General features: G+C 39.6%; 10 protein-coding genes, 1 long non-coding RNA gene and 1 pseudogene across 15 annotated transcripts; 9 read left to right on the forward strand and 3 right to left on the reverse strand.

The window, feature by feature from the left end:
- Nucleotides 1-20,909: 20,909 nt before the first annotated feature.
- On the forward strand, nt 20,910-21,570 carry LOC133449387 (uncharacterized). The gene is made up of 2 exons (XR_009783033.1): nt 20,910-21,014; nt 21,097-21,570. It is a non-coding gene; the product is annotated as an uncharacterized LOC133449387 (long non-coding RNA).
- Nucleotides 21,571-22,072: 502 nt separating this feature from the next.
- On the reverse strand, nt 22,073-22,167 carry LOC133449659 (U6 spliceosomal RNA; annotated as a pseudogene).
- A 2,853-nt stretch (nt 22,168-25,020) lies between these two features.
- Nucleotides 25,021-36,671, forward strand: rbm5 (RNA binding motif protein 5). Of its 2 annotated transcripts, none has more exons than XM_061727299.1 (25): nt 25,021-25,174; nt 25,390-25,437; nt 27,039-27,219; nt 27,313-27,471; nt 27,581-27,650; nt 28,077-28,150; nt 28,936-29,019; nt 29,834-29,894; nt 30,184-30,249; nt 30,352-30,512; nt 30,623-30,720; nt 30,898-30,985; nt 31,062-31,130; nt 31,364-31,430; nt 32,467-32,567; nt 32,646-32,796; nt 34,318-34,409; nt 34,503-34,679; nt 34,798-34,938; nt 35,024-35,107; nt 35,263-35,448; nt 35,551-35,625; nt 35,725-35,825; nt 35,936-36,065; nt 36,171-36,671. In XM_061727299.1, the coding sequence occupies exons 2-25, from the start codon at nt 25,421-25,423 to the stop codon at nt 36,294-36,296; spliced, it is 2,559 nt and encodes an 852-aa protein (XP_061583283.1). In that variant the 5' UTR covers nt 25,021-25,174; nt 25,390-25,420; the 3' UTR covers nt 36,297-36,671. The 2 variants fall into 2 exon arrangements, with proteins under 2 accessions (XP_061583283.1, XP_061583284.1); XM_061727300.1 differs by having other exon boundaries at nt 35,027-35,107.
- Nucleotides 36,672-42,940: 6,269 nt separating this feature from the next.
- slc38a3b (solute carrier family 38 member 3b) lies at nt 42,941-72,374 on the forward strand. Of its 2 annotated transcripts, XM_061727304.1 has the most exons (17): nt 42,941-43,171; nt 53,684-53,818; nt 54,179-54,199; nt 54,363-54,444; nt 54,551-54,666; nt 56,504-56,577; nt 57,086-57,178; nt 57,953-58,034; nt 62,568-62,650; nt 64,954-65,012; nt 65,969-66,142; nt 66,262-66,341; nt 66,428-66,528; nt 67,145-67,269; nt 67,363-67,507; nt 69,512-69,615; nt 69,777-72,374. In XM_061727304.1, exons 2-17 carry the CDS (start codon nt 53,727-53,729, stop codon nt 69,879-69,881), a joined length of 1,536 nt encoding a protein of 511 aa, XP_061583288.1. In that variant the 5' UTR covers nt 42,941-43,171; nt 53,684-53,726; the 3' UTR covers nt 69,882-72,374. The 2 variants fall into 2 exon arrangements, with proteins under 2 accessions (XP_061583288.1, XP_061583289.1); XM_061727305.1 differs by lacking the exon at nt 54,179-54,199 and having other exon boundaries at nt 42,942-43,171.
- Nucleotides 72,375-74,087: 1,713 nt separating this feature from the next.
- gnai2b (guanine nucleotide binding protein (G protein), alpha inhibiting activity polypeptide 2b) lies at nt 74,088-130,581 on the forward strand. Its single transcript, XM_061727306.1, has 9 exons — nt 74,088-74,699; nt 113,865-113,907; nt 116,145-116,286; nt 120,648-120,808; nt 124,374-124,502; nt 125,844-125,973; nt 127,377-127,530; nt 127,667-127,859; nt 129,458-130,581. Exons 1-8 carry the CDS (start codon nt 74,582-74,584, stop codon nt 127,855-127,857), a joined length of 1,068 nt encoding a protein of 355 aa, XP_061583290.1. The 5' UTR covers nt 74,088-74,581; the 3' UTR covers nt 127,858-127,859; nt 129,458-130,581.
- A 1,662-nt stretch (nt 130,582-132,243) lies between these two features.
- Nucleotides 132,244-134,693, forward strand: LOC133449388 (PAK4-inhibitor inka2-like). The gene is made up of 2 exons (XM_061728530.1): nt 132,244-132,267; nt 133,513-134,693. The coding sequence occupies exons 1-2, from the start codon at nt 132,265-132,267 to the stop codon at nt 134,440-134,442; spliced, it is 933 nt and encodes a 310-aa protein (XP_061584514.1). The 5' UTR covers nt 132,244-132,264; the 3' UTR covers nt 134,443-134,693.
- A 248-nt stretch (nt 134,694-134,941) lies between these two features.
- Nucleotides 134,942-174,097, reverse strand: uba7 (ubiquitin-like modifier activating enzyme 7). Its single transcript, XM_061727307.1, has 24 exons — nt 173,925-174,097; nt 172,874-173,042; nt 171,416-171,550; nt 171,150-171,256; nt 170,978-171,068; nt 170,644-170,776; nt 170,307-170,404; nt 170,072-170,221; nt 169,811-169,975; nt 168,850-168,954; nt 168,675-168,755; nt 168,220-168,375; nt 167,779-167,944; nt 167,502-167,695; nt 167,297-167,361; nt 165,945-166,155; nt 164,420-164,494; nt 163,520-163,721; nt 163,359-163,441; nt 160,001-160,093; nt 158,110-158,301; nt 137,979-138,080; nt 136,809-136,891; nt 134,942-135,844 (listed from the first exon to the last, which is right to left on the reverse strand). Exons 1-24 carry the CDS (start codon nt 173,969-173,971, stop codon nt 135,712-135,714), a joined length of 3,036 nt encoding a protein of 1,011 aa, XP_061583291.1. The 5' UTR covers nt 173,972-174,097; the 3' UTR covers nt 134,942-135,711.
- Nucleotides 174,098-178,759: 4,662 nt separating this feature from the next.
- On the forward strand, nt 178,760-193,903 carry LOC133448613 (macrophage-stimulating protein receptor-like). Its single transcript, XM_061727308.1, has 21 exons — nt 178,760-178,879; nt 179,488-180,777; nt 182,740-182,916; nt 183,084-183,203; nt 183,320-183,490; nt 183,597-183,763; nt 187,306-187,435; nt 187,552-187,688; nt 187,802-187,981; nt 188,124-188,202; nt 188,284-188,505; nt 188,601-188,747; nt 188,832-188,994; nt 189,182-189,271; nt 189,641-189,850; nt 189,976-190,056; nt 190,174-190,355; nt 190,471-190,580; nt 191,301-191,466; nt 191,545-191,681; nt 191,917-193,903. Exons 2-21 carry the CDS (start codon nt 179,572-179,574, stop codon nt 192,146-192,148), a joined length of 4,107 nt encoding a protein of 1,368 aa, XP_061583292.1. The 5' UTR covers nt 178,760-178,879; nt 179,488-179,571; the 3' UTR covers nt 192,149-193,903.
- A 14,435-nt stretch (nt 193,904-208,338) lies between these two features.
- On the forward strand, nt 208,339-225,259 carry LOC133449391 (caM kinase-like vesicle-associated protein). Its single transcript, XM_061728531.1, has 11 exons — nt 208,339-208,467; nt 217,271-217,406; nt 217,520-217,651; nt 220,580-220,654; nt 220,794-220,932; nt 221,104-221,224; nt 221,355-221,430; nt 221,512-221,648; nt 221,797-221,875; nt 223,009-223,096; nt 223,785-225,259. The coding sequence occupies exons 2-11, from the start codon at nt 217,312-217,314 to the stop codon at nt 224,094-224,096; spliced, it is 1,254 nt and encodes a 417-aa protein (XP_061584515.1). The 5' UTR covers nt 208,339-208,467; nt 217,271-217,311; the 3' UTR covers nt 224,097-225,259.
- A 2,456-nt stretch (nt 225,260-227,715) lies between these two features.
- Nucleotides 227,716-241,500, forward strand: rbm6 (RNA binding motif protein 6). 3 transcript variants are annotated; one of them, XM_061727309.1, is made up of 23 exons: nt 227,716-227,850; nt 228,899-228,946; nt 230,040-231,534; nt 232,271-232,357; nt 232,450-232,519; nt 233,439-233,512; nt 236,045-236,119; nt 236,213-236,504; nt 236,595-236,752; nt 236,859-236,959; nt 237,052-237,118; nt 237,202-237,268; nt 237,419-237,477; nt 237,557-237,677; nt 237,772-237,869; nt 239,279-239,614; nt 239,698-239,847; nt 239,927-239,995; nt 240,136-240,369; nt 240,450-240,530; nt 240,618-240,715; nt 240,826-240,877; nt 240,966-241,500. In XM_061727309.1, exons 2-23 carry the CDS (start codon nt 228,912-228,914, stop codon nt 241,056-241,058), a joined length of 3,912 nt encoding a protein of 1,303 aa, XP_061583293.1. In that variant the 5' UTR covers nt 227,716-227,850; nt 228,899-228,911; the 3' UTR covers nt 241,059-241,500. The 3 variants fall into 3 exon arrangements, with proteins under 3 accessions (XP_061583293.1, XP_061583294.1, XP_061583295.1); XM_061727310.1 differs by having other exon boundaries at nt 240,969-241,500; XM_061727311.1 differs by having other exon boundaries at nt 240,450-240,524.
- A 25,971-nt stretch (nt 241,501-267,471) lies between these two features.
- On the reverse strand, nt 267,472-280,961 carry LOC133449151 (uncharacterized). The gene is made up of 10 exons (XM_061728283.1): nt 280,926-280,961; nt 280,707-280,769; nt 280,126-280,185; nt 279,848-279,907; nt 279,683-279,745; nt 279,485-279,532; nt 279,320-279,382; nt 279,169-279,231; nt 276,855-278,984; nt 267,472-267,558 (listed from the first exon to the last, which is right to left on the reverse strand). Exons 1-10 carry the CDS (start codon nt 280,959-280,961, stop codon nt 267,472-267,474), a joined length of 2,673 nt encoding a protein of 890 aa, XP_061584267.1.
- Nucleotides 280,962-283,668: 2,707 nt separating this feature from the next.
- On the forward strand, nt 283,669-286,049 carry LOC133449152 (uncharacterized). Its single transcript, XM_061728284.1, has 6 exons — nt 283,669-283,735; nt 283,915-284,078; nt 284,319-284,490; nt 284,654-284,865; nt 285,049-285,259; nt 285,928-286,049. Exons 1-6 carry the CDS (start codon nt 283,669-283,671, stop codon nt 286,047-286,049), a joined length of 948 nt encoding a protein of 315 aa, XP_061584268.1.
- The last annotated feature ends 2,309 nt before the right edge of the window (nt 286,050-288,358 follow it).

Below are 288,358 nucleotides of genomic sequence, written 5' to 3' on the forward strand. Positions count from 1 at the left end.
AAAGCACTTTGCTCCACTGAGTATGAATACTGCTATATAAATAAAGTTTGATTTAATTTGAAGGCACTGACTAAACAAGTTTCAGGGACTCAAGTTACTTAAGTCCTCTAGCTGAAATTTAACCTAGTATTTATTCAGGTTTTTTTAATGTGTTTGTTTGCCTCAGAGTCAGAGTCAGAGTAGGAGTCATTTTTATTGTCCCTCGAGGGGAAATTCCTTTAGCAGTATGGGAAACAGTCATCATACAAAGACAGACATACAAATAAGAACAATTAAAACATTAAAACATGACATAGTAACCATAATAAATGAGTAAAAGCAGAAGTACTTCCAGCAGTGCAGGCAGAATGATAAAAATGTATTAAAAATATCAAAATTTATGTGAATTGATCATTTTAACAGCGTTTGGTATAAAAGAAAATGTATACCTATTGCTATTGGCCTTGGGAAGCCTATAGTGCCGCCCAGAAGGGAGAAGGACAAACTCTTCTGACAGAGGGTGATCAGGACTGGCCAAGATATCTTGTGCCTTATTCAGGGCTCGACCTTTGTAAATGTCAGTCAGAGAAAGCTGCTGAGTGCCAATGATTTTACTGGCTGCTCTGACAATGTCCTGCATCCTCTTTTTGTTCTGCACTGTCAGGTTGCCATACCACAATACAATACAGAAAGTTAAAATTGATTCAATAAAAGACTTATAAAATAACACCATTAGTGTTTTTCTCCACATTAAAAGTGTTCAATCTGCGCAGAAAATAAAGTCTTTGCAGGCCCTTTTTGCAAATGGCAGATGTATTGAGGTCATACCTCAGGTCCTTATCAATGATAGTGCCCAGATATTTATAACTCTCCACTGTTTCCACCTGTGAGCCCTTGATGGTAATGGGAGGATTTGGGAGAGAAGTACATCTCTTTAAGTCTATTTGCATGTTAGAGGCGGTCCACTTGTAATCAAGTCAAGTCAAGTCAAGTCAAGTCAAGTTTATTTATAAAGCACTTTAAAAACAACATGGGCCAAAGTTCTGGACAGGCGAATGGAAAACAAAAACAAAACACTGTAAAACATAAGACACATAAATAAAATAAAACAATCATGGGGAGTTAAATGCTAGCGAATAAAATAGGATAAAATAAAATATAAAAGAATAAAAGGATAAAATAAACTCAACTGTCTGTACGTTAAAGGAGCTTGAGGCTGTTTTTTTTTATTTGCAAAATGTGCTGCCAGGACGCTGGTCTCTCAACCACAGGGCAGAATAATCCCTGAGACCAGCTCCCGTGAGAGGTAGTCTACCCTCCACGTGGCAACTATGAGAATACTCATCCTGATGGGCCTCCTAGGCCTGTCCCAGCTCGCTACGACGGCACCACTGCCCGCTCGGCGAAAACGAGGAAGTCATGACATCGACCACCACGACCACAAGGACAACTCGTGGTGGTTAGCAGCACTCCGGATGTCCACCAGATATGTAAAATCTAGCTGTTATGTGTGCTCTTTTATCCCGCATGCTACTCCTAGCTCAGAAATCTATGTGCCTGTTCCTGTCCCCCTGAATGAATCCCTCGCCACGCTCCTGTTACTCTCTGCCGGAAGAAATCTTGCTGAAACATACTTTAAATGGACCAAAACCGTCCCGCTACGCCCCATCAGGGATCCAGCTAACTCCTCAGTCGCCACAAATGCTACTGTCGCCGTCTCAATATTCTCACATGGTTCTGCAGGAGGATGGGGGCGCCCAGCCCTGTGTTTCACGCAAGATGCGTCCACTAGCGTATTTCTGGGCCGTGCTGAAAATTGTGTAGTTAATCTGAACATATCTTGCGAGCTAGGGTCCTCGTGCCCAAAACGTACGGATCAATACACACTTAACACCCCTGGGCTGGAAGTCCCAGTACCTGATTTGATAATACTGAACCTCACAGCGTTCCCTAACCCATCTACTCTCGTCGGAGCTTATAAAAATGGAACCCCCATGACGGAAGTAGCCGTGCGTATTCCAAACGCCCGGGGCTTTGGATGCCCACGAAACATGGTATGGGTCTGCGGGCATAGGTCCTACTTATATCTCCCAGATAACTGGAGTGGGACGTGTTACTTGGCCTACTTACTCCCAAGTTTCCAGGTGTATCGCGATTTCACCAACATTCCAGGAGTACGCCGTCCGGAAAGAGTAAAACGTGCTTGTATCACCGATGGGATGGAGTTCGCGGGGTCCTTGTTTCCGGTCTTTGGAGCAGCCAATAATGCGCACCGCATTAACGACCTGTCTGAAGAATTAGAAAACCTCACCGCCTTGACCAATCAGGGCTTCGACACGCTAACTGGCGAACAACAGGCCATCCGTATGATGACCATGCAAAATCGTATGGCTTTAGATTTCCTCCTGGCAGAGAAAGGTGGAGTGTGTAAAATAATTGGAGAAACGTGTTGTACCTGGATCCCAGATGGAAGCTCTAATATGACAGCTATACAGCAGCACCTTGATGACCTTCTGCGTCGACAACATGCTGAGAACTCAGGGGGGTCCACTTGGGATCCCCTATCATGGTTAACCAGTGGCCCCTGGTGGCACCTTTTGCTGAAAATTAGTGCACCGATACTGTGTGTACTAATACTATTCTGCTTATTCACCCCCTGTGTTCTGCCTGTGTGAAATCCATGATAAAAAAAAACTATGGCAAATACTTTTGTCCAGTACCAACTGCTCCAACATGAATATCAAGCGTTGAAGCCAACCGAAGATAATTATGAGGATGTTAGAGAGGAATATGATGATGTTGTTTAAAGCCATACTTTATCTTTGATTATGATGTGATCATCGAAACTGTCCTGACATGTGATGATGTACTGATGTGTACAAGGATTTAGTATGTTAAATGATAAACAGGAGGGAGATGTTGGAGAAATGCATGTACATATGTTAATCACTTAACATACTAGCTGACCTTATCGTCTGCAGTCAAGTGGAAAATTTACCGTGTCTCATGTCTAGTTGTGAAATCAGCTATATATCCTGTTTTTATGTCAGACCCGCTTGTGACCCCGAGCTAAGAAGCTATTTTAGCTAAAAGGAAGTGTATGACCTTTTATGTAAGTTTCTGTCTTGTCTGGAATAACAAGCGAATTAACAAGCTCAGCACTTTTGCCTAACTCCTATGTAAAAATGTACTCATGATGTGTAAAAAGTATACGCCCATGTACTGAATAAATTCAAGCTGAAGGGGGAAGCTGATTCGGAGTTGAGCGGAGACACCTCAGTATTCTGAATTCTCTGAGGAGCTCTCTCCCCTTTGCAAAGCTGAAACTTTGAATTGTGTCTGGTTCTCATTTCTTTGTAGGGTAACACGAAATAACCCAACACAGTTTCTCATTGATGTACTTCCACATTTGTCCAGCAGAGGGAGATGAAGACCAACATTTATGAAGATGAGCTGCTGTTTCAGCACAAATACCTCTGCTGGATAAACAGAAACATACTGATAGTGATGAATCTAACTCGGATGTGGATGAAAAAATGATAAATAAAGCTGGATGTGCTTGACCCCCACGGAGGTTTGGCAGGTGGACCGCATCCTGGTCTCTGTAACCCCTGCAGAGTCCAGCTCCACCTCATGTCATCTACTCACCACAGTTCGCTAGAGAGGACCTGCAGGTCTGGATCTGGACCCTGGTGGTCGGTAGAGGACCTGCAGGTCTGGATCTGGACCCTAGTGGTCAGTAGAGGACCTGCAGGTCTGGATCTGGACCCTAGTGGTTGGTGGAGGACCTGCAGGTCTGGATCTGGACCCTAGTGGTTGGTAGAGGACCTGCAGGTCTGGATCTGGACCCTAGTGGTTGGTGGAGGACCTGCAGGTCTGGATCTGGACCCTAGTGGTTGGTAGAGGACTTGCAGGTCTGGATCTGGACCCTAGTGGTCTGTAGAGGACCTGCAGGTCTGGATCTGGACCCTAGTGGTCTGTAGAGGACCTGCAGGTCTGGATCTGGACCCTAGTGGTCTGTAGAGGACCTGCAGGTCTGGATCTGGACTCTAGTGGTTGGTAGAGGACCTGCAGGTCTGGATCTGGACCCTAGTGGTCTGTAGAGGACCTGCAGGTCTGGTCAGGACCAGTGTCTTTATTTAATCTTTGATGTTTTAATTGGTCTCATTGTGTTTGATTTAAGATGCTCTGCTCATTCTGTGACGTAAAGTAAAGTTGAGATGGGATGGTAATTTGCACATGAATACTAATACAGTCTATCAAAGCATAGGCTGTATGCAAAATGATCCAGGAAAAGTAGGGTGAAACCTCTAAATTGCACTTTGCAAGGCACTAATATTTAGTCAGTAACACATAATGTAGTAATATAGTCGAAAAAAGTGTAGCATATATCTGTAACGAAAAGGATTCTGCAATAAAACAAGTTTTTGTTTTTTTTACTCAAAAAATTATATATTCCAAGTACATTTTATGTTTCATCAATCGATATGCTGTTTATTGTCCAGATTATATCATTACAGAAATCCTTGTCTGTTTTATCATTAGGTAGTACAATAAAGCCACTTTTGCACTAGTATCGGCTCAGCCCGGCTCGGCTCGGCGCGGCAAGGCACGGTTCCACACGTGTGTTTTCGGACTGCCAGGGGAGAAGTGGGGGGGTTGGGGTGAAGCTGCTGTGACGTACTCAATTGCGCAACCGCTTTGTTCATGTCAGCGCTGATGAGAAATCAGCTGGAGCCGCGAGCGGCTGAGAGTAAAACAGCCCATCTACATCCCTTTTTAAATTTTTTCTCGACAGCCACCAGGTTTATGAACATCTGCACCTCAGAGTTGGATCACCAAACAGACGTTTTGCGCTTTATAATAAAATCGCCGCGAGTCGCCTCGCGCTGACTCCCGCTTCCTGATTCAAACGTCTGCCGGCCCCGCCCCCGACCAATCAGTGGCGTGGAGGGTGATGACGGCCCCGCCCCCCGACCAATCAGAGGCGTGGAGGGTGATGATGGCCCCGCCCCCCGACCAATCGGTGGCGAGGAGGGTGGTGACGTCAGAAATAGTCCCGGCTCAGCCCGCTGAGAACCTCACTGAAATGGTTACAGAAAAAAGTATCGACTTGGAGCGGCTTTACCCGTCTCAGCCCTAGTGCGAAAGCGCAAAATGGGGCCGTAGCGGGTAGAACCGAGGAGAAGTGAGACTAGTGCAAAAGCGCCATAAGTTACTAGAGTTTATATCTACTGGTGTCTGAGTCGTAACTACTGAGCAAATATACCATATGAACTAAAATTGATTTTTTTTGTAACTCTTGTAAATATGGTATATAGCCTAATTGTTTCATTGTCGTGTTAAACTCGGTCTTCACCTCTCCTCCTCCCGCACTCTCAGCACTGGCTCTCCTCAGGGCTGTGTGCTTCTACACATCGGACTGCAGCCCCGCCCACCCAGAGAACATCATTGTCAAATTTGCTGATGACACAACGATGGTGGGGCTGATCACAGGGGGAAACGATTGAACAACCTGGCACTGAACATCACCAAAACCAAGGAACTCATCTTGGATTTCAGACGGAACAGAGCCGCCCCCGCCCCCCTGTACATCAACAGTGAATGTGTGGAGCAAGTGCAGTCCTTCAAGTTCCTGGGCGTCCACATCACTGCAGACCTCCCCTGGTCTGTCAACACCACTGCACTGGTCAAGAAGGCTCAGCAGCGGCTACAGTTCCTGAGGGTGCTCAGGAAGGAGCGCCTGAACACACAGCTGCTGGTGACCTTCTACCGTTCCACCATCGAGAGCCTGCTGACCTATGCTGTGACAGTGTGGTACTCCAGCTGCACGGAAGCAGACAGGAAGAGGCTGCAGAGGGTGCCAAACAGCACAGAAGATCATCGGCTGCCCTCTGCCCTCCCTGTCTGATATCTACAGCTCCCGCTGCCTCAGCAGGGCAAGGAGCATTTTAAAGGACGACACCCACCCCGGTTTCCACTTCTTTGACCTGTTGCCCTCTGGCAGGCGCTTCAGGTCCATACGGACCCGAACAAACAGACTCAGGGACAGCTCCTTCCCCAAAGCTGTGAACTTTCTAAACCAATAAGCTACCTCATACTGTGCAATATTCTTCATCCATTATGTCCAATATTCTTTACCCATTTATGTGCAATATTCTTCCATCCACTCAAGTGCAATATTCTTCCACTCATTCATTTGCATTATTATTATTCTCTCATTCACTCATTTTCATTATCATCATCATCATCATCATCTTCTTCCGCTTATCCGTTCCCGGGTAGCGGGGGCAGCAGGCTCAGCAGGGATGCCCAGACTTCCTTCTCCCCAGACACTTTCTCCAGCTCTTCCGGGGGGAGTCTGAGGCGCTGCCAGGCCAGCCGAGAAACATAGTCTCTCCAGCGTGTCCTGGGTCTTCCCCGGGGTCTCCTCCCGGGGGGACATGCCTGGAACACCTCCCTAGGGAGGCGTCCAGGAGGCATCCGGTACAGATGCCCAAGCCACCTCAGCAGACTCCTCTCAATGTGAAGGAGCAGCGGCTCGACTCCGAGCTCCTCCCGGGTGACCGAACTCACCCTATCTCTAAGGGAGCGTCCAGCCACCCTGCGGAGGAAACTCATCTCGGCCGCTTGTATCCGCAATCTTGTCCTTTTGGTCACTACCCAAAGTTCATGACCATAGGTGAGGGTAGGTGCGTAGATTGACCGGTAAATCGAGAGCTTCGCCTTTCGACTCAGCTCCCTCTTCACCACGGTCCAGTACATCGACCGCATAACTGCTGATGAGGCCCCCTGCAGACCCCCTGCGGGGACACGACGCCGCCCTGCGGACGGCTCCTGAACTCCCCCTCAGCTCATTGACATGCAATTCCAGTTGCTAAGGACCCCTGCCCCTGCAGACCCCCTGCGGGGACACAACGCCGCCCTGCGGACGGCTCCTGAACTCCCCCTCAGCTCATTGACATGCAATTCCAGTTGCTAAGGACCCCTGCCCCTGCAGACCCCCTGCGGGGACACGACGCCGCCCTGCGGACGGCTCCTGAACTCCCCCTCAGCTCATTGACATGCAATTCCAGTTGCTAAGGACCCCTGCCCCTGCAGACCCCCTGCGGGGACACGACGCCGCCCTGCGGACGGCTCCTGAACTCCCCCTCAGCTCATTGACATGCAATTCCAGTTGCTAAGGACCCCTGCCCCTGCAGACCCCCTGCGGGGACACGACGCCGCCCTGCGGCCGGCTCCTGAACTCCCCCTCAGCTCATTGACATGCAATTCCAGTTGCTAAGGACCCCTGCCGGTACGACACCTTGCCGGCAACGCATTGTCTCCCTGCTGGGACAGGCACCAGCTTCCAGCCCCCCGCAAGGCCACGCCTCTGACTGTCACACTGACTTGTTTAATTCTGTTGTTTGTTCTTGTATAAAAAAGCTTGTTACGAACCATTCGATGTCAGCCCACCGAACTAGACACTGTCTGTATCTGTCTGCTGAACGCCGGCTAGAATAAAATCTCTCATACCACAGCGGACTCTTGAACTGGACTTTGTAATATTCTTCAACAATTTGGTGCTGTGACCCGGATTGACAATAAACCTTCGACGGAAACTCCTTTTCCAGACCAACGGCACAACCAGCGACTCTATCTAAATTTTCAAAGGTAAGGGATCCATTTAAATCCCAAATTATTGTTTCTGGGCTGTTGTCGAAAGTCTGTGAACTGGAGTGCCAGAGAAAGTTGACGTTATCCTTAAATTTAGGTAAGTCCGCTGTGTGGTTGTGAAGGTTATTTTTTATTATTTTGTGTTATTGGGAAGGTTATTGTAGAGATGTTTTTAGGAACGCTGACAATTTCATAACACTTGAATTTGATTGTGTTGTGAGAATGTTCTGCTTCTCCTGCCTTAGAATTGACTAGCTCTTCTAAAAGGTTTAATATCTCGGGTAACATTAAAAAGAAAGAAATGGCCAGAACGAAACGGTTGGTCTGAGTACCAAAACTAAGTCCAGTGGGACTTGCATATGCAGGACGTGAGGTCCATAAAAGTGTTGGAACACTGAGTTATTTGTGGAAAACGGACATATATGTAGAAGAACTGGTTTTATTTTATAAATGGGGATGACTAGCTCTCCCAAATACTTGAGATATATTTCATTTCAGTAAGAATCGACTTGCTCTCCTTACATTAAGCCGAATGATTTGTAGGCTCAAGTAGACTGATGGTTGGAAGAATCAGAAAGTGATTTGTGGGTAAAAGTAAGTGTAATTGAAGTTTTTTTTTCTCTGGGAGGGATCTTACAGAAGGAAAAAATGGGAAGTTTTCTCAGTAAAAAGTCAGAGGAAGAGTTGACTGGTCCTTCTAAATACATGTACGATAACTACGGTACCAATAGCACTAAGTTTGTTAAAACATGGGTTAAGATAACTAAAGACGACGGTCTCTTAAAATTTCCCCCAAGTGGGACCTTTGACCGGACTAGATTAGAAAATTTAAAGGAAAAATTAAATTCTCAAACAAATGGACAAAAGCAATTCAACTCCTTCAGATTTTGGAGGGATGAAAGCAGACGCCGTAATGCAGAATCCCAAATAGCTTCGCTTACGGATCAGAACAAAAAGCTGATGGCTCAATTAGAAGAGTGTAAAAACGCAACGCAGACAAAGAAGGAATTAGACCCATTAACCGGGTCCTCCACAAACATTAAAATAAACAAAAACAATCATGCCACAACTATGTACCCCGTGAAAGAATTGGAAGAACTTAAAAACACAACGCAGACAAAAATGAAAGTGGAAAACCATTTAAATGATCAAATCAAAAACCTTTATCCGGTAAAACAGATTAAAGAATCAAGTGACGATGACACTTCTGATGATGACTGGATTTTACAACATCCCAAGTCTGAAGACAATAGCCAAAACAGTGAAGAGGAGTGGGTTGTGAAAAGAGGCAGAAAACCAAAGAAAACACAATCAGTAAAATTAGCTCCACTGATCACAATGGGAAAAGATGTTATCTACAAACCTTGGAGCCGAAGAGAACTAAAAGCGATAGTAGGAGATTTTCCCAAGGATGTCAGAAAAAATAAACAAAAATGGCTAGATGAATGGGAATCAGTATGCACAATATACACACCTCACATGCCTGACATAATGCAACTGTTAAAGCTAACTTTGCCACCTGATTTGAAAAGCAGAGTACTTGATGCATGTAGAATTTCCTCTGATCCTACAGCTGTTGCCAAAATCACACCAGAAGAAGCTCAGACCCTTTACAGCTTCATCACTCTAGCAGTTCAAAAGGAAGTAGTACAAAAAGTGGATTATACTCCTCTCACAAAACTTAAACAAGGAAAAGATGAGAATCCCAGGGAACTCTATGCTACAATGATGTTGACAGCAAAAGAAAATTGTGGTTTGTCACAAGATCAGATTAATGGACTTCCTCCAGGTTACTTGCAAGATATATTTGTTAGCTGCCTTCAACCAAAGGTTAAGGCTAAAGTAGTACTGACAGTTGGGTGGGCGGGGAAAGCAATGACTGAACTGGTGGAAATAGCTCAACACCACTGGGACAACACAGAACAAAAGGAATCTAAAATGTATGAAACGCTAATGCTTGCCCAAGTGTCTCACTACACAGGCGGAGTACCGAGAGGAGGACGCAGCGGCAGAGGGATCAACCAAAGATGTGGACCAATGAATCACTCACACCACAACAAAGGTCACACGTCGCACTTCCCAAACAAAAACAATAGGAACTGCTTCTGTTGTGGTGAACCAGATCATTGGATAAAAGATTGCCCCTATAACATCCCAACCTAATTTTACCCTGCCTATGGTAACTCCATCAAGTGATCACATGGAGGTCCAACAAACCCCACAGCACAATCCATAGAGCTGTCAGGACAGTGCCCAAATTGAAACAGAAATAACTTTAACAGTAGCTCCACTGATAAAACTAGCAAAAACAAATGAAGAGCCTAACTTAACAATAGATGTAAATGGAAAATCGACATCATTTCTGGTAGATACAGGAGCTTCTCTTTCAACTTTAAGACCAATCACTTCTACAAATTTGAAATCATCTAAAGAAACTGTCAGAGCTGTGGGGGTTGGAGGGATTCCCATGTGTTTACCTGTCTCTGAGCCTACTACAGTATCTATAGGCCCGTTTACTGAAAGCATGTCAAACTTCACAACTTCTCACTCCTTTCTGCTGTCAGATACCACACCTGTAAATCTATTAGGGAGAGACTTGTTGTGCAAACTAAATTGTACCATTTACTGCACACCAGACGGTATCTTTTTAGAGACTAACCAAGATAACACAACCGCTGTACTAGCAGCTCTGATAGATCAGAACCAGCTGATGGATGCGGAAAAAGGGAAAACACAGGATAGAATAGTGTCCAGCGTGCCCCCATCAGTATGGTCTTCTTCTTCTAATGACATTGGTTTGATCAAATCTACTGAACCAGTACAGATATTGCTGAAACAGAATGTCTCTTTGCCAAAGATTTCACAGTATCCTCTTTCTCAGGAAAAGAGAGAGGGCATCCGCCCTATAGTTCAATCTCTGTTAAGCCAGGGAATAATAGTGCCGTGTGATAGTCCATGCAACACGCCTATACTTCCTGTTAAAAAACCAGGTAAACCAGAATATAGATTTGTACAGGACCTACGAGCTATAAATGAAGTGGTACTCCCACGTTTCCCTTTAGTTCCAAATCCTACTACAGTTTTGTCGTCAATACCTGCCAATTCCACCCACTATACTGTGTTGGACCTTTGCAGTGCATTCTTTTCTGTCCCTCTACATAAGGATAGCCAATATTTATTCGCATTTACATATGATGGACAACAATACACATTCACCAGATTACCCCAAGGGTATACTGAGTCACCTACAATTTTTTCTCGTGCTCTAAATAATGACCTCAAAGACGTGTCATTTCCTGGAGGCTCCACTCTGATTCAATATGTTGACGATTTACTTTTAGCCAGTCCCTCTGCCCCTGCATGCGAAATGGACACAGTTACCCTTCTCAACGCTTTAGCTGTCAAAGGCCACAAAACCTCACTTAAGAAAGCTCAACTGTGTCAGAATGAAGTCCAGTATTTGGGACATACACTATCTGGCTCCACAAGGGTCCTTACTCCCTCCAGAATAAAATCTATAATAGAAATGCCCAAACCCACAACTATGTCACAGATGAAGACATTTTTAGGTATGACGGGCTATTGCAGACAATGGATAATGGATTATGCATCACTTGCAATGCCACTCCAAGACATATGCAAACCCTCAGACTGCACTCAGCCCTTAACCTGGTCACAACAAGCTGACGATGCTTTTAACAAGTTAAAACAGGCATTACTATCTGCCCCTGCGCTCGGCCTTCCCGACTAGAACCAACCATTCACTCTTTTTGTACATGAAAAATGTGGATTTGCCCAATCTGTTCTCACTCAACGTCATAACTCTGCTTACAGACCTGTGGCGTACTTTTCCTCTAAACTGGATCCCGTCGAGAGAGGGCTTCCACCTTGTCTCAAAGCCGTAGCCGCAGCAGCACTTGCTATTAACAAATCTGCTGATATTGTTTTAGGGTCACCACTAACAGTCATGGTCCCACACGATGCACTCACCCTGATTACCAGAGAGGCACATAGACATGTGACAGGGACAAGAGAAGCAAAATACGTACTAACTCTCACTGCTCCACACATTACACTAAAAAGATGTTCTATCCTTAACCCTGCTACATTACTTCCAACCGAAGATGATGGTGAACCCCATAATTGTATGGATGTCACCTCATGTTCATCTAAACCTCGTCCCGACCTTTCTGAAACTCCACTCTCTAACTCTGATCTTGTTTTCTTCACTGACGGCTCTGCTTATAGAGAAAATGGAATACCATATGCAGGTTATGCAATTTGTGATAATTTCTCAACTGTTGAAAGTGCCGCCCTGCCCTCCTCCAACTCCGCCCAAGTAGCTGAACTATATGCACTGATGAGAGCCTGTCAACTAGCAAAAGGTAAAACTGTTACGATCTATACAGATTCCAGATATGCTTTTGGTTGTGTACATGATTTTGGTATATTGTGGGCGAACCGAGGATTTATCACATCTTCGGGGACACCCGTTAAACATGGTCAATTGATTGGTGAACTGTTAGAAGCGTGTCAACTACCTTCATCTATTGCTGTTGTTAAATGTGAAGCCCACACCAAATTCAAGGACCCTGTTTCACTAGGCAATGCTTCGGCTGACCATGCAGCAAAAGAAGCCGCCAAATTTGGCTTACCTGTCCATGTAAAGCTCTGCCCTTCTATACCCGCTAACGATCTGGCTTCTCCTAATGATGTAGCCCTCTTACAAGAGACTGCTGATGCGAAGGAGCACAGATTGTGGCTTTCCCATGGTTGTAAAAATGTAAATAATTTGTGGGTCAGCAACGACGGCCGCGTTGTTGCACCCACATCTTTGTACCCGTGGCTAGCACGCATGTCACATAGTTTGTCACATGTAAGCAAAGGAGGAATGTGTCAGATAGTGTTGAAAGACTGGTATGCTCCAGGATTCACATCCTATGCAAGAAAATATTGTGAACAATGCCTAATCTGTCAACAACATAACCCAGGGAAAACAGTACAAACAACATTGTCAACACACCCCCCCCCCCACGGGGACCCTTTGAAGCTCTGCAAATAGACTTTATTCATATGCCAAAATGTGAGGGATATGAAAATGTTCTTGTATGCGTGGATATGTTTTCAAACTGGCCTGAAGCCTGGGCTTGCAGGAAGGCGGACTCTACTGCTGTAGTGAAATGCCTATTAAAAGACATTGTTCCACGGTTCGGCATTCCACACAGCATCAACTCAGACCGAGGTACTCATTTCACTGGACAAATAATGACTGAACTCTGTAAATCACTGGGTATTAAACAGAGACTGCATTGCCCATACCACCCGCAGTCTGCAGGGCTAGTTGAAAGACAAAATGGCATCTTGAAAAACAAACGGCCAAACTGTGTGCTGAAACTGGGCTAAAATGGACAATGTTGTTGCCTTTGGCCCTAATGTCGATGAGGTCAACACCCGTTAGGAAGCATAAACTCACACCTCATGAAATTATTACAGGTAGACCTATGACTATACCAAGTAATTCAGTTCTATGTATGAAAAAGATGGACCTCCATGCCATGGATGAATCCATGATATCATTCTGTTCTGCTCTAACTTTTGCTGTCCAGTCAATCCACAGACAAGTAAAAGCTGTCCAGTCTCCTCCTAGTGACAAACCGTGCCATAACCTCCAACCCGGCGACTGGGTCTGTGTCAGGGAGTTCCGACGGAAAAACGCCCTGAAACCTCGCTGGTCTAAACCTCAACACGTCCTGCTCACCACCAACACCGCCGTCAAGTGTGAGGGGCGTCTAATCTGGATCCACGCATCCCACTGCAAGAAAACAACTCCTCCGCCATGCACCGGAAACCAGCTGGTACCATCTTCTTCCTGGGGGTCTTCGTCCTCACCACCGTCGGAGCCAGTGAAAGAAACCACGCAGGCTCGGACAGCCCAGAAGTAGATGAACTTCAACACCCCAGACTTCGACGACTGGCAGAGGAGCAGGGGAGCAGCGCAGGCCACAGAGGCCCGGAAGCAGATGCATTATACACGCCAAAACACTCACATCTGTCGCAGGAACAAAACAGACACCCTTGCAAACACCACAAACGAGACCTAACCGTTTACCAGGAGAAAATAACTCCTAAAATATATGAAACACAACCCTCAACAAACACATACCTCCAACTGGCAAAAATGGTTGCTGAAAATAGCCCACACCCTGATAACTGTTATGTGTGTGGGTTCATTCCACACAGCACAAAAGAAGGACTCCCATTAATGACTCTGCCCATTACTTCATGTGACACCTGTTACATTTTGAACCTCAATTCCTCTTATGGGCATTGCAAATGTCACAAACCCCCCCAAATGAGACAAATGTATTGTGATAAAATTCACACTAGCTGTTATTCCTGCAGCACACCGATTCCTCTCACCCTCACCATGATCCCAAAGACATTAAAGTGGTGTGTTGAAGGCAAAGGAACTATCCACCTAGGAATATCAAACTGTGACTCCACATACTCTCCTTCTGAAGAACCGCTTGTTAAGCCTAAAACAAGCCAAAATCCACTGCCCGATTCCATTAAAGATTATAACTACCTTGCTACAATGGTTAATCGCTGTTCCATACCTCTACCAAAAGGTGTTTACTGGATTTGTGGCATGAAGGCTTACGAATATCTTCCAAACGATTGGTCTGGTATATGTGGTCTGGGCCATGTGGTACCAGCCATGAGAATCGTCGCTGTACCACCGAAAGTTCGCATTGTTAAAAGAGAATTGTACACTCACACCCAAACACCATGGACAAGATTTTTTGGTGCCCTCGTTCCAAATTACGGAGTCATGGCAGCTTTGGATCAGATAAGGGACCTATCTCATGCAGTTGAAGACTTAGCAAATACCACAGCAAAGGGCATGTCTATGCTTTCACAAGAGATGACTGCTGTAAGGATGATGGCCTTGCAAAATCGTGCTGCATTGGACTACTTATTAGCTTCTCAAGGGGGAACTTGTGCTGTGATTAAAACTGAATGCTGTACCTTTATACCTAACCACAATGCCACCATCCAAGAAATAACAGATCACTTGAAAAACATTGCTAACACATTACATACACCTGTCACGACTAGTTTGTTTGGTTGGTTTAGAGAACAGTTAGGACACGTTGGTTACTTGATATTTGAATTTGCTTTATTGGGGCTTGTACTCCTAATTGTTATTTGGCTTCTGATTACATGTCTAAGGTTCACTTGCAAAATATGTATGGCTCAAACTACTACTAAAATCATGTACTCCACTGTAATTCCACCTCTACCGCCAGTGGAGGAGGAAAATTCAGACTTTCTGTTCAAAATTGAGATTGACTGTACTTAAAAAAAAAAAAAAAAAAATTGTGAATTGATGAGGCCCCCTGCAGACCCCCTGCGGGGACACGACGCCGCCCTGCGGACGGCTCCTGAACTCCCCCTCAGCTCATTGACATGCAATTCCAGTTGCTAAGGACCCCTGCCCCTGCAGACCCCCTGCGGGGACACGACGCCACCCTGCGGACGGCTCCTGAACTCCCCCTCAGCTCATTGACATGCAATTCCAGTTGCTAAGGACCCCTGCCCCTGCAGACCCCCTGCGGGGACACGACGCCGCCCTGCGGACGGCTCCTGAACTCCCCCTCAGCTCATTGACATGCAATTCCAGTTGCTAAGGACCCCTGCCCCTGCAGACCCCCTGCGGGGACACGACGCCGCCCTGCGGCCGGCTCCTGAACTCCCCCTCAGCTCATTGACATGCAATTCCAGTTGCTAAGGACCCCTGCCGGTACGACACCTTGCCGGCAACGCATTGTCTCCCTGCTGGGACAGGCACCAGCTTCCAGCCCCCCGCAAGGCCACGCCTCTGACTGTCACACTGACTTGTTTAATTCTGTTGTTTGTTCTTGTATAAAAAAGCTTGTTACGAACCATTCGATGTCAGCCCACCGAACTAGACACTGTCTGTATCTGTCTGCTGAACGCCGGCTAGAATAAAATCTCTCATACCACAGCGGACTCTTGAACTGGACTTTGTAATATTCTTCAACACTGCGGACGCTGCACCGATCCGTCTGTAAATCTCACGCTCCATCGTTCCCTCACTCGTGAACAAGATCTCGAGATACTTGAACTCCTCCACCTGAGGCATGACTTCTTCACCCACCCGGAGAAGGCATGCCACCCTTTCCCGATGGAGAACCATGGCCTCGATTTTGGAGGTGCTGATTCTCATCCCTGCCCCGTCGAACTCTGCCTCAAACCGCCCCAGCACATGCTGAAGGTCCCGGTCCGATGAAGTCAACAGGACAACATCATCTGCAAAAAGCAGAGATGAAATCCTGAGGTTCCCAAACCGGATCCCCTCCGGCCCCTGGCTACGCCTAGAAATCCGGTCCATAAAAATTATGAACAGGACCGGTGACAAAGGGCAGCCCTGCCGGAGTCCAACATGCACCGGGAACAAGTCTGACCTACTGCCGGCAATGCGAACCAGACTCCTGCTCCGATCATATATGCCCCTTTTGCATTAGTCCTTACTCAGCCCGACTCGGCTCGTCACGCCTCTACCCGTTTTGTCCCCGTTTGTTTTTCCACAGCCAGGGGAGAAGTGGGCAGGTTGGGGTGAAGCTGCTGTGACGTACTCGATTGCGCAACCGCTTTGTTCATGTCGGCGCTGAAATCAGAAATCAGCTGGAGCCGCGAGCGGCTAAGAGTAAAACAGCCTGTCTACATCCCTTTTTTAATTCTCTCCTCAGCCAACAGGTTTATGAACATCTGCACCTCAGAGTTGGATCACCAAACAGACGTTTTGCGCTTTATAATAAAATCGCCGCAAGCCGCGAGTCGCGCTCGCGCTGACTCCCGCTTCCTGATTCAAACGTCTGACGGCCCCGCCCCCGACCAATCAGTGGCACGGAGGGGGATGATGGCCCCGCCCCCCGACCAATCAGTGGTGCGGAGGGTGGTGACGTCAGAAATAGTCCCGGCTCAGCCCGGATAGAACCTCGCTAGAATGGTTACAGAAATAGTATCGGCTTGGAGCGGCTCTACCCGTCTCAGCCCTAGTGCAAAAGCGCAAAACGGGGCCGTGGCAGGTAGAACCGAGGTGAAGCGGGACTAGTGCTAAAAGGGCCAATAGAGACCGGACAGCCCTTAATAGAGGGCCCCGGACTCCATACTCACTGAGCACCCCCCACAAAACGGCACGAGGGACATGGTCAAATGCCTTCTCCAGATCCACAAAACACATGTAGACTGGTTGGGCAAATTCCCACAAACCCTCGAGCACCCTGCGGAGGGTGTAGAGCTGGTCCAGTGTTCCACGACCGGGACGAAAACCGCATTGTTCCTCCTGAATCCGAGGTTCAACTATCGACCGTAATCTCCTCTCCAGTACCCTGGCGTAGACTTTCCCGGGGAGGCTGAGAAGTGTGATCCCCCTGTAGTTGGAACACACTCTCCGGTTCCCCTTTTTAAAAAGAGGGACCACCACCCCGGTTTGCCACTCCACCGGTACTGTCCCCTTCCTCCATGCGATGTCGCAGAGGCGTGTCAACCAAGACAGCCCTACGACATCCAGACTTGAGGTACTCAGGGCGAATCTCATCCACCCCCGGTGCCCTGCCACTGAGGAGCTTACGAACCACCTCAGTGACCTTGGCTTGGGTGATGGATGAGCACGTCTCCAAGTCCCCACTCTCTGCTTCCTCAGTGGAAGGCATGTCAGTCGGGTTTAGGAGATCCTCGAAGTATTCCTTCCACCGCTTGACAATGTCCCCAGTCGAGGTCAACAGCTCCCCACCTGCACCATAAACGGTGCCGGCAGAGTACTGCTTCCCCCTTCTGAGGCGCCGAACGGTCCTCCAGAATTTCCTCGAGGCCGACCGAAAGTCTTCCTCCATGGCCTCCCCGAACTCCTCCCAGACCCGGGTTTTTGCCTCCAGGACCGCCCGAGCCGCGGCTCGCTTGGCCTGCCGGTACCCATCTACTGCGTCAGGAGTCCCACCGGCCAACATAGCCCGGTAGGACTCCTTCTTCAGTCTGACGGCATCCTGTACTTCCGGTGTCCACCACCGGGTTCTAGGATTGCCGCCACGACAGGCACCGGAGACCTTGTGACCACAACTTCGAGCCGCCGCGTTGACAATGGAGGCAGAGAACATGGTCCACTCTGACTCAATGTCCCCCGCCTCCCCCGGGATCTGAGAGAAGCTCTCCCAGAGGTGGGAGTTGAAGATGTCCCTGACAGAGGGCTCGGCCAGACGTTCCCAACAGACCCTCACAATCCGTTTGGGTCTGCCCGGTCTGTCCAACCTCCTCCTCTGCCAGCGCATCCAACTTACCACCAGGTGGTGATCAGTTGACAGCTCAGCCCCTCTCTTCACCCGGGTGTCCAAGACATGCGGCCGAAGGTTGGTTGAAACGACAACAAAGTCGATCATTGACCTCCGGCCTAGGGTGTCCTGGTGCCACGTGCACTGATGGACACCCTTATGCCTGAACATGGTGTTCGTTATGGACAAACTGTGACTAGCACAGAAGTCCAACAACAAAACACTGCTCGGGTTCAGATCGGGGAGGCCGTTCCTCCCAATCACGCCTCTCCAGGTATCACTGTCATTGCCCACGTGAGCGTTGAAGTCCCCCAGTAGAACAATGGAGTCCCCAGTTGGAGCACTATCAAGTACTCCTCCCAGGGACCCCAAGAAGGCCGGGTACTCCGCACTGCTGTTCGGCCCGTAGGCACAAACAACAGTGAGAGAACTTTCCCGACCCGAAGGCGCAGGGAAGTGACCCTCTCGTTCACCGGGGTGAACTCCAACACATGGCGGCTGAACTGGGGGGCTATAACCAAGCCCACACCAGCCCGCCGCCTCTCACCCTGGGCAACTCCAGAGTAGTGGAGGGTCCAGCCCCTTTCAAGGAGCTGGGTTCCAGAGCCCAAGCTATGTGTGGAGGTGAGCCCAACTATCTCTAGCCGGTATCTCTCAACCTCACGCACAAGCTCCGGCTCCTTCCCCCCCAGCGAGGTGACATTCCATGTCCCCACTGTGAGGGTTTTAGTCCAGGGATTGGGTCGTCGAGGCACCCCGCCACGACTGCTACCCAGATCACAAGGCACCGGCCTGCCATGGTCCTTCCTGCGGGTGGTGGGCCTACGGGACGGCGGACCCGCGTCGCCGTTTCGGGCTGAGCCGGGCCGGGTCCCATGGGCAAAGACCCGGCCACCAGGCGCTCGCCGGCGAGCCCCAACCCCAGGCCTGGCTCCAGGGCGGGGCCCCGGTAACGCCGATCCGGGCGACGTAGCGGTCCTTTGATGTCTCCTCTTCATGGCAAGCTACATTCTAGAAGGCAGATTGAAGAAAACACTATAACTATAAAGTATATTATCAAAAACATTCTAGAATGTTTTTGATAATATAATTTATAGTTATAGTGTTTTCTATTTATTGAACAATATTTTCTTTAAACATTTTCTTAAACTTGAAGATAGAACTGCACATTTTTAGGTCATTGTCACAACTATTCCATATTTGTCTTGCCTTAATTCATGTACATCTCTTTTATTTTGTTCTTGCTGTATTCATCTCAAACATCCTGAATGCAGTTTGGAAGCAGTTTCTGCTGGGCTTTAAAGGCAAATAAAACAGTTTTCTGCTCTACTATATCATGGAATTTTAGAGTATTATATTTAATAAAGAGATTATTTGTTGGGTCATAACAGTCAGATCTATTAATTATCCTTAAAGCTCTTTTCTGTAATAAGAAAATAGGGTTTGTATTTGTTTTATAGGTGTTACCCCAGACCTCCACACAAGTCATGTATGGAACTATGAGTGAGTTATACATCAAAAACTGTGCTCTTTGACAGAAGATATAATTTGTTTTACTTAATATTGCTAGGGTTTTGAACATTTTTGATTTTACACTATTTATATGTGATTTCCAGCAAAGTTTATCATCAATTATTACCCCCAGGAACTTATTTTCGTATACTCTTTTTATTTCCATACCACTAATTTTAATTGATTAAAATTTGATTTTTTTTTGCTAGTGCCAAAAATTATGAACATAGTTTTAATTAGATTTAATGATAGCTTATTGATATCAAACCATGCCTTCACATTTTTCAGTTCTCCCAGTTCTTCCACCACATTCAGCAGCCGTTCCAAATTCTTCCCTGAACAATAAAGGTTTGTGTCGTCAGCAAACAAGACATATTTTATTATTTTAGAGACTTTACAAAACTCATTTATATATAATATGAACAATTTAGGACCTAACACGGAGCCTTGTGGGACACCGAAGTTGACTCTTTCTAGTTCTGATTTTACATTATTTAATTCAACATATTGAAATCTATCAGCGAGATAACTCTTTACCCATGAATTGGCAATCCCTCTGACACCATATCTCTCTTGTTTATTTAATAAAATATTATGATATATGGTATCAAATGCCTTCTTCAAGTCAATAAACACCCCCACTGTATATTCCCCTTTCTCGATAGCAGTTGAAATTTCCTCTAAGTTCCATCACAGCCATTGAGGTGGACCTATTTAACGCTAAGCAACAACTGAAACGTAGCCTACACCCATGGGTGCAGATCCTGGGGGGGACACGTCCCCCCAATTTCTGAAAAACATGAATCGTCCCCCCCAATAAAAATACCCTAAATTATTCAAAATTGAACAAATGTATTTTCAGACTTAAAGGTTGAATATGTAGAATATTTATTAAAAATATATTTCTAAAAAAATAATACATCCACGGTGCGTTTTGAGGTGTACAGATTGAAAGTATTGCTACGCCATAATTTTTTTTTTTTTAGTCTGAATTGATATTTTTAAAATTTTTGACGGGCTCGAGTCGAGCTGTTTAGGACAAATAAACAAGAAATAAACAAGAAAGGTAAGCACAATAAATGATTCCCTGTGCAGTATTTTTTGGCGAGCCTTTACCAATTTATGGCATGGTATGATTTGCATATTGGCAAAAAATTAAAAATTAAAATCACGTTGGTGTCCCCCCCAATCCTGACATCGATCTGCACCTCGATTGTCTTTTTGTATGACAAATGGCAGCATTGCAAGCTGTGCCTCGCTGAAGGGGATGACCTGTATGCTGTCTATAACGTATTAAATGTAATAATAATAATAATAATAATAATAATAATAATAATAATAATAATAATAATAATAATAATAATAATAATAATAATAATAATACATTTTATTTATATAGCGCTTTAAATGTGTATTTAAATCCACACAGATATGTCTTGTCGATCTCGTCTGGCCACCCTCAATGAAAAGTTGACAGCGTTGGAGAGAAGGATTGAATACATAGAGGCCAGAGTAAGTCTAAGATGTGAATGTATCTTATGTTTGACCGTCTCCAAGTTATATGCCCATTTAATTAACGTGTATTTCTGTTCAGGTGACAAAAGGGGAAACCTTGACCTAGGACTCATCATGGGGATTCCCAACATCCTGGAGTCATCCACCCTCCACCCTGGATTTTTGGACTATGTGTGCTGGACTCAACCTTCCTTTTTTTTTCTTATGTGGACCATTTTTATATCATGCAGCTGTTTTGTCTTATCACACATTTGTATAGACTTTGTTGGTATCAGTGACTCAAGAATCATCTTTACTTCAAAACAAAACTAAGCTCTTTAAGTATATGTTTCAGAAAAAAAGGTTGTGGAGCTCAACTATGGATCTGCTATTACCATTATTTATACAATGTCATTATCAAATCAAAGATTTATGAAAAAGGGAACATTCCTTTGTGCCAAGTTGAACAAGTAAATGTAATCACTTTTATTAACAAAAAAACAGAGCTTCTTGTACAGTAAACTCGTTGGTGATGTTACAGAGATTAAATACTGAAATAAAGAATAATCAATAACCTTGTCTGTGTTTTTTCCTATGTTCAACTTAATGGAACTGGTATAAATATATATATATTTTTTAACCTTTATTTAACCAGGCAAGCAAATTAAGAACAAATTTCTTATTTACAAGTGCAGCCTAGGGGGGTAAGGGGAGGGAGCTAAGATGAAAAAACAAAGTTATATAAATACACAAAAAGACATTAAAACACAATACAAAAGATAAAACAATTAATCAAGTAAAACAGTCAGTATGCCTGAAGGAGGACTAAAGGCAAGTGCAGGAGTCGGTTGTACTTAATAAAAGATGTATATTTGATGTTTTGAATTATATTTGTCGATAAATTGAGAAGGAAATAATATATAATTTAATCTATAATTGCTCCTAAATTGAAAAGATCTGCATGGCAAAGTTCGCCATGTTCACCATGAGTAAAGTGACATAGATTTGAGCCTGTATTGCAAGAGAACAGACTAGTGACTAAATAAATATTATATCAAATAAAACATTCAGGACAAAAAAATTAGGAACACTTCACGATTGTGCATGTCATCCTTGCGGGGCCATGCTAATCTTCTCTGTATTGTTCTAGTACATGTGCTACCGAAGTGACACAACAGTGAAATATCTGTGAGCCCTATTTATATACCCCAGGTGTTCCATCCTGGATTCTCACAGTTGCCTTACCGGAGAGCAAAAATGGGCTTTAATGGGAGAGAAACAACTCAAAAACAAGTATTGCAACTTCATTGCACAGATAAATATATTTAACAACTCATCAGGTTCTAATTCGTCACATTTCGCCTCAGTTTGACCCTGTAAGACAGTGATTCCTCGCGGCCCACACTTGGGCCGCGAGCGCCATCTAGTGGGCCACAAAAAAATTCTGTTTTGTACTTGTGGGCCGCGTGGGCCGCCGGACTGCATAGCAACTCCCGACCAAATGAGAAGAAGACACTCAGCTAGCTGTACGTGTAATAGTAAGAGAAATTGTGTTCATTTACAGAGAAAATCCTTCATTTTGCACAGAGTAGGTTTAGATCCGCCAGGATCAGGGATCGATTACTTGGGTCTGGGCCCAGAGCGAGCGAGCGCGGCGTGATCATTTATCCCGACGCGTCCCCGCCATGGATCTATTATATAACGGTCCCCGCGGCCGGGGAGGTCGTGCCGCTCGGGTGGCGGCTCCGCTGAAGGATGGTAGATGCGTGGGCTGTCGTGTGTGCTGGGCTGGACTGTTCGGGCTTTCGAAAAAGCATCGGAAAATGACTCTGCTGCTCAGCAGCCAGAGAGCTGCGGGCTCGTGCTCGTCGCAGCTGATCAGGCTCGGATAAAACCCGACACACTGAGTCCTGACAACTTATTAATGCAAATAACTTAAAGTAAAATCAAACTAAGTTTTGTCCTCGCTCTATTTTTAAATATGCACACTTGTATGTCTGTGTGTGTGTTGTAAGGCGGCGCTCCGTGTATGTAGACGGAAGACGGCGCTTTCCACTCTTCCAGTCTTCCCACAACTGGGACAAAACCAGTGTATCATACGTTCAGAGACCGTGGCGTTCAAAGTGCGAAAGTGAAACGCCACTGAAACAAAACACAAAGTTTTTCATCAAACATATCCACTCAAGTCTGAACTGAAGTCACAGAAAAATAAACTGACCATCTTAAAACATCCATGTTTGAGTCCAGATATAGCTGTGAAGCAGCTTTCTCCACAATGAACATAATTAAAACTAAATATCGTTCCAGGCTCATCAATGAGCACCTTCTCATGTGCATGAGAACCTGACACCATCCAGCCCAGATTTAAAGTCCTGACAGGAGAAATTAGAGCTCAGTTCTCTCACTGAAAAACAGAAAGTGGGGGCATAAGATTAAAAGAGGGGAAGAAAGAGAAACTGCAAAACTGTTCAATTGTTAAGATGTGTTTATATTCATTTATTATAAAAATGTGTTGAGACAATTAACAAAGAAAAGCGGAAATTCAAACTGCTGGTAGAGAAATAAAATAAGATAGCATTTGAAAAATAAAATAAAATCTATTTTATTTTTAAGAGAAAAAAATATGTTTAATTCAAGTTACACATGTTAAGTGGCAAATATGTACTTTTTTTAATATAACAGTCAGATGCAGATGTTGATACAACTATGAGGCTACTTGAATATATATATATATATATATATATATATATATATATATATATATATATATATATATATATATATATATATATATAAATATATAAATTTTCTCTAAATGGACCTCTTAATGTTTTAGTTGAATACCCCTGCTATACAGTGTTAATATTTAATGGGCCCCGGGCCACTCTGTACTGAAAAAATTGGGCCCCAAGGTCAGAAACGTTAAGAACCCCTGAAATATGCCACATAAGGATTGGGATTTATGTGCATACTTGAAAAGAAAAAATCTGTCTGCTCAGACTTGGCAGGGCTGTGTGTAACCATACATAAGTATGTAATCTTGACATACTATTGGATCATTACTGTGTGTGTATGTAGCATGTACAGTACTCGAGTTTTAAAAAAAAATCAGGGGGGATGGTGATTACAAATAATATAATATATTACAAATAATAGCACTGACCAAAACACCTGCAGAAATACTGCAGGAATGACATAGCAGCAGTTAAATGCAGCCTTCTGTAAGCTTTAAATATCCACTGGGCTTACATCAAATACATCAAAACACAACAATAAAAAACAGTTTTCTGAACTTATCAATATGATTCTGTCCTTCACAGGATAAGTAAAATGGATCACTGCAAAAACACTAAATCTTAACAAGAATATTTGTCTTATTTATAGTTAAAATGTCTCATTTTAGTAAAAAAAATCTCATTACACTTAAAACAAGACTCATCACTGGACAAAACAACAATTTTCACCCACTGGCAGATTTTCCTGCTTATTTCAAATGAAAATGTACTTGAAACAGGTGAAAATTGTCAAATAAGTTATTTTTCTGGTGTTATTTTTCTGGTGATGACTCTAAATGTTGAAATAGCAGTAAAACCACATTCATTGATGAAATGACATAAGGGATGGAAAGGGGGGATGGCAGTTTTACTTAATATATACAGTACAGACCAAAAGTTTGGGCACACTTCCCCATTTGTTTATATGTATATTATACATAGGCATGTAGGTACGTGAACAAACAGGTCACATTTTTGCTGAAATGTCACAGGAATGCAGTAAGATGGCGGAACTACACATCCATGGTGTGTTGTCTTCTCCCTCAGCCAGCGTTCATAGGCTCCACCCATATTGAAGAGTAACAGTTTCAGTAAAACTATCCTTTAGATATGACCCTAAAATTAATGTGTCGGCACAAACACATAAATGTGATATTAACTAGTCTTGTCCCCCCCAAAAAAGCAACTTAAACCGCCTGTAAGACAAAATGTAGAGGAAGGCTTGATGGTTTACCCATAATACACCGCGTTCTGCCGCGCTGCATCTTGGGAAGAAGAAGGTGCTAGCACTGTGGCGTTCCGGTTAGTCCTTGACGTGATGTGAATTTTTTTCCTTCACAATTTTCGGGACATTTCCGTTCAAAAGTAATATTGGCTTTAAAGGTTATCATCAAACCTACGCTGGTGAGTTGCTGTACACCCAGACGTGGAACTTCCCATTGCAATCATGATTTATTTGCGTTTATTTTGCTTATGTATGCTCAGTTCGGTTTTGGTCGTCATTTTGTAGCGCTCATGAGCGATTTTGACTAGAGAATCCACCGTCTTTGAATAAGTATAGTGAACTTGTCAGCAGCAATTTTCAGTTAAATTTTGATGTTTCCCCCCTCCCCTTCTAGAGGTTGTTTTAGTGCAACGCCCGTCGCGAACATGGGAGCAGATAAAAGGTGAGTAGACCGAGAGCGCCAACACCAGCGCCATTGTTGCGTTTATGCAGTAACATGGCACATGCAAGATCTCTTTTCTTTAAGCTTGGAGTGCAGGTTTTAAGAAGCAATTCTGAAATAGCACGGAATTTTTTCCTCTTTAGGTATTTTATGTTTGCTTGTTTTAGTAGTTGAAAGTAGTTAAGTTTATGTGCAGGGAGTCATGATTCATGAAAAAGAGAGGTTGAATTATAGGCATTTACTGGTAGTCTAGGCATTTTTATTTGTTAAATTGGCAGTTTTTCCAGGGGAAAAGCTCAATGCCACGCAGTTCGTGTTCTCTAAATATAAGAATGTATGATCAATTATACATCCCCAACCTAGACCCATCTGACATTCACTATTATTGATTTGCAGTATTGCTTGAGTGTTTCTGCTAACTTTCTCTTGCATATCTTAGCCCAATTTAAGTGGTTTCAACGATCCCTTTCTTTGTTTTGTGTGTCCTTTCACAGACCAATAATTTAACTCTTCTGAAACAAAGTAATGACTTTGCAGTGTTTGCTCAGTCCATCTTCCACGATGGTTAAAAGCAGGGGTCACCAATCCTGGTCCTCGAGGGCCGGTGTCCTGCATGTTTTAGAGTTTTCTCTGCTTTAACACACCTGATTCTAATTAATGGTCCTAATTAGCTTGTCACCAAGGTCTGCACAACTCTGTTGATGACACAGGTACTTGTATTACGGTGTGCGGAAGCAGGGTAGCATCTAAAACATGCAGGACAGGGGCCCACGAGGACCAGGATTGGTGACCACTGGTTTAAAGAATGACAAGTTACTTGCTGCATCAGTTGGAGTTAAATCACTGCCTGCCAGCAAAAAACATTTACTGTCTCCTATGACAACAACCAGAAACATTTTAGACCATAATGAGGTGGGCAATATGACATAGAATGGAAGTCATAGCTGTTATTGGTGAAATCCTGCCACTGAAGACAGTCATTTCAACATTTTTTCTGGTAGATTTTTACTGCTTAAAGTAACATATGGTTAAATGCTCTACTGAATAAGAAGCCAATTAAAACAATAACCGAATTAAAGCAATTGTGTGAGCTACAATCAGAACCAGTTCTCTTTAGTGGAGAATTTAAACAAAATAAAAACAAAGATAGGGAGCTTCCCTTTTATAGTTTATAAGAACATATAATAATTATGAAGATGTTCCTGCAGTATTTAAAGCACCTATTGTTGAGAAGGTGGTTTCCACTCACCAGGTTGTTGCATGGTAACAAAACCTGCCATAATATATTAACAACTTGGGAATTACTTGGACAAACACTGTGTTGATCATGTGTGCTGTTTGTAGACATTTCTTTCTATAGTGTGCTGCCAAGAGTCAAACGTCAACAATGCAAAAGACAAACATGCAATAAAACAATGATCCACCATATTTTAAGGAAAGTTATTGCCTAATTGGTTCACGTTGAAGTCGAAATAATAATAATAAAAACTTTGGTGACATTATTCATAGTGATCACTGAGCCGTATCTAATAGGGGAGGAAAGAAAATGTAGTTAAAGCCTGATTGTGTTCATATTTTCTTTTCTATGCTTTTTTTAACAGGATAAGTCGAACAGAGCGTAGTGGTAGATATGGTTCTGATCAATGCCGTGACGAATCAGACTGGCGTGACAGGAGAGAGCGGGACCAGGAGCGTGAACACAACATGCGCCGCTGGGGTGATGAGAGACGTGGAGATCGTTATGAAGGAGATCGTCGAGGATCAAGAGACAGTCCTCCTGAGGTACTAATTGTAATATACACTTGCATTTAAATACATTTTTATGTATTTGCAGGATAATTTTGAGATGTTCATATTTGATATTTTGATTTCAAGCAAAGAGAGAGGAAACGACGCAACAGTGATAGATCAGAGGATGGTTATCACTCGGATGGCGACTATACTGAGCAAGATTACAGAAGGGAGCCGGGGGAGGAGAAGAAGAGTAAGACCATCATGCTAGGGGGTCTGGCGCCGCATGTTGCTGAGGATGATGTAAGTTTTTAGGTTTCTCATTTTCCTCTGTCTTCCAATATTTTTCTCGTCCAGGTATTCTTGAAAATGGTCAAATGTGAGTCATAATTTAAGTGTTTATTTTGTTTAGATTCGTTTTGCCATAGACCAACTGGAAGGACCCCAGCCAGTGGATGTCAGACTCATGAAAAAGAGAACAGGTGAGAAACGGCTGTATTTTGGACCCTGACCTTCCCCTGTCTTTGACCATAGGGCCAAACTGCTTCCATTAAAATCCAATTTTCCCCAAAGCAACAAAGGGGGGGAAAAAATAATTGAAAAAATATTTAATAAATATGAAAATAATCATGCAATACTTACCGTTTCAGTACATTGTGGATTTCTACGAGGTAAGTAAGAGCAGCAGTAATAGTTATCAAAGAGTCAATTGAAAAACTTTTCTTGAGTGCGGTCCAAACTGTGGTATTCAGAAGGATTTCTTGCTTTGGTAAATCTCTAAAGGACTGGCCTATAGTCTACCAATCTGGGCCTGGGTTGTGAAGACGTTTGTGGAAGAGTTTGAATAAAATATGGCCTTGGTCTCTTAACTAACACACCTCCCGTCTATATTTGAATGCTGTCTCTAGGTATAAGCCGTGGTTTCGCCTTCGTGGACTTTTATCACTTGCAAGATGCTACCAGATGGATGGAGACCAATCAGGTTGCTTCACAATCGCCAAGTCTAGTTATAATCTTGGAGATCTGGAGAAATAATCCTAAAGGCAACCAGAATGTATTGAATATGTAGTGTGGAAACTATACAGAAAATAACAACTCATGTATTGAATACCACACAGTAGAAATGTCTGATTTGCATATAGATAGAGGTGCCTACATTTTGAAATTAGGACTTCCTTGTCTCAGCTTTTAAAAAAAAAAAAAAAAAAAAAAAAAAATATTGGCATTAGAGCTTTAGATTTGACTCATTTTGCCTAGTCTGTATTTAAAATAACCAACCCAGTTGAATTTAACTTTATGACCGTTAAGGGTTTGTTTTTTAAGAACTCCTTTATGATAAAGGCTTCAACATCGATATATATTTAAAGTTCATTGTAAACTCTCAGAAAATTGTTTGGTTTTCTTTTTTTTTTCTCAGTGAGGATCATTTAAAATCCCTTTTCCTGTTAGTGCTTTTTTTTTTTTTTTAATTTTCTTTTTTTTTTCTCCTTTCCCCAAAAATCCCATGCGTATTTTTAAAGCAGACAGAAATGTCTGTTAGGCTCACATTATACACTCTGCTCCAGCTTAGTCTGGGCACGCGGGTCCCAAACACACAAGATTTCTTTTTACATCATCCTCACTTATACATCATGTGCCTGTCCTTAACTCAAAGGCTGTCTGTTGGGGGTCCCTGTCCCCATTCTCTCCCTTCCAACACTGCTTGCTCCACTTGATTAGATCATTCTTCACCATGAACTCTTGATTGATTTTCTGTTCCTTTTTCAGAAACGTCTCGTCATCCAAGGAAAAGTAGTGGACATGCACTACAGTCACCCTAGAAACAAGTATGAAGACTGGCTGTGCAACACTGTAAGTTAATGTCTTCTATTCATTATCTAGAGCAACACACACAAGATCTGCTAGGCATGTTAGTTTTGGTTCTTGTAGTTGTTGACAATGATGACAATACAGTTGTCATCTGGCTTTATGGTCAACCTACAGTGGGGAAAAAAGTATTTAATCAGCAACCAATTGTGCAAGTTCTCCCACTTAAAAAGATGAGAGGCCTGTAATTTTCCTCATAGGTACACTTCAACTTCAATTTTTACTGAATAAATTGGTAAATTCCATGTCAAACTCAAGGAATATTGGCCATATCCTGCCTGCGAGCACATGCAAAGATGGTTATGAACTTAAAAACAACATAGAATTGTATGTAGAGATGCACATGGACCTCAATTACATGTCCCACAGTAGATCTTGACTTTGTCACCTGCGCCATCTACCCACTAAATGGCAGTATCTCAAATTCAGCCATTACCTACAACAGTTTTTTGGTTAAGTCATGGATTTTAAACAAAAATATTAGTTATGAAATGCAAGAGTTATGAAATACTTGCAGAGGGAATGTCATTTAAAAATGGAAATGAAATAAGAATGTTTACTGCTTGTTAGCAATCCAGTATTTATTTTAAGTTCCCCGAGGGTGTATTTTTCTGTCAAAAGTTTATTATAATTATTATAATTTTTGTTTTTTTTAAAATGCAAACGTTAAGGTAGTCCTCCGGTTCCTATGCAATCATTCCTTTGACACTAACCGTAAGACTGATGAGGTCTGGGATAAAATGGCCTGGCACCCTTGGTTTTATATAATGATGAAAATGATGTGAACGGTTACTTGCAGTGTGGCCTGTACAATTTCCGGAGACGGCTGAAGTGCTTCAGATGTGGAGCAGCCAAAGCTGGTAAGTAGTTTGATCAACAAGAGGCTAGCTACTGCAGACATCCTGAAACAACACTGCTGGCCAATTTGTTTCCTTTTTTTTTTTTTTTTTTTTTTTTTTTCTTGATTGTCAGTGTGTGGCTTTGTCCCATATCCCCTTGATTTGTATACTTAAATTAAGACGAGCCCCAGTAGATCTCTATGATGTAAGACAGGTTGTTGGAACTCACAGATGACCTAATTTATTTTGATAACCGAGTTCTTAAAGGTATGTTACTATCTGTCTCACTTCTCTATAATTCTTTCAACAGAAATTGAAGCAGGCAATAACGCTGCAGTCTCTGAAGCTCAACCCAGTGGAGATTTTTATGGCGACAGTAAGAACTTTTCTTTTTACACAACCAATGTCTCACTCAAAAGCATTTCTGTCAATGGTTAGTTGTTCTAAAACGGATAATTTTTTCCTCCTCCCCATACAGCTATCATCCTGAGAAATATTGCTCCTCTGACCACCATTGAAGCCATCTTGACAGCCCTGGCACCGTATGCTAATCTCTCAGCCAACAACATTCGCCTCATCAAGGACAAGCAAACAGGCCAGAACAGGGGCTTTGCATTTGTGCAATTGTCCTCTCCTCTGGTAAAGTGTCCTTAAATATGTTCAGAAATGTGATATTTCTCTTGCTTTTTTTTAAAACAGTTTTTATTCACTTCTTTTTTAATACATTTTATATTGCACATTTTTTACAGGAAGCATCTCAGCTACTGACCATCTTACAGGGACTACAGCCTCCCTTAAAACTGGATGGAAAAACAATTGGAGTGGATTTTGCTAAGAGTGCTAGAAAGTAAGTTTGTTTTTTTTTGTCCACCCCCCCCTCCCTTTTTTTTTTTTTAATAAAAAAAATGGATTAAGATATTTACACTTGTATACACCTATTCAAAACTAACAAGCCTAAACAACATTAGCTGGTGAAGCACTGGGCATTATAAACAGGGTTTACTCTTTGCTCTGCATGGATTAGGGACCTACTACTGCCTGATGGGAATCGTGTCAGTGCCTTTTCTGTGGCTAGCACAGCCATTGCTGCAGCCCAGTGGTCATCAACTCAGGTAGGCTCATTTTCTTTAAGCAACCTGTTCACTGTTGGCAAGAGTTGATGTCTCATCATCCACTTTACTCTTACAGCCACAGCAGAGCTCGGATGGAATGTCAGAGTATGCCTATCTGCAAGAAGGCTACGCCCCACTGTCACAGGTTTGTTTAAGAATAAATAGATAAAACAAATGAGTGAATATTTTAATGGTTGGGAGAAAATTCTTCTTTTATCTCCACTGTGCTTGCTTAGTAACCTCTAGTGGCAGCTGGATGGAGTAACAGTTTACTTCATATTATGTAACTGATGGAAAAATGAAAGATATGAAGCTGTATCTTTTGTAATTAAAAAAGAAATATATATTTATTATAGTTGTTGTTTTAATTATTCACAGGACTATCACGCATACTACCAGCAAGGACCAGGACCTAGCACCTCTCAGGGGAATGGGATCCTTGGAGGTAAGTCAACCTGTCGGCACTTTTTTTTTCTTCTTTTTTTTTTTACATTCAGTTGCGTAATTAGTCATCTGTGATACAGTCGTAGTATGGGAACATTTTCAGAATGGTTGTGGTGGGGTTTTTTTTTTTTCCTCTATTCTCCCAGTTATTCTTCCCAATACTCTTAAGGTCATTGTATGTAGTTGACATTGTAAGATATTCTGTTATCTGTGAGCTTGGATTTGCACTTTTTCAGGGTACACTTGGATGAATGCCCTTATTGTCCTTAAAAGACAGGAACATTACGGGAAATGACACATTTTCAGTTTCTGGCATCTGAATTTTGACGATTGTTGAGACATCGTCTTTTTAAGGGACTTGGAGGTTTTAAAACTAAAAGCAACAACTTGCAGATAAAGTTTTTTTGTGAGGTTGAAGTTTGCAATTCGGTCATTAAATAATTAGCCATCCTATTTTAGAAACTTTTCAAGTGAATACTGCAGTCCAATAGTGTCAACACAATGTGATGTTTGCAGCTGATAGGCTTGTCTCTTTGGAGGAATTACCTGGCTGTAGCTTAATTTTGTGTTTGAGCAAAGTCTATTTGTTTGGGCATACCCACAGTTCACAATACCCACATGTAGACAATAATTTCCAAGTACAAAGGGTCATTTAAAAAATAGGAAAGCTTTGAGCAAGGAGAACCTTGGTATTCCTGTCCTATATGCCTTGACCTTATAATGAAAGATGTATGAATTTTAAAACCTATGTACCACCCTTATAATCAAGTTTTATACAAAAACAAAAAATGTCAGAGGAAATGTAGAAGTTATTCATAGTCAGTAGTTTGTTAGGATAATTTAAAACAAAAATGATCGTTTTGGTTATGGAGAATTGTATTATTCAGGGTCTCAAAATGCTAACAGTGAAGCCGGAGGATTTCGTTTTTTGAGAAGTGGCGTACACAGAGATCCTAGCCAGATTTATGTGATGATAATTTGACTTTGTCGAGTGATTGTAGGTTTTTAAAAGCCTATTTTTCTTCTTCTAATTTCAGCTGCTCCAGGTGTAAAGATTGTTCCAGCTGCAGTCGGAGTTGTAATATCACAGAATGCTCAAGTGTACCAGCCTCATATAATTGCACAGCCTGCTGTTCAGGTACTTTACACTCATTAGTTCTGTAACTGCATCGTAGTAAACGAATGCAACGATCTAAGTAACTGAACATTTTTGTAGGCATTGCCTCTTCCCCACCACCTGGAGGCAAAACCCCAACCAGGACATCTTTCAAGCATTGAAGCTGCATCTGTGCCAGGTGTTGCTGCAGGAGCCTGTAATGCTGCCAGTACACATTCAGTCTCTGGACAGACATTGGACGCCAACGCTGGTATGAGAAAACAAGATGCAATTAAGTCTGTTTTGCTTAAGCTTGATTTGCATATTTGGGTAAGAATGTGTTTCATGAATCCAGCCTACAACTGGGACACTTGAGAGTAAAGCCCCTTTTACATTGGCGAATACCTTGCAATTAACGCGCCAATTTAGTGCGTCGTGCGCCCCTTTACATTGACCGACGCAAGGTTGCGCGTCGAGCTGCCCCGTGAATAACTCTCCTCCAAGGGTAGTCCTAACCGTGGATTGGGTCTAATGTTGTTTTGAAAATTACACCTGGTTGACGGTATATGAATCTTGCTGATGTAGGGATGATGATGCATTTTGTTTCGCGGGTAACGCCTCCCGACTGCTCTTCCCTACCCTCAACTCGCCTTCAGGCACGAAGTGACAAATAACACGCCTTGCTAGTGCTGGGCGGTATGACCAAAAATTTATATCACGGTATTTTTCAAAATTATATTGGTTTCACGGTATATCAGGGTATTTTTTTTTTCATGCACAACTGGGTGTTAACCACATTTTCTAATGATTTGGAAAGGAATTGCTGCAGTAAATTGGCTTAGAATGGCCTATTTTACTGTCAAATCAAATACATTTGATTTATGCATGCTTTTCAAAGAAAAAAATATTTTACAAAATTACAAGGTAGAAAATATTTATTGAACATAAAAAACTGAACATTTTTTAATTTCCCAGCATTATGTTGTTTTGGTTCCACCTCCTGGTGAATGTTAGGTAAAATTGTTATGTGGTTACTTTTTGGTTGGCCAACGATTTATGTTTGTGGTGCCGGTACGGGAGCGGCCAGTCTATTTCCTTATATTACAACGCCGTTATTAATTTTTCCCACTTATTCCACCGAACACCGAAAGTGTTTTTTTGCCATTTTCGGTGGAACAATTTCGGTTACCAAACAATCGGTGCATCACTACTGCTAAACAGTCCCCTCACAAACAGTGTCCAGCGGCGCTACGTTCCGCCGCTCCGCGCGGTGTTCCCAACGTTGTGTACGCTACTGTACATACTCACCGGTATTACGGTATATGAAAAATTCATATCATAAGAAAAATAAACACCGGTATACCGCCCAGGACTACGCCTTGCGTTTTATATTACCAACTTGCGCCAGACACGTGTTCATCAACCAGCGATATTTGCAGGATCCGGTCTAAAAACACCACAAGGTTGATTTGGAGTCTGTTGTCCTGACTTCCATTTTTAAATAAGTCACATTTAAAAAAATAAGACTCTTGTGACACGTGGGGTTTGAAAAACTGATTTGTGTGGACCGTTCAGCGATTTTAATTATTGATACAGATATGCATTATTGTTAAAATTTAAATAACTGGAACGTGCCAGCTCAAGAGTGATTTCAGTTCTCTGGTAAATGCAAATAAGAACTTGGGCTTCTCAGTTTGTTTTATATAGTAATTTCAGAACCTGCTTCTTTTGAAATGCATTGTGGGATTTCTGCCACCTGTTAATTTGTGGTTTGTTTTTTTTAAATTGACAGGTGTTCCTGATACTTCCACCTATCAGTTCGACGAGTCCTCTGGTTACTATTATGACCCTCAAACAGGCCTCTATTATGACCCCAATTCACAGGTAACCAACACCCTACCCTCTGTGTTGCTCACTTGGCCCATGTTGGTGAGAGTTGATAATGTTTTGATCATGTATATCTGTTTCTCTTTTCAGTATTACTACAATGCTCAGACACAGCAATATCTTTACTGGGACAGTGAAAAGCAGACGTATGTACCTGCCTCTACCAACACGAATGCGGAACAAAATGATGAAACAGCTAATGGCAGCAAGGGGCCTAAAGAAGGCAAAGAGAAAAAGGAGAAACCCAAAAGCAAGACTGCACAGCAGGTGCCGTTACAAGTCACATGTTAAGAGTCTTTAATGGATGTAATGACGTATTCAAAATGTTTGTAATCTTCTCTCAATATTATACATATATTTGAACTTTGTGTTTAAAATTTTTCAGATTGCTAAAGACATGGAACGCTGGGCTAAAAGTCTTAACAAACAGAAGGAGAACTTCAGGAGTAGCTTTCAACCAATTAGTCAAGAAGAAAGGAAGGAGGCCGCAGCTGCAGATGCGGGGTATACGCTCTTTGAAAAAAAGGTATGTCATAAATCTACATTAGATAACGTATATCAGACATATTGTATGTCCCAAATGGCTTTACAATTGTCCCCCCTCCCCACAGCAGGCCGGCCTAGACAGACTGATGCAAGAGGTGTCAAGGAGCTCTGAAGAAGAGATGCCATTGAGCTCAGTCAGCACTTCTAAGGTGAGGCACCACCCCCCCAAAGTCATTACCTTCCTATGCAAGATGAACACAATTACTGTCACATTGATATCTGAATGCATTCAAAGGGTAATTTCTCTGCCATGTTCTGAATGATGCTACAAGTGCTTATGTGTACGTATCTGTGGCATGTTTAGTGTGGCCTTGTGGCGGCCTACAGTGGCGATAGTGACCCAGAGGAAGGAGGAGCCGAATTTGATTTTGGCGAAGGACTCCAGGACAAACTGACAGACTGGAAAAAAATGGCTTGTCTGCTCTGTAGAAGACAGTTTCCTAATAAAGAGGGTTTACTTCGACATCAGCAGCTCTCTGATCTTCATAAGGTATTAGCCCTATTATTGTCTTTTAAAGAAAACTACAATATCATTAATTTCTTCATCAAATGACACAATTAAATGACAATGATGGCGACTGCACTTTTCTAGAAAAACCTGGAAGTTCTCCGCAGATCTAAATTGACTGAAGCAGAACTGGAGGAGTTGGAGAGGAAAGAGAGTGAGGTGCAGTAAAAACATCAAATCTCCTGCTTCACACTTTTTTCTCTTCCCTTTCTCTTGATGCAACTGCCTTTAATGTGGAAATGTCTTTTTTTGGAATAGTTAAAATATAGGGACAGAGCTGCTGAGAGGAGAGAAAAATATGGTATCCCAGAACCCCCAGCACCTAAAAAGAAGAAATTTAGCCAGCCAACACCTGCCATGTAAGCAGCATGGTTTTTATTATGTTACTGTTTTTTTTTAAATACAGGAGTTCAATTCTTTTATTTTTGTATTCTCATTCATCTTTTAACATTTCTGTTTTCATGTACAGCAACTATGAACAACCCACTAAAGATGGCCTCAACAGTGATAATATTGGGAACAAAATGCTGCAAGCCATGGGCTGGAAGGAGGGAAAAGGCCTTGGCCGCAACCAGCAGGGTATCACTGCTCCAATTGAGGTATTTGCAACAATTGTCGTGTTGTGGTTTATCCAATAAAATGAGCATCAATAACTAAAGTTCTAGAGTGCTAAATTTGGTTGTTTTTTTTGTTTTTTTCCTCAGGCCCAATTAAGAACAAAGGGAGCTGGGCTCGGCACAAAAGGCACAAACTACACCCTCTCACCTTCAGACACGTACAAGGATGCAGTCCGGAAAGCCATGTTTGCCCGTTTCACTGAATTGGAATGAGTTATCATTGTCCAACTAGATTTTTATTTAAAGATCTGTAAGTGATCTATCTTTTTGAGGTGAGGTGGAGCTCCAATATATACCTCACAGGAACCAACAGAGACTATCCTTATATTATTTTGCTCCATCTATGATCAATAATTGTTATACCTCCTGCCACAAACCAGACGACAGATATCTGTTAAATTGGCATACTGAGATAGTCGATGATATAATTTATAGATTGTATATATGCACAGTGGGTTTTTATTCCCTGGATTACATAGTCATTTTTATATTTATGGGCTTTTGCTTTTGTGTCAGCAAGTTGAGAATGTAAATTTTGTATAAAATCTTGTCTAATTGTAAAGAAAATAAATGAGAAAACATGTTTTATCTTGGTTATTATCCATTATACCTGCACACAGCAGGACTTTTTCCTTTTCTTTCCTCTTCTGGTTCTTAAGACTAGTATGAAATTGTAATCTCATGGTGTTTAAACTAAGTCACCGATGGGCCCAGAAGCTGCAGTACAGTCACATTCTGAATTTTGATGCTGAGGACAACTGGGCCAGGTTATGGTTAGCCAGATGTTTTCCTGGATAACTTTAGTCTTGCTTACAAGCACAGATCCCTCCTGAATTATTTCCATTCAGCTCCATTTTAAAAAAAAAAAAAAAAAAAGCCATGACCTCACAAGTTTTATTGTAATTTTTATTACTTCTGTAGAACTTGTTTTTGAATGTAAACCTAAAAATGTCCCAAGTATAAGCTGAGACTTCAAAGGTCAACCCACTTACATATAGATACATATAGATAGAGGGAAATAATATAGAATATATTGTTAAGCTGTTTGGTTTACTGGGTGTATGATGTAAATTGTCAAGAATGACGGTTTGAAAGAATCTGCCCTGCTGACATCTAAAGTCTTTTCTAAATCACAGGTTTTCTACAAAGGTGATGTTGGAATTTTCGCTAGTGAACAGGTCTTGATGCGCAATCATTTAGACTTACCATAAGCTCATCCTGGATAAATGAAATGCATAGTGGTTATTGGCAGAGACTGAGGGCCAATCCAATTTCTGTATTTATAATATAGCTGTGACCTTTCTATTCTTCACTTCTGGCCTCGAGATTCATTCAATACATTTTTACAAGACACTTTTCGTTTCGTTAAGGTTTTTTTGCAAAGTGTAAGAGATGTAAAATATGCTGAAATGTGGAACCAGTTTGGAAAAACAACAGCTCAGTCTCTCGGAGTGAGAGATCCAGGGAGAGGGGTGTCTGGTTGCATTGTTTAATTTATAAAATGTCATAACAGAGGTGGTGGTAGGTCCTGATATTCCTGGGAAGCTTATTCTCTTGGAAGAGTTTCTGCTAAAGAGACCCAGTGAAAGATAAATTACTGCTTTTTTTTTAATGAAATAATATGGAGAGAGAATAGAATACAGATTTATCTAGAATCAACACTGATCATCTTTCATCTATTTTTCATTTATGTTCTTGGCAGTGAAGGACATTTATCGGAAATGCTATTCTGAAAGTGCAACATACAGTATCTCATTGATCTCAGTATAGGCCTATATATATTTTTTATATTTTTATCCCGATTTTTTTTTCCCCCCATTTTCAAACCCAGTGCTCCTACCTAAGTGACAGTCCTGGGCAAAGTGATAGTCTTGAGGTTGTTCCTTTGAGAACCAGTTTGCAACTGGAGTCTTCCCTTTAATTCACACTAATATAAAGTATAATGGTGCTGCAATCATGCATGAATAAATTAGCATCCTTAGTGAGAAATCTTCTCATCCTGATGAACCTCTTTTAAGATCATCACCATCATTTTCAGTTCTTTGTGTTTTTCTTCATTCACAGTGCTCACTTTGTGATTATACATAATTGTAATACTATAATACGTTTTCAATTTCCAAAGTAACCAGTGAAGCCTGCCTCACCTTCACAGAAGGAAGTGGTCAGCTTGCCTGTCCCCCTGCTGGCAGCCCTGACTTAAACAGTGGGACTTATCCAATGAAACATAATCCAATATATATCTTGGGTATGGAGGCTCATTGTTAAAGTTTTTTTTTTCTTTTAAGGAAGAAAAGGTGGCTATGAGCCTCTCATCCACTTCTGTAACAAACATAATGTAGCAATACATCATGAGAAAGAGTGGTTGCTTCCACATCTTCTTTTCTTTTTTGAACAGTGTTCTTGTTAGTGTCCACACTTTACCAAACATGTAGTTAACAGCTATTTTTGACATTCTCATGTCTTTTAGCAACACAACACATTTTAACAATGATATATAGTTTATTATATGTAATGTGTATGAAAACAGACAAGGGGGTCTTTGAGGGAGTATTTAGGAAATTGGTTCATTTTGTTAACTTTTTATAGTTTTTTGAAAGATTGCATGGTGATTTTGTTTTATACATACAAACCTCATTCAAGTACTTGATGACTGTTCTGCCCTTTCAGCAAACTACTAAAGGCAAAGAGGAATTCTTTTACTATTCAGAAAGGTTTGTTTATCCTGTCCCTCCATCTGACTACCAGCTTGAACCAGTCTTATTAATTGGAGGTACCAGACAGTATTTTGGAATTCAGCTGGTATTTTAAGATTTATTTTTGAATGAATTTACATGCATACATTTAGAATAGTTTGTTTTCTAATCTTTTCACATGATAAAAGTGAGAAGTCAAGAGAGAAGAATGTCACACATTTCTGTTCACAAACTTGTTAGAAGGAAGGATGGAGTTCAAGTGAGATTATGGGTGTGCGGAATGTACGATTCATATCTTTCAGTGTGTTTTTTCAAAACAAGTCCGGTAAAGAGTAACAGAAATATTTAACTCTGTCACTATCTTCTGTACGTTGTGAGATTAATTAAAAAAGCTCATTCACAAACTGAAAGCCCTTTAGATGTTACTGTAATCAGACAATACTCACAGACAATACTAAACAATATATCCATGATTTCATCATTTCTATTTTTCATTAACCACCATTATGCAAATGTATATAGAATTAGATCAGTTTAACCCGTCCATGCTTTCTGCATTTTTTTCAGCAAAGCAGAGAGGCCCTGACGTTCGAAAAAACGGCAAGTAAATATGACAGCACGCAGGAAAATGTTTCAAAAGGAAAAACATTTAATGAGTTCCAATAGCAGAAGATCTAATGGATATTCTATGTGAAGGGTTTGATGTACAACATCCATCACTCTCATTAGTGCCATGGCAGTCTGCAGAGCACTTCAGGAAAATGGTTCAGAAAGCAGAGGCAGAGCTGGATTTTCCTCAAGAGAGTTGGGGAATAGGTAGAGAGCAAAACGGAGCTCACCAAGAGAAATATTTAAAATATATTGGACTTTATAATTCTTATGAGTGGGATTTATCTTGATCTTGATCAGACTTGAATTCTGCATTTTAATTTCTAAGAAAACAATGTGGCTGTTCTGACGTTTTCATGTGAATATCATGACTTGTTGATTTGACCAATTCATTGTCCAATTGAGAAGAAAAATACATCTAAACTGATAAGCCATAAGATTCTCACCACTGACATTTAACATACATAGACTCTGTTCATCTTTTTATGCTGCAATGTTCTGCTGGGCAAACATGCATCATGGTATTTGCATTAATATAATTTTGCCCCTTGCTGCCTACCGAACCCAATGAACCCCTCAACGGTTTCTTCACGAAGTCCCCAAAGAACAGAGCAATGAGTCTGAGCTGTTCATTTTGTTCCAGACCCCCCAGATACCAATCTGATAGCAGTCCACGGAGACCCCACCCAAAGGATCTAGTGCTAAGATCACATTACAAGACACTCCAGGACACCCTGTTTTTCTGGGTGGTCAGAATTCTTTTGGGAGCACAACCAAGACCTGGTCAGTATGGTTATAATGTTATGGCTGTTCAGTGTCTAGCCACGAATCGTCCCCTACTCTAGTTACAAAATAGTTCTCAGGTATTAATCATCTCCATTGACATGTTTAATGAGGGGATGGGGGAGGGGGGAGGGGGCTTCATTTCAAGTAGGTCATTTCATGTTTGATTAGTGGTGCATAGTGTTCATATCATTTAGATAAATAGAAAATTGTGTCACTTAATGCTGGAAGGTTTGGCCACTGCACAATACACTCAGCAGCCACTTTATTAGGTACACCTTGCTAGTACCGGGTTGGACACCCTTTTACTTCAGAACTGCCTTAATCCTTCGTGGCATAGATTCAACAAGGTACTGGAAACATTCCTCAGAGTGTTTGGCACATGAGTTTTGGCACATTCACATGATGACGCAGTTGCTGTGGATCTGTCAGCTGCACATCCGTGATGTGAATCTGGCGTTCCACTACATCCAAAGGTGCTCTATTGGATTGAGATGAGTCTCAGATGATTCGTGCTTTATGACATGGCACGTTATGCTGCTGGAAGTATCCATCAGAAGATGGGTACACTGGTCATAGATCAGAACAGTACTCAGGCATGGGGTTGACATGATGCTCAGTTAGTACTAATGGGCCCAAAGTGTGCCAGGAAAATATCCCCCACACCATTACACCACCACCACCAGCCTGAACTGTTGATACAAGGCAGGATGGATCCATGCTTTCATGTGTTAATGCCAAATTCTGACCCTAACATCTGAATGTTGTAGCAGAAATGGAGATTCATCAGACCATGCAATGTTTTTCCAATCTGCTGTTGTCCAATGTTGGTGAAACTGTGCGAATTGTAGCCTCATTGTTTCCTGTTCTTAACTGACAGGAGTGTTACCCGGTGTGGTCTTCTGCTGCTGTAGCCTATCTGCCTCAAGGTTCGGCGTGTTGTGCGTTCAGAGATGCTCTTCTTCATACCTCGGTTGTAACCAGTGGTTATTTGAGTTACTGTTTCCTTTCCATCAGCTCGAACCAGTCAGGCCATTCTCCTCTGACCTCTGGCATCAACAAGGCATTTGCACCCACAGAACTGGTGCTCACTGGTTATTTTCTCTATTTCAGACCATTCTCTGTAAGATGGTTGTGAGTGTAAATCCCAGTAGATTTTCTGAAATACTCAGACCAGCCCGTATGGCACCAACAACCATGCCACTTTCAAAGTCCCTTAAATCACCTTTCTTCCCCGTTTTGATGCTCGGTTTGAACTGCAGCAGATCGTCTTAACCATGTCTACATGCCTAAGTACATTGAGCTGCTGCCATGTGATTGGCTGATAAAAGAATTGCGTTAAGGAGCAGTTGGACAGGTGTACCTAATAAAGTGGCCGGTGAGTGTATGACCTATTCTGAACCATTTTGAGTGCCACCTTTGTAGATCCAGGTGTACATAAAGATAAAATGCCTGTCTGATGCTAAATGGGCCACTTTCACTTCAATGAGCTCAAAATATTATAAATATAAATATCCTTTATGTTGAGTATTTTCTTAGCTTTTGGAGAACGTGGCACCAACGTACTTGTGCAGTTTCCGCAGTGGAACATGTATGTGAGGATGCAAATCTTGCTCTACACCACTTTAATCCACATATTGGTGGCTTTTGTAATTTGTCAGAGTTTGTAGGTTGTTCTCATACTTTAAACTGGTTTCATTTTATGCATTTGCGTGCTAAAGATGATTCTTCACACAGCTGACAAAAGTTTAAATATTCAGTTGTCAAAATATCTAACCAACACCTACACTGTCCTCTGAATGAATCCTTAAATGTTCTGAAAACATTAAATCAATGTATGTAATGGGGTCCAGCGTTTTGTGAACCAGAAGCTCAGGTGACCTCCTCACCTCAGTGGTAAGAGCCCAGCTATTTTCCACTCATGACTGAGTACAGAGAAACTTCATATTTCACAAAAAGCTGCTAAATCAGATTGATGGAACTGAATTCAATAGGAGATGGAGTTATAGGGTACATCGTTGTCAGAGGAGAACATTGAGATTGACTTGCACAATTATTGAGAGCAGAGGGGGCATATTTAGTAAAATTCTAATATCAAACAGCATAGACGCAAAATTACGGAAGAGTATTAGGGCCATGCAGGAGAAAAAATATTTGACAGGGGAAGATTATTTTTTATTGTGCACTTCGAGAAAAAAGTCGAAATGTGGAGAAAAAAGTCGAAATGTTGAGATTAATGTTGAAATACAATTTCGAGAAAAAAGTCAAAATGTCGAGATTAATTCCTATAATTTCCAGAAAAAAGTCGAAATGTTGAGATTAATGTTGAAATACAATTTCGAGAAAAAAGTCAAAATGTCGAGATTAATTCCTATAATTTCCAGAAAAAAGTCGAAATGTTGAGATTAATGTTGAAATATAATTTCAAGAATAAAGTCAAAATTTCGCCTTTTTTTCCTCAACGTTTCAACTTTATTCACGAAATTTTGACTTTTTTATCAACATTTCGACTTTTTTCTCGAAATTGTACTTCAACATTAATCTCGACATTTCGACTTTTTTCTCGACATTTCGACTTTTTTCTTGAAGTGCATAATAAAAAAAAATCTTCCTCTCTCAAATATTTTTTCTCCTGCCTGGCCCTAAGAAGCCAAGAGCCTCCGTGAAGGGCCATGAGCGAACGCGCTGAAACGTGAAACCCGAGCAGAGGACGGAGATGTCGGGGTGGGCGAGTGGGGGGGTGGGGGATGTCCAAGAGGCGGACCTAAATCGACCCCCACAGTTCACTTGAAGATGCTTTTACAATGCCGACCATTTCCCAAAGCACATTGTAGACGCGGAGCTGAGGAGTGACGGTCTTTTGGTGTGCGTAAAAAGAAAGAAAGACGAAACCACGCAAGTAGACTGAGAGCCTACTATCATTGACAGAAAGGAAGAGAAGAAAACAAAAGAAGTGTCATATTATTTCCACTCAACAGCTGAATTGAACCGAAGGGGCAAGAGGTAAGACTGAAGAAATGCGATATTTGCTCCTCATTAGCCATATGACCATGAAATATCCTTTGATTCAGCTCACTGAACAATTGTATTATTTGGGGGTTGAGGTTTGTGAAATGATCTGCTCACATTGCTAGAAGCGCTCTCAGGTTAAACTGCAGTTGTCCACCTTAAGGAAACAGAATTGAAACAGATTGTGAGATGAAATGCTCATTGGTGACATAAAATCCAATATTACACCGTGTAGAGAGTTTGGTTCTGCCAACTATAGATGTCACCACCATGTGCCGGCAGCACTAAAGCCTGAATTATGGTCCCGCGTTAAATCGACGGCGTAGGGGTCGGCGCAGGGTGCGCGTCGCCGTGTAAACTACGCCGTAGGCTCTGCGTTGGTGTAACGCGGAACCATAAATCAGCCTTCAAGTGCGTCTTTTGTCCGTGACGCACCGAACGCGCTGAATCTGAATCTGTTAACCAAACTTACCAAAACAGGTTTATGAAAGAAAGAAAAGAAAGAAATAATCAGAATGGTTCATATTCGGTGTCTGTGGCTAATTTGTCCTAGTTTAGGTTAAAAGCGTGGTATTTCTGTGCGTATTGTCGTGTGGCCAGATTTCTTGATACTCCGGTAGGCATCTGATCGGTTCCTGCAGACTGAACTTTCATGTTTATCCGTGTCGTCCACACGGGATTGTTTACGATTAAACCACAGTGACTTCATCCGAAATAAACAGTCTAAATGTCAGCGGCGACTAACAGAAGCCATTTGTTATTGAATTGTACCCACGTGGAGGCAGAGCGCCGTGTGTGGCACTTTAAAGGTGCTTATGTCTCCCGGCGTTTTATGTGTAGTCATAAATGCAGACTTTGTGTCCTGTGGTTTCTCTGAGCATTTAGAGATATTGTAAATTAATATTATTTTATCCAGATGAATATGTTGTCATGTTAATTTATTGTGTAAAATAATGCCGTGGATTTGGCTTTCTTTTTTTTTTCTTTTTTTTTCTCAGAGCAGAAACAAACTGGTAAATATTAAGCAGTCAACAGAAAATGAATCAGTGGATTATTCTGTGAAAAGTGAAACTAAATCAGTCACATTCTGAAAACAAAATTGTAGTGAAAAGTTGCTGTTGTGTATTTGTGCTTCATTCACCAAATTATTTATTACTAAATCATAACTCTTTAATAAATCTCTGTTGATTCACTGCAGCCAGGAAAAACAATCTAAAAGTTATTAATATAGTAATTTGCTATAATTTACAGTAATTGATATTTCACCTATGAATGTATGAAGTTTTATTCGAATAGTCTTGCAATGCAAATTGAGTATTTTGTTCTTCTTTTTCAGCTTGGAGTAAAATTGATATCATAGAGTCAGTTTAGGCTTTTTTCTTCATGTTTGAAGTTTCGTAGAACAGCAGGGCCTCTCAGCTGATAAGTCTAAACATTTGTCCCCCTGCCAGACTCATGTTACAATGCAAATAGTCATTTAATCCATTATGTTAATGCATTTATTGATCAAAGCTGCTTTTCACTTCCAAATTTAACACTACTCAGTGTAGGTTTTAGCCATCTGGCATACAAATACATTACACAGCTACTTGTGACCATTAAAATGTTATTAATGTTATTAAAATGTTAGATTGTCATTAGATTAAATAATTTGATTCGTTAAAGCCTTTCACACTTAAAGAAACTGATGTAAATTAAACCTCTCTGACTTGAACTGAATTAAATGAGAAGCCACTGGCAATTTTCCATCCCTTTTTATAGTCCCTGTTTATTTTTACATTTCAGAACATATTATATTTCAGCACTAATAAATAATTGAGGGTTTACAGACCTTTAACATTTATGTTAGACGGTGATATCTCTAGGAAGGGTTTGCTGTTAACCCCAACACTCCCCAGTAATTATGCTTTCAATTAAAGCGATACACTTTTTATGTAGCTATGATCTGCATTATGCTATATTTTAAATTGCAGGAAAGGTTACATTCTTGTTGAAGGGGTCTACTTTTGGTCTTTGAAACCACTTAATACTTATCTGCAGCAACCGGTAAGGAAAGGAAGGTTAAGGGATGAACTTTGAGATCAAAAGTTTTAGGGACAGCTTCAGGGATGTGACTGGACGGTCCAGAGATCTGAGGTGGTGTGGCAGAGAGAGTGTGCATGTTTTTGACTTTTGTCCTCGTGTAAATACCCTCATTTGGGATTTCTTGGAGGGTCCATCGGAAGAGAATGAAGAGATAAGCTCGGATGCAGTCAGTGACCTCAACTCGTGCAGCGATCAATGTGGCCGAGCTTCAGCAAGAGCCAGACAGGTGCACAGTGAGTGGAAGCCAATGTTTTATCCATGTGGGATGCAGCTAGCTGCTCTCCTGTCACACTGAAGACACCTGTGGATATCTCTGACTGGGTCTGCTCAAGTGTTAGGTGTCAGCCTCTCCAGAGGTTATTATTATCTTTTTCATAGGGTTCTTTTTCTCTCACGGGGTGAGCTTTACTGAATCTTGTAAGGTTGCCTTTTTTATTGAAGTCTTTACAGTCATATTGCTTTGCAGATTCTGTAAATGCGTAATTATACAATCATTTTATGGACATCATCTCCCTTTCAGCATTCAGCCAATTAAAATGCCAATTTATTCCAAATGGTGTAGTCCTATTTAACATATGCAACCATTAAACATATCTGCTTTTATCTCACCAAAGTTACCATAATTAACCAAGTTGACATACTGGTTCGACTTTTAAAGACTTTGTCTTGACCCTGAGGTGAAAAGCAAAACACATAATCCTCAAGATCTGACCTTTTCTGGCCCTAAAGTTTATTGTTTTAGTTAATTGTATGAGCTCTGAAAAAAACCCAACTACTTTGTATCATCCTTCTCCACTCAATTTTTATGTTGAGTGCTTGTGAATAACAACAAGTGTACTCTGGTTCCAACGTAGTGCTTTACCACCATCAATACCTCTTGTATCTTCTGTAAACAGATGTGTACTACAGGAACCATCTTCGGCTAAATAAATGTCATTGGGGACTTGTCCAGAATATCAAGAATTATTTACTCGAGTCATTTGTAAATAGATCAGTTTTGAATATTGTAAGTTAACATAAGTTTTTGAGCTGTAACCGCTTTTATTATTTATCCAATTCCAGATCAGGAGGGTCTTCTTAGGAAACACGTCACATCTCAACAAGTACTCTTGATTAACTCAAGTTGACTTGCTATTTATATAACTAGCAAGGTTTTATATTTCATAAACAAATGCTGAATAAAACACTTCCTGTGTCCTTGTCTTTTGCGCTGTTGTTTATTAAAAAATATAACAACTACATTTCTATAACAGGAATATACAAATACATATATTCAGCAGATTCTCTGTTTAAAAGTGAAGAAAACATTGATTGTCAATGTGCATTTTTACCAAAGCACAGTTTGACACTTCGAACCTGAGCATCTATTCAACATCTATATTAACATGCATAATAAAACTCAGAATACCCAGCTAATGCTTACCTTGATTAAAAATGACAGAAGTTTAGTTTTTTTAGTTTAGTTTAATTTAGTTTATTTCGGTCATGACATCACAAAAAAAGAATAAAAATAAGACAAACATCAAAATAGCTTTTACAAAATTAAAAATAAAATAAAAATGACAACAAGGAAACGAATACACTGTTCAAAGAAAACATTACAAAAAAGTTTCCAATATACAAATAACATCTAGACCGAAAAAGGTGTAGGCTGAAGCAAAGCTTATTCATTGCCTACCCTCAAAAAGATTATTTAAAGTAATGAAATAAAAGCAAGAAGTAAGAGATAAGACTGCCAGTAAAACAAATTGCCTCCATGGGGATAACAAAGATTCCTCAAGAAATAAGAAAGAAAAAAAAGGTGCAGTCTACATGTTTCCTTCATCCTTGAATAATCAAATCAAATCACCAATCAAATGAATACCCAAATCAACATAGTAAGCATCACCGCTCATTACTTTGATATAGAGAAATCATCCTTCTTTTCAATGTTTTTTTAAATAAGATTAAGGTTCTACATGATTTCAAATCCCTCTCCAACTTATTCCATACATCCACCGCTGCCACTGTAGTGCATCTCAGTTTGGTGTTGGCTTAAATTAAACATGTTTTGGATACAGTCTGGCAGCATGATTTTGAACATAATCTGTGCAGTTTTGAAGTCCACCAGTTCATTGAATTTGAGCTCATTTGTGTCTCTAAATAATTAGGTGGTTGGGTGCTTGTATCCAACTTTGTTTATGAGTCGCATTGCTTTTTTTTGGAGTAAGAATATTGGTTTCGTGATTGTAGTAAATGTGTGTCCCCCTACTTCTATACAGTATGTTATATATGGTTTTATTAAATATTGATACAGGAGTTTTAGTGAGTTTAATGTTAGAATATTTTTACATTTATATAGAATTGCAATGGTTTTTTATATTTTGTTTTTTAATACGTTGATGTGAGGCTTCCAGCACAGCTTATGGTCAATACCCACTCCAAGAAACTTGTTAACAAAAACTCTTTCCACTTCCACATTATCAATAGTGATTTGTACACTTTGATTAGGTCGATTTCCAAAAATAATAAATGTAGTTTTACTTATATTTAATGATAACTTATTCACATCAAACCACCTTTTTGTTTTTTTAAGTTCAGTTTCTATTGTATTTAGGAGCTTTTCTAGGTGTTTACCTGAACAAAAAAGGTTTGTATCATCAGCAAATCAAATACAATTCAGTTTACAGGAAACATTGCAAATATCATTAATATACAGTATGAAGAGCGTTTGGGCCTAATACTGAGCCTTGTGGTACCCCACATGTCACCATCCTTTCTCAGACTTTTCATTATTTATCTGAACATATTGATAACGGTCTTCTAAATATTTTTTGATCCATGCCTTTGCGACCCCCCTAAACCCATATCTTTCAAGCTTATTTAATAATATCGTGTGATCAAGGGTGTCAAAAGCCTTCTTTAAATCAATGAAAACCCCAACTGTATATTCATTATTATCAGTATTTGTCGAAATATTGTCAATCAGTTCCATAACTGCCATTGTGGTAGAACGATTTGTTCTAAAACCATATTGCTGGTCACTCAGAAGGTGATGTTTTTCTATGAAATCTTCCAGTCTGTGTGCAAATAATGTCTCAAGTATTTTAGAAAATTGAGTAAGTAGAGAAATTGGTCGATAGTTAGAGAAGTTGTGCCTATTACCATTTTTAAAGATAGGGATGACCTTTGCAATTTTCATTTTTTTGGGAAATATGCCTCAGTCAGAGTAAAGTCATACTTTTACTGTTCCTTACAGAGAAGTTGATTAAAATGCTTTGAACAGGGAATAGATGCCGTCCAGTTGAACTAACAGCCTGTCGATTTAATGTAAAAAAAAAACATTGGAATGCTCACAAAAACACGATTCATTGCTGAAAGTGTAGATGGTTTATTTTGTGACCTTTCCATTTCAGATCAATACATTTACTATCCTTATTAAGAACCTGGGTGCTATACCTGTGTGCAAGGATATAAAAATCAGCCTTAAAGAAGAGTCTTGTTGTCTTCCCACACTCTATAGCATGAGTAGCTTTTATTTACTTATGTTTTATACTTGTCTTTTTTTCTTTGTTTGTTTTCTTTGTTTGAGTTTTATCATTAGCCATATTTATTATGTTTACCTTTCATGGTTGCCTAACTATAACCAAGTGACAGACAAGATTAATATTAACCAGTTACTCCCAATGGAAACACAGATGAGGACACTTTTAGTTTGTCTGCTTGTTTCATGCAGTTGAAGAAAAATGTCACACGTGTCATGAGTTTATGTAGTGTTTTTTTTTCACTGAACTGGGTACCAGCTGTTTGCCAAAGCCCTATATGCCATATCACATTTAATAAAGGTCAAATGAATGCATTCTGACATTTTATTAATTAATTAATTTATTGATGGTTCACTGCCCAGATAGATTATAGAAGCTGCACTGCACTGTAATAAGGTAGTTTTAGCCATCCGTATTTTAAGATGTAACATTACTTGATGGATTTGATTAATAGAACAGTGCATCTTGATGGTTGATTAAATAAACGTGTTCATCTATTTTCATCTGTTGTCACACTCTTCAGTCATCCTTTTTAAAAAAAACTGCTTCAAATGTACATGGAAGTGACCAAAACTGTAATATAATTACCACATAAATACAGAGAGTTAAAACAAGGTTTAGATGGATGTCTTTCACAAGCCCTTTCTAAAATGTAATTTTATTTTGGCCTTAGTTGTAGATGAGGTAAAGACATTAACATACGTTTTCCAGGTATCCCAGGATGAACCTTTAATTGCATTCATATGATTTTTTTGATTTTTTTATTAATTTGAAATATCCATCATTTAATGCAGCTCAATATCAAATGGATATTTTTAAATGAGATGTTCTGTTTCTTAGAGTTATGAAATTAAGTGTATTATTTGTTGTCTGTCAAATAGCAAATATTTTTTCCTGTTCCAGTAAGTTGTATCTTATTTTTATTGGGCAAATGTATTAATAACTCGTTTTTGGCTCCTTCCTCCAGTAGAGCGAGATTCAGGTGCCGGTCAGTAACGTAGGACCTGTGTCTCGGCACAGCGGAGCACTCTTGGCAGAACTTCATGTGTTTCCTCATTTACACGTGTCCGGACTACTAGCCACCCCCCCCCTACCCGGCCATTCCCTCCACATGTGGATGCCATCTTTCATGTCCAGCCAAAACAAATAACAAATAATAATGGTGTGAAAGATGCTGCACCGGGTTGCTCTAATGTTTCATAAATAGCCGGTAGTACTTTAATGTTGAAACAATAGTTACAATGTGTTCATTCTTGTTCATTTGAAACATTTTGAAGTGTCCTACAAGTCCAGTCTATCAAAATGGGAGGTTTCACGTTTGTGTCACCTGTTATTACAAGAGTGCAAAGATGTAGGAATGATCTCAAGAACCCCTAAAAGAAAGATTCAAATACATTTATTTCTTTTTGGTTTTCTTGAATTATCAAAGGAAGATACATTTCACTATGTGAAGGACCAAAACAACTGTCCGAGTCATGATCTATGGTCCTGCAGGGGGCACTGCATTAAGAGCTTCCATCTATATATCCTGGGTAAGGGACTGCTTTGAAAAATGTCTGCCAAGCACTACATGTAGTCTACATGTGGAGTTACATTCACAAATTCCACTTAAAACTTAATTTTGCAAAAACAAAAACCTCATGCTAACCTTGACTAGGGACAGTGTGTGCTTCTCTAAGGCTTGCTTTATCACATATTCATAAATACATTCATTTATTCAGTAATTTATTTGATCCATTATGTCCAAGAAGTCAAAGATTTGGTTTACATCTGGATAACTTGGCATACAATTTTGAATTATTTATTTTTGAATTATACAGTTCCATTTGGATTAAAAACTTTTTTTTATTGTGGACTAGCGGCCTTTCTGCCAGATTCACAGTTCTAAGTTTGTGTTTATTTATCTTACTCACATTCATTTACTTTACTGATATTCCACTCTTAATCATCTAATCAATCGACCCCCACACCTGATTATTGCATCCAGTATCCTTCAGTTGCCTCTGATTTTTTTTCTGGCAGGTTTCTCCTTTATCTGCAGTGGCATGGTGTCAGTGACACGCTTTGATTGTACAGCATGAATAGCAGTAACGGTGATCCTCTGGCAGACTGGACAATGAGAACATTACACATTTATGTCAGCGGAAACTGCAGACAAAACACCATTGTCCTCCTAACTTCACAATCTTAAACTGTGAAGAATATTCATTTGTGTCAAAAGGGTGGTCTATATGAGGCTATAAAAAGTATTTTCTATTTGAGAATCAAGTCAAGGTTTGATTTAGCTTTAAGAGCTCTTTTTTTATTTTATTTTTCTAAAACACGTTTTTTTTCACTATACATCTGTGGGAATATTCAACTAGCATTAGTTTTTTCTTTCCTTTTTCTTGAGTTGTGTGTTGTGTATCCTGCATCCAGAGGAATACTAGAAAACCAAGCAATCCTTTATTCATTTCATTTTTTTTTTAATGAAGCACCTCTTTGTCTTCTGAGTGTACATGTAATCACCTACAGAAAGTGATAGTATAATCTATAATTATGGTATCACAGTAATAACTGTTTTGTGGTGTACTTTCTCAAGAATTTTAGCCTCATAGGGGTGAATGTGTTTTTGTTCATTATAGAGAGCACTGGGTGATGGTGTGGAATTGCAGCAATACCTTGTCGATTCTGTACATTTACTACATAGAATAGTAAACAAAACTCAGAAAAATCCAGACTTTGACCTTTGATGATGTGGGTTTAACATGTTTGCTTTCTTTACTGCTAGGACGTAACTTTCGGCCATACTTTCCATGTTTTTATCTCATCCTGTGATCATTTTCAGCTATATAGAGTACCATTCAAATTATGGATGTGTCTATTGCAAAGGTTCAGGAAACGTACTGAATGAAAGAGCAAAATAGGTCAGGGCTCTAGTGGCGGAAGTCACTGTGTCAACAGTAGAGGTGAGTAATTGCTGCAAAGAAACAACACATGGGATGTTGGCAGTCGAGGATCAACTGTTAACAAAAGTCAAAATGGTGTTCAGTGGAGCGGAAACGCCAGTGAATGACTGCTATTGGTTTTAGAGTAAGAACATGTGAGCCAAGACTCCAGCCACCTTAGCCCTATTGAATGGTGGTTATTGGATGCTCCCATTTGAGTTATTGCATAAATCCTGCCTGTGATTGGTTTGGTACAATCTGTACCAGTGGAAATAGCTGTTAATGGGAGGGACAGTAGAGTCTATATGAGACTATTTGTGAGTGAATTGGTATGACCAGTCAGGTTAAAGTACAGAAAAGCCGCACAATTAATGTGGCTGCTTATTAATGCTCTTAGTGTATTGTCAAACTGAATTGGCCCGGTACTGCCAGCCAGGAGGAGAGAGCAGACCTTGCATATGAGCTTTCAGCAGCTCAGTTCTCAGTTTTAACAATCAGAAGGAGCATAGACATTGCACAAATAAAAAACATTGCTCAAGCAAATGCTTTTAAAGGGAACCTATTATGAAAAACACGTTTTTTCTTGTTTTAACATATATAAAGTGGTCTCCCCTCACCCTGCCAGCACAGGGGAGACAAAATACCATGAAATTCTGCAGGGTCTCTGACCCCCGCCTTACAGAGTCCCCCAGTGTCACGTGACCTTTTTTTGAGCCATTCTGAATCTGCGCCTATGGTCACGTCACCATAGGCGCTCATTTCCATAGGTTCAGCCTCCGCTGCTGAAACCACGCCCACAACCAGCTCTCTCCGCTGCTGGAGCGGTGCTTTCTTCAGCCAGTCGGACGCGGCGCCGCGGATCCGGGTTAAATCATCCAGGTTCCCGGGTGGTTTGGGAGCTGGGTCCTTGGGGGTCTGTCCCAGGTCGGACCAGCTTCACCCTCCGAGATTTTGAGCCAAATCTGTCGGTTTGATCCCCGGTAACGGGCGATGCGCCGCGGATGCGCCCCGGAGCCGATCTGTGCGCCCGCCGTGGGGTTGCGGCGCCCGTCGCGCAGCATCCGCCGGGCAGATCCGGCTGAAATTCCGCTGGTCGGTCCCCGGGAGTCCCTGCTACCAGTCCAGGCGGGTTCCTGCGGTCCCGGCCGGTCGGAACCACTCAGATTCCCCGGTTAAAGCCGCGGTGATGCGCGCTGCTCCAGCTTACTTTCTGGTTCCCAAAGCGGGGTTTCCGACTAAATTGTCCAGGTTCCCAGCCGCTTTGGGAGCAGGGATTTCTGGGGTACGTCCCAGGCTGGACCAGCTTCACCCTCCGAGATTTTCAGAGAAATCTGTTGGTTTGATCCCCGGTAACGGGCGATGCGCCGCGGAGCCATGCGCCGGGCGCCCGCCGTGGCTCTGGGGCCAGCGTTCAGCATGCGCCGGGCAGATCCGGCTGAAATAGTGCATAAATGTTATTTATATACAACTCATATTTTATTTTTTTAACAATAAAGTTGCCATTTGTGAAAATTCAGTGTTGTGATAATTTACAGGCTCGGGCTGCTCTGGCGGAGCAAGGGTTTATTCTCCTCCCCTGCTACACGTCATTCAGGGAGCCAATCAGCACAGAGCCTCATTATCATACCCCCCCCTTCCCTTAGAATGGAGCACAGAAAAAGGGGTTAGAAGCGGTAAAACTAGTGACAGGGCCCACAGGCTGGATTTCTGATTTATGTAGAAAAAACAAGCTTTAGATTGTTTTTAAGACATTCAAGGCCTGTTTAAAATATACATTAAATGCCATAATAGGTCTCCTTTAACAGAAAATCTGTTTTCATAACTGATGAAATAGGAGGCAGTTTCCTTTCATAAGGTGTCTGACAAAATATATTTTTGCTGCCTTCAAGCATACAAAAATGCACTACAAATGATTGCATCTGACTGAAAGAAATCATATCTGACTCCTGCCCTTCTACCCTTTGTTCTAGATATTCAAGGCTTGTTAGACAAAGGGGATCTGTTAGAACTTGAATGATGGAGACGAACATATTATCCAACGGGAAGAGTAATGACCTCGGACGTGACACGGGTATACCGATGAAGACAATGCTGGATGACGATCAGTGAGTAGTCTTCCCTTTCCCCATACAGAGATGAACAGCTTTAACGTCCATAAAACAGCATGGAGTTTTCTCTCTTTACACCTCTTTCATTTTGTCTTTCTGGAGTTATACTTATGTGAAAACCACATCATAGTTGTTTAGTGTAAAGCAAGTTAATGGGTATTCTTTTTTACAAGCAAATATCAGTGCAAAAGCTATGTTTACTTGTGTACCGGGGAAAGTTTCCCATTAAAAATAATCTATCAGATGTGATGAGCAACCTACAGTATAACCTACTTTCTGCCAAATACTGCATTTGTTTCCTTTAATGCATGTTTGCCTTGTTTTTATGCCTGGCGCAACTGGGGGACCCTTTTACAGAAATGGCACTCAAACAGTCAGGTATGTCTATCATGACTGTTTTAAGGGTTTATAAACAAGGGCTTTTCTATCACTAAGAAATAAATGAAGCACGCGCTTTGCTACTTTCTGCAGCAGATAGGTGCACACATTTCAGAGGCTGGTAAAGAGATCTTCGATTAACAGCCATAACTTTGACCCACAGATTTGACGACCCCGACGGAGGAATGGAGTGTGAGGAGTTTTTGCCCAGTGAAGATGGAAAGAAACCTACACGTTTCACAGATGTAAGTGAGAAAGCCCATTCGTATTGACATTATGGAAAAGATGAAAAGAAAAAAGTTTGTTGCTATTTCGTGCATTCTCATGTTCTGTTTTGTCAAACTTATTCAGTTTGAAGGAAAGACCTCTTTTGGCATGTCAGTCTTCAACCTGGGTAATGCCATTATGGGCAGTGGAATCTTGGGATTGGCCTATGCCATGGCCAACACTGGCATACTCCTCTTCTTGTAAGTAAATAATATGCTATGGAGGGGTTTCTTTTCAGTGCCATTGCAGAGGTGCATGCATAGCTCTGGGGCAGAAAGAAAAGCTTGTTCCAGGTTATTTTGCAGAACCCAGCTCCCACTAGATGCAGCATGGAAGTTACCTGAACATTGAAAGTGTCTGCAACGTTCATTTAATTTAGTCTCAAAATGTAAAGCTGATACCATGTTTTAGGACTATCAATTTTAACTACAAAAATAATATAATTGTATGAATCTTTTGTATAACCATTGGAAAAAAGATTCAAGATGACAAAATAGGTCCTGAAAAATCAAGATTTTTCAGGGGAATTACTCAACCAAGAAAACTGAGGCATCAGACTGCTTTGGTGGCACAATTACAAGACTTCATATATAGCTTGTCATGATGTCTCGCACCATAATTGTATCCCCTGATATGCCCCCCTTCTATTCATACTATATCTTCTCATGTCCTCATCCCTACCCTAGTTGCCGCATATAGGTCCCAGAAAGCCCACAGCTCAGAATAACAAAGTTCAAGACTCCAGTTAGACCAATCTGGATTGGTCTTGTACTCTCCTCTGCTCCATGCAGACAGCCAGGCAGGTTTGTGTTTGTTTTGAACTGAACCAAGAAGCAGATACAGAAGTGGAATGCTTGTTGAAGAGTGAAATACTTGAATCTTGGCAAGAGGAGAGATCTGAGCAGCTAAGGACGGGACTTAACACCGACTGGCGCTGTCAGTCGGTGATCCTAGTGCTCTTCGTCTGTTTTTATGTAGCTGCAAAGAGAACGACTAACACAATTGAAATAAAGGATGGTGCAGGTGTCATCTCCAATTGTGAAAGCAGGTATTTTAATGAAGAGGACACAGGGGACCTCTAACAAAATTTAGCTTGGACAGGTAATACTAGCCCAGAGTAGATGAGTTACAGTAAATGCACATTAACTTATGTGCTTGATTGCAAACAATTTGCAGCCAAATGGAAGTATTTCCACATCTTTTAACAATGCTTGCAGCTGCTTCTTCCACTATGATTTGATGGCTGTTCAGCCAACAGCATGCTGATGAAGTTCCATTGCTGTATTGTCTGCAACTAATAGAGCAAATGAACAGAAAGAGAGCTGGGATTGTTGTATGATGATCTCATATTGGAAGTGGTTGAAAACTTCAACAGTGGTAAATTGACATTAATATATACTAATAACATTGACTTCAAATCTAGTTTTGTAATATTTACACAATAAGCGGGACATTTTAAACCCGACTGTGACTATTTTTATCGCTGCTGCAAACCAGTCCCTCTGCTTACAAATAAGGGCTACAGGTCATCATTTCATGTTAGTCTTGGCTACAATAACTGCATAGTTCAAATAACAGGTGAAAAAAATCTGACCGTTGGGGAATGTTGACCTGAGAGTCCGGCTCACACGGGCTTTGGCCTTTGTGCCTCCGCAGGAGAGCAAACGTGATTCGGGAGACAAAAAGGGTTATGGGAAACAGCCCGAGTAGCACTATTAATCCCTATCAATGGAGTTCATTTGTGTGTTTTTTTTTTAAAAAGACTTCAATAATGTATTTTTCTGTTAGAGGCTTGTCATTTTTTTCAACTGTTTGTACTATGCTGAAATAATTGCTGGCAAACCACATACTCGAGGCTCAGCTGCTGTCCAAAATTGCCAGACTTACTCGTGCTAAATAAAAGAGAAAGGTGCACATAGCACAACAATACTTTTTTTTGTACAAAAATGGACAGAAGTGGAATCAAGAGCAATAAAGCAGACCAAAGGTAAAATATCCATAGCTCTAAAATGCAACCATTTGTGTTTTATGTTACAGGTTTCTTCTGTCTACAGTAGCAGCGCTATCATGTTACTCTATCCATATGCTGCTCAAATGCTCTGGTATTGTCGGTAAGTCCCGTCTTATCTCAGGTTCTTTGTAATAAAATCACAGGACTGTTGGTTATTAATTATTAATGTAAGGTATGACATAGAACGTCTTCTTTAATTTTGGTGAAAAATATTCAAACTGATCAAGGCCTATTTAGAAAAAAATGAATACATTCGTTTCATGGTGATAAAAATTATAATTTTTTAAACTACCTCTCCAGTAAAAAATTGGGTCATAGTAGTTAAATTGTCGTTAACGTATGATAACGGATTTAGTTTCTAGTTAGAAAAACATGCCTATTGGCTTAGACTAATCATGTGTAGGTAATGTAATAATGTTTTTCTGGTGGGGGGGTTGTTATGTAATCTGACATTTGGCAATTTTTTTAAATGTTATGTCAAATACTAAGACTAAAGAAAGAAGGGATTACATTTTCCTTTTCCCATTTTCTTGAGTGTTTTATTGTGTTGCTGAAAGGGACATCTTACCAAATCTACCTGAGTGTTATTGTTTGCAATCTGCTTACAGGAATTCGAGCTTATGAACAGCTGGGGTACAGGGCCTTTGGCACTCCAGGAAAAATGGCTGCTGGGATGGCAATCACCCTGCAGAATATTGGTGGTAAGCAGCCACAGCGACTCTTTGATTCATGGGTTTCCAAATGTATTGATTCTCTGCAGACTCCTAAAGCGAGCATGTGAATTATACGCCATTAAATAGGCTTGACTTCATAACCGCCTCACCCTGCCACACATATGACTATATCCATTTATAACCATTGGTATTGCTTTTGCTTTTGTTCTTAGTTATAAGCATGGGATTTAGGGAAGTATTTCAAGAAAACAATAAGAGACCTGTTGAGAAAGGCTGTACTGTTTATGGTGATGACTTTGAACAGAGCTTTTCCTACAAAATGAACAGCATGTGTGACGAGATGTCTCGAATCAATGTCCTGCTGAGACAAATGATGTGATAAAATTGGTTGGCCTAAAAAACAAAAGCAAAAGCAACAGTCTCAACAGGATCAGTGCAACACCATGATCGCCGTGATCTGATCTCATGTAGCTCTATACAAAATTGAAATGAATGCAGTTACTTGGCAAAGGAATAAGAACTGGGGGGCAAAGCAACGTTTGTTTACAAGACTGTCTGTTTTAAGTGGAATGATGTAGTATAGTTGTAAGTCTAAATGCTTTTCAAAAGTAGTAACATTTTTGGTAAAGGAAAAAACAACTTCATCCAGGCCACACTAAAACACAAAAATACAACGGACATGACTGGGATAATGAGATTCTGCTCTGTCACATACATGGTCTAATAAATGTGTTTAAATGTCTTTACTTTGTGCCATCATATCTGATCTATTCATGTTTCTTCTGCCTTGTATTATAACAGCTATGTCCAGCTACCTGTATATTGTTAAATCTGAGTTACCGCTGGTCATCCAAACTTTTCTGAAGACAGAGGCCAACCCTGAGTGAGTATTATCATTGTTTGTTTTCATTAGCAACATCCCTGTGCTTGTGTAGGTGAAAGGCAAGAAACTACAGGTTAACCCACAGAGCAACCTCTGTGTGCAGGTCAAGGGGTCTGGCTGCTCACGTTGAGAGTAAATATTTCACTAAGCATTGATTCAGTTGGTGTGGGTTGGTGAGAATGGATGGTTTGAATTGGCTGACGGATGGGAGGGCCGTGGTTGGGAAACTGCTACAGATGTACACGACACAAAACCTCACAGCTGTCAGTGTGTGGAGGCAAGTCCTCGTCTTTTCAGAGTCATACCACAGACAGAAGTTGCGTTTCCATCACCCCTAGATTTGCGCAAAACACTTTTTTATACCTTAATGGGGTGGTTTTTCCAGCAAAGAAGCGCTTTTTGCACATCTGCACGTCTCTGGCAGCGCTGGATGTGACGGAGTCTGTAAATCTAAAGTAATCAAAATCTAGTCTCTAACTGTTTTTGGCTTCAGTAATAAAATGTAGTTGTGCCATAAGACTACTTAATCAATGTGCATTAATGCATCTCATGCAGGCTTTGCCTTCTTCATCTGTTGATTATTTACACAGCAGGGGTAGCAGCAGTCGCAATAATTTGTCCAAAACTAAAAATGTTTTCATCCATCTTCTTCAAAGTGAAGATGTCCTTTTTCTTTGTTTTAAACAGAAGTCTTGAAAGACGAGATATAGAGAGTTACGGTATTGTGGAGAGTTACGCTCATAAAAAGAAAATTACTGTTTGATGGAAACACCGACCCCCTGCTGCGCTACCTTTATCACAAATTCTGAGTTTCGATTTATTTTGCAAAAAAGTGTAATGGAAATATATCCATTACATTTATGGCTTAAGGCCATAAAAGACTGAAGTGGATTCCAGCTGCCCTTTTGAAATTAAAAAACAAAGCTTGTGGTCAAAAGGGACTGCAGCTACAGCCAATAGATGCTCATCTCCGAGGACTGATGTTCAATATCCCAAAGGATCCAGCAGCCTCTACTCTTTCTGTTGCCTCCTTTTTTTCTATTTCTTTTTTTGGCCCCCAGAAAACTGTCTCCAGGACTTGTGGTTATCATTTACTGCTGATTAATTTTGGACTGGGATGAACTATATTTAGATTCCTATCCATCACACAGCAGCATAAGATCATCCCAAACTTGGAGTCTTAAAGAACTATCTTAAGCGGCAGGAAGGAATCTTGCAACAGATGGCGTGGCCTCCTCAGAAGTCCTGGACTCCATGTAGAATTACACAAATAGACAGAAACAAGCCATCCTATACCTACAGAACGATTCATAGAATTTTCCAAACTTTTTCTGACAAACCTATCTCCCAACAGTGTTAGACGCTTCACTGCTGTCGACACTTGCACATTAAGTGTGAGAACATCTCTTCATGTTTCATGCGTGCACACGCTCAAATGACAGCAGCAGGTGGTTGAGAATGGTGGTGCCAAATTCCGAGGCTAAGCATGAAAACAGCTCAGCACAGGGGCAGCTTTCACTATCCATTTCCACTTGACGCTTCTATCGTTGTCCGAGTCCATTGCATCAAAAGAACTGAGGGGAAGGAGGAGTGAGTGCCGGGGCTGTGGGTTTATTTATGACCAGAGGTTCCTCGGGTAGAGAGCAGTGACGTGTGAGAGATGAATAGAGTCATGGTGTTACTATGGCTACATGCTGATGTACATATAGATTATGTGATATTCTGAGGATTATCAGATGAAACACCAGATTTGTTTCATAGTTTAGCTCACAGACAGAATCAGAAATTTGGATCCGGCCAAAATTGGAGACTTGATTTTAAAATTGGAATTGAAGTCACTAAAATGAGGAAACAGTCATTTCCACTATAGACAATGTGAAAGCAGTAACCCCTAGTTCCCATGCTGGAAGCATCGTCATTCCTCATCCTACATCCTTACTCATTTCAAAGCAGTTCAAGCCTAATCCATTGTGGAAGTAATACAAGTTGCAGTTCCTAAACTGACCACTAGGAGTTTTGGTCACCATAGCTAGAATTCACATCTGTGACAACTGTAGTGGGGCATAATTATATTACGGTAAGCAACACATTTTGTATAATTAGAGGTGTGGTCTTTTGATTGGTGGCTGCCGATATTATTAGCCGATAGCTTGCTGTTGTTACTTTTACCTCTTTGCATTTAACAGCATTTTTTAGCCCAACAGAGGATACATTATCATATTTTAAAAAGAATGTGTTTTGTAGTGCTCCCAATTGTACTAACAGATTGCCATGACTGGCTGGCCTGGAGGTCTCCGAGGAAGAAGCTCAGCTAAGCGGCAGGCAGCTTGTGCTTACTATGCATCAGCTAAATGCAGCAGTCATTTCTGGTGTAGCCACCAGAAGGACATTTGAAAATAGAGGTCCCACTGTGAACATTTGCTGACAGCTCTGCTGTGGCCCCCGGCTCCTTGAGGATCCTCCCAAACAGAAGTCTGCTATGACCCTTGCCCGACTATAATGTTTCTAGCCCTACACAATCCCATAAACAAAATAATGTAAGTGCTGCCTGAAGTGACGGGCGGTTGCTCAAGGGCCTTATCCTGTGGGGTTAGGAGCAAGGCGAGGTTGCAATGCTGGAGCAGGGAATTGACAAAGCAGCAAGTACTGGACCCCTCTAGGGACAAAAGTGTCTAAAAGGGATAAAAGCCTTGCCAAACTAAACTGGGGGGTCTTTGCACCATGGGGGCAGCTTTGCTTCTGTCAAAAGTTGAGGACTTTTCAGCTTTCACATTAAACGCTAACATTCGCCAACCAAATTATGTCCATAAAGCCAGAGCTAACCAATACAACTTGTACATTTGGCCAGGACTGGTTGAAAGAACATGGCGTACTTGTGTCGCGGGAGGACATTTCATTGGTTGTTTATGCTATCACAAAGGTATATTTGTCACAATATACGTGGACATGACGTAAATTGGTGTTTATCACCGTCTGCCATATTGGGCGGCGATAGTATCCACTTTCAGCTTCTAAGCAGTGAGCTTTTTCCACTGACCTTTTAAGCTACACAACAAAATAACAAATTAATCTTTGGTTTAGCTGGCGGCAGCAAATGCGAAAAATGCCTAACGTTGAATCGGACACTTAAGTTTTTATTTTCATCTATGTGTTGGTTTTTTCCAGTACTTCCAAGGCCAAAGCCTGGTTAGTGGAGCCTAGCCGGCATTCAGGAGCATGCAACCACCTTGCTGATGATAACCTAAATGTAACTATGAGTTATCCTCAAGAACTTGGCTTAGATTTGAACTTCACACTTGAGTGGCCTTAACTTGGCCCTCGTGACTGCCAGGTGAAAGCTGATCATCTGAAACGACCTACTGACCAAAAGGCCAAAGAAGACATGACCTGCTATCTCCGTGACTTCCTCTGTTTTCAAAGGACCCGTCCACATATGCACATGCACAAACAGACACTTCTTGTCTTACAGATCCCGTATGGTCCCGCCTTCCAAGTCGCAGTAGACAGCTGATTTTCCCGATCAGGTTTCATCCAGTGTCAAGAATAACAGGATTAGCTGGTTAAAAAGGGGGCTGTGAGGGCATAAAGACCTCTCTCTACACAGTGTTTAAGAGATGGTCGTGTTTAACGGGTTGACAGTAATTTCTGTAAGATGCTTGGAGCTACTGATGTATAATTGCATCAAAGTAAGTCTATTCACATGACAACAAAATAATATTTAAACATGTACCATTTATTAACGATAAAATAATGACATAAGTGATAAATAAAAGAAAAAAATTGTCATTATTCTGTGCATTTTTTCTTTTAGGAATAAAGCAATTTAGTTAGTTAGTTTAATTCAGCACTGGCACTCAGCGATAAACCTGTGACTGCATCCTGTGACCAACACGCCCACACGTTAAGAATATACGCCCCATGTGATGTGGGCTTAGGCTATATGATGGAGACGTTTTTTTATGGGAAAAATTCAGAGAATGTTCATTCTAAGAAAGACCATGCGGTGCCCACATATAAGCCATTATGACACAGAGACACAGCAGAGGAAAGGCGTTGTTTCTGTCCTCCCCATCTGTGTTGGTTCATCGTCTTGAAAGAGTAATTAATTCGAGATACATTCGTCGATGCTAACATACATGATGTTTCAGTGAAGTTTTCTTGGCTTCGTTTCGCCTTTTGTTTCCAAAACTGAACTGTCACGTTAATCACCAGTTATATAATGGTCTATTCTAGTGCTTCTGTTGAGAGCAGCATAAGCAGACACATTTTTTCCACGATCTTGAGGCCAAGGTTGTTCCCAGCAGGTTACTCTTGCTCAGACATTCCAACAATGGACTTTTAACAGATTTGTGTCACTCAAACACTCATTCACAGGCCATTTCATTTTCATAAACTGGAACACACATAAACATCTTTTTTACCACCTTAGAACTTTTTTGTTTGAGTGTGTTTTTGTGCAGTGTGTACTAAGTCTGAGTGTCACTGTTTAAAATGTAGAGCTCGCCAAAGTAAACAACATTTTTCTTCATGCAGTCTGTGGTACTTGAATGGAAACTACCTGGTCATCATGGTCTCTGGCGGCATCATCCTGCCCCTTGCTTTAATGAAGCAACTTGGTGAGTAATACTGATGCAGCTGTACATTTGCTCTGAGATGGCTCTTTAATCTGTCTGAAATTAAAAGGGAGACATTTGCATTCAGCAAAATGAGCAATATCTCTCTCGTAACCAATAATAAATAACCTTTAAATAATAATTAATAAAATAAATAATTAAATAACCTTAATATGAGTATCAAGTAAGTAACATGTTTTCATACATTTAAATTGCAAGCACAAAGCATTAGACAAAAAAAAAAATCATGAAAAATGTCTAGATGTTGCTCTGATTCTACTTCAGGAAGCTCTTGGATTCACAAATAAGCGCTTTCCTTTGGGAAAATAAGGGACCACAAAGTCTTCGAGACAAAGTGAAACTTGGTTATTAAAAGCTTTATCAGTTAGGAGGATTTTAAATTCTGTGGTGGATTTCACAGGAAACTGATGAAGAGAAGTGAATATTGAAGAAAAGACCTTTCCTGCTAATTGTCATTAGAACCTTTGTTGTAACATTTTGGGATCAGCAGGAAGTATTTCAGGGAGATTTTGGGAAAGCCTGGAAAGGAGGAGTTGCAGTTGTTTAATCTTGCATAGGCTAGTTTTTCTGCGCCATGTTGAGATACGACGGTCCTTATTGTGACAAAATTATGTAGGTGAAAAATGGCAGGCTGAGAAACTTGTTTTATGTGTGAATTTAAGGTCAACTACGATAACCAGGAATAATTTCAAGGTTCGTCGGAGTGGTGCAGGACACCAACGTAATGGCATCAAGAGTAACTACAAAGTTATGTATGATAAAGTCCAAAGACGATAAAAATGTTGAAGCAGGGAATTGGAAGTCATGCAGACTGCCTGCATTTAAGACACTTTTATTATCTAAGTGAGTGATAGATTTTGTTTTGTTTATGGGCTTGTATACCTGAGTGTCATTAGCATAGAAAAAAACAAGAAAATAACAAACAAGCAAACAAATGATGCCATTTTGCTTAACCATAGTAACTAAAGGAAGGATATAGACAGGTGCCCATGAATTTGGAATAAAAATTTTTTTTTACCTTTTCTCATGAAATGATTGTAAATGAAAAGAGGAAAGGAGAGGTACGTTTCTGAAAACAAAATGATTCCAACTCTGCAGTGTATAAAGCAGAGTTTTGGCTCAAACACAGAAGCTTGCAGCGTGTGTTTACATATACACAGAAAGTTAGCTGAACGCTACTTTCATTCCCATTTTTGTCAACTACTTTAAAATACACAACTATGAACATAAGCAAGGAGCGAATGACTGATTAATGTCTTGCTGTGGGGGTAAAACATCACAGTAGCGAGTGTTGGACGCCGACGCTGTAGCTCTGTCAACAGAACAATCACCACGCCAAGGTGTAAAGTTTAGGTAGCAGCCCTTCATTGTCGAGACATGCCTGAGTGTTAGTCACTTATTTTAATAACTGTGCTCTGAATACAGACTTAAACTCAAAATAAAGGCCAGCTGAACAAATAGAAGAGGGGTTCCACTTTGGGTAGCAAATGATAAGTAATAAAAATAGTGATGATGTCACAGAAATGCAATCTATCAACACTTCATTTCTTTTTGAGCAGTGTTGCCATTGCTCTTATCTCCACTTACCATTCTTTATTCATCAGCTACGGCCTGTGTTTGATTCACGACAGACTCCTTGTGTGCCGGAGGATGAAACATGTAAGCTGAAACCAGCTGATGTTTCCTCCTGAGTAGAATTCATGGCTTCCATAGAAAGGAAGATCTGAATGCATCTTCTCCACATTCTGTTTGTTTATGTCCTCTCACAATGGAACATCTTTTCATTTTTACATTTCACTTTTTTGGTGTAATCTTTTACAAATTTTATTCCTTTTACTCAATTCATTTTAAGTAAAACGCAATATATTTTTTTCTGTTCTATGTTTGCAGAAACATTCAACCTTTTTTTTCCTTTAATCCAACTTACATAATGACTTTTTAATGGCGAGGTTCTGTTAACATCACTCAATTAGTGGGTTTTTCATCCTACCACTGGCAGGGAAAGCAGCAGGTATTCATCATTTACCCTGATATAATCACAGCCCCATGTCCAGAATAATCTGTTCATTATCACGCAGTACAGACATGTTGTTTTTGCCCTCGCAGCTCTGTGAGGTCGTTCTGTGAATTGCTTTGTGTAATGGATTTGTTTATGATGAAAGTAAATAACTCAAATCCACTCTATTAATCTTACCTCTTGTGTCGTTAATGCAGTTAAATGTTGTCTCAAATAATAAATGCCGGTACTGGGCTTGTGTTAATGGAAAGTGTCTTTTTATTTTCAGGTTACCTTGGATATTCCAGTGGATTTTCTCTCAGCTGTATGGTGTTCTTTCTCATTTCAGTAAGCTCACATCACGGCACATCATTACAGTCACTCTTCAAACAGAGCCTTATTTATTCTGCTCCGTCCTCCTGGCACGTAGGACTATGCTACCCACCCTAGTCCCTATTTTCAGTAGTTTGTTTAATAAGGTGTTTAATAAGGTGATTATAATAGCTTAGGGCTGGGCGATATGGACCAAAAGTCATATCTCGATATTTTCTAGCTGAATGGCGATACTCGATATATATCTCGATATTTTTTCTGTGCCATAATTGGGGTTTCCCCCAAAGTATTATAGCATAGCATCTCTGTTAGCTTCATTTTTTTCTGAGGCAAACCCTTAAAAAAACAGTCAGTTTTAATACAAAGCCTCGTGCCAAATGTCACACATGTACCTTTATTAACAGAGGTCTGCACAATATCAACATGTAGAAAACAAATGAAATAAAAATAAACTGCCTGCATATATAGAATAAAAATGCTTCTTGAATAAAATAAAACAAATATCCCTTTCCTGCATAACAATTAAATTAAAATACACTGTGCAATTAATACAATGTAGACAGTAACAGGCAGACTTTTCCACTGAGGTTGACAGTTGTGCAAATAACAAAACATTTGTGCAAATCTCAAATAAAACATTCAAGTCAATTTGTCACAAAATAAGCTATATCAAAATTAAAAAAAAAAAAAAAAATGTTTTTTTTTTTAATCGATATAAACGATATTGTCTCGTACCATATCGCGTTTGAAAATATATCGATATATATTAAAATCTCGATATATCGCCCAGCCCTATAATAGCTACTATAAAACAGTTTTTCAAGGCTAAGTTATCTTAATGGCTTTGAAGTAATTTCCCAGGTTGATATCTATGGATTATACACCAGTTTGTTTGTTTATTGAAGATGACACATCCCTTAAAATCTGATCACACCGCTGCTCTTCTCTCCTCCTTTTGCATCTCTTTCTAGGTGAGCTTTAAGAAGTTTCAGATTCCTTGCCCATTTGAGGAGTATTCAGCCAACCACACTGCTACACTCCTCAGTCTTAATGCTTCAAACCACATCCACGAGTACAGCAACGGAGTCGCTCTTGAGAGCGACGACTCCCACTGCATCCCACGCATGTTCACCATGAACACACAGGTGGGCAGCCAGAGTGGCTTAGTGTGTTGATACACTCTGACCTGATTTCCACGTGGTTTTTTTTTTCTTTACAACTGAGCTAATAATAGTAAGTCCTATGTTTATCCACTTCTTCACAGACTGCTTACACAATCCCCATCTTGGCTTTTGCCTTTGTTTGCCATCCCGAAGTCCTGCCCATCTACACTGAGCTACGCAAGTAAGTCTCGCTAGAGCCCCATGGTATTTGATAACAAATTGGTGCAGAATGTGGCATTCGCATAATTTTGAAATTTCGGATTTCAGTCCAACTCAGGAGAAGATGCAAAAAGTGTCCAACCTTTCCATTCTTATCATGTACACCATGTACTTTCTGGCAGCTCTGTTTGGCTACCTGACCTTTTACGGTGAGCACAGCTGTCGCAGCTGAATTTCTTACATACCCGCAATACCAGTGAAGAAATTAACTATTAATTCTTACACTTATTTCTAAAGAGAATGTTGAAATAAAGCATTTTATAATATATATATATATAAAGCTGTAAACTAAAGGTACATATTTACCAGTTATTTGTAGAAACCCTAATATTAAGAGCAAATTGGCAAGTTTGTTAAGATAAGCTTTTTTAAAGTTCACACTAAACCTGTCCAAGGAAATTAAAATATGATTTGTATCAATAGAATAAATGATGAAGTCAGTATTCCACATTTAAGCCTCACAATAAGGGCCACAAAGACACTGCCAGTGCGCTGTGAAGGTTAAGGACCTTCTTGATGTGTTCCCTCTGGATTATTTTCACTTGTAGTTTATGTCACTATATTTATTTTGCTTTTTTTTGGCACTGAAGATAAAAAGTTGTTGAACAGTGTTGAGGGTGGGCTTCAGTCCTCACAGAGTTCAAGCTCCCTCTCTTGGTGAATCTCCAAACTAAAGTTTACTGCCGTCTACTGGAGGAAGATGTTAGCGCTATTCTTTGGTCTTAATGTGGATTTGTGAATTTGTTTCTCTTGATGTTCCTAAAGACAAGGTAGAGCCCGAACTGCTGCACACTTACAACCGCATCGACCCCGATGATACGCTGATCCTGTGCGTGCGAGTGGCTGTCCTCACGGCCGTGACGCTCACCGTCCCCATTGTTTTGTTTCCGGTAAGTTACACCCATTTTCTTCTCTTTCTTTATTTAAGCATTCATAAGCATATTATAGTGTACTATTTTAAAAATGAAAATGGGTGTTTGCAGGTGCGTAGAGCCATCCAGCACATGCTATTCCCCAACAAGTCTTTCAACTGGCTTCGCCACATTGGCATCGCCCTCACTCTGCTCATCATGATCAACCTGATGGTGATATTTGCTCCGAATATCCTGGACATCTTTGGCGTTATTGGTTAGTAGAGTCACTGAGTATCAAATCAGTACCAATGCTCTCACTGTGGCTTTCTCATTCATTCACTTAGAGGTTTGAATGGTACAATTATTCGCTCTCTAAGAAAAATCTTCACTATCTCATTTGTTTACGTATCTGGATTTATGTAACTGCAGTTTGTACTGTAATATTATGGGTCACTTGTTCTCTCTGTTTGAAGACTGAAACCTTGTACTTTACACAGCAGAGTTTGTGGCGTCTCAGGCTTTATCACTGCTAACACATACACACAAAAACTTCAAAAGCAAAAGCTAAAACACATGACCAGTCAATATTACCGTCACGCTTGGCCCCCTGAGTGGAGGCCGTGTTTCATACAGTAGGCCAGAGGTGAAAGCTGAAAATGTGAGTCTAGAGGACAATTGATTACATATTCAAAGCAAGGGATCCTACTTTGACAAACATGTGGATACTTTTAAGTACCCGTGTGTCAGCGCTTGCATACATGCACACATAAAAAACAGATACTGCAATATACAGACCTTATTGTTTTGGTGCGTAGAACCAAAGTTGAGAGGCTTTTTAAATGCAAGCAAAAACTAAATTGCACTCATTTGCGAATAATGCGTACAAAATATATATATTAAAGTGAAACATTTTTGTGTTTTTGAATAATATATGCTTAGTTTAAATTTGATAGCAGCAAAAAATAAAGTTCATGCCGATGCAATGGACAGTTTTCCACTTCATGTTAGTCCATCTTCAAGGAACTCGCAACATTTAGTTTGAAAGTTGTGCATTGGTTTGAATATACATTGAATTGAATTAAAATAAATTACTTGTCTTTTAAAATAAAATAAAACAAAATAATATACGTATTAAAAGATTTGAAAATGTTTTTGTTGCTCTCCCAAATCCTTCAAAGTTAAAGATAAAGAAGAAAATAATATATACACAATATTTTAACAAATGTGTTGATATTTGTCATCCCATTGATTTCCTCATCAATACTTTTTAAAACTTAACCATGCTGAGATTTTATCAGCAAGGTCAATTTATATGGTTTAAGTATTCTTTTTTAATTCTCAAAACTAGGATGAACTATTCATGATACTTTTTATGAACTCCTGTGAAATGTTAAGCAGATCAACTTGTGACATCATCATGTCCGTTTTACAGATTTTCTTCAGTACACACACGTGGGCAGTCTACTGGTCATTCTTAAAACAATAATAATAATAAAAAAAAAAAACAGATCCGTATAAAGCAGACATGTCAAACTCCGGGCCCATAGACCCAAATCCCTAATTTTTAGACACATACAACCACCATTAGGACATGTCCTACAATGGATCTTGATTGTATTACCTGCTCTGTGATGGTATCCACCCACTGGATGGTTGTATCTCAAATGTAATTATCTCCTACAGCGGTTTTATGGTCACGTTACAGAAATGCCCAAGAAAAAAGAAGAACCTGAGGGAAAATAAAAGACAGAAAGAGAGAAAAGAAGAAAAAAACATGTTTCTGCCTGACTGAGACAAGCTAGTTATTTTTTTTAGTGGGCTGAATGCAAATTTGGCTGTCAAGAGTTTCCACACCTCTTTAAAGTAATGGATTTATATCTATACTTGATAGTTTAATGCAGAGGCAGATATTCATATGATTAAAAAGAGAGAAAAAAAGAAACATTTGAGTAGTTTTGCAGTTTTTTGTCCAACCAGCCCTAGAGATGAAGCCATGTCTGACGTCTATGACTCCAGATAGGCAGAAATTCAGTGATAAACTCATCAAAACTTTTCCGTCAGCATTGTTCAGCTTAGAATCATTTACTTCATCCTATACGTTGTGGTTGGACACAGAACATGGTGCGTGAAGATTTCACTCCTTCAAAATAAGTTTGAAACATGTGTTATAAACAAAAAAATAAATAAATAAGAAATAAGCATAAACTACCATGTCATCACTGACAGTGATTGATGTAACTGTGTTTTCTGACTAGTTCTTCCTATTCATCTCTTTCAGGTGCCACATCTGCTCCCTGCCTCATTTTCATCTTCCCTGCTAGCTTCTACATCCGCATCGTTTCCAGAGAGGATGAACCGATGACCTCTTTTCACAAGATAATGGTGAGGCATCACAGTTTAGATCAAACTACTCTGATAGTGTAATGTGAAGCTGGAGCATTTAGTACAATATGTGATAGAGGGCTTTTCATGCTCTCCTTACCATACACAAACTGGTCAGTATCACTCCATTTTCTTTTTTTTGCTTTTTCCATCATTCTCAGGCTGTTATTTTCATTGCTATGGGTGTCTCCTTCATGGTGATGAGTCTGAGCTTCATAATCATGGACTGGACAACAGGAACCAACCGCGTTGCAGGAGGCCACTAGGTGCTGCGTCAGTGTGTGTTGTTTTAGGAAAAAGGGTTTATAGTCTGGCTAATGTAAGGGGAGCACTATCGCCTCAGTGGAACACACCCCAGCGCTGCCCAGCACAGAGCCTGGACTTTGTCCCAGTAAGAAATATATGGTATATCATAGGATTTATTAGCGTGCAAGCTTGTGTTGATCAAATGAAATTAACTTTTTGACTGTAACTTAAATATGTGAACAAAATCCTCTCATATCAACGTTTTTTTAAACTTAATTTAAAGCAGAGCATCCATGATATTAATCACGCATGAACTAGGGTCTGTTTGTGCAGCGAAGTCCACCTGTGATGGTGAAATGGTCCTTTCATGCTGCTTTGACTTCGGTTTACACACAAATAGCTCCAGCTGGTACTGTACAGACGAATACGGTGAGAAAGGCATCCAATATTCTCCTCGAGACGCACAAGAGTGGTCAGCCAGTTGATCACATTTCGATCTGAAATGTCTTCTCTTTATGAGCGTAATTCAGAGAAGTGCTTTAAAACCTAATTGTGCTGGTGACACTTTGTGTCAGTACACGTTTGGTCTATATTCATTTCATCCCTGGTGCCTTTTAGCATTTGAAAAGGCACACAAACATACACTAAAATGTATATTTATTTTGCTATATATTTTTTTAAATTTCAAATCGACTATATTTAACTACTGATAACATAAAAACGATGATTGCATTAAACTTCTTTCTTTTTTTCAATTATGTTGCAGAGATGACAGACTGTGATGCAGACTGAAAATATTTTAGCCTTTATTAAAAACTAACTCCCAACGCAAAAGCTAGAGCACAATAAGCCAAACTGTGATCTCGAATATAAAATATTCGCTACCCTCATTGTTGAAAGGAAAAGTGAGTTGTCGTCATTTATGCTGAGTCTTTGGTCAGATGATGGGTTGTAGTCAAGTTTGAACACTTCTTCCCCTGGAAACATCCTTAGACCAAAGAAAGAAAATGCAAAAAACAAAACAAAACAGAAAAAACATGGACATGCACATTTCAACATATTTCAGTCGTTTTGCTTAAATAATCAAACTTATTAGCAGCAAAAGACAGTTATCATATGGTATTGTTCTCAAGGTCCAATTCTAATCAGCAAGGAAGTAAATAAATAAGAACCCTGCCCCAAAATGTTTGGCCATTCCTTTCAATTAGAAAATAAATAAAATAAGGCTTAATTGACTTAAAAAGAATTTAAAAAAATCCATCTATACTAAAAGACAAAACTTTATATATAGTTGCCAGGAGGTAAAACTTTGCCGGTTCAAATAACCCCTTGCCAAACAACAGCTAATTTGATAATGTGTTGCACCTTTCCCATTCTTCTGCAGTGTCTTGATCAGTCTCCAATATTTCAATCCACAGTGAATGTTTTGCATGTTGTTTCTGTTCCTTGTTCTCTGGAGTGAACTGCGAGTGAACTGGTTTTGCTTCCAGCACTGTTGTGTCTAGACATTACTGTAATATCATATACTTGGCATCTCACGGTGAGGTTTTTTTAAGGTACCAACCTTTACTGTCGAATTATGACAGCCTTATTTAAAAGATGTGACAGGAAATGATGGTTCCGGCATTACTGTTTTGAAGTTTCGTCACTGTTAAGGTGTTGGTGTAATTTAGGTATGTGAACAAATTCATCCATAATGAGGGATTATTTTTTTTTAGATCCACAGAAACTAAATTTGCATGATTTCGCACTCTACACTCTACAGGATCATTTTACTATATATAAAAAGAAAAAAAAGGAACTTTTGTGATTGGGCAAAATTTTATCTTGGATAGAAAAAAAATGTTTAAACATTTTATACGTGTACCCAAAGATGATTTTACATTATATAACCCAATTTATGTGGAAATTGAGTTGTTTGATCACTCTCAGAGAATGTCAGAGAAGTCAAGAGGAAATCATTATTTAAATTGACATTACTCTATTTTATTGCTGTGTAAATGTTCTGAATCTCAATTAAGATTTTTTTCCCCAAAAACATAATGAAAAACAGCAGAAAATGTGTTTTCCCAGGGTCACGTTCCGTCCCTTGCTATTCCACATGTATTTGCAGTGGTTAATTAAGAGGATCTATCTCATGTTTTTATTTGTTAACTGTAAAGGGTCATGCCAAAAATAACAACTGACTACCTACTGTTCTGACACTTTTAAGTAAGTTCCAAATTTTCATAACCAGACATCTTACATCAAGTAGTCCTTTATCATGTACGTAAAGTAATCTATGTCATATTTTACGATAGCTGTCATCCAAGATGTTAATCTATGGAAACAGCAGGACTATAAATGAATAAAAAGGTCTATGAATTTTGGTGAACAAGACGGAACTTTATATAAATAATGTATATAAATGTAAACCTTTTATATTTGTGTTGCATATTTACAATAGTAAAGTATTGTAAAGTGTAAATATTGGGGACAGTTTTAGTTTGCCAAATAAAATAATTATAAATGTTTGAGATTGTCTGTGTTGTCATCATTTCTATTTTAACTGAAAACATTTTCAGTTTACACACTATTTGGGTTGTTGTGTCTAAACAAAAATATATATTTTTGAATATATATTTTTTCAGCAACATTAAAATGGTTAATTCCAAATTAATAAGAAATTACATTTTGTAAGGAAACTTGTTTTTTAAGCAAAGTTTACAGAAGTCTTTATCAAATGTATGTGGCATATTTTAGTAAAATGATCCCTGTAATCCAGTAGAACAGCTCTCTTTTCAACCATTTATTTACAGCTCTGCTGACAGTCTGACACGTCAGACTACTCTCCTCTTTGTGTGTTTCTTTTGAAAAGTTTTTATACTACAGAATTCCAATGTTCGGTAAACGCAACATGATGATACATTTAGTGCAGATGAAACTTGGAAGCTGCATAACTGTACTGATCTGAGTCTGCGACGTCTCAGAAGTCTACAGATCTGATCAGCTCACTGAATTCATTTTTTCTTTAGGGCTACCTTTTTACTTCAAACACTCAAATAAATGTTCTCAAGCATAGAACCATTTTTTCCTTTTTTTTTTTTTTAAAGTCTCCTTTGACCATTTATCAGATCTAAGAAACTAAAAAAATTCTGTTCTTATGACTGATAAAAAAGAGAGCAACCCTGTATTATGACTGCAATAAATCAACGAGAAATGCAGCTCAGAATTCTTGCAATTTATTTGAACCATATTCCCTATAGCATATGGCTGGGAAATGTTGCAAAAAAGTTGTTTTACATAAAACTGAATACACCCAATGCATCCTCTATAATGGTTACTGTTAGTTCTGCTTTTGAGGAGCATCGCTATTTAGATAATTCACTTTTTTCTAAATTTTCTAACTCTCTGTGTAACCTATGAAACTCAAACTTAAGTTTAAGTACGTTTCACCGTTTTAAACTCCTTATGTTTTATTTTTTATGTGAGAGGGTTTACATGAATAACATTTATTTTATCTTCATAATTTCAATTTGCAACAATCATGTTCAGGTATGCCCACTTGGGGGCGCTGTAGTTCCGTTGTTGCAAACTCTCCTATAATGTGTAGTGGTATTTCATAAACATGTGACGCAGAAATACACAAGTAATTTTAAAGAGTTCACCCCACAGACGCGGAGAGACTCCTGGCTGAGAGCAGTTGGGGTTGATTGTGTTTTTCTTTTTCATCGGTCTGCCATCTAGCAGAAACGCCAAAGGGGTTGAAACTGGCACAGCGCCCTCATTAAGGCTGATTTATGGTTCCACGTTACACCAACGCAGACCTTACGCCTTATGCCGCGTTCCATTTGTCCTCGGAAGTGGGAATTTCCCAGTTCCCAGTCGGAATTTTCAACTGGAACGCCCCTCGAAGTGGGATTTCCTACTGGGAAAGTGGGAGAGTCTTCACCACCCCCGAGTTCACATTCCAAGATGGCTGCCCCGGTTGTAAACAGTAGAAGAGAGCTCTGTAATAATTCGTAGCACTTCTTTCTAGTTTTGGTCACACTAAATCAGTCATATACAAGTATTGTTCAGCATATATATGCTGCTATAGTGTAATTTACATTTTTCATGTGGTATATGCGAACTACAAACTTGTTTACCTACTTTGTAACTGGAACGCTGATAACTCGGCTGTGACGTCATTCCCATTTCCGAGTTCCGAGTTCCGAGGTAAATGGAACGCAGCATTAAACCCACGCCTCGCTGGCTTCCCCCGTGTAATTGGCTCCGCTACCGCGGAGAGCGCACCTGCTTTAAATTGGACTCTATTGCCAAGTTGTTGAAGTGACGTCAAAAGCAACTGCTTTGACCAGCTATTTCTAATTGTCACGAAGGATATCCGTGCAAAATTGAACACAGGGTGGGAAAAAAAAAAAAAAAATAACCAACGAGGCCCACGACGAGGCAAGTTGCGGTATCGAGCGGTGGCACGTCCGCCCGTGGATGGACGCAAGGACGGACGGACGGACGGACGCAGGGTAGAAGGCTCGGAGCGTCTCGGCATGGACCAAGTCGCTTCTAGTTGAGCAGAAGATCATTGACTTTTTACGCGTGATAGAAAAAAAAAAAAAAAACAAGTCTACATTCGCTTGTTTTCTTCCCAGGACGTGGGTTTTTGAAACAGAAGCGGCTCCATCCTTTATTCCTTTATTCCATCGGCAGATACCGTCGGTGCGCCGCTGCCTCCGGATCCATGGGCTGCACGGCGAGCGCCGAGGATAAGGCTGCCGCGGAGAGGTCAAAGATGATTGACAAAAACCTCCGGGAAGACGGAGAGAAGGCAGCCAGAGAAGTGAAATTGCTTTTGTTAGGTAGGTTGCCATTGGAAATTGTTTACAAAATGGGTTATTATAGCAAACTGTGCGCACTGTTGCAGGAAACAAATTCAGTTTAAGTCGGCTTGCGTTCAATTTATACAAATAAAGCCAAATGGTTAAATTATCACCAAATTTACAGTAGGAGAATACCCCCTATACATGGAGTTGATTCTTGCTATATTCAAAACATGAACCTCCTCCTCATATTAGATTAGCCACAGGGCAGGAAAGGGGCCATTTCATCTTTCATCATTATTCAGGGTCATAGTATTTAACCATGCTATTAATTAGACAATATAAGTGTCTACACTTCAGATTTCTTCATGTCAACTGGCCTGAGAGCTTCTCAGAACTGTGAGCTGGTATTTTAATCCAGAACGCTTCATCAGAAGAGCCTAACGTCTAAAACGTCTAAACATTAACAGAGTTACTCATCAGGTCTGTTCTTCTGTTTTCATATACAAACAATTTTCTTAGTAATTGATATCGAAACTATTTCCAATTATCTGGTTTAAAAAAGGGTCTATTGGGAGTTTTTGTTAAATCAATTCTGGATCTTCTGCATCTTCTGTTGGCCTTTTATCCTGTAGCCTAGTGAATGTTAACATGCTTACAGACACACATACACCTGTGTATGCCCTGCTCAAGCACACACACACACACACACACACACACACACACACACACACACACACACACACACACGTATATGCTCAGGCGAACAGTCAGCACACAAACTCCCACTCATCACCCTCTCATCTGCCCCCATGCTTTCAGCTGTTTTTGTTTTCCATCAGCAGGACTTTGTCTTTGTCCAAGTGACCATTGGCCAGGAATTACATCACTGTGTGTGTGTGTGTGTGTGTGTGTGTGTGTGTGTGTGTGTGTGTGTGTGTGTGTGTGTGTGTGTGTGTGTGTGTGTGTGTGTGTGTGTGTGTGTGTGTGTGTGTGTGTGTGTGTGTGTGTGTGTGTGTGTGTGTGTGAGAAAGTGATGGTGGTAGGAAATGGCAGATGGAGATGGAAATATGTCCTCTTGATGTGCCAAGCTGTTAATGGGGGTTGGATCCAGTTAAGTGGGTGACCGTCAAACTTTTCGATAACCAGAGGACATAAAGCTGCAGAGACATTTATTTACTGATTATCAGCCTCAAAAAGATATACAAAACAGACAGGACGCTGTAAAATACGAAACGGCACGCAAAGACACCTATATTTTATTCATAATAGAAAATGGAAAATATCAAATGTAGAAAGAAATGAGCCATCTTTAGAAAAAGGGGGGAGTTTTAAATCTGATGTAGCAACAGATCTAAAAAATCAATGGGTCGAGGTGATGTTTATCATTGTATAGCATCTCCTTTTCTTTTAAAAACCGTTCATATACAGAAACTTTATGAGAACTGTGGCGACCAAATGCTGGAGTCTTGGGAAAGAAATGTTGCACATCAGATTCAAGCTGATAAACAGTTTTCAGACTTTCTTGTCATGTTTTTTATGGCAAATTATGTTCCTAATGTTTTCAGTTGGTTAAAGGTCTGGACTGAAAGCAGACCAGTTTAGCATCCACTCTTCTACCATGAAACCATGCTTTTATAATGTATGCAGTATGGGGTTTAGTGTTGTCCTGCTGAATGATGGAAGGCCTTCCCTAAAAAATATGTCTGATTGGAAGTATGTGTTGCTTTAAAACTTGTATCCTTTCAGCATTGATGTTTCCTTTCCAGATGTGTGAGCTAGCCATTCAGTAGGCGCTAATGAACCCCCAAACCTTCAGAAATGGATCACTTATGAAGTGAGCGTCAGTAACAGGCTGGATAGGCTCTCTACTCTTTACTCCAGAGGAGGCAGCGCCATTGGTTTCCAGAAATAATTAAACATTTTTATTCATCTGACCATAGAACCGTTTTCTACTTTGGCTCAGTAAATTTTAATTTACCTTTTTGATTAGGAGAAGATGGCAGCATTGCTGGCTCCTGTTCATATGCACCTTCTTCTTTGCATGGTGGAGCTTTGTCCAGGGTTTGTGGATGACATGGTCAACTGTTTTCTTAAAAAGTGATTTCCAAAAGTGTTTTTGAGCCCCTGCAGTGACTTTCATTACAGAATCATGCCTATTTTTAATACCGTGCCACCTGAGATTAAGATGATCGCAGGCATCCGATATAGATTTTTGACTTTGCCCCCGCATACAGAGATTTCTTTAGATTATATCGTCTTTTGTGAGATGTGTTGTTGCAATTAAATTCACAATGAGCTAATATTTTTGGTAAAATGTCAAATTTTTTTGGAGGGTTAGGGTTTTTCTATTGACTGGCACTTCTTTGTTAGACTCATGTTAGTTGTGGGCTGTATGGGAAGGAAAAAAACAACATTGGTATTTCATGTTTTTTTATCCCCCTTATGTCACCTTTACTCTCATTAAATGCAAGCTTCTTCCCCTCATCTATTCATGTCCTGCTGCTGCAGTGTCATAAAACCCTCTGTCACTTAAACTATTTTCATCTCTGCAGATGATCACGCTGCTTTAAACCATGCGTCCCCTTGTTGTTTTGGCCTGCTGTCGGTCACGCACACGCTTCAAAATAAAGGTGTATCTTTAAATAATTGTTTGTCAGTGCAGTGGACCTGTGGTTACAGGGCGACAGTTAAGTAGTGGCTGACAGCTGAGTGACGGGGACCACGAATACGCTAAATATGACAGCTCCCGTCCATCAGCATCCTTTTAAAAATTTAGAAACTGGAGCTGCAGGTTTGCTCTTGGAAGCTGAGATATTTCTGTGGACGTCTTGACACGTAACAAAAACAAGTGTCACAAGTGCAAGAGTTATAATATGGTTCAGCAGAGGTTATTTCCAACCTTTGAGACACAGCAGGATTTTAGATATTTTGTATCAAACTGAACCGGGGCTGAGCATAGTTGTATGAAATACTAAATATTTGTTTAATGCATTTGCTCACTTTGAACTATTTCCCACCACAAACTGATCATCAGTTTTACTGTATATATGACTAAGTACATTAACCTCTTTGTGAAATACTGCATTATGCAAACCAGCCCACGAGATTCATTATTATTCCAACGAGCTGACAAAGTCGGTGTCCAACAAACTACCGAAGCTGGAGGGGGTATTGTGTTGAGAAGCAGTTCTGTATCTCTCTCTGGCCCGTGCTCCATCTGCACGGGTTTAGTGGCTGAGTTAATCAGGTATGTGATAATTATGTGATCTGACATCTTTAATGAGATCCCTGCTTTGATTAAATCTGCGCAGCATCACAGTATGAGTTGTTTATGTTTGATGAGCATGTGTAACACATTAGCTCAACAGTCATTAACAAAATACACAGCAGCAGAAGGAGATCAATAAACGCTGTTGTCCAGCATATAAAGCAGCATCAAGAATGACTCCGGAGAGCTGGCAGCCTGTGTGGCTTGATGCTTCAGTAGACTACTTAAATATTTCACCATGTGTCCGCAGGAATCATATCACATGCACTCCACAGAGCAAAAGTGCTTACAAACAAGACTGCATTTTTTGCCGGGTGGATCGACTTCCTGGAGTTTTGATGTCAGCCTATGAAATCGCTGCACGATCGAAAATTATTAACACAATTTTATGCATCCATTTGTTCAAGTACGGTATGACATAAGTGTACTTTTATGCCTCCAGGAATTTCTTCAAATAATTACATAGTAAATAGTAGCTCAGCTTCCCTCCATAGGCATCACATTATTAAATAATGTTGTGAAGAGGAATGGAAAGTACTTCCACCTTTTTAAATATGCATGCATTTAGTTCACATATTGATATATATTTTTCCTGTAATCTATGCAGTTCAAAACTATGCAGTTTTATGTACTGACTGTACAAAGTGTTGTAGCAATGCTTTTTTGTACCATGGTTTACTATGTAATGTACTATTGGCAATAAATATTGATAAGAATAATAATTAAAGAAAAACAAACCCACTGAATGATTTACACCGTCCTCATTACGTCTGGACGGAGTCATGTTTGCCGTTTCTCCCTCCTTGTACAAGGCTTAAGTGAACTAGTTTTTTTTCCTATTTAATGTAACGTGATGAGTGCAACATCAGTATTTTACTTTTAAATGCTTCAGTGATAAAGCAGTTTGGTTACTCTGCATTTTGGTGAAGAGACAGGAGAAGATTTGTTATCAGAGCTCTCAGCTGAGCACCACTACATAATAACTGTTTTGCAGGTCTGCACTGCCGCTGACAGAGACTAACAGCACCACGCAAGCAGAAAATTCAACACCCTGCCAAGTAGCCATTTACTGGCAGTGTGTTACACCAGGCTACTGCAACCATTACTGTGTAAACACCGTAATGGTTGTATTTGCTTCATTTGTGCTGGAGAAAACACTTTTTGCTCTAGTAAAATAGAGTAGAGAGAGTCTGAGTCACTTCACGTTGGAAACATGAAATAGTGTGTTTCAGACTTCTTACAATGATTTCATCGCAGTTTTTTGAGTCCTCAGGGTTACTGATAAGCTGGTCCTCATTTTTGGGTTTTCTTAGAATTCAGAAGTTCAACAGTTCATGTCAGGACTCAGCATTTACGGTAGACTTGACAAGTCCATAATACTTAGATAACAGTCACAAGTGGCACAGAGGAGACACTTTTTGTGTAGAGGAGAATTATTAATTAACATTTAGTTTTTATGTGTCCTCTGAAAGGTTACAATTTATATAATGAACCATGTTTCAGGACAGGGTAAAAGAAATGATTAAACTGTGTTTTCTGGAAAGCCTCCTTACTTTCAGTTTTGTAACAAAACACTGATTTCACTATGTTGCGCCATATTCCAACCCCCTCCTGAGTGCGTTACTGACTGGATGGCATGTCCTCATCTCGACTGAGATCAGGAACAAAAACCAGTGACGCAACTTTTCAAAAAGTGAGGATCTGAAATGCTTCATCAATACCTGCAAAGGAATGATAAGGAAACATAAGTAACTATGCAGATTTTTCTGTGTAAGAATTTGATATTGTGAATGAAGTAAAACTTGAAAATAGCTTGTCCAAGGTTTTGTTAAAGACAATGATGATTCTTAAAGGTTAAAATATATATATATATGTGTGTGTGTGTATGTGTGTGTATATATATATATATATATATATATATATATATATATATATATATATATACATATATATATATATACGAATAAGAAATACTGCATCAACAAAAAAGACATGCACAATATTTAGGGATTTCTTTCTTCAATGTGACAAGTGTTTATAGTGAGTGGTTGCTACAGTCCTCTCAGACTTCAGGAGCTGCCTCCACCCAGTAAAGGGTATAATTTGGCTCTGGAACTGAGAGTTTGATCTGAAAGAAAATGACGTTGCTGCTACTGGCAAAGCTTCTTGTGCGTATCTCAATCTAAGCTCTGGTGGCTGCTGTACAGTTAAGAGTGCTATATTACTGTCTAAAAATAAACCTATTTTTATTCATTTCAATCATTAACAGTCACTCTAGCATTTGTAGACTTTTAATAATGACTTGTGGTTGCGATCTAATGATTACAACAAGAAAAATAATTTCTGATGGGAGAAAATCACAAACGCTTTCTGTTCCTTTTTTTTTTTTTACACCATTTCATCCAGAAATGTTGAGGATATGCTCTCTTTTCTACTAGCACCATTGCTTGTAAACCCCCCCTCAAATCAGCACCCACTGAAGCTTATCTCTTAATTCCCTCCTCATGCAGGAAGCCTGTAATAATAGTGCTTCACAGACGTTACTCACTTCTCATGACAGAGAGACGTGCTCAGGGTGAGACTGCTCATCTGCAGACAACAACTTCACAACTACCCAATTATTGAAAGAATATACTTATCTTCTATGAGTCATTTTTGTGATGAGTACCGCTAAGTCCTCAGGAAATGCAAGTGCATTTATGTGCTGAACTAGCAAGAAACCAAATCCTGCTGCTGTTGCACTAAGGATTCAATTTTTATTTTGATGCATGCAATATGCTGGACCGGGAGGATGTTTTTTCCTGTGTGAAGAACACAATGTTTGGTGATTAATGTTTTTTACAGCAGCATTAAGTGAGTGATAATTGGGGTTCGCTGAATATCAGAGGCAGATGCATCGACATACAGAGACATGAGATCATGTCTGAGGCAATTCAACCTGCTTCACTTGATGAAGTGATCTCTGGATATTTCCTGAGGCAAGATGGTGATTTATGACACCCATTAAGAGTGTTAACGTCTAGCACTTGCGGAAGTGAGAACTCCACTCACGTTAAGGCATATGTGTTTGACTGCTGCCGCATGTCCAAACCTGACAACCTCCTTCTCATGACTATCCTTTTCTTTTTCCTTTACTGTCACATGGATGTTCAATTTTGAGGACTTGGTTAAACGAATAAATAACCAAACTGTTGTACAATCGTGCCATTCTCATACAGATGTGTTTAATTGTCCATTAGGATAATTGGCCTCATGCCAGCATGAGACATGATGCAGGGAAAAGATTTTGGATATACCATCACTGGGTTTTGAAAGCTTCTCTTTAATTCATACTATGTATACATTTTTTGCAAGTTTAATTTTTTCCGTGCTACCCTTCTGCAGCTTCACTGGTCTTGCACTTGCAGTTTTCATGTATTCAAGCCAATAGGTCATGGATTGCATGGGTGGTACTATGTTAGCCAGTTAGCAAAGCGAAAGATTATATGAGCTGATTAATTTGAGTTCCATTTGGATCATTTGTTGCAGGGCGGCTTGGCTCACTACAGGTTCATGGGTTGATTGGCTGGAGTTACACTTGTGTCTGATAGGCTATGGCCATCAATGTTTATATGCAGTTAGTGCATCAGCTTGGAAGCGTAGGCGTTTTTAGATTGGATCCTGCTGATATCTCTGGATGATGAACGCGTGTTTAACGCTTGTTGGTTATGTAAACGCAAGGCGTGTTATTTGTCATCTTGAGTTGAGCGGAGGGAAGATGAATCGGGAGGCGTTATCCGCGAAACAGAACGTAACCTGTGTAGGCGTGTAGAATGAGGTATTGTCCCCACATCAGCAATATTTATCACTGCAAGACAGGTGTCATTTTCAAAAGGGATTAGTTTTTTTTTGGCCAGTTTTGCTTCTTGCAAGGAGTTAGGTTTGTCATTTTTGTGTCCGCTTGTTCAAACAATGGACCATCCTTTGTGGTTCCGGATATTCAGCAGTTTATGGCGTCCTCGGCTCCGAGACTGAACAGCTCGCGGATCTCCTTTTCTCCCCAGTTACTCATCTTACAAATATAGGCCCTACCTGTGACGTCCTGCTGCTGTTGTTACTCTCATCAGCTGCTTCCTTATTTGATATAATAAAAAAATAAAGTTTTAAATCAGCAATCCCAAATGATGATGGAGTCACTGGGAAGTGTGCTGATGACGCTCTACTGTATCTCTGTAGCACACCCCAGGTAAATTACAATTAATAATACGTATATTTGGGCATGTGTTCCCAGGCACTTTCTTCCAGATATTCTGGGGTGACAAATGGTTAAAACGAAAGGGCCTTTACATTTTTGTGAAATAGTTTATAAAAGACCTCTCCTTCGTTTTCCATTGTCAGAAGATCAGTCTTACCTCATAACTGTTATACTGCAACACTTTTCTTCTAACAGATATGGAATGTTTCTGAGGAATAGGGAGATGATTTTCATGAACCAACATATTAACACTGCACACAAATATATTCATAATAGGACCACTTTTGATCCATGTGTTTTCATATTACACATAACACATATTCTGTCATACAGTACTTTTGTGTAAAGTGCTAACGTACCTCAGCAAGTGCCAACATATCATCAGGACCAGGGGCCTGTACTACGAAGCGGGATTTGGGTTTAGCGAGGTAACTTCAGGTTTAACCCTGGGTTTTCAGGACTACGACGGTGGTTCACTTCTCACCGGGGTACATCGCCATGGTAACTTATGCTGAACCGCTAACCTGCTCCGGAGCAGGTTATGTTCGAGATACAGATCGCCGGGTATAAAAGCACCGCCCACTGACCAATCAGCTCTCTTGGAAAATGGCATGCCCTTTCGAAGAGAATCCAGTGGAGCTTGGTGCGCGGATCCTGAGAGGATCCCTCCGAAGAGAACGCGTATTCAGGGACCACCAAAACCCCTTTGCTTTCCCTGATGAGTACCTGTATGAACGATCCAAAAAAAAAGGAAAAAAAGAAAAAAGAGGTGGAGGAGAAAATAAAAAATAAATCAATCAATGAATAAATAAAACAAATCATCACCCAAAATCCGATGTACAGTCAATCCAAAACTAATACCAATTAAATAAATAAATCAAGAAGAAATCAAAAAGAAGATGCATTTGTAAGGGGATAGGAAAAAAGGGATTTTCAATTTCGTCCCTCGAACATTCAAGTCACTTTAAAATACTAAATACCCCCCTCCTGAAAAAATTAAATAAAATAAATAAAAAAACCCAATTCTTTGGTACAGCATCAGCACAAGTTATCGGCCAACAACAATAGTTATAGAACCAATATATACAGGACTGTCTCAGAAAATTAGAATATTGTGATTTTCTGTAATGCAAACACAAAAACAAAAAATGTCATACATTCTGGATTCATTACAAATCAACTGAAATATTGCAAGCCTTTTATTATTTTAATATTGCTGATCATGGTTTACAGTTTAAGATTAAGATTCCCAGAATATTCAAATATATGTTTATATCCCTATGAATTTACGCATTTATACAGTCAGCGATCTTTTGCCAGCTGTCTTTCCTGCATTTTGCAGCTGCAACTGTGTTGCTTTTTGCCTGTATTCTATGCCTATACTCATCATATTTCCGTAAAATTATTGTTTGCTCTTCGCTACTGAAATAAGCGGCTCTGACAGCGGACTTCTCCATGCTTGCGATTGGTCATGCGCTGAAAACACTGCCCCTTTTATGTGCACGCGCTCATATCCAGATTGGAAAAACCTGGGTCGATATACCGAGTTGATAACCACTGTCGTGTGACCGCTTAGCGTGATTGCAATTGTCCCGCTTAGTGAATCTGGATAAGGAAAAGATATCCTGGATATGTTGAACTTGCTTCGTAGTACAGGCCCCAGAAGTCCTCAGGTTGTTATGTGGACATCATCAGTCTCCAGCGATAGCTGATGCTGGTTCTTGAGGTGCAGGAAGGGTGCTGGGTGTGCAGTAACATGGTATGACCTTCACGTCTTAATCAGTTCCCCAAAACCTCCCAAAAATCTTGTCAGTTTGATGAAAAGTTGGAGGGAGTGACGGTGGAGATAAGGATGAGAGGTGGAGGTAACAAAATAGAGTAAAAAGACTTTGCCCTGTTATTTTATTTTTGACCAATCCATTCAAATGCTGTGGAAAATCTATAGAAAGATTCATTATTCTCATTTATAATACAAACAAACTCCTGGCTTTGTCTATCAGCAGTATGAGCTGGTCATTCTCCAGACGCGCCACAGTCTGTTTCAAATGCAATTCTAAAGCAGTTCAAGTGAACCTCCACTCCAGTAAAAATACACAGCGTGTCTTTTTTTTTTTTGATAGAAGCTATGTAGGTGAAGCTGCAGAGGGCAGATGCATCAGGCTGAAAGTTGGATGGAGGAAAAGTATAGAAAATTCACTAAATTTTGAAAATAATACAGCTGGTGCTTGTATATCGTATCACTGAACCAAAAGTCAACTGATTCACACTCTATGAATGTCGAGATGTCCAACTGAAAAAAAAAAAAAACAAATAGAAAGAAACCACACTTTTTATTGATAACACCGAAAGGAAAAGTCTTCTAAATTAAATTAGGAAGTGAAAGATATAATACTAATTAAAGCTGCAACCAGCGATGAACGGGCCCTCGCACCCTTGTGCACGTTCAGGCGTGCTGCAGTGGAAGCGCTTGTATGACTTGCATGTAGATTCTTCAGGCCTAGACATTTAGCGAATGAGACCACCCACGAGTCTTTACATCAAACCATTCAAAAGTTATGGCAGAAAGTAGGAACTATCACATATCGACCAATCAGAAGAAGGGGCGGGGCTAATTTGCACCAATTATGTTCAAGGACTCAATACCGAGTCCGATGACACCACCCACGAGTCTTTACGTCAAACCATTCAAAAGTTATGGCAGAAAGTAGGAACTATCAAATATGGACCAACCAGATGAAGGGGGGGCGCGCTTTTTGGCATCTATCGTCGCCACGGTAACGCTTTTGACTGAGAAAAGTAATGCGCCTTGTCGCAGGATGGAGACGCACATTTTGATGTATAACACACCTGGGTGCACGTTACGGTTTGGGCGAAGAAGCGGCTTTTGGGGCACGTTTAGGGGGGCAAAAAGGCCCTCATTGCGTCAGAAAAATAAAAACGAGGAAAAAAATAAAATAAATTCCTACATTGTATTCCTACGGATACAATAGGGCCTTCGCACTGTAAGTGCTCGGGCCCTAATAATATAGTCCTAATTATCTATAATAGAAATAAGTAAATAAAAAGATGCGGTGCATCCGAAATGCCATACTAAACAGTATATACTAAAAAGTATACTTAAATTTGGCACACTTTTGAGTAAATATCAGTAGTGTGCATTAATTCGGACGTACTATTCAGAGCGCACACGTCACGGAGGAAGTGACGTATCACAGTAACGGTGCACCGCTCCGCTATTTCCCGTTTATCCTGGCCGAAACAAGATGACATTATATAATATTATTATATACGAATATTATAATATTAATATTGTATAATAATATTATTATACTTAATATTATACTTAGGACATATACACATCACTTAGCAACCAAACACCGCTGCATTGCATTGTGGGAAGTTTCTGCTCTGCTAGTGTCCATCAATCCACACTAATACATTTCTCCGGAATGAGTATGGATAGTGCATACTATTGAGTACGTTCTAATGTTTCGGACGCACAAAAAAATCTCGCATACTCATTTTGCCTACTCATTAGGGTGGAAGTATGGGATTTTGGACGCAGCCATGGTGATTTTTGCCTTATGAATTGGACTTGTACAGTTGAGCAAAGAAAATGCTTTCTGCCGTGTTGCTGTGATAGGAAACTGGACAGAAAGATGTTATTGATCCAGGAGTACAAGGACAACCAAACATGTCTTTTTCTATGACAAATAAACCAAAAATTAAAAAAACCCAACTATTATTTATTATATCAGAACACAATTCTTACTGAGTAGTAAAGCTGTAGCAACACTGTCTGTTATTGTTTAAATGTAATGCACCGACACTAACATGAGTCCAAAAGTCTGTCACTGATCAGACCATAAAACTTGAAATAATCTTCCTGAACAGAGCTTCTGAATATCAAGATTACATTTCGATTATCATCCTGAAAACAATTTTGCTGGGTGTTTAAACTCTTTAATCATTGTATGATGCAAAGTTATCTGTATTTTGTGCTCCACTGGTCTTTTGCTTTAGAAATTTAAATTGTTTCGACATCAAAGCATTTATTATTTTCTTTTTCTTTGGCAAAGCCAGGGAAACTAGAGGGCCGTTTATTGCAAGGGAGATGACATTCTTTAAACTGTCTTTCCTCTGGGGAGTTTTTCTTTTCTTTTTTTCTTCAAATAGGCTCAAGTGAGTAATTGCAGCTGGGAAAGATGTAGGAACACTTTAAAGGGCACTGGGCTACAGAAAATGTAATTGTTCACGTATGATGTATGAGCCTTTCCAGGAGCATTTCTGTATTCATTATTGATTCTTTTTATCTGCATTTGTTCATAAGCAGGGGTATAAAAGATTCTCTTATATCATTTTCATATATTCTGTTTCAGAGATTAACATAGCAGGAAACATCACCACCCAGGATATTGCATTCATCTATTAGCTACACACACTTACAGTACATTTGCTACTGTAAGTGAGATAATTAATGACTACGTTTACATGCAGTCAAAATTCGGGTTATTGCTATATTCCGGTTACTGAAACATTCGTAATATTCTGTTTACATGGTAATTAATCATTCGGGATATCTCGATCAAACCAGCGACGCGCGGAGAACATCATGATGCAATTCCCGTCATTTCCGCTTCTTCCTGTATCCAAATTCAAAACAAATGCGGCTTTGCGCAACTTTTCGCTCACCTTCTTGTAAATCTCGCTATCCCCGTACTTTCTACCATCTACAAATGCAAAAATGTTCATATCCTTCATTACATTTATGAAGTGATTAGTCTCCTCCTCACTCCAAAAGTGTGGCGTGGTCTTGCGTTTTCCATGTTTAGAACTACGTCCTGGACTCAAAAGACCAGGATTCCTTGCGAACAGAACACGCGCAGAAAACAAATTCATGTTCCGTTTGATCGGGATATCCCGTTTGGCGTTTACATGACTATTCGGGTTTTAAAAGGAGTAACCCAGCGGTCGTATTGGGGTTTTTAAAAACCCGAATATGAGCAAATTCGGGTTATTGGTGTTTACATGCCCGCGCAATGTTGCACCATCAAATTTCTTACAGTATTTGTTTAGAAGTGGGTCATGTAAACGAAATGCTATTTATTATGGAGTACTGGATTTATGCATTATGTTCACCTGATATTACGGTTTTCAGCAGCAGAAATCACTGACAAACCTAATTTTGTTAATGGGGTGTCACCTCCAATGCGTCCTTTGAAATATTGATAATGAGTTGACATTAAAAGGACTCTCCTGACAGTTTTTTTTAATATATTTATTTTCCCCCCACCATGACACACCACATAAGCTGTTAAAGCAAGTCCTTTAAGGGCATTCATAAATCATTAGGTTTGGTGAAGTTTCAAAAGCAATCCTAACTGATGAGCAGCTCTTTCCAGCAGTAAAACCAAAGAATTTTTAAAAGTCATTCTGACAGGTTTGGTGTGTAAAATGTGGATAAAAGCAGAACACACACACACACACACACACACACACACACACACACACACAGAATGCTTTTGGAAATAAAACCCCTGAGACTCCGGCTAGGCTGAGGCTGCAGTGATTCATGATCCAGGAATTCAAGAGGAAAAGCTTTGTTTTTGCCTTCACACCAGTTGTCTCAATATTGATTATATTTTAAGATTAAAAATGTCATGGAGATATATGATAGTACTTTTTTGGAAACACCAGCAATAAACAAAACCAAAACAATCTAATCAGCGTATCTGCTCTGTCCTTTATGCAGACATTAAAGTAGACTGATGAAAGAAAGATAAAGGATGTTCTGGCCTCCCACATCTTTCCTGCCAACATTGTTCTTAGGGAAGCAGTCAACTTCCATCACCTGCTTCACTAGCTGCTGCAGGTTTTAAACACCTATGAAGTAGAGTGCCGTAGTAGCCGTGTGAAGTGAAATGTCAGCTCTGCAGTAACGTAAACTCAGTGCATTCAATAAAATTTACGATCACTGGCTTTGTTGCAGACTCCATCAATTTAAGGCTCTGTATACAAGGTAGTGCATTGATTTGGCTTCCAGTTGATTCCTGGAATATGGTAACCCCCCATCCGACATCTCACGTTTGCAGTTTCTATAAGATACAATACCGGTGCTTGGAAATCAGAGCTCAGACCAGTGATGCAGAATTGTTGTACTGTAAGGCCTAAGGGTTCCCAGGCTGTAGGGAAGTCATTGTAAAATTGCAACAAACTGACAAATGATCACAGAGAACTTCTTCTCAGGGATATCAATCAATAAATGGACTCGGTTCATAGAGCAATTTTTCTAGTTGTGTTGACCACTCCACGTGTTTTACCCTACATTTCACATTACAGCTTGAAAAATACTTAAGGCATATGTTACAAATCATACCCTCCCCATTGTGCTTGAGCCAGCTAAAGGTCTTCAATCGCAGAGGGTCAAATCCACTCAGTCTGTGTTTTCTGTGATATCTAGAAAATTGAGTAAAATGTTAAAACCATGTACATGTAGCCTGGACTTGGGTTGTCATGTTCTAATGTTCTAGGGCTGGGCGATATGGACCAAAAGTCATATCTCGATGTTTTCTAGCTAAATGGCGATACTCTATATATATCTCGATATTTTTTCTGTGCCTTAATTGGGGTTTCCCCCAAAGCATTATAACATAGCATCTCTGTTAGCTTCATTTTTTTCTGAGGCAAACCCTTAAAAAAACAGTCAGTTTTAATACAAAGCCTCGTGCCAAATGTCACACAGGTACCTTTGTTAACAGAGGTCTGCACAATATCAAAATGTATAAAACAAATGAAATAAAAATAAACTGCCTGCATATATAGAATAAAAATGCTTCTTGAATAAATAAAACAAATATCCCTTTCCTGCATAACAATTAAATTAAAATACACTGTGCAATTAATACAATGTAGACAGTAACAAGCAGACTTTTCCACTGAGGTTGACAGTTGTGCAAATAACAAAACATTTGTGCAAATCTCAAATAAAACATTCAAGTCAATTTGTCAGAAAATAAGCTATATCAAAATCATAAAAAAAAAAAATCGATATAAACGATATTGTCTCGTACCATATCGTGTTTGAAAATATATCGATATATATTAAAATCTCGATATATCGCCCAGCCCTATAATGTTCCTTAAGTATGAGTCGCATAGGACACGTAATGTGAGCAAAATGGCAGCACTGCGGCAGCTGCTGTGTATCGCTATCATTCTAGTCAGTGATCACCGAGCACACGCTTGTGTAGTGGTTCAGAAGCAATGGTCCGCTTCAAGTTTGACACTCGAATGTCAGTTCACACACAGCAGATTTAGCTGACAGGATGTCAGTCATCAGAATGGCATATAGAATTTGGTGGATTATCAAAATAAAACACCACGAGTGTGTGAAGACCAAGTGCCATCTACCTTGCGGGTTGAGTCTGGTGAGGAAGTAAGATTCATTACACTTCCTCAGCCGTCCACTGGAGAGTGGCTGCAAAAGTGAGTCAATCTCCGGCGACTCCCATGTTGAAATATCTTAACTTTTGATTTCACATCCATGACAACTCGGAGAGGGGTGATTTTTTTTTTTTTTTTTTTTTTTTTTTTTTTTTTTTGTGTGTCATGTCAGGAGAGTTTATATAAAGCAATAGATTTATTTCTAATATGATCGATTGATCTAGTTTTTACTAACCCAGTGTAGATAACAATAATTTTTGATTTCACCATTGAGTAACAATGTGAAACAGCATATTCTGCTGTAAACCTCTGCCGGCAGCTCTGCAGTTATTTTGGCAGGCATTGGCTGAAGGAGCTGGTAGCCACAGCCATAATGCCCGAGCAATATGGGTCATGTGACTTAATGGTTCGTCCATTTTTTACGGTCTATGATGCCGACTGACGCCAACTTGTATACAAACATGACCTTACGCTTTGGATAAACAATTCAAAGGGTTTTAGAAGAGATTTTAATCATTTGTGTGCGTATATATATGTATATATATTAAATATAGTAATAATGCACACATATACACTTTTTGGTTTCTACCGTCATGGTATCAATCAATAATATGTGTGCAGACAAGGTTAAAAAAAAAAAAAAAAAAAAAAAAAAGAAGTTGAAACGCTCATTTTATATCAGGGGTTCTTAACCTTTCTGACCTTGGGGCCCAATTTTTTCAGTACAGAGTGGCCCGAGGCCCGTTAAATATTAACACTGTATAGCAGCGAAGGTCCAGTATATATACATCATAATAAATATATATATATATATATATATATATATATATATATATATATATATATATATATTCAAGTTAGGGCTGCACGATTAATCGTTAAAAAATCGCGATCTCGATTCATGCTTGAACGCGATCTCATTTCCAAATGACGACGATTTAAAAAAAAATTTTTTTTTTTTTTTTTTTTTTTTTTTTTTTAAAGATGGCTGCATAAAAAAATGACTAGGCCTGTGTTCTAGGATGTTGTAGTCCTGTCATGGTCAACTATCATGTTGTCATGTTTGTTATATTTTGTTAATGATTGTGGATTACATTTGGAGAAACATCTACCTTTCTCATCACCTGACACATATTGCACATAAATATTGTTAAAATTGTTATTGTTAAAATTATTTAAAGACAAGAGAGATGTTTATTGTTTTTATGTTCAATGTCAGCTGTTACAGCAAAAAGCAGCCAGAGGAATAATTTGTTGCCTCAGAACTACAGGATCTGTTACAAGTCCCCTTTCTGAAAGGGTGTTCAACTCAGGGAGGAACAAATATTGTTAAATTGTTATTATTGTTTAAATTATTTAAAGACAAGAGAGATGTTTATTGTTTTTATGTTCAATGTCAGCTGTTACAAAGTTGATGCCAGTCTTTTATCAGGCACCATCATATTTTTTGTAACGTTTACCTTTTGTATCGGCAGCTTCTTAATAGCAGCAAAAGGCAATGGGGGGTTCATCCCAGCCAGAGGAATAATTTGTTGCCTCAGAACTACAGGATCTGTTACAAGTCCCCTTTCTGAAAGGGTGTTCAACTCAGGGAGGAACAAATATTGTTCAAAATTGTTATTATTGTTTAAATTATTCAAAGGTTTGTGTAAAGAAGACAAGAGATGTTTATTGTTATTATATTTTTGTTCAGCTGTTGCAAAGTTAAAGTAATAAGTGCAATAAATTTTATATTGGAAAAAAATCGTGAGAGAATCGTGATCTCAATTCTAAGCAAAAAAATCGTGATTCTCATTTTGTCCAGAATCGTGCAGCCCTAATTCAAGTAGCCTCATAGTTGTATCAACATCTGCATCTGACTGTTATATTAAAAAAGTACATATTTGCCCATTAACATGTGTAACTTCAATTACACATTTTTTTCTCTTAAAAATAAAATAAATAAATAAGATTTTATTTTATTTTTCAAATGCTATCTTATTTTATTTCTTTACCAGCAGTTTGAATTTCCCCTTTTCTTTGTTAATTGTCTCAACACATTTTTATAATAAATTAATATAAACACATCTTAACAATTTAAAAGTTTTGCAGTTTTTCTTTCTTCCCCTTAATCTTATGCCCTCACTTTCTGTCGTTCAGTGAGAGAACTGAGCTCTAATTTCTCCTGCCAGGACTTTAAATCTGGGCTCGATGGTGTCAGGTTCTCATATGCATGTGGAGGTGCTCATTGATGAGCCTGAAACGATATTTAGTTTTAATTATGTTCATTGTGGAGAAAGCTGCTTCACAGCTGTATGTGGACCCAAACATGTTTAAGATGGTCAGCTTATTTTCTGTGACTTCAGTTCAGACTTGAGTGAATATGTTTGATGAAAAACTTTGTTTTGTTTCAGTGGCGTTTTACTTTCGCACTTTGAACGCCACGGTCTCTGAACGCATGAGACACTGGTTTTGTCCCAGTGTGAAGACTGAACCAGGATGAATCTGTCCATTCTGGGTTGAACTTCCCTTTCCACCTGTTAGGCTTCTCATCTCTGTAAGAGTCAAGCTAATTACTTACTAAGTAACTTACTAAGTTTTATTTACATTAATAAGTTGTCAGGACTGCGCGTGTCGGATTTCATCCTAGCCTGATCAGCTGAGACGCGCAGAACCCGCAGCTCTCTGCCCGCTGCAGCAGAGTCACTTTCCGATGCTTTTGCGAGCCCGAACAACAGTCCAGTCCAGCAGACACATGTACAATCCTTCAGCAGTAACGACGGAGCCCACTGCCCGAGCGGCACCGACCTCCCCGGCCGCGCGGACGAGTCAGGATAAATGATCACGCCGCGCTCGCTCGCTCTGGGCGCAGACCCAAGTAATCGATCCCTGATCCTGGCGGATCTAAACCTACTCTGTGCAAAATGAAGGATTTTCTCTATAAATACACACCATTTCTCTTACTATTACACGTACAGCTAGCTGAGGGTCTTCTTCTCCTCATTTGGTCGGGAGTTGCTATGCAGTCCCGCGGCCCCCGCGGCCCACATGTACAAAACTGATTTTTTTTTTCGCGGCCCACTAGATGGCGCTCGCGGCCCAAGTGTGGCCGCGGCCCCTATGGTTAAGAATCACTGTTTTATATGACACCCATCTTTTTTATTTGTAAAATTCTAGAATGAAAAAGTCATGATGAGGTATACCTGTTTAAAGGAGCAGACTACCGCACCAGTATCATATGATCTCAAAAGTGCATTTTCTGTGCATGAAAAAAGGCAGTATTTTGTCTCAAGGCGGCTACTTCACATTTCTCCTTGCAGGTTAAACCCTGACTCAAAGTACCTACAATAGGAACCAGGGATGTAGGGGGGAAAGTCTCAATACTGTATATTTGATGCCGCAGCTGCTCCAGGATTGAACAAATACAAACCGGAGGAAGATGTAACATGTCCCTACATACACGGGAATGACAGGAGTATCACATTACTGGAGAGATGGTGTAATCTGCAGAACGTTAGAGAGTAACTGCTTCAGAGCCTTAAAGCAGCACAATGTAACTTTCAGCTTTTGTTGAGTTTGGCGGCTCCTTTGGACAAAAGCGGTAGTGCTTTACCAGAAAGAAAACTACATTTCCCATGAGCACCAGCGCGTACTGCTGGAAAACTCCTGTCCCCGTCGCGTGCATTTGTTTTGATAGTGAATGAAATAAGACAGGACGGACTTTCAAAACTACTTTTCTGTTTTCAGCGGTCGTTTTCAGGATGGATAGCGAAGAGGTAATGTATCTATTTTTGGCTAAACGATATAATATGACGAAGTTGAAAATCACTAATCACCCCCTGTCCTGTTTCAGCGAGATAATGCGCCCTACAAACTCATACGCTCTGGTTTTTTTAGAGGGACTTCGTCATAAATTAGTAGTCCAACATACTTACTGACAAAATAAAAAAAAACTTTATAACCTGTGAATAACTGAATGTTTTGCAGATCAGCCCAGCACAATTTTACAGTTCTCAGGAAAAATAGTAGAAATGTTCTATACATTTTCTTTGCATTGCATTCTTTCCTCTAGTGCTGTAATTCTATTCAATTGTATTATTATTTTATAAAGCTTCCTCATTGCCAATTACACAATTTTATGATCACTATTATTATTCTGTGTCTGTTGTTGATATTGTCAGTAATTTTAGAATGACCAAAACCCAAGACGAATGTGAAAACATTCTAATTTTGATTCTTATTGAACATAGAACTCTACATTTACATTTGTATCATAACAATTCTGTCTCTTGTTTTATCCCCATAAATCCCCATCGGTCAGACATTCCTCCTCGTCTTTCAGCTCACGCCAGCGAGTGAACGCCGGGCCAATGTTTATTCTTGTCCGGGCATTTAGCTTGTTACTCTCCCGCTTTCTTTTTTTAGCCTTCTCCGTTAAAATGTTTATTTTCATCTGATTTTTTGGTGCTTCGGCCATGATAACAACTCCGCGTTTAGCTCAACACCAACCTGAGCTCTGCGCTCCACGCCCCGCCCAGCTTTCGTCTTGACTACGAATCGGGAAGGAGGGGGAAGTGACGTATGACGTAAAGCAGTCAAAGCCGTAAAAATTTGTAGTTTTTTAGTGTGGCAGGGTTCCTACCATGCTCCTCAAAGTTACATAGTGCCAGTGAAGGTGATACAGACCCCTCAGACCATGACAGAGGTGTCATTAAACCTGTTGGAAGTTGATGTACCATCACAATGACTCTGGAAATATGATATTAAGGTGGAAAAGTTACATAGTGCTGCTTTAAAGAAAGTGTCTTAAAAAGAAAAAAACAACAACAAAAAATACTTATAATGTAATTATTAAAAAGCACTCTAAAACACTAAATCTAATAATGGGAGAATATGAATTTGGCAGGTGTAATACCACTGATTTTTAATTAATTCTAGTTGAATTTAGAAAAATGTAATAGCTTTGAAGCAGGAAAATGAAAATACAACAAAATCCCGGAACTGCTGGGTGGTTGTGCCAAAGGTGAAATTTCTCTGCAGATTAGTGACACTGCACATGATTCCGTTATTTACCATAAAATTACTGAAACATTCTACAAGAGCCTTCTACAGAAGCAAGTTGCAGATGATTAATAAACTGAAAAGTTCTTTACATCATCATCACTGAAGTAGCAGTAGGCTGGAGAGTTTCCCAAGGGGCAACAGCTGTCAGCAAGCCCATCAGTTTACAAGAGCTGTGGAAAGAGCTGCCGATTCAGCGGCCGGGCGCTGCGGGTGTGAGGAAGTCAGTCAATGTTGCTGATTCTTGTGGGCGGTTCTGCTGGTTATCATGTGTGCAGAGCTCAGGCTGGATCTGACTCAGCCTCTCCTGATTCAGAGGAAGGATAACAGTGGGCGAGAGAGCCGGACGTATTTGATATGTGAAGTGACAAATGGGGCTACAGCCGGTCGGCAAATCCTGCAACTCTTGAGAGCAGTGTCGATATCGAATCAGGAATGAAGAGAAAGGTGATGGACGCAGACAGCCAGGAGAGAAAAAAAGAGGCTATAGTTTGAAGTATCCTGTCTGGTTCACATGAGTTTGAATTTTGGCTAGCTTTAATTTAATCATTTTATTAAAATAATTTGTGTTTAAAGGTCTGTCTTGATTGTCATATTTTGTGTCTCCTGCTGTGTTGTTGTCAGGTTTAATGTCTGAATTCAGAAGGAGTTTCCTTATGTTTTATCCTGTCCATGCTGCTCTCTTTACTAAAGCTGATTTTAATACCTTTTGTTTTTGAGCAGTAAATGAAACTTATTTCTAATTCCACACATGTGCATAGCATTTATATTGTTCTTTCACATGTGTATTTTTGGTTTCAACTCCTTCAGCTTTGTATCTACTTGCTCTCAACCTCTTGGTTAGCTGCAAAGCAAGTTGAGCGTTGAGTCACTACAGGTCCAAATATTCATTCATTCATTCATTTATTTATTGATTCATTCCAGACATATCAAAACCCTTGGTTAACAACATTAACTCTAGTATAATCCCTATAACCTACTTTATACTATAATGTATGATCCCAGCAGATATGAAGAGCGACAGGAGGCAGAATAGCGGGTCCATATCCTCAGCCATAGAAAGTATAGGGTTTTGTGAAAGCTCTGAAACCTTTAGTCAGATGGCTTGCAATGATAAACATTTCTGGTATGTCAAGTATTTTTTTTTGTTTGACTTCTGTCTATTATCAAACAATATAATATCCTCAGTCGTGTGGAACGAAAAAGAACCTGTACTCTGACATCGGAGCAAGACAGTGTCAAAGAACGTGGCTCATTTGTGAAGCATTAAAGGCATTACGAAGGCAAATCAGAGGAACCACCCGAGTGTCAACGTTGCTGTGTGAGCCTACATGAAAGAAGTTTCAGGAACTATTTCTGAAGGTAACAGCTATAAACGGTTCTATCATTTAGAAAATGGGAGAATAAAAGTTGAATCTTTTATTTTTGAGCAACAAAGTTTTCTTTTTTTCCGTTTACACAGAAATGTAAATGAGGTGTTCCAGTGTAGGCAGTGTAACCATGGCAGCTATTTGCAGTAACTTTAACATGCAAGTCACCCCTCATTTTGCTACTATTTACAACTTTTAAAGATTCAGCTTTCAGATACAGATATTTTCACATGTCTTTCAGGTGGCAGCGGCACATAAAGATATAGATGTGGTTACTTTTTCTAAGATGTGGTTACACAAGCACCTTATACGTGCCTTTAAAAAAAAAAAAAAAAAAAAAAAAAAAAAAATCTATTCTATAAATTTACAGACAAAAAAATAAGAATGTGCTTATAGGGTTGGGCACACATCTTCATATGAGCGGACACCTTCCAAAAATGTATTTACTGCTTTCCTGTTATCCTCCAGCATTCATGAATTATGCATTTTATTTTATTTATTTATTACGATTAATGTATCCAAGGCTGTATTTTGCACTATGAGGTTCCTTATGCCATCACAAACGAAACTTCTTTCTCTTTGTTATACTCATATAAACATTGTGTGTAGTAGTTTAATGGTTCTTCAAATACTGCAGCCACTACCAAAGATTCCTGATGCCCGATTGGCTCGCTGGCACATGTATACGTGTGTTTGAGTTCATGGAGTATAAGTTGGCATTCTGGTAGGTAGGAACAGGAAGGTGGGAGAGAAAGCCGCAAGACTGTGAGGTAAACACCAGCTGTAGTGATTTGATATGTGAGAAATTACTTTCCAGAGAGCCAACAAGTGGGAAGCTTCACATGCAGTTTTCACATCGTGAATAATCAGCCTTGGTCTTTTTAGAATATGCTGGATTTAAATAAGAGAAGAATATGCTCCAAATGCCAGTGTTGATTAGATGACACAAACATGTGACACTTCATTTTGACATGCAGGTAAAGCTTGTGAACCAAGGAGAGACACATGACACACAGGGTAATTCAGGGTAATTCAAATACTTAATACATTCAAATACTTAATATTTAGTATTACTTGATCACATTTTTCAATTGAGGCTTTGTTCCTTTTTTACAACAATTGAATATTTTAAAGAAGAAAATATTTATAAAAAGTTTATAAATAGTGTTTATGGAAACAATAAGTTACCCCAAATCATATTTCACGCAGTTTTTAACGGTTGTTAAAATCTTATTTTCTATGACAGTAAAGAATTAATTTGGATTTCACTCTGCAGTTGAATAATGATTCAACTGCAGAGTTAATTTACCGTGGAAACGAGTGCTTGTGCACATAGTTATTTATTTCTGTATAACCCTGCGGTAGACTGGTGACCTGTCCAGACTGTGTCCACACCTGTCGCACAGAGACAGCTGGGATACAGTCCAGAAGATGAAGCAGGCTAGATGGATTGTTAAAAGTATAACTTTGGGGATTAAAAAAAAGAAAATCTCCACATATTGAGTGTGTTAAATCAAGAGTCAATGTGCTTTAACTCAGTGTAATTGTTATGTGCTTTGGTAAAACTGGGTACATACTGATCCTTCTGTCTGATATGATTAGTGGTTTGCATCACAAATGACAAATCCAACAACCTGCCATGTTGAATCTGTTCTGCTGCGATGAAGCAGCGCCAGTAGACACCAGATCAAAGAGTAAAGTAATGTCGTTAATACAGAATAACACACCATGGCCCACAACTCTTAATAATTTGATTCTAATACAAAGAATAATCTGGTGGCATTGTATATTATTGTTTTATTTTCAACATTATAGTAAAACCTTCTGTATTTACATTTTTCAGCATTTATCAGGAGTGAGATTTATTTATTTATTTATTTATTTTTTTTTCCCCTTTTTTTTTTCCTTTTTTCCTTCTTTTCTTCAGGAGTGAGATTTATTAACTTCTCTGGGAAAATGTGTGAAGTAAAAATATGATAGGTCCACTATAATGGGAAGATATCTACCCATATCTAGATATGAGTTATAAATGAGTTATAAATGCTACAGATCTTCATAAACATAGAAAAAACGAACTTGCAAATATACTGTATGTGAAATGCTGATATTCTGGAGATATCCTTTTTTATGAAATAATTTACTAAAAAGCTAATAGCCAATAATCAATTTCTCAGTTGTTTCTTTGTTGTAGAAAGAATGAACCAGAAGAAAAATCTTTTTACTCTGCTCTTTAAAAAAGCAAACAAAAAATGATAAAGCAGTTTAAACAGGTTTCAGTGTGTTGTAGAGAGGGTGTGTGACATCGTCCAATATGGAATGAAGCCTGGCCAGCATCCTCCTCTTTGCCACAGTTGTTAGTGTTTCCAGCTCCTCCCCCCCATCACTGGCCCTCCTGATCAGTTTGTTTAGTATGTTGGTGTCTGCGACCTTCATGCCACTTCCCCAGAATGTGACAGCGAAGGAGATCGCACAGGCTACAACCGACTCATAAAACATCATCAGCATTGACTGGCAGTTGTTAAATAACCTCAGCCTCCTCAGGAAAAAGGGTCGGCTTTGGCCCTACGTGTAGACAGCCTCAGCGTTTCTGGTCCAGCTCAATTTATTATTAAAGTTCACCCCCAGTTACCTGTCGTCCTCAACAGTGTCCACAGGGCCCCCCTGGATGGAAACGGGGGTCACTGGTGTTTTTGCCCTCCTCAGGTCCACTATGAGCTCCTTTGTCTCTGTCACATTGAGCTGCAGGTGGTTCAGCTCCCCCCAGGTGACAAAGTGTCACTGACAATAGATCTAAAATTGTTCTTTAAAAGGGAGGGAGTGAAATATTATCATTGGAACGAAATACCCCGTGAAATGAGAATGATGAAGCAGGGGGAAATAATGGATGGATAATCTCATCTGTAATTAGCATCAATGTCTACGCTCCAGCATTTTGGATCAGCGGAAGGCTTTTATGAGACGTTTTGGGACACCCTTGTTATACAGAATTACAGTAGTCCAGTGTAGAGGTAACATGCATTAAGTATTTTTCCTGCATTACTCTGAGACATGATTATACATTTGATGATTTTATGTTAGTGAAAGAAGCCAGTCCTAAAAACTTGTTTCATGTAAGAGTTTGTGAACATATCCTGTTTCAACACAGTGGTATTATAGGCCAAAATAATTCAGTTGAAGCAATGCACCACTGATGCTGTCTACAAGAGGGTACAGAGCAAACTGTACTTCTTCTGGAAGATTTCAGTGTTTGACGCAAGATGTTACACGTAGTCTGTTTCGGAGAGTACAATTTCATCTGGAATCTGGATGGGGGAACAGCATCACAGCCAGTGACTTATAGGAAGAGAAAAAATGAAGAAACTAATAAAGAAGGGTTGTTTTCTTCTGATGGCTCTACAGCTGACTGTGAAAAAAAGAGGTTTCATAAAACGAAGAACATAATGGACAACACAGAACATCCCCTTCACAAGACAGTAATTCAGTGACAGCGTGTCTTCAGTCACACAGGCTGCTAAAGTAGATCCTTCTTCCTGCCCACAGCTATAAACACCTTTAATGACTGATTCGACTCAATTCCTTACTGCAACACATGCTTTTACTTTAGGGATTAAATGACTTGTGCTGAATCAGGCATTTTACCATTAGCAGGGCATGCATACAGTGGGGCAAAAAAGTATTTAGTCAGCCACCAATTGTGCAAGTTCTCCCACTTAAAAAGATGAGAGAGGCCTGTAATTGTCATCAAAGGTACACTTCAACTATGAGAGACAGAATGGAGGGAAAGAATCCAGGAAATCACATTGTAGGATTTTTACTGAATGAATTGGTAAATTCCTGGGTAAAATAAGTATTTGGTCAGCTACAAACAAGCAAGATTTCTGGCTTTCACAGACCTGTAACTTCTTTAAGAGGCTCCTCTGTTCTCCACTCGTTACCTGTATTAATGGCACCTGTTTTAACTGGTTATCAGTATAAAAGACACCTGTCCACAACCTCAAACAGTCACACTCCAAACTCCACTATGGCCAAGACCAAATAGCTGTCAAAGGACGTGAGAAACAAAACTGTAGACCTGCACCAGGCTGGGAAGACTGAATCTGTAATAGATAAGCAGCTTGGTGTGAAGAAATCATATGTGGGAGCAATTATTAGAAAATGGAAGACATAAAAGACCACTGATAATCTCCCTGGATCTGGGGCTCCATGCAAGATCTCACCCCGTGGGGTAAAAATGATCACAAGAACGGTGAATAAAACCGTGAATAAAACCCAGAACCACACGGGGCACATAGTGAATGACCTGCAGAGAGCTGGGACCAAAGTAACAAAGATACCATCAGTAACTCACTACGCTGCCAGGGACTCAGATCCTGCAGAGCCAGACGTTCCCCCGGCTTACGCCAGTACATGTCCAGGCCCGTCTGAAGTTTGCTAGAGAGCATTTGGATGATGCATGAGAGGATTGGGAGAATGTTATATGGTCAGATGAAACCAAAATAGAACTTTTTGGTAGAAAAACAACTTGTTGTGTTTGGAGGAGAAAGAAAGCTGAGTTGCATAGGCTGCAAAGGGACTTGGATAACTGATCTGTGTAAGGGAAAGAATGAATGGGGCCATGAATCGTGAGATTTTGAGTGAAAACCATCAGCAAGGGCATTGTGAAACATAGATGAAACGTGGCTGGGTCTTTCAGCATGACAATGATCCCAAACACACGCAACGAAGGAGTGGCTTCGTAAGAAACATTTCAAGGTCCTGGGGCCTCATTAATCAACCGTGCGTACGCACAGATGTGTGCGTAAGAACATTGCCACACAAAGTATAGAATTTATCAACCTGTACTTGTGCGTAGGAACGTGTGTAAATTTAAGCACAACTCTGACCATGCGTACACACAAAATCTAGTGGTAGAACAGTGAAACTACAAATAGAACCCATTAAAAGAGTCACAGTGTTCAGCGATCTCAAACTTCACACATGTTCCCCGTTTCCTCTAATTAATAAAAATTCTCCATTAGTAATTTAGCAGACATTTTGAATAATTGGTGTGACAAGCTATAAAAGACAGCTGTGGCAGGACGACCTGAAAAGAAAATACAAGTACCATGGCTTATCTTGCACTGTTGGAGGATTTGGAGAACCGTGCGCTCCTATGGGAGCGGGTTTTCAAAGAGCGCGCTGATCTGTTCAGTGAGAGCACAGAGTGGCTTCTCAGCAGGTACCGCTTCTCCAAAAACATTCTGATGGACCTATGCTGTGATTTACAACCTATGTTGGAGCGAGAAACCAAACGCACCAAAGCCATCCCAGTCACATCCAGCTCCTGTCCACCCTGGGATTTTTTGGCAACTGGAACATTTTAGAGAGAGATTGGAGACATATACGGCATTTTGCAGTAGACACTAAGCAGAATCATGCCGGCATTGTTGGATGCAATAATTTCTCTGGCCCAAACTTGCATCCAGTTCCCATACACACATCACCAACAAGCCGAAATTAAACGAGGATTTCACGCCATCGCCAGATTCCCAAACATAATTGGAGGTATAGATTGCACCCACATCGCAATAAAAGCACCATCACACAATTAATTCAGTTACGTGAACATGAAAGGATTTCATTCAATCAATGCACAAATAATCTGCGATGTAACTATGTCTCTGTCAAACGTTGTTGCCCGGTGGCCTGGAGGAACGCACAATTCATTTATTCTGCAGAACAGCTCTGTTGGTGTTTGCACCTCCAAGCAGGAGCTGTTGACTCCAACCAAATCTTAATTTATATGGATAATCTTCCAAGAAATATATCAAACATGGTCAACATAATTGAAAAACCATTTAGAAAAACCAAGGCACTTACAATTACTTACAATTACCACACTTGTAGTTACCTGATCTCGTGCTCAACCAGGTTTTCTGTTGTACAGGGGGAGATGGCTTTTTATTTTGTCTACCGTATTTTCGCGACCATATGGCGCACAGTGTGGAAAGGCGCACCCTCAGTTTTGTGTGTCATTTTTGGTTTTAAAACACACATACGGCGCACCGACCCAAAAGGCGCCGTCTCTGTAGACGGAGCTGCACACACGCGCGCTGCAGAACACACACGCGCTAAAAACAGAGCGGAAGCAAAACTTAGTTTGATATTTTATTTCACTTTTCACATCAATCAAACCCTTCAAAGGTTCATGTTCTGTTTCTTTTTTTTTTTTTTTTTTTTTTTTTTTTTTACCTTGTCTGCACACATATTATTGATTGATACCATGACGGTAGAAACCAAAAGTGTATATATGTGCATTATTACTATATGTAATATATACATATATATACGCACACATATGCGTACACATACATAAATATACACATACAAACCCAGTGTTTTTTTTTTTTTTTCGGGGGGGGGAGGGGGTGGGGGGGGTGACGACATCCACTGCCAATCCAGGAAGCAGGAACACACGGAGACACACGTCAAGCACTGGAAATCTGCAACAAAAAACCACAAACAAAGCACGAAACCGGCACGGAGCCAACCAAAACACGAACAGCAATCGACCTAAATCTTGAGATCTGATCGCAGTCTGAGCTAAGCTATCGCTACCGCTACCTAAACCCAAAAACTAGAGAGCCAGCATGCAGGTGAACAAGCCAGTGTGTATGTCTATGTGTGTGTGTTTGTATGTATAAGATCATGCGTGTGTGTGTGTGTGTGTGTGTGTGTGTGTGTGTGTGTGTGTGTGTGTGTGTGTGTGTGTGTGTGTGTGTGTGTGTGTGTGTGTGTGTTAGTGTGTGTGTGTGTGTGTGTGCGACTAAATGACTATATGTGTGTGTGTGTGTGTGTGTGTGTGTGTGTGTGTGTGTGTGTGTGTAATAAACCAAACAAAGCTCCACCTGAAGTGTATCTATAGTGGGGGAGGGGGGGAGCGACCCCGCCACCCGCGAGACCAGAGGCCGACAAGGAAGAGCCCGGAACTCAGGCCACCGGCAAACCCCACAGAGGGGAGAAGTAGGAGGGAGGCAACCCACCGCCTGCGAGGCCCCCCCCCCACCCGGCGGCGGCCGAGGGGGCCCGCGGGCGGGGCCCCCACGGCGCGGAAAGAAGCAGCCAGGGATCCCGCGGCGGCGGACCGCGACCCAGGCAATCCCCGGCCACCCGGTCCGGGCCGGACACGCGGCCAGGAGGCCCTCACCCTTCAGGCCAACGACCCCCACCCGGCAGGGGGCCAGCCTGCCCGGAGAGACAGAGCCGCCCCGGCCGCCGACGCGGGCAGGCGCACCCGTCCCCCACGAAAGTGGCCCTCCAAGACCAGAGGGGCGCCCCGCCGTAGAGGCAGCGGGGGGGACCGGAGACGGGCCCGGAGAGAGGGAACCCCCCAACAAGGCGACACCCGCGCAGGCCCGACAACGGAGGGCCCCAGACCCAGGCATCCCATTCATTCATCCATTCACCTATCCGATACCTATACTAATAATAATATACTATACATAATAATAATAATAATAATAATAATAATAATAATAATAATAATAACCATCTTTGTATAATATAATATTGATAAATTATTAAGTTTTTGATGTCCTGCCAATGGAGGCTCAAATCCTCCATGGCAGGACCCTTCCATACCGCATTCTCACCGACACAGACCTACAATCACGCACCGTTTCCCCCTCCCCGGGGGGGTCCAGCACCGCCATATTCTGTTTCTGCATTAAAGAATTAAAAAAAACCACCGGGGCGCTGGCTGCACATAAACCTGTCTCAGCCACCCGATCATCTCCTCATCCATCCAGCCCTTTTCATTTCACTCTGGCTGGAAAAGTCTGTTTAGGCAACGCCTTTCTTTTAAAAATCACCATAGCCGGCAGTTTCTGTCCATCAGCGTGGCAGCCAAGCACAAGACTAAATAAACTTTTCATACCCCGTTGTGCTGCGGATCCCGACCGCGGCGGTCCCGGGTCCCCGGTCCCGCTCCGCTCCGTCCCCCCCCGCGCTGGACCGGGTCCGCTCCCCGTCTGCTCCCTCGCGCTGGACCGGGTCCCGGTCCCGGTCCGCCCCCCCCGCCCCGCGCTGGTCCCGCGGCGGTCCCGGGTCCCGCGTCCCGGGACCGCCGCGCTGGACCCGCTCACACACGCGTTGTCGGGGAGCCGGTACCGGGGTTTGTATCCGACACGAGCTCCGCTGATTCAGCTGCACCAGTCCGAATTTCCAGACCTGGAATCAGCTTCTTGATCATCATCCCTTCATCCAGCCCCCCCTTTTCATTCGTCCTTATAATGACTCCGGCTGGAAACGTCTTATGCAAAGTTTTTCTTTTAAAAATCCCCATAGGTTTCTGTCCATCAGCTGCGCCAGTCCAGCACCACATACATGAGAATCTGTGTGTGTCGCGCCGCCAATACACACCCGCGCATGTCGGGATCCGGTACCGGGTTTGTAACCGACAGATTTGGCTGCAAATCTCGGAGTGTGAAGCTGATCTGACCTGAGACAGACCCCAGAAATCTCTGCTCGCAAAGCTGCCCGGAACCAGGTCGATCGGACCGCTTTGGAAACCAGGAAGTCGGCTGCAGCAGCGCGCATCACGAGGCTTTAACCTTTAACGTGTGCTTATTTAAATAGAGCGGAGCAAAACTTAGTTTGATTGTATTTTATTTCACTTTACACATCAAGCAAATCCTTAAAAGTCTTTATCATCTGTTTACGCATTAAACAGCTCAGTGGAGTCTCATTCACGTCGCAACTCACGGGGGCTTCACCCGCCCCCTTCTCCCTTTACCGTTCTCATGGTGGCCGGCCTCACATTACCGTAATTCAGGTAATAGACACGGCGCACCGTTTCTTAAGGCGCCCGGCACATTTAAAAAAAAAAAAAAAAAAAAAAATGTGCGCCTTATGGTCGCGAAAATACGGTACTTTTAGATGATTACAAACTTTAGAAGATTTCCTTGAAACATTTCTCTAATTTGATCCATTTTCCTGCTTTAAAACATTTTAGAAGTTTTCTTTCACCTTCAAAACATTTGAAAAATATGACTTTATAATTTCTTTTTTGGTTGTCTTTTGTATTATTACTGTTCGTATTGCTGTTTGTTACTTTCTTTGCTGCTTATGCTGATTGGTTGTTTGGTCTCCTCTGCATCTGATTGATGTGCCTGTTTGCTCCTACCAGGTTAATAGATACCACCTGAGTTGACCATGTGACTGCTTACATAGAAAATCTTTGGAGGGAGTTGAGAGTCCACGTTGCCCAGCGACAGCCCCAAAACATCACTGCTCTAGAGGAGATCTGCATGGAAGAATGGACCAAAATACCAGCAACAGAGTGTGAAAACCTTGTGAAGACTTACAGAAAACGTTTGACCTCTGTCATTGCCGACAAAGGGTATATAACAAAGTATTGAGATGAACTTTAGTCATTGACCAAATACTTATTTTCCAGTATAATTTGCAAAAACATTATTTAAAAATCAGAGAATGTGATTTTCTGGATTTCTTTTTTTCATTTTGTCTCTCATAGTTGAGATATACCTGTGATTACAATTACAGGTCTCTTATCTTTTTAAGTGGGGGAACTTGCCCAACTGGTGTCTGACTAAATACTTTTTTGCCCCTCTGTATAAGACATAAACTGGCCGCTATGAACTTGATCTTAATGGACAAGCATTTGCTCACATTACCCATATGAAGTTTAAAAAGTTATTTTTTTCTTTTCTCCTCTACACAAACACAGAGGTTTAAAAACACATGCGACAGAATCATTGTGTCAGTCTCTTATGAAGTCTAAACTCTTTTTCCGCTTCTCGAAAAAGTTTTTTTTGTGGAACTGTGGTTCACTCTGGTACAGTCAGATGGTATAAACATGTAAAACCAAATGTTACTAGCTGGCTGAAGAGAATCTTTTTTTTTTTTTTGATGGAGTGGCAAACAGAAGAAGAAGCGTGACTGTGCTGCCTACATGAGTAACCTCATTATGAAAAGGCAGATTACTCCTATTATGCTGTAAAAATAAATAAATATATAATGATGACAAAAATCACGGTAAGGTAAAAAAAAAACACTCTGATATAATCAAATGCTGGCAGATAGACTTTTTTCTTTTTCTGTTTTTTTGTCTTTTTATAGATAGATCCAACACTTGAGACCATAGAATCACCATCATACAATGTCACAAGTTGTTCCATTTGTTATAGTGGATACATTTCTCTCATATATAATATTGCACTACCATGAGGGAGCATGTAGAAGGAAATAAATTAGAAAAGGTAACTCCCTGTTCCTCAGCATGTGTCACGTTCACTAAAGAGGAGGTTGGGTTGTCAATGGTGTCTGAGGATATTGTATCAGAAAGGTAGGAAGCAGTGAAGAGCGGTGACATACTGATTGTTTGCAGGCTTTAATTTTAAACACGATGATCAGTGATGCTGAAGGATGTGCTGAGCTCTCGTAAAGGATACAATGTGAAGAGCTGCTTGTCACTGTTATAAGATGGCAATGAAGTGTGTCTCATCTGAACTTGCAGCCCTTCCTTTTTTTTATGTGTCTCGTGCTCTCAGTGTGCATTTGTTGATTTGTAAGCATAACACGAGATTCCCACTTGCGTGTCTTTGGTTTCCTTTCCTCATTTTGTTTGCTCCTACCAGGTTAATAGATACCACCTGAGTTGATCATGTGATTGCTTACCTGTGTTTAAAGAGATGCCTGAAGGAGACCCCTCTGTCTTTGTCATCTGCCTTGAAGAAGGCCTACATGGCCGAAACATGTTGGCAATTTTAACTTTTACTAAGCCATGATTTAATAAAGGCTTTTTATATTTTTCTAACTTCTTGAGTGCCTCGGTTTTTCTAAATTGTTTTTCAATCTTTTGGATCCCCATGCCGAAGAGCACCTGAAGTATACTTTTTATACACCCAGCAGCACTCCATGCGTTTGTAGTTGCACTTATGGTCAACATAATTATTTTACTAAGTAAATATCACATACATAAATGCAAATGGAATAACAGCAAACCCTCCATTGTATCAGAAAGGTAGGAAGCAGTGAAGAGCGTGACATACTGATTGTTTGCAGGCTTTAATTTTAAACACGATGATCAGTGATGCTGAAGGATGTGCTGAGCTCTCATAAAGGATACAATGTGAAGAGCTGCTTGTCACTGTTATAAGATGGCAATGAAGTGTGTCTCATCTGAACTTGCAGCCCTTCCTTTTTTTATGTGTCTCGTGCTCTCAGTGTGCATTTGTTGATTTGTAAGCATAACACGAGATTCCCACTTGCGTGTCTTTGGTTTCCTTTCCTCATTTTTTTTTTTTTTTTTCATATGCCTGTCTTTTACTGGTGCAATTAAATATCAGCTGCACACTAAAAGTGTAGGAGGCATCTTACTCTGCAGAGCAAAGCACTGAAGCTCCACTGCTCCCTGCACGGCTGATGACCTACTTTTCCACTGCAGGCAATAGCATACAGTACCGTATCCATCCGTGTTAAATTCTTCCACCATTCTCTGCCCTCCATGTGAAAAGGATTTAGTTGGTGGTTGGTGGGCTGCTTGATTAGCTGAAACACCTGTGCTAAAAATGGTGGTTTGTAGAAAGCTTTCACCAGCATGTTGGGGTAAAGTAAGACAAGATGAGTTGTTTTTTTTTGTTGTTTTTTCTGTTGACAAACTGAAGTGGCTGGGGGACCAGGGGCCTGTACTACGAAGCGGGATTTGGGTTTAGCGAGGTAACTTCAGGTTTAACCCTGGGTTTTCAGGACTACGACGGTGGTTCACTTCTTATCGGGGCACATCGCCATGGTAACTTATGCTGAACAGCTAACCTGCTCCGGAGCAGGTTATGTTCGAGATACAGATCGCCGGGTATAAAAGCACCGCCCACTGACCAATCAGCTCTCTTGGAAAATGGCATGCCCTTTCGAAGAGAATCTAGTGGAGCTTGGTGCGCGGATCGTGAGAGGATCCCTCCGAAGAGAACGCGTATTCAGGGACCACCAAAACCGCTTTGCTTTCCCTGATGAGTACCTGTATGAACGATCCGAAAAAAAAGGAAAAAAAGAAAAAAGAGGTGGAGGAGAAAATAAAAAATAAATCAATCAATGAATAAATAAAACAAATCATCACCCAAAATCCGATGTACAGTCAATCCAAAACTAATACCAATTAAATAAATAAATCAAGAAGAAATCAAAAAGAAGATGCATTTGTAAGGGGATAGGAAAAAAGGGATTTTCAATTTCGTCCCTCGAACATTCAAGTCACTTTAAAATACTAAATACCCCCCTCCTGAAAAAATAAAAAATTAAATAAAATAAATAAAAAAACCCAATTCTTTGGTACAGCATCAGCACAAGTTATCGGCCAACAACAATAGTTATAGAACCAATATATACAGGACTGTCTCAGAAAATTAGAATATTGTGATTTTCTGTAATGCAAACACAAAAACAAAAAATGTCATACATTCTGGATTCATTACAAATCAACTGAAATATTGCAAGCCTTTTATTATTTTAATATTGCTGATCATGGTTTACAGTTTAAGATTAAGATTCCCAGAATATTCAAATATATGTTTATATCCCTATGAATTTACGCATTTATACAGTCAGCGATCTTTTGCCAGCTGTCTTTCCTGCATTTTGCAGCTGCAACTGTGTTGCTTTTTGCCTGTATTCTATGCCTATACTCATCATATTTCCGTAAAATTATTGTTTGCTCTTCGCTACTGAAATAAGCGGCTCTGACAGCGGACTTCTCCATGCTTGCGATTGGTCATGCGCTGAAAACACCGCCCCTTTTATGTGCACGCGCTCATATCCAGATTGGAGAAACCTGGGTTGATATACCGAGTTGATAACCACCGTCGTGTGACCGCTTAGCGTGATTGCAATTGTCCCGCTTAGTGAATCTGGATAAGGAAAAGATATCCTGGATATGTTGAACTTGCTTCGTAGTACAGGCCCCAGGTTCTGGCCGATCAATAGGAGCACAGAGTAGGGCCAACTTACGGCTAAAAGAAGAAAAAAAACATGGCAATAACTGCTTCTTGATAAAAGGAAATGTACTAAACTGTCTTGATCCAAGCTTATCTCAAACAATGAATCCAAATGAAAAATGTTAGATTTTTCTGTTGGTTTCCTTAGACTCAATACTTCATATCACTAGATTTGATGCATATTTAAAATCTCACATTCATTGTCTTAAGGAAAATGACTAAATAAATGAATTTCAATCGGTTCTACAGCTTCTTGGACAAGTTTTTTCATTATGTTACTGACCAACCAGCTCCACAAATGCTCAAATATATGCAGGAAAAGAGATTTTTCCTGTTAGAGCAGGTCTGTATTTATCAATTATTGTACAATTTAACCTCACTCTGTTGAATTAAAAGAAAGACTGTCCTTGTGTATGCATACATCGAATTGCATCACCCTCATGTGCCTGTTAGTCACGCCAGTGGGATGCAACAAGGCTTCATATGCCAAAAGTATCAAGTTTTCTTTAAATTGATATGAAAGCAAGCTGAATATGAATAGTTGCAACACCACAGTTGGGGGGGAAGAAGCTAGACTGACAGTGAAGGGGCATTTGAGCAGCAGCCGGCCTCGTGAGTCATCCTCCCATGGCAGTTACTCAGGCAAAAGGTGGTTTATGACACTGAGATGTGTCCAGCGTCTCCACAGAAGGAATGACATGGCACATCACAGACTTGAGAAGCATAGTTTTTGTGATCAAAGTTGCTTTTATACAGGTGATCACATATGCTGATGATCAATTATTTAATTTTATTTGATTCACAGCACCATCCCATAATTCCTACGGAAACACAAAAAATAAATACTGGTGAGCAAGAGGACCATAATGGGATATAGCTGTTTCAGGAACTGTTGGGAGCAAGAAAACTGGTCATCATTTGACTGTTGTTCTTGGACCTTGGACCATTATTATAAGCTCAAAATGTGTATGTCTGACTAAGAATAAATTACCTGGAATATGCTAACAGCATCCATACCAATAGTAGTTATACTTAATATTCTGAGGTAGAATTGGAGATATTTAAAAAAAAATAAATAAATAAAAATCTGGGTGCAACTGAAACCTATTTCTAAAACTTGTAGTGTGCTCAAGACTTCACAGTCTCACGTATTCACTGAGAAATAGTTGCAGGATTTCCAAACTGCTGATAAACAGAATCGCTGGGGTTCAGACTGCTGCTGATGTTACATTCTCACTTCTGCTGTGTGTGATAATGCGTGTTATTGTTGTAGGTATCTGTTCAAACACAGACATGCAACATTTATGCCCCTCAGTCTCTTGTATTTGTCTAAATTAGTTACCAATTGAATTGAATTGCTATGAATACTTAATTTTTCAGGTCCTTAAGCATAGCTCTCCACCATTACACTTTCTCCTAAACCTTGCCCTTCAAACTCAGTTCTCTAACACACTTAAACCTAAATCCTCCCCTTGTTCCTACTGTAATTCAGGTCCATTTGTCAGTCTTGTCCATGTTGTTCACCTCTACTCTCAGGGAGTCCAATCACATTTCTTCTTTGACTGCCTTTTGCTTTGTCCTCAATCTGCTTTCGACCATGATGAGCTGGGCTTCCTCTGCTCTGTCTGCACGCCATACAGGGTTAAGCTAATGTGCTCATCATTTTTAAAGGGAATCGGTCCCCTGTGCGCTACACTCAAGCAAGCCTTATCTTCTCCTTTTAGTACACAGCTCCTCTCACCCAGTTTATAATGTGACTTATTATGGCCCTAGGCTTGTAATTAAAACACTTGGCTCAAATACAGTCTAAAGTGAGTCATTTGATGTTTTTTATACATACATACTGTATACATATGTATAAAGTTATCTGTAGGAGTTTCTTTCTTTATATCAACAATTCTTTTGCCAGATTTATTTTGATTCTTTTTTTTTTTTGGTGCTGGTCCACGTTTGATGCATGCTCATCTGTGCATTCATGAACATGAAGTCTTCTTTTACCCAAAGACAAGATGCTTAACCATGAGTTTCCATTTCAGAATCAAAGATCAGGCTTATCTTTGCATGATTGCATTACCCTAAACAACAGGAGTAGTCAGAAGTGTACAGCGTTAAATATAAACAAGTGGAAAAGTGATACAAGTGAAAGTGATAACAGTTTAATGAAACTAATTATGTTATGTACTGTATCTCTGAAAGGGCCTTTCGTGTTGTTGGCAAGAATACTGCAAATAGTAGACAATCATAGATTAGTTATTTCTTCAGTAGAAAGCTGGCCATGTCAAACCTACACAATGATTTATCTTTTACAGTTGTCTTAATAGACATTGGTTTTATTAATTGCGCTGAACATATATATATATTTTCTTTTCAATATTTTTTTACCCGATTTTTTTCCCATTTTCATCACCCAGTGCTCTACCTAAGCTACAGTCCTGGGCATTGCTCCCTCTACCAACCCCGGGAGGCCTGCACTGGCCAGAGGGGGCATGTGTAGCCCAGGACTGTGTGCATGTTTTTGTGAGGTAGCTCACATTAGGGAACACGGGGAGAACATGCAAACTCCACACAGAAAGGCCCTTTCACCAACCCCACCCGCCGAAGTCATGAGGGAACTAACACGCACTTCAGCGCCCACTGCACTACCAGCTGCGCCACCATGCCCCCTGACGCATATAATTGTTTTCGCACTATTAGACCATCAATGAAATGAGATCATATTTGCAGTAATTTCACTACTCCAAGTAATATAGCATTTACTTTTTGTAGGAAAACTATTCTCTTTGAAATAATAGGACAATGCATTGTTGTAAGTTCTTGCAGCAGTTAATATTTACCCAGCATGAGGCAGAGCATAAGCCGATTTATGATGCTTCTCATCTCTGCTCAGTCACAGTGACTGAATAGAAGCAGTAGTGTGTGCTTTTAAAGACGCTTGCATTTTTGGATCACAAGCAATATATATGAAAGGCCTATTCTCCTGCCTCGCGTCTCTCTTTTGTCTCCCTATGTTTGGAACTGCTGTTACGAAGGCAGGGTGTGATTTGAAAATGAAAAAGTAGGTACCCAGCTCAGTATAACTCTTACCTGCAGGGCTGCAGTCAGCAAGCAGAATATCTTCACACTCGACTAGCAGGCTCCACTTGATTGCAGCTTGCAGCTTTTGTGTGTGTGTGTGTGTGTGTGTGTGTGTGTGTGTGTGTGTGTGTGTGTGTGTGTGTGTGTGTGTGTGTGTGTGTGTGTGTGTGTGTGTGTGTGTGTGTGTGTGTGTGTGTGTGTGTGTGTGTGTGTGTGTGTTGCACAAAAAAAACACATGAAAGCCCACTGACATTAAGAAAAAACAGCTAAAGAGAAAAGCTCAGAAAGCAACGCTAGATGAAACTCCTGAATGTGATGTCCCAATGACTGCAGCTCATTACCAGCAAATATGTGATGACAACCACCTGGGATAAGATGGAGTTATACTTCTGCCTAACTAATCTGTGACCGGGAGATGTAAACCCTGCAAATAATATTCTAGCTATAACATCAAAACCCCTCGAGTTTGAAATGAAACAGATGATAAATAATGAAGAACAAACCAAACAAGAACATTGAAAGTAATGAGGTGATTTGTATGATTGCGCTTATACATTAAGTCGGAATATTTGTGAGCTTTCTGAAATCAGGAGACCTCATCAGTGCATGAATACAGATTGTTTCATCAGTAGTGGGTGACTAGATGCTGCCAAGCTGACGTCCGTGCAAGTGGGTCTGTGGGAGAGTTGGATGTGTTGAAGGAGACGGAGGACTTTCTTTTGTAGCCTACTCAAGTCTGATCCTTTGCTACAAACGATGTTGTTATCACTGTTCTTTTTTTGGCATTCAGTTCAATCCAACTCAGGAACCACTTTTCTGTTGTTGGCGATGATGGAGCAGGAAATGGAAAGGGGAGGGAGGTAATCTTCTCATCACCAGAAAGAGATCCCTGGGTTTGTTTTAAACCTCTCTGACATCCCTGCACATAGATGGAAGTGTTTATTCATAACTGGCCATCAGTTCTTTCCCCAGTAAGTACAGTCACAGGCTTTATGTACGGCCTTCATCAATAGAGCTCCAACAGTCATTTTACTGGCTGCTTCCTGTCCCCTCATGATTAATAGTTATTTTAAGTGAATTAAAGGAGTGATAGTTGTCAATGTTCCTATCATCTCTATATTTTCTTTGACATTATCAAGAATTTTATAATTCTACAAGTAACACAGACCCACAGTCAGGTCTGGTGCCCTTTATGATTTAAGCATAATCATTTAACATCTGAAATCTACTTACATTCATATTCCAGCTCCAGTTGAAGGTTTCCCTAGGGTCTTGGGGTCTTAGATATCTTAATTGTCCCAAAGGGTGAGTGATGAATTTGTGCTATTAACCCTACAGCTATACACAGAAACTAAAAGGCAGAAAGGGTAGACTTGTGAACAGCCAGGCTGCAGACTTTTGCTTCCTAGGGGTGTTATGTTCTTCCTAAGGGTTATTTTCTCTCTGCTGAAAAAAAGTGCTATCGTGTTAACATGTTAACAAACATTGCAAGAGGATTACTGCTGCTTTGTCGCAGTTGTAAAACATAATGGTATTTTAAAATAGTGGGAGTTCTAGTTTGTAACAACTTTAATATATCCTTAAAAAATAGATAGAATTTTTGTCCTATTGTCTTTTGAATAATATTTATATAATTTGAAAAAAAGGAAATAGATTTTTTTTAAATAGTACAAGGGTTGCTCATGTTTTCAGAGCAGAAACAGCCACTGCTGAGGCTGAACTTCCTTTCCGTAGTCAGTTGAGGTTCCTGTGTAACTCTTTACTATTTTAATTTTCCTACAGGTGCTGGGGAGTCTGGGAAGAGCACAATTGTAAAGCAAATGAAGTAAGTCACAAAGATCAGTCTAATTTCTTTCTGTAATGCTTGATTCTTGGTTCCTTTTATGTGTAGAAGATGGATTCTCCAGCTCACCCACCTCCATGTGTTAAAGTGACAGTCGGCAGGCCTAAGGGTGTTATTGTGGACTCATTCATTTCTTGTTTTACAAAAGAACTAAAGAAGGAATTATTTCATGTGAAGTAGCAGATCAGCCCATGTTTAAAACCTGATTTTTTTTTTTTTTTGGAAACCACTGAAAAAAACAGAACATAAACCCCATCTCTTCATCAGATGTTTATCTGTTACCAAGCCATTGTTGGATCAGACAAATGTGCATTCCTGCAGTATATTTTTAAATAATGTTCTGACACTGAGTAGTCACAACAAGCTAATTAAAGGGGGCCTATTATGGCATCTAATACCATTACCATAATAATATTTTAAACAGGCCTTGAATGTCTTAAAAACAAGCCTTTGATTGTTTTTGCTCTGAGCCATGTCTTTATCTTCCCATTCTCTAACCTCATTATCTATGCAGGATTCTGAGTGAGGCTATGATAATGAGGCTCTGTGCTGATTGGCTGCCTGAATGACACGATACATCGGCACGAAAATATGGCGGAAGCGCCGGCCAGCGGAGTTAGTTGTGGGCGTGGTTTCACGCATCAGAGGCCACCCTTTGTAAATCTCATTTTGGTTACGTAACGAAAGGGAGCAGAATCTGAACGGCTCGTAGAAGCCACATCACACTGGACGGCTCATCCGGGCGGCTGTACAGACACTGCAGAATTTGGTTGCTTTCCTCCTTCTCTGAGTTGGCAGGCTGAGGGGAGACCACTTTATATGTTAAAGCAAGAAAAAACGTGTTTTTCATAATAGGTCCCCTTTAAGAAGCATCTCACTAACAGAACCACTTGTCATTTCTGTGTTCTAGTCAGAACAGTTTAATGGGCTAATATCGCCGTTTTTATCAATTTAAGGAAAATCTGATCTATTACTTGACTTAGACAACCGCTCCATCATCACCATTGAATGAGAAGCTACACTGAACGCTGCACAATTCTTCATAGTGACAGTTTCCTTGTTACAACAACCCTTTAATCAAGTCTGGTGTATTTATCTTTGTCTTCTTTAGAAAGACCAGAAGCTTCTGTCGCTGCTCAGTTTTCTTTCTTTTGTTTGGATACACGTGGATCAATGACTGAAACACAAAACATCATCAAAACTCAGGCAACAACTCGTTCCAATAGTAGAAAAGAAGTTACATCCTTTTTTCATAAAAAAAAGAGAAGAAGAGGAGATCTTTAAAAGAATGGAGACCAGGATTGTATTTTTATTATTAACATTGAGAATGTGAAAGAAAATTCTTGAGTGTCTTTAAATAATAATTAAAATTGGGTGTAATCGGTGTAGTTTAAGTAGAGCAGAGCAGAAACATTGTGAACGAGTAAATACAGAGTATGCACATCAGAGCAGCCTTTTTGGTCCATCTTACTCTTGTTGTCTCTTAGAAAACACAAGCTCCACTCAAAACATCTGTGTTTTATTTCATTTGATTGAAGATCTCTTAAATGTTGACAAAATGCTCTTTCTTTGACACATGGATCAGTCTAAAATCAATAAAGTCTAATAAACAGTCTCTTTCTCTCTTCCACCTTGTGTCTTTATAGTCGTTGCCAGTATTTCTTTTTTAATGATTAATGTGCAACTAAGACAGAGTAATGTTTCAGTCAGTCAGGTGGCGCCACGTTTGCTCCAAAGTGTTTGTTTCTCCGGGTATGGGCTCCAAACTGTTTAGGTTTTCAATTCTGCTGATTTATTGAAGGGCGTTTCTCTCATCTTGGGTCTGTTGTTGTAGGTTTTAAGCATTCAATCTCTAAGAATCTAACTTTCTAAGATATTTCATTCCAAAGAGATAACTCAAGTTTGTCTCTTTTGGAGTTCATGTTGAAGCAGTTATTGATGCGATGGCCTATCGATTTTATATGCCTGTAAATTTAACTCATCATTCATCCTGCTCATATTGAGCCGGCTGTGAAGTGATTGTTTTCTCAATGTGCTTCTCCTGCAGTTGATAGGATACAGACACCACAGTCAGACTTCCAATTTGCGCTGCAATTGCATTAAGGGATCTTTTAATGTCCTGTGTGAATCCCGGGAGAAGCAAGCGTAATTACTTTGATTTACTTTACAGACTGTGAACTTATCCATGAAAGGGAATAAATGTTTCTTGATATTCTCAGGATCATCCATGAGGACGGCTACTCAGAAGACGAGTGTAAGCAGTATCGAGCGGTCGTCTACAGTAATACCATCCAGTCGATTATGGCCATTGTTAAGGCCATGGCCAGTCTCAAGATAGACTACAGCAACCCTGCCAGAGTGGTAAGAGACAAAAACACACACAATGTATTTGTTACAGCCTAGCATTTGTTTGTAATGTACTTACACAAAAGTTGGTGTTTATTTACCTCCCCAAATATTTCATCTATAGGCAATAAGCAATGCATAAGCACAAGAAATAAAGGCTGATTAACCAATCAGCTCAAAGGCTAGAAGACTTCATTATTGTTTAAGGATGTACGATGAAGTAAGCCTTAGGCCGAGTATCACCCTGAGGCCACAGTGAAGCTTTTATCAACATCATCTTGCAGTTGTATTTCCAGTACAGTCTTAAAGGTTTACAAAAAGCTGTTCCAAAACCGAAATCGCACGACTATACCTTTGTTCCTAAACTCACTCTGGTCCAATCTCAGATGGATGCTTGTTGTTTTTGGAAGAAAACGTCTTATTCCCTCACCAGAGTCCCAGTACCACCCTGTGAACACAGATTGTTTCAAGGCTGAGATGCCTCTGGGAAACCCGGTCTCTTTTCTTATCCCTGCACTTCTAAAAGACTCAATAACACTGGTAAGCTTTGTCAAAGTAAAACAAACGTGGGATTGCGTTGATTCCAGCGCGCACCTGTTCAGAGCAGCCTTTTTTCTCAGCAGAAACATTGATGCGGTGGAGAGTAGAACAAAGTGTAATCCTTTTCTGATCTCTGTGAAATGCAAGGAAACAATCCTGGTCTCGCTAACTTTATTTCCTCCATCTTTGCTCTGTTCTAAGTTCCAGTTGTAATGGACTGATAAGAGTCTGAAACCACACATAAGACCTGCAGGAGGAGAAGTTCATAAAGCAGACACTGGCAGATACGATGGCAGACACTTTCTGCTGCATCAGCAGTGACTTAAATTAAAATTGATGTTTGAAAAAATACCTACATGAAAAAAGAAGACCTCGAAGGTGGCCCAGCAACTGTGAAGTCTAAGCAAGTCAGCTTTGTCACTCTTTGGGCAACTTCAAAAGACACTGTGGTGTCACTCGTTGGTTTGAGGACAAGCATTTTAAGGCCTTGAATTCAACATTTAGCTGTTGCCACCTTGTGTTTTTGCAGCAAGCAATTCACATGTAAAGGATGTATGGAGCTGAATAGATGATATGAATTTGAGTTACACACTTGGGGATGCGTAATTCACATGCTCACCATCAGATTATCACAGAAACAGACAACCATGCATCCTCGCACTCTCAAACAGTCCTCTCTTTGGCATATTAGCGGAAACCAAAGCGCTGGAGATACTCTACATAGGCAAGAGAGAAAGTGCAAACTCCATACTGAAAGCTTCCAGATAAGCTCGAAGCAAACTTTAAGACAATAATCTTCACCACTGATTTCGTCCTAGAATAGGAAGTATTGAGCCAATTGTACTGTTGCTCTGCAGCTGACTGTGGTTTAAGCTTAAATTAGAAGTCATTTTGAGGATTAACTGTTATGCACTTACTGATTCACATTCAGAACACTCTGAGACAGTGTTTTTGAAAAAAAAAAGGATTTTATTTGAAGGAAAAATAATTAAAAAAAAAAAAACTTTTTGGAGAATGCAGTGCAAAATAAACACACACTGCAAAAACAGCCCCTTTAGAAATAGGAAAGAAATAATATTCCATTAATCTGGTCAAAATTGTCTTATTTTAAGCAAAAATTAATTTTTTCCATGGGGTAAGAAACCTTTTCTTGACTAGGTTTCTTAAAACTAGCAAAATAGTCATAATAATTACTAATTACTTCTACTAATAATAATAATAATTTGTAATAATCCAAGAGGACGTCTGTGATTTTAATCCCGTCCAAATGGGCCGTGTCTGTGATTTGTAAAGTAAAAATTCCACTGCAAATTACCTACCATATTTCACCAAACACTGAGGTCATGAGATGATTTTAATCCTGTCTGAATGCACATGTCAGTGATTAGTGATGTGTTTAAAAGAAATAAAATTCAGACTATATCCAGCTCATATAGTGTGTTAATCAGATCTTTTTAGATGATAAACTTATAGAAGTCAATCAACATTGAGCTTCACATGGAGACTAATGAAATAAGTGCTGTTTCTCAGAATGCTTTATTTTTTAAGCCCTACTTGTGTTCGTGGCAATTGAAAAACAGCCAAGAAGTCCAGATCAGCAGACCCGTTTACCGTTAATTTAACTGTTACCATGGCAAATTAAAACATAGGCCAATACGCCATTTTCCGATTTTCTCACCTCTCAAAATGTGACGTGTAGCCACTATCTAAACCATCTACCATCTAAACCATCTAAAACCCTTGACTGTCTGATCAGATGCTTTTAAATCTATGTTAAGATTTAATGTTCAATAAAAGGGCAATGTTTAATAATAATGCCAGGATTATGGGGGCTGTTCTTATATCAGAATCTCAGTTCCTGTTTTGTATAGTATTCTTCTGGCAAGTATGTGTTGTATTCTCTCATTAAATCCATAACATTGTATTTTGGCCAGCCCTAAAGGCCAGGTGAGCTGCAACAGAAAAAGAGATAATCCCCTGCAAACTTCATTAGGCATGCCTCATAGATGCTGGTCTGTTAAAACACTGTGGGTGGTGCATGGTCTTAATTGTCTTCAGTCTCTTGTAGTGCACTTTAGCTGCAGACTGTGTAGAGTTCAGGCAGAGGGGTAGCAGCAGATTTAAGATTCTTGGTAAACTAGCTAGTGGTTGAAAACCATAAACAGTAAAGATTGCAGTGTCCATTTCTGAAGGTCCTGTCCTGAACTTGCTGATTTCAAAAAACACAGGTGCAACCAGCTCATTTCAATAATGTCTAACACGAGGAGCGCAATGTAGTGAAGCGGCACAAATAAGCAGAACTCCTGATGATCAGGAGCCTGGACCTGAACAACAACACAGGCGCCGTCTGTGTCCTGTTACAACACAGGCCATAAGCAGAAACCTGATTATGGGTTCACTTAAAAGATTACTCTGCCCATTCTTATCAGATGCAAACTTTCCTCTGTGCCTACTTAATAAATACTAACAGTACTTCCTTTAAACTCCAAAACACAGTTTTTTCAGTCCTTTGTGCCACTGTAAGGAGTTTCCCAAGAAATGTTCTTGTACATCTATGCAATGAAAATTAAGTCACCCTATACCCATAGTGAGTATATCATAAATGTAATTATTAAAACGGAGGTCTAGGCCTAATTAAAACACATACGTAACGCGTACAAACAGACGATGCATAGCACACAAGGACAAATGAGAACAGAAACACAAGCAACCATCAAAATCGGCAAGTCACAGCTTTTAAGCAACATGCACTTTTCTGCATCCTGTGAACTCTGAGCAACCTTGGAAAAGTGAGATCTCACATTGGCTAGACTCATTCCTGCGGGACTGTGTTTGTCCATGTGATTTCTTTTTACTGTGAAGCCACTGTGTATGCTTTGAAACTGAAGCTGTAATTGATTGGTTCAGTGGTGGTAGTGTGTGTGTGTTTATTTATTTCTCACAGACAGATCTCTTTAACAGCTGTGTGTACGTGACAGTACTCTCACACTCCCACACACAGCAATTAGTGCATTAGCTCGCCTACACTTGTATACATGAGCGCAGTTGAAGTACACACACACACACACACAGTCACAGCTTGTGCTTTGTGTGTTTACACATGCTCGAACACAAAAACATCAATTTTCTCACTTACACTGCATCCACTGTCTGTGTTTAGTTTGGGGGAGGGAGCAGGGGGAGTTAAAATACTCATTCTGTCACCTTAAAACAGATTCACAGTAAATGTTGCGGCTCAGCTTAAACTCTTTATTGCCCACCGATAGGTTGTATTAGAACGTAGGGCTATTTGACAATTTCAAGCACAAAAATGCAGTAATGTGTTATAATGGTCAGAAAAAAAAGAATAGTAAATGACCAAGAATGTAAATATACTTTAAATCAGTTGAGAAAGATTGATAAAATACTGGATTATGTAGCTATCCCCAAATCTGAAATGTGCTCACGTATTTAGAGTTTTTCAGAATACTGCCACTACAGTCAAGTGCCACTTTTGTGCTAACACTTGCACAAAATGTTTATTGTTTATTTCTTATCAAAATTATTAAAGGTTGGAGATTTCTAATTTCATACAAGGAGGAAGATGGAAAAATAAGAGAAATTATCAAAGTGAAAACAAACTGCAAGAAATTAAATTACAGTCTGTTATTGAAACCAAAAGCCATTTCAGTGTGCACATGTGCATTCGAGTACTGTGTTAAGACCGACTTTATGAGATAATTATCTAATGAACTAGCAATTATAGGCATTTACTTTAATGTTTTGAAGAAAAACATGCCTGTTCTGGTCTTGGCACAAGCATTCCCTGTAACACGTGTCCTCATCACCCCCTGCAGGACGATGCCCAGCAACTCTTTGCCCTGTCTGCAGCTGCGGAGGAGCAGGGGATCCTTCCTGATGACTTGGCCAACGTGATCAGGCGATTGTGGGCCGACAGTGGCATACAGAGTTGCTTTACAAGGTCGCGAGAATACCAGCTTAATGACTCAGCAGCATAGTGAGTATGAATTAGTGAGTGTATGTTGCAGAAGTAATCAGTCCTTTTAAACGTTTCCCTTATTTTTAGCCTTTAAAAATGGGATTAAAGGGGATTTCTTTCATGGTGTTTGTATCATGAACAAAACAACATATCCATCACTTTGGAGGTGCAAAACATTTTTAATTATAAAACCAACAAGAAATAACAGCTAAAAAATGTTTTGGGATTATGTCTTTATATAAGATTACTACATCTAGCCTTTGAGATTCATGCTCATTCCTTCTGGCAGAACTGTTCCAGCTTTTTCCAGTCGAATAGAGAACAGCTGGAAAACAACACACACACACACACACACACACACACACACACACACACACACACACACACACACACACACACACACACACACACACACACACTAGCTAGACAGGGAGAGAGGGGAGTCACAAAGTAAAGAGCCAGAGACACGTACCTCCATATATGCATGTATGCATACATGGGGAGCCGGCAGTTGAGCCCTGTGCATAACAAATTTTCAGTATGATCTAAGTCTTGTTTATTCTGCGTGACTTCAAATGCGTTCCTTAAAATCACTAGGGTATGCATTTTATTTCATTTTTATGGCCTCTTAAGAAGCTGAAAACTTAGTTTTAACCATGATTGTGACATATTTGGCACTGATAATGAAAAACATTTCTGATTCTGGTCTTTTTTAGAAAAACACTTTAAGGTTATTCGCAATCGTCAGCCTTTTAATTCTCTACAAGACTGAAGGCTCATGTTGCTCTTAGATTACATATAGGTGGACATAGATGTACTAAGTCTATGATTTCTGGAGGTATTGAGCAGCTCCACAATTAAATAATTTGAGTTTAGAAACAAAAACAGAGTGGATGAGTACAAATGCATGCACCATTTTTTAATTTTTACATTTTAATTTTTATAACATGGAAAAAAAACCTGTTTAGGCTATTTTGTTTTGTGCTGGCCCATTGCAGGTTGTAAAGCAACAACATCCAAAAAGCATTTACTGTGTTATCAGTAGAGTTATATCCAGCTTGGTGCATAGTCAATTAAATATCAGATTTTTTATGGCTTACACAGTTTAGACATTTTCAAACTGTAACTTAAAGCATCTTCTACTTGTGGACCAACCACTGATTGATCTGGTCCTGCAGGACTCTGTGTGAACCATATGTAACTGTTAAGATCACAGCCACTTGTCACATCCTCTCATTAACGAACCTGTCACTCAGTGGATTATTGTCTTTCAACATAAATATAGCACTCGACTAAGAATATAAAACAGGTTTAGATTTAGTTGTCTGCACATGTTTATGGTTGTATTATTTACCTAGTCACTGGTGTCATATTAATGTCTGGGAAAGATTCCTGGTATTGGGGGGCTGTTTGCAGTTACTCTGATGCGTGCTGACAACCTATTTGAGTTCTTTGATGAAGACTGGAGAGACAGACTAATAAAATCAGTTTAGCGATTATTCCTCCCTCCCTGGGTGTGATCTTTATTCCTGAAACCTGATGGCACAGTAAGGTTAATGGTTAATGAAAGATGAAAACTGTGTTCTAAAAAATTACTTCCAAAGTAAAATTGAGAATGAATAGTTCTTGCTATTCTTTTTTTTCTGTCATGTTAATGACATTTTATGGCAGTTGATTTTGAACTACTTTATTTTCTGCTGCTCGGATGAGACTGATAAGTGTTTGTTTTATAATTTGTTCTGTTTTCATTTGTTTTAGTAAAGCAACCAGGTACTGTAAGCTCATCAGTTAGTAAAATCACAACGATGTGACATGCAGGAACAGTGCAATCATTATAACTGAGCCCTATCTTTTCACTGCGAAGTCAAGCTTGGCTGTGCAAATAAAGCTCCCAGCTGGCTTTGATAGATGATGCAGTGCCCGTGTAAGTGGGGCAGGCTGTGTCAAGCATGGCGATGATGCTTCTACAGCCCCCTACTGACCGACAGTCTGTCAGAAACTAGAGTGAAATGGAATGAGACAGAGGAGAAATGAGAAATATAAGTACTAAATGGAGGACTTAACGATATAAACGCAAAATGAGTGAAAGTTCTCCAGTTCTCTGGTTCGGAAGGATACAACCAACCATCTTAATGCTTTATTAATTTGAGTTTGCATCTGTGTCTTATGGTGTTACGGTCTTAACATTTTTCTCACATTGCTTTTTAAAGGGAAAAGATCTCAAATGATTATTATGCCACTTCTGACTTGGATTACTATATCAGAAAGATTCATAGAAGCAGCATTACAACAACTTTCAGAAGTAAAACAATGTAGATAAATGCACATTTCCTTAGAAATTCTCTCACAAACCCTTACTTGATTGTTTAAAGTGCTAGTGGGTCTAGTGATAATCTCTCACATAGCTTTTGGGGTACAAGTCAAACAGCCAGGACCCAGTTTGATACAGTGTAAATACAGAGTTAACATTTGCAATCCACATTGTCACCTCGTCTCACTCACAACAAGCCCATCACTGCAGATTGAAGTGATGCATCTCCAAAACACATATCTGTGACAGATCCCAACATGCACACAAAAAGAAAAGAAAAGAAACAACTGCTATGCACCAGCAGACTTGAAAATCTTATGTGCAGCTGATAATTAGATTTGACCTATTAATTTCACAGATAAAATAATATAAAGCACACCATTTCCTGTGAGATATGTTGCAGAGTTGGGAGGCAGTGGATAATTAGCTTCATGCACATGTTGATCAGCTGGCTAAATGTTAGCAGTGAGTGTGAATGGGTCAGACCTATATTGACTTTCTATAGAATAAGACGTTTCTCGGATCCACAAGGGGATGAGAAAAGAAAAAAAACAATCTTCACATGCTTCAAAGCGATTTCTACAAATACAGAACTACACAGAGACAAACAATAATCTCTATCTCTAACAACAATCAATTCATAGTTTAACCATCAGCATCAGTAAATCGATCCCTCTGTGCACTGAGCAAAGTGTGAGCATGTCAAAACTGACTTGCAGAGAATATTGATGTCTATCTGTTTAAATTGAAAACATGCAGATGATACCTTGATGTCGAGCACAAGAGACTGTAGATTTTCCACATATTCAAATAGTATTGTTAATAGAACGTGTGAGGAAAAATACTTTCACGGGGCATGGGATGTTTTTCGCAGAGTCACCTGCAGTCCTCATAACGCCACTTGAAATGAGCATGGATGTGATCAGAATGTTTGTAATTTGAAGTAACATTAGTTAGCATGAGCTAAGCTAAACAAAGGTAGCAAACTTGTGGTAGCTAAGGTAAGCTAGTGTGTTCCAACCAACTCCCAGGCTTGTTTGTGCCACCCATTTGAACAATTTGGGATCAACTGAGGTTGGATGGAATCAGCTCCTTTATAACCGCTCTGCAGAAACCTATGGATTGTGGCAGCCATGTGGAACTGTGGTTCTGCAAGACAACCCAATACACTGGGGTATATATGAGTAACGCATAAGGTAAAGCATTTGTTTGTTATCACCTACTTGTAGGTTGCCATTTTGAAGTCCGAATCAACTGTGTTTCTTTCTTTAGTTATCTGAATGATCTGGAGAGGATAGCAAAAGCGGATTACATCCCCACTCAGCAGGATGTGCTACGAACTCGGGTTAAGACTACCGGCATCGTGGAGACTCACTTCACCTTCAAGGAGCTGCACTTCAAGTAAGATCACATGGTTAGAATTGAGATATTTCCAATGCATAAAGGAAAAAAGTGAATGTGTTTTTCCACTCTTCTCCCATCCCCTTCATGGCAAATCAAGTGTTTTACCTATTTTAATCATTATCATCAGAGTTCAGGGAGTTCTCCCTTATGAACTGAACCAATAGTGAGACACTGTATTTTATGTGACACTGGGTTTACTCACCTCTGATGCTTTGTTTCCTTCTTTTTGTCTTATTTTCCACACAAGAGCATTGGAAGCATGACCAGTGAATTCTTCCCTTGACACTATTTTTGGAGCACTTCAAGGCAAAACAAAAAAAACAACAGTAAAGAGCCTGTACATTAAATATGGATATGTCACCACTGCTGCTTTCATTCCAGTAGTCCACATGAGTGCAGACACAGTGACATTGCATTACAAACCTAAAACCAACAAAGGCCACACAACCTACCATGTATATGTGTAACAGTAGTCCATATGCTGCGTTTACCACACTACCATGAAAATAAAATGGTCCCCATGTTAAAAGCAAAGAAGGCTGACAGATATGTTATTCAAAATGTGAAATTCCACCCCTCAGACGCCAACATTACACCAGCAATGAAAGGCTCGATCATCATGATTGCTTTAAGAGCTGTCTGAATAAATGTGATCCTGCCCGGTAAGCGCTCGCTCAATAAATCAAGAGCTGTATTGAGAGAAATGTAAGAGTATGCCTGATAGGGCACGCTGCTGTTGGTCTTACATAAAATATGTTCTGACCCAGCCTGAGCACTCGTGTGGGTTAGTAATGGATGTGTAGATAGAGGATGTGCAAAAGATGCTTTTAAGGTTGGAAACTAAGCAAATATATAACATGTATGGAATATATTACATAAATAAAGCTGAAACATGAAAAAAAGTCATTCTAGATTTTTCAATTATGTGCTTTGTATTTTTCGGCTCTTGCACTTTGTATGAAACATTACTTTTTAAAGCAGCTAAACAGAACTGATAAAACAGGCAATGGCATGCACATGGCTGTGACCTGTTTCCTGATAGACTTGATGATATTTACCGTGTCCCAGACTCAGTATTTGCCATGAATAATACACGGAGGCAATCAATAGGAAGAAAGTAACCTTTTTATGATTCTGGTCCATTTGTCCCAATTACTATAGATGGGAATCACTTGAAAACACAGAGGGTTTGATTTGGATTTGTCAAAATTGATTTGTTAGGTGACATCGGACCTCGTCAGATTGTGCATTTCTCACCCTACTTTTGTTGAGGCCTCACTCCCCATTCACAGAAACTCACAGTTTATTTCCTTGTTTTGTCTTGTTTTGTTATTGCAGAATGTTTGACGTGGGAGGCCAGCGCTCGGAGAGAAAGAAGTGGATTCACTGTTTTGAAGGAGTAACAGCCATTATCTTTTGTGTTGCACTGAGTGCGTATGACTTGGTGCTAGCAGAAGATGAGGAGATGGTAAAAAAACTCTTTCTTTTGGTGTCTCTTTGTGCATGTATGAGTGTGTTCATTTGTAGGAAAGCTTCATAAGTCTACTCTGTCTCTTTTCATTTAGTCTTCATTGCAAAAGTACTGAAAGGCGTTCCACTGGAAAACAAATACTTGTTATGGCTTTATTATGTTAAACTCCAGCAATTAGATTAATCCACTGAACTTCTATATGAGGTGTAGCTTGCTAATAAAAGTATTTTTTTTTATCAGATAACTTAAATCTTGAACTGCCTCTAAATGTTTAAGAGAGACATAGTTAAAGAATTATTGGGCACCAGTTCTGCACAGTTAAATGCCATGAATCAACATTGTCCCCTGGTGGCAGCTTTGAGGCAGATACAGTGGGGCAAAAAAATATTTAGTCAGCCGCCAATTGTGCAAGTTCTCCCACTTAAAAAGAAGAGAGAGGCCTGCAATTTTCATCACAGGTACCCTTCAACTATGAGAGACAGAATGGGGGGAAAGAATCCAGGAAATCACATTGTGACTGTGTGTACTGAATGAATTGGTACATTCCTGGGTAAAATAAGTACAAGAAAAATTATCACAAGAACGGTGAATAAAAATCCCAGAACCACACGGAGGTCCTAGTGAATGACCTGCAGAGAGCTGGGACCAAAGTAACAAAGGAACCATCAGTAACACACTACGCCGCCAGGGACTCAGATCCTGCAGAGCCAGACGTGTCGCCCTGCTTAAGCCAGTACATGTCCAGGCCCGTCTGAAGTTTGCTAAAGAGCATTTGGATGATGAAGAAGAGGATTGGGAGAATGTTCTATGTTGAAATGAAACCAAAATAGAACTTTTTTGTAGAAACAACTTGTTGTGTTTGGAGGAGAAAGAAAACTGAGTTGTATCCAAAGAACACCATAATACTGTGAAGCATGGGGGTGGAAACATCATGCTTTGGGGATGTTTTTCTGCAAAGGGACCAGGACGACTGGTCCGTGTAAATGAAAGAATGAATGGAGCCTGTATCGTGAGATTTTGAGTGAAAACCTCCTTCCATCAGCAAAGGAATTGAAGATGAAACGTGGCTGGGTCTTTCAGCATGACAATGATCCCAAACACACCACCCGGGCAAACGAAGGAGTGGCTCCGTAAGAAACATTTCAAGGTCCTGGAGTGGCCTAGCCAGTCTCCAGATCTCAACCCCATAGAACATTTTTGGAGGCAGTTGAAAGTCTGTGTTGCCCAGCAACAGCCCCAAAACATCACTGCTCTAGAGGAGATCTGCATGGAGGAATGGGCTAAAATACCAGCAACAGAGTGGGAAAACCTTGTGAAGACTTACAGAAAACGTTTGACCTCTGTCATTGTATGTTTTGCTTTAGTCAAAGCCCTGAACAAGTGTTTTTGCTTTCTTTCAGAACCGCATGCATGAGAGTATGAAGCTTTTTGACTCCATCTGCAACAACAAATGGTTCACTGAAACCTCCATCATCCTCTTCCTCAACAAGAAGGACCTCTTCGAGGAGAAGATTACGCGCAGCCCTCTCTCCATCTGCTTCCCTGAGTACACAGGTACAGAGTGACGTATCAGAGGCAGTATTGCACCTGAGAGCCTCCGTTCAGGATCTGCAGTTATGAAGCAAATTATAACTCCCCGCTCTTTGATAGTAAATTATGCTCATCTACTTTTCACTGACTTGCCTCCCAGGAGCCAACAAGTTTGATGAAGCTGCGAGTTATATCCAGACCAAATTTGAGGACCTGAACAAGAAAAAGGACACTAAAGAGATCTACACCCACTTCACCTGTGCCACTGACACCAAGAACGTGCAGTTTGTGTTTGACGCCGTCACTGATGTAATTATAAAGAACAACCTGAAAGACTGCGGTCTTTTCTAAAGGTAGGATATAGGACTGACCTGGTAGGTGGAAAAGTTACTTTTAAACTGGTTATGTAATCCTGAAAAATTATTACCTGTTGTAATACCTTTTGTACTATTCAGGTGACTCACCATTTTCATCTTAATATGTGAATGTAGATTAAATCAGTGGCTGAAATCATTAATGAAAAATGTGTTGATTATTAGAAAATTAATAAGAACAATCCTCTGTTTACTGTTTACCACAAATGAAATGTAATATTCAGCCATGTTTTCAACTGTGCTGTATCATCTAAAAATAAGTGTTGTATATACGTTACCTTAGAATGACTCACTTAGATCTAGAGTGGAGCAGATTCTGTTCCTTGCAGTCTGCAGTGTTGCGTTCAAACACAGAGGGCCTGTTTTTCACATCTTTTGCAACAGTTTTGGGTCCTTCTCTGTACTTGGGACAGTGAAGGGCCCGGTTTCCCAGATCAGTTAAGTAGTTCTTAACAGCGAAAGACATCTTTCAAACCATCTTAAGGAGCCTGTGAAAGAAGTCTTTCGCTGTTAAGAACTACTTAACTGATCTGGGAAACCGGGCCAAGGTCAGTGGAGGATTACGCAGCAGTTTGCAATATTTCACCACTAGATGGCGCTAAATCGTACAAAATCCTTAGATACTGAACAGAAATCAGAAAAAAAAATCTACTTTTTACCCTCAACTTCTCAAATGTGAAATGGATCTTTTTGGGTTTTCTTATACAACTGTAGGTGTAAACCTGAATTTGAATATCAAGGTTTATTTCTCTTTGTGATTTAAAAAAAAAGACTCAATTAACTATTAACATCTTTTGTGTCTTTGCATAGACACACTGACAATAACTAGTACTTAAATCTTTAACTGATTATTTAAATAATAATTTTCATGTCATAATAACACATTGGTAGCATCTCAAAAGTGAGAAAAGGTTTCTGAAACTTAAACTTGGAGCAGTTCCTTAATTGTAAAGAAACTGTCAAATAATGTCAAATAATATATTAATAAAAGGGGAAAAATGATATACTCAAAATAGCATTTTTTTAGCACTACTTGTAATGATCAAACCAAATAAACAAATTTTATCCACATTTAACATTTATATCAACAACAACAAAGGCTTTTCTAACATACTTGAAGGATAGTTAGTAGCAATCTCCAATTTCACCTCAAGATGTCACTAAATCCTATATATGTGGTAAAATTACTGCATTTACTGATCACTCATGGCATTACGAAGCCTGTTTAATATTGAGCAAGTCTTCCTTGTTCTTCCCAACAAGCTTTGAACAGTCAGGGTCCTTACAAGCATCGGAGGTTGTGTCTGTTGTCCGCTTGCCACAGATGCCATCAGATTGGTACCTGGGGCAGAACATTGCATTTCAACAAAATGAGCCATGTTGACTTTTTTTCTTTTAACGAGTGAAAATAACTTCTTTTTTTTGCCTGATTTGATATGTATTGTATTTTGCTGTATTACGGGTTTTATAATTATATGATATGTAATCATCAAAGTTTGTAGCTCTGTAGCTCAAAACATGATTTATCACATGCAGCCATACCACAAATATGTTGTGTTCTTTCTTTTTCTCTGCAGGAAAATACCCAATGCAAAGAGACAGCATTAGAGACTGAAAGGGACTTGTGCTGATACTGCTTTTCAAAACCGTAACAGAGTTGACTCCTGGAGGCAGAACCCACCAGAACTTCTACAATCACTGATTTACAAGCATTACTTTCTCTCTCATCTTTACCCAACACTTTTATATGTATTTCTTAATGCTCCTTGCAGGTATTCTACTCGTAGTCAGCATAAGCACAAATGACCCTCTAATATTATAAAAGCAATCAAGGCACTTTAATTAGATCTGTAACATGACAACGTATTAGCCAGTAGCTTTTGTGGAAAATAATTCTTGGACGAGCAAAGCTTATCTTAAAAAGAAGCTATCAACTCATCGTGGCAAGTGGGAAATGGAAATATAACAATTTTAAATGACTGTGTGTTTCATTATTTATAGATTTTTGTGGACGAGTCTCAAGTCTCATAACCAGTCTATGTTTTAGTTTTTTGTTTTTGTTTTCAGTTCACTTTGCCAATTGATTTGAAAGTTGAAGATGTTGACACAACAGACAGAAAATAAATACTTTTTTATAAATATTGCACAAAATTATGTTAACTTGCATTTTACAAATCTTTTGACCACACAGAGCTTATTTTTAGAAGAAAACTAACAAGCATAGAGAATGAAATTGGACAAAGGGAAGATGTTTTTGTATAAGGTTTACACAGAATCAATACACACACTTGTACGATAGTACATTGTCCTGCATGACTGTCCATAGATAACCCTGTAACCCCTGGAAACTGACAAAATATTCCTTAAGTAACTTCTTTAAAGAAACAAAAGACACATTGTTAGGTGTCACATGTAAGGTATCTGCAAGTTTTGAGGTGATTATGTCTTCTGAAACTGTTCTGTCCTATATTTTCATTCCATGTCTTTTAACATCTGTTTGTGCCTTGATATTTGTTTACACTTGTTCTCTTGGGACATGCCATCTTCATAGTGTGAATTAGGGCTATTTCTACCCCACCTAACGGCACGGTATCCATGATTTAAAATTCACCACAACACCAAGACAAAAGGATGATAATTGTTCATTCATATAATGAGAAAAGCCATTCACTTGTTAAATGTAAATAAAAGTTTGGCCATATCATGTTTTATTCTACTGTGTGTTATGTAAAAGTGTACCGATTTCTTCTGCCCCTTTGAGTCTGGATTAATGCTTGGGTAACAATAAACACAAAGAACTTTTTAAAAGAATATAGAATAGAAATTCTGATAAAGTATAAAGTATACTCATCTCACACAGAAAATGTTTTATTTTGTCTGTACATCAACTAGGACTCAACTAGACTCAAGGAACCGCACATTAAACCACTGCATCAAACATTCAGGGACTTGTACTGTATGAGGTTAAAGCTGAGTTGATGGAAATGTCTTACATAAAAACAAAATTCACACACAAAGTTCATGATATAATTCAGTATACCGTTACATTTATTCCAGTTTATAATTGATTGTTTATTCTATTCATAAATGTTTAGGTTTCAGCAAGAGTTCAATTATAGTTCCTAGAGTCCAAAAAGGCTGGGGTGCGATGACGCGGTCTTAATGGTTTATTCTTTTGTAAATAACCTGCCTTCCATCTAAGTATTTGCATTTAAAGACCCCCATTGAGAAACTAATCAACCATTGAATTATTTGCATTTAACCCCAATAAAGACTGAGACAGTTGGCGCGGAGAGAGCAGGGAGAGAGGCGACGAGAGCCGCAAGGTGGTGGTATGTGGATGTGAGAGCGCAGGGATTTGAGTGGCATCATTAAACAGGAGCATTACCAGCAAACTACAGTCCGAGAGAACACTACACCTCTGTGCAAAATTCACTGGTCTAACTAGACTTGTTGATTATGTGACAAACAGAAATTAAAGTTGTAAAAAAAAAAGCCATAAAAAGAGGTTTTTATTATTAAAGGTAGAGAGATCAATTTGTTGGCTGGTTGTTTACTGATTCTTTTTTTTTTTAATATGCATGCATTGCCCATGCTTCAAGATAACATGCATAAAATAAAAGCAAGGTTCAGGATAAATTAACTCTACAAGCGAAAGTCACTATTTCGTGTGCCCTCCCTCGGAACCAATCTCAGATTGAACTCTTATCGTCATCTACGTGTGCAATGTTTTATAATACATCCATGGTGCAGTTACATTAATTGTGATTCAAATTTAGGGCTAAGATCCCGATCCTGTATCATCTGTGTGTTTCTGAAATAGACTGGAAAATAAATATTGACTTGATTAAATATCTGACTTGATTAAATATCAGGATCTAAGACCTTGATGAGACCCTGATAAGATACTGACATATGTATATATATATATATATATATATATATATATATATATATATATATATATACATATACATACATATGTCAGTATCTTATCAGTTAGATCCAGATGTGGACTCCAAGCAGCACTTTGTTATGCAGTTTACACACAGAAAGGAGCGCAGAGACTGCTGGAGGTGTCCTGTTTCAGGCGGCCTCCTATTGGATGTTTTTTTTTTCTTTTTTTTGCTGCTGCGGTAAAAAAAAAAAAAAACTCAGCATCGTCAAAGTTCGCTGTCAGACCTTCCTCTAGTTCAGAGGAGAGTGGACACAGAGAGGAGGACATCACCTCGGTCAGTCAGCACCAAAGGTCGGTTTTATTACTTTGGTTTCAAAAATGTAATAATACTCAAACATACATCACGCACTATATTAAATTGCCCTTCTGTCCCCAGAAAAAAAAAAAAAAACGGAGCCCTTAAGTGGGGACACTTTCTTACACAAAATGGTAAGTTTTTTTTTTTCTCTTACTCTTCAAAGTTCTTCTTGTGTGAAATGGTCCTAAAAAAAAACAAAAAACAAACAAACTGTAAAGTGTATATTGTTAAAGGCACTGAAAATATTGTCTGAGATGTATCAGGTTTGTTCTTTATTCGTCCTGATTTCTGCAGCTCTGGGACATGTTAATCCCTCCCAAGTCACGGTTTACTCGAACTTAATTGCCCTTGTTGCATCTGCATAACGATGTGAAGCAACTCTCGCCATTGTGTGAAAGCAGCCGAGAAGAACAGCGCACTTGCAGAGTGGCAGACTGACCACAGAGCCTCCCCGTGGGTGTCTGTGTGCCCGATTAAGGCTCATTTATGCTCCCGCGTTACACCAACGCAGACCGTACGCCGTAGGCTCTGCGTCGATTTAACGCAGAACCATAAACGAGGCTTAAGTCTCTCGGGGGCCAAATGGTTGAGCGCCCACAGCTGTGATAACATCACCGCACCGTGATATCCTAACTACCACAAGGCAAACACCAGCAGCACAGAGGGGCTAAACAAACTAAAGTCTGCATAAACGGTGAAAAACTGGGATTTTTAACTCCACTGAGAACATTTTATGAAACAGGAGAGCTTTTCAATTGCAAATTTATTCCCAGATCATGGAAAGCAGATGAATATTTAAGGCCTAGTTATACTGATGTACAATGTTGAAGATGGTGTGATCCATTATGAGTCAAGATCTGTGTGTAATTCCAAAAGCTAGCTGTCATTTCCTGCTTTATAATACACACCAGTCAACATCCTGTAGGCCGGAGAGGTCCAGAGAGGATATGTGAGCCTACAGTCCACTCTACTCAGCTCTACTTTGTTCAAACTTCCCCTCTAACTTTAGCAGACTTTTTTTTCTTTAAAAAAAAAAAATGTGCATCCTGTACTCTGAATTCTGAAGGTTTAATTTTCTGCATGGGATGGTCTCCATAAAGCTGCTCTGAGGTTTGTGAGGAATGGTTACTTGGCCACAGGGCTGAATGATCTCGACTGATAAAACTTTCCTTGGCCCAGTTTTGGAAAATACACACAGAAGTGTTCCAGCCTCAGCTGGACAGGCCAGAGCATGAGGAATGTTTTGAAAAGGAAACTTAACAACTCTCCAGTTTGCTGCAATGCATTTATGTATACATTTGAATTTAAAATGTAAAAGTAAACTTTATTTAAAGTTGCATGCATCATTGAGTGTTTGTCTCTTTGTCATTGTGCAGTTGTGTTTAGGAGATTCCACTGACTGCCTGAGGGAGCATATGCAGTCCATGATGAGGTCCTTGCAGGACTTGAAGGAGATAAGCAGGCCGAGGCCACTGAGTGAGCCGTGCGTCCGGTCGTTCGCCGTCACCAGGCTCTGTAAGCAGCGGGCGCAGCAGGAGCGACTCACCCGTCTCCGTGTTTCTGACGCCAGCGAGGCCAGCACTTACGACTCTGCCTGCTGCCTGGCCGGCCCCCTGGAAGAAGAGCAGGAGCCGCAGGAGCACGAGCGGCTGGCACGAGGCTCCCCCAGCAGTGACAAGAGCGCGGACGTTGACTCAGGCTACTCTGAGGCTTCCTGGCAGGATGAAGGTGTGGTGCTGAGAAGGACCAGAAACGTACGAGTCTCATCTTCTGCTTGCGTCCGCACAAACAGAGGACCCTCCGGTCGCATCCGACCCAAATCAACCTCGGATGCTTGCCTGGAGCGCTGGACTTCTTTTGAAGCCAGTGATACGGAGGACTGGACGACATCACTGCTGAGCCGCAGCAGGAACAGACAGCCCCTGGTTCTTGGGGACAACAGTTTTGCTGATCTGATAAAGAACTGGATGGACCTACCAGACTGCCCCGAGGCAACAGACCATAAGCCCAGTTCAGGCCGGTGGCTTGCAAAGGAAATTTTTGGTAACATGCGCCGGAGGCTGGCAGGGATGTCTAAAGGTGTGGAGAACAGGCCGAGACCAACAGACTCCAAAAGGCTCAGCAGGGCTGCAGACGCCCCCCAACGCATGTCCTGTCCTGTGGGACTCGAGGCTCTAAAGCCTTTCTTTCACCAGTCTCACACAGGACTGCATCAGGTGGACAATGACTTCCACCAGTTCACTGCTCTCATGAAGACTGGCAGCCGACAGCCCATCATATGCAACAATATAATTGGATATATTTGAGTGTGATGACACCTACAGACTTTTTTTTTTTTATTTTGACACAAATATTGACTATTTTATTGTAAATGTTGATCTTTCTGGGATAAAAGTAAATTTTTTTTGTACTATATTTAATGTAAATATGCTCCGTCATAGCCAAAGTGTGGCCAGTGCTGAGTGTTGTAATATTATTGAAAAAAAAGATTAAATTGTTTTTGCCATGTTTTGGTATTGAACCTTATTCATTCCAAAGGGTTTAATCATTTTCCTAATGCTGTTGATATCAATGTCATATTTTGTCCCATCTTTTGACAGAAGAGTAAAAAAAGAGTTTTCCTCAAATTTGAAGGTTTTACGAATATTTTAACCAGTGAAGATTGTTATTTAAAAAAAAACAAGAAAAACAGACAGAAAACCTTTGTGAAGTATGGGAAACTACGCAGTAAAACCAAGGGAACTATTTGAAAGCTGGTCAGAGAAGTAATTTCTATTAAGGAAGTACACAAATATAAAATCTTCCTCAAATAAAACATTTATTGCAGTATTGTTCAAACAGTTTAATCAGCAATTGCATCCTCCTGTAAAGATAGATCTGTAAATAGTTGCAGAAGCAATTACAAAGGCGATTCATTTAGCATCATTTTAAATGTAAGCAATGGAGAAAGCAATTAGGGTATGTCAAAAAGGTCACTTTGTTGTGATGGTGCAGAGAGAATCACTGAGGTTGAGTAAAAGAGCAGCACATGCACAAAAGCCACCTGTCGACATGTGAGAGCCTCATCAATGACTCCAGCTTCTCTAGCGTGAGCAGTCTGAAGAGGAGGGGATGCTGGGGGGGGTAGAGACCATAGTTGTACAAATGTCCACTCATTACTTCCCACATACCCCCAAAATACTCTGCTCAAACAGAAGAAAAACTCTTCAAAAGATGCATTTTACATGTAAAAACACAAAGTTAACTGGGGTTCATCATGATTCCTGTTTGGTCACACAGTGACAGCTGAAAGACACACACACACAAAAAGCAGAAGTGCTGAATTGTATGTAAACCTTTGAATATTTTATGGAAATTTTAAGACAAAGCTTCAGAAAAAGATCAAAGAAGGAAATGTAATTAAGGGAGGCCACATCACCAAAGAGAAGAATCACAAGCTTAAACCTGTTAATGTTTCAGATTTTGTAAACAGCTTTTATAACAATTGACTTATTAAATTGAATGATTGCTGGATTTTCTTGGTCACTCTGAAGCAGCTCCTCGCGCAAGCTTCTTAGAAATCAGCGTCAAGTGCATCACAGTAGCATGTATCTGATAGTAGGGACAGTCTCACAGTCCTCATCTTCTTCAAAAGAAGGGATCAAGTCCAGCATTTTCTTGTGAGGAGGGATATCTGCCTTTGTTACCATCTTCACCACATCAGAAACGCTGCAAAAGTGGATGCAAAATTATTCAATGTTTGATCAAAGTTCAATAAATTGATTTCACTTTCTCTTTATTCAATGTCTGACTAAATCTTTTCTGGCACAGATCTGTATTATTAAAAAAAACAAACCAAGAAAAATAAGTAACATTGTTGAAATATGCACTTGTCCCCTGTTTTAAAGGACTGCATCCCATAAACAATATGAGAAAATGCGAAAATGTAGAGAATAAGCTTGACTTTCCCCTTTAATAAGAGTTATTATTTTTGTCCATTTAGTTTTTAATGTTGGTGTTATTTTTTCCCCGTCAGTGGATCAACACAGGAAGCTCAGGGCAGGACGACAGCTCAGGAAGTGACTGCTGGAGTGAACATTTGTCATGTAAGGTCGGCAGATGCTCTGCCTCTCTCCAAATCACAAAACCAGCTCACAATACCAATCAATGTGCAACTTAAATAACTAGCAGCATCGGGATTTGAGCCACAATGCTGTTATTCAAAGATTTCAATCCAGTGAGTCACTACATGTAAAGTTACAAAGGTTTTATCTATTTATCCTGTCCTCTGGGAACAATAACATACAGACTATATTCAGTTGTCAGAAAAACAGATTTCATGGCATGAAACATCTAATCTGTGTAAAAACACCCCTAAAGGCTTATTAAACGTGTGCAGAATTGAACAGGCCCGAACAGCGTGGCCTCCAAAAGTTCACTATTATTTAACTTTTTAACACTTGTCCTCTGCAAACAGAAGGAAGCCTGATGAGGCGTCTCAATCATCGGTGTTTGGAGATGGATGTGTGTGTGTGTGTGTGTGTGTGTCAACAAGCACAGAGGAATCACCTTATCCTGCCATTAGCCTCTAAACAAACAAAGAAGCTTTGCTTTTTGTGACTGGTTATGTGTGCAGGACTGCGTGAGTGAAGCCATGTGAAAGACTGTACCGCAATGTTTTAAATGGACATACCTCTTTTTCAGCCTCTCTTTGTGTCCACAGTACAAGATGCCAGTGCCATAAAAAAGGGCGGATACATTTAAGCCATAGTGTTCCTGCAAATTCAAATGATTCAGTTCATTTTGAAGGACTGTATTGCTAAATTACATTTTATAAAATTCATTTTGACAACTAAACTCTAGAATGCTAAAGGTGATCGGTCTGGCTTCAGAAATGGGGGAGGGAAAATAAATCACTTCAGGAAGCTTTGCAGGGTCTTCATCAGCAAACAAGAGGAAAAGTTCAATAAAAGTTGGAGCAACAGGAACACTTACAAATGTATTTACCCTTTACCTCTGCAGCATTTAACAGAACTGACATTAAATGTTGGGAAAGGAACGTGCTTTCATGAGCATCTTGCTAGAATAAAATAATATTTCAACAATTTCTTAAAAATCTATTGTTGTAACTATTTGTGTTGACAGGTATCTAAGAAGTTCTTAAACCTTTTTCAGTTCAGTATTAACTTTGTGTGGTTGAACTCTATGAGGGAACATGTTTAATAATAAAACTGGTTGCAAGGAATTTGAGTTGGTTTGAAGTAGGATTTTTATGATTGTGTCTAAATTTGTGTGTACTAGTGAGCTCTCAGGCCAAGTAACGTAGTCAAAATGTTTCAAGCATTATTAAGAATATTTCTGTACAGTTTTTGTTTGTATCGTTTAAAAAGAAAAACTTGTTAATCTCAAAAGAAGCACAATCCGCAGAAAAGCGGTTGAATGAAGTCGAGCTGCTCATTCTCTCTCTTTACACCTGGGCTGCTATAGAAGAAGCTGTAAAAACAGGGCTGAAATGAGTGCAGTGGGCCTGATATTACTGGATAGACGGGCTATGAAAACAGAAACATAGAATCCGATTTATACAGATGAGAAAATAGCATGCGTATTTGCAATTGACAAATAGCGTGTTAGTTCTGTGTATAAATTGTTGAAAGTAGAATCTTAGTAATTCAGAGAAGATTATTTACCCATCTTAAACTAATCTTGGATTTCCATACTGTCTTGGTTTCAAGAAGTTTTGATCATTTAAAACAATGGGCATTGTTACATTGTGTGCACTGGAGAAAGGTGAGCAGGTTTAGGAAAAAAAACATTAAAAAGTCCAGCACTGGGTGTTGGCACAGCGCGTGTTTCCTTGCTGTACCTTAATATACTGGATCAGATCTTCCAAGGTCATTTCCTGCTGATTGCCGCGTCTGCCCTCAACAAGGAAGTCATCCCACAGGGTGTATTTCTTTCCTGCGACCTGTTGACAGACGTGTTACATGGTTACGTTTAACACCGAAACACACGCAGACAAAGGTTGACAGACGAAGTACTGCTTGCTGGGAGCGATATGTTAAAAATGCCCCAGTCCTCAACAGCAGCTTTGGACCATCCAGGTCAGAGAGACTGCATGTTTCACAGCTGCTATGACCCAGCGGAGAACAATCAGCAGACCCGAACAAGCTGCGACGAGGTCAAGAAGGCGCTTCCTCGACTGAGACAGAGTGATGGTTGCTTTTTCCTAGGTTTAATCTCAGACTGCTCAAAGTTTTTGCAGTATTGTGTGCCATTAAAAGTCTATAGAGCTTTGTAATGTTTATGATGGGAAAGCAACATGAGAAAAAACTGAATAATGTTGCTGTAGCAACCTACATCTATCCCAACAAACATGTTGAACTAGATAGTGGAATAACAGGATTTTTGTTCCTCTTCTTCGTTACTAAATTAACCATAGTTAAAGTTCAAGTTCTGAGTACCTGGATTCTGGGTAATTGGATTTGTGTGTATGTACAGTACACACAAATCTACCAAAAGGTATATGAGAATGTGCCTTGATATCACGGCACACACTGCCTTAGTCCCTGGCGATAAACTGAAAATTTACCATTACGACATTCACCGCGATGACCGACGTCAATTTTCCCATGTTGGTAAATTCAGTGTTTTGATTATAAAAATAAAATAAACGTCTATTTTTTCTGCTTTGACTGTGTGCTTATAGGCTATTTTCATTCCCCTTTAAGACGGTGTACAGCGTGTGTGATCACGTGACTCCACCCATCCAGTCTGAAAGAGAAGGGAGACCCAAGAAAATGGCTGATGGTTCAAACGAAGAAGCGGCTGACATAACAGGGCTGTCTAGTGTGAGACTCACGCATTTAAACAACTTCACACACACTCACGCCACATATGGCATTTCTTATGCTGAGAAATTAACTTCAGCGCACAGTAACTCCAACAGCCTATCTTACAAACGAGTCACGGGACGCTACTGTGCGTCAAGCACAAAGCATTAGCACCTCCGTACTAGCCTGAGAGAGAAACGGGCGGACTCTGGCTATGTTCTTAAGATGGTAAAAACCGATCTTTGTTATGTTTTTAATATGTGGAATAAAAGTGAGCTCAGAGTCAAAAATCACGCCCAGATTTTTAACTGATTTTGAGGGTTTAAAATCCTGTAACTTTGGTAAAAGTTTCTCTCTCTGGCCTTCAGGACCAAAGACTAAGACCTCTGTTTTGCCCTGGTTGAGCTGTAGGAAGTTCGCTGCCATCCATGACTTGATATCTAAAATACAGTTAAAAAGGGCATCAATTGGCCCAGTGTCATCAGGAGACACGGCGATGTACAGTCGCGTATCGTCAGCGTAACTATGGAAGCTGATGCCGTGTCTCCTGATGACGTCCCCAAGGGGCAGCATGTACAGATTAAAAAGAGTTGGACCTAAAATTGACCCTTGGGGAACCCCACACCTTATCTTATAGGTTCCTGAGGAACATGTATCCATACTTACGAAGAAACTTCCATCAGTGAGGTAGGACGTGAACCAGTTAAGAGCAGTACCAGAGAGGCCGACCAGGTTCCTCAGTCTATTTAACAAAATGTGATGCTACTGTATCGAAGGCGACGGTTAGATCCAGCAGAACCAAGACCGTGAGTTTTTGGTTATCTAAATTACACCTGATGTCATTTAAAATCTTTAAAAGTGCTGTCTCTGTACTGTGGTTCATCCTAAAACCGGACTGATGAGCCTCTAAAATGTGTTTTGAGTTTAAAAATTCATTTACTTGATTAAAAACAAGTTTTTCTAAAAATTTTACTTAAAAAACGGTAAGTTGGATACAGGCCGGTAGTTATTTAAAACATTGGGGTCTAAGCCACTCTTCTTCAGAAGGGGCATCACCACCGCCGTTTTAAAGGAGGTGGGGAAGACACCCGTCTGAAGAGAGCAGTTGACCAAATACAGCAGCTGTTCCTTAAAGAATCCATAGAGTGTTTTAAAAAACGGTGTGGGAATGGGGTCTAAAAGGCAGGTTGTGGGCTTTACCTTGGAGAAAACTCGACCAAGTGTACCCGCATCAACCAAGGCAAAACTCTCCAGTGTTTCCTCAGATAAAAGCACTGATCCAGGTGTGTTAAGAGTTAAAATCTGTTGAAATAAAAGACTGGATCTAATGTCATCAATTTTACCCCTGAAGTGGTCTGCAAAATCCTCACAGAGGGTGTCTGTTGCTGTCTTATGGGATCTGTTGGGGTTTCCATTTGTTAAAAAATGTATTGTGGAGAATAGGAATTTGGAATTTTTGAATTTTTGGCAACTGTGTATAATTATCATACATCTGGTAAGACTGCTGTCTCTCTTTGAGCCAAACTGCAAACTGATGTGATGGGTCACACCCATTAAGAGAAAAGGGATTATGTCTAATTAGCTGCTGCAGTGTGTTGGACACTTCTTAAGACGAGAGAAATGTGATGAGTCAAAATTAACCTTAAAAAAAAAAAAAGTCTTTGATGAGTTGTAACTAATATCTGTCTCCCCCCTCAGGCTCCATCATGAGCCTCATGTCCTGCGATCAAACCTCTCATGTCCAATTAGATCAGATTTGATCACACGCAACCCAACCACTGCTCAGCATCTATAAGTCACTATTCCTAAAAGATCAACCTTTGACCCCCAAACAAAGACACAATACTTACCCAGACACCAGGACATCCAGTCAGATTAAAGTAACCCCTGCAAACGTAAACACCACGTTTACCCAAAACATCCTTAACTACATGTGTAACTGACTGAAATGGGTCAGGATTCCTCCCATGCAGAAAATGAGTCAAAATATGTCGCCTGGTCAGACAAACGTGGTTACAGACACTTTCTGGCAAGAGAAGTCGAGAAGACCAAAACTTGGCTTGAGTTGTGAATACCAAAACCCCGGCTGAACCTGGGTCCAATTATCTCTGCTTCGGCAGCCAAGGGGAACTTTTCAACCAGCCCTCACAACTCCCACCACTTATGGGGCCTGAGGTTATGGACTCACACTTGAAGCATACTTCTTCCAAAGTTTATATGAGTGTTTACATGATTTGTCCCAGTTTTCAGACAAAGGACATTCTGTTTGCAAAATGCACATTATAAAACCGGCCTTTAAGCTTTTTTTTTTTTTAATCTATTTAAATTGTACACAGGTCTTTATATGAGTCTAAAATAATCCATGTACAGAAGAGAAGTAAATCTTGCAATGCACATGCAACAGAGAATCCTTTTACGAGCTCTTGCAAGTGCAGCATCATTGTTGTACAACAAAATGGACCTCATTCTTTAGTGCCTCAAAACTTTCACGAGTACTTTTGTGTGCGGATGCTGATTTGGCACAAAGCAAAGCAGGCATGCAGGCTATTTTTACACCCTCTCCTCCCTTCCTCTTGCCTCTGTCACCCACTTCTGGCAGAAACCAATCAACCAACATATCGGTCCTTATAAACAATGATGTAAACTAGTCACAGTGAGGCCAGAGTGAAAAAGTCAGCATGAATGCTGGAACCATGCTGACTGCTGGAAACAATTACAACTGGTGCCCCACAAGCACAACTACAGGAACCTTTTTTTTAATGGAAGTGCCACAATAAAACAGTCTCTGGAGGAAGACAAAAAAATGTTAAACAGAAAGCTTTTTCTCATTTAGGGATACACTGAACTCACCAACAGCCTGTTATTGCTTTAAATGTAATTTGAACACTCATAAAAAGGTACAATCAAAATTTAAAGCTATATTGCAGATAGTATGGTTGTCTTAAAGTTGAGTGTAGGATTACTGTCTGAGAAGTCACCTGTTACATCAAGAACAGCGCAAACTGACGAATCCCTACCATGTGCTGATTGGTGGTTCCTCGCAGCTGTCTGCTCTGCTTTACTGCTGCAGTGTCCAATTCCAATAAAACAAACTGGGATCTTTTTAAATATCCTCATGGTAATCTTGTCATTCAAACATCCTTAATGTAACTGACCAGCAACATCCAAAAATGAATATGTAAATAAGCCACAGAAGAGAATCTCAGCTCCAAGCGGGTTGAGTTTACGTCTCCTGCCCTTTTACACACTACACAGTCTGTCATCCGTTTGGATATAGTTCAGGGCTGGCAGCCGCGATTGTGGCTGGTGGAGCTGTGCTGTGTTGGATATCAGAAGAAGTGGGTGACACAACCCCCCCATGCCCTAATCATTTCATACTATTATATATTACTATGTTGTATTCTATGTATGCTATTCTGATGTTGGACGATGGCCAAATTACTCATTTGCAATATAGTATTGCAAAATAAACGTACCTTTGAAGTGCCACTTAAATATAAAACAGGTGGTTTTTCCTTAACAATAAAGGGACAGATCAGACTTTTCAGTCGTTTCTCATTTTACAGATGCAGTTGAGAATCGCACACATCCTCACTAGAACGTAAAGAGTCGTCACCATAAAAGCTGTTTTTGACTTAACTTAACTTTAATTTAAAAACCATCGTCTTCATGTGACTTCTGATTCAGGCTACATGTTTAATACTTTACCGAGACTCAAAGCCGAATTCTCCTCTGTTCACCGTTAAATACTGTTCATGCTCTAAATTTCCTCTCAGTGACAGGTTATTGCGATGTACGGCTCCCCGACATCTGACATGAGCAGCAGAAACTGCAGGCTGCTTCCTCTTGTTTACAGGAAGTCTAGGAGAAACGGTTCCTGGTCTCTTCTTAAAAAAAAAATAAATCTGAATACAGCCAGATATTTATGATATCTTAAATTAAACCGCACAAAATGAGAGGTTTTCGGAAGTAAAACTGGTATCAATGAGGAAACATTATTATTATTATTATTGTTATTATTATTGTCAACAACAAGTGGGACACAATCATGAAGTGGAACGAAATGTATTGTATTTTTCAAACTTTTTTAACAAATAAAAAACTGAAAAAGTGGGCGTGCAAAATTATTCAGCCCCTTTACTTTCAGTGCAGCAAACTCTGTCCAGAAGTTCAGTGAGGATCTCTGAATGATCCAGTGTTGACCTAAATGACTAATGATGATAAATGGAATCCACCTGTGTGTAATCACGTCTCCGTATAAATGCACCTCCACTGTGATCGTCTCAGAGGTCCGTTTAAAGCGCAGAGAGCATCATGAAGAACAAGGAACACACCAGGCAGGTCCGAGATACTGTTGTGGAGAAGTTTAAAGCTGGATTTGGATACAAAAAGATTCCCCAAGCTTTTAAACATCCCAAGGAGCACTGTGCAAGCGATAATATTGAAATGGAAGGAGTATCAGACCACTGCAAATCTACCAAGACCTGGCCGTCCCTCTACACTTTCAGCTCATACAAGGAGAAGACTGAGCAGAGATGCAGCCAAGAGGCTCATGATCACTCTGGATGAACTGCAGAGGTGTAGGTCTAGGAGACTCTGTCCATACGACAACAATCAGTCATATACTGCACAATTCTGGCCTTTATGGAAGAGTGGCAAGAAGAAAGCCATTTCTTAAAGATATCCATATAAAGTGTTGTTTAAAGTTTGCCACAAGCCACCTGGGAGACACACCAAACATGTGGAAGAAGGTGCTCTGGTCAGATCAGACCAAAATTGAACTTTTTGGCAACAATGCAAGACGTTATGTTTGGCGTAAAAGCAACCCAGCTCATCCCCCTCAACACACCATCCCCACTGTCAAACATGGTGGTGGCAGCATCATGGTTTGGGCCTGCTTTTCTTCAGCAGGGACAGGGAAGATGGTTAAAATTGATGGGAAGATGGATGGAGCCAAATACAGGACCATTCTGGAAGAAAACCTGATGGAGTCAGCAAAAGACCTGAGACTGAGATGGAGATTTGTCTTCCAACAAGACAATGGTCCAAAACATAAAGCAAAATCTACAATGGAATGGTTCACAAAAAAACATATCCAGGTGTTAGAATGGCCAAGTCAAAGTACAGACCTGAACCCAATCGAGAATTTGTGGAAAGAACTGAAAACTGCTGTTCACAAACGCTCTCCATCCAACCTCACTGAGCTCGAGCTGTTTTGCAAGGAGGAATCAGAAACATCAGAAACTAACAGAAATGTGCACCTGCTATTTTTAATGTAAGGTATTGTAATGTTGTTTGCACTGTTTGTTGTTGTTGTTGTTGTTAAATTGATTTTATTGTTGTTGCACCAGTTAAGCCTCTTGGCCAGGTCTCCCTCGTAAAAGAGATTCAGTCTCAAGGGATTTTCCTGGTAAAATAAAGGTTAAATAAATGGGCAAAAAGTTCAGTCTCTCGATGTGCAAAACTGATAGAGACATACCCCAAGCGACTTACAGCTGTAATCGCAGCAAAAGGTAGCGCTACAAAGTATTAACTTAAGGGGGCTGAATAATTTTGCACGCCCAATTTTTCAGTTTTTTATTTGTTAAAAAAGTTTTAAATATCCAATAAATTTCGTTCCACTTCATGATTGTGTCCCACTTGTTGTTGATTCTTCACAAAAAATTACCGTTTTATATCTCTATGTTTGAAGCCTGAAATGTGGCAAAAGGTCACAAAGTTCAAGGGGGCCAAATACTTTCGCAAGGCACTGTATCTCTGCTGCAGATATACATGACGGCATGAGAATAAGAGCTCATGAACGTGACAAAGAGGCAAAAAGGACCCTACTCGGAGTAAAACTCAACCATACTGATCAGTTTTAACAGGTCACCATGCTTGAAATTGTAATACATTGCTCATAATGTGTATTTCAATCTTGCCCTTTAAAACAATAGAGCACTTTGTGACAGGAAGCTGAGATCAGCAGCCAAAAGTCCCCCTACTCAGTCCGCCACAAGAAATACTTCTCCGGAGGCACGTTCCTGCCTCGGCTTCATTATCTGGCCAGAATTCCAACAGTGGAAACGTTTTTACAACCTGTTGTGGCTAGAGGTCTGTTTCTTCAAAGGAGACTCTTTTTTTGTTGCTTTTAATGGCTTCAAAGTGGTTTTTAGGTGGAGATGTGAGTCTTTATATCATATTTTTATCTTAAGCTCTTTTAGCTTCCTTAAGCTTCTGCTTCTGTAGATATTCTGGTAACTTAAGATCTTATGGCAGAGATTAGTCATCAAAAGATCCTGAAAGTGCGGCTTCGTTGGACTGTTGCTGAAGAAAAAAAAAGATGTAGCTATGTGTCATTGATATTTCATACATTAAACGGATCACAGTTTGTGCATGCTTTTCATTAAGCGAGAAATAATAAGATACCTTCAGTAGTTTACACAATACCATGTCAGTTAGAAAGATGAGCTCCAGCACATTTTTTTTCTTATTTAAACAAGTACTGCTATGTTACTTTGGTACATACCATGCAACAAAGAATGAGAGCCCCAATATGAGGAACGAGCAGGACAATGTGACCCGTTGGGGTCCTATTACACTGTCGAGGTGCACAGAGAACTGCAGGCACCACAGCCCATTTGTGATTAATTATGGTATTCCCTTGAAGTCTGTTTAGAAGAAGATTTCCACGAATGTGCGGTAGATTTTTGTCTACACAATCAACTCCACGTGGACAAGATGCAAAGACTCTGTTGGGATTATAGCACATTTTACTTTTGTCTTATTAAAAGTAAAAGAAGCAACAATGATTAAAGCTAAATTCAGAAAATGTATCTCAGTTTTTACGCAATTACTACATTCATTGGAAGTGTAAGTGGATAATCAATTTCCTCTATTCCATACTGACTGCAACAGCCAGATCTAATGTCACATCTACAATACACAATCAATGGTAATACTGCCATTGATCAGTGGCTAAAAGCCCTCAGATGTAAAACCATAAGTCTTTCATCAATATTTACCTATGAAGCAGAGAATTAAAGCAGCGCCATGGGAGAACTGTATTGTTTATACTTTTGGGGTCCCTCTAAAGCTCAGGTTTAGTCCCATACCATTGTCAATACAAGTCACGAACTAGCCCCATCATCCAATAGTGTTTCTCCTCCCAGTATACCTGGTAAGAGAAAGGGAAACCTACGGACCTGACAGAGACCGAGAGGAGGAAATGGCAAGATTACAACAAATCTCAGCTTTTAACGGACCAACGAACCATTTAGTTGTAATGTTGCATATGTGCAGTATCTCTGCAAATAAACGCATCCTCTAAAATCATTTTAGCCGCGCCGTGCTCAAGGCACAAAAAACCCCACCTATAGATAAGACATTATTCACGAGCAAAGCAAGTACATATGGCGCTTTTGCATTAGTATCACTTCAGCTCGGTTCTACCCGTTTTGCGCTTTCGCACTAGGGCTGAGACGGGTAGAGCCGATACTTTTTTCTGTAACCATTTCAGCCAGGTTCTTTGCGGGCTGAGCAGGGACTATTTCTGAGGTCACCATCCTCCTCGCCACTGATTGGTCGGGGGGCGGGGACGTTACCACCCTCCACGCCTCTGATTGGTCGGGGGGCGGGGCCGGCAGACGTTTGAATCAGGAAGCGGGAGTCAGAGCGAGGGGACTCGCGGATCGCGGCGATTTTGTTATAAAGCGCAAAACGTCTGTTTGGTGATCCAACTCTGAGGTGCAGATGTTCATAAACCTGGTGGCTGTCGAGAAAAAATTTAAAAAGCGGTGTAGACGGGCTGTTTTACTCTCAGCCGCTCCCGGCTCCAGCTGATTTCTCATCTGCGCCGACACAAACAAAGGTGCTGCGCAATCGAGTACATCACAGCAGCTTCACCCCACCCCCCCACTTCTCCCCTGGCTGTGGAAAAACACACGGGTGGAGCTGTGTAAAGCAGCGCCGAGCCGAGTCGGGCCAAGTAAGTCCTAGTGCAAAAGCGGCAATAGTGAGTTATGCATAGTGCTGCATCCTATTTCTTTTCATAACTCTTGCCAATGCGTAAAAGTCAGTCCGAGATTAAACATTTTCTGGTCTTCTTCTCTGTTACCCTACATCTTACCAAAAAATAGTTTTTTTGGGCATCTCTGCTATGATGCTTATATTGAGAACAATGAGCCGGCTACATTCTGGCTGGAAAAAGGCTGCTAACAGAGGTATGAATGTTGATGAACCAAGCGTCTCGCAAAAGTGATCCAGGCTAGACCATGAAGTTCAAGACCACCGCATGCACTGTGAATGGGGCAGGGCTCCCATTCATCCCAATATAAGTCAACAGAACATCAGAAGGATTTCAAAACTATCATTTTAATTTGAAAAAGTTATGTAGAGATGCTTTAATTCACTAATTAACAAAACTACTATATTGATGAATAAGTGAATAGGATCAATAATTTTGGCTTCCATACTAATTCACAATAAACGATTAACACCTTGTTTCAGGGTCAGAAGGCAACTGAATGTGTTGGCATCATATCTGATTAAGTACTGGGGTACTTTTCCATAGTCCCATTCCCATTCCCATTCCCATTAGGTTTGCTCCCTTCACATATGTTGACTATTTTCACAGCAGCCGTAGCAGCAATTGCAATAATTTATCAAAGACTAAAGTTTGTGTCCGTCATCTTCAAAGTGGAGAACTACTTTTCCATTGTTTTGAAGAGAAGTCTCTGAGAGTTACAGAGATACAGAGAAAGAACTCGGAGAGTTTCACTCTTACAGAGAAAAACACAGTTCAATGGAAACACCGACCCCCTTCAGCCCTACCTTATTTGCAAATTTAGAGTTTTGCAAAAAAATGTAATGGAAACATGACTCATAACATCAGCGACAGCAATCTGACTAGAATGAAGCCACAAACATGCATGCTGGTCTTTTTTCATCTTTTCCACAGTGTCTGAGCCAGTTGAATGAGAGGAAACTATCAATAAAAAGGTTTGTGTGCCCAACCACAAGCTTCAACTCAGTCTGACCAAATGTCAATATTTTCCAATCTAAACTTTATTAAAAAAATAAACTTGCTGTCTTAAGTAATATACCTCTAAGAGTTTACTGTCCATTCTTATGTGAATTACATATAGCTGACATTCACTAGGGTTCTCTCCATTAGCAGTTGAAGCACATGTTCAGAAACACATCTGTTTATATTTTCCTTTTAAGCCTTTCTTTTTATTCTTTCAGTGCAACAAAAGCACTGTCATGTAAAATGTGGCCTTTGTCTACTTGGGAGTGTCATCTGCCACTTAATCACTATTGATCACCAATCTCTTCGGGGTGCAGTGAAGAAACAGATGGTTGAAACCCCCAACTCGGACCTTTGGAATTGATAAATACCTTAAAATTGACAGAATACAATGTCCCTATAGAGATTAGGACTGGACAGACAGTGTTAAACATACTTTGAATTTAAGAGCATGTTTTGACAGTGTGCTGGCAGGTGGAGGAGGAGGAGGAGGAGGAGGAGGAGAGGAGTGGAAACTCGGCAGCACACAGACACTGTTCAGGAGAGCTCCGGGTTTGACACGCAGACTAAAAGCAGCCCCTTGCTCTTGAAAGGCTTCCATTGACGTGTAAAACAGCAAACAGAATCTCAATGTGATTGTCTTTCAAATGTGAAGATAAGAGCCCTCCACCTGACTGAAAATGTCCTGGGGGAGAAGTACTGAATCAATAACACCCTGACAAATGGGCCCAGGACATGCTGGTGCCTGCAGAGACACTCAAACAGCAAAAGTTGGAAAGACTGCAATTATAAATAAAAAAAAATCATATCGAAATTTGTTTCTTTTGCCTTTTCAAACATGTAAATCCTTTAGTGATGAATGTCATTTTCTTAGAATGCATTTTATTTTTTTCAGTTTTTACATGCAAAATTGCAACGAAGAGTTTTTGCATTATGATAATATTGTCAAAAAGATAGTCTTTTTCTTGTTGCTTTCCCCTAGTTCAATAACAATGTGCATTTCTAGACATTTTAAATGATGAAAAAAAACTTTCTTTCCCATTTCTTTCTGAAGAGGTGAGTTCTGTATTTAAAATCCAGACGTGCCAATTATTCTGACAAAGAACTGCGAGGATGCAGGATTTAAGACACAGCGCTTACTTTTGGTATGCGTTACTTGGGACACAGCTCTGCAAACGTGTCAATACAACAACCATGTACAGCTTTAAACCATGATCAGTGTGTCCTTTGTTGCTACATCTTAATTCACAACATTGATCGGACCTTTCGAAACCAGCAGTCACCCTCTGGTTATGTGATGTGAAGCGGCATGGAATAAAATGATGCAATTCTCATATGTTTTAGTCAACGGAGCCAGTTATTGATATATGGAAGTCCATATGATGCTCAGTTCTTGTCTGTGGTTAATAAGCTACAAGTTCCTTAGATTTGTGATGCAGTGAGATAGGACCTGCACACACAAAAGTGACATGTAACTCATTAGGAGAATTAAAGCAGCTACAGTAGTTTGCTCTAAGAGTGCAATCTAATCTCCAATGTTTGTTACTAACCATTAATCTAAGAAGGATTATAAGAGCATTTCCAAACAATTTGAAAGCAAGCATTGCACGAAGGATTATTCAAAAGGTGGAAAACATTAAAAACAGGACTCTACAGAACTCAATCAGTATACTTATATTTAACTTCATGACAGAAGAATTAGAAGTCTGAGCAAGTATAGCTTGTCCAGGCAGGCTGGTGGCTTTGCGGTTTGTACTGTTGCCTTACAACAAGATGGTTCCTGGTTTGACTCTTGGCAGGAGTCTTTTGAGGGTGTGAAGGATTTCTCAAGTTTTCTGTTTCCAGAGAATCTAAATTGTCCATAGTAAAGGCGAGTGTGTCTCCCCAGAATCGGATCAGGAAGGGCAACCGGCATCATTGGACGAAGTGATAGCGATAGACCAAGTACAGCTTGTTTGAAAGAACTCCCACGTACTTTCTTTAAAAACAAAGAGAGGAGCCAAGTTTTTTAAGTTTTATCTGAACATACCACAAAACTTCTGGCACAATGTACAGAGGAGATGAAAGGGGAAACATGCACTATAATGCACTTTCCCACATTTGTGAAAGGTCACTCGGTAAATCAGCACAACGCCTCATGCGAACTCTCAAGTATGGTGTTGGAGTTGAAAAGTTAAAGTTCAGATGAAACTAAGCAATGCAAAATTACAATGGATGCCTGAATACCGACAAATCCATTAAGAGAATGCCCGAGAATGAAAAGAATCAAGTTGCTACAAAGGTAACAACGTCATTGAAAGGCTGTAGCTGGACCCGAACAGCAGCCTGGCCATCACATCCTAATTCTTATCCTGTTCGATTCAAAGAATGTATCTGTTTCTTTTAGATTTCACTGATTTCCAGACGGTGCAAGAAGAAACTGCCGCGAAGACACCATTTGATAAGGACAAATGTGTGACAACCAGAAAAATATCTCCAAAAGACATCCAAAAGGTTGGTGGCCTGGATCAAATATGAATTAATAGATTTAACTGAGGATAAATTAGAGCTTTTTAGTTTGACTAAATGCCTGAATTTATAAGTTCTTCTACGCAGGCCTAAACTAATCAAAATATAAAGATAGTCACCTTGGATATGTTACTCTTTTATATTAATGGTTTATTTATATAATAGGCTGTGGTCAGCATTTAAATGATTTCTCATGCATCATATCTGATGCGACCCAAATAAACACAGTCTACAGATATATCATTGTTGCTGGCGACGCAAAAGGGAAAGTAAAGATCTATCGGGAACTAAGGTTTATCAGATACGGAACAATGGAGTGCAGAACAAGAAGACACTTAACAATAACAGCAAATGAATGCAGGAAAACAACAGAAGGCACAAGCCATTTATGTTGATCACAGATAATTCATTATCCGGTAAGCACTACTCATGTCTGGATCTTGAATTACAAACTGCACAATGCACTCTGTACTCCTTTGGGAATCCAGAGGGCCAGGGATCATGTTCACCCCGCTTCTTTGCTGGCACAGTCGAAGAAGGCCAACAGAAGATTTAACCACATGTGAGGTAAGCCTCCCCTTTGTTGCACTCCTTCTCTTTTCAAGCCTTTCCCTGTTATTTGTGTGACAGATGTGCGACCTACAATTTTGCAAGTGCCCACATCACAAACCAAGTGGCAGCATTATTTTTTTTTTTCTTTTTTATTGTGCAAAACGACAAATGAACTCCAAATTCAAACATACTGTAGTTGCTTCTTCCTGTTTTACACACATTCGTGTCGGTTGAGGAAAAATAAATGTAGGAGGTCCGGATGATAAACACACGACCCCTCCCTACTCAACTAGAAATCTGGTTTCAATACATTACTTCCTGTAAAAAGCAGGAAATAGAAGGTCCTCTCTTCAAGCAATTTACAAAGAAGCCATATGAGCACTGACTTAAGTGGTTTTCTTTATATCACAAGCCTTCCTTCTTATACTGCCAATTAAACTAAGAATACAAGGTGAGAAGAGGGAGTTGCAAAGCCTTGATCCGGGTACAGATGACGTGTCCACACTGCACAGGCCAAAAAAGACCAATTATTTCATCACACATAAACAGGAGGCTTTATAACAGGCAAGTGAAGACAAAGTGTCGGGCAAACTGCTTGAGGATCAACTCATTTAACAAACAGTTGAAACATGCCTTCTTCGGGCCCCTGGTGATGTTTCTGAGTTTTATCGAGGCTGCAGCTTGGTCAAAGTTCCTAGAGCACAGCAATTATATAATTTTGTCTTTTTTTTTTTTTTTAATCAAAAGACATGTATCATTAAACATAATTTCTATCATTGCCACTTTAGATCAGCAGAATGAGCTTGAAACATTCAACCTGATAAAATATATACGGACTAGTGCTGGCAAAAATTTCCTCTAGACAACATATCCACTTCTTTATTAGGGAAAAGTTTCATTATTTATCTGGCATTTAGTCAGTAACTTTACAACGTGTAGGCAAAGCAATGACAAACAAATTAAAAATCCAACATATCATCAGTTATTCTTAACCCATACATTCTGAGCAGCCGTTATATAGTTTGTGTAATTTAGGAAAATATTCCATCACTGCTTACGTTGCACAGGACTGTACCGACAATGATGCCCAGGGTTTACCAAGCCTACTGTATATGCGACACAGAAATAATTATGTGATTTTGATTTCTTCCACCTGACTGGCTGTTACATTACTTCAGTGTTCCTATCTGCATTGCAGTATTTTCCCAACTTTGGCCATTTCAGTACATCTTATGAACATACAGAAGGATCAGTATAAACTCTTGATTGCTGAACTGCAAGCAAATAAGAATTATCAGTCATGTTTTTTTTTTTAATCAGTTAAGAGTGTGCGCTTGGTTTATTTTGCGTGCTTGTGTTACTGATATAGATAGATACATACCTTTATTTGTCACTGTATCAGGACACAATGAAATTACAACTTCCCAGTCTAGTATTACGTATTAAACAAACCTAAATTGCATTATATCATAGGTTTTGCTCTGCTGGCATTCAAAATAAGTTTTGAGTAACAAAAGGTGCTCCGAATAATCTTAGTTGTAGAAGTACACCAAAACATCCCAGTATCATAAGCATATTTGTGGAAACTGGTATCCTATAGCATGCAATATAAGGGTATAAAATGAATAGGAGTGGTCCCAGGACATACCCCGAGGAACACCTCTGGATACATTAAAGAAGCTGGAAGAAATATGTTAGGTTTTTGGTTTTTTCCACTAAGATCTGCCAGAGAATTTATTTTTAAACCAATTAAATACAAGTCCTGACAGTCCAACACCACTGGTTCATTGCATGAGTGTTGCATTAGTCACTGCATCAAAAGCCTTAGAAAGATCAGAATAAAAAAAGCAACAGGCCTAAAATTGTTTAGGTCTTTATGGGCACTCCCTTTAAATAAAGTGTCAAAAAACAAAGATTTCCAAATTATCCAGGCCAGACAATTTTCTGATGTTTTTTTTTTTTATCCTGAGACTAACTAGATTAAAACTGAAAGAAAAAGTTGTCACAGAAGGAACAAGCAATGCTGGATAACCTATCTCTTATGTTGACAGGATTGCAGAAGGAACTACAAGCACAATGTGTTTCTAAAAAACACTTATGGGGCACCACAAGATAACACTGAATGTGGCAGCTGGTTGTGTTTAATATAAAAATGTTGATTTATGAAACTATAAATGGAAACTTAGATTTCTGATGACTTCAACCAATCATGTCTAATAAATGTCTGCACTTCTGTACTTTATCCATGCAATTATCCATGTTAACAGAGTTTTCAAAAGCATAATGAATAAGAAAGACTGCAGCTGTGACTTTCTTCCATATATCACGGTATGGATTTTATGCAGGCAGTTTCAAACATCCAAGATGTTTTTTGTCTTTCATGTGAGCTTGTCAGGCTTGTTCTAACTCTAATATCGTGGCCTTGGCTCCCAAAATGAAAAACAGGGGAAAAACTGCTACAGGGTAGCAGTGCTGAGCTGACAAGGACAGCATCATGTTTGTTTACATATTTCAGCTCCCATACTGAAGAGAGCAGCAGCAGGGGAGAGCCAGGGGAACTTCCTATGTTGGGAAACAGCTGCTTTAAAAAAACAAATTCTGGAAAATGATTAGGATGGTGAGAGAATGAGGACTTTTTTTCTTTTCAGCATAACTTATACAGGTAGCGATAAAGGAGTACACCGTTTCAAACCCTTTTGTTCCTTTAATCATGATAGAGCGGTCAAGATTGTGATGACTGTAAAGCATCTTACAATGTTGTAATGTGGTACACTCCACTTTGGACAAACACTGGATGGGCCACCAGTAAGACTACTCAGATGTGGGTTTTGTTACTTGATAATGAACTGAGACTGAGGGTATGAGTAGAGACGTCTAAGTTATTGCAAAGTAAGCTGAGCTCTTGATACTGCGTGTCTGATCAGTGATATTTAACAGCTGCACGTCTGCAGTCGCTTCAAAAGCCGCCAACTAAAACCCTCTCTAAACTTAGATTAGAGAGATAAGAAGGTATTAATAACAAGTATGTTGCTTTTTGTTCTATTTTCTTTCTTTTTTTGGCTGAAAGTTAAATTCTATCTTTTAAAATGTACATCCTCAGTCCACACATTTACATAAGAGAAGTGTTACTTCTATATTGTAGTTCTGAAAAATGCCTAAAAAGATCAAAACAATCACATTATGTTATCACTTCAACTGGTGACATCATGTCTAGACCATAAGTCAGGCACAGGGGGTGTTTGGAATATTGGAAAAGACAAGTATTTATATTTCTAGTATCAATTTCTCTTAGCCAGTTATGATTATCATGCACAGACCAGATAGCTGGCCTGTATCTGACACCAAAACTTAAGTATATATGTATATATATATATATATATATATATATATATATATATATATATATATATATATATATATATATATATCATTATGTATTGCAGACATCTCTGATAAGAATGATGTAAATGTGTTCATTTGAAGTTTAGGTCAAGAGTGAACACAGACTGTAACAGAAAAAAAGGGTGCAACCTCAAAATGAGCAAAACAGTGACTAAAACCTGCTTTTTATTCAGGCAGTTGCACAGAAAAAAAAGAAAAGTGACATAGTGAACCTACATTTCACTTGATTTGTGACCCCAGAAAAGATTTTCAGAATAAGCTTAATGAATTTAATTGCCAGTTTCAAACCTCCCCTAGTAGAAAATGATATGAATTGTGTCAGCTGTGTACAGTGTGCAGCTTCAGGCTGAGACTGCCTGGTGAGCGACGAGTCACTCCACAAAAGGCTTTCAATGTCCTTTTAATTTTGAGTCAGCTCCACTCATTTACTGCTTTAAGGGGCGTTATTGTTGAAGGTGTACTGAGTGATGGCTCCAGAACATTTCTGGCTAAAATAGGTTCCCAATATTACATTTGAAATGCTGAGTCAATACATTTCTGAAAAGTTATTGTGCTTTGATCACCAAATTTTAGTCCTCAAAACTGTGTTTAGGGTGGGAGCTGGCTTCATTAGAATACCAGGGAGCTAAATGGAGACACTGAGAAGCTGTATGATTATTTTAAACAAAAGCACACAGAGCTATGCCCCAGGGTTTGTTTTTTCCTAGTAGCTGAAAGATAATTTCAGCCTTAGGTCTTCTGTACTTTACCAAAGTCTAATGAATTGGGTGCCGAAGAAAAGAAAATGTAAATAAAAGTAACATTAAGTAAAACATCTGTACTTGCTGGCATGAAGGGCTACAGTGACCACGATACAGAGACACACACAGGATACCCCCGGCTGGTTTTAGACTATTAGGAAGTTTCCATTACTACTAGAATTGCACAAAAACTAAACATCTCAAAGAAAAACCTGTAATGTGTAACCTGTAAAAATCATTAAATGAAACCTCTTTTTTTTGCATCACTGGATGTGACATAGTCGGTCATATGACCAGACCTTATGAGGATTTGAATGATCACTCGCTGCCTTCATCTTCTGTTGACTATTTTTGCAACAATGGTGTTGACCGTTGGAATAATTTTTCTAAGACTAAAGATTTTTCCATTCATCTTCTTCAAAGTGGAGGACATGGTCTTCTCTGTTCTCAAGAGAAGTCTTGCAGGACGAGATTTCACGAGCATTACCCCCATTCGCAGACAAAACTTCAATGGAAACGCCATTCCCCGCCGCATCTGAACCTTGTTGCAATTTTGCGGAAATTGTCACTTTTGTCACAATAAACTATTTGAAAATGGAATGAAGGAGAAAACTAACGTTGCAAGCTGTTTGTGCTATGATTTGTACAGAGTATTACGAACAAATAAAAGAGAAAGAACACAAGTAAAGGAATGGTTACCACACACTGGCAGCAGCGATTGTCAGAGCTACAGAGGGAGGTGAAGGTTTGGCTGCCTACTGTATTGTGCTATTGCTGTTATGTGAGTTTTGCCTTTGCATCGCTGATTTCCCTTCTCCACAGTGACCTCAATCGATGCCTTACTCTTTCATTGGCAGTAGCTTGAGTACAAATTGCTCGGATTGGCTCCAGATATTTGGCTTTTAAAACATCCGTGAGCCATGCAACACATCAGCGACACCTTTGACAAGTGTTTGAGATGTTCACGTGTAAGAATCTAGTCTGGACTTCTGCCCGCCAACGTCCGGTCAATTTGCCACCGATGCATCGAAGAGCTCTGTAAGTGCAAATCTACAATCAAGTGGTATATAAATAACCCTTTCAGTTGTATTCATATAAAGCTTTTCATGGTTGCACATTACTATAGATTGTGTTTTTTTGTAGTACCATAATAAGTTATATGAGTTGGCGACCAACTAACCAAATAACCAAATAACCAAAGATTAACAATTCATTGCACTGATGAACTGCATTGTTTTCATGATCACCACTACAATCCCAAAATTAAGTGGAAAATAGTGGATTTATTTATTAATCTATTTATTTATACATTTTAGAGAAACAACTGGGTTCATATAGTTGTGAACTGTGCATTGCATAGATAACCATCACCTCCAGTTGACGCAACATTTTCCAAAAGTAGTACGACCACCAACTCCCACATGAAATCAGTATTGTTGTGGATCTACTACAGCATTGAATATTGGGTGGATAACAAAAATGAAAAGACAAAAAAAAACAAAACAAAGCATAACCACCCCCCCCCCCCCCCCCTCCAAATAACCATGAGGACAGGAAAATAAATGCTTTCATTTCTCATGTGTCTACCATTTACACTGCTCAGTGTTTGGCAGCCAACCATCTTTCTCCCTCACACTCACTCATGGGAAAATGTTACGTAACTGACAGTTTTTCCCTCATATAAGAGAACTTTAAAAAGCTGATATTACCTTGAACATTTACACAACTTTTTTCCTTCAGTGTGTCTAGTTTCTACTTTGTACAGAACAGAAAATCTTATAAGCTGATGCATTTACTGTCACTGAAAGAGCCTGGTTCTGGAAAATCTAATATTTGCGGATACTTCTAACTGTATGTTTGGGCACTTGCCTGAGAGGACTATATGCTCTCTGGCGTAGGATGATGTTCCATACATCTTGAGAATGTGTGTGTTATTTTTTCTCTTAAAATTGATCAGACAGAAAGAAATAATACAGGTACATGGGCATACATTGGCAATATCATTGCGAACGCCAGTGTCTTTGTTTGTAAGAAGGAGGAATGTGTGGAGCTTCTGAAGTGCACGGAGAATCACAGCTGCTTCTGTCATCACGGCTTCCTTTTCTGCAGATGCTGAATTTTTGCCTGTAACCAAAGCTGAAACCAGATCTAGACTGTCTCAGAGCCCCCTGTCACTGCATCCTCAAGTTACCCAAGACACGGTTACCCCGCATGCTGACACGCACTGACCTTTGTCTGTCAGAGACTCAATGCTCTGAGAAGGAAAACTGGCAAGTTTGGGTGTAATATCTGATTACCCTGAGAGGTGAGCCACAAAGACAGGCAGCAGAACTCGTATGATGGCTGCAAAACCAACCAGCGGGCCATTACTACAAACTGGGACCTGCTTCCCAGTCTGACTGACACCAGTTTTAGGTTTGTGGTTTAAAGCTTATTCATTACACCACAGCTGGCCCAGTGTGTACTTTCTCCAACTTGCAATAACATCAGACGTTACGCTGGATATATCCCTAAAAGGACTGTTTATTTTGACAATAAAACCCCTTCTTCTCTTGCTGATTTAAAGCTGCCTTGAATTCACTTAATTTGTCCAAAGGCAAAGACAAGTTTGGGTCAGTTTATGCCTCACTTGCATGAAATATCCTGAAGATTACGGTGAGCCTGCTAAAGAGTGGGCTTACTTGACTGACAGTGTGAAGCGAGCTCTCGTTCTGAGAGCACCCATTCATGACTTAATGCTTTCCATCCAAAGTAGTAGGACACAGATTTACACCGAAGTCTGCAGATTTATCCTAAAGTAGACGGGCTTAAATAGGGAATGTGTATACTGTGAAAGTCTGTCTGACTTTCCAAAGTGCCCTATGCAATTGAACCCTTCATAGATCTCCCTGAACCCCGTCCCTGAACCCCCTACAAGCCACTTTTTGAGATTGGCTATGCAGAGCTGCTACTCACTTCGAATTCCTGAGGGCGGCTCGGATGGGACAGGACAAAGTACTGTACGGCAAGGTTGAGGTAAGCCGTGCGGTAGGAAGGGATCTTCTCGTGCCCCTGCACCAGTTTAAACAGCTCCAGGCACATCAGGCCTGCCACAGCGGCGGTCGTGGTGGCTATGGCTGGGATAATCCTCCCAGCAATGCGCTTGCTCTGTAAATGAGACAGAGGGACATTTACTTTTACACTGCACTGCAGGTCCTCTAGCTGCACAAGTAAATGCAGAATTTCAAGTCCATGTTATTTTCATCATAGTGCTTGTTGTGATTATACCAGCTAATTGTTTTCTATGACAGGATTCCACAGCTGGAAAGTAATAACTTAATGCCTTATAGAAATTTTCTATATCCTTTACAATTTTCCTTTACATTTACAGAAAATAATAAGCATCAATATACCAGTAATGACATCCAACTCAGAAACATTCAGTGTCAACCTTTAGAAATGCATGTAAAGCATGTAAAAAGAACTTGACGCTTTCTTCTTTAGTTTAAAATGAAACAATCATATAAAATAGGATCAATTATTACTCATTTCTTATTACCCAGAAACTCTGAGGGGGATTACCCATCACTTGTCAAACCACGATAATTCGATACCTGTAAGGCATCAACTTTCAGTAATGACCCACAGTTTATGTCTTCTTAAAACAGTTTATGATGTAATAAATGCTATTAGCGTTATACAATTATAGCTCTATATTTCATGATTGTTTTTAGTCATTTCTCCAGTATGATGATCCAAGGGTTTTTTTCCAAAGTTTTTTGAACTGCTGATCAGACAAAGCAAGGGATCTGAAAATGTTACTTTTTTCTGCAGGTCACAGAGATTTTTGTTGTTTTTTACAGTAAATACATGCATAAATACAAAACTCAGACATGAATCACTTTTTGAGACTCTGTATACTATATTTGCCTTGAACAGCATGACTTAACAGTCCAATGTTGCACATAATGTAATGCACTCTTTAAAACTATTCAGTGACAATTCATCAATCTGACAGTTGTTGTTGTGCTGCATAATGACTGGGCTGCTTTCACTTGCATTACTTTGAATAAATATCACTCCCCTTGCGTCAAACAACTTTCACTTGAATTATAGATTTGAACCATTTTTTCACTAGAAAACATATGTTATAGTATATTACAAAAAAAATTGCAAAATTATTTCTTGAAATACTTGGATTTGCGCACTCTTTTTTAAACTACTAAATACTGCTGTCTGAGGTAGTGTTGAGCGCATTGCACACTTGAATAATAAATTAGCTTTGATTTTTCATTGATTTATCATACAGTATACTGAAATATTATGTGTTTAAATAACCACAAACATGTAGTCTTGCCATATTTTGGGGCTTGGATGATTAGTACTTGGGAAAAACATAGAAGAGTTAAATGATGACTAAGGTTGAAGTTATTTCCTGAACGAGATGCAACGTGTGGAAGGGTTTGCGTGATTAAACAGGGGCAACTCTCTTTTGTCTCGCCTCGCTCAACGGTGCCCCTCCCCACCCCGAGCCCCCGTCTGTTTTGGCAGCGGTCGTCTGCAGCGGCGGCTGGTTCAAGACTCGTCTCAGGTGTCACCTTCCAGGCGACAGGTAAAGTGCCGTGATTAGTTCTGCTTCAGGAACAATAGGTGAGGAGGCTGTTTCTGTGGCTTTAGGGCAGGTGTATGAAGCACCAGCTTTTTAAAGAAAAAGAAAGACACAAAAAAGGCCCAGGGAAGGAGGAGTACTCTGTATTTCTACTTTCCCCCCCCTCATGTTTACCACTCCTCAACTCAGCTTCATTTGTCTGATGTTCACAGACATTTGTCGGTATCAAACACATTTAAATGTCGTTTAAATGCTGACCTGGTGGCGATCGGCTGCAGGAATGTCATAATTCTCTGCTCTCAGGTTAGATGCAGCAACAATGTAGTCCATGTGGAAGTTACTGTCGTCATCCTGTGACATGGGATGATAAAAATACATCAAGGATTAATATTGAAACAGCACAATGCAGAAAACCAATTTTAAATTTAATATACAATATGCACGCTTCCAAATCCAAATATACTCAGTGGCAAGGAAAGACTAAAGTTTCATAAGAGGTTTAAAACTCTGTATTCAGGATTAACCTCTTTAATACTCTACTTTCCAAAGAGGCCAAATCAAATCCATCTACATGCCAAGTGACATCCCCAATGATGTGATGCTGTTTGCCTCCTTTGAGCTTCAGCTGCTTTGTCGTTGAGTCACTGCGGTCACCGTGCCAGAATACGGTGGAAATCAGATTTCTGTTGTGATCGACGTGGCCAGTGAGGTCATGCCTCTGTTACCGCACCTTCACAAAAGCTCGGAGGACGACTGTCACTCTGGGATGGCTTGAGGGGTTGTGAGGAAGCTCCATGATGGCAACCTGATGCCTCTGAAACCCTCCTACACACATTCCATCTATCCACTGCATGACCAGGGCACACTGGGATAAAACTGAGAGAGGGGAGTTCGGGAATCTTGTTTTTATTAGAGAAGACATTCAATATGCACCTCACTTACCTCATACGCCTTCCTTACCACCTCCACTGAGTCATTGAAAGTCTTACCAGTATTTCATTCATCTAGGCATTTAGAAACCATAGTTTCTCAAAGGAATACAGTTCTCCAATAAGCAAACATTCTGCAGAACTGAGTGCATTAATGTTGGCAACAATGTATTCCTTCATTGGCCACCATGGTACAACCACCTACCCTCAAGCAACTGTTTCTCTCCTTCACTTTCATTCAATATTACCTTGCCAACATGGTTATTGGATATTCGGGTCTTTATTACCATCAGCCTTCATGTACTTAAGGAAAAGGTTTGTTAGGAAGAAGCAGATGTAGTTGTTGCAGTCCTTTTACGATACACAGTACATGTGATTTATGAAAGCTTAGATTACCTTTTGGCATTGGTAATATATCAAACATACTGCATGAGTGCATGTTGAAAGTATGAATTTAGCACTGCCATCTGCCAGTACAAAAAATAAATAAATAAAATGAAGACAAAACAGTTGTAACCGTTTGTTAAACACTATCCTTGTAAACTCCATGGTAAGAAAACAGCAAGCTGTGGAGCCACACTAAAGCCTGTGGTTTAATCGAGGCTGCCTGTTACGTCACGTCAATGTTAGTATCAACAATGTGATAAAACCTTTGACGTTATGTAGTTCTCTAGAGAAACCCCCTGCCCCCAGTTACTCTCAGGGAGCACAGAGATCTGTTCAGTCGGGAAGGGCTAAAGGTCCCTGTTCAGACTTGATGCTAACTCCGGGTCGACAATTCAATAACAAATACGAACATGGACAGTGGACACAAATTCTCTCCTCAAAAGAAGCTACATACAATGTTATATTAAATAATTTTTCCTCAAGATGTTAATGTTTTTGAGGAAATATCTGGTTTAGATGTTAATTACAATTTTGGGGATACATGGACTGTGCTATATCTTGTTTAAAAGTTTGAGATGTCAAGCGAATGGTTTAACCAATTCATCTCCACACACAGTGGAATGATGGCTAGAAACACAAAGCAGAGAGCAGATGGGATCAGTGGTTCAGATCCACATCGGGAGCATTATTGCCTTCGGGGCTTCTTTTGAGACTTGGTTTGACATTCATCTGCAAGTTTCCGACTGCAGAGGTGTGCTGAACGTCTGACACATGCAAGGTACTGTGCAAAAGTCAAAACTATAAAAAAAAAAGTATCATTTTTAATCAACGTACAAAATGCAAAGTGAACAAATAAAAGAAAATCTAATCTCAATCTAATCAATATTTGTTGTGATCACTCTTTGCCTTCAAAACAGCAAAACAGATTCTTCTAGATACATTTGCAAAAAGCCAAAGATTTTATAGCATCATAATTAGGTGTAGATTCAACAAATAACACATGTGCCATGACAAGGCTGAGCACTGGAACAAGACACAAGGTAGTTCAGCTCAAGAGTAGCAGAAACCAGTGGGACCCAAGTACTCACATCTACTCACACCCCATAAAGTACATTTGCATTGACTGTTCAGATAATTCTGGCCTAACTAGCGGGCAAAAACACATCTGACTTGAAAACAGATGGACTGAAGAGTCACAGTTTGAAAGAAAGTTTGTTGAAGCGCTTGAGAACGATACAGTCGTGAGTATCTGCAGGAAACAGTGACGTTTTGGGGCTGGATGGTTCGTGTCCTCAATGCTGAGAAATACAAGCAGAAATGTATCCTTCATGCAGTGAGGGAGGCATCTGATTGGCCCCATATTCATCCCAAATAAACACCCGATGTCATTGGGAATTATCTTAAGTGTAAAAACAGAACAAGGATTCCTGTGCTGGCATGGTGCCCACACAGCTCTGATATCAACACCCTCCAGCCTGTCTAAGATTACATGAAGAGACAGAAGCATTTGAGACATCCACAGAAGATCTGTAATTACTTCAGCATGTTTGGGACAACCTACTGGCTGGGTTCCCTCAAAGGCTATGTGCCAGTGCACCAAAATGAACGGATACTGTTTTTTTTCCCTTTTTTTTAAACGCAAAAGGTTTGGCACCCAAATACTGAACTATTTTAGATTTTTCTTCTGTTTGCTCATTTTGCATATGTATAAACTGACATGACTGACTCACATGAGCCAGCTGACCAATGCAGCTGTTCTCATTCGGCCCTCACATACTGGCTTTTCTTTGCAGAACATTTCCCACCTTTCACAGTCTCGGTGACTGTATGCAAGAGCCACTTTCCGGAAAGGCGTAAAAACTGATCACTTCTTTTTAGACAAAAAGGTGTTAAAAAAAAAGAGAAGAGGGGGCCAGTTGTGTATGTAGGAGACACTCCGTCCTTTCATAACCGAGTGCTTGAGTCAGTGTGTAAAGGCCAATGGAGTAAAACTGGTGGCCCGCTTTTACATAAATGTTACCGAGTCCCAGTATGCGAGAGACTTTTAACACTTTGCTCCAAGACACTTTGTGTGAAAAAACGAATACAATCAAGCTTTGTTTCCTGAGTGTGTTCGGAGGACTGTCTCAGATCCAGGTCACTGAGACCCCACACCACAAATGTAGGGGAAAAAAAGACACATCATGAAAGCACTTATAGATTGAAATGGCGCTCCCTGCTAAGGCCAGGCCGCCAGTCTGTCACTGTCTGCAGCCTTCACAGAGTTTCCAGCAGAGGGGGAATTGTGCTCTTGACCCTACCTTCTCGAAGTCGATGGGACACATCTGAGCTGAGCTTTTCAGTGAGGACAACTTTCCTTTCAACTCCTCAAGTCCAGCTTTTTCTGTGGCAGAGACACAAAGTAAAACTGTAGGGCGACAGTAAGCTGGTAAAAACAGAAATAACAGTAACTCAAACTCACCAACGTCATCCTTCTCCTTTTTTCTCTCCTCCTCCATCTCCTTGTCAGAAACATGAATCTTCACGGAGGAGTTAGGAGTGAAAGATGGGACTTGGACCTTCTCTATGATTTTTTTGATGGAAGTGCAGTGTCTTCTTCCTTCAATCCCGTAGATGCAGCCATACAGGTTGGCTGCTGCCACAACATATTCTATATGGGTATTCTACAACACAAAATCAAGATGCAAACTTTTACTGCATAAAGAATATAACGTATCTGCAACATTTCCAGACTCGAGTCCTTAGAGCAGTCTCCCACTGTGATTACTAAAAAGGGAAAGGTGGCAGAGAAAACCATTAGAGCAGCACATTAAGGCCAAATTACTTCCCTGAATAGAAAAAAAACAATAGCTCCCTATTCAGCCTCCCTCAAACACAGACATAAACATGTACACGTACTGTTGCTCACTACTAATCAAGTTCCTCTACTTTGTTTCTCTGTACTAGAGGACGAGCCTGTTTACAACTTAGCAATAAGCAGAACTGCCAGGAGGGAGATGTGAATTTGCTGGCACCCAAACTTCACTGTGCTATATTTGAAGTGTTTGTCAGGACTATCAGTTTGCCATTGTACTGTCAACCTGATGTCCCTTCCGCTTTACTATCAGACAGACTTTAAGCTCGGCTATCAAGGCTGTGACGCGTGTAGAGCAGACCATTATCTGCCTTTTATTGTCCTTATATATTTGCAGCACAGATAAGAATCATCATATGGTCAGAGCGAAGGAAGATCTACTATCAGAGCAGATAAACCAGGAATGTGAGCAGCAATTGTAAAATACTGGTGTCTTTTCTGTCATTCTCATCTACTGGGTGTTTGTCGGCACTGCAACTGCATGATGAATAGCCAGATGCTACTCACATTATCGGGGTCAAAGGTCAGTGGGTGGGGGCATCTCTTGGATCCAGACCAGAAGGGCAGACCATTGCTGGTCACCTGAGGAGAACCAGAAGATAAAACTGAACGGCTGTGTAAGCTTTGCTGATCAATGCATTAGTAAAATAATCTGGTAAACTCTAACTTTGGTCTTCAAATGCAAAAGTCCCAAAACAAAACTTCCCCAACTACAAACAAACTAATATTGTTATCAGCCATGTGTTGACTATACAATTTGTAGGTCTGATAAAGAGACAAAGGGCCTTGCAGCTTTGATGTTGCCAAATGGTCCATATGTGGAGAGAGACGGTCTCCCAGAGCCAGCAGCAGCTTTCACTGCAGGGGGGGTTTTCACGGCGGCCAAAAGGCATCAAATACGTGAGTCCTTTTTCAGTCCCGGCCTTTAAACGGCTCACACACAGGACAGGATAAAAATAGTGATTTCACTTAAAAAGATGAAAGACACTTATGATAAATTGCTTTCTGGGTCTTGATTTGAAAATATAATCCCAGTTCAAAATTAATGATCTCTTCCCATATTTTTAATACTAAAAAAAAAAAAAAAAAACTTTGAAACCAGTGGCAGTGGCTTTTTTTGTTTGGATCTGTAGTGAAAAGTGAAAAAAGTGAATAGTGAAAAAAAAGTCAAAAATATAAGGTTGCAGCCCATTAAACAACTTCTACTGGTATTAAGGCAGACATTTTCCATCAACTGATTGTATACTTACAGCACTGGTTTCAGTAAAGTAGCTGTTACATCATGTCTTTGTTATCTATCATTGGTATTGGTATATAGGCTACTGGTACTGGGCATGTTAGCTTGTGACCGATACCAACAGACTTCAGCTGCGTTATCCTCAGAATCTGTGGTCGCAGGTGACTTTCCAAGGGAACAATGAAACTTTAACTCTTTTACTGATATGATGGGAAATATGGAACAAAAAAAAGAAAAGAGAGAACCAATGTTGACACAACTGTTGCAGGGTTTTGGTTCCATCGCAAGCCGATAATGATGTAGACACACAGGAAATTCTGCCCTTTTTTAAATATTTATGCAGAAGTGAATGAAGGAAAGATGCTCAGAGAAAAGTCCTTAACCACGCGGGACATTGAGACAGGAGTTATTGTGGGTTAGTTTGGTTTGATATGGCTCCGTGACCCCATCCCACACCACCCTAGGTGTGACATGAAAACGTGACATCACTGTCTGCAAGCTAAAACAGATTACAAACCCTCATAGCCCTTTGAACATATTTACCAGCAATTTGCTAATAATTTTCTCTGAGACTGGAGAAATATGCTGGACTACTCCAGGAAACATTAAAAAAACCTGCAAAATGTAATAAAGAATGTTTCTTTTGTGCTAAATTCTTTTCGTGAGTTTTAATTGGTTGGTATGCCAAGAACATGGACACGCAGCAGCGCCCCTCTCTGTTCATGAACGTTAATAACACATTTATGACAGACGGCTGAATTAAAGGTTTTTATCTTTTCTCTAGTGTGATTTCACCTCGTCACGGGGGAAACAGTGCAGGAGCTGACAGATATCGTTGTTATATGCCGTTTCCCACATGCGACGTGCCCATGTGACACAGTCTTCCCAGCTCTTTGGACGCTGTCCGTCTGCGTCCATGTCCTGCAGGCTGATCCAAACCCCTTCAAGAATCTCCAGGGCCTCAGTGTCTCCACGGGCCAGAGTCCGCTCAACAAAGCCCGGATCCCTGTAGGAGGCACAGTGGCAATTCATTATCATTTCATAAAAACCAATACAATACACAGAAGGTAATAATCTCAGGCCGAGGAGAACGACAAGACACAATGTTTAAGGTACAAGTATAATAATATTCTATAAAACCCACTCATGGACCAATGTTGCAGCATTAGCATGTGATTGTTCACATTGCATTTGCATTTGTATTTTTTTTTACTTTACTTTTTAAGCAGAAAGAATCAGTCTATCCTGCTTTTATACATACACTTGTTTAATCAGGAACATTTACAATCATACTTCCGCACGGACCTGCACGGTTGGAAAATGACACAATAATAGGGAACGTTTAGTTCCATGACCTCAGTCACCACAATTTAAAATTAGATTGACGTCCTCATAGAAAAGTCCAGAAACATTGTTCTTAATTTGACACGTCATTTTACAAGCCGGGTGACACCACGTCTGCTTGAATTCAAATGTTGTATTCTCTATGAAGACACACAGAAAATAAATTGGTGGATGCAAATGTGATGAAAATGTGGCCGCACTGGGAAGGCATTTTGGTGGACAGTTTAAATAAATAGTTATTTCTGTCACTGATTACTTTTTCTGTTAATAATTAGGATAATTAGGTCCATACTTCAAGCTAAACGATTCAAACTCAGTTAATAAAAATAACTAGTGAAAATTGGACACAAATCAGTCAACTTTTGGTAAACCTCTGAAATGCTTTAGCAACATTTCAGCATATTTTAAGCATTTATAACTCTTATTTAGGATGTTTCTAAACCAGATATACTTAGATTGTATCTATTTTTAGGGGTAAAAAACATTGCTGCAATGAATGATACATGAAATAGTACAAACTTGGAAAGACAGGAGGTTTACACAGTTTTTAGACTGTTTACTGCTATAAAACAGCCACATGTTTCCTGTTTATGAACCTAAATGAATGGGCTTGAACCATTTTATTAGCTTTTGTGGGTTTAAGTGGAATGTGTTACAAGATAGTGGAAAGAATGACTAAGTTAAGTGGTATTGGATTTGCAAATATGGTAGGCGATGTTGGAGCCAGTCTTTGTTTTGAGGATGAAGGCAAAGCACGAGAGGATAACATCACCTCTAACATCACCTCTAACATCACATCTTACCTCAAGAAGAGATTCACATTTTCAGGGGTTTGTTTAAAAAGTCCTTCAAACTGGTCCCTGGCCCACTGAAACGATGCCATGTTAAAGAGCAAGAAATATATCAATCAGGAACTTGTTTTTTCTGTCTTTTCATGATAAATTGTGTGATTTTCCATGGCGACAAAGATGCACACGGAGCAAAGAAGAGTTCAGTTTCGTACTGTACCTGCAGTGTGTGTTCAATTCGGTGAGGGAAGTTCTTGAGAGTGCACAATGGGATTGCATTTGAACTTGATTTGGCTGGACCGTAAGACTCTGTCAAGTGAGGAACCACCACCAGAGTGTGGCCCTTGCTCCCCAGAGTTCCTCCCTCCAGCAGGGGCTTCTTATGCTGAACACAGCGCCCATCCAGATAGACCCCTGCGTCAAATACACAGAGATTCAACGGTTGAGAATGACTTTCGTGATTACACCGTTGCCTGAAGGAAGAATGATGTCCTCACTGGCTTCCACATTATCAAGGGCTGCAGCCACTCCATCGAGATGCATGAAGAAGCTGTAATCGTACACTCCCTCGCTGTCGGGATCCAGACGATTTTGATGTGCTGTGATTTTCACCTGCGGGTTCATCTCACACACCGCTCTGGCCGCAACCTCGGATTTAGGTTTCTGTTTATGGAGAAGTGAAAAAATGAGATGATGCATGCAAACAAAGACAGATAAAGGGAGAACTCAGTGAAGTATTGTTGGAATTGTTAGATATCTTTATACAACTATTCCAAGAAATAAGATTACTGGTCTTTAAAAGTAAGGAGCTCCTACTAATCGTAAAGCAAAATAGTAAAAATAAAAACAGTGAGAGTGATGCTATGCAGGAGTTGTGCGTAATCTGACATAAATGACCCCTAAACTGTAACAAACTCTTTGATGAATTGAATTCTCACCCCAATATCGTGGGATCTGAACAAGAACTGGCGGTTTAAGTTGGATCTTTCTATGCAGTCCATGTCTGTCACAGTGATGTGGCCCTCTTCTCCCGCACCAAGCCCCATGAGGGCAAAGTTTTTCAGAAGCTCACATCCGATGGCACCAGCTCCAACCTTGAAAAATGACAATCGCAGATGCAAGTTTTTGCAAATGTTTCCGTACTGTGCTGCAAAAGGTCATGCATCTGTTATTGCACATGATGATGTTGTTTGTTTTTAACAAATTTTAAAAGGAAACAGAGAAGGGGTTGGCATTATTAAATGACCCTTATTGCTGCCAGGACATTACGCCTGAATTGCCACCATTTCCTGCATCTGGCATCATTACTGACACCACATGAAAGAGAAGCTGGAGCTCCCTATTCCTATGTAAAGTGCGCCCTCAGGTGGACAAATATCAAATAAACCCTCACCAGGAAATACTTCTGCCTCCCAAGCTTCTCCTGGAACGCTGTCCCAAAGACAGCTGTCTGCCCATCATACCTTGTGCCTTTCTATCAGACAGAAAAATAAAGCCACATTAATTACATCAGCACTGAACTATAATGAACTGTTTGAAGTTTAAATAAGGGGAGTCTTTGAACATACTGTTGATACAGAGCACTCTGCCAGTCCATCCTCCTTTTCAGGGAGACACTCCAGTGCATCAAAATAAAACCACTGCTGAAGAGGGGTGAACTTCCTGCTGCATGCCTGTAGGATCATGTCAGACGCAAAGAAACAACACAATGTCAGTTTAGCTAAATACACTACAAGGTGTAAAGTTATACACTGATCAGTCACACCATTAAACCCTGACACATGCTATGTGTATCTAAGTGTTTAAGTACATCTAATGTACTATTCACACTGAACTAAATTACCTCTGGACATGCAGTAATTCTGAAATTACACCCTAACATCTGTATTTTCTGTATAGTTCAGCCCATTCGCACTGGAGAAGATAAGTCTATGTTTCACCGCAATTTAAAAGTCCCTGATCCTGTGAGTGACGTAGAGGCTTTTATTTGACATTATTTGACATTAAACTTGAATATTGAGTTAAAGGTGTCTGATCAGACACTGAAGAGTTAGAGTTAGAGAGTGACAAAATTGGAAAATGGCGTGTCGGCCTAGTTTAAAGTTGCCATGGGAACAGAACACATATTGGTAAAACGTAACAGAAGCTCATCACCAAATTACTGACATGTGCATTAAAATGGGATTAAAATCATAGATGTCCTCCGTGATAATTACAAATAACTAAATAAATAAATCCCTAAATCTTTCATCTATTACCACTTTTCTATCATCTGTTACTGTGGAGACACATATTTTATCTGTCGTGTTGTCGGTAACAAGGCTATTCTTGAACTGCCACCTCCTCGTTGCAGATTTGATATTTTTCAGAGAAGCTTGCAAAACTTTTTGTTTTCATTCTGGTTATCTATCTCTGCTGTGTGTAGCCAGTGCCTGTATCCAGCCATGGAAAAAAAATACCTTTTAACGATACTGTCCTCTTTGTGTAAAATGACACTTATGCATCCTTGAAATTGGCACTGGACCTCACCTTGATAACTTCCTGAGCAGCCAGGCCTCCAAAGAAAGCATTCATAGGTGCCAGATCCCCCCGCGCTGAGTAAGACAGATTCCTCACTGCAGCCTCATCTAGCTCGTCCACCTGAGCCACTGCATTCAGCTCTCTCACTAAGGCCAAGAGAGCATCTGCATCGGACTGTGTGAGTTGAAGAACAGGGACAACATTAGCGTAAACAATCCTGCAAATCTTGTATTATTACTTTACAATGGTGTCTTTTCTGAAGTTACCCACCTGACACCAAGACTGAGGGAGCCGCTGCTCCTTCTTCACAAAGCTATGGAGGGCTTGGAAGGCCAGGTGCAGTGTGTTGTGTTTGAATATTTTTCCATAGTCATTAAATACCAGGAGCTGGTGATCGTGCAGAGCCTCACTCAGCGGTTTCTGCAATATATGTGGTCATTATTTTCCAAAAAGATTAAACGTTTTTTTATAAAACGCTCTTATAATAACAATTCAAATCACTTACAAAATTTAGCCGGAGGGGCTGTTTGACCTCAGTCGCCACTCCTCCACGTTCATATTCAGAAAAGGCTGAGGTGTCACAGATGCTGAAGGAGTATTGATCTGTGTAGTGATTTTGGTGACATATGACAAATACACACATGGAAACACACACACACACACACAGTCAGAGGAACTGTCCCCATGACTTTTAAATTTCACCAAAGCTCTCCTCAAAGAGGTCAACAATGGCATGAGAAGTATGTCGTGACCAGGATGGTGCGTGGGTCGTAAGTGTTGCCAGTCTAACTAGTTTGATAAAACTATTACAAATAACAATATCAGAGATGTGCAACACTAACCACAGACTTTGATCTCCACGGGGCCGATACTGTTGAGCTCTGTCATGCCTTGCACTTCAGAAAAGAGAACTTTAGAGCCATCTGAGAGTCCATGCCTCTGGTCATCTGTGCAGATAACCGTTCCAGGATTATCCTAAGAATAAAAGATATGCTGACAATGATATGCTGAGATATGGTAACAAGCCTGTTAAACACAGTGAAAGACAGTGGATTTCCAGTCCAACAGTATATTAGTTTATGTACAAGTAACCTGGGACTCTGATTTGTATGCTGTCTTTCAGCGCGGAGAAGAAAGATCTTAAATAGATGACCGGAAACATAAAGCAGGCGTTACCTTAGTGATTCGTTCTATCATCACTGATGCAGGCATTTCTCCATCCTGGTCCAAAACTTCAAACCCCTCCCCAAAGTCGCAGAAGAGCTGGCTGCAAGTCAACCACAATATTCTTTCACTTTCCTCTTTGCACTGTGAAACTCAATGTGGACCGTTTGCCTCACTCGCTTACCCACAGAGTCCTTTGGTGTTCACAACTATGAACTTGATTCCATGTGAATGGCAGAGGTCACCAAACTGCTGCTGCTCCTCCAGCGAGGAGTCAGTGAGGACCACGACCTAGAAAATCACAGCCAGCCCTCCTATTAGAAGAGTCTTTTGCTCTTTATTCTTGTACGATGATCTCGTACTTCACGACTGGAGGACTTTTGTATTCGTAATTATTTTTATATAATCATAGTCTCAGCTTGAAATGTCAATATGTAATAACAGAAGCACCTGAAATTTTAGAAGCAGGTCTTCGCTGAGCGAGCCGGTGTGGGCCGAGACACGCACATGTGGGTTTAAGGCGGACAGCTGTTGCAGGGAACACCTGGCTCGATTCTCACCAAGATGGGATTCCTGCAGGAAAAACTTTAAGCAAAATAAAACAATAAGTGAACAAAAAAAGCCCAGATTTACTGCAGCATCTCAGTTTCTACCACAAACCACTATTACCTTTTTTTTCTCGCATCTCACTTGTTTATTCTGTTTTATCTTATACCTTTCTATCTTTAATTTTTCATTGTGATTTTAAACTACGAACAAACGTGCCTTATCTGGGGTTTTATGACCGCATGACATAGTCCTGCATCTTCTCACAGTTGTCTGTACAAGGTGCACGTTAACACAGCTGATGGGAAAGATTTGACATTTTTGCCTTCAACTTCCTTCAGGGTCGAGAATAAATGATGAGTTTCAAGATTACAATAAACCCAGCTCGGGTGGGGCTGTGGTGCACTTGAGTAATGAAAGCAAAAGCATTTCCTTTAAATAGCTATTTTTCCAACATACTTTATTATGGTAGCCTACATCTTCTCTAAAAAAAAAAAAAAAGTTGAATTCAAATAATTATCCATCCCAACTAGAAAGGGAAGAATCCGCACAATACATCTTAATTTAATCAAATTTGCCATTTATAAAATGTGTATGTCTTCTATGTATTAAATTCTTCACAAGGTTTGTGTAATTGATTTTCATTGGGAATCATTTCTTAATAAAGTAGATGACAACGTTTGTCATCATCTTAAATTAACACGTTTTTTATACTTATAACTTATGGAGAGAATATACAGTTTGCAAGTGTTAAAAAGGAAAAAAAAAGTGACTTTGTTGACATACTGTAGCAACTATACTAAGGTTGTTGTTATGACTTAAGGGGCTGTTAAACTTTCCTTTGGTGACAACGGTGCTACACCCCACTATTGCCTCATGTTCATTCCATCATTCCCATAGAGAGGTAAAAGAATGTCCAGAAGAAAGAAATGTACATTTAGGATTGAGCAGAATGATTCATAATTAGGTATTATGGCACATAAGTTTTTATGTAAATCACTTTGAATTGTCTTGTTTATAAAATATCCTCTACGAACAAACGTGCCTTGCCTGGAGTTTTATGACTGCTTGCCATAGTCCTGGGTTTTGTACAACCTTTGTACAAGGTGCATGTTAACACGGCTGATGGGAAAGATATGAATTTTCTGCCTTCAACTTCCTTCAGGGTCGAGAATAAATGAGTTTCAAGATTACAATAAACCCAGCTCGGGTGGGGCTGCAGTGCACTTGAGAAATGAAAGCAAAAGTATTTCCTTTAAATAGCTATTTTTCCAACATACTTTATTCATGTACGTCTTCTCTTTCATATAAAAGTGTAAAAAATTGTGAATGTATTTTATTTTGCCACCCATTCACTGATACCTGTGAGGACAGGTCGGTCCACACCGCCTGGTTCTCATCCTGGACTGTGACAGCTTTCACCCCGGACAGAATCACATTCTTGGCTATTTCCACTCCCAGACCCCTCATCCCTGCGATGAGGACCTCGGCGGAGCCCATCCGGAGCATCGCCTCATGGCCCAGGACGTACCTGCCAAGTTTAAACATTGAGAGAGTCTTTTGGGCAGCCTGGTTGTTGCTTTAACACTTAAACCTGAATTATGTTTTTTTTTTTTCACTTTCTTTATTAACAAAGATACAAATACAAACAATACAACAATACAAACTCTCGTAGAGGAAACACAAGTCTACTTCAAATTCTTCTTTGTAATGCTACATGAAGAACAATAACAAAAACAAAACAACATAAATACACAAAACAAGAAAGAAAAAGGACTAGGGGGCATATAATTGTTTAAATATAAATTAAATGGCAAACTTGTGCAATGATAATGACATAAGACCAAACCAAAAGAAAATCAGAGGAGCTAAACCACACAATGAGAGTAGCTTAGAAGAGTAGTGATTTAGAAATCATGTAAGAGATCATCCTAGCTGCCTTCCAGTCTTTTAGTCTGAGTAATGCTGAATAATACAATTTAAATTCATTCATAAAACAGGAAAAAGAGGGTGTGTTACCTCTCCATTTACTACAGTGGATGTGATATTTGGCTAAAAGTATGACAATATTTATGATTTGGATGAGTTGGACGAGCTTTGATTGTCTATAATAAGATGTGGGAAATGTTTAGAGAAGGAACCTTCAATTTTAAGGATAACCAGTTTTTAATATTTATCCAAAATTGTTGTGAATAATGGCAGGAAAAAAACGAGTGCTCCAATGTTTCATCATCAGAATTGCAAAAGTGCAGGGATCAACCTCAAACTTGAATCTTCTCTTCTGAATTATGGTTCTGGGTTAAATCGACGCAGAACCTACGCCGTAATGTACGGCGTACGGCTTGCGTCGCCGCGTACCCTACGCCGTAGGCTCTGCGTTGGTCAGTCACCGTGACTGCCCAGTTGTACTTACAGTTGCCGAGAATAAAAGCCCTCGTCGATTTCACCGGTTGCTGCCATGTTGCGTCCACAGCTTCCTGTTTACACCAGTGTGGAGTGAAGTGTAGAAAGTGTAGAAAACAACCGAGCGGCCCAAAACCAGGATCAGAATATCACCGTCCCTGACGACTCATAGGGGGCAACTCCTCACTTCAACTTTCATTTTTCTTTTCACTTTCGTTTCAGAATATTCTGCAAGCTATGTGCTAATAAATCTGTCTGAGGGTGCGTTTTTTTAACTTGGCCACTAGAGGGAGACTCAATACCGTTAGAATCTCTTTCTGTCATCTCTTTGGTCTGGCTTTTATGTAGCATCAAATTTTATGGTTTTATTCTGTTTAACATTTTTTAGAGGTAGGCTATTTGTTTTATGTATTTATCTATTTCTTGTAATTTTATTATTATTATTATATTTTATTGTTGTGGACTGATTATTTTTTAGCCTTAATTCTGGAACTTTTATCATTATTTAATTTTAATTAACTATATAGTATGTCAGTGTGCATTGGTCTCCCAGTTTTTATTTTTGTTTTTATTATGCTTATTTTTCAGTCAAAATGTTAAGCACTTTGTATTTCATGTACCTGGATGAAAGATGCTATATACAAATAAAATTTGATTGATTGATTGAGAATAAAGACATGTTTTTAAACCATAAAGATTTGATTCTACCGGATCTTTTTGAAAGTATAAATCATGATAACTGTGTGTGTTTGTGTGGGGGGACTAGTGGAGTTTCAGATAATTTGTCGTGTTTTTATGTACACTATATTTGTATCCTTGATTTAACTCAAATTAAACTAGTTACCCGAACACGCGTTCTAAGTCCAAACACTGATCATCTGTACGCACCTTAAGTCTAAGTTTATAGTTTGTAAATACAACCAAAAAACTAAGACACAATAATTGCGTAGTTGTGTACATGTAGATGCAGGATATATTTATAAAATATGTATGTCTTCTATGTAATAAATTCTGTTTTGTGGAATTGGTTTTCATTGTGAAATGTTTAACATCTTTTTAAATTAGCATAGTTTGTATACTTGTAACTTATGGAGATGATATATACAGTTTGCCAGTGTTAAAAAGAAAAAGGTGACTTTGTTGACATACTGTAGCAACTATACTAAGGTTGTTGTTATGTCTTAAGGGGCTGTTAAACTTTGCTTTGGTGACAACGGTGCTACACCCCACTATTGCTTCATGTTCATTCCGTCACTCCCATAGAGAGGTAAAAGAAAACATGTCCAGAAGAAAGACGTGCACGTTTAGGATTGAGCAGAATGATTCATAATTAGGTATAATGACACATGAAGACAGATCAGACTCAGTGAGACGAGTGAATAGAATGAGGAGAAAAAAAGGCCCTCAAGTAAGGAAAAAGGAAATGGTTTCAACCACATCCGCATGATGACTGAAATATTGCAATCCATTTTGGGATGTGTAACCATCTCTTGAAAGATTATGATGGAATACTACTGTCATTTTCCTGTTTTAGCTCTTTTTTTGTTTTGTTATTTCCTTGTTTAGCATGACATCCTTTCACATATTTTTTAGTAATGTCAAATGATGTTTAACACATTAAAAAAGGTGACCTGGACAACAGTAAAATATACTGTTTTCAGTTTTATTTCAGCACTAAAATGTATATTGTCTTTTACCTTTTTTTTGTTTAAACCTATAACTTGCTTTCAGTTACCGGTATATGTGTACATGGTGGAAGCAGCATTTATTAGTTTACAGATGGAATACAGAGAGTTATCTTTGTGATTACATAAAATAGCGTACAATAGAAATTGTTAAACATTCATCTGAACTTACAACGCATAAATAACTCTTTAAATTACTGTAAATATATTTGGGGTTTGAAGCACTGGCAGCGCTTGAGGGGAATTATAAATGTTAATGTAGTTTATTTTAATATTTTGTCTGGGAATTTAATCCCAAGAGTAAATCTCTCCCTGGAGAAATTCCTGTTTTTAAATAAATATATATTCCTTGTATGGTGGTGAGTTGTGAGGTGCGGTATAACGTGCACTACTTGTACTTGTCTGGTAAGTGAGTTACACAGGGACAAGCAGCTTAAGCACTGAATGTGATGTCCTTACTATTGTTATTTGTACAGTGTTTGGTTAATCTCTCTATCTAAGGTCAAGCGTGGCCTTGTCACACTCAAATTAAAACAACTTTTTGGTATTGCCTTTTCTCTGTAATTCTGCAGTAGCCTACCTCTCAAAACATGTTGTCTATAAAATGCATTTTGGGAAATGTGACATTAGAGACAGGAACAGTGACAGTGAAGAGTGGCACAACACCTTCCTTTTTCTTCCGATGTGTAACAGCGTATGTTTGCTGAACTTTGGATTCCTTAGTAGATGTTTAACTTTTGGATCTCTAGCCTGATTTATCATTACATTGTCAATACCATTTGTTTTGGGACATTGACGGTTATGATTATGGTAAATAGCGTAATCTTTCAGAGGATATCCTGCCAATAATAAAAACACATCAATTTAAAGTCTATTTTATTTCTGTTCATGTGTCCAAAGAAAATGGCAGTTAAGGTGCATAAATCACCACCTGCATAGCATGTTTTCCAAGTTATTGTCCCTCCTTAACTGATTATTAAAAAAGGGGGGAAATGTCTCTCTAGGGAGCACATACATTCTTCTCATAACTTCCTGCCTTCAGATACTACATAACCCTAATCCTCATCTGAAAGCAATGCATTTTTGGCAGAAACCCCATGCTTAGTTTGTTTCTGCGTAGATAGTTTTTCCATTACGCTTTGACGCAGTGACCCTTGCTTAGAAAGGGGCTGCAGATAAAGATATATAACTCATAAGAAAACCACGAGGATACTTTCGAGATGGTCATATTTCGCAACTATTTCGTACTTCCTTGTTCCCGACGGTTTGGAAAGGCAGCACCCAGATGCGGAGTGCCAGGATCAAGCACGTCAAAATGACGAGAGTGTTTCCGGTCTGAAAATGTGAAAATAAACCTTGGATCTGTTGATGATGTGACTCACCAGCAACCTTGATGATACTAATGGAAGTTGACATAAAATAATGCATGAGGTAAGGGATTCAAATCGGCATTAAAATGGGAAGGGCAAAGCAAACATTTTAAGAGTCACATAAATTTTGGTGAAATTGTCAAAATGGTTAAATTCATATAAGCCTTAACCGCCCCTAAAAAAAACCCCAATAACTAAATCCTTTGTGATTTATAAGATATTTGCTCACTAGTCAAACTCTCTTGATTGATTGATTGATTGATTGATTGAATGATCTCCAGTCTTGTGTGTTGAAGTGTCTTTGGGCATGGCAGGACACTGAACCTCATCTTCTCAGATGCGCCTCAGATGCTCACAGTGCGGGGGATAATAAGAGATAAGATAATCCTTTATTTCTCCCTCAATGGGGAAACTCACTTGTTAGCAGCAGTACACTTAACACACACATGCAGGGAAGGGGGTAAAAAAGTAAAAAGTAAAAAATATTTACAAAATATAGACAGTATATACATTGCAGTGGAAATAAAGGTAGTGCAAAAAAAGCAGGTGGAATGAGTGTGAGGTAGACAGACAGATATTGCATAGATATTGCACATATGGTTATTGCACATCTTGTTATTGCACATGTTGTTATTGCATTTATTGTCCGTTAGCTACTGAGAGCAGGCCTGGTTGTGGAGTCTGATGGCAGCAGGGAGGAAGGAACTGGAATGGTCGCTGATGGAGCTCTCCAGTGCTCTGACAGTCTCAATCCCAGATAAATTGGGAGGGTTATGTCACGAAGAGCACCAAGGTAAAACCTTAAAGAGAATCAGTATGCAGAACACCATGATCGGCTGTGGTTACCCACAAAGTAAAGGTGAAAGAAGTTGTTTTGTATTTGGATGACCACTTATTGTTTCATATCAGTCATTTACGATATGCATATTGTTATTAAGCTTATTTACTGTATTTTTATTCCTGTATGTATTTTTTATTTGTTTGCTTATACGATTTAATCAAATTCAAGACAGCAATAACAATGTACAAGGCACACAACCAGATGCTCCCAAACTGTATCCTGGAGTTGTTCCAGGTGAGGGAAAGCAGGCACAACCTAAGGGGCTATGGCATTTTTGAGCAGAAATGGCCAAGAACAAAAAAAATGTCAAGGTGTATCAGTGTCGAAGGGGTGAAACTATGGAACCGCCTGGATGAGGAACTAAAAAAAAGTAGCTCAATTTATAAATTAAAAAAAAATTATAAATCTAAAATAATGGATAAATATAGAACACAAATATAAATTATGTCTAAATTATGCAACTTTCCTCCTGCAGCTATCCTCAAATCGTGAGTGACCACATTTATTTTCTTCTCTTCTTTGTTTATTTTCTTTGTTTTGTTCATTCGTTTCGTTTTCTTCTTATTAGTATCTTTTTGTTTCTGAAGTCTGCCTTTGTTGAAAAGGATAGGCAAAATAAGCCATGAGGCTTCAGCCTATACCTTTTTGGTCAAAAAAAGGAAATGTGTACATATATATAATATATATATTTATACCTGTGTATACTGTACATATACAGTGTGTATATGCAAACATCTTAAAATGTAAATGACCAAAACAAAATAAACTAAACTAAACTAAACTAAACTAAACTGTAATGTTTTCTTGTGCAGTCACTTCCAGAGTGTGGTTTCGTTGTGCTTTTATTTTGACGGCATCTCTGAGATCCTGTTTTTGTCTTTAGAAGGTAACTTAGTGCAATTTCCACAAGCAGTTTGGTGCCAGACCAAGAGCAAGTCTGACACTGTCAGGTGAACCCGCCCGGTGAGTGGAACTACTCTGTCACAGGACGTTTTCTCCCCAAAAAACAAAAAAACCCTTTTGGAGCCCGTTTAACAGATTTCAGAGACGCGTCGGTCAGTGAAAAGCGGTAAGACTTTCTTTACGTTCTGTAGTACGTTTGATACTACGCCTCCCAGTTTATATTTTAATTTAATTTTAATTAAATAGTTACAGTTATGAAAAAGGGTTAGTATTTTTTTCAAATGACTCATTATTATTTTTCAATCACAAGGTGCCTGAAGCCTAATCCTAACATGGCTATGAGCAAAATCGTATATATAAAAGTTACACAATCTGTTGCTTAGGTTTGACCTAAGTAGTGTAGTTATTACTCTGTATTTATTTTGTTGGCATGCACAGGCCTCAACATTTCCGTTATTGCCCCATATTTTGTATTAAGTCATCTCGAATCTGCTTTCTTATTTCTCTTTACCCAAACCCACATTTTTCACTGACTTAGTCATATTAATAGAGACACAGGATTTAATTACTATACTTGCACGTCAAAGATATGTATATGATTGATTTGAAAAGAAATGACAACAGGGGACAACAGGGACCCCCCCCCCTCATGAATTTCTAGGCTTTTTGTCAATATAAACAGGTTAAATAAATCACTGCAGAATTTATGAATTTGAATGTTATGACCTTAAGTCTGTTAAATCTCAACATTCCCTCTCTGTTTTCCCCTCACAGAGTCCCCGCTGCTTCTTCAGGATGTTCTTTTTCAGGAAAGTCTCTTGTAGGTAGCACTGAATCACAGCGAGCTGTGACGTGGAGATGGTCATTTTGACTGCCTTGCTTACGCTATGCATATGGATACAAACGGAAACTGCCTCTGGACAGCATGCGTGTCCCTCTGCTCGTTGGAGGATGGTGGATTTCACCACGGACTATTTCCTCCCCTACTTCCAAACGGACAAACCCATCCAGAACATTGCACTGAACGGGGAAAGCCCTCCAACAGAGGTGTATATTGGATACCAGAATGCAGTTGTGGCAGTTGATGACTCAATGAAAAAAATATGGGAATTGAAAACTGGACCTCTGGGGAGTCCTGACTGTGAAAGCTGTCAGGTGTGTGATACAGAAAGGGATCCCGATGATCCAGTGGACACAGACAATGAGGTTCTCCTTATGGATCCTGCTGGATTTTTCTTGCCATACTTGTACATTTGTGGAAGTACTCAGCATGGAGTCTGTTACTTTATTGACACCAGTGAGCTGCCGCCCAAGCCGAAATGTTTCTACAAGAAGGAACAAAACTCTCTGATCAACTGTCCCGATTGTCTGGCAAGTCCCCTCGGCACTAAAGTCACCATCGTTGAACAGGGAAGGACCTCGCTCTTTTTTGTGGCGGCCTCCGTCAATGACAGAGTAGCACAGAGGTATCCCAGGAGGTCCGTCTCAGTGGTGAGGCCACTTTCAACTGAAGATGGTTTTCAAATGGTCATGGATGGTCTGACAGTGCTGCCCGCTCTACGTCAATCATACAGCATTGAATACATATATAGTTTTTCCACCAAGGAGTTTGTGTACTTTCTGTCTCTACAGAGGGAAAATCCCTCCAAGAGCAATTCAGCTTTTCAAACTCGTCTGGGACGACTGCCCATTTTAATCCCAGAAGTGTGGATGTACAGAGAGGTGGTCTTGGAATGCCGCTATGAACCCAAACGCAGGAGGAGACGGGGAGAGGGTTTCAGGGACATTGTGTATAACGGGCTCCAGGCGGCACATTTAGGGCGAGCGGGGAAGGACTTGGCTGATGAGCTGAGGGTGGACGAGAAGGAGGATATTCTGTACGGGGTGTTTGCAGAGGTCAATGAGCGTGGGGAAGTACAGAAAAGCTCAGCTCTGTGCGCTTTCCCTTTGACTAAAGTCAACCACGCGATTGAGATGGGCGTGGAGTCCTGCTGCAAGGCAGGTAAGGAGCAGCTGTCCAGAGGCCTCTGCCACTTCCAGGCATGTGAGAACTGCCCTCATGAAGTGAGTAACTCTTTATGCAGATTATTACACCTTCGCACTGACAGGAAGTGACCAGGCATTGTGTAATGTATTACCTGTAATCAGAGCAACGTAGCGCAGAATTTTTATATGATCTTGAGCAATGAAAGATAGCATATCAATACAGGAACTATGGTTCGTCCATATCATAAATCTTGAACACCTGTGTCAACTCTGAGAGGTGTGTATAGATGTGAATGAGTGTCTGTGAGCGAGAGGAAGAGCGGTTCCAGATGACAGAACAGGGAAGGGTGGATGAGTCACCTGTGCGACCCACATTGCCATACCTTATCTCTGTTCTGTATCATTTATAAGACTCAATCTTTCCCAGTCCCCCGGAAGGAGCAGTCGTAAGATTTGTTATGAAATCATCCGCAACAGTCCTGCGCTTAACAAAATGCTCATTATTGACACAAGGTTAACATTTTTCTAGATTACTGTTTTTGAAATTCATTGCACTTAACACTTAACTGATAAGCCTCTAGAGGAAAAACACATTTGAAGATAAAGCTATTTATTTGATATATAGATTAAAACTTGTGGTAAGAAGAACGGCTTTATCGCTACACCGACAGGTTTCAGCTTGTAGCTTTGATCAGGGCCCACAAGCCAAACGGTACTGATTTGAATAAAAAGAAAAACAAAAAGTTGTCTTTTGTGTTGAAAGTGTTGGAGATCTTCACTTTTTGGCCCTTGTCAGTGCACCTTTGAAGTTAGTGAAGTACAATTTCAGTTTGAGCTGGGAGACATTCCTGATAGAAAAAGGTGTGGTCTTTCTCTTTCATTGAGCTCTATGTGTGTCTTTTGTGCTCGTGCAGATATGTGAACACCTACAGGAATGAGTGCCAGCAAGCCCAATCCATAAATCCTGATGATTGGGTGGGGGCTTAAGTGAAATAAATAACTTAATATATATGTTTACATTGATACATGGCGGTGTAAAGTGTAGAAAAGGGGGGGGGGGGGGGTACATCTCTGGGATAAAAGCTGTCCTTCATCCTTGTGGTATTAAATCAATTCAAATCAAATCAAACTTTATCTATATAGAACTTTTCATACAATAGTAATGCAAAGTGCTTTACATAATAAAATCAACATTTAACATATACAAACACACACTCATGGTTGAAAACACACATCTGGTCATTTCCACACATCCTCACGTTAATACCCACACAGCACACATATACACACACACACACACACACACACACACACACACACACACACACACACACACACACACACACACACACACACACACACACACACACACACACACACACACACACACACACCATACTCCATACCCCAGATAGACATTAAAACATAATCATGAACATCATAGATAACATGATAAATAAATATTAGAATAAAAACAAATGAGGGAAAATTATATTTCATTTACACGGTCGGTTCAAGCTGTTTGTAAAAACTTGCACAGCTGTATCTGAGACCTGGGACAGGTTACTGCCAGGAAGCAGACTGGGGCATGCTGGAGCAGGCCAGTTAACTCCTTCACAGTGGAATGTTTACCATCAATTTACCGTATCCTGTTTTCTTTTTTCTTTTCTGTTTTCATTTAGCCTCTCTGACTCATGCTTTACAAACAAGCTAATACTTTGTCACCTTGTGTTTTATGTGCCCTGAAGTATAGCAACTCCAGTTTCATTACCAGTTAAAATGCACTGAAAGTCAACAGAGCTGGTCGTTTTATGACTCTTCCCTCCTCCACCTTGTTAGTATATGACTGGCAGCAAGGCCAGAGCACTTCCTCTTTAAGTGAAGTCTATTTATCCTCTCCGTTTCACTTCTTTTGAAGTTACTTCATGTATATACAGTATGACTGATTTGAGGGACCCTGGTTCTGATGGAGGCAGATACGCTGAATTTAAAAGCGAAAGTGTATGAATTGTTAGTTATGTGCTTCTCCTGCTTGAACAGAACTCCGAGGGGAACAACACTTGCAGCGCCAAACCGACACTGGTGTCAAAGCCACACTACAGAGTAGACCTGTTCAACAGCCAAATGAGAGATGTCCTGTTCACTGCAGTCCTCGTCAGCACTATTGGGAATCATACAATTGGACATTTTGGCACCTCAGAAGGCAGAATACTGCAGGTAACTACGATTTGTGTCATTGTGTTAGTGAGGGTATACGTCGTGTACACTCACGGTGCGTAAATACAGAACATTATACAAGTTTATCTGCTGTCTGCATGTGCATGTTATGACTTCCAAGTGTGAGAAAAACCTCATGATGTTTCCTCTCTGTTTTACTGGTTTAGGTGATTCTGTCACTGTACCGGCCTATTGTTTTTGCCAACTATTCACTGGGGGAGACAGCAGTTTCCAGGACAGCAGCTGTGCACTCAAATGTTTCTCTACTATTTGTGGCTGGAAATAAGGTAAAAAAAACTGTTGAAAAGTTGACTGTCTAAAAACTGTTGTATGCACCCATTTATTGTTGGACTTTTTCTTTCCTTTTTTTTTTTGACTTTTCATCACTCTCTCCCTGATCAAGATGTTCAAGGTTTCTTCTGCAGGACCAGGGTGCACCCATTTTCTGACGTGCTCCGTTTGCTTGACGGCTCCCCGCTTCATGAACTGTGGCTGGTGTTCAGGGAAGTGCTGCAGAAAGCATGAATGTGTCTCACAGTGGAACCAACACTCTTGTGCACCTGTCATAACTGAGGTAGATAAGCCACTAGGCATAAATGATTAGCCATTGCATGAATTTTAACTACACTTGTGCAGAAACACAGATTACTTTTGCTTCACGGTTGTACTTTTCTTTGTAGTTTTTCCCGAAAACGGCACCCGCTGGTGGAGAGACAGAAGTGACGCTGTGTGGCTCAGAATTTCAGTCTCCGCGGCGACCAGCCATCATCAGTGGCCAAACTCACATCATCACAGTGGGATCTGGAACTGTGTGTGCTGTCTTGCCTGAAAAGAGCAGTTGTGAAAAGTGAGTAGCAAAATATCGGCATCCTAAACTAAAGAAATACTCTGAAAATCAAACCTATTGAGCCATTTGTGATGCCACAAAATATTTAAATGTATTTTAAGTTATAGTAACACAAATTGTAGGCTTTGTGTTTTGTTAACACAGGTGCCCAGAAGCAGTTAGCTGATAATGCGGGACAGATGTATGTTTATATATATATATATATATATATATATATATATATATATATATATATATATATATATATATATATATATAGATGTAGATATATAGATATAGAGATATAGATAGATATATAGATATAGATAGATATATATTAGTCTTAATTGGGTAAGCAGGATAGAATAGGTCGCTATATTGATCTGTCCATTTTAGTTTATTGCAGAGAATACTCAAATAGTAAAATTACATTCTAAACTTCTATGACTGTATATAGAGTATATTTAATTATCAGACAACATGATGGCTATGTATCAAATTTAAAATGTGGGTTAATTATGAATACACTGATAGTGTTTATTGTTAGATGCATTATCTTTATCTAACCTATTGCCATGCATAATTTATAATTTTCTGCCTAAATGTCTTTAGTAATTGTAGTGATAATGTGTTTTTCTATTCTTTACACATTTCCATTCAAACAACCTGGCCCTGTTACTAAGCCACCTCACAGCAAAAAAGTCCTGGTTCAAATACCAACTGGGGTGTTTTTGGGTGGAATTTGAATGTTCTCTGTACCTGTGTGGGTACAGAGAGTCCACAGTCCAAAAACATGCGTGTAAGGTCGATCGGTGGTTCGAAATTGTCCATAGAAACGAGTGTGAGGGTGTATGGTTGGGTTGTTTGTCTTGTTGGTGTCTTGTTGGTGCCTCTGTGGCCCTGTGATGACTTAGTGACGTGTCCACATTCCCTTTGCCCGATACATTTGTTTTGGAAACTGAGGTAACATACTTGGTAGTCACCCAGAATTCCGCGTGTTACTTATTTTACTTCAAATACTTCGTGTTACTTTACGTCTGTGAGGGAAGGAATTTCGCTTTAAGATTTTCCAATATTGTTCGTATGTAGGCTATTCATGGCATCCGTATTCCCATGGAAGCACCTTGAGTAATTTTTCCTTTGTCAAAGTGTGTGACAACCATGTCCCTGTTATATTTTAGTTTACTTTTTGAATGATGTTTTCATACGCCTACTTCAACTGCTTCCAATGAGTGGAATATATTATATATATCACCAGCAAGAGTGCACCTGAGAGAAAAGCGATTGTTGTGGATGATATGCAATAAATATTTAGATAATACATTCACTCGCTATCCAAAAGCAGAGGTTGTTATATATCAGTGCAAAAATGTCAGGTAGTAATTTACATAGACCTAACGGAGTCAGCTCAGAGTGAGATTACACACAGCATGGCAGCATTACGGAGTCATCGAGTGGCAGTATTGTCGTTGTTAAAAGCTGCATGATCCATAATGTCAGCTCACCTGGGCTCTTATCTCCCCTTTGTTTCACATCTGTTGCAAGATCCCAAAGGCACAATAGAGGCACAATGAAGGTGGACAACAATTCTGCCACAAGGTTGTTCACATATAAAAGGAGGCTAATATTGGTGCATTAGTCCTGCCTGCAAAGTGTTGTGTCTAAGGGGCTACTGTCACTAAAGATGAACAACATCATCTGTAGACTTTTAATTAACATTTTAGATTTCTCAGTCCTGCAGAAATGTTGTTTCAGTCTCCTTTGTGACTTTTGAGAATGATGTTAAGTGTCTCGCTGAGTGGCCAAATATAGTATAGTTTGATGGACCCATTTCTTTGATCCATAGAATTCAGTAGAGGACAAGATAAAATGGAAAATGAATGATTCATTGTAAAAAAAAAAAAAAGGAGACTTCATAATTTCTTGAGGCCCCATTTGAGATAATGTGGAGGATGTACTGATGACCTGTTTGTGAGAATTAAACAATACGGTTGAGCTTTCTGTAGACCTGTAAGTCAGGATGGTATTAAATCAAAGATCTTTTGAAAGATCTGAAAAAAAAAACCCCATCTCCAACTTGTCAGGGTTGTAATCCCAGCACAAATACACAGAATCAAACTGGATTTATTTAAGTCTTTGGGCAAAACACTTAAAATATCCACCGGTGCAGGTAGATCCTGATATCTGTAGATGCCAACTCACTACTGCTGAAATACTGTAGAAAGAGAGATCCATTTAGAGAATTGGGTTCAGTCGAGATCGTCAGTCGAGATCTTCAGTCGAGATCGTCAGTCGAGATCGTCAGTCGAGATCGTCAGTCGAGATCGTCAGTCGAGATCGTCAGTCGAGATCGTCAGTCTCTCCTGGTGTTGCTCTCTGAACTACTGCCCCTGTTAGCAGGGCCAGGACAGAGAACCCTGGAGAGTCTTGCATGGCAAAGAGACAATCTGGCAGTGAGCAAAAAGGAGAGTGGAGCTTATATACCTTCTTGATTGCTGAGGAGCTGCAGCTGGGAGAGCAGATGAATGGAGTGAGTGAGGAGGTGGGCGTGGCTAACGAGGTGGGCGTGGCTAACGAGGTGGGCGTGACTGGCAGATGGAGTGAGCAGGAGAGGGGGGAGTGGAAAACCACTGAAGGCAGGTCTGAGCGGAGGACTGACCATGACAGCCCCACCTCTCCTTCCACAGTAGAGTTCCCAAAATCCAGTCCTCTGGGGCAACAGCCCTGCATATTTCAGATGCCTCCTTGCTCCATAACACTGGACTGAAATAAAGGAACCACCATCTGCTTGCCAACAAGGTCTGCACAAGTCTAATGAGCCATTCATTTGAATCCAGTGTGCTTGATTGAACGCTGCTCTGCTCTGCAGTTTAGCAGAAACCACACACCACTGCAATACTGTGGTATTTAAAGCAGTATTTACATGTCAGCTATGGTTGTTTAGAAACATGGATGCCTTCATTATTTTATATATGGGTAGTTGAATAGGTCTGGAGACACCAGCAATATGAACATAATCCCAACTGATGTGTGTATTTAAGAAACAAGCCAATGGTTACTGTTCCATGACAACTGGAGATCCATGGTTTCTCTGTAGAAATGGAAACACATTTCAGAAGGACAGTCATCAGTGTGCTCTCCTTCAATCATCCATTTAAGGTAGAGCAGTCACACAGAAGCAAATCCTCCTTAAATGTCATGTCGTACCTTCCTGGGAACTTTCTTTTACTACTAGAGGTAGTTCCTGGGAACTACCTATAGAAGTACGTCAATTAATCTAAACACACATAATGGAAAGTCTTTGGTCTGATGAGGTTAAGATTGTTTAGTCGGGCCACAAAACAAGGTGGTGGAAGCATCATCCTGTGGGAACACAAGAAAACAAGATGAATGGTTCAGTTTGTCTTGTAGGATTACTCCCAGAAAGATTTTAGGCTCCCATTGGTTTCCAGGCTGTTCTGAAAACTGTCTGTACTGGATCTACTGGTGTTCACATCTATTTTTTAAGCTCTAGGCTCACTGGAATATCTCTTGACACATTATTACTTGTGTTTCTAATGCAGGCTAGTCTGCAGAATTAAGGAAAAAGAACCAAACCAGAACCTTAACATCACCTTGGAAGTACATGAAGGAGAAGTAGAGGGCCAATACTCAATTGAGGGAACAGCTCAGATGTCTGGCTTCTCTGTTGTGGTGAGAATGACACCTCTTGTGCAGTTTTTTTAATGACTTGATAACCCCTTATATATTTAGTATTTTTTGATGAAAATAAGATTGTAAAGTGATGTATTTATTCTCCATCTCATCAGGAGCCCACCATAACAGACATCCAACCTGATTATGGTCCTATGTTTGGAGGAACAGAAGTTACACTAACAGGCAAATACCTTAATTCTGGAATCCAAAGAGATGTTGTTTTTGCAGACAAAAAGTGCACGCTTCAAAGGTAATAAATGAAGACAGCTATTGAAGATCGTGTTTACTTCAACTACTTGGATAGGATCTCAGAGTTGTGAGGTATGACACATTTTTTCTTCACGTGATTTCATTCGCTTTCAGTGTTTCTGAAGGAGCAGGGATTTTTTCTTCAATCATCTGCCGTACAATTGCTGCGGAAAGCGTCAGTGACGTATCTGTGGAAGTCTTTATTGATGGCCTTCAAGTGACCGCCGCAAAGAAGTTCTCCTACAAGAAAAATCCTGTCATAACCTCTGTGCTTCCCAACTGCAGTTTCCAAAGGTGAGACCCTGACTTTGTACATTTGATGGATTTGTGCACAACTGAAAATAACTTCAGCTTCATCATTATAATTATCATTATCATTATTATTATTTGAGTTTGAAATTAAATGATTGACATGGTGTCATATACCTTCACACAGAGGCTCCAGGCTGGTGATAAAAGGTCAGAATCTTGACTCGGGCCACACAGTGGTAGTTCAATATACTTCCCTTCAACGGGTAAGTGAACTCTTTGATCTCAAGATTTAGATTTCTTACACTGATTTTAAAACAATAAATCATATGTTTATCTCACTTGAGGTCTGCAATGGCACAAAAAATGCCACACATATGGAGTGCTGGGCCCCAGCGTTTCCAAAGGAGGAAAAGTTAGAAACAGGAGAGCTTTTGATTCACATAGATGGAAAGAGAGATCTCTGGAAGAGACCCTTCGCCTACCACCCCGATGCTACAGTCATTCCCTTTGAAACGGAGGGCAATCTTTTACATCTAAAACCAGGAGATACTGAAGTTTCACTACATGTATGTTCGACAAACTGACAACAGCAATAATACACAATATACATGCACACATCAATCTAACTGTCTTTCAACATTTCTTTTCAAATAAATAACAGCACAACAAACTGAGTTCAGTTTGCGACTGTATGGAAATCAAAATGCAGATTGGAAGTGAGTTCTGTAAGGCTCAGGTTCTGACAAATGAACTGACCTGCAGGATTTCTAAAGGTCTGGTTATTCCCAGAGATGGACTGCCTGTCTGGGTAAGAATTAAACTAATTTAACTTTCCAAACTGATGCCGAATAAAATATTGAATAAAAGAAAATACTCCACTTCGTCTCTACAGGTTTCTGTAAATGGAGACGTTTATAACGTGGGAAGAGTAGTCTATGGCAACAACAGCAATCCCACTGCAATTCTGGGCATTGTCCTGGGCATCATTACTGCGCTCGTGGTCGGAGCGGGCCTCGCATTAGCAGTGATGATTTATTTAAGGAAGAAAAAAAGAGGTGAGAGACATTCTGCTTTTTCTTTACTCATTTGACCACATTGGTGTGATGTACCAATATTTTGCAAAAAGATGAGCCATACTTTTGCTGAATTCTCTCTCTCTGTATAATCAAGTGTGCCTTTTTCCTGAAATATTTTCATGGTTTATTGCTCTTTGATTTTTATCTATCAATCGTATGCTTTCAGCCAGCATCGAGAATCGTTTATCAGCAACGCTGTCTCGCAACCGCATGAGCAGCCGTATGACCTCGTCTCCAACTGGTGACTATAGACGAGGTGAGGCATCCACATTCGTGAAATCTTCATAACAACATAAAGTAAAGGGTCATAACATTTTCCAGTTTGGTAAAATTATAAACATCCAACATCCAGTTTAAAAGAAAAACTTAAGAGCCCAATGAAGGTGCTAACAAAAACATGACGTAACGCCCCAGGATGTGGGCAAAAAGTACAAGGAAAAAAAGGTTTAATATCACTTAAACAGCTACATCGTGATAAAAGAGTACCCCAGACTGAGTCTTTCAGAAGTAAAGACAGGGAGGGGCATTTCCAGTTTGTCAACATTTATGTATGCAACTAAACAAATAGTTTAAGTGTAATAAGTTTTGTTTTTTTCCTGAATTGTTATTTTGTCATGTGCATTAGTGGATCTGTCCAGCCAAACATCAGGTTCAGGAGGCGTCGCCTTCCATGGTTTGTTGTACTCTGCCAGCTACGATCACCTGGCTGTTCCTTTAATGACACAGGACAGTCTCTCGATGGTCAGTTTGAGTTCTGATCTGCTCGAAGAGGTCAAAGATGTGCTGATCCCTGCTGAGATGCTCAGAATTGAGGATAGCAATATTATTGGAAAAGGCAAGCCATCAGTAATTTCTTTCTTCCTTTGTTGCCTCCATCATAATAGATACTTTAGAAAAAAATTACAATTCTATTTAGCCTCTCTTTCTTGTTCTATTAATTAATGAATAATTGTCCTACAGGTCACTTTGGAACAGTTTATCATGGATACCTTGTAGACAGCAATAAGCGAGAGACCCACTGTGCTGTTAAATCATTGAACAGTAAGTAAAATATTAATCTAAATGGAATTATCATCATGCTGGCTCTGGTGGACTTGTTCCTGTACTGTGTGTGTGTGTGTGTGTGTGTGTGTGTGTGTGTGTGTGTGTGTTTTAAAGGGATTACAGACTTGACTGAAGTAGACCAGTTCCTCAGAGAGGGAATCATCATGAAAGGATTCGACCACCCAAACGTGCTGTCACTGTTGGGCATCTTGCTGCCTAAAGAAGGGCTCCCTCTGGTGGTTCTCCCGTACATGAGTCATGGAGACGTGCGTCATTTCATCCGATCCGAGCAAAGGGTAAATCAGACAATCAAACCTCCGGATGACTAACCGGGTCGGATGTTTTACTTTTTCATACTACAAACTTGAGGTTGGTCATCGTCTCTATTTACAATGTTTGTGTCCTTCACAGAACCCAACGGTGAAAGATCTGATTGGATTTGGGCTCCAGGTTGCCAGGGGCATGGAGTACTTAGCCCAGAAGAAGTTTGTTCATAGAGACCTGGCTGCACGCAACTGCATGTGAGTATACTCCATTTACCGATCTGTGAGTGCTCTTAGAAATACTTAATGAGCTTTACACAGTGGGTGTACTGAGATCCACTAGAAGCCCTCCAGTTGATTTATTCATTTGACAACCTTGTTCTTGCTTTGAGGCTACCAAGTTAAAAGAAAAACAACAACAACGACAAAAATGAAATTTCAGACCTTTTTAACTGCAAGTTAGCTAACTCAACCTATGCTATTGAATTATTTATTTATTATTCAATTAACCAGGCGTGAAACTTTAGTGGTGCTCTTCTTTTTTAAGCACAGTTGCAGCATCTCTTCCTAAAAGATTTCAAGGGAAGACACCAGACAACATTTTAATTGTGTTAGTATGTCATCAATTATAGTTTTATGTATGGAGAAATGTAAAAAACAAACTATTCTAGTTATAGATTTTACACTTCCCATTCTTATCCCTCTCATTCACATCTCTGAAGACTAAAGAATGTAAAGGTGGCATCACTTTGTGTTAACCTTTTGGGTAATTAGCTGGAAATGTCATGTTGTAACGACTAATGCACACTTTGTGAATAATAAAGCGTTCGATAATGTTTCATCAGTTTGAAATGTGTTCTTTGATTAATGTGTTTTCTACTTTGGGGAGTAGTAGAAACATTTTTACAACCACTGGTGGTCAAAAACTACATAAACTAAATGGTATAGATCCTCTGATAAGATATTGCCTCTTTCCAGGCTGGATGAAACCTTCACGGTGAAGGTGGCTGACTTTGGCATGGCAAGAGATATTTATGACAAGGAGTACTACAGCATTCAACATCACAAACGGGCAAAGCTTCCAGTTAAGTGGATGGCCATTGAAAGCCTGCAGACACAGAAATTCACAACCAAGTCTGATGTGGTGAGTGTGCTCCATATGCAAAAATCCATTTTTACCTGCAGGATTTGTATCTTATTGAAATGCATATCTGGTTGCCAGTGGTCATACGGCATCTTGCTGTGGGAGCTACTGACTAGAGGTGCGAGCCCATATCCCTATGTAGATCCCTATGACATCACACACTACTTGTTGAAGGGTCGTCGACTTCCCCAGCCACAGTATTGCCCAGATACTCTGTAAGTATCATACTAGCACTCTATTGCTGTCCCACAACATGATTGTCACGGTACAACTTCTTATAAATTGTATTCAGTTTTCATTATGAAGAATAATCAGTTACAGCTATTGGATGGATTGACTTAGTTCCATGTTTTTTTTACAAAGGTCATTATTCTGTATTTTATTTATCTAGTTTCACATTTTCTCACATATTTTCTCATTCATTCATTTATGCTATGAATCGTCCCACAGCTATTCAATCATGCTGTCCTGCTGGGACCTGGAGCCGGACTGCAGACCCGGCTTCCCTCGCTTGGTTACAGAAGTAGACCACGTCCTGTCCGGTCTGGAAGGAGAGCACTATATCAATTTGAAGGTTACCTACATAAATGTAGACCAGCCAAGGCCTTACCCCTCGCTGACTGGCTCCGCCGACGAGGCTGAGGCCTCAGACCTTGACTCAGACAGTAACGCTGCCAGCTGAGGCTGCAACAACACCAGACTCCTGGAGAGGATCACAGAAGATAAGAGATAAGAGATGAGAAGATTGCACGAAAGAGATGACTTCTCATTAAAGGAATTGTTGAACATGTCTACAAACCTGAGCCTATAGAACAGTTGACTACTGATTTAAGCGATGTTGTAGACACTATGAACTCTTTCTGAAGACAAAAATGGCGCTGGAGGTTTGTTATCATTTCAATTTGTAGCAGAGTGGGGATGTCAAATATTTTTCTGAAGCACAAGTATGAATGAGACAAAATGAATGTAGCATGTTTTTGCTCTCAGAACTAAGGTGGTAGAGGGTAGTATGACCATGTCTTCACATATGTGTCTTTGAGTATTTAACTGTTAATTGACAGGATCTGTGACTGCTGATTGACTGTCCAAGGTCAACTTTTTTTCTTGTATATATCATGTAAGCCACATCCTACCATAGCGTCTACAAAATGTGAGGTTAATGTTAATGTTCTCAGTAACCAAATCTTCACCCTCTGAATCACGAAGAGCTAGCTGTGCTGCCCAGAAACACTTGTAATTCCTGCTGGTGCCACTAGAGGGCAGCCGACGACTCATTCTGAGGAGTGTGAGACTCAACGATGCAGTGATGCTCTGCGGTAAAGTGCACACAGCAAACAAAGGTGCTGCACATACAGTTCAACTACATTTATCTGCATCTGAAATATCCAAACGCAGGGTCCTCCCCTGAACAAGTAGAACAAGTTGAGACTTTCAGAGGATTCATATCAGCACTGCATACTGTGGGAATCATTTTGGGGAGTTTGATTCTTGCATGTAATTTAAATAATTCCACAATGAGATCAAAAAATCCAAGACAAATTCATAATACATGTACTGATTTTTCCCACTGCTACGGTGGCATTGCTTATACAGTTTAACGATAACAGTCAAATTTTCATAAGGGATAATGGATTTGTGCTCATATACTTTAATATGGTAATTGCTACGTTTCTTTCTTTTTTCAATACAATACTATTTTTTCTTCCGCTAGGGTGCGCAAGTTATGAATTACACAAACACTTTTCGAGATGTGCCCTTAAAAGAAATTCCTTTGCCTTAGTCTTACTCTGAATAAGTATGAAATAAAACCAGAAATTAAAGTTATTTCACCTTTAATAAAAAAGTAACTTTTCTTTTTTTTTGTTTGGAAAAAGAGGGGAACATCCCTCAATAGCAAGCAAAAGAACAACAGTTCTTCATGAGAGGGAATTATCACGGCTGAACAAGAAAAGGATGCTGAGCACAGCTTCTTAAAACAGTTTGTTTTTTTCATTTTTCTTTCTTCTTTTTAATCTCTGGAAAATGAATGATACACTTTGGTTGTATTCAGGTATACAGGGTCAGGTTTTTGATATTGCCACCAAAGGAAAAAAAAGGGTCAAAATAATGGATATTTTTCTCTGAGTAAATAGTTGCTTTGAATTTGCTTTTATACAAACGAAAAGCACATGCCTTTCGTTTGTATGTTTTTGGTCACTTCATTGATCCACACATTCAAAAATCTTATAAATCAAGAAATAATTATAATAATGACAAAAAAAAAAAGATATGGTTCCTTATCTCAACATGGTTATGCAATGCTGGAGTCTATGTCAACTGTTTTCTTTCCAGGACTGGATATTCCCAGACAGATTACCTGTCCATCACAGGGTTTTTATCTTTTTTTCACTTTACAAACCTTGTATCCCTTCAAGATGAGACCTATTCCTAAATCTAACCTTTGTGTTGTCATTATTTTATGCACACATTGCATACCCTACAGACATTTAATGCTAACATTCTGAGCAAAAATGCAATGGTTATTGTTAAAATGCTAAAAAAAAATAGAAGCCTAATAATATAACATTACTCATGCATTAAAAAAAAAAGGTACTTGTTTGTAGCACCTAACAAGAATTCATATGTCAGAAGCTTAAACCAAAGTTTTAGTATCAGATTTTTTACTTTATCACAACATTTCAAAGAGTCAGTAAACATCGGATATAGAAAGTAAAGATTGTAACAACAGGGACACAGGCACTGGAATGACAAAAGAAAGATTCGTCTTATCTTTGAAATGATATAAGTTATAATGAAAATAGAATATCATTGCTGGTTTCAAAGGATGGACCAAATACTAGCTTTAACAGCACCGTCAGACATGCTGTAAGATTAAGGGAGGTATAGGAGCTTTGTGTAAATAAGGGTGGTAGTTCACTTTCAGAGAAGAAGTGTTGATCGAAAATCCCTTTTGTGCTTTTTGTAAGTAAAATAATCAATGACTGGGTCTATACAATATATCAATTCATTGATACGGGCCACAGATGGTCAACTTACTGTATTATGGGCTTTCTTTGTAGCATTGGCTCAGATCAGAGTTAGAAATTGGCTAAACATCTACATTTCATGGAACAACTTTCTTAGAACAAACAACACCATGAATTTCCTGCAAATTATGTAACTTGTTCAAAGTGCATTGTTTGTTACAAAAGTAAATAAAAGGAAATGTCAGTGCCACCAAATAGCAGGTCTTTGTGTCACTGACATTGAACATGATGGTCAAATGGGTTTGTCATGTTGCCAGTAACAGTGTCTTCACTTCAGTGAGGTTTGTCATGAACAAGGTTTTTATTATAATCAAGTATTTGTTGCGGCATGTGAGTGTTTAAGTGGGAGTAAAGACAAGTGTTAAATTATTTAAGTTATAAATATTCTTCTAAATCCACAAATTCAGAGATTTCAAAATTCGGAACAGGTTATATATATTTCATTAGACCCTACCAATGTAGTTCCAACACCACATTTCACATAAATTCCCACAAAAATTATGTCAACTGATTAAAACCTTTGTTACATGTACACATTTTTTGCATGCTGACCTTCAGCAAGATGGGAAATATGAAAGAAAGCAAATATTTCATGATGTTGGAGAGATAGTTTACTTTAGCTCAGCTTATGACTTGTTGTACCGTTAACCATTTGAGGAATTTTGAATTCTACGTAGCATTGTTACATTTTATCCATTGCATATAGGATGAATTAATGTAATGCTTATTACTTTGAATTATATTTATTTGGATTACATGAGTCAAAAATGTTTATTGCAATCTTCTTCATACAAAGCCAGATACATTTTTCAAACAAATCTCTGGTCCACACTCCATGATAAACCTGAGGGTATGAGCATGGCACTGTAAAATGTCCACACTTACAGTATATAGTATATTGTATCACGTTTAATATTATCTAGGTTTTACAATTCCTGCACAGTCACACAGCTTTCCCTCTACAGGCCAAACACTACAAAGTATTTCTGCCTCTACAATCCCACAACGATGAGCATCTTGGGTGCAATTTGGCGGTTCAGTATACTGCTGGAGGGCATTTTGACAGAGCTGGGGATCAAATCACTAGTCGTTCAATTAGATGATGATCTCTTTCCCAACTAAGGCCTGGCAGGCCAATATCAGACTTTAGAAATTCCTGCAAAAGTCACAACCAATGTATATTTTTAGACACAGGTTATGATTAGTGAAGAGGAAATAGTTTTTTAAAGAAACTAATACTTGATAGAGTATACTAGACTAACCATCCAGGCAAAAGAGAAGGGATTCTGAGCACCAAGACCAGATTTCATATAGTATTTTCAGGAGCATGCTGCTATGTGATCACACACTGATACAATGCATGCGCACATTCACACACAGACACACATTGCACTGTATTCAAGCCTAGTAGTTTAGTGAAAGGAAATGGCTGTGCTAAACACAAAACAATTCTGTGTCAAGTCTTAAATTCTTTTCGTTGTCGTCTGTTGTATATATTCAGAAATTTTTGACACTTTTTTTTCACACTGCCTTGGTACTGGTGCAGTGTGAATTGCTGAATTCTGCAAAATATCATGCAGCAGCTGTCGTGTGATTCATGGACAAGCCGCAGTAACCATGGCTGTTGTCATTTCCTGTCAGGACTTCGGCAGACATGTCCTCCAAAAACTGACAGAGAGAGCATAACAAATGTTATTTTGACAGCTATAGGACACTTACAATTTGGTTGCCAAAATAATACTCTCCTGCACGTGAAACAGTATTATTGACTTATAGGTATTATGTTAGCACGCGAGGGCCGCAGAATATTCAATACTGCATGACATTCAAGGATCTGCATTGCACCACAATATATGAAAATGGCCTGAGAATGAAAGACAAAGCCTAACTTGATTTGCTGTTGTCGAAACACTCCTTGCAGTTTTTAATTGCAGGTGTCTGTGAATGTATTCACAGTCTGAAGCGTTTCATCAGTCCTCAAGGTCTCTCTGTTTTCAAGACGTTGGTCAGAATCATCTACAGAGGAAGAATGTGAGCATACAACAAGAGTGAGCTCACTTTTTTGCTCACTAACAAATCCACATACTGTAGGTTTTGACTGTGTCCATTTTTGCTTTTACCTTTGTATGAAATCGTCTGACATCAGATCAACACACAAAAACATGTCATGCACAGAATAATAAGTGCTTAAACAGCTTTACTTTTATGCTTTTATTTCTTGAATTTTACACTCTATTAGGAAATCACACCTTTGTAGTATAAATAGGCGGATGCTGGACTTCAAGTCCATCACAGAGTGTCACCTGTCCAGGGTGTACCCCACCTTTTGCTTAATGACAGTTGAGATGGCCTCCAGCAGGCCCCCATGACCCTGAATAGGAATGAAATGGATATAGATAATAGATGAACGGATACATAAATCAATAAAGTGAACTTCTCTGCAAAATGTCTGGCTGATATGAAGCCTCACGAATCTGTCCCCCAGGTTGAATGTGCTATCCTTGAGCTCGTGTACCATCAGCAGCTGCCTGAATAGCGAGGCAATCTTCCTCCCTCTCGCTATGCTCTTCTCCATTGTCACGTTGCAGTCAGAGGGAGGATGAAGACTTGGGAGGTCACAGATGGAGAGAAGTGTTATGTTTGTTCCTGTCTCTTCTCTCTGAGTGAATGTCTCCACAGATGGGAGTATATTGAAAGGCAAACACAAATTTGTGCAGCAGTGAAAGAACTTTAGAAACACAAGGTCAGGCACACAGGTAACTCTTTTTTTTCTTTTTCATTTTGAGTTTTTCGTCATCTGTGTACAGATTTATTTTTCTCCCCATAAAATGTGTATATTGATACCATCTTCTGAATCTTTTATTAACACAGCTACACAAACATAAAGAAATTTGATACAAATATCTCTATATACAGTTCTGATTGCAGACTGACGTACTTTACTTTTATCTATTTACATTTTTTTTTTAATTTATATATGGATTTACTTTTGCATTAATGATTAAACTGATTTCATCAAGACCCATACTTATTAAGTTCTCATACTCTGATGTAGCAACATAAAACTGCATAAATTACTTTAAAAATACATATTCGGGTAGAGGAATACTTCAAAATGCTATCTATCTATCTATCTATCTATCTATCTATCTATCTATCTATCTATCTATCTATCTATCTATCTAGAGTATAGGGTTGGTGGACACTGCTAGACTTGTATTTCTCGTGTAGGTCTTGTCAAAGCCTCGACAGTCTTTGGTCTTGGTCTTGTCTCGGTCTCGGGTCTCTCAGCCTTGCCAGGTCTCGGACTCGGATAATTGAGATGCAACAAGGTGACACAATCTTGTGATCACTAATTCTTCCTCTTGTTACCAATGTACAGTTTTGTAAACTATTCATATTATGCATTTGATTTAATGCATGTTTTGGTGCGTCTGTGTCTGTAATTAAGTAAAGCATTGTGTTTATAACAGCCTTGTTTGAATAAATATATGGCATCATTGGCCTTTGAATAATATTTGCCATTTCAGTGATACTGATATACATTGTATTTCGGCTACTACCCTGTATAATGGTAATTAATGCAATTTCAAGTCGATAATTGTGTGTATCTTTAATATTTAAAATTCATGTTTCATCTACAAATTCAGTACAATTTAAATCAGTAACATTTACTATTCATTAGACCTTTCTGAGGTGAAGGGGGTATTGGAGGCTTGTTATTTTGTTAGATGACTTTGGGACTAGTTACAGTTTTTCTCAGTTGCTTTGGTACATTTCTCAGATCATCCTCGACATTTGCAAAACAGTACGTGCATTTCTCAAAACAGTTCGTACAAATAGCAAAACACCATGGATTACCTGCAAAAGCCAGTCTCTTGCTCAAAATCCTTAGTTCATCTCTCAAAATTAAATATCTGTGTCAATGAACGTGTCAGTGCATCAGAATCACAAGTGCTTGTGTCATTGTGTACGGATAACACAGTCAAATTGCTTAGTCATGTTCCCTGTGAAGTTGTCTTGCAGTCCTATGTGGAAAAAATATAGTAATGCAAAACACAAAATTGAGTAAGATAAAATGTCACTGTATATAGTATACTTACTTTATATTGTAAAATGAAAGTAGAATACTGTATGAAGCATTACAGAAAGTATACAGTATTACAGTACAGTGCCTATTGTTAGATTACATACCTGTTCTGTCGACGAAAAGTCTGAACGATTGAGGACACAGTTGTTCTCCCAACATTTGGCTGCACCCTTCGACCAGCCTCGGCCATTGTAAGCCCATGATTGAGAACATGGTCTACAAGTGTAGCTCTTATCTCATCAGGAACGCGCATATGTCCTTGGCCTCTTCTGCCTCTTCCTCTGTTTTGCCTCCCAACTCCTCTGCCACGCAGCCTCACTCCTCTTCCTCTTCTTCTTCTCTCTGGCTGTTGACCCCGTCCAATTCCTTGTCCTTCCATTGTCAGACATTGTAACATTGTGTTGTGCTCCGGCTATATGTATACTTGCCAGCTGATAGTTCATGAGATGCACCTTTGAGCTATTTCAGAAAACTGGTTGATCATTGGTTGATCTAATGCTTGACATATTTCCCTTCATTACAGAAAGTCAAGATTCACCTGGGATCAATTTACCAATTCAGGCCAGATTTAGAAACAAAGTCTAATAGAAATGTATAGAAATATGTTGACATATTATGACAACTTGTTCAACCATTTTGCATGTAAAGACTTATGCGATGAACTAATGCCTAAATGTTGTACATTATCATTTGCATGGATGACAAATGCATTTGCAACTTGTTCAAAGAAATGAGAAACTGCTTTTTTGATGTGCACAAGTGACACAATGATGTGAAGATTGAACAAGTAGTTTTGAGAATTTCAATCCTGATCTGAGAAATGTACCAAAGCGACTGAGAAAAACTGTAATAGTAATGTCAATCCTTAAAAGCACTCGAGGCATCAAATAGTGTAAAAATAGTGATAGTGCAATTTCCACACATATTTGATGTCAGCTAATTGATGAAAACATTTATAGTGATTTCACTGATAAGACATCCACTGTGTCTGTTTTATTGTGCCTGCAGTTGAATACAACCTCACATGTAAACTTAGCAGCTGAACCCAGGATGGTGCTTATGTTCTAGAGCTCACGCAAGATGACCATGATTTTTTTGGTATCGGTCTTGGTCTTGATCTGAACTGGTCTTGGTCTTGACTTGGTCTGTCTTGGTCTTGGTCTTGATACTCTCTGGTCTTGTTAGTGTCTTTGTCTCAGTTTAGGCGGTCTTCTTGACTACAAATACACGGGGAGTGGTAGTCTAGTGGCTACAGAGGTGGGCTTGGAGGACCCAGGTTCAAGCCCCAGAATGGCAACCAAGATGAACCACCTTGGGCCGCTGAGCAAGGTTTGTTCACTAAGATGTAAGTCGCTTTGGATAAAAGCGTCTGTGCTGCTAAATGACTGTTGTAGTTGTAAATACAGACACTGCCAAGACTGAATAGGTCTATAAATGTTTAGCATTTAAAGAAATGTTAAAATGATGTGCTAAGGAAAATTTGATGAGTCCATGATTTCATTCTGTTTATGACCAAACTGAATGTTGCAGCTGAAATCAGACCAGGCAACATTTTTATAATCTTCTATTGTGTAACTTTGGTGATCCAGCCTCAGTTTAGATGTGACACCCCGTGTGATCTCCTGCTGCTTTGGCTGCTGCTTTCATGTGTGTGGCATTGAGAGCATAGGCTCTCTCGTAGTCGATCCAAGTAGCGCACAGATTGATCTGTCTTATATTACAGTCTGTGGCGACTATTTTATTAACCAATGTTGGTGCTGCTTTTCAAATCTCTTCTGGTCTACGCTCATGTGTGAAGACATGTGCTCACTCATCTTGGATACTGTGATGCCAGGACAGAAGCTTCCATGTTGTTCAGAGGCTTTTGCTCCTTGATGCTTTTGGAGTGTGGTTAATTTATTCAGCTAGTCGGTGCGTATCATGTCCAGGCCCGGTGCTGTTCAACTACAGTATTCATACTTTATGTTTTCTCTTGGATTTCTGTAATTCTGATGGTCAGAGGGTTCTTGTTCTGGGAGGCTGTTGTGGTCATTGGTGTTTTATGATGCCGCTTTCTCCCATGTGTTTTATAGTAAGAAAAGAAATGCATACCTTTTGACTCTTCAGATACCCACACGGACTTTTGTTTACTCTACACACTGAACAACAATAATCCACTAAGCCATGTATTTTTGAGTGTCCTTTAAAACTATGTCTGTGACATAAAACTGTACGTTGTCTTGTAAGTTATTGTGTTTTTTCAACGAGAGGAGCAAAGACCAACCATGTTAGTTCACTAGTGTAGTCAGTTAAGGCATGTTTATATACAGAAAATGTGGATAAAAGAGATTTTCTCTTTTGCTGATATGTATTTGTCTTCCAAAAGCCCTGTTGTGGCTTGTGAGCCTGTTGCTATGACAACCTCCATTTGATACCAGTTGTGTGTAGGAAGGCAGAGAAATGTGGTTGAAAATTTAGGCATCCTCTATAATCTATTCATAAATTTTAATGTCTGGTTAATGTATGGTGTGTTAAGGGTAATATGAAAAAAAAAACTGCTCATATTTTAGAAAATGGCTATTACTCAGGTATTGGGTACCATTCAATTCCATGAATAATGAAAGGTTTATTCTGCTGTGTGTTTCAAAGCGAATACTCCAATGTGGTTACTATGAGCAATTACTTTCACATTGTTCTTTTCCTACAAACTAACTTAATAGGGTGTTTTGTTAATCTTGTGGGGGTTTTATAGTGATGTACAACTCTGAGGAGACTGAGCAGGATGAGAGTCCTGCAAGGAACATATTTTTAAATTGCTTTTATGATTATAAGGTTATCAATTATCGTCAGGTTTCAGAAAGTATCCATCTTTATTTTGTATGAATCTAATCTGCGCAACTTTTCTGCACATTCGGTACACCGACTGAAATGTAATATTTCTGCATTACCCATAGCCTGCAGCAATTAGGAAGAAGAGTCCCACTGTTTATGCAAGTGGTTAAGTGCTGGTGCAGACCCAAGGGCAGCCCTCATAAACTGTGAATTAGCACAAGAGAAAAGAGATATAAACTTCTACTCTACATGAGCAGAGAGACTACAGTAATTACACGGATGTGAAAGCTTCATTGTGAGTTAATGGCTTTATTGTTGTTGCTTTGTCCCGATAGCATGTCCTAATAATGAAAATGCGAAATTTAAGCTTCCTTTACTATTTAGTATTTTATTTTCCTTACTGTGTTTAGTCTTTTTTAGGAAAAGAATCATGTTTTCCACCTTCTTTTCACTTCAGTGATATTCACAGTTAAGTGGGCTGTTTTGGACTGTTTCTTTGACACAAATATCACTGATGCAGCACTAGATCCAAGCTGAGCGACATTATGGACATCCAGTCTCACTGTGTTGCGGTAGCTATGGCAACCTAAGGGAGCACCAAATGTTCTGCTTTAAGTGTGAGGGTATCATCTGTGACACTCTGCCTCCCTTCTTGGTCCAATGCAAAAATCCAAATAAACTCTCCAGCTGTCTGCAAGGTTTGCTCTTGAAGGACTAACAACCCCCCCACCACCACAACGTTAACATTATCCATGTACTTCTGTCTTATTTGCTCTGACATGTCTTCTTTACTGCAAAATGCCCAGATCAAATTTTTAGCAAAAAATAATAAACCTAAATTATGATCTTGTTTTTAAAGTCTCCAACACTTTCCTTCCCATGAGTGTTGATAGGAAAAGAAAACTAACACTTGCAACTTGGGTGAAGTGGATTTTTAGTTAGAATAATTCTTTTTTTAATGAGAACTAAATCCCAGTGTACTGATTTTCATCATTTGAACTTCAAATGGGTCATAGCAATTAAGCCAAGCAATAACTATTTATATCAATTACTGTTATAATTGCTAGAACCTTCCTAGAAGAAGAACCCTTTCTTTTTTTTTCAAAACAGCTTCTTCCTTTAAGAACGTCCAAACATCCTACAATGGGACAAACGGAGCTGAAATCGGGAAAACATTATGTTCTCAGTCTTCCGACAGATGTATAGTCAAATAGCACATTTCATCTGTTCACAGAGAAATATTGCATATTGATTAAAAGGCTGTGTTAGTAATTATTCATTTAAAATATTTCACACTTCCAGTTCTATATGTCTTCAGATATGGACCTTTTCAACAGATATGAGTGATCAAGATTTTGTATAAAACAAACTTCACCCTGGGCATTTTTTCTTTCTTGGCAGTGTCTACATGTTAAATTAAATAATTGGAGCGGTTTTCCTTGGATACCGTGTTGCATATCTTCAGAGACTTCTGTAATAGCTTTCAAGGTCCCCACTAATGCTGGAGAAGCATGCCTTCAGCCCTTCAAAGGATTCCATCACAGACCCTCATGACTATTGGTTTTTGGTTTCTATGGCAACAAAGTTGAAATATACTCATCTTTTACAAGCAAGACTACCGGATTGTGGAGAGAAATAATTTTGGTCAGAAAGTGATTTTATAGGTAACCCTGCTCTGTGAAATGAAAAGAAACTCCTGTATGAAACTCATTATTTAATAATGATTGACCTACATGTCTGGGGTGCTTACTTTTTTGTGTCTTTTTCTTCTTTATGATACAGATACCTAACATCAGAAATATGCTTATGGCAATCAGGTCTGATGGGATTTACACATTCCTTACTGCATATACATGTATGCTGAGGAATAATAAAAAAAAAGAAAGACATGCTGATAAGAAGTGGAGCCCTTTTAAATCCATTCATAGACTTACAAATGTTGAATTAACTTTGTGCAGTCATGGCAACGTAAAAGATGAGCACAGCATTGAGTAGTTTAGAGCAGTGTGACACTGTCTGGGAGCTTCATGACGCAAATTTGTTTTTTTTTTGCCTCTGCTGTGAAACAGACTAAAAATGTGAATAATAACAGTTAATGTTGATCACATTAGAGATATACTGCGTATGTTTGTTCAGTGGAAATGAGAAACAACTAACTTTAATACAATTACTGAAGGCATATTATAAATAATGCTATCAACACTAAATATGACATAAGGGGATCTGATGACATCAACATCAAAAATGAACATAACTACGTATGTGAAAACAATCCTCAAGACTGCTTTGAAGATACAGACATTAAGATTTATTGCAAAATGACTTGTTCTAGCCTCTATAAATTTCACCAGCCCCTGCGATAGCCTTGTTTTTTGAAAGACTGTTACTATGGTAACAGAACACCAAAAATCATAGATGTCAAATACAATTTAGCTGCTGTATCAAACATGAGGATATGCAATTATTTGAGCCTAACACAGCTGCTGAGTAGCCATATTTTGCAAAATGCAAACATTTCTGGTCAAGTAACTAACAGTTCTTCAGCTGGTTTGACAAGAAGTGTGCGGAAATAGTGCTACATTTTTGCATCATTCATGACTTCTCCTAGACTGCGTCATATGCTACTCCACATGGGGTAGAGTTAGAATATCCATGTTCATGGAGCACCTAGGATCTATTTCTAACATAAACTCCCCAGATCCTTTCCACATTTGAAGGAAGAAAATCTTGCAACTGCTGCTACTGTATCTACATCCATGCAGTATTTCAAAGTGCTCCTATAGCTTGGAACAATTTGCTTCTCCACATTTAAATTCAGGCTTTCGAGTTAGAATTTTAAAGGCAAAGTTAACAGGTGACATCCTTGTGCAGCTAACAACAGGAAAGGGATTCCAAACTTGTGTAAATGAGTGACAGTGGCATAACAAAGTCAAAGATTTAGATCTGTGAAATAACCCAACCATAGTTCTGGAGAGCCATGTTGGGAGTCAGAAAAGAAAGGTTTTACAGGCATTTCGGGAGTAGGTTAAAGAGCCTCCACCACTCTCTTTCCTGTTATCCCGATGCCCTTTTAGATGCATAAATCATTTTAGGCAAGAAGAGACACTCATGTTACATAAGGCAGTTATACAGACGCTGCCTACCTTCTAAAATCCCTGTAGATCCTCTGTATACCTGTAGGCTACATGGCTGCAAAGTTACTGATGATCAGATCAGTGTTCACTCCACACAATGAGCTCTTGAAATGTCAAATTTCTGTGGTCTAAATTAAATGACAAATGCATATTATAACATCCTAAAATGCACGTTTATTATCAAACCTGTGCATTTCTTGATACACATCATCCAGTGCATTAGTAAAGAGGTTGATAATAGCACCTATTCCAGGAGTGAGTGTTGTTACTGTTCATTTTGTTTCTACCTCACTTAGTCACCACTCCAGAGACCTGAGAGCCATAGTGTTATCAAATACATGAAAAACAAAACCAAAGTATTTTTTTATGTGTAATGTATAAACGCTGGAGGTTATCTAAAGCTCACATATCTCTGGTATTTATTTATCTGTTTACATTTCTGACAAATAATTTCCAAATCTGCTCTTGTATCGCATGTTCTGGTTTCAGTTTATCAATGTGGCTTTCAGTGGCTGCTTTGACTAAAAGGTTGAATATGAATGCTGTCCATTTATGTTTGATGGAGTCTTAAACCCATTTTAACCCATTACTATAACTTGAAAGTCACTAAAAAACAAAACAAAATACAAAAAAAACTTTGAAAGAAATCAAAAGCTTCGACATCAAGCCCATCATCTGGAAAACTGTCTTTGTTGATTGAGACCGCTTTTTGATTTTTGGTCTGCACAAGCCTGGTCATAGCCTGCAGGAAGTGTGTCTCTTTTTTGTTCAAAGGCCTGCATCTTATGGTGAATTTCTAGCGTCTTTGAATCTCAGTTAATAATCTTTTGTTTCATGACTCACTGTTGCTATCTGTTGCTGTCTAATTTGTTGCTATCTAATCAAAATCGAAACAGGCCGGCTATCCAACGCACGATTGTGAAGGTGCATGCTGGACACCATGGCTCCGCCACCTCAAGACACCTCAAACAGAGGTTAATCTAACAATGTTATAATCATTAATATTACTGTTATGGTCAATAATTTATTTTGCCATCTAACCAGTGAAATGATCCACCGTTATTTTGTGCTGTATCTTTGGTTATTTAGCTTGGTGATGCAATCATTTACCGCTGCTGTGCATTGTGTGTAAAGTATCTCACAGTCTCACTCTGAACTTGAAAGCAACTTCTACTTGGTGATGTCACAGCTGAGGCACCCAAATGATGCCAGAGCAATTAGAGAGTTATGAAATAATTACCTGTCCAATTGTCCCTGTGTGAATAATTGTCACTTCAGTCTTCACATCACATCCTGTCTTTTGCAGCAGTTGTTCTCTCTTTATTGTAAAATGACTCACTGTTGCTATCTAATCAAAACACGTTTTCTATGTAACCCCCACGGATTCTTCATTTTTTTATTTATGCTTTGTTAGTGTGATTTAGGCAGCACGGTGGCTTGGTGGTTCGCACTGTTGCCTCACAGCAAGAAGGTTCCCGGTTCGACCTTTCTGTGTGGAGTTTGCATGTTCTCCCCGTGCTTGCGTGGGTTTCCTCCGGGTACTCCGGCTTCCTCCCACAGTCCAAAAACATGCGTAGTAGGTTAATTGATGATTCTAAATTGCCCCTAGGTGTGAGTACTGTATGTCTGGTTGTGTGTTTATATGTGGCCCTGCGATGGACTGGCGACCTGTCCAAGGCCTCTCGCCTGAATACGAGCTGGGATAGGCTCCAGCAGACCCCCGTGACCCTGCAAAGGATAAAGTGGGTATAGATAATGGATGGATGGATAAATGGATAGTGTGATTTAAACAAAAAAAAAGCACAACAACAAACAGTCACTTTGGCCTGTGTTATAGGTCTTACATGCCTTTCTACATCCTACATGGCAGACTCTGGAGTTTCTCACAACTACCTTAACGTCCACCTCTGAATTGTCTAAAATGATGGAGCACTGTGGGTTTTACTGCAATACTCAGCAGCCCAATGACCGAGATACAAAGCTCAGAGCAAGCACATAGTTGAAAAACCGACTCGAGACCCCGACTCCAACTAGCATAATAGTGTAAGGTATTCAGTGGCTTCGTGCATGATACTTTACCAACTACTTACTTTCAATAACATTTAAGAATAAAACTTCTTGTTTCACAAGACCTAACAAGTGTTCAAAACCACATAGGATACTACTAGTGTGCACTGATTTTGCCAAAATGTAGTATACAGTATATAAACAATTGTGCAATCCATAGCAATGCAAAAAGTATCCAGATGGTTTTATACTTCAGGGATAATTTCCCTGAGTGTGCAATTGACCAGTCTATTTCCCGTACTATATTTTGTAACGTAATGCACCACTACAGCAGGAGTTAGTCAGACTGGTGACAGGACTTGCTTCCATGTGATGTGTTCTGTTTATGCTGTAGCATAGCTTTTTATCTTTGTGGCATGCTGTGAAATAATAACTGTCGGACCAGTATATATATACTGGATTGTATGTGAAGTATGTAATATATAGTTTGGAAAACTGCCCTGAAGTGCACTTCACTATCCTGCCTATGCTCTGCGGCGCTCCCTGACCACAAAGGTTGGAAACACATCTATTTGAGAACAGAAGGACTTGTAAAAAACTTCGAAACTGTGGAATAACTTTTATACCTACTTGACCAGGACTCTCTGTATTGGATCAGGCAACTTAAAGAACACCTTTCACAATGTAATATATTCTCTGTGTTTCAAACTGTGAATTTTAAACAAAGTCTTTTGCTGCTGCTGCTGCTGTTGCTGCTGCTATGGATAGCTGCAAGAGATTGGCAGAATTTAATATTTTTCTTCTCAATAAAAAAGTAAGAGAGTTGAAAAAAAAATCATGTTTCATGTATGGTTAAAGCTCAAAGGCATATACTACCCTTTATGAATAAAAGAGGGCATTCCAACTTACTACTGACACATGAGAACATTTCTCAACACCACGATAAAGGCAAGCATTTACTATACTTGGGCTTGGACAATTGGCCCATAAAGCACTTTCAATCAACAGATCTGAAGCATTTTTGATTCATATCAACCATTCAGATCTCAGAAACACTATAGGTGGAAAATAGGAGTGAGGAAGAGAGAGAAATCAGCATACAATCACCAACATATGCATGAACATGAGTGGTATGTTGTGACAACTACTGTTATTCTGAAATGACTGAATCATTTTGATTGCTCGTCCCTCCAAGCTTTGTATTTATATTTTTATATTTTTTTTCTGTATGGCGCGGCAGGAGCCGCTCATGTGACTCTTTGGTGCTGTTTAACGGTTTGCATGTTCTTGTCTCCTTTTGAATTACATAAGGCTGTGTTTTGAGCATGGCACAATGAAAGATAGAACTGTTTATTTTATTTCAGAAACAGAATTGCATGATTTAAGACTCTTTATTTGGTACATTACCGCATCTTTTAAAATCAAACATCGTAGCCTAACTGAAGTGCCCAAATAAATAAAACTAAGTAAATTACACCAAATGCTTAGACCACATTTTAAACCATGGAGATTGTCTTGTATAACTTCCGGAGGGACTTCTGTGAATCATCTGCCTCTTGATTTTTCTACTCTCCCTGGTTGCATGAGTGTGGACATAAGCATGTCCCTTTTGACCGTTTAAAAGTTGTAAAAAATAAATAAAAAAATGACGGCGTAATATTTGATGCAATGCTGAGCAGTACAGCTTGCGACTCACACACATCTCCTCCTCCCTGCATCATCACCCGCTGTTACCATCACACATCCACGTAACAGCCAACTCCCGTCAATAAGCTGAGTTGTTGGAAATGCTTCAGGATCTTACATCTCTCTGGTAGCTGGCTGCCTGGAACATCCACGGGAGCAAAGAAAAGTGAAGCCGCACAAAGAAAACCTTACAAAAATCACACACGGGGCTGGATTGCTGATTATTACCTTTTTTACTTCACTGAAGGTAAGTGAGCACAATTTGCATTTGTTTTACAGTTATTTACTCGGCAGGTGGTATTTAGTATCTCTGATAACGCTTTGTTTATAAAACTTTTATGACCATAAAATATTTTGAATAGAACATGAGAAATCATCATGTGTCTTTTTATTAATATTATATGTTTTGTGAGTATTGGCCCCATGCATTGGCTGTAAAAGCAGAGCAATGGGATGCGCAAATGCTTTTTGTTTGAGCTCAGATGTTAGGAAAAAAAAATAGAGAAAGCCATGCCTGGTGAAAACAGCTTCCCTGACAGATTTTTTTTTCTAATTTCGAGTAGCTCGACAAGTAGGTAAACGAACCTAGTTGTTCATAATAAAGACTCGCTCAAACTGCGCTTTGCACGCATTTCTCCTAATGCTGTTGCACTCACACTGCAGTGCTTCTTCACTTCGTTTAAACATCTCACAGTCACGCCGTGTCCTCACCTTCTGCTCACTGTTTTCATCATTTCAAAACCCACAGGCTTCTGATTGTTATCCGCATTTACTTTGGCAATCATCAATTCATACCAAACCATCACGTCAGTACACAGACCTGAACCCAGAAGGCAAATCATGGAAGTGAGCAGGGCTACTGTCATCTCCAGAGAAGAAAATCCAGGCATGAAACCCAGATTCACACCTTCAAGGTTTCTAGTATTAGTTTTCATCTAATCAGTCGGGACATGCAATATGGAGTTCTAGCAGAGGCTGATTTAATGTGCAAAAGTTTGAGAAGCTTTGCTGTTCAGTCAGCTGAATGGATGTAGAAAACGTTTAGAGTTTGAGCACAACTTTAACTGAGGACTGTTTGGTATAGGATACTACACCATAGGAAAGTTTTTTTTGGGGTAATTAATGGAGTATATGGAATTGATTAATGGTGTTTATTTTTTCCTCCTTTTCTAACCAGGTAAGGCCAGTTAAGATAAACTGAAACATTAATCTCAGAAAAGCATGTTTAAAGACTGTAAAAACTCCTTAGTCTTATTGTTTTATCAATATCTAAATGACCATATGTGCGTGTGTGTGTTTAATCTCTTTATTAAGACACAAACAAAAAATAGATTATTAGTGAAAACCCACATCTGTCAACCTCTAGAAAATATGTGCATAAAATAAAAGCACACAATGTTAAAAAAAAAAACTTCACACAAAAGTCAACATTTAGTGTGAACTTACAGTCAAGTACAGATTGAAATCCTTTTAAGTTGTCTGTCCAATATAGATGTTTGAAATTAGATTAATTATGATCCCATTCTAATTAGGTTTAAAAGACCCATGTTCTTGTATTTTCTGTATGTATCTTAAAGAGACTGGAAAATAATTAAGACTTTATAACCAACAATAAGACTATGAGTACCGAAAACTTTCGCACAGGACTGTATTTCTGTATAGGTGTGGTCTTTTTCATGTTAAAGGCATTTTGCGCATGGCTGGAATAGACAACCATGCGGTATAAACACCACTGCGCATTCATTTGTAGGTAGGTAAGTTTAAGTAGTTGTCAGGTAACTGAGTATTGCGTCGGGTTAATAAATTGAGCTGTAACACGATGAGGCATTATTGGTTTGAAGATAATATACTCAAGGGTTTGTTTTTGTGTTTGGATTCAAGATCAGTAACAGTCACGTGAAGTGGCAGCCGTCTTGGCTAGTGATGGCAATGAGAACACAGAGAGCTGTTCTGCACAGAGTCTACCTTGGTGCATACTGTAGCACTTGGAAACCATGGCAACAAAACAACATCAGAAGGGGCTGCTCAGATGAGGCAGTGATGCTGGAGAAAGAGATGAATGGTAGACTCAGTGCGTAGCAGAAAGAAGCACAAAACAAGACTGATTCATACTCATCCAAATTTTCTCCGCATCACTGCCCTTTTAGTTGAAGAAAAGCAAACCCTCTATTTGTGCCTGATCATTTCTGATATCATGTCCTTGAAAAATAGAATTACTGATTCATTCTCCGCAGTCAAAGAGAACAAGAGGGAGATTTAAATTGTAAATAAGGCATTTTAGGCCGTAACATTTGGCTCAGATATCATCAATACCATCTGCCCCCTGTCACCAAACAGATCCCTTTGAAATGGCTCAACTGTGGCCAGTTGTCTCACTGTCTCACGTCGCTTTGACCAACTATCCAGTTCTGAAATAGCAACATAAAAATATCCTGGTAGATATATTTTTAAAAGGTGGACTCGTGTATGGAGTAAAAATTTCTACCTCTTAGTCCACATGTTGCAACAGAAAATTTAATACGTAATGTTAACAAAATGCATTTAGAGGATACTGCAAAATTCATTTTTTTCTGCACATATTCTTTCTCTTTTCTCTCTCTCTCTTTCTCTCTATCACGTAGACACACACACACACACACACACACACACACACACACACACACACACACACACACAAGCAAATACGCTCATTGGAGTGACATGATTTCAGATGACATCACATTAATTTATATTCATTTCCAAAAGCTTGAACCGTGACTACTGCCTGTCAAATATTAATCTAATCTATGATTGACCGAACTCTAAATTTAAGGTATGTCTTCATCTTAAAATTAAATCATAAGCCTTACTGAGATTTGCATTTTTTCTTGTCTCCGTAGGGAAGATGCATTGGCTCACTGCATCAGTATAGACAGATTTAGGTCCCAACACATGAGTTGTAGTCTACAAACTACACGTAAATACTAAACCGTAAAACCGTCTCCACGGAAAACATGAGTTAGCAAGGACGCTTACATGTTTTATAACACTATCTGAGATTAAAAGTTAAAAGAGCACATCTCTACATCAGTTAAGTGATGGTTCCAACTTTACTGTTTCCAAATACGGTATATTTTGCAACTCCAAACCAAATAAATATTATTGCCTACTGGTTATATGCAATGTGTTATTATGAATGGTGTTTTTACCGTATATGTATTTCCAGCAACTAAAGTAAAATGAGACAAAAACAAAGATTATAAAAGGACCTTTTAGACACATGAAACACTAAAATAAAGGAACTATTAAGGAAATCGAAGAAGACAATAAAATGTTTTGTTGTTTGCATGGAAGCAATAAATGTATGGAGAAGAAAAGGCTTAAAAATAGAAAGAGAAGCTCCTAAAAACATTGCCAGGTATTTTAGTGGTAAAACGTAGAGAGCTCAAATGTATGAACGATTGTACCTAAAAATGTTTTTTGACAGTCAGAAATTCAATGAAATGTCATTTTTCAAAATCAAATTCAAAACAGATACAGTCAAGTCAAGTTTATTTCTATTTAAAAGAACATCAGCTGACCAAAACAGGCTAAAGTAAACTAAAAACCTACCAATGAACAATAAGTTAGGTAAATCTATCTAATAAAGGAAAATAAAAACATATACAGAAAACAACAATGTCTAATGAAATTGTAGGGATAACAATTCTAAAATCTAATAATAAAACAAAAATAAAGTCATATGGTTGATATAAATATAGACAGACAAGGGTAATTTCAACTTCACTGCGTTGCATCTCAACTTTAACAGTCTGGCTGCTCAAAATAGAATTAAAATGGGTTTTGCGTGTAATTTACAACATGATACAAACAACGATTATGTCAACCAGAGCGATGGAAGTGATGGGGATTCCTCTCTTAGATGAGCTTTGATTATGTTAACTAACGGCTAACATCCCTGGACCACACCACCGCTACTAATGTGCAGATAGGTGGCACCTTTTTCTTTCTGCAAAAGCAGTTTTTGAGAAACTTGAGATTTACAACAAGAGAGGACCACAAACTGACCAGGAAGCTGACAGCCTTAATCAATCACAGGTTCATGGCAGTTATTGGACATGTATTGATCATTTATTATGTTTATTTATTTAAATTTGTGAGGCCAAAACGATGTAGGCTATATGTAATTAGATATTTGCTGTTTTGTGTTACACACTTTCCCTAAAAAATAAAAACAAACAACAATAGGTAGTTAACGTACTGTATATCTTGTTTCGTATTTATCAGGGGCAATTAATAATGACCATACACTAATAATTACCATAGGCAATTATTAGTGTGCAGAAATATAAGGTGAGTACACTGCAAGAAGTTTTAGCTAACTCACTTATTTTGTTTATCACTTTTAGTAAATGTACATTATAAGTAAGACTAAAATATCAATTCAAATGATATAATAAGTAACTAAAAAAAACAGTTTACTTTTCAATAGATGTAATACTCCTTACATCCATTGAGTATATCAGTTTCACCTCCAGAAGAAATACCCGGGCTCCCAGGTGACGTTCAGGTGTACTGACGCCAGAAAGACCCTATCCACAGTGAAAACATACAAACTCCACACAGACAAGCGCCGGCCAAGGTTCAGTGTAACAACAGCAACAGTACTGATGTCTGACTAGAAAAATATTTAAGAAGGAAAGCAGCTAGGGACCCCTGAATGTGCTTCATGTCATTTCATCTGTCCATAAAACCTTTAAAGGTTTATCGTCACATTTATCTTGGCCCAGTCTTCGCCCTTATTTTGTGACTATTATTCAGAATTTTTTTTAAATTTTTCCCTGTTTAATAGTTTACACACATAAACAGACCTTGGGAAAAGGGACAGTTTTTATAGATATAGACACTGGAGTATTACACATCAGGCTAATTTAATATCATAAAATCGCTTTATTTACTCAGTCATACAATGATATTAGTATACATCTATTAACATAGTACTATATTACTTCCACTTATTTTTCTTACTAACTATAATAACTGACTGCAGATGGTGGACAGAAAAGCAATAAAAATGATATAACTACGCATATACTTGGGGGATACTGCAGACAAAATTTGAGTTCTTGTGAGTGGCATTTTTCTTCCATTTCGGTTTATGCTTCCTTCATTTTATTTTTTTCTGCTTTATTAATTATGTATGTTTGTGTGTATGTACTGTATTTTTTTTCATTGGCAAAATTGAATAACACCTACATGTTGATCTGTTTATCCAGCATCCCTAATGCGTTTAATGTGTTACTGGAAAATCCAAACTGCGGGTGTTTTTGGCTTTAATCACTTAACATGATTATCTTTCTCGAGACTACTATATGTTTATGAAACTGAGCAGCTCGACTTTTGTCATTATTCCCAAAGGGTGTCGACACTTTACTTTTCTCAAAACTGAGCTCATGCTGCAGTATTAATATAAAACAGAATTTATATCCCTACTAAAACAAAACATATTATTAAGATCTCTGAAAAGGTGCAGATGAAAAATGTAAAAAACAACCCTTATGATTCAGCAGTAGCAAAGTTACTTCAATATTTTTTTTCTAGTGAAGGAGAATTAGTCTGTTGTCTCCAAGGTTGCGTTGAAGTAGGGAAACTACTTTGTACAAAATGATGTCTGACTAACCATAACTGCTGTGAGTTAACGCTCTGAGAACAGGTTTTGGGATCTGTGATTCATTGTAATTCTGATGATTGCAATAAATGGTTTCACATCAGCTCTAAGCTTTAATTCTGCTTGGCATCTCTGGTTATTGTTACTTTTTCAAGTAGTTGTTGGTGATGTGCTGAAGTGAAAGGCTGTGGCAACTAAAATGCACTAAAGATACCAGTTATGCATGATGTGAAATATAATTTGTTAAAGACTTTGGTCGAACATTATTTTGTTGCTTTTTCTTTCAAGCTGTTTCAAAAGCGAGGATGAATAGGGTGGCATCTCTTGACTAAATTCAATTTGCACAGACCATTTATGGAAAGAAAAGAGTATATTTTTGCCCTACGTACATGAAACATGCACCTCTGTTGGACTCAGTTTCAGCAAAGAGGCCCAAGGCCTAGGTATTATGAAAAAAACAAACGATTCTGATATTCAGACAGCCCATTCTAGATAAATCTAAGTGAAAGCCAGAAAACGCTAATGCTACGTCTGGAGGTTGCATGCGGAGGATGTGATTTAGTTGGAGTACATCTTCCAAATGTTCCCCATACGCCAGACTAATGGAAAACTGAGAGCTCTCCACTTTAGGACAGATTGGGGGCATCCTGTTGTAATTCTGCATTTTCCACAGACAAAAATTGTAAACTGAACCTGGTGGGGCTGGAGTTCTGCAGTACAACCTTCTGTTTTAGCAGTTTCAAGGAATATCTATGTTCTTTTGCTTCCCACAAAAGCATAGCTTCCTTATTTGTGTAGATTGCAGCTCTGGAATAAAATACCCTTCAGTGATGGTCATTGTCTGAGATGGATCTATATAAAGCGAATTAATGGAATCGAAAAGACTCCACGTTGACCCTTAACTATACCCTGGCGTGACTAAAATTAGTGCAAGAGTGTTTGGTGCTCTACTTTTCACAAGGTAAACTAACTAGGATTTGCTGGTAGCTTGCATAGCACAATTCACCTTTACATTAGATTATGCACTTCAAATGGTAACTTAAACACTGTTACAACTGTATGTTTAATATCAATGTGGGTTTAAAACTGAATGGACTATTTTAATCAATATCAGTCAGGAGGCTATGTTAAGCACCAGTTGAAATGTTTGTTTTAGTTATACTATTCAAGCAGTCTACATATGATTCCATTCCACGGTGTGGCTCTGTGAAGAATTACTGACTAATGAGTCCCCTTGTGGACAGTCGCGTCCATGCACACAAGCTGCTGTTTTCAATTTGGGAGTGCTCTGGTGTTTTTTACAAACAGAGAATACATTTTAACGAGGTAAAAACAATGTTTACCTTACACAAAGATAATAATTAGGAATTATATGACTGAAAATGTGCTAATTTGTCTACATTTTCAGAACAGGAATCTGAATGTTCTGGTCAAGCCAGACACGATTGCTGTGAGAAATCTTCAACTTTTGGTCTTGACTCAGGCTACAGACTCTCTGTACTCCCACTCTTCTGTGCTGGCTGCCATTTTCATTGTAAGGCCTGCCAAAATAAAAAAAAAAGAAAAGAAGAAGAAGAAGAAGAAGAGGCTGCTTTCCATATCAGAAGTCTATGTCAGCAGTCATACTTAGTTGTGAACCTGTGTAGTATTCTGCCGCGCAGCTGCAGCACCTCTGGTTAACCTAATTTAAAATTATAAGTATATACACTTCAATTTCAATTTGGGTTACAGTATAACTTTAAATGCAACAGATGTTACTTGTTATGAAGACGGAGTGTTGGATTATCCTGTGTGTATCTTTCCAGTTTAAGTGATTAAGAGAGGAAAGATAGTAGGGGTTATGTTGCCAGGCTGTGAAACTGGCACAGGAATGTGTTAAAGGATTTTATGTAAGTGAATCTATTATTGCTTTCAATTTTCCATACACAGTATGTATCAGTTCTGGTAAATTATTTTGTTTCAAAAGGTTTAGTCTGGAGATGTTATGATGGCGATTCGAGTTTGATGGTGATGAGCTACTTTCTTAAACAAATGAACTAGTAGTGGACCTTCGCTATAACACTTTTGAAGTGTGGCATTTTGAAGCTGTTGAAGCTTCGACAATTTATAAGCTCAAAACTGCTCCCAACATAGTTTGAATTGACTAAGCTTTTTGAATGCAAGAACCAAGAAAGTCCAGGTTACCGGTACCTTGGATTCAAGCCTCTAGGGTTCACTGTGACTTGGGTGACCGAGTATGTACACCAGTCTTTGAATTGTCAGTGTATGAATTTCAATGCATATAACAAACTGAATGTGTTAATTGTAGACTTGATGAATGCATTTCTGTGTACATTTGATGTAATTGCTTAGGGTGTACTAACCCTAGGAGGCAATCTGTGTTCAGGGTTGGGTTAACCCACTGAGTTTCGGCCAAAAACAGATGCACATTTATCATTTATACCATTTTTTTTTCTTTGACGTAATGACAATATGTTATATTAAAATAGTCAATTAAATACACTCTCATAGAGGACATGCTTGTATTTTAGTCATCACCACTTGTCCGTCACACGACTCTAAACAACACGAATATTGGACTGCTTGTGGTAAAAGTAAGATTCAACTTTTGTTCTATTAAATATTTCAATATGTTCCCATAATTTGCTAAATTTGAATCATAGTTTAAAGTACAGCTTACAAAGGTTTTAGATGTTTTACACCTTCATCTTTCAATGCCTTTCTACTTTAAATTAAAACACACAATGATGCCTTTTTCCTTCCGAAGCTGGCAGTTCAAAGCTTTTTAGATTTCTGCAACCTTTGCATTTGAAAGCATGGACAAAAGTTCCAGCGCTGCTACAGGGTCAAGTCCATCTGAGTGTTTTACTGTAGAGAGCAAACAAATGAGTGCTGCGGCAGCCGCTGCTGCTGCTGCTGCTGCAGTAGTGTTTCAGCTCACTGCAGAGCAGAGAGAAAGAAGCACGGCATACAGCCTCACAGAGTTCACTGCAGACAACCCATTACTGAAATTATTCATTTTTATGTTGTGTTGCTCTCCAGGTTATTTGAAATAATTTGCTCCCAAAAGTTCAATTACACTTATCCTGCAGTATTATCCGATGTATGAGTGAAGAAAAAAAAAGCTTCTGAGAAAGAAATCATTGTGAGTCTAAACTGCTCCCTATGAATGTGTGCATTGATTTACTACATTCATTTTGTGTTAAGTGCATCACCAAGATACAGCTCCTTGGATTAGTAGCATAATGAAACAGGTTTTTAATCTGTTGAGAAATTTGTGGGGATGTTTTTAAAATATATTTGCAGTCGAATTGTTTTGTAAGTTGAATTATTACATTAAATCACAACTTCGGTTTACAGCCGCACTGTGTAGTTTTACTAAGATATTGCACACTGTTTACAGGTTGTGTTGCAAGACATCGCCTGGCTAGGGCACAAGCTGCCATGCCATTTGGTTGTCTGACACTCGGGGAGAAGAAGGATTACAACAGTCCCTCAGACGTGACTGACAAATATGACCTCGGACAAATTGTTAAATCGTGAGTACATCTATGCTGAAATAAATTCCAGCAATTCTGTAGGTACTCCGTATGGATTTGACCAATACCATGATGAGTATTTGCTTTGCTGTTATTTTTTTTTTTTTTCACAGAGAGGAGTTTTGTGAGGTTTTTCGGGCAAAAGATAAGAACACCTTGAAAATGTACACATGCAAAAAGTTCCACAAAAAAGATGGAAGGAAAGTCAGGAAAGCTGCCAAGAATGAGATAACGATCTTAAAGATGTAAGTAAAGTGCTATGCTTCTTATTATATTTTGAGGCACTGTCTTTTGATTGAGACAAATGGGGACAGATGAGTAGTAAAATCCTGTCTTTTGCTGAAGTGAAAAGAATACGCAGTTCTGGCTGACTTATCCAACGTTTACTTCCTATCATAATCTCTGTATCTGGTAATCTTAGACATTTTTTGTGTTTTATCTCTGTTTCCAAATGTGCTCCCTCATTTCCTTGCAAATGATAGAAACTACAGGCTTTAGTTTTGCTGCTACTCATCATATACTCATTCATGAGCAAGAGGATACTCCTTTAGAGCCAAACTTGCTAAAAGTCTGAAGCAAATGTGAATAATAAATTGATTCGTCTGAGTAGTACAGATCATGTGGCTGATAGAACTTTTCTTTATATGTCATTGAGTACTAATGTTGTCCAAAAACTGCAGAAAGCACTTCAGTAAGCAACACTATTGAGTTGTAAAAGTCCACCCCACCGAAACTGCTGTAGTAAATATTAGTTAATGGATCACATCTGCAGCTGAAATGGGCCGCCAGCAAATATAATGCGAACTTAAATATGTTGGGATACAGTATATGCATTGTGCTTCTCATTATTTGACAGGAGTCTTCATTTTAATTAGACTTTTTAATTGTTTGGGAACTGCGGCTATTAGAGACGTCTCCATTCGTCCTGAATACAGTCCTGATTCTTGTTCAGTACTTGTAGCTCCCTGGGCTCAGCACAAGCACTCTGTGTCAATGAAGACACATTTGTTGTAAGATATCAAGAATTAAGTCTAGCATAGTCCTGCTGAAATAACCAAGACTGTCTAAAGAAAAGACATCAAAATGCCAGCATACGCCTCTGCATCAATGGTACCTTCACACATGCAAATCAGCCATGTCATGATGCACTGATGCATCTCCATACCATCACAGGATCTCACGAATGCTCACTACCGTCTGGATGGCTTCTCTTGTCTTTGGCACCAAGAACCGTGCATTTCTTTTTCTAAAAGCAAACTGAAACATGGACTCATCTGACCAAAAAATCAATGTCATTTTAATGCTTGAGCTTACTGGGACTCAAGCCCAGAGACGGCATAGAGTGGTCATGAGGCTTCAGGAAAGAAAAAATAAGGGGGGGTTGAAAGTTTTGCCTGCCTCTGTGTGGTAACCTATTTACTTGTGATTGATGTTAGACTGACACATCAGTCAGCTCAAATGACAATCAAATTGACTATATCGCATGCCTGTCTTTAGTTATTACTTATCTTCAACCCGTGGCCCTAATGGATTTTTACACCTCACATTTTTGCATTTCGCTGTACAATTTACACACTGTACACAGCGAAATGTGGAAAAAAAGAAGGGAAACAGAAACTGGTAAGAAATTTGAAGCAAAACTGATGAGTGAAACAGCAACATTAGTTAGGACCCCTGCTTCCACAGATTCCCATCCAGTTAGCTAGTTTGCAAAGTAGCTCATCAACCATCAAATCTTTAGGACTAATGTAAACAAATCCCAAAACTGTTGTCATTTGCGATTCCAAATATAAATTTGAGTTTGGCTTAGCTAATAGGTTTAATGCCAAGCTACAAAAATATTATTTATAACAATGCTAGACCCCACTCAAGTGTGTAATAATGTGGTAACATTAAAGAACAATAAACATTTAAGAATATGGTAAGCAAAGTGCATTTATATGGCACTTTTATCTCTTGTTGAACACTCAAAGCTCTCAAGCACTACAAGCATTTTCCTATTCTCACACATTTACAGTACTTAGCTTTTTTTTTTTACACACAAGACGCTGACGAACTGACCGGGGGCAATGTAGGGTTCAGGTCTATTCTGAAGGTTGATAGGCGGACTGAGGGCTCAAACCACCCAAGATCTTTATTTGCATACATTACTGGATCCACGAAGCAAAACATCTGCTGGCAGTCAGGAGTTTTTTTTTTATTTTTTCATCAACTTTTAATCAGTCAAAGGATTTTTTTTTTTCATGGCTTGTTAATTCTGTTAGACTTATAAATTAAGTAGCTCAGTAATACATTGCAAAATCCTTCTTCAAAATTTGAATATAGACTTGTGCAAAATGTGGGAGGATGCTTTTTTTCTTTTCATTCTTTTTGTAGGATCTTACCTGCTTTTTGGTGCAGCTTGTGTCCATCTGTGTGTGTAACTGTTCTCCTTACTTTAAATTAGCTAGTTTGCAACTTGCCGAGAGAAAATGCATCTGAACGTATTGTAAACTTTATGCTTACATCTTGTTTACAGTATGTGGTAGAATAAATATTTCCTTCTGCACGTGTCTGGTGGTGGCTATGCTAGTCTGGGCTTTGGTCTGGATGGTCTGGGGTTTAATCCCCGGAATGACAACCAAGATGAACCACCTTGGGCCCCTGAGCAAGGCTCTTAACCCTAATTGCTGTGAAATGGTGTGTTTGTTCTCTCAGATGTAAGTCGCTTTGGATAAAAGCATCTGCTAAATGACAGTAGTAGTAGTCTGTTATAAAAGTTGAACAAATCAAAAAATTACAGAACTAAGTTTATGAAATTTGAGAAAAGGTCAAAATTTTCTAGAAACTGGGTTTAAGCATGAAGTCATATTGATTATTATGCATCGCCTGAAAACAATATCAATTAGTAACTAGACTATTATTGACAGAATTCTTAGTTGGCACATTATTGAGTGAAGCTTTGGTTGAATCCATTGCTGTTTTAAAATGTCTCCCTCAGCCAGACATTGTGATGATGGCTGTTTTTTACTGATTTGGAACATTTACTAGTTTAATTAACAGCCAATTTATTATTTACCTTTGCTTCACTTATCAGTTTCATGGATATCTTACACTGAGGTTCTATTGCCACCTTCATGTACTGTATCTCCTTTGGGTCTTTCTAAATCTGATCATTTTCTTGCTATTCAAAGGATAAAACATCATAACATCCTTCAGCTGGTTGACGCATTTGAAACTAAGAGAGAGTACTTCATTTTCCTGGAGCTGTAAGTACATTTGGGGAATTTGTGAGATGTTTAAGTGCACTATATTTTCTGCATGAATTCACCCCTGGGTGTTTTTTTATAAACACGCAAAAAGTTAAACATAACCATATGTATTGTGGATTATGTTTCATCTCCTCAGTGCTACAGGAAGAGAGGTATTTGACTGGATCTTAGATCAAGGTTACTACTCGGAGCGGGACACCAGCAATGTTATGAGGCAGGTGTTGGAAGCCATAGCTTACCTGCACTCCCTGAATATCGTCCATAGAAACCTTAAGGTACATTTCACTGATGACACCTAGTGAAAAAGTGCAGCATTTCACCACAGGCCAAAAAAAAAAAAAGAATTTGAATAATCATATAACAGTCTTTACTAATATAGAATACTGTAAATCGGTTAGACTGAATGCTTACTGGTGTGATAAACCTTTATTTATTCCCTCATGCAGCTGGAGAACTTGGTGTACTTTAATCGCTTGAAGCACTCCAAAATTGTTATCAGTGACTTCCATTTGGCAAAACTGGAATGTGGACCAATTAAAGACCCATGTGGGACTCCAGAGTATCTTGGTGCGTGACTTAAAACTTGACCTTGATCAGTAACATTCACTTTGTGATCAGTTGTTATCAGTTATGTTGGAAACAGTAACTGTGATAATTTAATCTAAACAATATTGTCAAAATACTGACTTTGCTCCAGCTCCTGAGGTGGTCGGGAGGCAGAGATATGGAAGACCTGTGGACTGTTGGGCCATAGGTGTTATCATGTATATACTGTAAGTGCTCACTGGCAATACTTACAAGAATGTTGTATTATTGAATGAGAGTATTTCAATTTTTTTTCTCCAATTCAATAGCTTGTCTGGAAACCCTCCTTTCTATGATGACAGTGATGAAGATGACCCTGATAGTCGTGATAGGAACCTTTTCCTGAAGATTTTATCAGGGGACTATGAATTTGATTCCCCATACTGGGATGATATTTCGGTTTCTGGTAAGAGAAAGTTATGTCATTAAGTATACTGTTTGTCAATGTCTGTGGATTAAGCTTATCACAGATGAAATGTACCAGGTGTAAGCAACGGCAAAGTAATTCAATCACAATATTTCCTAGTGCTGTCCCCTTTTTTTGTGTTTTAAAGCCAGAAACCTAGTGGCGTCTTTGATGGAAACGGACCAGGATCAGCGATTAACTACACAGGAGGCTATAGCTCATGAATGGTAAAGATTATTTCAATTTTATTCGATTTAATTTAAGTTCAGTTCAGTTTAATTTACCACTTAACAGTCATCTCAGGATACTCAGCATAGAAAATAATTAAACTCAGTACAAGTCATATTAGATTTGTTAAATTCAATAAATGTCTGTCATGTTAAACTGAATTTCAATCTAATTTAATCAATTAATTATAAATACGTTTAATAATGCCTACTAAAGCAAAGCTTAGGAAACCAATAGACTACATCAAGTTTTCAATTCAGATGGTGAAGAAGAACTACAATAGTGGTCGCACAATGAAGAACAATAAAGAGATGCCAATGAAGACAAAGATATTAGGCTATAAATACCTCTAATAAAGAAAAGAGAACCATAAGGTTAAAGATAACAGTGATGATATATACATTGGGGTTGAAGAGAGCAGTCTGCCTCCAGATCCCAAGAGAGGAACCTGGTAACAGGAGCTTCTGCATCCCATTCTACTTTTGGAAACTCTAGGAACCACAAATAAATCCGCTGTCTAAGAGCAAAGCGCTCTAATGGGAAAATGGGAAACTATAAACAACGAGAATTGATGGAAGCTTGATGGAAGCAGAAATTGTTTTCTGGATTTAAGAGGAGCCAGTGATGAGTGGTGAAAATTGTAGAAATATGATCTTTCCTGTTGATTCGCATCAGAACTGCAGCACTTTTGAACAATTAGAGGGGTTTTTCCCAGAAATGATGAAGCAGACTAGTAGGGATGCTGTGAAATAAACATGGGTGTCAGCCTCTAGCGATGACGTTATTTTTCAGAGGGTGAAAAAAGAGTTAATGTGTCCATTGGAGCTCTGGCATTGTCAACAAGACAATCAACCTGTGTCGGAATAATAATTTGGATAGCTGTCCTCCGTTAATTGACACGTGGGATAAAAAAAAAACAAGAATAGATTAAATTCTTTAAATTTGGTTACAGATACTCTCTGATAGATACCTCTTATAACAACATGATGACGTGACAAAAACAACACATAAATTAAAAAAGTGAATCTTTTAACTAAACTATGAATGTGTTCACAAACATAACTGTTTTAATGACTGTAGTAAATGTTAATAAGTGCTAGAAAATAATATCCTTTTTGGTTTCCCCCTCCAGGATTTCTGGAAATGCTGCTTCAGACAAAAACATCAAAGACGGTGTTTGTGCGCAAATTGAAAAGAACTTTGCCAAAGCCAAGTGGAAGGTAGTACTTTACATATTTTTCCCAACGTTTGTAGTCACTTTTAACCATACATTGCATTGTGATTTTTTTCCTCTAATATGTAAACTAAACAATCTTAAAGCTAGATTTCTGCTTCTAAGATAAATCATCCCAGAGCCCATAATGAAATCAATTTCCCACAAATGTAACATTATTTCCTAAGGAATGTCAGGGGAAAAAGTAAATTAAAGTAGTTTAGCTTCTTCTAATGTAATTATCTGGGTTTAGTCAAAAGAGCTTAATGCTCTTTTAACAAATGTCAGATATTGATATCGTTTCTCACAACCTCTTCCTTTTTTATCCACACTGCAGCAATGTCAGTAAAATTGATTGTTGTTCAACATTTGATGCATAATGAACTTTAATTCCTGAAAGTATTGAAACTCCAGAACCTTTTACAATTGTCGTTGTTAAATTGTTGATTAACGTTAATGCAAAGACATAGATTCACAGTGTAAGTCACTTATGTAGACTTTTGTGTTAGCTCATTGTTCATCTGATGCAGAAGCATAAATCTCACTTGATCAAACTCTAGTCAAAGACATTAATCTCTACAATAGCTTTAGTTTGTTTTCATTATTGTTTTAAGATGATTTCAAAGCTTATTGGTGAGAGTATACTGTATATATTCACCTAATCTGGACTAGCGATTCACTTTTGTTACTCACAGAAAGCCGTGAGAGTGACCACCCTCATGAAGAGACTTCGAGCATCTGAGCAAGGGGACGCTGCGGCCGCGGGTCTCCCAGCAGGGGTCACGGGGGACCCCAGCACACCCAGCGGTGCCCCTGCTCCTCCAGCAGGCAGTGGCGACAGTGTGGCTGCTGGTCTCAAAGCTGCTTTTAAAGGAAACGCTCCCGACACCCAAACAGCAACCATCTCTGCGCTCCCTCTGCCCAACGCAGCCCGGCAAGATGAGCAGCAGCAGGGACGGTGCAATGGCGATGCACCTCAAATGATGCCACAAGGAAAAGGAGACTAGACACGCGTCCAATAAAAAGAACAGGACCTTTGCCAAACAAAAAGCACACGAGCAGCCAGTGAATTTGGCATTGAAGTTGTTTTTTTTGGGGGGGGTTTGTGTCTGTGATGTCTGATTACCAGAGTTTGCAGAATTATTCCATATCATTTCCTCTTTTCCCTTCTGCACTGATTGATCAATGATGTTGTTAGCTCTCCCTTGTTCTTGTTATTTTGTGTACAGTTCCCTTTAAAACTTAGTCCAAAGTAGCTGTTCAGTTATTTTCCTTTACCCTCAAAACTGTAAAAAGTCACTTAAAGCTTATTGTGTAATTTAGTGAGAGTAACTCATCTTTATTCATCAACTTACTGTAAATAGATCCATTTGTCTCAAACTGCTACTTTTTAGCCTCAGAATTTAGAAGCCTAAGTTTATTCCTTGGGACTTAAAATTATGAGTTGAAAGATTTGATCATTTAATCATATTATATACTTTATTCAAAAATAAAGATACTGAATTTGATACTCTTTCCAACGTGTTCCAAAATGAATTGCGGTTCTTGATTAGAGGATGAGTGTAACATAAAAACGAAGCAAAACTAACTTTTTTGATCATTTTAACATTTAGAGATTGCAGGCTACATTATATGTGACACTGTCCTTGAAAAGGTTTTATAGATAAAAGAATATCATCGTCAAAGTGGGGTCAGTGTAACACCATCATGACATTTCTAACTGTTTAATGGAGTAGCTACAACTTAAGACAACTTATAATTTTAAGGCAGCAAGAGAGCACATTTTTTTTAATTTAAAGTGCCTTAATATTTGTTGCAGTCATGTTTGCAGATTTAATTACAAAATCTTACTGAATTCAACGAAATGTTTTAGTTTTATCCGCTCTTCTGTTGAAGGTCTACGGCTGGTTTATTGATTTCTGTGTTTTGTCTTCTTTCACTTCATTTTAAAAGCACAAAAAAATAGATGTAGAGCATTTTATGTGGTGTGATGTTTGAGATGTTGCTGTGTTGTAAACTGTACTTAGTAAATTAAGAGTTTATTGCAGAGTCCATACACTGTACGAGTATCTATATTTGCAACATATGTGTATACATGTGTATTTTTTATTGTATGTGAACTAAGCAACATTTAGCTGAGCTAACCAGTTGCTACAATATGAGTGAATAAAATGAGCAATATCAATATTTTCCTGAGTTTGGTCATTTTCTGTAGTTGTGATGTTACATGCAGCCACATTAGATAAATTGTGATAAACTGTTTCGTTTTAATTTCTTGTTTTTTGTCCCCAGAGACCTAGCCTTCCATGACATAGTAAGTGGTAACTGTATTTCTTGATATTTATAGTATTTTGCCCGGTATATATTTAATACAAAAAACAAAAGATAATTTGTCCCTTTTATATTTATATTTGCATAATAGGAAAACGTGACAGTTCGAGTGATGAGCTGAGATTTGGTATTTGCATAAACGTGTCCTTTATTAAAAAGATTAGATCTGATATTTGGGAGTGGTAGAGTAAAGGAAATCTTTGCCTGATACCAGCCGGGATAGACTCCAGCAGATCCCCCTGACCCTGTAGGAAGAAACATTTTTCAATTCAACCCTTTCTGATGATAGTCAGTAAGCAAGACTAGCAAGGTTGTAGAAACAAATACCAGAAGTACGAGTAAAAACATCCTGATGACTCTTCAAAACATAACATTCAATCTTTATTCTTTGCATTGAGGAAATGGTTGTAAAGTGTATCATACCCATGTCATGTCGGATTAGGTCTATTTTTTCATGGACATTTTGCAATCTACTTACACTCTGTCTGATTTCGTCACAAAACAACACCTCCTCCTTTGAATAAAAGAAATAGATATTAAAAGGGCAGCTAAACCAGAAACATTAAATGAAAAAAAATAAATCCCCATAAAACAATCACATGTGGCCTTGTGAAATAGATGACCCATCAAAAAGATATTTGGTTATAAATAGTACACCTTTTCGAAATTGTAGGTATTTAAAATATAAACTTGAAAATGACAACAACATACATGCCAGACTAACATCTCTCATGTGACCTAAAAAAAAACACTTTAAATATTATGCATTATAATTATATACATTATTTCTTGCTGCTTTTAATGTTGATGTAAAGCACTTTGAATTACCATGTGTTGAATTGTGCTATATAAATAAACTTGTCTTGCCTTGCCTTAAATAAAAAGGTCCTGGTTGCAAAAGGCTGCACAGCCTTCCATAACAGGGACTCTGTCCCTAGAGTTAACTCATCACATTCAAAGGTAAGTTGGTAAATGGCACTGAAGGTGACTCTAAAACCAGGTAAAAGTTACTGTTCTTTTAACTAGATATTTTGGGTTACACCCTACTAAGAATCATGGGCCACAAAGAAACTGCAACACATAAATGTTGAAAGGCCACAGTCATTTTATGCATGTGTCTATCATGTCCTGTCCGATAGGAGAGGGAAGCAAAACGGAAGCCGTTTCTTACTAAAAATAATATGTAAGACCAGTACTCGAGTTGAGGGGGGATGAAGGGCGATGGCATCCCCCTGAAATAAAAACGGTCAAAATCATCCCTCCTGTAAAACTGCCATCCCCCCTTTCCATCCCTTATGTCATTTCATCAATGAATGTGATTTTACTGCTATTTCAACATTTAGAGTCATCACCAGAAAAATAACACCAGAAAAATAACTTATTTGACAATTTTCACCTGTTACAAGTAAATTTTTCACTTGAAATAAGTAGGAAATTTTGCCAGTGGGACAAGATTTATCTTCTCATTAAAAGCAAAAAAATCTTGTTCCACTGGCAGATTTCTCTACTTATTTTAAGTGAAAATCTACTTGAAACAGGGGACAATTGTGGTTTTTCCCAGTGATGAGTCTTGTTTTAAGTGTAATGAGATTTTTTTTACTAAAATGAGACATTTTAACTAGAAATAAGACAAATATTCTTATTAAGATTTTGAGTTTTTGCAGTGATCCATTTTACTTATCCTTTGAAGGACAGAATCATATTGATAAGTTCAGAAAACTGTTTTTTATTGTTGTGTTTTGATGTATTTGATGTAAGTCCAGTGGATATTTAAAGCTTACAGAAGGCTGCTTTTAACTGCTGCTATGTCATTCCTGCAGTATTTCTGCAGGTGTTTTGGTCAGTGCTATTATTTGTAATATATTATATTATTTGTAATCAGCACAAATTATCTGTCCCCATATGATAAAATCCACCATCCCCCCTGATTTCTTTTTACAACTCCAGTACTGTGTAAGACCATCTGAATGATGCCAAAAGTTACTCCGAACTATGCAGGAAAATGTGTTATAGTCTGATTAGAAAAAGGTTGACGTGTTTGCCCTTAATTCCCAAATGTATGATATAATAATGTATCAGGGCACTATTTCATAACACGCTGAAATAGGAAAGATAACAACAAACACTAGAAGGCAGCAAAACAGTGGTGCACAATCAAGCGTGCCTAAAGCCTGAATTATGGTCCCGCGTTAAATCGACGGCGTATCCTATGGCGTAGGATACGAGGCGACGCGCACCGTACGGTGCTGGTGTAACGCGGAACTATAAATCAGCCTTAACTCGGAAAGAAGAAGACGAAGAAGAAGCGTCCTCGTCCTCTGCGGCAACAGCAGAAGAAGAAGAAAGACTCAGCTCTCCATTTTTCTGTTCGCTCATCGACGCTCGGGGAAATTACACCCAAATAAGATCCGAGCTTTAGAGCCAGTCTCGGTAAGTCTTACAGGAAAAAATATAGAAGTCAGACTGGTCCAATCGAAGACAGTGAAATATGCCGTACCAGTCTTTCTAGTTTGGTCAGGTTGAACTGAACGCGTCATTCAGTGTCTCTTTTCGTGGTTTTGGGCGATTTAAGTTTTTTTTGGGTTTTTTTTAATCAAGTATCAAGTCCAAGCAGTATTGCGCTTGAAATTTAATTATTTCTTTGACTTCTTGAACAGTACAGCGATTCCCAGGCTGTGTGCTTGTATTGTGTCGTAGACTGGGGAGGCCCGTGGAGGCTAAAATTAGCGGGCCACCCCTCTGTTTGCCTCCATTTGCATTCAGTGTGTGAAGGCTGATTTATGGTTCCGCGTCACACCCACGCAGAGCCTTCGGCGTAGGTTGCGCGTCGCCTTTACCTCACGCCATAACATACGGCGTAGGGTACGCGTCGATTTAACGCGGAGCCATAATTCAGGCTTGAGGCTGTGCTGCAGCCATCCTCTCAAAATCCTCACTGTGCTATCAACATTACTCACAAAAACACACAAGTTATCAACATGCTATGTGCTTCAAGAGTAGTCCATAGTGATTTTAAGTTATTTATTTGATGTTTTCTTCTGATTTATATATACAGGACTGTCTCAGAAAATTAGAATATTGTGATAAAGTTCTTTATTTCCTGTAATGCAATTTAAAAAAACAAACAAAAATGTCATACATTCTGGATTCAATACAAATTAACTGAAATATTGCAAGCCTTTTATTATTTTAATATTGCTGATTATGGCTTACAGTTTAAGATTCCCAGAATATTCTAATTTTTTTTAGATAGGATATTTGAGTTTTCTTAAGCTGTAAGCCATGATCAGCAATATTAAAATAATAAAAGGCTTGCAATATTTCAATTGATTTATAATGAATCCAGAATGTATGACATATTTTATTCAAATTTTCTGAGACAGTCCTGTACACTTTTCTTTTGTCCTGAATTACAAGGGCTGTATGCATTTGCTTCCCTACAGTTATGCAACCTTTTTTCTTTTTAAACTATAAATAGGACACTCGCAAACATGTGGGAAGGACCTCGCGGAGGACCACCCTTTCGGTAAGTAAACATAAGCTTACAAATAATCTTAGCTTATTTTTTGAAAGAAAAAGCGTCTCCTTTGAGGTGCAGTAATTTGTAATATCCTCATGATTTGGCACCAAATGTTTCACAGTGTAATAATTGAAGAGTATGGACAAGCTCTTACATTTCTGTTATTGGTATATTATTAATATTGTCCTTATTGAACTGCATGTCAGTGTTTGTAGCTGTGATGTTGCAGTTTCTTTTTTCTGAATCATGTACTTTCCTACATAATCCTCAATCCTTTCCTGGTCTTTACAAGCAACTGTATGATAATTAATAAAATAGTTTTGTGATATGAGTGTAACAGTTAACCATCATTACCATAGTGCCATTTAAAGGTGTGTTTAACATCTTTCCTTAATAAGGTTTTTGAACCTTGGAAAAGGGAGGAAAAAAACGTGGGACTTTATCATAGTTTTAATGTATCTTTACATAAACAATTGTGCAGTTTTTTGCTGTTTTGAACAACCTTCCTCCTCCTTCCCACCACATTCATTGCTATGGTCACATTTAGGTTGTAACCCAAATAAAAAAAAAAAGGAAATCCTGTAACTTAATGGCAACATGGCAGATAAGGAAGAAGAGAGCAAATGAATAGCACCTTAAAATGAACAGAAGTAATGTTCATGTATTTTTATTCTTCACTGGGGCCGGGGAGTTATTCATGAACATTCTTAGTCATGGGTATCTAACATCATGTCATACTTTGCTTACGCAGATGTTGCGATTGTATCTTATCGCGATTAAATGCGATTAAATCTTATTTATATTATTTAAGTTATTGCCAAAATTGGTATTGGATGTGTATTTTGGCAGTCATATACATACATTTTGGGATTATGTTATACCAGAGACTGTATTAAGGGAATTAATCATCATCATGTATTTTGTAAAAGTTCTCATTATGTATTTTGTAAATTTGTAAGCAAAATACCATGATTGGATTATTCTGTTTTGAATATAAGAAATTCAAGCTACCCCTGTTTTTCCCCTCATTTTTACATTTCAAACAAAGCAGTAGCCTAATGTATTAATACATATTGGTATGTATTGATGTATGTTCCAGTGGTGATCACCGTGGAGAGATGTTTGGTTGGAGAAATCGTCCAATGCCAGATTACAGAGGTAGAGATGGGATGAACATGGGTCCCATGGGTCATGGACCAAGACCTGATGGGCCACCTATGGACATGAGAAGAATGGATGTTCCTCCCATGCGGGGGCATGATATGGATCTACAGGATATGCGCAGAAGAGAGCCAAACAGAAATTTCTTCAGACCAGGAGAGGAGGACTTTGGTCTTAGAAGGCACAATGACAAAATGATGAATTCCCCTGGTTTCCAGGGGCCAGGCAGGAATTCAGGAGATAATGGGGGCAGGGGCATGCCCCCACGGGAACCAAACCGATTTATGGACATGAGAGACAGAGAGTCATTTCATCAAGACATGCAAAGATTTGATAATCCCAACGATGGAAGAAGAGGGTTTATCATGGAGCGAGATGATGGATTTAGGGACATGTGTGACAGGCCCCCGATGGGCTTTGGTGGTGATGACCACCCTGATATGGACTCGCATCCACGGGAAAGGAGAATGATGGACACTGACAGAAGAGGAGGGCCACCCTTTAATCCTAGAGGTCGATTTGATTCAGATATGGATTTCAGAAATCGACCTGGACAGTCCGCAGACTTCAGAGGTAGAGATAGATCTCCCTCAGCATTTGGGAAGAGTGGTGGTCCTCCAGGTGACAGGGGACGATCAGAAATGCCTTCAGATGTTGTTGATCCTCAGACTCAGAGACCAGCGTTTATGGGTCCAAAAGACATCAATGAGAGAGAGTATTCAGGTGGTAGTCCACTTATGGATTATCGGAGTGGGGAGGAAATGACTCTTGCAGAAGAGTGGAAGAAACGTCAAAAAGACAAGAGTCCTTTGTTGGGTAAAAGCATGGAAGGCGTTCCTGAACCCGGCTTCCCTGCGGGTTTTCACAGAGATGTGAACATTAGGGATTCATCACCATTTCCTGAGAGGGACAGAGGATCTTTTGGCTTCCCAGGCAAAGATGTTGGTTTTCCCCATGGTGAACACTTTCCTGGAACAGATATGCAGTCAGTCAGTAGCAAGGGCCCAAAAGAGCGTCTGCCCCCAGAAATGAATCCCCAAACTGTCCCCAAACTGGATAGAGAAGATAAACCTTGGCTTGGAGAACGGGACTCAAAGTATATTCAGAAAAAAGAAAACCGTGATGAAACCCCTCCTTATCATATGGAGAGGAATAAGCCCTCGCTTGAGATTCAGAAGCCTAATGATCGTTTGAAAGGGATGAAGGATCTGCCACAGGATCAAGGACCTTCCAGGGATGCACTTGGAGAGGAGCAGGAATTCCAAGGCAGTAGTGCAGGAAAGCCAAAAGACCAAGACTACAGGGACATAGATTACAGAACAGGGCCTGGAAGAGTGTTTGAATATAATCACGAGGAACTTCAAGCACCAGAAAAGCTCCTGGAAGTTTCTCAGCCAATCACACCTTCAAAATTTACTGATTCTGGTTCTCAGGTATGTGCATTTTTTTCCATTTTTTGTTTGAAAATTCGCACTGAATGTTGGAAGTAGGGCTGTTCGATTAATCGATTTTAAATCGTAATTGCGAGTATGTAATTAGAACGATGTTAAAACGTGAAAATCGTAAAATCGATTTTTCACTTTAAAAAAAAAAACAAATGTATTTTATTTTTTTTTTTTAACCTTGTCTGCACACATATTAATGATTGATGGAATAGCAAATGTAATGACTGACATTACACACCTCTACCTCCTTCATGGGTTGCATTATTATTTAGCATGCAAAGACCCAGTTTAGTTTAATTAGAAAATGTCTTGTTTTATTTAATTGGAAATATAACTTACTGTATGTTTGCAAGTGCTGATTTGCTGATTTCTTTTTTTCAGAGATAAAACTTTATATTTTATTATATTTTTTAAAACTTTTTTTCAACTTATTTTACAGAGTTTTGCACTTCATTCATTCATTTTTGGTTTAATAAGAGCAAAGTATGCACTTAAAGCCCAATGGGGCAAATGTTAAATAAAAAAACAGCATATTTGAAATCATTTCTTTGCCTTTTGTCAATTCACAAAATAATCGTAATCGAAAATCGGATTTTGAGAGAAAAAAATCGAGATTTTATTTTTTTGGGCAAAATCGAACAGCCCTAGTTGGAAGACCCTATTGTATCTGCAATGTACATTATTTTGTATTATTTTTGATCTTTCATGACCATTTTTTAAAAAGGATCAAGATTACAGGAATGCATCGGTGGACAAGGTTTCCAGTATTATATCCATAACTGGCATTCCAAAGACTGCCACAACGGATCAGGTAGTCGAACAGAATAGCAGCTTGGCTTTAATTATTCACAATAATCATACATGATGGCACAACTAACTCAGGCTGATTGTTGTCTTTCACAGATTCTTGGTGCCTTCGCAGTTCGTGATGGTGTGCCAATTCAGGGAATGAAAATCAAGAATGTTGTTCCAGGTAAGAATTAAGATTCTTTGTGGGTTTCTTTGGGGCAGTCGATCGCTAACATGTCCCTCGAAATTCCGCTTCGACATTCGATCCTCCGCTTTCTTAACATCTGTACACTCGTGGTTGCTTTTGTTGCTGGTTGTCTGTGTGAACTTGCTCAGTGAACAAGAAAGGGGCTGGGGTTTCTGTTCTGCCATCCTCCGTCTTGTCTGAGGTTGCGGAGATATTGGGCTCAGCAATTACAGGATTCGATATTGGCAGCTTTCGAAGCCTGACTTTCAGTTCTTGGTCATAGAAGATCTGTGATGAGTGACTTGTTGAATTTATCCAGCGTGGATGTTATTTCTACACCAAAGCACACCTGATTGAAAAATTGAAGTTGTAAATCCTGAAATGGACACGTTGATAGCGTTTGTTCCTGTTGCTCTAAACATTTGCTGTAGGGTGGAATGGATCAGTGGATTGCTGTACACCTGGTGCCTGCATGATGCCAAGCCGTTCTGTGAAGATTTTATCAGAAAGTCCTTTTTTTCATTTTATGAATCAAAAGCGCATCAGAGAAGAAGATTTTTGTTTTATTTGTTTTTATATAATCATGAACTCTTTATGGTGTAAACCATGCAAATGGTTTGCAATGTTTGTTTTGCAAGGCTTGGCTTTATCAAAGCTGTTCATGCAAGTTTAAAACATTGCAAGTAATCAGTATGAAAACAAAAGAAAAAGGAAAAAAAAAATAAAACCAATGTTTTCCTGAAAAGGTATGTGTTTGAGTCATGGTGTGAAATTTCACTCGCACTGATCTCGATGTACTCACGATTGCTTTCTATTTTTAATTTTTTTTTTCCTTTTCATTAATGTTTCACTGGGTGACTGTCATTACTGGCGTTGACTAACAAAAACCCATCTGTATTTCAAATGCTGTCCCCAGGTTACAGCTACGATATGGCCTATGTGGAGTTTTTAAACCTCGAGGATGCAGTCCACTTCATGGAGTCCAACAAGGTGGCCCATCCTCGTCACTCTACGAAGGCCGTCTCTCCCATCAGGATTACGAGGGGTTGAGAGGGCATTCAGTAGCCGGGGAAGGGAGAACTTGGGAAGGGGGTGCTATGATTAACATGGTTAAAAAAAGATGAATTAGATGGTTTTTGACAGCTTTTCTTAATCTTGCAAATGACAAATGTCCACAAAGCCATGCTAATACTACAGACATAGCACTAACGAGATCTAGAAAACGTAACCATTTGAAAGTGTATTGAAAAAGATGGGCAACAAGAGGTCTCCCACTTATTCGTTACGATTCCCAATCGTAACGAATCCCAATTCACCAGAAGATATGTCACAAGAATGAGGCATATTAATGTTGTCCGTGAAGGTTTTATCTAAATTTAGATTTTATAATGACCTGGATTGAAGGAAAATGCTCGGGTGGCACTTTTTTTTTTTGTTTTTTTCTCTCTCCTTGTAGAGATCTCTGATTTAAAGGAAGGAAATGCATCTTTGAGCACTTCACACACCTGTGTGAACAGTCTAGTGTTTTTGTTGGATAACTACAGGTATTTTGAAGCACACCTATGGTGGAGCCTTTAGAATACATGATTAAGGGCTACTATTTTTTTCTTTTTTTAATGTTTTTAAAGGAAGAATTAAGGATTTTTTTTTTTCTTTGTCTATTTGCAGGTGAAAATTAGCCTTGGAAAAAACTTTCTTTTTCCTCTGAGTTGCTAGGTCATGTTAAGTATTTTAATGGTATTTCAAAGGTTAAGCTACACCACTTTAATGTTCTCAGTCTATATCAGCATTGCATCCATGTTTTTAGCCACTGTAGCGCTTTAACTTGGTGATGGAATTTATCTCTTTGGTGCAGACTTAAAGATCTCTACATTTAGATGCTTATCCATAGCAAAACCTTCACGATCCAGCGATTAAAGTCATCTGATTTAGGCTGTTCATCTAATTTTTAGTCTGGGATTGATATAAAGTTGATGTACATGGTTCTTAATCAGATGTCTTAACAGCTACTGGGCGGATTATATCTGAATTTCACAGTTATTTGTGGTTCCGAGAAGACGATCTCTAATGACTCAAGTCATATCTTTCTTCTGGCACCCCGATGTGTGTGGTTGACGGGTTTGGTGCAGATGTTCCCCGCCTTTCTAAACTCTGACCTTGCGACTTTCCAGATGTTGCATAAAAGTCGAAGATTGTGTTTGGCTTTTTGATTTCTCGATGGTGAGCTTAGCAGCTCAACAAAATTTTCAGTGTTGCAGCTTGTCTTTTCTTTTTCCCACCTTTTAGCCTCTGCAGCATTGTTTCTGTGGGAAACACATTTTGCCTTCTCATCTTCAGTCACTTGTGCACACTTTCCTTGTGCCATTTTCTTGAACTCATCAGTGAATCCCTGGGCACTTTGATTAAATCCTTTTGGATTGCTTGAGCAACTTGCAGATGAATTTTACATACGTCACATTGTTGAACACAGTCTTCAGCGCAAGAACCAAGATTGATGGCACTGACTGTCTTGAAAATCCAGCAGCGTTGTAGACTGAGTTGTCTCGATTGTTACCTAAATGTGCTGCAGCTACTGTTGGTTGTGTTCTACTTTATAGTCCTTGGCTCATTTTCATGTGCATTGCATGTCCTGCAGCTGATGATGAGCCGATAAGCCAGATGAAGATGAGGTTAGTTGTGTGAAAGATGACTGTAGTTTGGGGCTTTTTCTTAATTTTTCTATTCACTATTTGGTGACCAAGATAGGTGATTGTGTGCATATAATATTTATTTCTTTTTTAAATCTTTTTCTTGTGGAGTTAACTAGTGTGGGCTTAATTCTTTACCATTTCCAAGGTATGATGAACTTTGAGTGTGTGGTCCAATGAAGAACCAGGATATTGAGAAAGGCAGTGTTTGATTTGTAATCTGCTGAGTGTGATTAGTGTTTGACACTTAGATGTTTCGTATTTCTTATGTTTTTAAGCCCGAATAATCCCAATACCAGAGGTAGACTATTTGAGTTTATTGATTGATGGCCTAAAAAAACAATAAACAATCGGTACATACTCCCTAAGTCCAGCATTTCAGTTCAAGATTTGTCCCTTTTTCGTGTATGAAAGAGAACTGCGCATTTTTTGTTTTCGTGTTTGACTCGAAGCAGTTTGAGTGTCGCTTTTGGCTCTAGAAAACTGGTGGGTATTTTTCAGTATTGTCTTGTCACGGTACTATCCAAACGATTATTCGGTCTACCGCAACAATAGTTGGCAGGTCAACAGTGATAATAATCCCAAGTTGCATTCTGAAATTGTATCTCCCCTGAAACGGTCCGTGTAGTGGGGGGTGGGGTGGAATGGCCAATGTGTGGCAAGACCATGGAGCTGGACTTCGCACACCACCATAAGTGTCGAGCCATTTTTATCCTCAGCATTAAAAGGGCAAAGAGCTAAACCTGCCATAGTGCATGTTTGGTGTCATTGGTGTTTTTAAGCCAGGTCATTAGTGTGCTGTAGTTCTGATTGGTGTTTTCTGTTCTTCTTTCAGGGTTCCCTAAAGGTTGGTGCTAGAACAGCTTCCATGAAGTATATCAAGCCGGATGAGTGTGAAAGAGGAGTTCATGTGAGTTTGAAGATGGATTTTTTTTTTTCTCAGTCATTCACATTATATCGTATGTGCCAGAGAAGTCAAAGCAGAAATTATTTATTTTTTCAGGAATCAGACCACAAAGTACCCCAACCCCAGGAGCTCCAGTTGCCCAGATCAGATAAACCTTTAGAAGACTTTAAAAATCACTCAAACGGTTCCATCCCAAAAGGTCTCGTAGAGCAGCCGTCGAACATCCAGTGGCAGCGAAGCTCGGACCTGACTCCGGAGGCTTGGCAGCAACAAATTGACCAGCAGCTCCTACAGCAAGAAACGGAGCAACAGGCAGAATCCTGGGGGAACCAGAACCCTCTTCATCACGGCTCACAAGAATTACACCCTGTATTCAAAGACAGCAAAAGTATGCTGATCTGACTTCCCTGTTCTTCATATCGTGAAGCTAAAAAAGATACTAATACACACTCATGCACACATTTTTTATGTGTTACAGCCATGATAATAAAGAACGTAAAGCCCACCACCACAGTGGAGACCATCCTGAAAGCTTTGGACCCTTTTGCGTATCTGGATGAGAGGAATGTCCGCCTGGTGAAGGGAAAGCCACTGGGAAAAAAGCGCTTCTGCTTTGTTGACATGGACTCCCATGAGGTACATTCAGACATCAAAGACCAATTAATGCATTTTGCTTTATCTTGAGTCCACCATACCTTGGGTTGTTCCCTGCATGGAGATTTTGTTTTCTTTTGTTTTATAGCAAGTGACACGCCTGGTTGAGCTCCTCACTAAACCCAAGCCTCTGTATATTGATGGAGTCAGAGTTTATGCTGAGGTTGCAAAACCCCTGAGGAACCAAAGGTAAGACATAATGTTGTAAATAGTCTTTTATAAACCATGTCCTCTTGAGAAATCTAAAAGTATTTTTTTATTTTTTTTTGTTTTGCATTCAGTTTCATTCATCTTGATAAACCATACACTTCTATCCTTGGCCATCCACCTGACGCCGGCATGATGATGGTACGTTGTTGAATTAGTTTTATAAGAGTGACGGAGGAAAAAAAGTAATGGTCCAATATGATAGTTATTTGTCTCTGTTTCAGCACCAACCATACCAACAACCGCCACCGTTCTTGCAGCCTCCTGTTGGTACCCCGTCTGCACTGGATGGTAAAGTCTTCCTCTAACACATAATGTGTTTCATCCCCATTGATGCGCTTTTCTGTGTTGTAGAATTTCAACATCAAACTGTCTCTATAGTCTCTTCATTTAAGTTTTTATTTTTCTCTTTTCTTCATTTACTTCTTTGCTCATCACTAGGTGAATTGATGCGTGGCTGCATTGACCCTGCTCTGTCTTCTGACCCCAGCATGAGGCAGGTAGGTTGCAAAGCAAAAACCAAATGTGTACACATCTTATGTCAAATCTTAATGCTTAATTTAGCTTCCTGCTGTTTAGGATCTTGGGTGTGTTGAACCTCCCGCTGTAGCTCCGTTGTACCAGACCGGCGGGCCTCATGTGCCTATGGACCCAGCAGGGATGACTGCCACCCCAGATGTATCACAGACCTACATTTATGGTATGATGCAACTCAGTTATTTAAAATTAGTAATGGTGATATTAATTATTTCCAGCTGATTTATTTGTCTCATACATTTTCAAACTACTTCCAGGTTCTGAGATCCCCGACACGTCCAACTACTTGTATGATTCAACTTCGGGCTTTTACTACGATCCAGAAACAACTTTGTACTACGATCCAAACTCAAGGGTGAGAATTCAGTATAACAGTGATCCAAAAGGCTGTTTCTCATGCATAAATGTATAAAGGATAGCCCACCTCATTAAAATGTGCAGAATCAAATCGATGTATTTTTCCATCTGTGGAGCCACAGATGGTAATTCTCGTTAGACATTTTATCAGTGTATCTGCAACGTGACTTTCTCCCACAGCAGTCTAGTAGCACCCTTTTTTTCCCCTCCTTGCAGCCCTATCATGCCAGGTAAACTTGAGGAGTGCAGTCTTCTTATCTTGAGATCAGTTGCCATTTACATCACTTTTACAAGCTAATAGACTATGATGATAAAGGGCTTTGCTGTTAATTTCAGATGCACCCCATTAACTAATCTCTCTACGTCATATTGGTTTGCAAAACATTCAGGACTTGGTGCACCTCAATTATTCACACATACTCCCAGTATTAGACTTGCTTCAGGTATCCATGCGGCTATTCTTATACTGGGAGTCTTTCCTCATAACTCTCTTCGGTGTAATATATAGTTTTTATTATACAAAGTAAAATACTTGAAGGTCATTTTGAGTACCGATATCCAGGTTTATGGAAAAAGTATACAGTTCTTTTGGAGAAGTGCTGTTTTATTATTCACAAATGCTTTTCATTTGCTGTAATCCAGAGATGATGAAATCGAGGCCCGTGGGCCGTGAGCCAACAACCTCTTTTAATCTGACCCACGAGAAAATACAAAAATATGTATGTACTTGCAATATAATTCTAAACCGTTGGAAGATATGCACAAGGGCCATAATGATATCTCATAATGCCTTTTTTTGTACCATGACTTTTAAACTGATTAATGACTATAATTGAAGACGTATCATATTTGATACATGAATTTCTGAGACCTTTGTAGCATCCTCATATTCAGAAAAGGAAAAAAAGAAAGTTTTATACAAACCAAAACATTATTAAAAAATGTCAATGTAATGTATTCATAGTAAGGAAAATAATTTAGAAATGGTTTGAATACAAAATGTAAAAGGTTTTTCATTTAAACATATAATTAACACTTGAACTAAAAATGCATTTTTCATATGTCAGGCTTTAAATGGTCAAGAGCACAGGAGTTACAAACACACATGTAATCTAATGTTATGATAGTTCTATCAGGTGCAAAGTCTGGGTGTTTGTGAAAATGTCATTTTGAGGTAATTTGGTTATTAATGATAACAATTTGTGTTTGGTTGGGAATTGCAGATGAGTAAATTGTGTCCTGAAAAATAGAGTTTATATACAACAGTAAGATTATAGGTGTTTTCAAAACAAGGCTATATTGTTTTTGTCAATGGGCAATTTACTGGGTTTCTGCCATTATTTGGCTTTGAATGATTGGTTTTGGTTTTCACTAAGTCCTTTTTTCTTTTTTTTTGGGTCTGTTTAGTACTTCTACAATGCCCAGACCCAGGATTACTTGTACTGGGATGCCACGTCGAAGACCTACATCCCAGTTCCAGGAGGGTACTCTGCAGATACCCAAGCGGTGACAATGACGGCAGAAGACCAAGCCATTCTGTCCAACCCAGCAGCAGACGCTCCTCTAGAAATGAAGAAACTATCGGAACCAGCAGATGCATCGGGATCCCTGACAGCACTTCCAGACTCGGGTGCCAGCTCCACTCCCGAGGCCGTCTGCACGGCGCCTACTGACAAAAAGGAAGATGACGACACGGGGAAAAAGGATAAAGAAGACAAGCCGAGAAGTCTTGCTGCTGTAAAGGTTGGTCTCATCAACTGTGCAACTGTGCTCAAAATATATAACACCTTCAGGAATCAGTCAAATCATGAAATGTCTTGTTGCAGATTATGAAAGATATGGAACGCTGGGCGAAGATCCAAAATCGCCAGAAGGAAAGTGTGCGTGCTCCGTCTCCTGTCCTGAAATTTGGAATAGATGATGACAAGAAGCAGTCAAAGTCAGCTGATGCTGGTTTTGCTGTATTTGAGAGAAAGGTTAGTGACTCCCGTCTAAGACCCTTACACTTGTTTTATTGCATTTGTACAACATTTTTCATCCTTTTTTGTGTTTTAGATCTCTGGTGTGGATGATCTTTTTAAGAAGCCTCTTGCTCCGAGTTCTAAAAAGGATGAAAAGTCAAAGGTAAGTGTTTTTTTTTTGGTAGCTGAACTTTGTTCCAAGTAATTATACAGTACTGGTATTGAAGGGATACACCTGTAAGTGGGTTTTTTCCAATTTCCTTTTATTATAGTAATTTTAACATTTTTCTGTTTTGTTTTCAGCGTCCAATGGGCTCCTTGGGTCTCCTGGCATCAGACTATGCAGCTGGAAGTGATGAAGAGGTGGAAGAAGATAAGGAAGAGGCAGCTAAAGGTCAAACCTTTCAGAGCGGCCAGGCAGAGGACAAGGAAGACAAACTGACCGATTGGAAGAAGATGGCCTGCTTGCTTTGTAGGAGACAGTTCCCCAACAAGGACGCTCTGGTCCGCCACCAGCAGCTTTCTGACCTGCATAAAGTACGACATTATGACCTATTTAAAAAATATTTGGTAGTGACTGGTCGGATTTAGCCCCTAATACTTTATTTTCCAAACAGCAAAATATGGAGATCCACCTCAAGATCAAGCGGTCAAAGAAAGAGCTAGAAGCATTAGAGAACCAGGAGAGGGAGGTAAGTGTAAGTAAACTTCGCTTAAATTACTATTATGGTTTTTCTGGATACTTGATACTTCGCTTTACTGAGGGTGGACTTTGCTGTCCACAGCTCAATGCCAGAGAACCTTCTAGATCACCAGAACCGAAAAGAAGAAAACACCATCACCCACAGCCGCAGCCTCGTAACACCTGGGCAGGTAGCTCCAGGTAAACTGAGGCAGAATATGTTCAGTGTGAATCAGATACAGGAAATTAAGTATAAAATCCTTGGTGTTTTTTTTGTTTCATTTTATATGTGCCCTGTTTTCTGCCTTTAGGGAAATGAACAAAGCCAGTGAGAGGCCTGGATTAGGTTCTGAACCCATTCAGGTAAATGTGTCATTTAATCTTACTGATCGTATGAAGTAACTTGTGGGCTAGACCTTTCAACACACTTCTTTAAATCTATTTTCTTTAGCAGAAGAAGAAGGAGCCTGTTGTTTGGGACCATAACACCTACAAACAAGCAGTGCGCAAGGCCATGTTTGCACGGTTCAAGGAACTTGAGTGATCTCATCTGAACATATCTTCTTTCTGATATGTGGACTGTTAATGACGCACTTGTCATTTTTGGCACTAAAAAAAACCCTTGGACCATCTTTACAGATGTCTCAGATGTCATTATTCACAAGTCACAATTTTGTACACTGAGATAAAAAAAGACATGATGAAATCTAAAAATCTGCAGTGGATCCTGACGACCAGGAACAGGAATTGCTGGATGTCCCCAATGATGGTTTTTGTATAGAAATTTACTCTGATTTCTTTTTCGTGCCAGGGGTTTTGTGTGGTCTGTGAAGCCACTTGTGAATCTTGTCTTTTTTCTGTTCTTATAAACACTGTAACACTGGCCACACTTTTATTTTAAAATTTAAATATTTTTTACATTTTCATTTTCATGGGTTGAAATCCCTACCATGTGTTCATTTTATAAATAAAAACAGAAGAAGACACCATGGACTGTTATTTTCATTTGCAATTTACTATCATGTTTGAAATAAAGACTTTTAAATTGAATTGAATGAAACTACCCGATGAACACTAGGTGGCAGCAGTATACCACTTTGTTTTTTTTTGTTATTTTTTTTTAGGTACATCCAAAAAGTGAGATCATTAACAAGACCATGAGTTTTAATTGTATCTGCTTACTGAGTAAAAGTGGGAGACAAAGAAAAACAAACTCAAATGGATATATAATTTCCCTTTCCTGGCCATTCATGAACTTTCAGATCTAAGATGTAGCATCAATGGAGTCTACCTTCTGACCTTTACTGAAATAGAAGCGTCCTCGTTCCCCAGTGTCTGGTCAGGTGAGTAAAAGGAGGTGTTGCTGACGGACTGAAGCTCTCATGAGAGGAACTGCAGTGTTTAAGAGGTAGGGAGAGTTGACGCTTCATGTACGAGAGTAAGAATAGATTTGTATTTTTATTTTGCTTATGTTAAAGCAGTAACACTGAGAAAACTAAGATGTATTGAATTACCGGTAATCCTGGTGTTTTCCTAACCAACAGGAAGTTTGTGTCTTGCTACCATGGCTCCAGATATTAAGTGAATGTTTGGATTGACTGAACACATGGGATCTCACAGAGGAGATGACGATGTGGGGGGAAAAAAAGTCTTGTTCTGTGGCTACGCACCAAAACCACAGCAATTACTAGGTTTTTGTTTATTTTTTTTGTCAAACCCTGGTATATCAACTTACCATATATTGCTCAGTTATGAAATTACCCCCCAAACCCACATTTGTATGAAGGTAATCATTGTCTTACTTTGTCTTGCCAGAATGGAGAAAGGTTCGACACTGAAAAATGACAAAACCCATTAGTGACAAATATAAATATTTAAAGTTTCAATCATTCTGTGTGTGAACTTGTCAGTGTGCCACAGAAGCGCTCCAGAATGTTTTTAAGCTTCCTGTAACATGTCTGCTGTCCTTGGATATCGTTTTTGAAACTAATTTAGGGAGTAGTTGTCAAATTTCAGTAACAAATTGTAATTTATGCTATTGAGTGAATTGAAGACCATTTTTAACAGGAAAAAGCGTATTTCTCCCCAATGGAAATCATTCTTAAGTCCTTCGTCTGTCAGGGCATTTCTGTGGTGACTGGTTAGTTCATGTGCCCTTGGAAAAGGGAATACTTCCATGTCTGCTGAAATAAAAGTTAGTATTTTTAGACATTGGAAGGTCTGAAAATTACTTCCATATTTGCAGTATTTTTTTCTTCTTCTTGTCCTGCTGGTACATTGAAATTATCATATTTCTTCCTTCTTGTGGTAGATCACTGTAATCAATCAAAGGAATAGATTTTCAGTGCAATATATTTTGGCCTGGAACTATGCATTTACATATAAAGATAGTATCTTCATGGCCATAAGTAATATGTGCTTTACCATCACTGGTTCTGGCCTCCTGTGAGTATTACTTTACATAAACTATATGATCCGATGACGTTATATCTCCAGATAGACTCAAATGGTCAGACATGTTGCGGCATCCCATGTAAGATAAAGTAAAACAAGATCAACAGTTTTAGTGAGCCATGATGCTGTAATTTATGCAGAAAAGTCACTCAAATGAAGCCAGTGGGTGAGGGATTAACTGGAATTTAATTTCCCCCCCCCCCCTCAAAACAGCCTACAGGGAGGAAAGAAAGGATTTCTGGCTATTTTTTTCTCTCATTCCGTGTGTGTGTGTGTGTGTGTGTGTGTGTGTGTGTGGACTGATTTCCATTTGTCTTTTCCCAATTCTGTCACATGACCCTCAAAGACACTCCCAGTGACAGATGTCATCATTACCCAGTCCTAATGGTCTCTGGAGTGAAAATGAATGCCTAGTTTGTCTGTGAGGATAAGAGGCCGAAAAAAAAAAGCCAGCCAGGGCACGGAGATCTGCCATGTTGCTATCCCCCTGCGAATGTGAAGGAGTGCACTGGTGAGCAGCTTGGATGGTAGAAAAAAGGAAAAAAAAATGTTGACAGGGGCACCAATTATCCCGGTCTTGCAGCAGCTGACAGGTGGAGCTGGAGTAGCAGTTTGGGGACAAGAGAGAAGAGGACAGTCAGCACGGCTCACATGTTGAAATTTGCCATCAGACCACAGAAGTGAGAGCAGGATGGAGAAGTATTTGATCGCTTTCATCTGAGGTCTTAAAATAATATGTTTCAATTTGCACATTATCTTTTAAGAGTACCTAGGTACTCTTAAAAGATAAAAACAACAGTTATACTGTAGTTGGGAAATATTTCATATCTACATTTACTCCACAACAAGCTGACTGAATTCTCCACACACCATTTAGTTTTTCCACTTTGATTTCCTTCCTAAAGAAGCCTCAGATATTCAACCCACAAACCATAAAATACTTTTACTCGATAGTAACATGTAAAACTATTTTGTGGTCTCTCAAATCTCTTCTTTGTACATTATGACAAATGATCAGAAACATATCCAGTGTGGTGCGACTTGCTTGAAGAGTAACATGTGTTTGTGGTCACCCCATGCAAACAAGGACTGCACCATCACGAGAGCGTTGGAAAATCACACATGTCAAAGCAGTTTCCCCATTGGGCTTATACTTTCAGGCGTAAGTTGAAAACTCTTGTCCGTTGATCGGAGGTTCATTACATCAACTTTAAAATGTCCTATGGATCAGCAGGCGTGGGGCCTTCAGAGCACGGCTTATGTTGAGGAAAGTTGGACCACTGCTCCAAGAAGAAACGGACACCGAGAACAGCGTAGATGCTGAAAACATTTGGAAATGATGTCATGGTTCTGCATTCCAGCTTTGACAGAGAAATGACAGCGCTGACTGCACTAATTTAACACAGAAAGCAGCAGGCTGGAACAGTTCCCACCCATTTTACAAGCCTTTTCTGATTTAGAAAGAACACGCTCTTTGTATGATTTACAGTTGTCCCGTTTCACTATCACTCGATGACTCTGACAAGTTCATGACTGAGCAGTCCTCATCTTTTTTCTGTGTCTTTTTTGCTGTGCTGGTTTTATAAACGCACCGTGAAGTAACATCCTGCGCGAAAACTGTTTTATGAAGAGTCTTATAAAGCATATCTGAACTTCTCAGACTCTTGTGACTGAAAATGTTTATACATTTTGTAGTGAAACCCACATGAAAAAGAAATCTGTTTGCCTCACTTCTATTTACGTGTGTGTGTGTGTGTGTGTGTGTGTGTGTGTGTGTGTGTGTGTGTGTGTACTCAAACCTTGTCCTCAAGCTAAGTTATTTGTTAGGATTTATCTAGCATGATTTATGCCACCAACTGCACCTTTTCATGCTGCACTCATCTTCTTGTCTGCTCCCCCAGACAAACAGCAAGTATTTCTGTTAATCATCATGGGGGTGGGGACCAGAAGAATTTAGTTTTATGGAAGCTGAGTAATAAGGAGCAACTGTTTTGCCTGAAGACGGCAAATTATACCCCCACTCACCGTAAAAGCAATAAGATACTAGTTATCTAATTGTGTGTTCTTGCCTTGCAAACAAGATTAGATTTAAGTGCCGGAGCGACGAGGGGTTCTCTCCGGTGCTCCATGCCATTTAAATACTGGTACTGCGTTTAAGTCGGTTGGAGTGGTCGCTTGATTTTACCTACTCACCTCACTTAAGCAGTCACACACAGAGACAGACAAATTTGAAAATGCATGAATTTCATGATATCCATGGTTACAGTTGGCTATATTGTATACACGTTTTGCATCACCTATTTTCACATAAAGCAACATTTACAACAATTAAAATCATCTTTGCAATGAGATACTGGTCTCGTAAAAAAGTAATAAGAGATAATTTCTCAAAAACCGAATAAGAAAGGCATTTGCATGACCACCAAGCAAAAATGAGTAAAATTACCCTTTAAGTGTGGACATTTTTCAGATTCCAGCTTTATCTGGTCAATAAGATTTCATGTGGTCTGTGAGTTAGGCACTTGGACGTTTAGATTTTTATCCTTGTATAATCCTTGTGTATTATAGATAGCCTATTCAATTTTTTAATGGAGTTTCAGGTTGAGTGAGTAAGGAGCTGAAGGAGTCCCAAGCGCAGGGAAGCAAACAATAATATCCTGAGTGAGTATTATCAGGAGGAAATCTTAGACCTGCAGCCTATAACAACTAACAGAATAGGGTATTTCATTTCTCCTTACATTTATTAAATCTCTGTGAGGTTGGTACATTTTACATTACAAACCGATAGCTGATAGACTATTCTTTCTATTATTATTAAAAAGAAATTAAAAGGATACTGCTACACTTTATTTTCTTTACTATTAAGTTACCCTTTTTTTCTGATTCTGTTACTCAAAAAGACAAAAAAAAAGACAAAAGACACACATTATGCCTGTGCAATAAAGAAGCACATACAAAAGTCTGTAGTCACAAAAAACTGCAAGGATACCTGCATATCACAACAAATCCGTACTTGGTTTGTTTTCCATTTTTTGGCTTATTGGTGAATGAAGTAATTTGTTTGTTTTTTTATTTGTTCATTTATTTCTGTAACAGACAACACGTTTTTGATTCCAGGCATGCTGAACCAATACTTAATAGTGACATAAACACACTGTGGGCCACTGATTGGAAAATAAATGGTACCCTTTAAAAAAGAAAAGCAGTTCTGCTGCAGTACCGGTACTTCTTTGTTCTAAGGGCATCTCTCTAAGGACATGTCTCTTAATGACATAAGAAACAGTGAAACATGGAAAGACATGATCAAATTTGGCATCCCCTCCATACCTTTTCCTGTCCTGCTCTGCTCCTGATGCTGCTTCCAGGTGACCTATCAGAGGTTTCAGTAGCTCTGACAGCGCTCTAACAACCAGTAAAAATATCCTGTCTACATCAAGGTGATATTAGCTGGTGTAGTACGTAAAATGTCTCCTACCTGTGGTGAATCATGCTGAACTGTACCTTCCTGCTCATGGGACTTTCACCTAGGAGACACTGGCTCATGTTACATGCGGTGTCATTATATTTTAAGTCTTTCTTTTTCAGTTTTACTGCTGTTATTTAATATTATTAAGACTTACTGCCATTTTCGTATTACGCCAAAAACTCTTAGATTTGCTCTGTGAAACGATCATAAGTCACTTTAAGATAGAATGTTTTGCAACATACAGCACACATCACAAATCTCCATTTATAACTCGTCAATGCTTCCGTGATGATTGATACTCCTTAAATAAGATGTTCTGCCAAACACTATGGTGGGAACCCTTTTGGAGCTGAAGGTAGAGCAGTAAAATTACCTCATCCCTCCATCTGCTAGTTTCTTTCCTTGTCCTGGAATTAACTAAAACAACCTCAAAAATGTTGGAAACCCACACGTGAGAATGATCGTCCCCTGTTGCTTTTATACCTGTATTTCTCTGTTTGCAAACGTCAATAGTGTCTGAAGACAGAATGTTTTGGAGCAGCTGGTGCACAGATCCTGGTAACAGACCTCTGATGACAGACACATGGCTGTGCTCTCCAACCTTCTTACAGTGCTGTTACCTGTGTATTTGGATAAACGTGCACTGAATCAGAAGGTGCTGAAAGGTGCTTGCATCACCAGTTTTTTTTTTTACTTCAAAACAGAATCTCTCCTTGGTCAGCGTGGTCTTTCTTCTGTGGAAGGACGTCGGGACATGGCTAGTTTCAGAAGCAGTAGATTTACATTAGTTTTTTTCAGCTGATAAACCAATCAACACAATGCCTTAAAACAGATGGAGACAGTGTTGCTGCCTTTTCTCATTCACCCACCAGTACAACTCAATCTACTGTATGTTAAGCTAGATTCAGGTTATATCAGGTTATAGGCTTCACAACATTCATGGATTTAAAAAAGTAAATACATTAAAAAAAAATTATATATATGTATATATATATATATATATATATATATATATATATATATATATATATATATATATATATATATATATATATATATATATATACATACACACACAACAGTTTTGTTGTAACACAATCATCTGCACTGATGCCAATTTCTTGAGGGAAACGGCTGTAAAAATCATTGACCGTCCCCGAGGCACAAACCCTAACATTAACAACCACATCACAAATGTCACTTTTGAGGGATTATATCAACTGTAATGTTGCCTGTGCTTTTACACAAATGAGAATAGATGGGACTGGTGGGAACCACGCGAACGTTTTTGTCTAAGTTCTGAGCACAGCCATTTTCATTCATTCTGCATTATTTTCATTGTATGTTTCTATTTGTGGTTATCTACTGTATGAAACGGGTTTTATGTAAGTAATAGTATTTTCTGCTACATTGGAATTCTGAACCCATCATGTGAAAATTAATGTTGACATCAGTGAACGGTAAGTGACAGACAATCGTTGAAGATACTGTTTCTGTAACCGGATAGCCTGTATAGAAGAAAGAAGGTAATTATTTTTAAGAAGGCACCAAATCCTGTGAAATATTTCTTCATGAAAGATGGCATCTAAACATCTTAATGTTTAAAAATACTTTATTTCTTCTTATGTCATGGCTGTAAGTGCCACACAAATTTAGTAATGGAAGAGCGAGCCTCAACCTGAGACTCTTCTCCCCTCCCAGGAGACAGTACTTATGACAACGGAGCCATTTGGGGCAGGCGCTCCCTGACGGTGGCGAGAGTGTTCAAGCAAGAGAGGAGCTGTAATGTGTGTGTCTTAATGGGAGCCTGTTCAACCTCAAGTGCTGCATACATCAGCATATTGTAGCAGATGTCTCATATTTGAAAAAAGAAATTCTCAGTGTCAGGAGAAAAATTATTCACAATGATGGCTTTTTTGAAAAGCTTCTAATGAACCTGCAATTTACATTTGATGCCCTGCTTATTAAAAGCACTGTTTAAATCAGTCTCTTTTTGAAAAATAGATGTGCACTTATGCAAATAAGCGTCAAAGCTAAAATTAAAGTTGTTCATTTGGGTTTCTGACAATGGTAAATACTTTAAAGAACTGTGCGGCCATAAGATAAATTAAATCCATGACACAGGGAAAAAAAATATTTGCATAAAATAAGTTTTCATTTATTACATAAACCCAAAAATGTTTTAGATGAGAAAGTTTCATTTTAAACTCTTTTATAATCAAGAATGAATTTACCCATAACAGAGCAACTTGGAAAGAAGAATTCAAACAAAAAAAGAAGTTTAAAGAGTTTTTTTTTATGTGTGAAAATAAAAAAAACAAGCTTTACTCTCTCATTCAACCAACTTTGCACACAAATTGTAGTTTAAAACTTTGCCATTGTGTTCACCTGATTGTACATTTTTACTTATAGTATTAAGAACTATTTGATAGGGGTGACATTCATTTTTAAAAGACCCTAGAATTCATAAAAAGCAAATTCAAAAACCCCACCCAACCTGATTTTACTAGTCTTCTTGATCTATCGCCAAAACATCACGATCAGTTAAGTGTGTGCCCAACAAATGTTCTCTTCAGGCCTTGCGCACACAGTAACTCTTAACTTTTATCCCACCATCTAATCTTTAAGCTCAGTGCTATTTCTCAACATTGTACATGTTATTTTCCTAGAAACATAGAAAGTAGTGTGTTCAGTTCAATTCAAAAATACATTATTAATCCAACAAGCAAATCATGTGACTTCAGCACGAACAGCTGTATTGCAGCTCAAATTAAATCAGGAAGATCAAACAGCCATGACAGAATATAACAGTGAATCACAACTGTTATAAGATCCTTACAGATTACTTCAGAGTGGCGAGGAATGATTAAAAGGTTAGGAACAATAAATATTCTCTTGAATATAATATTCTATAAATATTCTAATATAAATATTCTCTTTCTGCATAACCGGTGTTCTTTTCCTACTGTATAACATTATCCTTGTGGATCTGTCGGAGGTAAATAAAAGAATAGATTTTGAACTTCGCTTTGAACAGGCATATTGCAGCTAATTGATGTGTGAATGTATGCGTGTCAGGAAACATCGCAAAGACAGATGGTCTCAAACACTCTGAAAAAGGTACCGTACAACTTCAAACTTCAAAACGGGTGGGAAATAAATCCACAAACTATTTGGAATCAGTAGAAAAAGTCACATACCAGAAACTCAAGTTATCTTTCATTGAAAATATACAATCAAGTTAAGAAGGCAGTGACACAAAAAGCTACAACAGATAATGACATGCAGAACACTTAATGTACTGTCAAACTGAAGATTTAGAGCGGTTTACCTTGTTGTATTATATTACATTAGTACACCACAGATATTTTGCCCAGAGAGTTAATTTACATCTCTTCATCGTTTTTATTGGTGTTTTTCCTTTTCACATGCTCAGGACAGGGGATTGCATCAAAGAAAAGTTTTATTGCAATCTGTTGGTTTCCTTGGCGAAGTAACTATTATAATTGACAATTTATTGGCTGTATAAATTGAAAATAATTTGAAATGAGTTCAACTTTATTGTTGAAGTGCCTTGAAATTACATTTGTGTTGATTTGGTGCTATATAATAGCTGAATTGAATTGAATTGAATTGAATTGAATTGAATTGAATTGAATTGAATTGAATTGAATTGAATTGAATTGAATTGAATTGAATTGAAATGAAATGAAATGAAATGAAATGAAATGAAATGAAATGAATTGAATTGAATTGAATTGAATTGAATTGAATTGAATTGAATTTAATCTTTATGCCTGCAAACCTCGGGATTTATAGTGCTAAGAGCAAAGTCATCCTCCAGGTGTTATTCTCACTTTTAAAACAAATAATAGGACCAGAAAAATATGTTTCCCAACTTTGCATGTGTTTAAAAAAAAAATTCACACAGTAATATAAGGTAGCATGTTTAAGGTGTTAGCCTTGGCTCAGAGTCACGGATAGTATTAGCTAAGTGTTTTCAAATAAAATAATATGTCTTGGTTTTGCTGTCATGCGTTTATTATTCTCTAGCTGTTTAAAAGCCTGGAGGAAATCTTTGTTTCACTTACAAAAAAGGTGGATAGTATGTCCAAGGAATTTCCAATCAGGAAAATATTTCCGTTCTATGTTCCTGGAAACCACATCTGTCCATTTCTTATACCCACTTCAACTTGTTCCTGGTTGCTGCAGTGATGAAGCTTATCCCTGCTGTTCTGGGACAAATAGGGTGATGGGGTACTGAGTCAGGTGGGGTATCCAGTGACAAACTGTGCTTTTTTACACTAACAATCATTTCAATAATCACAGATCAAACTGAAATGAATGTTACTGAATTGTGAGAGCAAGCTGTTATGCAAAGAAAGCACAGAGGGAACATGCAAACACTACACATAAAGTTCCCACTGAGCTCAGACCCAGGAATCCTCTTACTTACAGGCCACTGTGGGCATCTGGAAACAACAAAATATATATGTAAGTAAGTAAGTAAGTCAAGTTTATTTATATAGCACCTTTCACAGATATAAAATCACAAAGTGCTTTACATTAAAAGAGGCACACAAATTAAAAGAGATTAAAAAGAAAAGACACCAATAGTATACATATATATAAAAACCTAGATAAAATTAACAAGGTACAGAAAACAGCACTGGGCTGGCATGTTAAAAACATAGTCGCAACGCACATTAAAAACATAGGCGCAACGCAGAGACACAAATGAACGGTTAACCAAAAGCCTGTCTGAATAAAAACGTTTTCAGCTGCTTCATAAAGCCTTCACATGATTCTAGAAAACGCAGTTGTGAAGGGAGAGCATTCCATAATTTTGGCGCAACAGCTTGAAAAGCACGGTCACCTCTGGATTTAAAATGAGTTTGAGGGACAGACAGTAACGATTGGTGTGCTGATCTAAGAGCCCGATTTGGCGCATAAGGTAGGAGGAGGTCAGCGATGTATTGTGGTGTTTGGCCATGCAAAGCTCTGAAAGTTAGCAGCAGTATTTTAAAATGGATGCGAAATTTAATGGGAAGCCAGTGAAGAGAGGCTAAAATTGGAGTGATGTGTGTTCTCTTACTACTACTAGTTAGAAGCCGGGCTGCTGCATTCTGGCACGAAATATTTTTTTTCCCACTTGAGGAAAATTTCCCAATTAATAAGGCTGATGCAAAAGCCTAAATTGGTAAGATGTCTTTTTATTTTATTATTGTATAGTTAAGTTTACTATAATGCACATTTTGTTGGCCTTAACAAAAAAGTACTAATTATCACTAAGATAATCCTGTGACACCAGTAAACTGTGCATAACCACGTCCTTGTGCTGTGTCAGTTCAGCTTGTGTGAACTACTAAGTGGAACAGCAGTAGTTTAGATAGAACAGCTCTTTTGCACTAATATAAAGCGACCTCTGTGTGAAAAGGGGTTAAGTGAACATGTAAGCACAAAGACTTGAGCTATCGATCAAAAATCCAAGTAGATTTCTCATTAAATTGCAGTACATGCATAATGACAAACAAGGATCATAAAAAAAAAAAAAAAAAAAACAGTGAGCACAACATCTCTTTCTCATGCATGGGTTGGTCCCACGATGGAGCCAGGCGAGGGGAGGGCTGGGGGTCAAGGTTGGTGGTGGCTTTGTTCAGTAGTTGAATGAATCAGAGGGGAGACCATTCACTTTCTGGGATATGGCTTGATGACCTCCAGCAAACTAGAATTCACACTTCCTCCCAAAGTATTCGTCTTATTCTTTAATTTCACAGGAAGATAATAGCTTTCAGTGATAATCAAACTATATTTGCAGTTGTGGAAGAACAGAGGAGATCCACCTTTATGCTGCATGTGTTCCAGGCCGGTCTGGCATGTTTGCAGCTTCTGCAGCTGTTCGTGCATAAATCAAATAAGGAAAGTTGATGGGGCCTCTTTGTGAACAGTGTGTGGCCATACTCAAATAATCAGTGAGATTGAATGACCTCATATTGGATTGTGTTAGATCCACCAGAATCCCGGGTTGTTAACAAATGGAGTCAGTGGGAAGTGACATTCCTAAATGCTCTTCCCACATCTGTACATACACTCAGCTTTCCAACAATAAAAAAAGAAACTTATCAAAAATGATCTAAATACTGAAGACTACAGGTGAACTTCTCCTCTCGATCCCAGTGACATGAGTCTTTTCCAAGAACTTGTTTTGTATTACACTGTTTTGTGTTACACTGAAATCTTAGAAGGTGTTTGATCTACTGTTCTGCAAATGGCCTGGACCATTACGGTGTCCTTGGCATATCAAATGGTGCGACAATGGCATGCCATCCCTCTGGCTTCAGCTTCCATCTGAATATTATCTGTCAAGCAGCACAAGAGGAGACCTGCTCCAACTGAAAATGCCTATCTGAAATTACATAGCAATTTATATGTCATCAGTAATTGTTCAGCAACCACTCCATATCCACTGACAGCCAATAATTATCGGTGCTTTTTGTCTCCGTCTACCCCTGTGGTTTAGAAATCTACCTGGATTCCCTGGGTCACAATACAAGCTTTGATATCAGCAATAGCAGATGAAAATGGGTAACTTTACACTTTAATAGATGTGTATTTGATTTCAGAGCATCTTTTTAAGAATTTGAAACAGGATCCAGCTGGGATATAAGTAAATGTGTGATTTAGTGTAGTGTATGACTGTACAGTTACATAAATTATACCCTTTAACTAAGTTTCTGCAAGCTGTTAATATAAGGATTAGGATAAAGAATAAGTACATTTTTATTTTCTTCTGAAAAAATGAGCTACACATGATTATATTTGTATCGCTCTTTGTGTTTGATGCATTGCCGCATAAGCACCAGGCATGCTCGTATACTCCAACAGCAGGGACTGTGGTGAGCATGATAGATGCAGAAAACATGCAAAGCTGAGCCTGCACACGTAGAACAAAACACACAAACTTGGCTTTACACAGCAAAAACCCGTAACCCGTTAAATCATGAGAATAAAAAGGTCAGTTTCTTTTAGTCACTTTGAGTTCAATTTAATTTAATTTAATTATACTTGATCAATGCCCTCAGGGAAATCATATTGCCATTGTGTGAATTACTTTGAAAGTACATAGGGAAGTTAAAAAAGGAAGAAAAAAGAAACACCAGATCAGAAACTGATGGATAGTAGGAATGGTTGAAATCTCCAGAGATCATAATGCATTAGACTGTTATGTTTGTCACCTAGCAACAACTGTTGTGATGTTGTAATAGGCAGCATTGGCAGTTAACTCAGGTGAACTCTCTCAGTCGTACATCCGGCCAGCTGGAGTCCAGAACATACTCCTGGAGCCACATCTTGAAAAACATGATACACCCGCTGTCTCCTACAAGCGCTACAAGCTCATCCATTCTACCTCCCACAGATCTCCCACTCGTCATGATAATTGTGGGGAAAAATGGGCAGACTTGTATCCTTTTTACTCTCCATTTCTCTCTTGCACTACACCCTTAGCCTCTCCTCTTCAACTCAAATGCATTCAAGGTCTTTTCCTAATCATTAGCTGGTCTGTGGAAAGCTCAATCTGCTGCTTCCACACGCAAGACTTTCTGTTGTCATGGATACTCATCATAACTAATGTTAAAAAGCACCAACATTTCCAGAAGAAATCCTCTACGAACAACAGCATCCAAACCAAAATGGAAAGTTTTTTTTAAAAGAAATCCTAGTTTAAAATGAAACAGATGAAATGGGAGAGATGGTATATTTTGGAGAATTTGTAATCAAGAGTTTAAGACAGAATGTTGATCGTTGCACATCACTTCCTCCCAAGGGCAGGAAGTGACGTGTGCGCTCTAAATAGTATGTCTGAATTAATGCACACTACTGATATTTACTCAAAAGTGTGCCGAACTTAAGTATACTTTTTAGTATATACTGTTTAGTATGGCATTTCGGACGCACCGCAAGTTTTCTCTGATTTAGAAGGAACACATTTATTTTAATTTTACACAAAAGCCATTTCACACCCTACAATGCTGGGTGTATCACGCATTCATTTCTAAGACCTCTGCACTGCCTCCAAAATAGCAATATTATAATTTTTACATAATAGAAATAAATAAATGTGTATTTGTGTATGTTTTTCATATGTCAGGCATTACTGTAAAGGGTTAATTGACATAAGTAAAAATATGACTGCTGAATTTTTGTATACAAATGAAATTAAATAATCTATACGTATGTTCAGATGTCCAATTTGTCACACATTAAAGCTATATTAAGTTATATTATGAGTACCAAAGTACCAAAAGCTTTAACTTGGAATTCCAATGAAAACTGTTCAGTGTGGTCTGCGGCTGATGCTGAGTGACAAGTGTTTTGTTTTGGGAAAAGCGTTGTGGTGCTTTTAGAACCATGAGGGAATTTGCATTTACCTCTGCAATGTTGTGGTGGGAACCAGTTTCCCATTTTTGAAGAGATAAAGTAAAAATACAAGGAAGAAAATAGTGAAGTGAAAATAAATAAATAAATAAATAAAAGAAAAACAAAACTAAAAAAACAAAAAAAATATAAAAAAATATATAAAAATTAAAGCTGCAAGCAGCGATGAACGGGCCCTCGCACTCACGGCCACCTCCCCCCATAAGCATATCAGAAATGACACCACCCACGACTTCCTATGTCAAACCATTCAAAAGTTATAGCAGAAAAAAGGGACAACCAATCAGAAGAAGGGGCGGGGCTAATTCAGGCCAATGAAGGTCAATGACTCCATACAGAATCTGATGACACCACCCACGACTTTCTATGTCAAACCATTCAAAAGTTATAGCAGAAAATCGGGACAACCAATCAGAAGAAGGGGCGGGGCTAATGAAGTCCAACGAAGCTTAAGAACTCATTACAGAGTCCCATGACACCACCCACGACTTCCTATGTCAAACCATTAAAACGTTATAGCAGAAAAAAGGGACAACCAATCAGAAGAAGGGGCGGGGCTAATTCAGGCCAATGGAGGTCAAGCACTCCATAAAGAATCTGATGGCACCACCCACGACTCTCTATGTCAAACCATTCCAAAGTTATAGCAGAAAATCGGGACAACCAATCAGAAAAAGGGGCGGGGCTAATTAAGGCCAACGAAGCTTAAGGACTCATTACAGAGTCCTATGACACCACCCACAACTTCCTATGTCAAACAATTAAAAAGTTATAGCAGAAAAAAGGGACAACCAATCAGAAGAAGGGGCGGGGCTAATTCAGGCCAACGAAGCTTAAGGACTCATTACAGAGTCCCATGACACCACCCACAACTTCCTATGTCAAACCATTCAAAAGTTATGGCAGAGAAAAGTATTCTAGGGGGCGTTGTTGAGCCGTTAGGCCACGCCCATTAATGCAAACCATGAAATATCAAATTTTTGCCAAGTCTGGCTTGCATGCAAAATTTGGTGACTTTTGGAGAACTATCAAATATGGACCAATCAGATGAAGGGGGGTGCACTTGTTGGCGTCTAGCGTCGCCACGGTAACGCTTTTGAAAGAGAAAAGTAATGCGTGGTGTCGCACGATGGAGACGCACATTTTTATGTATAACACACCTGGGTGCACGTTACGGTTCGGGCTGAATTAACTGCCGAAGGAATGGCATAAATTTCGCCAAAATGACACAATTTATTCAAAATGGCCGACATCCTGTTCGGTTTCGGCCATGGCTCCAAGAGACTTTTCTTTAAGTTGTGCCATAATACAGGTGTGTAGCGATTTTCGTGCATGTACGTCAAACCGTATTGTGGGGCTTGAGGCACAAAGTTTTCCGGGGGGCGCTGTTGAGCCATTTTGCCACGCCCATTAATGCAAACCATGAAATATCAAATTTATCGCCAGGCCTGGCTTGCATGCCAAATTTGGTGCCTTTTGGGGAACTATCAAATATGGACCAATCAGATGAAGGGGGGGTGCGCTTGTTGGCGTCTAGCGTCGCCACGGTAACACTTTTCAAAGAGAAAAGTAATGCGTGTAGTCGCAGGATGGAGACGCACATTTTGATGTATAACACATCTGGGTTCACGATACGGTTCGGGCTGAATTAACTCTCGAAGGAATGGCATAAATTGCGCCAAAGTGACACGATTAATTCAAAATGGCCGACTTCCTGTTCGGTTTCGGGCATGACGCCAAGAGACTTTTCTTTAAGTTGTCCCATGATACAGGTGTGTACCGATTTCCGTGCATGTACGTCAAACCGTATCGTGGGGCTTGAGGCACAAAGTTTTCAAGGGGGCGCTGTTGAGCCATTTTGCCACGCTCATTAATGCAAACCATTAAATATAAAATTTTTCGCCAGGCCTGACTTGGGTGCAAAATTTGGTGACTTTTTGGGCATGTTAAGGGGGGCAAAAAGGCCATCACTTTGTCAGAAGAAAAAAAAAAATAATAATTAAAGCTGCAAGCAGCGATGAACGGGCCCTCGCACTCACGTCCACCGCCCCCCATAAGCATATCAGAAATGACACCACCCACGACTCTCTATGTCAAACCATTCAAAAGTTATAGCAGAAAAAAGGAACAACCAATCAGAAGAAGGGGAGGGGCTAATTCAGGCCAATGAAGGTCAAGGACTCCATACAGAGTCTGATGACACCACCCACGACTCTCTATGTCAAACCATTCAAAAGTTATAGCAGAAAATCGGGACAACCAATCAGAAGAAGGGGCGGGGCTAATTAAGGCCAACGAAGCTTAAGGACTCATTACAGAGTCCCATGACACCACCCACGACTTCCTATGTCAAACCATTCAAAAGTTATGGCAGAGAAAAGTATTCTAGGGGGCGCTGTTGAGCCGTTAGGCCACGCCCATTAATGCAAACCATGAAATATCAAATGTATTGCCAGGCCTGGCTTGCATGCAAAATTTGGTGACTTTTGGAGAACTATCAAATATGGACCAATCAGATGAAGGGGACGAGCGCTTTTTCGCGTCTAGCGTCGCCACAGTAACACTTTTGAAAGAGAAAAGTAATGTGCGTCGTCACAGGACAGAGACGAACATTTTAATGTAAAACAAAAATTTCGGCATATTGCCAGCGTTGAACTCTCGACCTCTGGCAGCAAAGACCGCAATAATCTGGCTGAGCTAAGTCTCAGCTATCCCTTTCATTTGACCTACTGGCTTAGGACAGACCAACATAGCGATAAAATGTCTGGAACTTTTTTTTCCTAATTTTTAAAATATTTGTAAGTTATAAATATTAGTAAAACCCTACTATTTTAATTATTACTTTTTCTGTAACCATTCTGCCAAGGTTGTAACCGGGCTGAGCCGGGAATATTTCTGAGGTCACCACATTACAGGGAGCTGATTGGTCGGGGGGCGGGGCCGTCATCACCCTGCTCGCCACTGATTGGTCGGGGGGCGGGGCCGTCATCACCCTACTCGCCACTGATTGGTCGGGGGGCGGGGCCGTCATCCGCTACTCGCCACTGATTGGTCGGGGGCGGGGCCGTCATCACCCTACTCGCCACTGATTGGTCGGGGGCGGGGCCGTCATCACCCTACTCGCCACTGATTGGTCGGGGGGCGGGGCCGTCATCACCCTACTCGCCACTGATTGGTCGGGGGCGGGGCCAGCAGACGTTTGAATCAGGAAGAGGGACTCTCTATGTCAAACCATTCCAAAGTTATAGCAGAAAATCGGGACAACCAATCAGAAGAAGGGGCGGGGCTAATTAAGGCCAACGAAGCTTAAGGACTCATTACAGAGTCCCATGACACCACCCACGACTTCCTATGTCAAACCATTAAAAAGTTATAACAGAATAAAGGGACAACCAATCAGAAGAAGGGGCGGGGCTAATTCAGGCCAATGAAGGTCAAGGAGTCCATAAATAATCTGATGACACCACCCACGACTCTCTATGTCAAACCATTCCAAAGTTATAGCAGAAAATCGGGACAACCAATCAGAAGAAGGGGCGGGGCTAATTAAGGCCAACGAAGCTTAAGGACTCATTACAGAGTCCCATGACACCACCCACGACTTCCTATGTCAAACCATTCAAAAGTTATGGCAGAGAAAAGTATTCTAGGGGGCGCTGTTGAGCCGTTAGGCCACGCCCATTAATGCAAACCATGAAATATCAAATTTATCGCTAAGTCTGTCTTGCATGCAAAATTTGGTGACTTTTGGGGAACTATCAAATATGGACCAATCAGATGAAGGGGGGTGCGCTTGTTGGCGTCTAGCGTCGCCACGGTAACACTTTCGAAAGAGAAAAGTAATGCGTGTAGTCGCAGGATGGAGACACATATTTTGATGTATAACACATCTGTGTTCACGTTACGGTTCGGGCTGAATTAATTCTCGAAGGAATGGCATAAATTTCGCCAAAATGACACAATTTATTCAAAATGGCCGACATCCTGTTCGGTTTCGGCCATGGCTCCAAGAGACTTTTCTTTAAGTTGTGCCATGATACAGGTGTGTACCGATTTTCGTGCATGTACGTCAAACCGTATTGTGGGGCTTGAGGCACAAAATTTTCCGGGGGTCGCTGTTGAGCCATTTTGCCACGCCCATTAATGCAAACCATGAAATATCAAATTTATCGCCAGGCATGGCTTGCATGCCAAATTTGGTGCCTTTCGGGGAACTATCAAATATGGACCAATCAGATGAAGGGGGGGTGCGCTTGTTGGCGTCTAGCGTCGCCACGGTAACACTTTCGAAAGAGAAAAGTAATGCGTGTAGTCGCAGGATGGAGACGCACATTTTGATGTATAACACATCTGGGTTCACGATACGGTTCGGGCTGAATTAACTCTCGAAGGAATGGCATATATTGCTCCAAAATTACGCAATTAATTCAGAATGTTCAAAATGGCCGACTTCCTGTTCGGTTTCGGCCATGGCGCCAAGAGACTTTTCTTTTAGTTGCGACATGATACAGGTGTGTACCGATTTTCGTTCATGTACGTCAAACCGTATTATGGGGCTTGAGGCACAAAGTTTTTTCTGTCGAACCAATCAGATGAAGGGTGGGCGCGCTTTTTGGCGTCTAGCGCCGCCACGGTAACGCTTTTGAAAGAGAAAAGTAATGCGTGTTGTCGCAGGATGGAGACGCACATTTTGATGTATAACACACTTGGGGGCACGTTACGGTTCGGGCTGAATTAACTTTCGAAGGAATGGCATAAATTTCGCCAAAATGACACGACTAATTCAAAATGGCCGACATCCTGTTCGGTTTCGGGCATGACCCCAAGAGACTTTTGTTTAAGTTGTCCCATGATACAGGTGTGTACCGATTTTCGTGCATGTACGTCAAACCGTATCGTGGGGCTTGAGGCACAAAGTTTTCAAGGGGGCGCTGTTGAGCCATTTTGCCACGCCCATTAATGCAAACCTTTAAATATCAAATTTTTCGCCAGGCCTGACTAGGGTGCAAAATTTGGTGACTTTTTGGGCATGTTAAGGGGGGCAAAAAGGCCTTCACTTTGTCAGGAAAATAATAATAATAATAATAATTAAAGCTGCAAGCAGCGATGAACGGGCCCTCGCACTCACGTCCACCGCCCCCCATAAGCATATCAGAAATGACAGCACCCACGACTTCCTACGTCAAACCATTCAAAAGTTATAGCAGAAAAAAGGGACAACCAATCAGAAGAAGGGGCGGGGCTAGTTCAGGCCAATGAAGGTCAAGGACTCCATACAGAATCTGATGACACCACCCACTACTCTCTATGTCAAACCATTCAAAAGTTATGGCAGAGAAAAGTATTCTAGGGGGCGCTGTTGAACCGTTAGCCACGCCCATTAATTGCAAACCATGAAATATCAAATTTATCGCCAGGCCTGGCTTGCATGCAAAATTTGGTGACTTTTGGAGAACTATCAAATATGGACCAATCACATGAAGGGGGGGCGCGCCTTTTGGCGTCTAGCGTCGCCACGGTAACGCTTTTGAAAGAGAAAAGTAATGCGTGGTGTCGCAGGATGTAGACGCACATTTTGATGTATAACACACCTGGGGGCACGTTACGGTTCGGGCTGAATTAACTGCCGAAGGAATGGCATAAATTTCGCCAAAATGACACAATGTATTCAAAATGGCCGACATCCTGTTCGGTTTCGGCCATGGCTCCAAGAGACTTTTCTTTAAGTTGTGCCATGATACAGGTGTGTAGCGATTTTCGTGCATGTACGTCAAACCGTATTGTGGGGCTTGAGGCACAAAGTTTTCCGGGGGGCGCTGTTGAGCCATTTTGCCACGCCCATTAATGCAAACCATGAAATATCAAATTTATCGCCAGGCCTGGCTTGCATGCCAAATTTGGTGCCTTTTGGGGAACTATCAAATATGGACCAATCAGATGAAGGGAGGGTGCGCTTGTTGGCGTCTAGCGTCGCCACGGTAACACTTTTGAAAGAGAAAAGTAATGCGTGTAGTCGCAGGATGGAGACGCACATTTTGATGTATAACACATCTGGGTTCACGATACGGTTCGGGCTGAATTAACTCTCGAAGGAATGGCATATATTGCTCCAAAATTACGCGATTAATTCAGAATGTTCAAAATGGCCGACTTCCTGTTCGGTTTAGGCCATGGCGCCAAGAGACTTTTCTTTAAGTTGTGACATGATACAGGTGTGTACCGATTTTCGTTCATGTACGTCAAACCGTATTATGGGGCTTGAGGCTCAAAGTTTTTTCTGTCGAACCAATCAGATGAAGGGTGGGCGTGCTTTTTGGCGTCTAGCGTCGCCACGGTAACGCTTTTGAAAGAGAAAAGTAATGCGTGTTGTCGGAGGATGGAGAAGCACATTTTGATGTATAACACACCTGGGTGCAAGTTACGGTTCGGGCTGAATTAACTTTCGAAGGAATGGCATACATTTCGCCAAAATGACACGACTAATTCAAAATGGCCGACTTCCTGTTTGGTTTCGGGCATGACGCCAAGAGACTTTTCTTTCAGTTGCGCCATGATACAGGTGTGTACCGATTTTCGTGCATGTACGTCAAACCGTATCGTGGGGCTTGAGGCACAAAGTTTTCTAGGTGGCGCTGTTGAGCCATTTTGCCACGCCCATTAATGCAAACCATTAAATATCAAATTTTTCGCCAGGCCTGACTTGCGTGCAAAATTTGGTGACTTTTTGGGGACGTTTAGGGGGGCAAAAAGGCCCTCCTTTCGTCAGAAGAAGAAAGAAAAACAATTCCTACAGATACAATAGGGCCTTCGCACTGCAAGTGCTCGGGCCCTAATAATAATAAAAATTCCTGCAAATACAATAGGGCCTTCGCTCTGAAGGTGCTCGGGCCCTAATAATAATAATAAAAATTCCTGCAAATACAATAGGGCCTTCGCACTGCAAGTGCTCGGGCCCTAAAAATATAAAAATATAAATAATAATAGTAAATAATAATAAAAATCATAATAATAATAAAAAAAAAAAATATATATATATATATATATATATATATATATATATATATATATATATATATATATATATATATATATATATATATATACATACATATATACATACATACATGACCTCATATGTTTGCAAATATAAAACAAAGAGCTCATCTTTCTTGCTATTCCCTACTTTGCCCTTAGGCTTGTGGGAAATAAAAGCAAAATTAAAGCTGCAAGCAGCGATGAACGGGCCCTCGCACTCACGGCCGCCGCCCCCCATAAGCATATCAGAAATGACACCACCCACGACTTCCTATGTCAAACCATTCAAAAGTTCTAGCAGAAAAAAGGGACAACCAATCACAAGAAGGGGCGGGGCTAATTCAGGCCAATGAAGGTCAAGGACTCCATACAGAGTCTGATGACACCACCCACGACTCTCCATGTCAAACCATTCAAAAGTTATAGCAGAAAATAGGGACAACCAATCAAAAGAAGGGGCGGGGCTAATTTTCACCAATTATGGTCAAGGACTCAATACCGAGTCCCATGACACCACCCATGACTCTTTATGTCAAACCATTCAAAAGTTATGGCAGAGAAAAGTTTTCCGGGGGGTGCTGTTGAGCCATTTTGCCACGCCCATTAATGCAAACCATGAAATATCAAATGTATCACCAAGCCTGGCTTGCATGCAAAAGTTGGTGACTTTTGGAGAACTATCAAATATGGACCAATCAGATTAAGGGGGCACGCTTTTTGGCGTCTAGCATCGCCACAATAACACTTTTGAAAGAGAAAAGTAATGCGCGTAGTCGCAAGATGGAGACGCACATTTTGAGGTATAAGTCACCTGGATGCACGTTACGGTTCGGGCCATATTAATTGCCGAAGGAATGGCATTAATTGCGCCAAAATTACACAATTAATTCAAAATGGCCGACTTCCTGTTCAATTTCGGCCATGGCGCCAAGAGACTTTTCTTTAAGTTGCGACATGATACAGGTGTGTACCGATTTTCGTTCATGTACGTCAAACCGTATTATGGGGCTTGAGGCTCAATGTTTTTTCCCTCTGAACCAATCAGATGAAGGGTGGGCGCACTTTTTGGTGTCTAGCGTTGCCGCGGTAACGCTTTTAAATGAGAAAAGTAATGTGCGTCGTTGCAGGACAGGGACGCACATATTGATGTAGAAAAAAAAAAATTGCTGACAAAAAAGTCTGGATACTGCGGGAATCGAACTCTGATCTCTGACTCCAAAGACGGGAACGCTCTGGCTGAGCTAAGACTCAGCTTCTCATTTCTATTTGACCTACTGACTTAGGAGAGACCAACATATCGATATTTAGTAATGTAAGTCTGGAGCTGTTTTTTCTAATTTTTTTAAATATTTGTAAGTTATAAATATTAGTAAAACCCTACTATTTTAATTATTACTTTTTCTGTAACCATTCTGCCAAGGTTGTAACCGGGCTGAGCTGGGAATATTTCTGACGTCACCACATTACAGGGAGCTGATTGGTCGGGGGGCGGGGCCGTCATCACCCTACTCGCCACTGATTGGTCGGGGGGCGGGGCCGTCATCACCCTACTCGCCACCGATTGGTCGGGGGGCGGGGCCGTCATCACCCTCCGCGCCACTGATTGGTCGGGAGGCGGGGCCGTCATCACCCTACTCGCCATCGATTGGTCGGGGGGCGGGGCCGGCAGACGTTTGAATCAGGAAGCGGGAGTCAGCGCGAGAGCGACTGGCGGCTCGTGGCGATTTTATTATAAAAAAGGGACAACCAATCAGAAGAAGGGGCGGGCCTAATTCAGGCCAAAGAAGCTCAAGGACTCATTGCAGAGTCCCTTGACACCACCTACGACTTCCTATGTCAAACCATTCAAAGTTTATAGCAGAAAAAAGGGACAACCAATCAGAAGAAGGGGCGGGGCTAATTCAGGCCAATGAAGGTCAAGGACTCCATACAGAATCTGATGACACCACCCACGACTCTCTATGTCAAACCATTCAAAAGTTATGGCAGAGAAAAGTATTCAAGGTGGCGCTGTTGAGCCGTTAGGCCACGCCCATTAATGCAAACCATGAAATATAAAATTTATCACCAGGCCTGGCTTGCATGCAAAATTTGGTGACTTTTGGAGAACTATCAAATATGGACCAATCACATGAAGGGGGGGCGCGCCTTTTGGCGTCTAGCGTCGCCACGGTAGCACTTTTGAAAGAGAAAAGTAATGCGTGGTGTCGCAGGATGTAGACGCACATTTTGATGTATAACACACCTGGGTGCACGATACGGTTCGGGCTGAATTAACTCTCGAAGGAATGGCATAAATTTCGCCAAAATGACACAATTTATTCAAAATGGCCGACATCCTGTTCGGTTTTGGCCATGGCTCCAAGAGACTTTTCTTTAAGTTGTGCCATGATACAGGTGTGTAGCGATTTTCGTGCATGTACGTCAAACCGTATTGTGGGGCTTGAGGCACAAAGTTTTCCGGGGGGCGCTGTTGAGACATTTTGCCACGCCCATTAATGCAAACCATGAAATATCAAATTTATCTCCAGGCCTGGCTTGCGTGCCAAATTTGGTGCCTTTTGGGGAACTATCAAATATGGACCAATCAGATGAAGGGGGGGTGCGCTTGTTGGCGTCTAGCGTCGCCACGGTAACACTTTCGAAAGAGAAAAGTAATGCGTGTAGTCGCAGGATGGAGACGCACATTTTGATGTATAACACATCTGGGTTCACGATACGGTTCGGGCTGAATTAACTCTCGAAGAATGGCATATATTGCTCCAAAATTACACAATTAATTCAGAATGTTCAAAATGGCCGACTTCCTGTTCGGTTTCGGCCATGGCGCCAAGAGACTTTTCTTTTAGTTGCGACATAATACAGGAGTGTACCGATTTTCGTTCATGTACGTCAAACCGTATTATGGGGCTTGAGGCACAAAGTTTTTTCTGTCGAACCAATCAGATGAAGGGTGGGCGCGCTTTTTGACGTCTAGCGTCGCCACGGTAACGCTTTTGAAAGAGAAAAGTAATGCGTGTTGTCGCAGGATGGAGACGCACATTTTGATGTATAACACACTTGGGGGCACGTTACGGTTCGGGCTGAATTAACTTTCGAAGGAATGGCATAAATTTCGCCAAAATGACACGACTAATTCAAAATGGCCTACTTCCTGTTCGGTTTCGGGCATGACGCCAAGAGACTTTTCTTTCAGTTGCGCCATGATACAGGTGTGTACCGATTTTCGTGCATGTACGTCAAACCGTATCGTGGGGCTTGAGGCACAAAGTTTTCAAGGGGGCGCTGTTGAGCCATTTTGCCACGCCCATTAATGGAAACCATTAAATATCAAATTTTTCGCCAGGCCTGACTAGGGTGCAAAATTTGGTGACTTTTTGGGCATGTTAAGGGGGGCAAAAAGGCCTTCACTTTGTCAGGAAAATAATAATAATAATAATAATAATAATAATAAAAATTCCTGCAAATACAATAGGGCCTTCGCACTGCAAGTGCTCGGGCCCTAATAAAAGATAATTGACTAAATCAGGCTACATATCGCCCAGCTGCATAGGATAATCCCCAAGTCCAAGATAAAGTAAAAATACAAAGAAGAAAATAGTGAAGTGAAAATAAATAAATAAATAAATAAAACAAAAACAAAACTAAAAAAACTAAAAATATATAAAAAAATATATAAAAATATAAATAATAATAATAAATAATAATAATAAAATATATCAATATATCAATATATCAATATATATATATATATATATATATATATATATATACACACATACATATATACATACATACATGACCTCATATGTTTGCAAATATAAAACAAAGAGCTCATCTTTCTTGCTATTCCCTACTTTGCCCTTAGGCTTGTGGGAAATAAAAGCAAAATAAAAGATAATTGACTAAATCAGGCTACATATGGCCCAGCTGCATAGGATAATCCCCAAGTCCAAGATAAAGTAAAAATACAAAGAAGAAAATAGTGAAGTGAAAATAAATAAATAAATAAATAAAACAAAAACAAAACTAAAAAAACTAAAAATATATAAAAAAATATATAAAAATATAAATAATAATAATAAATAATAATAATAAAATATATCAATATATCAATATATCAATATATATATATATATATATATATATATATATATATATATATATATATATATATATATATATATATATATATATATATATACACACATACATATATACATACATACATGACCTCATATGTTTGCAAATATAAAACAAAGAGCTCATCTTTCTTGCTATTCCCTACTTTGCCCTTAGGCTTGTGGGAAATAAAAGCAAAATAAAAGATAATTGACTAAATCAGGCTACATATCGCCCAGCTGCATAGGATAATCCCCAAGTCCATGAAATTATTTTTTTGTCATGGGATCAATTTCACCGATGCAATAGCTTCACAGAGATAAGAAGCACACAGGAGATTTGAGGAATCATAAATGTCTCTACTGCTGTTCAGCAGACTGTCCTGCACTAAAACCAATGACTATATCTCTGCTAAGTTCTTATCATTGAAAAATATCAGCAACATGCACATGAGATGCTGAATGATAAAAACTTGTTCCTTCCAAGTTCACAACATATTTTTTTCCATGAAACCTGTTTTTGTTTTTCTTGATTTTTTCGGGTTGCCCTTTCTTGATTTTGGTGTTCTTTTTTGTTATGCACTTCCTGAACATTTCTTTATAGACTACAAGCTCCACAACAGATCACAACATCTGTCCAAACTTTGTTCAACATCTGACAACAAGCAGCCGTTGTCAATGGTAGCCCTCCCAGCACGGAGGCAGCGTTGCACAGTCAACCGGCTAGGATTGTCTCAAGTTTCAAGTTTTTGTCTTTCATCATCATTATTATTATTATACTTGTCTAAGAACGAACCATTTATTTTGAGATGTGGGTTTCTTCAACATGGGAGAATGGCATAAAAGAAACATTGACTAAGAGTCACCTACAGTCAGAGGGCTGCAAAGATGAAAGTGGAGGAGCCAGTGTTTGACATACACATTTGACCACTGAAGGACCAAAAAAAAAAAAAAATATATATATATATATATATATATATATATATATATATATATGCAAGAGCAGGGATGCAGATGGGATTCAGTTGCATTAAAAAGTTGCAAATGCAGGTGTGAATGCAAAAAAAAAAAAAGCCTTCAATGAATGTTGGGAAAACATCTGAAATAGTTAATCCAAATCCATCTACTGTACTCTGGCTATTTTGCTACTGAGGTAACAAACTGTAAACAAGCTGCACATGCTTCAGCATCTTCAGAAACAGTAAACACATTCTGACCACAACATAATCACTGAATTTTCCACTACATTCTGTTAAAAAACTAATCAAAAAAAGAACCCTAAAAAGGTTTAGAAGTATGAAAAATATGCATTCATGAATATATATTTATTAACACTATACCCCTGACCCTGTAAACATGTGCCTCCGTGTCAGAATTGATCCACAGAAACTGTGGCAGCTGATGGAGCACCTGGTGTCCAGAGCTCTTCTCATATCACGCGGACCTCATCTGGACTTCATCTGGACCTCATCAGGCATCGATCCAGCAGAGACGGAGCCGTGAAACCGCCTCACACGGTGTGCAAGAGTGCTCTGTGGAGGAAATTAAGGAAACTAAGGTGTGACACTGGGGTGAACAAGCCTCACCTGCATGGTCTCGCTCCGTTTTCTGTTTAAGTTTGTCCAGATGACTTGCCATCATGAAGTCAAAAACAAAGTGTGGACAGGAAATAACACAGCCATGTGATGAGATAGGACTGACTGTAACGAGCTGGACTCCAGACTAGCCGTTAACATTAATATATATTCACGTTGACATAGTCCAGAGCTTATTTAAGTAAGGTTAATCTCATATGATAGCTTCCATATTACAGACTTAAAACCATTAAATCAGTGCAAGATGAGAAGAGGACGTCAAGTATGAAGGAGTAACTTTAATAAATAAAGTATGGTCGTTCTTTTCTTTAATGTTGCCAATTTTTTCTCTCGTTATCATGTTCTCATGATTAGGATTTGGTGTTCTTTTATCTTAATGTCCAAAGGTGTTTTTTTGCAGTAATGTTGCAGTGCGTCACAGTTTATTATAACTCCGAGCTTAGATATCACTCGCTCGCTTCATGCAGGCAGGAGGTAATTTTATGTGAAAAACAGGAGCTAAGCTTCCTGCATAATTTTACGTTTTCTCATCCCGGCGGGGTGCTTGTCTGTGACAGGGCTATGTTCAACCTGTTCCTGGTTAGCGCGTCAACAGTATATTTGATAGTATAGTCTTGCACCCACTTCCTCACAGTCATAACAGACCCAAGGGCAGAGCCAGACCCCGCAGAACATTTTAAAGGTTAACTCTGTTAATGAAGCCAGGATGGCCATCAGAATGCTTCTTTTTTTTGTGAAGTCACTGATATACCATTATCCAACAACTAGAAGGACCTCAAACTTTTAACCAAAATCTCTGCAGCCAGCACGGTCAACAAGCCCAAAGCAAAACCGCTGTCGAGATGATTTACCAATTAAGTTATTATTTCCCTAAGAATGACGCCAAAACGTAAATAAACTATGTCCAAGTGACTCCCCCTTATGAAACAAACAGCCGCCGGTCAGCAGCATTTTCCATTTCATTTTTGCTTACAGAACTCTGTGATTTATAAGAAAAGAACAAAAAAAAAAACGTTATTGTAAGTAAATAAAGTAAATGCAAGTAAGTACGTAATTAGTAAGTAAGAAAGTAGAATTCATTTATAAAAAACATTTAAACAGAGATATCACTGAACAGATATTACTACCGTATATATAATAATAATAATAATTAAAGCTGCAAGCAGCGTTGATCGGGCCCTCGCACTCACGGCCACCGCCCCCCAGAAGCAAGAAACGACACCACCCACGACTTCCTATGTCAAAGCATTCAAAAGTTATAGCAGAAAAAATGGACAACCAATCAGAAGAAGGGGCGGGGCTAATGCAGGCCAATGAAGGTCAAGGACTCCATACAGAATCGGATGACACCACCCACGACTCTCTATGTCAAACCGTTCAAAAGTTACAGCAGAAAATCGGGACAACCAATCAGAAGAAGGGGCGGGGCTAATTAAGGCCAAAGAACTTCAAGGACTCATTACAGAGTCCCATGACACCACCCACGACTCTCTATGGCAAAACATTCAAATGTTATAGCAGGAAATAGGGACAAGAAGGGGCGGGGCTAATTTTCACCAATTATGGTCAAGGACTCAATTGAGTCCCATGACACCACCCACGACTCTTTATGTCAAACCATTCAGAAGTTATGGCAGAGAAAAGTATTCTAGGGGGCGCTGTTGAGCCGTTAGGCAACGCCCATTAATGCAAACCATGAAATATCAAATTTATCGCCAGGCCTGGCTTGCATGCAAAATTTGGTGACTTTTGGAGAACTATCAAATATGGACCAATCAGATGAAGGGGAGGCGCGCTTTTTGGCGTCTAGCGTCGCCACGGTAACACTTTTGACTGAGAAAAGTAATGCGCATAGTCGCAAGATGGAGACGCACATTTTGACGTATAACACACCTGGGTGCACGTTACGGTTCGGGCCGTATTAACGGCCGAAGGAATGGCATAAGTTGCGCCAAAATTACACAATTAATACAAAATGGCTGACTTCCTGTTCGGTTTCGGCCATGGTGCCAAGAGACTTTTCCTTAAGTTGCGACATGGTACAGGTGTGTACCGATTTTCGTGCATGTACGTCAAACCGTAATGTGGGGCTCGAGGCACAAAGTTTTCCGGGGGGCGCTGTTGAGCCATTCTGCCACGCCCATTAATACAAACCATGAAATATCAAATTTATCGCCAGGCCTGGTAACTTTTGGGTAACTATCAAATATGGACCAATCAGATGAAGGGGGGCGCGCCTTATGGCATCTAGCGTCGCCACGGTAACACGTTTGAAAGAGAAAAGTAATGCTCGTAGTCGCAGGATGGAGATGCACATTTTGATGTATAACACATCTGGGTTCACGATACGGTTCGGGCCGTATTAATTCTCGAAGGAATGGCATATATTGCTCCAAAATTACGCGATTAATTCAGAATGTTCAAAATGGCCGACTTCCTGTTCGGTTTCGGCCATGGCGCCAAGAGACATTTCTTTAAGTTGCGACATGATACAGGTGTGTACCGATTTTCGTTCATGTACGTCAAACCGTATTATGGGGCTTGAGGCGCAAAGTTTTTTCTGTCTGAACCAATCAGATGAAGGGTGGGTGCGCTTTTTGGCGTCTAGCATCGCCACGGTAACGCTTTTGAAAGAGAAAAGTAATGCGTGGTGTCGGAGGATGGAGACGCACATTTTGATGTATAACACACCTGGGTGCACGTTACGGTTCGGGCCGTATTAACTGCCGAAGGAATGGCATAAATTTCGCCAAAATTACACGACTAATTCAAAATGGCCGACATCCTGTTCGGTTTCGGGCATGACACCAAGAGACTTTTCTTTAAGTTGGGCCATGATACAGGTGTGTACCGATTTCCATGCATGTACGTCAAACCGTATCGTGGGGCTTGAGGCACAAAGTTTTCAAGGGGGCGCTGTTGAGCCATTTTGCCACGCCCAACAATGCAAACCATTAAATATCAAATTTTTCGCCAGGTCTGGCTTGTGTGCAAAATTTGGTGACTTTTGGGGAACTATCAAATATGGACCAATCAGATGAAGGGGGGCGCGCTTTTTGGCGTCTAGCGTCGCCACGGTAACACGTTTGAAAGAGAAAAGTAATGCTCGTAGTCGCAGGATGGAGATGCACATTTTGATGTATAACACATCTGGGTTCACGATACGGTTCGGGCCGTATTAATTCTCGAAGGAATGGCATATATTGCTCCAAAATTACGCGATTAATTCAGAATGTTCAAAATGGCCGACTTCCTGTTCGTTTTCGGCCATGGCGCCAAGAGACATTTCTTTAAGTTGCGACATGATACAGGTGTGTACCGATTTTCGTTCATGTACGTCAAACCGTATTATGGGGCTTGAGGCGCAAAGTTTTTTCTGTCTGAACCAATCAGATGAAGGGTGGGTGCGCTTTTTGGCGTCTAGCATCGCCATGGTAACGCTTTTGAAAGAGAAAAGTAATGCGTGGTGTCGGAGGATGGAGACGCACATTTTGATGTATAACACACCTGGGTGCACGTTACGGTTCGGGCCGTATTAACTGCCGAAGGAATGGCATAAATTTCGCCAAAATTACACGACTAATTCAAAATGGCCGACATCCTGTTCGGTTTCGGGCATGACACCAAGAGACTTTTCTTTAAGTTGGGCCATGATACAGGTGTGTACCGATTTCCATGCATGTACGTCAAACCGTATCGTGGGGCTTGAGGCACAAAGTTTTCAAGGGGGCGCTGTTGAGCCATTTTGCCACGCCCAATAATGCAAACCATTAAATATCAAATTTTTCGCCAGGTCTGGCTTGTGTGCAAAATTTGGTGACTTTTGGGGAACTATCAAATATGGACCAATCAGATGAAGGGGGGCGCGCTTTTTGGCGTCTAGCGTCGCCACGGTAACACTTTTGAAAGAGAAAAGTAATGCGCGTGGTCGCAGGATAGAAACGCACATTTTGATGTATAACAAACCGGGGTGCACGTTACAGTTCGGGCCGTATTAATTCTCGAAGGAATGGCTCATATTGCTCCAAAATTACGCGATTAATTCAGAATGTTCAAAATGGCCGACTTCCTGTTTGGTTTCGGCCATGGCACCAAGAGACTTTTCTTGAAGTTGCGACATGATACAGGTGTGTACCGATTTCCGTTCATGTACGTCAAACCGTATTCTGGGGCTTGAGGCGCAAAGTTTTTTCTGTCTGAACCAACCAGATGAAGGGTGGGCGCGCTTTTTGGCGTCTAGCGTCACCACGGTAAAGCTTTTGAAAGAGAAAAGTAATGCGTGGTGTCGCAGGATGGAGACGCACATTTTGATGTATAACACACTTGGGGGCACGTTACGGTTCGGGCGGTATTAACTGCCGAAGGAATGGCATAAATTGCGCCAAAGTGACACGATTAATTCAAAATGGCCGACTTCCTGTTCGGTTTCGGCCATGACACCAAGAGACTTTTCTTTAAGTTGGGCCATGATACAGGTGTGTACCGATTTCCATGCATGTACGTCAAACCGTATCGTGGGGCTTGAGGCACAAAGTTTTCAAGGGGGCGCTGTTGAGCCATTTTGCCACGCCCAATAATGCAAACCATTAAATATCAAATTTTTCGCCAGGTCTGGCTTGTGTGCAAAATTTGGTGACTTTTGGGGAACTATCAAATATGGACCAATCAGATGAAGGGGGGCGCGCTTTTTGGCGTCTAGCGTCGCCACGGTAACACTTTTGAAAGAGAAAAGTAATGCGCGTGGTCGCAGGATAGAAACGCACATTTTGATGTATAACAAACCGGGGTGCACGTTACAGTTCGGGCCGTATTAATTCTCGAAGGAATGGCTCATATTGCTCCAAAATTACGCGATTAATTCAGAATGTTCAAAATGGCCGACTTCCTGTTTGGTTTCGGCCATGGCACCAAGAGACTTTTCTTGAAGTTGCGACATGATACAGGTGTGTACCGATTTCCGTTCATGTACGTCAAACCGTATTCTGGGGCTTGAGGCGCAAAGTTTTTTCTGTCTGAACCAACCAGATGAAGGGTGGGCGCGCTTTTTGGCGTCTAGCGTCGCCACGGTAAAGCTTTTGAAAGAGAAAAGTAATGCGCGTAGTTGCAGGATGGAGACGCACATTTTGATGTATAACACACCTGGGTGCACATTACGGTTCGGGCTGAATTAACTGCCGAAGGAATGGCATAAATTTCGCCAAAATGACACAATTTATTCAAAATGGCAGACATCCTGTTCGGTTTCGGCCATGGCTGCAAGAGACTTTTCTTTAAGTTGTGCCATGATACAGGTGTGCAGCGATTTTCGTGCATGTACGTCAAACCGTATTGTGGGGCTTGAGGCACAAAGTTTTCCGGGGGGCGCTGTTGAGCCATTTTGCCACGCCCATTAATGCAAACCATGAAATATCAAATTTATCGCCAGGCCTGGCTTGCATGCCAAATTTGGTGCCTTTTGGGGAACTATCAAATATGGACCAATCAGATGAAGGGGGGGTGCGCTTGTTGGCGTCTAGCATCACCACGGTAACCCTTTTGAAAGAGAAAAGTAATGCGTGTAGTCGCAGGATGGAGACGCACATTTTGATGTATAACACACCTGGGTTCACGATACGGTTCGGGCTGAATTAACTCTCGAAGGAATGGCATATATTGCTCCAAAATTACGCAATTAATTCAGAATGTTCAAAATGGCCGACTTCCTGTTCGGTTTCGGCCATGTCGCCAAGAGACTTTTCTTTTAGTTGCGACATGATACAGGTGTGTACCAATTTTGTTCATGTACGTCAAACCGTATTATGGGGCTTGAGGCGCAAAGTTTTTTCTGTCTGAACCAACCAGATGAAGGGTGGGCGCGCTTTTTGGCGTCTAGCGTCGCCACGGTAACGCTTTTGAAAGAGAAAAGTAATGCGTGGTGTCGCAGGATGGAGACGCACATTTTGATGTATAACACACTTGGGGGCACGTTACGGTTCGGGCGGTATTAACTGCCGAAGGAATGGCATAAATTGCGCCAAAGTGACACGATTAATTCAAAATGGCCGACTTCCTGTTCGGTTTCGGCCATGACACCAAGAGACTTTTCTTTAAGTTGGGCCATGATACAGGTGTGTACCGATTTTCGTGCATGTACGTCAAACCGTATCGTGGGGCTTGAGGCACAAAGTTTTCAAGGGGGCGCTGTTGAGCCATTTTGCCACGCCTATTAATGTAAACCATTAAATATCAAATTTTTCGCCAGGCCTGACTTGCATGCAAAATTTGGTGACTTTTTGGGCACGTTTAGGGGGGCAAAAAGGCCCTCCTTTCGTCAGAAGAAAAAAGAAAGAAAGAAAGAAAGAAAGAAAAAAAATTCCTACAGATACAATAGGGCCTTCGCACTGAAGGTGCTCGGGCCCTAATAATAAAAAATAACATATCTGTATGATTTCACCAGACTAGGATCACATGGATAGTTAAGAAGTAATTCACGGCTAATGCAATTTATAAGCATGTTGGTTTTTTTCCCAGCTGTTTCTCAACCTGTATTTTCCACAAGTGTAGTGTATACCAGAACATCCTGTTAATACTTTTTTTTTCAAAAATAGTTCAGAATATGTGAGAATACATAATTGACATGTTTGTCTATAGTGCAAAATCTTTTTAGTGATATAATAAAACATCAAAAACATGTGAGCGAGCAAGCGTAGATTGACAGCTCGGTAAAGAAATTAGAGAAATTTAGAAAATGCTTGGGGATCAAAGGTCTGTTGTTGGACCACTGATCATTACCAAAGACCAGTTTCTTGCAAAATATTTTATTTATTTGTTGTTTTTTTTTGGTAAAGTACAAAAGAAATCCATGTTTCCTCCATGTGATGCAAAATTTGAGCATGTCCCAAATGAGCTTAATGAAAGCAACCTGAAGCAGCCATGTTCACCCCTGGCCCTGACAGGGCTAACCACAGGACACTAACTAGACTGTCTCTAGCTCATCAGTTTCTATCGCTTGCAGCTGCTGTGCCGTGCAGTTGAACGATTTTCTCCTCAGATCATGTCAGGGCCCTTTAAAGTAGCCTAACCAGACCACTAGCTAAAAACATCCAAAATTAGTGTTGCCAGAGCTGAAATGAGGACCATCAGAGCTCCTGTGGGACCCGTAGTCTCTCAGCCCATGGCTCACACGCTCTTACCAGTAGAGTACCTGCAGCCCATGAGTGGTAGGTGAAGGCTACCCTTTTACACCAAGCTGGTTCCAGGGCTGGTTCTGGGCTAGAGCCAGACTTAGCACCAGTTCTTTGGTTTTACACAGCCTAAGCACCGGCTCCTGGCTCTCAAAACTGGTGCTAGACAAGAACCAACTCTTTGCTGGTGTAGAGTAGGGTTGCCACCCGTCCCGTAAAATACGGAATTGTCCTTTATTTGAGAAAAAAATGTTGCGTCCCGTATTGAACTAAAATGGGACGCGATTTGTCCCGTATTTTCATTAATTTTTACACCATATTCTAGTTGAATTATTGAAATAAATTAACTTTTACACCATATTCTAGTTGAATTATTGAAATAAGTTAACTTTTACACCATATTCTAGTTGAATTATTGAAATAAGTTAACTTTTACACCATATTCTAGTTGAATTATTGAAATAAATTAACTTTTACACCATATTCTAGTTGAATTATTGAAATAAATTAACTTTTACACCATATTCTAGTTGAATTATTGAAATAAATTAACTTTTACACCATATTCTAGTTGAATTATTGAAATAAATTAACTTTACACCATATTCTAGTTGAATTATTGAAATAAATTAACTTTTACACCATATTCTAGTTGAATTATTGAAATAAATTAACTTTTACACCATATTCTTCACCTGTATGTATATTATACATCTGGGCTGATGTGGACATACGTAGCATAGGAGGCTATTTCAGTTGCTATATGGTTGTCTGTCTCTACAGTCATGAAAGTTCAATGCTATTAAAGCATTTTAAACTTTAAATCAAAGCATTTTGTTTTTCATATAAAATAAACACATTTTTATGCAGTTTAGAAGTTTTAGGGCTTTTTTTTTTGGCTCCTGCGCTGCTGAAATCAGGGCGTCCCTTATTTCTATTTCTGAAAGGTGGCAACCCTAGTGTAGAGGAAAGAACCACGTTACGTCGGGGGCTACGTGCTTACGTCAAGGGCTGGGGGCGGGGCTGGGGGCGGTGTTACTGAACAACCAAAGCAGAGTAAACACGGAAGAGCGCCATTTTTAAACAATGGAGCGTTGAAGACGGCGGTTAAGTTAGCAGACTCTTTTATTATTACATCCATTTATTTAATAATGGATGTAAAACAGAAGCAGCAGTGGTCCGCCCATATGGAAAAGATATATATAAATTTTATAAAGTTTTTGTCTGTTTCATCTGAAACTTGTAAGTTAGACATAAGACAGTCAAACCAGATATAAGATCCTTAGTAAAGTTGTACAATATGAAACTTGTATGATTTGGGGACTTATAAGAACAGTATATAATAGTAATTCTACATACAATATCCTTGGTAGATATGCGTAATATCAACTTATATGACCTGGACAACTATCAGTGAAAACTAAAGTCTTATAATTATCATAGAAAACACCTACAAGACTTACGCGAGGTGCCACATATATAAGACATACACATTAAAAAACAGTATAATCTTACAATACAATTTCATGGAAAAGCACAAGATGACTAAAAAAACAGGGGTTTGACACTGGGAGGTTAAAATTTTGCAAATGTTAGCATCTTCTCAAAACCAGCTAGCTCATTCTTTCTCAACTAATGCATTTTCCTAAAATTATTACATGGGTAATATTTCTTATTTAAGATTTTCGGACCAACTGCAAAATTATTTTGTATTCACACAGAAAATATTTAAAATCCCCATGGAAAGTATTCATAGAAAAAAAGACTCATTCTTTCCTTTCTTGCTATAGAAAGACTTTTATTTTTGCACAAGATTAGAATAACATGCAGTACAAAATGTCTCACATAAGAATACATGTGAATTTTGTCTTGTAACTAAAACTTCATTTTAGTTACATTGGTAGTAGTTTTGACAGAAACGTTTCCTTTTCAGCTCAGAAACTCAAGATGAATAAGTGACGATCTTCACATTTAGTTAACATTGATTCACTTACAGTAATATGTGTTCAGGAGCTGGCATACAATCGGGCTGGACTGTGGACACTGAATATACATACATGGTCTAACTACCTGAGTAGCATTTATGGCTTTGTGAAAGCCTGTGGGAAAGTGGACAGCTGACATGTAGCTCAGTTGAGTTTTGATATGAGAACCTCTGGCTAACTTCTGCACTGTGCAATTACCATAGTTTCCTATGGCATATAAACACTGGTCACCCATGTCAATGAAGTGTGAGACTCTAAAAATACTCCCATCCTTCAAAAGCACAACAGAGTTGTTTCTCTGTTTCGTTTTGCTGTAGGTATGACCATGAACGACTTCGCCATTTACAGCAATTCTCTTGTAGTACCTCACCACAGCATTTGTGGGAACCTCTCTCACTGAGTGGAAAGCAGCTTGATCACCCAGAGAGAGTAAGCTTACACTTGGTGAACCAAGACCAGTCACCTCAGTAAAGTTTTTAAACTTGACACGCTGCTTTCCATTTCTCATTTCATTGCAGAAATCTTTAACTTCTGCAGGTGCATTTGTTAAGAACTGCTTTGCTAAACGTGGAAAAGCACGGGTTAACGCCACTCGTTTGCATATTTGTTGTGGTACAGCTTGACTACTTTTGACTTGTTTCAAGAGGTACCCATTGAAATCTTCAAACATGAAGGCTGAGTGAGCCCACAAAGGACCCCAGCGCACAACACTTTTGCTCAAATGCAGAAGTGAATGAACATTGAATGTCATGTGCTCTTTACCATACAGGGACTGCACACCTCCAACGAAGTACACTAATGCCTCATGTGCGTGACTTATCAGTTCAGCATTTAATGCAGACCCCAACAGAATGCTTATGCCTTCTATCAACAATGCCCAATGAGAGTGATACTTCTGTGGAAGTATGCGTTTCAGAACTGGCAAACTATAGTACAAAAGCCAGTGTTGCCACTCATGGGCTTTCCAGAATTTGCGTTCTGTTAGAGATCTTGGAACTCGAGCAACAATACCTGGAGGTTTTATTGACAAGAGATGTCTGTCCATGACTGCTGTTTGTGCACCAATATACCATGGTTCAGAAATGCTCTTTGAATCCATCCATAAAGTTGCCATGTATCTGCACACACCAAGCAACACACAGTGCATGTAATCAGGGACCATCCCGTTGATTAGATCAAACATTGGTAAATCGGTAAGGGCAGATGGGCCCTTTATGCCCAATACAGTTTTCCCTTCTTTTTCAGCAATTTGTCCTATTTTTACTGTGGTTTTATGATTTCTGTCACTTGGCTTTTCATCAAGACATGTGTAAACCCTTGTGTTTCCTCTTCCTTTCCTTGTTTGCACCCCAGGGTGAAGGCAGACTCCACACCCATATTCACCATTAAACTGCTTAAAGTTCTGTAGCAATGGCCTTGCTACTGCATCACACACACAGCACAATGTGTGCACTTTAATGTGTCTGACTGACTGATCACTAGGATGCTGCCACTCAAAACCAACTTCCGAAAGACTGATACACTCCTCAACAAATGGTTTGAAGAAGCACAACATGTCTGGCTTTTTGGATCCAAACCATAAACCACATAAAAGTACATGGTTATCTCTACTCTCAGGGGGTATCTCATTAACACAACACAGTATTGGCCAAATACTGAATTTAGAGGACTGAAAGACTGGTACACCATCACAGTTGAATGTAAGGGATAGGAAATCATCTTCACTGTTTGACTTTAAGGTCTGATATAAAGTGCCATCACATATGTCCTTTATTAAATCCCTTCTATTGTCATCAGCACGAAAACAGAGATCGTGCATGCCCTGGTTCTCGAGAATATCTTTCAGCTGATCCTTTAATGGAATCCTAATAAAAAAATGTCCTTCCTGTAAACTGGCTTCTACTGTTGTGGATGAGGAACATGACACACATTTAAGAATTTCCTCTTGAGATTGTGAAGAACCAATGTATTTAGTACAAACTCTGCAGTAATGATGCCGTTCAAACTGATCAGCAATACCAGCTAACGGTTTCTCCAAAAAATACTTGCTCGTTGGAACTGCACTAGTCCCAGCGGAATGTAACTTAAGTAGTTTCAGCAGGTCTTCCATCAATACACCTGTAGTGTTGTGTCTCAGTGCAAAGGAGAGAATCGAGATGATGCTTTGTCCTTCCGTTAGTCCATGGAAGTGGACATCTGCTTGAGGGACACTGTCCTAAAATGATTGATAAAAGCAGAACTGTATTAAACCTTAATCTTATTTGGGTTGACTGTGCTAGCATAAAAAATAAACACAAGTAACAAGACATGAGGAAAAAAAGGGTGCATTTTGTTACGGTTTGTCAACTGACATTTAATGTTCAAAAATGTAATTAATCTCATACTGTACTTTGCCTCACCTGTACCATTGTGAAAGATCCTGCTCTTTGCTCTTGACTTTGGCTGGTATCATCATTGTTTTCCTGAGAAGGATACAAATCACCAGCTCATTACAGAGGGAGAGAGGGAGAGAGAGGTAGAAGACTATCTAACACTATAGTTTTGTCTCACCTGTGCCAGTGTGACAGGTTCTCCTCTCTGCTCTTCTCTCTGGCTGGCATCTTCATCACTTTCCTAAGAATGACACAAATGAACAACAGATGTAGTAGCTGTAGTTTAACAGTAAGAGTGAGGGACAGAGTGAGAGAGTGTTGTATAAAAGAACTTTCTTCTGACCTGTGTTAATGTGAAATGCTCCGCTCTCTGTGTGGCATCTTCATTATCCTGAAGGGAACACAAGTCCATTATTTATTAAAAAGATAAAATAATGAGGAAGTGAGATTGAGAAATAATAGTTGTAGTTTGACAGTGAGGGTGAGAGTCTGAGAGAGAGAAAGAGAGAGTGAGATGTAAAATACTGTAGTTTTGTCTCACCTGTGCCAGTGGGACAGGTTCTCCTCTCTGCTCTTCTCTCTGGCTGGCATCTTCATCACTTTCCTAAGAATGACACAAATGAACAACAGAGATATTAGTTGTAGTTTAACAGTAAGAGTGAGGGACAGAGTGAGAGAGAGTTGTATAAAAGAACTTTCTTCTGACCTGTGTTAATGTGATAGGCTCTGTGCTCTGCTCTTCTCTTTGGGTGGCATCTTCATTGTTCTGAGAGGAACACAAGTCCATTATTTATTAAAAAGATAAAGGAATGAGGGGGAGAGATAGAGGTTGGTACTTGTAGTTTGACAGTGAGAAAGAGAGAGAGAGAGAGAGAGAGAGAGAGAGAGAGAGAGAGAGAGAGAGAGAGAGAGAGAGAGAGAGAGAGAGAGAGAGAGAGAGAGAGAGAGAGAGAGAAATGGATAAAACTGTAGTTTTTTTCTCACCTGTGCTAATGTGAAAGGCTCTGCTCTCTGTTCTTCTCTTTGGGTGACATCTTCACTTTCCTGAGAGAAATATGAGTCCATTATTTATTAACATAGATAGCAGTAATTAATTACAAAAAACTCAGATTACTGTAATTTAGTTTTTTGGGGTACTTATACTTTTATGAGTAGATTTTCAAATCTGTACTTTTACTTGTACTTAAGTATTAATTATGCCATGTAATCTACTTAGTTACTTTTAAAATCATAGTTGAGTACTGAGTACAATTTTCATTAATATCCAAACCTTTCACCTGCATTTTTGTAGCCAGTAAGGTGATTTGATAGCAAACAAGCCAATGAAAAGCAGGACATGAGGACGAAAAACAAAACAAAACATAAAAAGGATGTTTGAGTTGAGTAATAGTTTAGCAATGTAACAGTACTTGTACTTGAGTACAGATTTTCAGTACTATTTTCACCACTGTTTATTAAAAAGATAAGAATGAAGGGGCGAGGTAGAGAAATTATTGCTGTAGTTTGACAGTGAGGGTGAGAGACTGAGAGAGAGAGCGCTGTATAATATTGTAGTTTTGTCTCACCTGAGCCTGTGAGAGAGGTTCTGCTCTCCGATCTTCTCTCTGACTGGCATCTTCATGACTTTCCTTAAAACAACACAAACTTCTTAGAGACAGATTCCACACACTTCACCAGAAAAACATTACAATGCATTTTTTCCTTTCCTTTATTGATGACTGGTTGGTATTGAACTACACTGTAACATAAAACTGTATGTTTTGTTGATATGTTGAAAACTGTACCTCTTCTACTACCTTGTAGATTACATTTGCTACCATTACTATCTCCAGTTAATGAACAAATTGATTAAGCTTTTAAAAATCATACAACATGAATGCAACAGAAACTAGGAAGTCTAGGCTAGCCTGGGATTTCTCTCTCACAACAACAATACATTTCTTATTCACGTACACACATCAATGTACAATGCTGTATAGGCCTACTGTACAGTATCTCTCACATTTGGCACATATCAACTGGACTGCTGAGCTATTATAGTTCGCTATGTATCATATATTAAGTATTACAATATTAGCTGATAAGTCGGAGAGTAAAGAAACTGGTTGCACCTACATGTTGTCGTGTTGTGTGCTCTCCGATGTCTTTCAAAATTCTGTTGATTTTCCTGACGAAACAATGGACAGTAACTAGTTACCCATTACTGTAACGTTACCGTTACTTATGAGCTGCGTTAGGAGACATGTCATACCTTCTTTTCCATCTTGTTAGAGTACGTGCAGGAATGTTTTTCCTCAACCAGTCTCTTTCAGTTGTGTCAGAAGTAACGACTTTCCTCTTCGGCATAGTTGTCTCGTCTATAATCCATCCATGTTGTGAACCGCTTATTTGACCGCTAGAAAACTATATATTTTTTTTTTAGCCATGAGAGCGATGATTGGTTAAGAGTAGGTTTGAATATTAGGATAAGCCAATCAGAGGGCGAGTAGGGGGGAGTAACGTATGTATCATTTGAATAAAGCAGAGCGGCAAGTCAGAGATTCAACCGTTATGGATACCACACAGAGTGAATCTATCGTTGGCGGTAAGTACATTTACTTATTTAACGTTATGTAGAGAGATAAATATGTTAATATAATGTATATATTGTAAGCTCCGTGTGTTTTCCGTTTTTTATTTTCGAAACAAAAGATGGGAAACGGATTATTTTGGATTATTTCTCTATTTTTATTTTGTCATTTAAAAAAAAAAACGGATGGCCGCGAAGTACACGGACCGTTTTAGTTTAAATTTGACCTGCACTTGATTTTCTTTTTTGATAATGTTAGCATTGACTGTTAGCTGAGTGTTGAACACATCAACATTTGTAAGAAATGTGGATTTTATCAATGACAGACTTGTGCATATCAGTATATGAAATTGTTATTTCATATAACAATTTTATATGGCGTTAGAAAATCTTTAATCGCGGCGACGTGCACCGTACGGCCGCTGGCCGCGTACGCTACGCCGTAGGCTCTGCGTCGGTGTAACGCGGAACCATAAATCAGCCTTAACGACGCGAGTACCGCTCTCAGAGAGCGCGGGCGCGGGCATATTATTATATTATGGGATGTATAGAGTTTGTAGCTAGCCAACTATGGCGCCGGCCAAAAAAAGAAAAAATATGGCGGGCGACATGATATAAAGAAATGTTTCTGCCAGGTCCGTGTGTTTGCATGAGACGCTGCAGGGAATGAAGGAAAAAACAGCCCGACGACTCACCAGGCGTCCGCGGGGTCCTAGTGCCAGGACACGTATGCGTCAAGGCTGATTTATGGTTCCGCGTTACACCGACGCAGAACATACGACGTAGGGTACGCGGCGACACGCACCGTACGTTGCGCGTCGCCGCGTACCCTACGCCGTAGGTTCTGCTTGTGGTTTAGCTTACATTTTTGTTCTGATTGAGCTTCTTTTTTTGGTAAGCAGCAATAATGATGAAAATAACACAGACAATAGATTGTCTTTCCACTAGGACCACTAAAGGTTCATTTTTTCCCCAGTCTAATGCATGTAACTCTGTTATAACAAAACGGGGGAAAAAATCTTCTACAATGTTTAAATTATTTATAACTGATATAATCTCAATTGTGAATAGGGATGTTTTGTCGCATATGCCGTCAGCACAAGCTTTTCATAGAGATCCCCTCTGAAATATATAGAGAGATGTGCTCAATGCTCATATGGGGTCAGACCAGCACACTGCAGCCTTTCAGGCCCATGACACTTTGGTTAAAGGTTAGATGAAGTCTAATGATTTCATTGAAGTGATATCATTCACCAATATAGGCCTACAATGATTTTTAATGTAAAACTTTGTTTTATTGCTGCATATCACATGTCCAATATGCCGTCCCACGCGCCTCGTCTGTTTAGGGTTTTTTCGGTGGGTACCACCGGGCCTGAAAAAAATTCTAGGGGAAACACTGAGAATATATAGAATTTTTTTTTTTTTTTTCAGAAACAATAGTTAGCATTTATAACATTATCTGTCTGGTGGTCTGTCAGCCATTTATTGATTGCTAAGCTAAGCAATGATTCTATTTATTTGATCACGTCAGAGCACATGGAGAGGAAGTTTGCTGTGGTGCAGTGGAGTGAAGGGGAGGATTCTGGGAAGCTCAGTGAAGTAAAAACTGATACCATTCGGGGATATGATGATTCAAAGATGGACCAGCATGGGAATCCCATATCCACCTACTCAGCCGTTATCGAATGGCGCCATGGGAAGAAACCACGAGGAGGGTGGCCTCACTACAGAGGCACTGTTGTTTTTGTCAGTGGTAAGTTACTGATGAAATTGTTATTAGATGGTTATTAGATTGTCTACTGCACTGATTCCTGAAAGGGCCGGTGTGGCTGCAGGTGTTTGTTCCAACTGTGCAGCAGCACAACTGACTTGTTTTAGTCAATCAACTAGTTATTTTCATTAAAGGTCTGAACCAGTTCAGTTGATTGAATGAAACCAGTCAGCTGTGTTTCTGCATGGTTGGAGCAAAAACCTGCAGCCACACGGCCCTTTCAGGAATCATTTTGACACCCCTGGTCTACTGTATTGTAACTTCTAGCTACTTCAGAATACGTTTTTAGTGTCCAAACATAAATAGGGCAAGATTCACCCTGTTTTAAATTGTGTGCTAAATTGCCTGCTGAGTCTTTGCCACATTTGTTGTGCAGTACATATGATGATTACTTAGTTTGCAGTGTTATTGATACTATATTGTTCTCTAGCTACTCGTTTTGAGGCAACCCGTAAATTTAAGTCACTGCTGAAGGAAGATGAACCTCTAGAGCTGACCAAGAGGGTATCAGTCCCCCCTCAAAAATATCAGGATGATTCTGATAACTCAACTGACACCGAGACTCAGATTCTGACTCAGTCATTGCACGTCAAGGTGATATCCATTTACTTTGAACTCTTTTGTGATTACCATATTTCTCAGTGAAATCATGTCAGCATATTGTGTAAGTGGTTTGCACTACTAGATAATAACCATTACTATCTAGCTTTAAAAAATGCACAGGATTCTTGATACTGAATCTGCTGTCTGTACAGTTAAGCTGCTAAACGCCACTATCAGCTTGGTTTTTATTTTCTATGTAATTATTCTATTTTCCTTTCTCTGGACACCCAGAAGTCAAAGGCTCTCACAAGGAAGGACCCTGCAGAAGATTTCCTTGAGAAGTACAGTCGTTCAGAGCCTACTTCAGATGATAGAAGTCAGAGAAAGACAATATTTGTATTAAAGCAGGAGATCAAAGACCTGAAAGAAGAGAATGCTAAATTGAAGGAGATGGTTGTTCAAGGTATTGGTTCATATCACTCATTAAACCATTTGTTAACTAATACATTTTTTTCTAAATCACTTCACACTGTATTTACTGTATTATAGTGTACTTTGTATTGAAGAAGAATAATGATAGCCTTTTTGTTTGTTTGTTTTGTTTGTTTCTGATGTACTGTGTACAGATGTGCCAGAAATCCTACGGACCATGAAGAATATCCTTGATTCGGCTGTGCCTCCTAAGAGATCCAGGTTGGACCTTACCACACCACCGCTGCCCCCCCAAAGTTCCTATTCTTCATCAGCAAATTCATCGCCATCCCTCCCCAGATCTACCCCGCCCAGTTCCATGTCTGAGTCTGTTACTCCATCCCTGACGGACTCCCAGTCTTCTAAGGTGATTTTTTTTTTTTTTCTTAAGAATAAATAAATACAGTGCATAAATTAGGTCTACTGCTTGTCAGAATATCTTTAATGAGTATGACTGATCTAATTTGCTTTTATGTCTAAAGTGTCTTGGGCGGAACAAAACATTCGTATTTGATCCCTAAATGCTCACCTTGTCTCCTTGTTTAAACAGGTGGAGATCCATCCTGGGACTGGAGTCATGGTTGAGAAACTGGCGTGGACCTATGCCCTCAATGCAAATTCAGCTACAGTATTTGTGAGGCATCTGCTCACAGCAGTCTTCCCACTGGAGATACTGCTGTTGAGCAATCTTCGAGGGGGCAAACGAGGCGGAGGAGATGCTCGTCTACCACTGGACAAAAAAAAATTGGATGCCATTTACAGTACGTTTTCAGCTTTTTATGTTATGTGTTTTGCCAGTAGTCCATGCTTTTTTGTATCTCATGATTTCAAACAAGGAACCTAAAAGCAGTGTCATAATACCAACATTCTGCAGTGCCAGACTTTAGTAACAGTTGAGTTGAATTCTATGGGAGATGCATAGAGAACATATCTATCCAACATATCTGTCGTATAACCGTTAATGAAGAAATGCCGCTACCAAATGGAAGAACATAATTCATAGAATATTGTCTGATCTTCCTTTTATTATAGATCATATATAAGTGTAATATTGATCTAATCATGAAATGCCATTGCAAGCTACCCCTTTCTCTGCTGTTTTAAGTGCCTTTGGAGTATCTTCGATGTCCAAAAGCAAATAAACAAATTAACATGTATAGATAAATCAATAAGCATTTTCTAGTCTGAAGTATATTCTTTCATGTGATAAAGGCATTTCTTCATCAAAGGTCATATAGTGTGATATCTTGCTTTTCAGTGAGCCTCTCCATTTATCTTTCATACGCTACTATAGAACTGCTACCAAGAGAGTCTGGCACCATTTAACATTAATATTGTTATATTAATATTATATAATGATCCTTCCTTCCTTCCTCAGACTACCAATTGCACTAAGATGGTATTTGTGTGTGTGTATGTTCATATGTAGGTGCAACTCTTGAGAGGTGGCCTGGGACCCAGCTCTCCAGCATCGGAACCACAATCAATGGCAAGATCACAGAGCTCCGGACCAAAAGTAGAAATGTTGCTGTGTCCACAGCATCATCTTAAATTGTTCTTAATCTGCTTGTTCAATCAATACTATCCCCCTGGAAGTTAAGTTATTTGTTGTTATTATGTTACACTGATTTGTAGTCAGGTGTTACCCATTACGGGGAGATTGTTTGCACTGTAATGATTGTTCGCTGCTAATAAAGTCTGTTAAATTCAAAAGTTTGTCTAACAGCCATGTTTTCAGTATTACAGATATTGAAAGACTGAATTTACAGATTGCATTTATGTAACTGGAAGGGAATTGTAATGGTATAAATGAGTTGTTATAGATTCTGACCAGGCAGTCTGCTAGTTTGTAATTTAGTTTGATCCTATTTCAGTGTCAGTATAGTGTCAAATGAAGTCATGTCACTTCAACATGTGATTTATATGTTTTTGGCTATGGACACATGTATGATTTAGTATGAATTCATACATAAAAAGTATGTATTTTATATACTGCTATTGTAAGTTTCATAGACTAATATATAAGAATTATTGTAGAAAAAATATAAATAAAATATAGTTTACGATGACATTATATCCCATAACATACAAAAAACTTATATGTAATGCTACATACTCATATAGGTTTTTTATACTGGTTTTAGTCATTTTAATTAGATGACATATAACAAACTTATATAAAACATTTAAAAAAGCATAATTCCCTTGCAAATTTTGTACACTTTACATACAGAAAACCTGCATATAATGTTATGTTTCCATATAAGAAAAGCATATGTCTTGAAAACTGACATATAATTAAAAACTACAAAGATTATATGAAACATGTATGGAAAACATAATTTGCTGTTCAATTTCCTTATAGACCACATACATTATTTTTACTTGATTCATACATAATTCTTTTTATTATCTTGTATGAAAAGAATGCAAAAGAGGCCACTTTCATGAGTTTATCATAGTATGGGACTTATAAGTCTTATAAGACACACAATATATGTAAAGCCTAAAGATTTACTACTGTAGGTGATGTAAACTTCTTATAAGTTTTTTATATATCTTTTCCATATGGGCGTGGAGGAGACAACCTGGCATCTTACATTCAGCGTTTATAAAAGTAACACATGTTAGACACTTACCCGTCTCGAGCGTAATCGCTGTTCGTAGCATTCTCGACGAGCAAGATCAACTTGCTGGATCACAAAATTTTGCTGTCCAAGAAAGGCTTGAGAAGCAGCAGCAACACTTGCAGCACAGCGTAGTCCTCCAACTTTGTTGTGGTGACTGAATTTGGCGCTAGTTGTACCGGGAAATGGTGACGTACACAGACGTATACAGTAACGTGATGGCGTGGCTCTCTGGCCAGCTGCTGGCCAGCACCAGCTTGTGTAAAAGCAAACGGTTCTCAACCGGTTCTTACTTAGAACCAACCGCGAACCGGCTGTAGCTCCAGCACTAGCACCAGCCCTGGAACCAGCTTGGTGTAAAAGGGGTATCAGTGGAGCCCTTGTCCACGTTTCAGATCTGGCTGCACTTATTTCTGATATTGTTTCACTGGCGATATTAAAAATGAGGATGTTTGAACAGGTTTGATCAGAATGATGGTTAAATAATATTACTTAGCATCACAGGTTAGCATAAGCTAAGCCAGCCAGTTTAATATCTACTGTATAATAATAAGAGGAAAAAGAGGCTTCAAAAGCACTCTTCAGAAAACCTGTGTGACTTCACAGGTGGTTTGTCTGGTTCTTCTTTTACAGTCTATGATTTAATCCCAAATACAAAAAAAAACAAAACTGCTCCAATTTGAAACAAGAGCACTGGAATATTTAATGCAACTGTCTCACTCACAGTCGTACTGTAACATGGAAAAATAAGAACCTGAGATCATGTATTTCTTGATTTAATGCAGGGTTCAGAATTTTTATAACTGTAAAAGTACTACAGTCCCTGCAGTTCAGAATATCTAAATGTTTATATTTTTATGAGGTTCTCTGATATCTAATATTTAAAACCATGTTTTTTCTGTATTCCATCAAATGCACATTCCCACACACTCAGTGTCACATGTTGGTTTTCATTTGAACTTCACTAAGACCTCTTCAGCCCCTCCATGTCCCTGACCAGGATGAAGTTGGTATAGAAGATGGATGAATTCATGTTCTTTCATTAAAAACCTGCGATACCTGACCTGTGAACATGTGGCTTCTTGCTAAATGTGAGGAGATTTAAGAATGACTATTTAATAACCAGTTATTTAACTACAATTAAACATATTATTACTTATTTAACTTGCTGTCAAGTATGTAGATCATTACATCTGATATGAGAAACACATGTCAGTGGTCACAGGCATACCA

The sequence above is a fragment of the Cololabis saira genome, chromosome 8 (assembly GCF_033807715.1).
Source record: "Cololabis saira isolate AMF1-May2022 chromosome 8, fColSai1.1, whole genome shotgun sequence".
Lineage (NCBI taxonomy): Eukaryota > Metazoa > Chordata > Actinopteri > Beloniformes > Belonidae > Cololabis > Cololabis saira.

Bases quoted from the DNA above. Each gene is read 5' to 3' on its own strand.
- slc38a3b (XM_061727304.1), top strand. From the start codon at position 53,727: ATGATGGAGACGAACATATTATCCAACGGGAAGAGTAATGACCTCGGA. The intron at 54,445-54,550 runs GTAAGTGAGAAA...AAACTTATTCAG, and splicing joins AACCTACACGTTTCACAGAT to TTTGAAGGAAAGACCTCTTT. The intron at 67,270-67,362 runs GTAAGTTACACC...GGGTGTTTGCAG, and splicing joins TCCCCATTGTTTTGTTTCCG to GTGCGTAGAGCCATCCAGCA.
- rbm5 (XM_061727299.1), top strand. The intron at 32,797-34,317 runs GTATGAGAAAAC...TTAAATTGACAG, and splicing joins GACATTGGACGCCAACGCTG to GTGTTCCTGATACTTCCACC. The intron at 34,939-35,023 runs GTATGTCATAAA...CCCTCCCCACAG, and splicing joins ATACGCTCTTTGAAAAAAAG to CAGGCCGGCCTAGACAGACT.
- LOC133448613 (XM_061727308.1), top strand. From the start codon at position 179,572: ATGGTCATTTTGACTGCCTTGCTTACGCTATGCATATGGATACAAACG. The intron at 182,917-183,083 runs GTAACTACGATT...TTACTGGTTTAG, and splicing joins CAGAAGGCAGAATACTGCAG to GTGATTCTGTCACTGTACCG. The intron at 188,203-188,283 runs GTAAGTGAACTC...ATCTCACTTGAG, and splicing joins AATATACTTCCCTTCAACGG to GTCTGCAATGGCACAAAAAA.
- LOC133449152 (XM_061728284.1), top strand. From the start codon at position 283,669: ATGGTTGGAGCAAAAACCTGCAGCCACACGGCCCTTTCAGGAATCATT. The intron at 283,736-283,914 runs GTATTGTAACTT...ATTGTTCTCTAG, and splicing joins TTTGACACCCCTGGTCTACT to CTACTCGTTTTGAGGCAACC. The intron at 284,079-284,318 runs GTGATATCCATT...CTGGACACCCAG, and splicing joins CTCAGTCATTGCACGTCAAG to AAGTCAAAGGCTCTCACAAG.
- uba7 (XM_061727307.1), bottom strand. From the start codon at position 173,971: ATGGCAGCAACCGGTGAAATCGACGAGGGCTTTTATTCTCGGCAACT. The intron at 171,069-171,149 runs GTAAGCGAGTGA...GTTGACTTGCAG, and splicing joins AACACCAAAGGACTCTGTGG to CCAGCTCTTCTGCGACTTTG. The intron at 160,094-163,358 runs GTAGGGTCAAGA...CCCATGTCACAG, and splicing joins GTCCCATCGACTTCGAGAAG to GATGACGACAGTAACTTCCA.
- gnai2b (XM_061727306.1), top strand. From the start codon at position 74,582: ATGGGCTGCACGGCGAGCGCCGAGGATAAGGCTGCCGCGGAGAGGTCA. The intron at 74,700-113,864 runs GTAGGTTGCCAT...ATTTTCCTACAG, and splicing joins AGTGAAATTGCTTTTGTTAG to GTGCTGGGGAGTCTGGGAAG. The intron at 127,531-127,666 runs GTACAGAGTGAC...CTTGCCTCCCAG, and splicing joins CTGCTTCCCTGAGTACACAG to GAGCCAACAAGTTTGATGAA.
- LOC133449391 (XM_061728531.1), top strand. From the start codon at position 217,312: ATGCCATTTGGTTGTCTGACACTCGGGGAGAAGAAGGATTACAACAGT. The intron at 220,655-220,793 runs GTAAGTACATTT...TCATCTCCTCAG, and splicing joins TACTTCATTTTCCTGGAGCT to TGCTACAGGAAGAGAGGTAT. The intron at 221,431-221,511 runs GTAAGTGCTCAC...CCAATTCAATAG, and splicing joins GGTGTTATCATGTATATACT to CTTGTCTGGAAACCCTCCTT.
- rbm6 (XM_061727309.1), top strand. From the start codon at position 228,912: ATGTGGGAAGGACCTCGCGGAGGACCACCCTTTCG. The intron at 232,520-233,438 runs GTAAGAATTAAG...TGCTGTCCCCAG, and splicing joins AATCAAGAATGTTGTTCCAG to GTTACAGCTACGATATGGCC. The intron at 240,531-240,617 runs GTAAGTAAACTT...TGCTGTCCACAG, and splicing joins ACCAGGAGAGGGAGGTAAGT to CTCAATGCCAGAGAACCTTC.
- LOC133449151 (XM_061728283.1), bottom strand. From the start codon at position 280,961: ATGGTAGCAAATGTAATCTACAAGGTAGTAGAAGAG. The intron at 279,383-279,484 runs GTCAGAAGAAAG...TGTCATTCTTAG, and splicing joins AGCATTTCACATTAACACAG to GAAAGTGATGAAGATGCCAG. The intron at 279,232-279,319 runs GTGAGACAAAAC...TATCCTTCTCAG, and splicing joins AACCTGTCACACTGGCACAG to GAAAACAATGATGATACCAG.